The sequence below is a fragment of the Nyctereutes procyonoides genome, unplaced genomic scaffold, assembly GCF_905146905.1.
Source record: "Nyctereutes procyonoides isolate TBG_1078 unplaced genomic scaffold, NYPRO_anot_genome, whole genome shotgun sequence".
Taxonomy (NCBI): Eukaryota; Metazoa; Chordata; class Mammalia; order Carnivora; family Canidae; genus Nyctereutes; species Nyctereutes procyonoides.
In genome coordinates this window covers 20,319,311-20,607,668 of record NW_026575046.1, presented here as the reverse complement: position 1 = coordinate 20,607,668, position 288,358 = coordinate 20,319,311, and the positions used below count along the sequence as shown (strand labels likewise).

At 37.0% G+C, this 288,358-nt stretch overlaps 2 protein-coding genes, 1 long non-coding RNA gene and 1 pseudogene across 4 annotated transcripts; 3 read left to right on the top strand and 1 right to left on the bottom strand.

Moving 5' to 3' along the window:
- The first annotated feature begins 55,111 nt into the window (after positions 1 to 55,111).
- Positions 55,112 to 55,246, top strand: LOC129509919 (thymosin beta-4, Y-chromosomal-like; annotated as a pseudogene).
- Positions 55,247 to 84,184: 28,938 nt separating this feature from the next.
- FBXO4 (F-box protein 4) lies at positions 84,185 to 97,911 on the bottom strand. Of its 2 annotated transcripts, none has more exons than XM_055325164.1 (7): positions 97,670 to 97,911; positions 96,051 to 96,286; positions 93,282 to 93,502; positions 89,610 to 89,685; positions 89,324 to 89,499; positions 85,571 to 85,746; positions 84,185 to 84,550 (listed from the first exon to the last, which is right to left on the bottom strand). In XM_055325164.1, exons 1-7 carry the CDS (start codon positions 97,856 to 97,858, stop codon positions 84,461 to 84,463), a joined length of 1,164 nt encoding a protein of 387 aa, XP_055181139.1. In that variant the 5' UTR covers positions 97,859 to 97,911; the 3' UTR covers positions 84,185 to 84,460. The 2 variants fall into 2 exon arrangements, with proteins under 2 accessions (XP_055181139.1, XP_055181140.1); XM_055325165.1 differs by having other exon boundaries at positions 85,571 to 85,710.
- Positions 97,912 to 97,951: 40 nt separating this feature from the next.
- LOC129509524 (uncharacterized) lies at positions 97,952 to 105,824 on the top strand. Its single transcript, XR_008664364.1, has 2 exons — positions 97,952 to 98,450; positions 100,738 to 105,824. It is a non-coding gene; the product is annotated as an uncharacterized LOC129509524 (long non-coding RNA).
- A 34,842-nt stretch (positions 105,825 to 140,666) lies between these two features.
- Positions 140,667 to 265,625, top strand: OXCT1 (3-oxoacid CoA-transferase 1). Its single transcript, XM_055325101.1, has 17 exons — positions 140,667 to 140,828; positions 148,607 to 148,715; positions 150,228 to 150,318; positions 160,201 to 160,336; positions 163,851 to 164,000; positions 168,220 to 168,326; positions 170,834 to 170,894; positions 198,981 to 199,088; positions 200,340 to 200,454; positions 202,660 to 202,754; positions 204,810 to 204,858; positions 210,172 to 210,244; positions 210,850 to 210,925; positions 241,302 to 241,391; positions 251,676 to 251,756; positions 258,739 to 258,840; positions 263,466 to 265,625. The coding sequence occupies exons 1-17, from the start codon at positions 140,751 to 140,753 to the stop codon at positions 263,505 to 263,507; spliced, it is 1,563 nt and encodes a 520-aa protein (XP_055181076.1). The 5' UTR covers positions 140,667 to 140,750; the 3' UTR covers positions 263,508 to 265,625.
- Positions 265,626 to 288,358: the final 22,733 nt, after the last annotated feature.

Below are 288,358 nucleotides of genomic sequence, written 5' to 3'. Positions count from 1 at the left end.
TTCCCAATCTGGGAAGGGAAACAGGCATTCAGATCCAGGAAATAGAGAGATTCCCCCCTAAAATCAATAAAAACCGTTCAACACCTCGACATCTAATAGTGAAGCTTGCAAATTCCAAAGATAAAGAGAAGATCCTTAAAGCAGCAAGAGACAAGAAGTCCCTGACTTTCATGGGGAGGAATATTAGGGTAACAGCAGACCTCTCCACAGAGACGTGGCAGGCCAGAAAGGGCTGGCAGGATATATTCAGGGTCCTAAATGAGAAGAACATGCAACCAAGAATACTTTATCCAGCAAGGCTCTCATTCAAAATGGAAGGAGAGATAAAGAGCTTCCAAGACAGGCAGGAACTGAAAGAATATGTGACCTCCAAACCAGCTCTGCAAGAAATTTTAAGGGGGACTCTTAAAATTCCCCTTTAAGAAGAAGTTCAGTGGAACAATCCACAAAAACAAGGACTAAATAGATATCATGATGACACTAAACTCATATCTGTCAATAGTAACTCTGAACGTGAACGGGCTTAATGACCCCATCAAAAGGCGCAGGGTTTCAGACTGGATAAAAAAGCAGGACCCATCTATTTGCTGTCTACAAGAGACTCATTTTAGACAGAAGGACACCTACAACCTGAAAATAAAAGGTTGGAGAACCATTTACCATTCAAATGGTTCTCAAAAGAAAGCAGGGGTAGCCATCCTTATATCAGATAAACTAAAATTTACCCCGAAGACAGTAGTGAGAGACGAAAAGGGACACTATATCATACTTAAAGGATCTATCCAGCAAGAGGACTTAACAATCCTCAATATATATGCCCCGAATGTGGGAGCTGCCAAATACTTAAACGAATTATTAACCAAAGTGAAGAAATACTTAGATAATAATACACTTCTACTTGGTGACTTCAATCTAGCTCTTTCTACTCTCGATAGGTCTTCTAAGCACAACATCTCCAAAGAAACGAGAGCTTTAAATGATACACTGGACCAGATAGATTTCACAGATATCTACAGAACTTTACATCCAAACTCAACTGAATACACATTCTTCTCAAGTGCACATGGAACTTTCTCCAGAATAGACCACATACTGGGTCACAAATCGGGTCTGAAACGATACCAAAAGATTGGGATCATCCCCTGCATATTCTCAGACCATAATGCCTTGAAATTAGAAATCAATCACAAGAAGAAGTTTGGAAGGACCTCAAACACGTGGAGGTTAAGGACCATCCTGCTAAAAGATAAAAGGGTCAACCAGGAAATTAAGGAAGAATTAAAAAGATTCATGGAAACTAATGAGAATGAAGATACAACTGTTCAAAATCTTTGGGATACAGCAAAAGCAGTCCTGAGGGGGAAATACATCGCAATACAAGCATCCATTCAAAAACTGGAAAGAACTCAAATACAAAAGCTAACCTTACACATAAAGGAGCTAGAGAAGAAGCAGCAAATTGACCCGATGCCCAGCAGAAGAGACTTAATTAAAATTCGAGCAGAACTCAACGAAATTGAGAACAGAAGAACTGTGGAACAGATCAATAGAACCAGGAGTTTGTTCTTTGAAAGAATTAATAAGATAGATAAACCATTAGCCAACCTTATTAAAAAGAAGAGAGAGAAGACTCAAATTAATAAAATCATGAATGAGAAAGGAGAGATCACTACCAACACCAAGGAAATACAAACGATTTTAAAAACATATTATGAACAGCTCTACGCCAATAAATTAGGCAATCTAGAAGAAATGGACGCATTCCTGGAAAGCCACAAACTACCAAAACTGGAGCAGGAAGAAATAGAAAACCTGAACAGGCCAATAACCAGGGAGGAAATTGAAGAAGTCATCAAAAACCTCCCAAGACACAAGAGTCCAGGGCCAGATGGCTTCCCAGGGAAATTCTATCAAACGTTTAAAGAAGAAATCATACCTATTCTACTAAAGCTGTTTGGAAAGATAGAAAGAGATGGAGTACTTCCAAATTCATTCTACGAGGCCAGCATCACCTTAATTCCAAAACCAGACAAAGACCCCACCAAAAAGGAGAATTACAGACCAATATCCCTGATGAACATGGATGCAAACATTCTCAACAAGATACTAGCCAATAGGATCCAACAACACATTAAGAAAATTATTCACCATGACCAAGTAGGATTTATCCCCGGGACACAAGGCTGGTTCAACACTCATAAAACAATCAATGTGATTCATCATATCAGCAAGAGAAAAACCAAGAACCATATGATCCTCTCATTAGATGCAGAGAAAGCATTTGACAAAATACAGCATCCATTCCTGATCAAAACTCTTCAGAGTGTAGGGATAGAGGGAACTTTCCTCGACATCTTAAAAGCCATCTACGAAAAGCCCACAGCAAATATCATTCTCAATGGGGAAGCACTGGGAGCATTTCCCCTAAGATCAGGAACAAGACAGGGATGTCCACTCTCACCACTGCTATTCAACATAGTATTGGAAGTCCTAGCCTCAGCAATCAGACAACAAAAAGACATTAAAGGCATTCAAATGGCAAAGAAGAAGTCAAACTCTCCCTCTTCGCCGATGACATGATACTCTACATAGAAAACCCAAAAGCCTCCACCCCAAGATTGCTAGAACTCATACAGCAATTCGGTAGCGTGGCAGGATACAAAATCAATGCCCAGAAATCAATGGCATTCCTATACACTAACAATGAGACTGAAGAAAGAGAAATTAAGGAGTCAATCCCATTTACAATTGCACCCAAAAGCATAAGATACCTAGGAATAAACCTAACCAAAGAGGTAAAGGATCTATACCCTCAAAACTATAGAACACTTCTGAAAGAAATTGAGGAAGACACAAAGAGATGGAAAAATATTCCATGCTCATGGATTGGCAGAATTAATATTGTGAAAATGTCAATGTTACCCAGGGCAATCTACACGTTTAATGCAATCCCTATCAAAATACCATGGACTTTCTTCAGAGAGTTAGAACAAATTATTTTAAGATTTGTGTGGAATCAGAAAAGACCCCGAATAGCCAGGGGAATTTTAAAAAAGAAAACCATATCTGGGGGCATCACAATGCCAGATTTCAGGTTGTACTACAAAGCTGTGGTCATCAAGACAGTGTGGTACTGGCACAAAAACAGACACATAGATCAATGGAACAGAATAGAGAACCCAGAAGTGGACCCTGAACTTTATGGTCAACTAATATTCGATAAAGGAGGAAAGACGATCCACTGGAAGAAAGACAGTCTCTTCAATAAATGGTGCTGGGAAAATTGGACATCCACATGCAGAAGAATGAAACTAGACCACTCTCTTGCACCATACACAAAGATAAACTCAAAATGGATGAAAGATCTAAATGTGAGACAAGATTCCATCAAAATCCTAGAGGAGAACACAGGCAACACCCTTTTTGAACTTGGCCACAGTAACTTCTTGCAAGATACATCCACGAAGGCAAAAGAAACAAAAGCAAAAATGAACTATTGGGACTTCATCAAGATAAGAAGCTTTTGCACAGCAAAGGATACAGTCAACAAAACTCAAAGACAACCTACAGAATGGGAGAAGATATTTGCAAATAACATATCAGATAAAGGGCTAGTTTCCAAAATCTATAAAGAACTTATTAAACTCAACAGCAAAGAAACAAACAATCCAATCATGAAATGGGCAAAAGACATGAAGAGAAATCTCACAGAGGAAGACATAGACATGGCCAACATGCACATGAGAAAATGCTCTGCATCACTTGCCATCAGGGAAATACAAATCAAAACCACAATGAGATACCACCTCACACCAGTGAGAATGGGGAAAATTAACAAGGCAGGAAACAACAAATGTTGGAGAGGATGCGGAGAAAAGGGAACCCTCTTACACTGTTGGTGGGAATGTGAACTGGTGCAGCCACTCTGGAAAACTGTGTGGAGGTTCCTCAAAGAGTTAAAAATAGACCTGCCCTACGACCCAGCAATTGCACTGTTAGGGATTTACCCCAAAGATTCAGATGCAATGAAACGCCGGGACACCTGCACCCCGATGTTTCTAGCAGCCATGTCCACAATAGCCAAACTGTGGAAGGAGCCTCGGTGCCCATCGAAAGATGAATGGATAAAGAAGATGTGGTTTATGTATACAATGGAATATTACTCAGCCATTAGAAATGACAAATACCCACCATTTGCTTCAACGTGGATGGAACTGGAGGGTATTATGCTGAGTGAAGTAAGTCAATCGGAGAAGGACAAACAGTGTATGTTCTCATTCATTTGGGGAATATGAATAATAGTGAGAGGGAATATAAAGGAAGGGAGAAGAAATGTGTGGGAAATATCAGAAAGGGAGACAGAACATAAAGACTTCTAACTCTGGGAAATGAACTAGGGGTGGTGGAGGGGGAGGAGGGCGGGGGGTGGGGGTGAATGGGTGACGGGCACTGAGGGGGACACTTGACGGGATGAGCACTGGGTGTTATTCTGTATGTTGGTAAATTGAACACCAATAAAAATTAATTTATTAAAAAAAAAGAAATGTTAAGGAGGATTCTTTGAGTTGAAAGGAAAGACCATAAAAAAATGTGCAAAAAGGTAGGAAGCACAAAAGCAATAAAGTGAAGTAAATCTATAAAAACTAGTCAAGGAATTCACAAAATAAAATTATGTCAAGTATGATACCATACACCTAAAATGTGGGCAGAAAAGGAGCAAAAATTTAGTTCTTTTTAGAATAGGTATGAACTTAAGTGTCCATCAACTTAATATAGACTGTGCATAAGATGTTATGAATAAATCTAACGGTAACAACAAATCAAAAATTAGTAATAGATATGCAAAATATAAAAAGAAAGGAATTACTAACAAATGCCAGCAAACCATGAGAGAAGAGAGTAAGAGAAGAAAACAGAAAAGGAACACAAAACACCCACAAAACAAGTAACAACATGATAATAAGTATATTCCTATCAATAATTACTTGGAATATTAGAAAAGTAGTCACTTTGAATTTAAATGGACTAATTATGCTAATCAAATGACACAGTGAGATGCAATAGATTAAAAAAAATAAGATCTATCGATATGCTACCAGCAAAAGACTCATTTCAGACCTAAAAACACTGTAGATTGAAAGTGAAGGAATGGAAAAGCATTTCGCATGCAAAAGAAGTGAAAAGAAAGCTGGGGTAGCAATACTGATATCAGACAAAATAAACTTTAATACAAAGACTGTAAGAAAGAACACAACATAATCATAAAGGGAACAATTCAACAAGATACAACAATTGTAGATTGTAAATATTTATGCATCCAACATGGGAGCACCCAAATTCATAAAGCATCTAATAACAAATATAAAGGAAGTAATCAGTAGTAATACAATAATAGTAGAGGACTTTAACACCCCACATACAATTAGACAGATCACCCAAACAAAATCAACTAGGAAACAGAGGCTTTGAATGACACATTGGACCAGATGGATCTGGATGTATTCAGAACAGTCCATCCCAAAAGAACATAATACACATTCTTTTCAAGTGCACATGGAACATTCTCCAGAATAGATCACATATTAGGCCACAAAACAAGTCTCAACACATTCAAAGAGATTAAAGTAATATCTTGCATATTCTTTGCCCATAACACTACGAAAACAGAAATCAACCACAAGTGAAAATCTGGAAAGAACACAAATACATGGAGGATAATACCATGCTACTAAATAATGACCGAGTCAGCCAAGAAACCAAAGAGGAAATCAAAAAATATATGGAGATGAATGAAAATGAAAACACAATGGTCCAAAATCTTTGGGATGCAGCAAAAGCTGTTCTAAGAGGGAAGTTTATAGCAATACAGGCCTACCTCAAGAAGCAAGAAAATCTCAAACATAGTCCTACACCAAAAAGAGTAGAAAAAGAAGAACAAACAAAACATAATGCAAGTAGAAGGAAGGAAATAATGAAGATAAGCACAGAAATAAATGAAATAAAAACATAATAATAATAATAGCAATAATAATAATTATAGAACAAATCAACAAAACCAGGAGATTGTTCTTTAAAAATTTCAACAGAATTTATGAATTGTAGCCAGACTCATCAAAAGAGAGAGGGAAGTCAAACAAAATCACAAATGAAAGAGGACAAATAACAACCAACACCACAGAAATACAAAGGATTTTAAGAGACTATTAGGAAAAAACATATGCCAATAAATTGGGAAAAGGGGAAAAAGTGGACAAATTCCTAGAAACATATAACCTCCCAAAACTGAAGCAGGAAGAAATACACAACGTGAACAGACTGATTACCTGCAATGAAATGAAATCGATGATCAAAAAAATGCCAACAAACAGAAGTCCGGGACCTAATGGCTTCACAGGTGAATCCTACCAAGCATTCAGAGTTAAAACCTATTCTTCTCAAACTATTTCAAAAAAATAGAAAGGGAAAGAAAGAAAATGAAAGAAATTCATTCTATGAGGCTAGCATTACCCCGATACTAAAACCAGATAAAGACAATACCAAAAAAGAGAACCATAGGCCAAAATGCCTGATGAACACAGATGCAAAAATCCTCAACAAAATAGGAGCAAATCATATCCAACAGTACACTAAAAAATCATTCACTATGATCAAGTGGGGTTTATTCTTTGGATGTAAGAGTGATTCAATATTTGCAGATCAATCAGTGTGATACATCACATCAAAATATGATCATTTCAATAGATGAAGAAAATGTATTTAACAAAATATAACATCCATTCATGATAAAAACTATCAATAAATTAGGTTTAGAGAAAACATACATTAACAAAATAGAGCATTATGTTATTAATGCTTTATTAATACATAACGTAATAAACCCATAGCTAACATCATATTCAATGGAGAAAAACAGAGCTTATTGCTCAAGATCAGGAACAAGACAAGGATGTCCACTCTCATCACTTTTATTCAACATAGTATTGGAAGTCAGTAAAGGAAAAGAAATAAAAGTCACCCAAATTGGAAAGGAAGCAGAATGGAAAGGAAGTAAACTCACTATTTGCAGATAACATGATATTATATATAGAAAACCCTATAGACTGGACCAAAAAACTACTAGAACTGATAAGTTAATTCAGTGAGGTTGCAGGATACAAAATCAATATACAGAAATCTATTGTATTTGTATACACTAATAATGAAGTAGCAGAAAGAAAAATGAAGAAAACAGTCCCATTTACAAATACACCAAAAATAATAAAATATCTAGGAATAAACTTAACCAACAAGGCAAAAGGTCTGTACTCTGAAAACTACAAACACTGATGAAAGGAAACGAAGATAATGCAAATAAATGGAAAGATATTCTATGCTCAAGGATTGGGAGAAAAAAATATCATGAAAATGTCTATACTACCCAAATCAATCCACAAACTCACTGTAATCCCTATCAAAATTACAATAGCATTTTTCATAGACCTAGAATAAACAATCCTAAAATTTGTAAGGAACCACAAAATACCCTGAATAGCTAAAGCAATCTTGAGAAAGAACAAAGCTGGAGGCCTCACAATTCCAGATTTCAAAGCTGTAGTAATCAAAACAGTATGGTACTGGCACAAAAATAGACACATTGATCAATGGACTAGAATAGAGAGTCCAGAAATAAACACACAATTGTATGGTCAATTAATCTTTGATGAAGGAGGCAATAATGTGCCAGGGGAAAGACAGTCACTTCAACAAATCATCTTGTGAACTGGACAGCCACATGAAAAGAATGAAACCAGACCACTTTCTCACACCATACACAACAAAAAACTCAAAATGGATTAAAGACCTAAATATGAGACCTATAGCCATAAAAATTCTAGAAGAGAGGGTTTGGCCTAGCAACATTTTTCTAGATATGTCTCCTAAGACAAGGAAAACAAAAGCAAAAATAAACTTTTGAGACTAAATCAAAATTAAAAGTTTCTGCAGAGCACAAGAAACCATCAATAAAACTAAAAGACAACCTACTGAATGGGAGAAAATATTTGCAAATGACGTATCTGATAAAGGGTTAGTATCCAAAATATATAAGAACCTATACAACTCAACACACACACACACACACACACACACACACACACTAATCCAATTAAAATGGGCAGAAGACAGGAATAGATATTTCTCCAAAGACGACATCCAGAGGACCAAAAGACACATGAAAGATGCTCAACATCATTAATCAGGGAAATGCAAAACAAAACCACAATGAGATATCATAGCTGTCAGATGGCTAAAACAAAAAACACAAGGAACAGCATGTGTTGGTGAGGCTGTGGAGAAAAAGGGACCCTGGTTCATTGTTGGTGGAACTGCCAACTGGTGCAGCCACTGTGGAAAACAGTATGGAAGTTCTCCAAAAACTTAAAAGTAGAATTACCATATTGTCTAGCAATTCCACTACTAGATATTTAACCAAAGAATATGAAAACACTAATTCAAAAAGATATATGCACCCCTATGTTTATTACAGCATTTTTACAATAGCTAAATTATAGAAGCAACCCAAATGTCCGCCAAAAAATGAATGGACAAAAGTGTAAGAGAATGGAATATTACTCAGCCATAAGAATGAAGTCTTGCCATTTGCAACAACATGGATGGATCTAGAGGGTAAAATGCTAAGAAAAAATAATTTAGAGAAAGACAAATACAATATGATTTCACTCATATGTAGAACTTGAGAAACAAAACAAACGAACAAAGGAAAAAGAGAAAATTAAAGGATAGATAGACTCTTAACTATAGAAAACAAACTGATGGTTACCAAAGGTAAAGAGGGGAGGTGGTGGGGGATGAGTGAAATAGGTAAGGGGTTTAAGAGCACACTGATCAAGATGAGCACTGAGCTATATGTAGAATTGTTGAATCACTATATTGCACACCTGTCAACTCTGCTGGAATGAAAATTTTTACAAATTCCTCTAAAAAATTAAGCACAATCATTATATCAAAAAGGACTTGATTATTTCATAGATCTGCCTCTCATCCCAAAGCTTCCATTTATATTGTTTTGTGGTATTGTTTCCAGTTCATTCTGCCACATAGACAACAAATATTTATCAAGTTTTTATGATGTGACTATCATTATAGTGACCTTTGAGAAAGAGATAGAGAAGTGTAGTATATATCTTCTTTCCTCAGTCAGTTAGTAAATGAATTGGGACACACACACACACACACACACACACATAAATTAAATTACAATACAAAACTGTAATTTAAGAAGTATGATAAAACAATATTGGATTAGATGTCCGCTTAGTGGCACAAAAAACAAATGCAGAGTTCAGAGGAAGACTACACTGTCAGGGAAGACTGACGGAGAAAGGACTTTACCTGGGACACAAACAATTAATACAATTTGATAAATAGATTATGCAGTTTTCCAATAAATTTGAGGAATCTGTAAGGTCACAACCTAAGCCAAAATTCAGAGAAAAAAATGCATGTACATGTTCAGAAAATCCAGTTGAAAGCAGAAGTTGTATGTGTAGCACAGCAGCATTTTTAAAAAATAATTCCTTTTATTGCAAGGGACACATACCTAACTGCAATGGGGGACTGAGGAATTCTTTTAACTTACTCAGTGGTGGAACTTGCTTCAGACAGGTTTAGGACTATTCTTAATCATTATTATTTTAGGGCTGTCTATTGTTCTCCATCTCTCTCTTTGTTCCTCTTTGTGGTCTGATTTCAATCTGTAAATTGGCTGTCTGTGTAGGGTGGGAAAAATGGCCACATGTTACCATATCCATACAGATTTCCCTTAGAAAGTTTTTTGGGGAAAAAAGAACTTTTTCACAGCACCTGTATGTCAATTCAGGGAAGAAGAATGATTGGCTTGGTAGAGATGATGTATCAAATGGGCTAACTGCAGGAACCAGAGAAAACAGGAAGGTATTATAATTTCTTCAGCCTTCGTCATGTGTCTACCACCCTGTTGATCATTGTAGGGAAGAGGTGCACTGAAATTGAAAGAAGGTATTCCCCAAAGGTAACAGATCCTAATCAGGCAAAAAACCAACAGATTCCCCTATAATAATTGATATCAACCTTTTCCTTGGTTTTCTAGTTCAAAACATTTGAGGGGTATACTATAGCAATACACTACAAACAGTACCTATGAACAATTTCTAGGGTGATACGTGAAGTCTGAAAAATTCCTTTAGTGATCCCCCTCCATGGTCCTAGAAGGTACGTACACTCCCTCCTCTCACCATAATCACTATTATAGGAGGATAAAGCTGGGGAGATGATTCAAATCCAGACAATGGAGTACATTAAATGTACAGATAAGAAGACTGAATTTTATTGATTTTGTACTTAATACTGGCAGCTACTTGGATATCATCCTAGAAATTAATGTTTATACTTCCTTTTTAAAAATCCAGTATTTGTTAATTACTACTTGCAAAAGTATGAGTCTTTCTCTCTTGCTTATGGTCATCTCATGGAGAAACCTAAAACTAGAATATCCAATTAATCTGAGCTTCTCTCTCCTCCCTCATCCACACATTCCCATACCTTTCACATTTTAGCTATCCTATAGCTATGACCCAAAACATTCTGGAGAGTGTCAGAAGACTGTGTGGTTTTATTCCCCAAAGTCCCCCATGTTCTTCTCTTGTGTAGGTAAACAGCTGAGAAATGCTGAAGCATGTGACTAATCACATATGTAAGACACACTGTCCGGGACAACAGGATGTAAGAATAAGTCCGATAAAGCATTATGGTAAAAACAATGTCAGAGTAAACTTGATTAAGAGTTATGAAATATAGGATATCAAAGTAAGTTCAATATAGCTATTGATGGAAATTGAATATTTGTTATTACTGAAAGTAGGATGATATAGAACAATGACAGCTTTACTTCCATATAATAGAGCTGAAAATACTCTCCAGTTTTGTAATCATGTGCTTGCTACCTGCATGCATTCAGGGTATTTGCTTTGTTCAATAATAAAATCAGCTAATTCCATATTTATGAATTGCCATGTTCTCTCAGATCTCCATTTTATTTCCCACTGACTCCCACCCAAAAGCTGCATCTACTTACTTAGAAGTTTCAGTGGGTTCAGGAGTCACTTTAAGAAAGTAAAGGAAGGGCATGTCAGAACAGTGAGTTGAGATAGTCTGAAGAACAGAGTAGACTCTGAGCCCCAAGGAAATCATTAATCACTTTCTGTCTGAGATAATCTAAAAACTAAACCAAAATTCTTTGCTCAAAAAGATGTAGCCAAAGTGTTTCCAAAATTAATCCAGACCCCAAAGGAAACCAAATTGTTAATTGTAGAGTACTGAAACGCTAAAATACCCATGAGGTTTTTTTAGCTTTTGTTAAACCAAATATTCTAGTCTGTCCTTATGAAAATGGATATACCAAAGTTACATTTTAATCTCTTGTCTCCTGTTTTATTCTTTTACTACTTATTTACATTGTTTCTTTCGTTTTATATATATATATATATATATATATATATATATAAAACACATGTATTTACATGTAACACATGTAAATATATATATAACACATGTATTTACATGTAACACATGTAAATATATATATAACACATGTATTTACATGTAACATGTAAATATATATATAAAACACATGATATTAAAATACACACTCTCTGGAGAAAAATAACTAATTCTGCTTTTAATTTTCTGGTGGCTATCACCACAATTCTAAATGATATGCTTAATTCATGGTTTGGAAAACTGTCTTTATGTGGATGAATCCAAAATCTTTAACTCTAATCATGACTTCTTGACGGAGCTCTGGTTTCACAGAACCAGCTGCCCCCTTGCATGCATAGTAAGCCCTACCAACTCTTTACCCTTCTAAAACAGAATTCTAGATTCCACTCTATTTCCTGCCCCAAACTAAGTCACATCATAGTCTTTCCCATTTCTGTAAATGGCACCATGATCAACTTAAGTGCTCATATTAAAAACCTAGGAGTTAGCCCTGATTATTCTTTTTCTTCCTTCCTCTCTATTTAATTAATCAGCAAGTCATAAAATGCTGATTAAAATACATCTAGAATCTTTCCACTTGTATCCCACATTTCTGCTCCTCTTACTCCAAGCCACCATTGCTTCCTAACTGAACCAGTTAACTAGTTAACTAGTTTCCTTGTTTCAATCCTTGCCCCACTTCAATCCAATTCCTAAACAGTTCAATGCAGTCATTAGAGGTGCCACCCCCCTCCTCCCCGGTCCAAAATCCACATGTAACTTTTTTTTCTGCATATAGCTTTGGACTCCCCCAAAACTTACCAATAGACCACTGTTGACTGGAAGCCTTACCAATAACAAATAATAATAAACACATATTTTGTATGTTATATATTTTTACCTACTATATTCTTAAAATGAAGTAATCTAGAGAAAAGAAAATGTTAAGAAAAATCACAAGGAAGAGAAAATTCATTTACCATACTTTATCTATTAAAAAAATCTACATGTAAATGGACTCACAGTTCAAACCCATGTTATTCAAGCATAAATTGTATAGCTGCAAAATAAGTCTTTAAATTGTTAAGTCAGATCCTATTACTCTTCCTTTTAAAACCCTTCTACTGTACTTAGAATTAAAAAAATGCCTAATTGTGATCTACAGGTCCCTGCATGATCTGATTATTGCTAACTTCATATCTTACCATTCCTGTTTGCATCCCATGCTTCATTTGCACTGGTCTCTGTTCGTCTTTCAGGCACCAAGAAGGACTTTACTGGAATGCTATCCTCCTGGTTTTTGTGTGACTTCCTTCTCATCCTTGAGTTCTTAGTTAGCAATCCTAAGGGCACCTGGGTGGCTCAGTGGTTGAGTGTCTGCCTTTGGCTCAGGTAGTGATCCTACGGTCCTGGGATCAAGTCCTGAATCAGGCACCCTTCTCCCTCTGCCTGATTCTCTGCCCCCCCCCGTCTCTGTGTGTGCATGTGTGTCTCATGAATAAATAAACAAAATCTTAAAAAAAAAACAAAAATTAAAAAATAAAGAAGCAATCCTTGCTTAATCCATCTGACTGCCTTTCCTCTTGCTTTCTCCTATAGGTGTTAGAAAGATAAAGACTTCCTTTCTCAGCTGCCTTGTAGCTAGGGAAGGCCATACCACACAGTTTTGGCTGAGACATAAGTTTAAACCAGACTGTGGTCTCTTCTATTTCATCCTCCTCCTCTGGAATGCAGACAAAAAGCTAGCTGTGCAGCAAATTCCTGCTAAGAATGGCAGAACAGGGAGAAAGAAAGAAACTTTTTCCTTAATGGCATCAGATCCTGGCACCATATCAGTCATGAACTGAAAGCCCACACTTCATATTCCATGAGAAAAATAGCTTCTTTATTGTTTAAGCCACTGTTAATTAAGTTTTCTGGTCATCACAGATAAACATAATCCTTAATGATACAACAGCCACACTGGTTGATTTCTAACATGTCACCCTCTTTATTTACTTTCTAACACTTATCTTATACTTTATAACACTCATCTGGATCAGAATTACTTTGTTTACTAATTTTATTAGTTTATTATATATTTATCCCAGCCAAAAAAATAAATGCTGAGTGAATGTTAAATAAATCTCAGTAATTGTTACTTTATTGACATAATAATATCCTTGCTATGAAGGGTGAAAATTTAGCTTACCAATCCTCAAATAATTTTATTGTGTTATTACAGTCAGTTCCTTGAGGTAAACTTTTGGACTTAAACAGTTTTTAAGTCACAACTTTTTAGGTACTATCTATTGACTTTCCAATATCTGACATGAAGAAATCAGCAATGCTGCATTCTCCCATTATCTCCAAATTCCATGACCTTTATTTACATTGGCAGGACTTAACATATTATAATCTTTTCTATACCTAAAATTAAGTCATCTGTACTTTACCTATGGGTTGGTTCTACAAATCAGCAGTTTTGAAAGTTATTTTTAGAGCTAATTTTATTCTAGAACAGAATTACATGGATCGACATGTAGAAATACTGTCCTTTGTCACTATTTTTAAATTAGAATACATGCCTTTTTGAAAAATGCAAAGAATATAGAAGACTGTAGAAAATAATGAAAATGTACATACACTTTTTATAGGGTTTTAATTATTTATTAGAAGTGAGATTTCATTATATATATATTGTTCCATTATCTTTTTTTTTTGCAGTATTATGGCCATATTTTCATCTCTCTGGGTATCTATGTGTTGTATTTTCTTTAATCGATGATTACCATTCCATATGTATGTTTGAAACAAGTTTTTTACCCGTATTGGAAAACTATTGAAATTGTTTCCTATCATTTACTGGCATATTAGTAAAATGAATACCCTTTATGTTATATTTGTAAAGGCATATGAGTAAGTTTCTGTAGGATACATTTATTTAGTCAAAAGATAAGTGCATTATACATTTTTAAAAATATGGTGAAACCTTCCCAGAGAAACTTTTGAATCAGTGCTATCCAATAAAATATAATGCAATACAAATATAGAACTTTAAATTTTCTAGTAGCCACAAAAAGAAAGATAAAATTAATTTTCAGCATATAGTTTATTTAATCCATTATGCCCAAAATATAATTTCAGCATGTAACCAAGATAAAAAATTATTAATGAGATATTTTATATTTTTTTACCATACTGTCTTCAAAATCTAATACATATATTTTACTCTTGTAGTACATCTCAGTTAGATGCTAAATTTTTGTTAGAAACATTCGATTTATATTTAAATTTCACAAATATATAGTTATAAAGGTAGATTTACATATCCAAATTGTTCTAAATATACTTAAAAGTTTTTCAATGATTGAATTTTTAGTTTTTAAATTTAACTTTAAATTATATTAAATTAAGTAAGAAATTAAGTTCTGTTATACTCATCTCATTTTGAGCATTTAATAGCCAAGTTAGCTAATGGCTAGTATTAGATAGCACAGAGAGAAATTAACCAGATTAACCAAAGTTTTCTATTCTCTCTGATATGACTAACAAAAAGCTGAATACTTGTAGCTAGGAAGCTACCCTTTGATAGCACTAACAACAGCATTTTTTCCTACCAGCTAAGATTTATATTTACAAAACTGAAGTTGCACTGTTATGAAATATGGTTGATTTCTTTGTTTTAATTATTATAATTGTGCAATTTGGTCAACATTATAAAACATTAATGAAAAATAAATTCGTTGCTTTGAAAAAACTTAATAAAGGAACATTCACTTAATAAAAAAACCTATTGATTTAGAAGTTGGAAAGATGGCTGTAAATGTTGGGAAAACACTGTAAAAATATAGAAGAATTCTGTACTCCTTTTGCTTGGTAAATTTGTTTAGGACAAAAACTGGAAATAACAGACAATTTGGAAGCTATCCATTGAAATAATCACAGAATTTTCCTCCTTTTAAACTGTTTAAGTAAGTAATTGCATCTAGAGCTTTACTAATATTTTATTTTTATGGTTTCATGTTATTCTCGTAATACACTGAATTTAACTTGTTAATATTTTATCACTACTTTTGTACTTATTTTTATTTTTCTATGCCTGATTTCTAGTATCCAATGCATGCCGTGTGATGCCATTTGCATAGTTCTAAGAATTGCATAATGGGAGGCTCCATGTCAGATAGAAGATATGATGACAAACTGTGTTCTTCTCAGGCAATTGTTTCGATTTCCCTCAGACATATATGGCATAGCTATTCTTAGTCTCTAGTGGACATAAATAAATCAGAATAAACTGGTTCTTTTGTAAAATATATATATATATATGTATATATATATATATTTTTTATTTAATTCATTCATGAGAGACACAGAAGGAGAGGCAGAGAATCAGGCAGAGGGACAAGTAGGCTCCCTGCAGGGAGCCTGATGCGGGACTCCATCCCAGGACCCAAGATCAAGACCTGAGCCAAGGCAGACCCTCAACCACTGAGTCACCCAGGTGCCCCTAAACTGGTTCTTTATTTGGTGAATGGGAAGATCCTAAATCACTTTCTTCCTTTCTCCCAGTGTGAACTAGAAAAAAAAGGCACACTTTCTTTTGTTCTTTCTATTGCCTAAAGTGTAGAGAAAATGAGTAGTATCATTTGAAATACTGTCTAAATAATGTTGATTAATCAATTTTCTGATTTAATTTTATATCACTCTTTTTAGAAGCTTCATGTTTTTGGCTATAAATAACAGATATCCAGGCTACCACTAAAAAAAATGTAAAGAACTTTATTTCAATAAAGAGGATTAAGTAAAAAAAAAAGAAAAAGCTTGCACTATTGGCAGATAGAATTGAAAAATGAGTGTCATGATTTAGTAACCAGAGCAAAGCATACATTTCTTCCCGTTATCTTTTTTCAAATGGCTTTTTTCAAATAGTTTTTTTCAAACAGCCATTACAACAAAAATATTAAAATAATCTGACTTGACAATCAGACCATTAATATTTTGTATCATAAAATTTTTTAAAAAGAACTTTTTTAGAAGTTGCATGTTCAAGTGTTATTCCTTAAAATATGATGCATTAATAACATCTTAATATATTGGTAAGAACACAATGTTTCTGTATCACTAATAAAAGAAAATAAAAATATTATTTATCTAAGATTATAAAAAAAGAAGTCCCTATACAGGTGATGGCAAGGCTGGTTTATGGTTTGATTATGCCAAAAAGGATCCAGGCTTTTTCAGTGTTCTACTCTGTTGCCCTTGTGCTGCAGCTCTGGTTCTTCTCACTGTTCAGCATGGCTGTTAAAGTTCCAAGCATCATGCCGTTTTGTAACAGCATCCTTGGAAGAAAAGATAAAGACGAAAGGAGATAGAGCCTTCTTCCTAGATCTCTCTCTCTCTTTTATCAGAAGGGATTATGTCCTGCAAAATTCCCAATAGATTTCTCTTTGTATTTCATTGCTCAGAATGGCGTTATATGCTACCTCTGGTGGCAAGAGACTTTAAGAAAATGATTACCTCTTTTTCAGGCTCTAACTGCAGGTGGGCATAAAAAAGGGGTGTGGGGGCAAGGAATCAATTGGGAATGCCTAAGAGTTAAACACTATGCCTCGCTCACTGCTCCATTTTTCTTTTAATTAATTAATATGCTTATGGGTTTTTCTGTTTTTCCTTTGTGCTTATCCAATTTCATATCAATTCTCATTCACAGGACTTAGTATATCCATCCAAACACACTTTTAATGTTTTTCCTGATTTACTGAGTGTATCCCTGCCGGTCCCTTTTAACTTGCTTGGCTTTCTTTTGTGCCATCACTTTGAGGGCAAGTCTCAGCCTTTGTTTCTTTCTTTCTTTTTTAATCTTTATTTATTAGCCTCTATTTCTAATATAAACACCAGGTGGTCACCACATTCCAAATAGTTTATCACACTTGAGATGTTTTCAGTCACTTGCTTCAAAACACAATCTCATGAGATCAGACTCTCCATTCCCCCTGTTATTTCCAAAAACACACTTTATTACTCATGTTTCCATGGCATACTACTTCCCCTGGCAATATCAGATTAATCAAATTCCCTCTAACCATTACCCTGCCAGAGTAGAAAGGTTCCAGGTCTGAATATTCTTTTCAGCCTCTGACTGTAGTAGAATTGACATTAGGAGACTACCATTTTAGGACAATTCATGCTTAGATGAAAGAGATTTATATGGAACCTAAGTTTGGATATAGATAAATATGGGTGTACCTTTAAATTGTATCACCACTCTGAAAGCATGGGTACAGAGAAAGTACAGAGAAAAAGGCAAAGGCTACTCCATTACAAAATCACTCAAAATGAACAACTGTAACATCACCTGCATGTGCCAAGAGCCAGCTGTTCTCAGGATTAACTTCTGTGTAGAATACAATTTTTTAAAGGAAAAGCGATAAAAAAAATATGCCAATTTGAACTCCCCCCCCCCCCGCCCATTAATCTCAAAAGTATTTTCAACAATTACTTAGAATTTAGGCCAACAAAAGACTTTTTCAGAGGGACACCTGGGTGGCTCAGTGGTTGGGAGTCTGCCTTTGGCTCAGGTCATGATCCCGGGGTCCTGGGATGGAGCTCTGCATCAGACTCCACAACTTCTCCCTCTGCCTGTGTCTCTGCCTTTCTCTGTATATCTCTTGAATGAATAAATAAAATCTTTTAAAAATTTCTTAAATGGTTTTTCAGAAAGGGATATTTCTTACTGACTTTATGACCTTGTTTAGTGTTGCTGAGCATGGTGACAATAAGAATGAGCAACTTTTAGTTAGTCATTCCTATTTCTAAATTCTCTACAGGTAATTCTCCCTTCCATTGCCTGTACTTGGAGCTGATCATGACTTCTACCCCATCCTTGGTATGCTACTAGGGGAAATGAAGACATTTTGTATGTTCACATTGTGCCAAGAATTGTCTCAGTGTTTTACATAAAATATATCAGAGGTAGATATTCTGATTATGGATGAAAAAAAAAACTAAAACCAAGTAAAGTTAAATAAAGTTTGTGAAATAATTGGAAAAATCCAGAATAAGACAGATCCATCAGGTTCCAAAGCCCATGCTCCCTAATGAATACCAATTAGCTTAAAATGAGTCATGGGACTTGGAGTCTCATCCAAAACCCCCTATTCCTGATCTGAAAAAGAGCAGGCATGGGTGAACTGATTCCTATGATCTCTTTTCACTAAAAAAAAATTGAACTTTCTTTTTTGGGTGCTCCCTGTGGGTCAGTCATGGAGGTAAGCATGTTACATGTTATTTATTTAAAAACAAAAGCTAACAAAATTAGTAAAGTAGGGGAAGAAATTGAAATGCAGAGAGGTTAAATAACATGTTGAAGGACTGAAACCACACTTGTGTGAGCCAAGTCAAATTTTTATCCTTCCAAAGACATTGACAGTCTTGATATTTCTGTCTTGCTTGTACTTCCATCTGGTTATCCTATAATATGATTAGACTACAGCAGTAAAAAGATAGTTACATATCCTATCTTCATGGAGCAAATGATCTTACATGTAGAAAAGGTTATAGACTAAACTTAGATTCTTACCTTCTTTCTATAGCTGAGTGGGATGTCATTAGCAAGTACTGAATTAATAGAGAATTTCCGTACTGATGTGCAGTCCTGGCCAGAAGCCAAGTCAGCTTTTTTTCATCTCTGGGCATAGGCTGGCAAATGCAAGGTGCTAAAGCTAAACTTTACCTACTACAAGTTTTACCAGGGAACAGCCCTGTTTGCTCCCAGCTCAACACAAGCTCATAAAATCTATTCCTGTCCTGTGGCACTTGAGCATATGCAGCTCATTGGGAATTTGTCTGGACTAGTTGGACAAATAAAGGTGAGAACAGAGAGGAAAGGATAGATTCAAGGATCATTATGAAGAAAAAATTGAGAGTGTTTGGTAAATGACTGGATGTGGACACCAAGGGAAAAAGAAAGGATTTGACACAAGATGATCCGCTTTTAGCCTGGGTGGTTTGAGAATAGTTATCATCTGATAGAAATATCAGCTAACAAGACAATTTGGAACATGCTTTCGATAAACTGATAAGGACACCTACAAGGAAACATGGAAATAAACATGTTCAATATCACCAAATTAGGGTAAAAAATGACATGCATGTTCCTTGTAATATTTGAATAAAAGTATACATAGTCCTCTCTCCCACACAATCTTGAATCCCACAATAAAGCACTCAGTCTCATATGTGATTCTAGATACTAATAGAGAAAAAGTAGAAAATTTAGTCAACTCCCTATAGGGTTTCTGTTTTTTGTATCTCCTACCTAACATTACTGAGAACTATTATATAAAGGCACCATTATGAGTCTTTCACATGTATTTGTTTCTTTAATCTTCACAACAAACCAATGAGAAGGAGCTATCATCACACCCATATTGCTTACAAAGACACTGAAATCCAAAACCAGGAGTTATGCACAACATATTTAGATTTAGAGATCTGTCTTTCCTTATCTCTTGTACTCTGCTGCCTCTATCCTCATGGACAGCTCTGGCACCTGGTGATGCTGCTGGGAACAAGCAGTAGAACAACTTGTCACAATGCTTTTTCCCTGCTGAGAGTTCACTGGTGATCTAAGGCCTGCCTGATCCCTAGTACAGCATGGTAGAAACCCAATACAGTCCCGGTTTGTTGCCCAAATTCGTAATGACGAGGGCATTTATTGCCACCAAAATCTAAGATCCCAGAGCCTATGTGAGTCCCAATGCAATGAAGATAAAAGATTCTCTTCTCTGCTCTTACTGGAAAAAACACATTTCTCAGAATATGTCCCTGCATCCAGCCTGGGTATCCAATGTAACAGTTTTTCAGAAACAGATTATTTTTGGTATGTGCACACACACACACACACACACACACACACGCCTACTCTCAAGAGGTATATATAGAATAGATCCAGGGTTTCCAGCCTTCTCCCAGGAAAACGGAGGCCCTGGAGTTGTGTCCCAGACATCTGGGGAAACTTGGTATCTAATTCTTGGCATTTGCTCTTATTTATGGTCCTTAAAACCGTGGGTTCTAATAATGTTGAACTTCAAGGAAAAAAGCAATCTAATATCTCCATATCTTTGCTCCCAGGGTCCTCTTTACTCCTATGTAAATTTATTCACCTTCCTGATTTCTTTCACCTTATTTTAAGCATATTAAATAATTTCAGAAAGGATGATATTTGTTCCAAGAACAAAAAAGTAGCTAATTGTTTCACATTCACATATATAAAACAATCAAGTTATCATTCCAAAACAAAAGTCCACCCACAAGTAAAAGAAACCATTGACATATTTGATATGATCGTTTCTTCAATTAACAAATAATTCTTAAAACCTTCCCTTGTTGCATATACATCCTACTTAGGAATGGAACTTAATTAAGAGGTGAGAGTGTGCCAGCACATCTTATCAGGAAATTCTTTCTTAGAATTAACCGAAATCCACGAATAATATAGTTTACTAAAATGAATATAACTAGAATCATCTAGAATAGTTCAATAAATATTTGTTAGATATCTATGAATCAAGCACATGTGCCAGATGATGGTAGTATGAAGATGCAGATATCATTCCAGTCATTAAGAATCATTTTGTCACAGCCATTAGAATGGCTATTAATACAAAAACTAAGAAGAAAGTAATAGGTGCTGGCAAGGATACGATAAAACTGGAACACTTCTGGAGGGGACGGGGCATGATGGTGGAAGAGTAGGGTCCCCAATTCACCTGGCCCCACCAACTTACCTAGATAACTTTCAAGTCATCCTGAAAATCTATGAATTCGACCTCAGACTTAAAGAGAGACACCTGGAACACTAAAGAGAGAAGGGTTTTCACTTCCAACAAGAATTATGAAGGGTGAGATTTACTTAGGTTGTGGTTGATATTCTTGACACAGTGCACTCATACAGCCACTCTGCACTGAACAAAATGACTAGAAAGAAGAACTCACCACAAAAAAAAGCATCAGAAACAGTATTCTCTCCTACAGAGTTACAGAATTTGGATTACAAGTCTATGTCAGAAAGCCAATATAGAAGCACAAATATAAAGCAACTGGAAAAAAGCATAAAGGAATTAATAGACTTCATGACTGCAGAATTTTGATCTAATCAGGCTGAAATTAAAAATGAATTAAATGAGACACAATCCAAACTGGAGGTCCTAATGATGAGGGTTAATGAGATAGAACAAAGAGTGAGTGACATAGAAGACAAGTTGATGGCAAGGAAGGAAACTGAGGAAAAAAGAGAAAAACAATTAAAAGACCATGAGGAAAGGTTAAGGGAAATAAATGACAGCCTCAGAAGGAAAAATCTACGTTTAATTGGGGTTCCAGAGGGCACCGAGATGGCCAGAGGGCCAGAAAGCATATTTGACCAAATCATAGCTGAGAACTTCCCTAATTTGAGGAGGGAAACAGGCATTCAGATCCAGGAGATAAAGAGATCTCCCCCAAAATCAATAAAAACTGTTCAACACCTCAACATTTAATAGTGAAACTTGCAAATTCCAAAGATAAAGAGAAAATCCTTAAAGCAGCAAGAGATCCCTAACTTATATGGAGAGAAATATTAGGTTAACAGCAGACCTCTCTACAGAGACCTGGCAGGCTGGAAAGGGCTGGGAGGATATATTCAGAGTCCTGAATGAGAAGAACATGCAGCCAAGAATACTTTATCGAGCAAGGCTCTCATTCAGAATACAAGGAGAGATAAAGATCTTCCAAGATAGGCAGAAACTGAAAGAATATGTGACCACCCAACCAGCTCTACAAGAAATATTAAGGGGGACTCTGTAAAAGAAAGAGGATGCCCAAAGAAATAATCCACAAAAACAGGTACTGAATAGGTATTATGATGACCGTAAATTCATATCTTTCAATAGTAACTCTGAATGTGAATGGCCTTAATGATCCCATCAAAAGACACAGGGTTTCAGACTGGATAAAAAAGCAATACCCATCTATTTGCTGTCTACAAGAGACTCATTTTAGACCTAAGGACACCTACAGCCCAAAAATGAAAGGTTGGAGAACCATTTACCATTCATATGGTCCTCAAAGGAATGCAGGGGTAGCAATCCTCATAACAGATAAATTAAAGTTATCCCAAAGACTGTAGTAGGAGATGAAGAGGGACACTACATCATACTTTAAGGATCTATCCAACAAGAGCACCTAAAAATCATGAATATTTATGCCCCTAATGTGGGAGCTGCTAAGTATATCAATCAATAACCAAAATAAGGACATACTTAGATAATAATACACTAATACTGGGAGACTTCAACACAGCACTTTCTGTAAATGACAGATCTTCTAAGCACAACACCTCCAAAGAAACAAGAGCTTTAAATGATACACTGGACCAAATGGATTTCACAGATCTTTACAGAACTTTATATCCAAACGCAACTGAATACACATTCTTCTCAAGTGCACATGGAACTTTCTCCAGAATACGCCACGTACTGGGTCACAAATCAGGTCTCAACTGATACCAAAACATTGGGACTGTCCCCTACATAATTTCAGACCATAATGATTTGAAACTTGAACTCAATCACAAGAATAAATTTGGAAGAAACTCAAACACGTGGAGGTTAAAGAGCATCCTGCTAAAAGATGAAAGAGTCAACTAGGAAATTAGAGAAGAATTAAAAATATTCATGGAAACTAATGAGAATGAAGATACATCCATTCAAAATCTTTGGGATACAGCAAGAGCAGCCCTAAGAGGGAAATACATCACAATACAAGCATCCTCAAAAAATTGGAAAAAACTCAAATACACACGCTAACCTTGCACCTAAAGGAATTAGAGAAAGAACAGCAAATAAAACCTATACCAAGCAGAAGAAGAAAGTTAATAAAGATTCAAGCAGAACTCAATGAAATAGAGACCAGAAGAAATGTAGAACAGATCAACAAAACCAGGAGTTGGTTCTTTGAAAGAATTAATAAGATAGAGAAGCCATCAGTCAGCCTTCTTAAAAACCAAAGAGAAAAGACTCTAATAAAATCATGAATGAGGACAGCCTGGTGGCTCAGCAGTTTATTGCCACCTTCAGCCCAGGGCCTGATCCTGGAGACCTGGGATCAAGTCCCATGTCGGGCTCCCTGCGTGGAGCCTGCTTCTCTCTCTGCCTGTGTCTCTGCCTCTCTCTCTCTCTCTCTCTCTCTCTGTGTGTGTGTGTGTTTCTCATGAATAAATAAATAAAATCTTTGAAAAAATAAAATAAAAATAAAAAAATAAGATTATGAATGAATAAGGAGAGATCACAACCAATACCAAGGAAATTCAAACGATTTTAAAAACATATTATGAGCAGCTATATGCCAATAAATTAGGCAATCTAGAAGAAATGGACGCATTTCTGGAAAACCTCAAACTACCAAAACTGCAATAGGAAGAAATAGACAACCTGAACAGGCCAATAACCTGGGAGGAAATTGAAGCAGTCATCAAAAACCTCCCAAGACACAAAAGTCCAGGGCCAGATGGCTTCCCAGGGGAATTCTATCAAACGTTTAAAGAGGAAACATACCTATTCTACTAGAGCTGTTCCAAAAGATAGAAAGAGATAGAATATTTCCAAACTCATTTTATGAAGCCAGCATCACCTTAATTCCAAAACCAGACAAAGACTCCACCAAAAAGGAGAATTATAGACCAATATCCCTGATGAACACAGATGCAAAAATTCTCAACAAGATGCTAGCCAATAGGATCCAACAGTACATTAAAAAGATTATTCACCATGACCAAGGGGGATTTATCCCTGGGATGCAAGGTTGGTTCAACACTCATAAAGCAAACAACATGATAGATCATACCAACAAAAGAAAAAAAAATAACTATATGATCCTCTCAATAGATGCAGAGAAAGCTTTTGACAAAATACATTTGTCAATACAAAAGCATCTATTCCTGATCAAAACTCTTCATAATGTAGGGATAGAGGGAACATTCCTCAGCATCTTAAAAGCCATCTACGAAAAGCCCACAGCAAATATCATGGTGAAACACCAGCAGCCTTTCCACTAAGATCAGGAACACAATAAGGATGTCCACTCTCACCACGGCTATTCAACATAGTACTAAAAGTTCCAGCCTCAGCAATCAGGCAACAAAAAGAAATAAAGGGCATTCCAATTGGCAAAGAAGAAGTCATACTCTCCCTCTTCGCAGATGACATAATCCTGTACATAGAAAACCCCAAAGACTGCACCCCAAGATTGCTAGAACTCATACAACAACTCGGTGGTGTGGCAGGATACAAAATCAATGGCCAGAAATCAGTGGCATTTCTATACACTAACAATGAAACCGAAGAAAGAGAAATTAAGGAGTCAATCCCATTTATAATTGCACCAAAAGCATAAGATACCTAGGAATAAACCTAACTGAAGAGGTAAAGGACCTATACCCTGAAAACTACAGAACACTTCTGAAAGAAATGGAGGAAGATGGAAAAATATTCCATGCTCATGGATTGGAAGAATGAATATTGTGAAAATGGCAATGCTACCCAGGGCAATTTACACATTCAATGCAATCCCTATCAAAATACCATGGACTTTCTTCAGAGAGTTGGAACAAATCATCTTAAGATTTGTGTGGAATCAGAAAAGACCCCGACTAGCCAGGAGAATATTGACAAAGAAAACCAGAGCCAGGGGCATCACAATGCCAGATTTCAGGTTGTACTACTATGCTGTGATCATCAAGACAGTGCGGTACTGGCACAAAAACAGACACATAGATCAATGGAACAGAACAGAGGACCCAGAAATGGGCCCTCAAGTCTATGGTCAACTAATATTCGACAAAGCAGGGAAGACGATCCACTGGAAAAAGGACAGTCTCTTCAATAAATGGTGCTGGGAAAATTGGATAGCCATATGCAGAAGAATGAAATTAGACCATTCTCTTACACCATACACAAAGATAAACTCAAAATGGATGAAAGATCTAAACGTGAGACAAGAATCCATCAAAATCCTAGAGGATTTTTCCACAGGCAACACCCTTTTGAACTTGGCCACAGCAACTTCTTGCAAGATACATCCATGAAGGCAAGGGAAACAAAAGCAAAAATGAACTATTGGGACTTCATCAAGATAAAAAGCTTCTGCACAGCAAAAGAAACAGTCAACAAAACTAAAAGACAACCTACAGAATGGGAGAAGATATTTGCAAATGACCTATCAGATAAAGGGCTAGTATCCAAGATCTATAAAGAACTTCTTAAACTCAACAGCAAAGAAATAAACAATCCAACCATGAAATGGGCAAAAGCATGAACAGAAATATCACAGAGGAAGACATAGACATGGCCAACAAGCACATGAGAAAATGCTCCACATCACTGGCCATCAGGGAAATACAAATCAAAACCACAATGAGATACCACCTCACACCAGTGAGAATGGGGAGAATTAACAAGGCAGGAAACCACAAACGTTGGAGAGGATGTGGAGAAAGGGGAACCCTCTTGCACTGTTGGTGGGAATGTGAACTGGTACAGCCACTCTGGAAAACTGTGTGGAGGTTCCTCAAAGAGTTAAAAATAGAACTACCCTATGACCCAGCATTTGCAGTGCTGGGGATTTACCCCAAAGATACAGATGCAGTGAAATGGCAGGACACCTGCACCCCAATATTTATAGCAACAATGTCCACAGTAGCCAAACTGAGGAAGGAGCCTCGGTGTACATCAAAAGATGAATGGATAAAGAAGATGTGGTCTATGTATACAATGGAATATTACTCAGCCATTAGAAATGACAAATACCCACCATTTGCTTCAGCGTGGATGGAACTGTAGGGTATTATGCTGAGTGAAATAAGTCAATTGGAGAAAGACAAACATTATATGGTCTCATTCATTTGGGGAATATAAATAATAGTGAAAGGGAATAGAAGGGAAGGGAGAAGAAATGGGTGGTAAATATCAGAGAGGGAGACAGAACAAAAAAATTCCTAACTCTGGGAAACGAACAAGGGGTGGTAGAAGGGGAGGAGGGCGGGGGGTGGTGGTGAGTGGGTGACGGGCACTGAGGGGGGCACTTGACGGGATGAGCACTGGGTGTTATTCTGTATTTGGCAAATTGAACACCAATAAAAAGAAATAAATTTATTATTTAAAAAAATTCGTGAAAGGGAATAAAGGGGAAAGGCGAGAAAATGAGTGGGAAATATCAGTGAGGGTGACAGACCATGAGAGACAACTATCTCTGGGAAACAAGCAAGGGGTAGTGGAAGGGGAGGTGGAAAGGAGGATGGGGTGACTGGGTGACGGGCACTGAGGGGGGCACCTGACAGGAAAGCACTGGGTGTTATGCTATATGTTGGCAAATTGAACTCCAAAAAATATATATATATATATAAACCCTAAAAAACAAACAAACTGGAACCCTTCTGTATTGCTGCAGAAATATATAATGGTACAACCACTGTGGAAAATAGTGGCCAGCTCCTCAAATAATTAAAAATGACTTACCATATAGTGCAGCAACTCCACTTCTGGATATATACCCAAGTGAATTGAAACAGAGACTTGAACAGATATTTACACACTTATGTTCATAGCAGTATTATTCACAATAGCCAAAGGTAGAAGCAACCCAGATGTCCATCAACAGATGAAAGGATAAACAAAATGTGGTATACACATACAATGGAATAATAATCAGTCTTAAAAAGGAAGAAAAGTCTGACATACAACAAAATGGATGAACCTTAAAGACTATGCTAAATGAAACAAACCACACACAAAAGGACAACTATTGCATGACCCCACTTACATAAAGTACCTAAGAGTAGTCAAATTCATAGACATAGAAAGATTGGTGGTTGCCAGGGGATGGGAAGAGGAGGAGTCGAGAGTGCGGGGTTATTGTTTAATGGATCTGGGGCTTCATTTTGGGAAGATGAAGAGTTCTGTGGAGGGTGGTAGTACTGATGGCTCTATAATGTGAATATTATGTATATTTTGCCACAATTTTTAAGTTTCAAAATTTAATAAAAACACCACATTTAGTCTGGTGTGGGAGAAAGATTGACAAACAAGCAATTGCATAGTAGTCGGTGATTGGTAAGGCAGTGATATGCGGCATCCATGCTGCATCCTAAATTCAGAGTCTGCATGCTAAACACTTTCCACAAGTAGCCCTTTTATTTAAAGTCAAAAGTAAGGACCAAGGTGTTACCATTTTGAAGTGTTAACTATTGAGCTCCATTCAGTCCACTATGATTCAGGACTCCTAGACCTGGCAGTTCAAAATCAGATAACAAAGGTAACAAATTCTTGGCTCTCAAGTTCCAAAGCCAAAAGAGGGGCAGAAAATATTTAGAAGATTCAAGTCCCCTCCTCAACACACACACACACACACAACACACACAGATTCCCAAACTAGGTAAAGATTCCACAAGGTGGAGGATAGAGGGGAGAGAAATGATCAGAATACAGGGAATTGGAGTTTAGATACTGAACAATTTGCCTGGACAATTGTTTGTGGCATAGAGTATCACAGGGACTAATGAGAAACAGCATCTGGGAGGAGAGCCAGTGGCTGTCTCATGTTTTCAGTGCTCAGACACATTTTAGTCTACATCTACTGAGAATTAAATGCACAAAACCTGCTCTGAAGAGCTACCTTAGTTGCCCTTCTCACTGATGATAGACAGCAGGGTAGTCCAGCAGGAATGATGCCTATGTGCATTCAAAAAAGCTGCTCAATCCCCATCTTATCTACCCTATTTAGATTAATCTCCTTTCAACAGCTTAGGACTCTAGTATCTCCCTGAAAGAAAGGGTAGAGCTCTGAGTAACTGACAGTGATAAGGGAAGGGGAAAGAAAGAAAATTCGACCTAGGACATGATGGGTGGAATAAGCTCAAGATCTCCTATCCATCTGTATCAGTGTTGGAACAGAGATCAGCTTAGTTCTATAACGGTTATAACATAATTAGAAAGCTTAAAGTGCTAAAAGCAAAAAGTCTGAGTACCACACCTTAGAAATTTAAGGAGATATTCTGTGGAGGACTCTTTAGAAAAAATATAACAATACTAATGTTTAAATAATGAAATCCATGCTAGGGATCTTTTGGATGGGAGAACTAAAAGAGACCCCTCTACAACAAAGCAATGTCACCAGGACCATGCTCTTGATTCCTAGAAAACTCTTAGTTGGTTAGATACATTTATAGATACAAATTACAAAGTCACAGGGCATAACATTGTAGGGAGTCACAGTCAGGAGCATTAAGGGGGTTGGAAGAAATCAGGACAAATTATTGGGGCCCAGAGGTTTGGAAAGGGATCCAGCACTGACCACACTGCATTATCAAAACAAATCCCCTGAAAAGACTTTCAAACCATCTGCCCAAATTTACTCTTGCAGCTCTAGTTACAGACTTGACTCCTCTGAGATCAAGAGGGAAAACAGAAAGAAATCAAGCTGGTATGTCTAGTCCCTAAAATCTCCGAACAAGGGTCAGTCATGCATCTTTGATAGGCCTGTATCAATACTTTGCTCTTCATTAAAAGAGGTCAGCTGAATGCAAGATAATGGAACTCCCATGACCTATTGACTTTGTTTCATCATTAACTGAAATGATCCCTAAGCCAAATGTGACCAATTTCTTTCTTATTATTCACACAGTACTCAGTAGACTCCAGCTTCTTGGAATTCTAAATCTCTTAGCAATAATTTAACAGTAATACCACAATGTCTCATTGTTCTCTAGTGAGAATCATCTCCATGTGATTCTTCACAAGTCCATTATTCATTCTTTTCCTTTCGTTCTGGCTGTTCTTTCTCTTCCCCATGGCAACTCCAAATTATTAAGTTTCTCATGGTACCAAATACAAGCAAATGGCTAGAAATGGGAAACTGTCTTGTGTGGATCTTGTTTCCTGTGTAAATACTCACCAGAGAGTAGACTCCTTTAGCAGCCCAATTTTAGAAATATTTGAATTAGTATATTGTGTGTTCATTCCATTGAACCAGTGGACTTGCTATTTAAGTGTAAAAAGATAAAATACTATACAGTTTATAGTATTTTATTTATTTATAAAATACTATATAGTATTTTATTTATTTGAAATAAAGTTTAAGTATTAATGTTTAATGAGTTAGATCACCTAAGAATCATGTTCATTAGCCTCAGGTGAATGTTGCATTAAAACTATTTGCACTACCCACCTATGAAACCTTGATAGATAAAACAAGTGACTAGGGACATTCTTAATCTATGAGTGTTTGCAATACAAAAATTTTATCTTGGGTGTAACACTTATCCATGGATTATATTCAGTTAGTAAATAGTGATTGAATACTACATCTAAGGAATAGAAAAAAAAATACAGGTTTTTACCCTAGGGAGTTTGCAAATTTATAATCTTAGAGGGTAGATAATACTTTTAAGTAATTTTAATACAAATCAGTTGCAGCTCTTTATAGGTCACAAGATGTTAGAATCTAAAGTCAATTTCTAGGTAGCAAAAAAATGTAGCCAAAATATACCTTGAAAATCTCTTAAATTATCCATAAGGTACAATATATACCCAGTATAACATAGTATTTTAAATATGTAATGTACATTTTAATATGAAATATAATAAAGAGCAAACATGTAAAAGTTGTTTAGGTTGTAGAATGTTACATATGTTATTTCATATAAAGTAACCACTATTTGGTTTAAGTGTTTACACCCTAATATAGTTTCTTCCTTATATATAGGCATTTCTATTATAGCAACATTTTAGAAAATTGCTTGGGGAGTTTTGGCATGATATAAAACACATAACAATTGTTCTTCTTTAATATAATGGGAAATATATTTTCTGATTAGCATTTTCATTTGGAACTTCTGAGTTTTAGAGATTGTTTCCAGACATTAAGTACAGATGCCAGTATTTCTCAATGGAAAAATGATAGAAAGGTAGCGATTGAACTGTAATCTCATAAACTTGATTTCATGAAAACTCATAGTAGTGCTTCAGGCTAAAGCAAAAGACATTGAAGTGAATAAATACAAAAGTGCCAAACATCTGGAACATAGTTATATGATAGGACTTGATATGCATAGAGAAGTAGAGAAGCAGGGCTTCATCAGGAAATTTTAGATCACAAAGTGTTTTGGATTCCAGGTTAAGGTGTTGAGAATATAATAGGTAACAGAGAGTCTCATTTATATATTTTTTATATATTGATTATTTTTATGAGGAATCCAAAAATTACCTTGCGTGAGAGAAGAGGAGGGTTAACACTAGAAACAATCTAGTCAATAGAGCTTTTTTGGAACAAAATGGTTTAGTCTTGGTTTAAACCCACAGGTGCCCCCTACTGATGAGGAAAATATGACAGTACAGAGGAACTATATGATCAATTCATCTGGAGCTGGAATAACCATGGATGAAATAATTTTCCTCAGAATGAAATAATAAAAAATATCCTCAAGCAAAGTTCTCCAATACCTGAGAACATTATTCTCTGAAAAACAGCCAATATTCAATAAAAGTTCAGATGGAGGGCTGAGACCAAGAGGAGAGATTTCTTCTCTAATTCTTAGAGAACATCAGTTCAGTGATTCAGAGACTTGTGGAGAAAGTAAAAGTATAAATCTTTATTTTAAACACCTTTAAAAATCTGAAAGTAGTTTGGAAAAGTATTTATAACTTTTAAGAAAGCCAAGTTGGAAGCATTCCAGTCTCATATGACTGCAGCTCAAAATATCTCCTAGGTGCTGTCTAGTACCATCATAAAGTATATTTATGAGGCAAATAAAGCATATAATTTAAATCTTAAACAGGGGAAACAAGGCAAGACTCTGTTCTCATTCTTTGGAAAAAAGCATTATTATTATACCACATCAGAAGATGAGCCCTCTATAGCACCCTTCATGTTCTCCTGCTGTGTCTTTTCTCCTTACAATTCCTTCCTCTTCCTTTATGTTTGATCCCTTTCCTCTAGAAGTGATAAGGGACATAAATGGTTCAATATTTGGGGCAGAAAAAGTGAGAAAGTATTTCCTTCTCCCCCTTTGCACCAAGTTCTCATCAATTACTTTTGGCAATTTGGTAGCCAGTTTTTTTCTTTTTTTAATTTTTATTTATGATAGTCACACAGAGAGAGAGAGGCAGAGGAAGAAGCAGACTCCATGCACCGGGAGCCCGGCGTGGGATTCGATCCAGGGTCGCGCCCTGGGCCAAAGGCAGGCGCCAAACCGCTGCGCCACCCAGGGATCCCGGTAGCCAGTCTTGAAAATAACCAGCTGTATGCTCACTTAGATAAATTAATGCCTCTGTGCCTCACTTTCCTTATGTATAAAATGAAGAGGATGGAGTATGGTCTTTAACATCCTTTCCAACTGTAGATTCAAAAGTACTACTTAGGGGTATCTGGGTGGCTCAGTGGTTGAACATCTGCCTTTGACTCCGGTTGTGATCCTGGGATCAAGTTCAGCATCGAGCTCCCCGCAGGGAGCCTGCTTCTCTCTCTGCTTATGTCTCTGCCTCTGGTGTGTGTGTCTCTCATGAATAAATAAATAAAATCTTTAAAAAAAAACACTACTTAGAATTGTAGAACTCATGAAGAGCCAACTCCTAAAAATATTGTTTTTCTTCAAGAGAAAAAAATTGAACTGGAATCGACTTTTGATGGCTTATAATTATTTCTATTCCATTTTAATTTCTCCTTATTTGAAGTCTGAAAAAAAAGCCTACATTTCAGAGATACATGGAGCTTTAAATTTTTTTTAATATTTTTATTATTATTATTTATTCATGAGAAACAGAGAGACAGAGACAGAGACAGAGAGAGAGGCAGAGACACAGGCAGAGGGAGAAGCAGGCTCCATGCAGGGAGCCTGATGTGGGACTTGATCTGGGGTCTCCAGGATCCCGCCCCAGGGCTGAAGGTGGCACCAAACCACTGAGCCACCAGGGCTGCCCTGGAGCTTTAAATTTACACAAGTGGCAATTTTCCAAAATAAAGTAATTTTTTTCTGGTCCTAATAATATTTAAACATGAATGTGTGACTTTTATGGTCCTATATATTCAAGAATTTTTGCTATTTGATTCAATATTACACATATTATTTTCAAATTTTCAGCTCTTAAAAAAATTTTATCTCTCTTAAAAAGATTTGGAATTCTCTTTATTTCTCAAAGATCCCTGTCTTTGTATTTCTACTCTATTCACTTCTAAAATTATTACCCATTTGTTCTCAGACATTTTTTGTTTGTTTTCTTTTGTCTCTTACATAAGAGCAGTAAGTTTACTGATTGTGAAATTTAAATTTGACAAATTTAATACTAAAACCCTTTAATTTAAAAAAGGGGGCTTCAGCAAGCGTGACTGCTCCAAATCTTTAAGAATGTTTTGTATGGGCTGGTTATAGTCTAATAGGGGCATTAAAGGAAAGGAATAGGTGATAAGACAACCTGGAACTGACCATTTCATAAGCAGGTATTTATGGAAATATAGAAATATAAAAAGTCAAATCATAAGCAATTGCAGTAAAGGCTACATAGATGGCAAAATGCTCATCTATTGTTATTGCCAACTCAGCATCTAATTCCTCTTTTGAAAACTACCACGTTTTCACTTGAAGAATCCGCCCTCCTTCACTCTCAGCCTATGTAGTTCAAGGGCTCTAGGGAGAGCCTGTGTACCAAATCTGGACAATTACAGCACTGCCTCCTTCAGGCCACAGAGGTTGGTACCAGGATGGGCAAATAACTCAAGACAAAATGAAATGTTAATCTGTGTTCTTGTCTCAAGTCCAAAATTTGTCTAAATCTACTGTTATTTAAGTTCCTTGAAGTTGTGGTTATTTTTTTTTCTTCTTTGAAAGAACAACTATATTACCTATCAACTTATCTCATAAAATTCTTCTGAGGAGGAAATGAGTTAATATACAACTTATGACAGTGTTTCTAAGCACGATGTATAATAAAAGCATATGAAATTATGACATGCATAGTTGAAATAAAAAAATACATACCTTACATATATGATGCTATTATATTAAAAATAATATGTAAGTGTGCTTTAAAAAGCAAAATGCAATATATAAACACAAGGTCATGGTTGATATGATGCTATAATAGCATCATAGCAGGTTTGCAATTAAGAACCAGGGCATGGGTTTACTGAAATTGGGGATAAATTCATATTATCTGAGCCCATTAATTCATTTATTTTTCAAGGATTTATTGAACACACTATGTGCCAGGTACATTCACTGGGGTCACACAAAGGCTATACTGGATATGCATATTGTATTATACATATATACACATATGTATCAAGAAAAATGTTTATTTAACATATATATGTATATATACATATATATTACACACATATACACACATATGTATCAAGAAAAAATGTTATTTAACATACATTCTCCCATGACACATACACAAAAGTAAGTAATATATAAAGAACTATAGCTGTTTCTGCCTTCTACTTTTTTTCAAAGATTTTATTTATTTATTCATGAGAGAGAGAGAGGCAGAGACACAGGCAGAGGGAGAAGCAGGCTCCACGTACGGAGCCTGACGTGGGACTCAATCCCGGGACTCCAGGATCATGCCCTGGGCGGAAGGCAGGCACTAAACTGCTGACCCACCCAGGGATCCCTGTGTGTTTGCCTTCTAAAGGAATTAACCATATCAGGGGGGGAAAGTCCTTGAATAAATATCTGAGTTTGGCAATCATTAAGGAAAATGTCTTCATTTGAAGTTTCCATATGTTTTCTACTGTTAAATGATAGAGTTCTCAAGGGAGAGCCCTTTGCTTATCAGAAACTTTAATGAGTTTGGAGATATGACAAGTAGGGCCACAGTTTAGATTTGGATCATTATAGTAAAAGCCACACTTATATGTGGCAGACAATGCCCAAGTCATGTACTACAATAACTCAGTGAATGTACATCGCAGCACAATGGAAGAGTTACTCCTATCATCCTCACTAGACAGCAACCAGAGTAACCATAATATCATCATTATACAGCTTGAAAGTGACAAAGCTGGGATTTGAACCTGAGCTCTCAAACCTTTGCCCTTAAATAGTACATGGGATTGCCTCCTTAGGTGCTTTATCAAGTCAGAGGGTAATATTATGAGAGACCTTAGAGAGAAAGTATAAAAATAGAAACCCACTAATATGGCCAGACTATTGAGATCCATGTGAAAAGATATCCAGCTAAAATTCTTTAGCAGCAGGTATGACTGATGAGCTTTATAAAAGACTTTTATTGAAATTTAATGAACATACCAGTCAGTTCATCCATTTAAAGTGTGCTATTTACAAAAAGACAAGAAATAACAAGTATTGGCAAGGATATAAAGAAAAAGGAACCCTGGCACTGGATATGTAAACTGATAACAGCCACTGAAAGTATGGAGGGTCCTCAAAAATTTAAAAATAGAAATATCATATAATCCAATAATTCTATTGGGTACTTATGCAAGGAAAACAAAAACACTAATTTGAAAAGATACATGCACCTCTATATTTATTGCAGCATTATTCACAATAGCCAAGATATAGAAGAAACCTAAGTGTCCATTAATAGATGAATGGATAAGGAAGATGTGATATGTGTGTATGTACACACACACACACACACACACATACATACAATGGAATATATGCAGACATAAAAAAGGATGATATCATGTCATTTGAGACAACATGGATGGATCTAGAGGATATTATGCTAAATGAAATAAAAGACTGAGAATGGCAAATCCTATGTGATTCCAATCATATGTGAAATCTAAAAAAAAAAAAGAAAAGAAAAATCCCCAAATGAATAAACAAATAAAAAGCAGAATCAGACCTCTAAATATAGAGAACAAACTGATGGTTGCTAGATGGGAGGGAGGGTGGAGAATGGGCAAAATGGGTAAAGGGTGGGAAATATAGTGGGAAATATAAGCTTCCAGTCATGAAATGAGTAACTCATGGGAATAAAAGGCACAGCATAAATGATATGGTCAATGATACTATAATAGTGATGTATGGTGACATATGGTAGCTATGCTTGTGAACGTGGCATAATGTATAAACTTGTCAAATCACTATGTTATACTCTTAAAACTAGTATAACATTGTGTGTCAACTATACTCAAATTTATTATTATTTTTAAAAATTTTATTTATTTAACCATGAGAGACAGAGAGAGAAAGAGAGAGAGAGAGAGAGAGAGAGAGAGATTCACAGGAAGAGGGAGAAGCAGGCTCCATGCAGGGAGCCCGATGCGGGACTCAATCCCGGGTCCCCAGGATCACGCCCTGGGCTAAGGGGGGTGCTAAACCGCTGAGCCACCGGGGCTGCCATATACTCAAATTTAAAAAACGAAATAAAGTGTAAGATTTAGTGGTTTTTCTTACATTCACAAAGCTGCATAACGATCACCACAATCAATTTTGGAACATTTTCATACCCCAAAAAGAAACCTCATTCTGAGATGGAGTGACATACACTACAAACCAAGAATCCCCTCTCCATCATGCAGAGGTCATAGAAATCCAGTAAATCAGCCTCCATATGAAGAACAGTAACATCTTATACCCATAATTTTCATCATACCTTAAAATATGTGTCTACATGTATAACTTCATTTGGTACTCCTGATGTAACCCTATGTTGTCATCAGTGTAATACTGTCAATTCTTTATAAATGAGAAAACTAAAACTCAGAAATATTATGTGATGTCATTAGTTCCTTGCAGAGGGGAACCTAAATACAATTGTCTTGATTCTAAATTATATAAAACCTGTTCCTTTTTAAAACATCCTGTACAATGTTTTATGAATTGTAGATAAGCTAAACATATCCATCTCTGAAATCCAGTAACTTCAAAAACTCTCCCATGGATCAAAAAGTAGTCAAAATTACAATTTTTTATCTGAATACATATGTTATTTCTTTTTCTATCATTACAGTATTTCTTTTTCTATCAGTGCTAGCCATCAAAATGTCACTCTGCAAATGAGGAAGTTTTTCATCCCTTTTGCCACTTATTGTCATTTAAAAAGTCTGGAGTTTGTGAGATTATGATTGTTATCATAGTAATGAACAGCAACATTAAACTCTATTCATAAATCATCCTATATAAGTAAAGCAAACAAAAAAATGAGACCAGATAAACACTAAGAGTTTCGTTTACTTAAAACAGAACCCACATTTAATGATAATAAAAATGTGTACAAAAATTAAATTCAACATTTACTGCATGACCACTATAAACCAGGTTTTGTACCAGTTTTTGGCAATAAAGAAAGAAATTACATCAGTTTAGAGCCATTGGCACAGATCACTTTTTCTGCAGTTTTCTCTTTCAACTAAGGCTATGGTTGGGTTTGCCACTATTTTGTTTTGATGTGTAAGCTAATAAACTAAAAATATAGGACACAACCATTCATCCTTAAAAATAATGCTATTAGGGCAGCCTGGGTGGCTCAGCAGTTTAGAACCACCTTCGGCCCAGGGCATGATCCTGGAGACCCTGGACTGTGAGTCCCATGACGGGCTCCCTGGCAGTCTGCTTCTCCTTCTGCCTGCATCTCTGCCAATCTCTCTCTGTGTGTCTCTCGTGAATAAATAAAATCTTTAAAAAAAAATAATGCTATTAAAAAATACTTAAAAGGGGGATCTGAGTGGCTCAGTCAGTTAATCATCTGCCTCTGGCTCAGGTCATGATCCAAGAGTCCCAGGATAGAGCCCTGAGTTGGGCTCTGTGCTCAGGAGGGAGTTTGCTTGAGATTCTCTCTCCCTCTGCCCCTCCCCCTGCTTGTGCTCTCTCTCTTCCTAATTTTCTCCTCTCTCAAATCAATAAATTAAATAAAATAATACTTAAATCCATTAAAATTTTTCATAATGTGTTTTTACATTAAAAACAGATTATAAAATAGTGTTTATAGTGTGATTATGATTTTCTTCTCTCAATTTTATTGTGTTTTCTTAAGACATAATTCAGAGTTGAAGACTGCATTTGCCTTTTGAAAATCAACATACTAAAAATTTAGTAGCTGGTAGAATTATATACCTGGAAGTCTTCAAATCTGGCAGTAGAAAGAATAGGAAACCCTACTTGCTGAAAAGATCTCACCTTAAGCAATTTTCCATTCTAGAAACCACTTATTTGATGAAGCCTCTTCAAGAGTCCCAGTCAATTAAAAATAGAGAGAAAAGAAAGTAAAAACAATCCCAAAACATTTTCAGTTCAAATCTGAAAACATATCCCCAATAAATCAACCTGACACTGTAATGAATTTCTTCATGTAAGCTTTTTGATTGGCTATATTACCCATAAAAGAGTTTTTCCAGAGACCAAGCCTGGCTCCAAATAGACCTAATAATGCTTCCCTTTCACAGTAATAGGACTGAGAAATGTTTGCTTCAGGATCACAGGATTGAACAGGAGACATTGCTCTGTCTCTTACATTCTCTTCAAGTTTCCTTTTAACAATGAAAAGTAAAAATAAAAGACTGGGTTCGTCAAAAGTCCTAATAGAGAAAGCAGAACCTTGACTTCAGCCCCTAAGTTCTCAGATCCACTAAGAGTTTATAAACCATCATTTGTCATGAACCCCACATAAACAAAGACTATTTATACTTTCGTTTCACAGACAAGGATAGGATTGATTGCTAAACCTAGTATTAGTTTAAATAAACTGTGTACTATGTTGCAACAATACATAAAGAACTAGAGAAAAATCTAAATAAAACTGTTTTTATTTATTATGTGAGAGGAGGGATATTTCTTCCTATGAGAAAATGGAAAATAAAGGTAGTACACCTTTTTTTAATTGAGGAAGATCAAACAATGCATATTCTTTCAAACTATAAACTAGGAGATAAAGTCACCTGCTAAGAATGTGAAGGTAGTGTTGAAATTAAGGAATTCAGGAGAGAGCAAAAAGATTTAAAATAGCTAGAAATATACCAGAATGAAAGGGGATGAATACAGGAATTGTCAAGTAGCAAGGAAAATCCATTTGAGTTTGAAAAGCAGAAATCAGGAGAAGACCAGTCAGCATGGTTTAATGATTTCTCAACCAGTGTTGAGGAGCCCAGAAGGGCAAGTAAAAATGTATTTGGAGTAAGTTAATCAGACCTAAACTTTTGCAAGGAGAGCCCGGAAGACTGTCAAGTAGGGAAAAGACTGAAAGTCTGAAGGGATATCATCAACTTAATCCTAGGCTAACAGTAGACTCAAGCTTTAACAGAAGATAATCAGGTAATTAGGAAAACATAAAGGGATAGTAACTAAACTTAGCCACTTCTGTAGAAGTAAGGGAGTTGGTGGACAGTAAAGTAGATTGTGGTCAGAGTTACTAAGTCTATAGTTGACAATACTGGAGAAGAGTTATAATAAGGCTAAGAGAGGCTTATGTAGAACTAAGAGTCAGTGATTTAGTAGAAGCCGAGGAACTGTAAGGGTCAGATATCAGAAGGGACAATAACATGAATATTGACTCAACCAGGATGGTGATGAAACAGAGAGCTACATTCTCAGCAAACTGTTTAATCTAGAATTTGGATTTTGTGCTGGAGATGTAGTGGGATAGAGTTCATGCTGAAGAAGATGAGAAAAGGCAATATGAATGTAGACTTCAAAAAGGAAGGATATTCATTGGGGATAGAAAATATGTTCCTTAGTAGTGAGGAGCAGAGACATGCTGATCCCTACTACTTTCATAAAAGGTTAAAGAAGTTGCCTGGTGTAATATTAAAATCAATGAGTCCAAAAGCCAAGAAAATGAAGAATAACCATTTACTCATTTTCTTTATTTTTCCCTGTGCGGCTCTTTCCATGGTCCAATGAAAATACTATTAAAATGATGTTACCTCTCAATGCAGAATAATCATTAAAAAAAAACTACAGTACCTTTTCAAAATAATTATAACTAAAACTCTAATCATAATAGTTTTAAGAAACTGGTACTATTACTGGAGAATTAATCAGATATTGGAGAGGTTCCCTGATTAGCTCCTACTTTTCAGCTCAGCTCAAACACTGTTTTCTCAGAGAAACTCCACCACCAAAACTTCTTCATTGTAGTCATCACTGTTACTCTTTCACATTTGTCTGACTTTGATAAATACCATCCCCTGCACTACATTGTAAGTTTCATAAAGCAATGAGTAATTTTAAATTCTTTATTCTATATACACCCACCATCTGTCCGATTGCCCACCGCACTGAAATATTTTTTGAGTGATTTAATGAGTGATATCTGTCTAAATTCCCTTACAACCTTAAACTAGGCAGTTTAGGTTTAGGTTTAGGCAGTTTAGGTTTTATTCCAAGGTTTAAACAATCAGATTTGGTATATAGGACATACAGAATCTAAAAAATGCAATTATAGAAAAAGTGGTAAGATCAAGGGAGAGTCATTGAAATCAGCCACTTAACTGTGTAATATTTAAAACTACTTAGTAATATCTTAAAATTATCAGTGCATTTTATGATAATAGTATTTTTGCACTAAGTAAAGAAAAGAATCAAGATGCTGACTCACATTTAAATCCCACTATTTTTTTAATAAACATTAACCACTTTTTATTTGCACTTCCTTGTTACTAGTAAAGTTTGACATGTTATTTTGTATTTGTTTAGCTCCTTGTATTTCTTTTTTTTGTATATTTTTATTGGTGTTTGATTTGCCAACATATAGCATAACATCCAGCGCTCATCCCGTCAAGTGCCCCCCTCAGTGCCCATCACCCAGTCACCCCATCCTCCCACCCACCTCCCCTTCCACTACCCCTTGTTCGTTTCCCAGAGTTAGGTGTCTCTTATGTTCTGTCACCCTCACTGATATTTCCCACTTTAGACATAACTACTATAACCTACTAGGTCCTTCTGAAGCCAGTATGCATATTTTATGTCTGCCATGTTCCCTTTTTCCTTTTGGAAAAATTGATGCTAAAGCCTAGATTGGTAAGACCAAGGAAGGAGTCACATAGCTAATACACATGGTTCCTGGGTATGAACATTTTAATAGTACTCTTTGGTCTGAATCAAAGGTGGAATGTTTAAGCTAAAATGAATGAAAAGTAAGTGCTGACACAGGAAGCAGTGGGGAGATATTTTGGAGAGATGTTGGCATCTCTAACTAGAGCAATTTGACAAATACAATAAAGAAATAACACAATGCACATAGAGTATGTGACCTCTGCTGTTGTTTTAATTGGGCGTGCACTCTGATCTTTAAATGGTTTAATTGGATCGGGTTGCAATAAGACCCCAAGGTAAATATATTTTAATACATGCAAAGAGAGCTTTAAAGAAGATTATCAAAATTACAGTGATCACTTAGCAACCCAATATCTTTCCATTTGTGTCTACAGCAACTTGCTAAGGTCTTGAGGGAATTTAGATGACTAAGTTCTGAATTAATAGGTATTTTGACTTTAAAATACCACTCCAAATTTAATTACATTAATCATATCTAGTGTGTTTATTTATACATAAATCAATCAGCCTCTTGAGCGATTTCTTGACTGCTGACATCTGAATCTACTTTTTCATCAGCATTTCTTATTATGGATAGCCAATGATAATAACTAATTAAGTTAGAAGGAGCCCTTATAATGCAAACTGAAAATTCTTTAGCATGAAAGAGGTTCGTTATGTTCACTGGCATGATGCTTAATGTTAGCATCATGATAGCTTCAATTTTTTTCTTAAATCATTTAACTTAATTCCATGGTTAGTTAATAGTCAGAGAACACACTGAAAAGATTTTAATCCTTTGAAATTTGTTCAGTTTGCTTTATGATTCATCATATGGTCAAGTTTGCTAAACATCTGTGTGCATTAAAAGGAAGTTATAGTCTGCCATTGTTGGTTCAGTGTTCTACATGCTCAGTTAAGTCATTAATTTTGTTGTTCAGGTTTTCTGTTTTGTTTTTCGTTTGTTGGATAAATAAATTTTAAAACCAGAGCCAAGTGATTTCTAAGAAATCAGTAGTAGGGTGAGATAAAGAGAGTATTCAAGGTTTTCTCCAAGATTTTTGATCTGAGCAATGAGAAAGATTAGTGGTAATTACATGAGATGGAGAAGAAAGGAGGAAGTGTTACTTCACATGACCTACATCCTCCTACACATCTGCTGTTTTGTCTCTTCCTCCAACCTCCCCCACCCACTCCCTATGCCCTGAAAGACTTGATGCAAATGAACATGCAGAGATAGTACTCTAGAGCTCTACTATAGGATTAGCTAACACAAAAGAAGTTCTCTAATTTCCCTTCTCCCCTTCTCACAGTATTTTCTCATGACATGGCCTATGAAAGAAGCTGGTCTTCTATTAGGCCCAAGAGAAGTGAAAGGGAGCTACACAGGGTTTCATGAAAAACCCTCTGAGAGGAATGTGATTCATTTTATTATATGGAGATGGTAAAACTGCACATAAGCAAATATTTCATTAATTTATTAGAATGTTGCATATCCTTAGCATATACCATAGCTTTGAATCCATAGATGCTGCAAAAACATAATGAAGTGACACTCAAGCTTGTACAGAGGTCAGAAAGGTTTAAGGTCATTTTTCTACAGTATTATCCCTCACAAGCTCATTCTTATCCCTGTATAGTTTTTTACTTCTATAGGATTTCAATGCCTAACTGAACTCAGAAATTTGAGGACCCTCCAACAAAAACAATATATGTGAGCATGCATAGACAACTATTTGATAAAATCCTTTGGAATAATTATTCAACTCTCCAGATCAGGCCAGGTCAGGACAAATTGGTAATTCAAAGAATTTGTGATGTGTTATGAACAGAGAAATAAGGTTGAAAGCAGTGATAGCTGCTTTGTTTAAGCAGTGATGGAGCTGATATTTATGATTTCCATTTTATTTTTTTAAAGGCTTTCTGAACTAACATGATGTTCTAATCTCTAATAAAAACAGCCTAATTGCCCCCCCATTTAGACTGCAATCATAAAGGTCTAGTTTTTTTTTAATAAAAACACTGCTCATTCTTAGATTACAGTGTATTCATAAACAAACCCCTATGTGTTGTTGGTTTTTTTTTTTTTTTGAGGTAGAGAGAATGTAGCATTTAGTTGCATGAAATTGAACTCAGGGATTAAACCAAAATGGATTTAAACTGGAGAACATTATGTTCTCCATGAAAAGCAGGAAGATAGTAGCATTCATACTAAGTCAAAAAGCAATGAAAATAGGAAATAAATCAAAATTTATATAATTATTAGAATTTTATTATTTTTTCTACTCAAAGCTATATTATCTTCTTGTATGAGAAAATCAACAACAGAAGTATTTAAGAACTCACAAACCTTCACTTTGTACTTAGAACATGTTTGCATTTTTGTAGTGTTATGCCTTCTGAGAGCTAATAATAACATAATTTCGGGTCTGTGGACTATCTTGCCTAGAGTTAACACTTGAGTAAATGACTAAAGTTCAAAAGATTCATAGAAATATCTCAAACACAATTCTGAAAAAGGGATCATTCCATTGCAGCATCTCATGAATTTAATACATGAATACAAATAGTAATATCACATTTTGTTCCCTGAACCTAAGCTCATCAAAGTTCAATTTTGTTTCAGCAGGGAAGAAAGTTAATAGGAGGCTACATCTGTCTTTAAATAACTCAAGTAAATTCTCTGAAAATGATTCAGTCTTTTCTTGTTTTTGTATCTTCCTTCTCCCTCTCCCATCCCACACACATCCCCCAAAATGAAAGCAATCTTATAGTCGATAACTTTTTTTTTCCTCTGAGTCAAAAGTGTAGTAAATTTTGCTTTGGGTGGTTATGCCAAACAGTGGAGCCAAGAGGTAAGAGAAATAAACATAGGACAAGACATAGGACAAGAAAATCATCTCAAATTAAATGAGGGCTTTTCAAAAACCTTAATATGCTCTAAAATCCTCTCTAAACTATATTAAGGATTAAGGACTGCTCTCATCCCACCTTATACAATATTTTCTGAATTTACAAAAAAAGAGTTCAGTTCAGTTTCAAAAATTATATAACTACCATAACTGATTGCTGAGTTGGAGGTGTATGTTGTGAATCAAATGTGCAGCATTTACTGTTAAAGAAAAAAACACAGAGTCAGAAATTTTAAATAGAATGTTTGAAATAATAAGTGTGAGATATAGGGCACAAAACAGTTCCACTTTTTTAACTAAGAATCAGGTAGAAATATATTTATTTTTCTTTTAAAAATATTTTTTGTGGGGATCCCTGGGTGGCTCTGTGGTTTAGCGCCTGCATTTGGCCCAGGGCGTGATCCTGAAGTCCTGGGATCAAGTCCCTCGTCGGGCTCCCAGCATGGAGCCAGCTTCTCCCTCTGCCTGTGTCTCTACCTCTCTCTCTCTCTCTATGTCTATCATGAATAAATAAATAAAATCTTTTAAAAATATTTTTTGTTTGTTTTGTTTTTGTTTTTATTGAAGTTCGATTTGCCAACATACAGTACAAGTGCTCATCCCATCCAAGTGCCCTCCTCAGTGCCCATCACCCAGTTACCCCATCCCCCTGCCCACCTCTCCTTCTGAAAACTTTTGTTCATTTTCCAGAGTTGGGAGTCTCTCATGGTTTGTCTCCCTCTTTAATTCTTCCCACTCATTTATTTATTTTTAGAGAGAGAGGGGAGAGAGGAGTGGCAGAAGGAGAGGGAGAGAATCTCAAGCAGACTCTCCGCTGAGCTTGGAGCTGATGTGGGGCTCAATTTCACAGACCGAGATCATGACCTGAGCTAAAATCAAGAATCAGACGCTTAACCAACTGAGCCACCCAGGCGCCCTACTTTTCTTATTTATAGTTTAACAGTTGGATTTTTCCTATAAACTAGGGAGCAGCTGATGGCTTATGTCATCTAACTCTTTTACACCATGTTAGCAAAAGGCTCTGCTTTCTCTTTCAGACAGATAAGGTTAATAATAGTTTTTAAAAAAACAATAATAACTAAGTTTTATTGAAAGCTTACTATTTGAACTCTTACTTGAATCAATTAAGTTCCCTCAGTGAGCTTATGAAGAATACAGTAGTATTATCCATTTAACCAAAAAAAGCCAAGTCTCAAAGGAGTAAAATAGTAAGCAGAAAAGAATTTCAATCCAGGCTGACTTCCTCATGAACACTCTTAACCTCTCACTTGCATAGCCCATAACATTAAGTCTATGTTTTTCCTTTGCACTACTCATCAAACCTGGGATTTTTCTCTTGTGACTCTTTAAATTTTATTTTATTTTTTAAAAAGATTTTACCCATTTATTTGAGAAAGAGAGAATGAGAGAAAGGGCACCATTAGGGAAGGGGCAGAGAGAGAGGAGGGAGAAGCAGACTCCCCTCCAAGAAGGGACCCCAATATGGGCTTAATCTCAGGATCAGAAGATCATGAATCAAGCCGAAGGCAAAAACCCAACCAAGTGAGCCACCCAGGTGACCCTAAATTTTATTTTAAATATGTTTCATCCCTTAGTAATTGTAAAAATTCTAGTAAATAAATTTAAGAATAGTTTCTGATGTTGTTGCTTTTCTATTACTAGTTTTGCTTACATTTCCCTCCCTATACTATTTCTTTCAATGTTACACTAATCATCGTCATTAGCAACATCCATAAAGATTTACTTCTACTGTCTGAAAACATTTAGCAAATATAATATCCTAGGCCTTACTGAATAAGTTAATAGATAGATAGATAGATAGATAGATGATAGATAGATAGATAGATAGATAGATAGATAGATAGATAGATAGATTAGTACTAGATTTTGAAGAGAAATACATATCTTGCTAAACTGTCTCCTTGAAGGCAATGGGAGACATTTAGATGATGCAGTACAGTAGTGTCATATTCAGTGATTTGCTGATTTAAAAAAATCACAAGGGTGGAAGTTTGAAAAAGAGTGAAATTAGATGCAGGGAAATCAGTTAAGGAGATTTTGCCATTTAATTTAGGCAAAAAATTATGTTAACAGGAATTGAAAGTTAGGGTAGATAGAAAATCTTTTAAAGAGATAATCAGACTGAAGCCACATTCTAATAGTAAAGAGGAAAGATGCAAAGTACATCTAAGGAACAGAAGTCCTTCTATACAACCCAGTATCACAACACAGGCAGGAACATATCACCACTCGGGGTTTTCATGCCTGGGAAGAAAGCTGGATAATAAAAAGAAAATGAGTGTAATCACCTAGAGCTAATTTTACCTACCATGAATAAAGATTTAACAGATCAGAATATAAAAATGAGTAAGTGCCACTTGTCATCCTCCTACCTGCACTTCAGTAGAGCAATATGGGTTTTTCACTTATCTTCATACTCCTCTGGTCAAAAGAGGTGGAAACCTCTGCTCTTATAGCAGAGCAAAAACAGAGGAAGAAAACATGGGGCTATTTTTTTCTCCCATGAAGGGAGCTTCCATGAAATCTCTCTTAGAAAATATGATCCAAAGGCCAAGAGTAAGTGAGCCTTAGGAGAGTGAGTACTAATGTCCTTGTAATGCAAGATCAAACACCTGTCCAGCCACCACAAATGACCACAACCTTACCTGAGAGCTAGTCCCCAAAGTCTTGCCACATTTAATATTCCTCTTTGACCTATAGAAAGATAATTTAAAGTGAATATGATTTATTTAGCCTGCAAAAAGTTAATTTAAAAGGTTCTTCTTTGTGTCTGGATAACATTATCAGATTTTATATTTTCAAATTTTTTTATAAGTAAAATACTTATAAAAACACAAAGATATAATATCATGACAACACTGAAGATAAAATTGATGGGACAACTCATTGTTAGAATCTATTACAAACCCCATAGACAAAACTGAGAATCACAACGGATGGCAATCTCCATATTTTCTAATTGTTTGTTGTTTATTGTCTCCCCTGGCAGGCTATATTATGAAAATAATAAATTATATTAACAATGATAGAGAGAAGGGAAAGACAGTTACATTGGGATTTAAGTCATGGGGACTCAATGATATTTAATTATTGATTTAGACAAACTATTTTTTTAAGATTTTATTTATTTATTCATGAGAGACAGAGAGAAAGAGGCAAAGGCATAGGCAGAGAGAGAAGCAGGCTCTCAACAGGGAGCGTGATGGGGGGACCTGATCCCATCACAAATACTGGAAAAACATATGGCATACTTAAAAAGGCATAAAAAAGAGAAATGTCAAATAATTAACAAAAGAATCAGAAAATACAATAGACAGACATATCTATTGCAACAGTATATCTAAATAGCTTAAATTCAGCACCATAAAATTAGTTTGGCTAAAGAAAATTAGATAAAATGACACAAGTAAGCTAAAAAGAAAAATGATGGGTGAAGATATATAGAAAAAGGCAATCAGAGAAAGACAGGTGGTAACAATAAAATTAGATAAAGGCAAAATCAGGTAAAAATTATATAAGGATCATTTTATATTGATAAGTATTTCAATTCATAATAAAATGATGTGTATAATTAAGAATGTCTCTGTAATGGGTAATGTTTTCTTGTAATAACAAATATGAAAACTAGAATAGATTTTAAAAATTGACACAGATGGTAGTATTAGAAATCTATATGTCCCCCTTTGAATTTCAGCAAATTTAGTAGGCAAAAACCAAGCTAATGAGAATATTAATCATATGTTAAGTTATTTCATGTTATATAGACAACACAAGAGTATGTTTTATATTGCAAGGATTATCCTTTTTAAATAAAATGCATAATTGTAAAATCAATAAATCTGACTACATGAAAAACAAAGTTAATAGGAAAATTAGAATGTTTAGCATGAATAATATGGAAAAGGATTAATTTTTGTCAAAAATATAAATTATTATGAAAAAACACTAGCAATCTAACAGATAAATGAGCAAAACACTGATTACTCACATAAGTAGTATAATTTTATTAAATATGAAGAAATTTTAAGTTTGCTATTCATCAAAAACATATAAATTAAATCAGCAGTGAAACTGGGGGATGCTTACTGAATAAATCCAATTTTCAATTACTAAGCCAAGTGAGAATGTCATAGGCTGAGCAGTCTCATATATTGCTAATGATAAAGCTTTCTGGGAAATAAGTGAAAAACTTGAGACTTAATAATGTTCAACATATCTTTTTTATTCAGTAAAGGGTACCCTTGTGGAAATTATATGAAGTACACACAAAAAAATGTAAGCACAAAAAAAATGTAAGCACAGAAATCCTCTTTGCAATATTATATATAAAAACAAACAGGGATCCCTGGGTGGCGCAGCGGTTTGGCGCCTGCCTTTGGCCCAGGGCGCGATCCTGGAGACCCGGGATCGAATCCCACGTCGGGCTCCCGGTGCATGGAGCCTGCTTCTCCATCTGCCTATGTCTCTGCCTCTCTCTCTCTCTCTCTCTCTGACTATCATAAATAAATAAAGATGGAACTGGAGGGTATTATGCTGAGTGAAGTAAGTCAATCGGAGAAGGACAAACAGTGTATGTTCTCACTTATTTGGGGAATATGAATAATAGTGAAGGGGAATATAAGGGAAGGGAGAAGAAATGTGTGGGAGATATCAGAAAGGGACACAGAACATAAAGACTTCTAACTCTGGGAAATGAACTAGGGGTGGTGGAAGGGGAGGAGGGCGGGGGGTGGGGGTGAATGGGTGACGGGCACGGAGGGGGACACTTGACGGGATGAGCACTGGGTGTTATTCTGTATGTTGGTAAATTGAACACCAATAAAAATTAATTTATAAAAAAAAAAAAATAAATAAATAAATAAATAAATAAATAAAAAATTTTAAAAAAATAAAAAAATAAAAACAAACAATATCTAAAATAAATCCATAATCCCTTAATTGAAACCATTAGGAATTTTTTTTTGCAATTCATCATTTTTTTGGTCTCCACAATGCATAGACTAAGCTCTTGCATATTTAGGGCAACAGCTCATAATCTATTAATAATTCTGCTGGGAAATACCTTTAAATGGGATAAACATAGATAGTCAATAGCCTCACATCAGTTTAGGTAAGGCTTGTCACTAAATTGGATCAGGCCAGCCCAGGTGCCCTCAGATGAGTTACAAAAACTCTTCCTTTCACAGCTGTTTGGATTTTGAAATTAGAAATAAAGATACAAAATTTTGAAATTATAGAAAAGGGAACAATACTGATGGAATATTTGAAGCACTATTAAATTATGAAGCATCCATATGATACAATATGACTTAGCAAATAAAATTAGAGTCAAAATGGTATAGTCTAAAGTACAAGGAAAGTCTTTTTTATAATACCTGGTGGAAATATTAGTATTTGAAATTATATAGATATATATACATATATTTCCAAGTTTAAAAATATGTGCATAGAATGTAGACAAAATATTATGAATGTTAATAGTAGTTCTTTCTCAGTGTTGGGGTAATGGTTGATTTTTTTGCTTTATTTATAAGTCTTATCTATATTTTCCAACTTTTAAAATAATGAGTATGTATTCCTTTTATCGCAGAAAAAAATACAGGGTTTTGAGGGTTTACGGTGTTATTATTAGGATAAATCTAAGCAAGTATTCTTTAACTCACAGAAAAATAAAAGCATATATTTAGTAACAAAATCTGAAATTCTTGACTCTAAAGGTGATTAACAGCAATAGTAGTTCACTAAGGAATTCTTTGGAAACACTATCCCTAAGGAAATCTAAATGATTTGCAACTCCTGCCTATATTCTTTTATTTATTCTAAAGATGTGTTTTATGTTCCAATTTCTCATTTTTTTTAAAAAAAAGCTATTTATTTTTAGTAATCTCTACACCCAGTGTGGGACTCAAACTCACAACCAAAAGATCAAGAGTCACATGTTCTTCTTACTGAACTAGTCAGGCACCCCCCAATTTTTCCTTTAGAATGTTGATAAAACAGTTGTTTGCCACAGGGAAATTAAAAGAAAGGGAGTAAAGAAAAATAAATTAGCTTCAAGATTTGTTCAATCCGCTTTTTACTGCTTTCATCCTGGAATATGCAGAAATGATAATGCAAGAAAGTATTAACCTATGTGTTTGCTCAGTAAAGTTCACACTTACCAAAATATTATCCTGAATATATACCATAGTCTCTTTAGACCTTCCTGGTCTCTTTGCATTTGAGTTCTCAGTCAAACATAATTTTTCTAGTCAACACATACCCCATATACCACCCAAATCTTTAACTTACATTTCCTTGAGTGGCTCAGGCTCTCTGTTCTATAAAGAGACATTGGAATTGAAATACTTTTTTAAAGTTTATTTTAACTAATCTCTATACCCAACATACGGCTCAAACTCATGACCCCAAAATCAAGAGTCACATGCCCCTGGGACTGAGCCAGGCATGCGCCCCAGAATTGAAATACTCTTAAGACTGTTTCACAACAGACTCTCCCAGAAGGTTCCAAATGTTCAGTATTTGTTCCATTTCCCCAATCCTGTTGTAAATAACAACTTAGGATCTCATCTCGTTAGGTCATAGTCATCACTTGACTCACACAGGGAGTTAGTAGCTGATTATGAGTGAGCATCAAGGCATCTATTTTTAGATCTTTAAAACACAGACCTTCTGGCTAACCTATATCAATCTAATGAATGAATCATATTCTTTTGGTAAGAAAAGATGCAAAAGCTTGTCTTTAACCCTCCCAGTTCCTTTCACTCCTATTAAGTCTGTTCTAAGCCCCAGAGTTAGGGCAGCTGACTCCTGGCTAGTTGTCACAAACAACTTTTAGTTGCATAATGGCTTGATGCATCTCCTTGTTTTGTTTTGTATTTAGGTTGATTCTGGTATAGTTGATACAAATTGGTACACAGGGCCTCTAGTTGTATTTTTGAAAGTAAAAAGAAATCCTATGAAGGGGATATGATAATTTTTTTAAAAAAAATTTACTTATTTATGATAGTCACACAGAGAGAGAGAGAGAGAGAGAGAGAGGCAGAGACACAGGCAGAGGGAGAAGCAGGCTCTATGCACTGGGAGCCCGACCTGGGATTCGATTCCGGGTCTCTAGGATCACGCCCTGGGCCAAAGGCAGGAGCTAAACCACTGCGCCACCCAGGGATCCCGGATATGATAATTTTTAATGAACTGAAGTTTTTAGCAATAAGCGAATATAAATTTGCAAAAGAGTGAAACATTGTAGTTCCAGACTCCTTGGATATTAGAAAGCTTGAGAATTAAAGTTGCAGGTCCTAGAAAAAGAAATAGCAACCAAGAACCAAGGATGTGTCTTAACAACAGCAGAGGACCCAACTGGATAAGTAGTATATACTGGAGGAGGCTTGTACTGGATCAACGCAATGATTGTTCTCATTTTTTTGATCTCCACATTCTAGTGATGTCACAGTTTTAGCTTGAAATTGGCAATGGGTGGAGTGGCTAACCACAGAAATCATCAAACACTACAAATCAGAACTTCTCTCTCTCTCTCTCTTTCTCTTTTGTCCTTCAGGCAAGCTGTTAAGCATTTGCTAGACATAGACTAAGGTATATAGTTTTCAGAATTTTTAATAATGTAGCTAGTGGTAGGTGTGATTGTATATTCCTTCAAAGTCAGGGCAGGACACCTAGGTGGCTCCGCGGTTGAGCCTCTGCCTTTGGCTCAGAGCGTGATCCTGGGTCTGGGGATCGAGTCCACATTGGGTTCCTGCAGGGAGCCTTCTTCTCCCTCTGCCTGTGTCTCTGCCTCTCTCTCTGTCTCTCATGAATAAATAAATAAAGTCTTTTTAAAAAAATTCAGTGCTATATGATGAAAAACAAACTACACACATGAAGCAGGATATTATTTGAAGTCAGTCTCTGATTAATTGAAGATATACATTGTAAACTCTAGGGCAACTACTAAATAAATTCTTTTGATATAAATAATAAGGCAATAGTGAAGATAAATGAAATCATAAGAAAAATGCTCAATTAACTAAAGATACAGAAGTGAAAGAAGATAAAAGAAATAAAGAACAGATAAAACAAATAGTAAGATTGTAGATTTTAATCTAACCAGATTAAAAATAACAATTTGTGAATGACCTAACCATACTAATTAAAAACAGAGATTGTCAAACTGGATTTTTAAAAGTATACACTATTTATAAGAAGCCCTGTTAATATAAAAGCATAGAGAGATTAAAAGTAAAATGATGACAAAAGTTATACCATGCTAAAACCAACAAAAGAAAGCTACAGTGGCTATTCGGTCATACAAAGTTACTTCAGAACAAGGAATATTACCAATGTAAATAAATTAGATAATAATAAATGGGTCAATTCTCCAAGAAGATCTAACAGTTCTAAATGTGTACACTCCTACCAACACAACCTCAAAATACATAAATCAAAAACTGATAGTGCTGAAAGGAAAAATAGATAAATCCACAACTATAGTTCTACACTTCAATACTTCTCTCTCAGGAATTGCTAAAACAGACAGGAAATCAGTTAAGATATAGGAGATATGAGCAACACTATCAACCAATTTGTCAATATAATGTCATATTATTGGCATTTATAGGACACTCCATCCAACAGCTGAGTAAGCATTTCTTTCAAAAGTGCATGTGGAATATTCAACAAGATAGACCACACTGGGGGCCTTAAAACAAATTTTACCAAATTTAAAAGAATAGAAATCATACAAAATATGTTTTTTGACCATAACAGAATTAAACTAGAAATAAGAGGTATATCTGAAAATCTCTGATATTTGGACATTAAAGCAGCAGTGCATATATCACATATCATCATTTCAACTGAGTTTGATTAGTTTTTTAAGTATGTGATTTAAAAATATGATGACCCCCCCCCATAGAACAATGAATTACTGTTGGTATATGCAGTCTTATGTCTTATAGGACTAAATACATCACTTCTCAAAATGATGCCTGGCAGAGTGACTTCAATTTGAAACTGACATTCAAGAACTAGTCTAACACCATCTCCACATACCTATGTTCATATGACGACCTCCTAGTAATCCTTTTGGATAAATTCAAACATCCCTGAGAAGCCTTCCTTGACAACTGTCATGCCCACTCCTCCTCATTCCCAGAAATTAGACTTTCCTTCTTTCATGTTCCCATAGCACTCTGCCCATACCTCTTGTAACACATGTGGTGTCCTCTGTCTGGTTAACTTCAGTTGTCCTTCACACTTCTGTCCAGGTTCAATGCTGGTATTCCATGACTCATCTCCCCTACTTACCTTTACTGGTTTGGACACCCCTCTTATATTAGCCCCAACACAATGATTAGTGTAAGGTTTCTCAATAGTAGCACTATTGAAATTTCTGACCTAATACCTCTTTATTGTGAAGGGCTGTCCTGTGCATTGTAGGATGTTTAGCAATATCCTTGACCTCTATCTGGTAAATACTAGTGGCACACACACCTCAGTCAAAACAATCAAAAAATGTCCAGCTCTCACTCTCTCCAATAAAATAAATAAATCTTAAAAAAAAATATCTTCAGGCATGGCCAAATGTCCTCTAAGGGGGCAAAATATTCCCCTTTTGAGAACCACTGAATCACTACTACTAATCATACTGATTGTGATTAGTCTGTTTTTCTGTTTATTAACCTATTTTGGACCATTGATAACTCACAGAAAAAAGTGTATTTTCTTTCTGAAGCCCAGTAGCTAACACAGAGACTAAGTAAATGCTTATAAATATTTGCTGAAGAAAATGAATGAAATTATATTGGTTTGATCTTTACCACCTTTCTTCTTCCTTTTCCTTCTGGGATTAGAACATCCTTGAGGACAAAGAGCCTTACTCAGTCACTTTTATATTCCCTGATTCATGCATCAAAATAGTCTGATCCTTGTATTTATTTATTTATTTTTTGATTCTTGTATTTATTATTAAATCATTCAACAAAAGAATTTCTCATGTAAATAAATATGTAAAGAACTGACAGATTATAACTCAGACTTTCAAGAGATAGTAGAAGGGATTCATGTTTAAAATATATATATATATAATGATTCTAATATATATATATAATGAAGTAAATGGGACCATAAAAGACTACTGATTATTATAGATAATCATCTGCATAAACTCTTCATAATTTATTTTAGTCAATTTATTTCTGCTTTAATAAACTAAATATAACAGGAATGAAAATGATGGAACCAAAACTATAAATGTTCAAAGAACAGAGTAAGACATGTTTTACCTATTTTAAGATCCATATTAAAATGCACATAATCAAGGAGGAAGAAGAGGACACTAGATGATTTATGTCCTTATATATGGAGTGGTCAAGGCATAATAATCAAGGCAATCACTACTTTCAAGAAGATTATCTAGCATATAAGATGCTAGATAAGAAGATTAGCATATAAGATGCTAGTCATGTATACAATTATTATTAGGCAGAAATTTGTCTTTTATATCTTAATTTTTACCAGGAAATACACTTCATTTAAAATCCATCAGTTAAAAAACTAATCATTAGATTGAATATCTTTTTATTATCTACTTTGTATCTTTTAAAAATTATTATTATAAAAGCAGCATATGTACATTGTAGAAAATTAGAAAAACATAATTAAATCAATCTTTCACCACCAGAGACCACCACTACTAATTACCTTAATTAGGAATTGGCTCACATGGTTATGGAGACTGAGAAGTCCTAAATCCGCCACCAAGAACCAGGAATCTGCTGAAGACCCAGGAAAGCCAATGGTATAGTTCTAGTCCAAGTCCAAGTCTGCAGGCAGGCAAATACCAATGTTCCAGCTAGAAGATAGGCAGAGAAAGCAAATGCTCCTTTACTTGGCCTTTTGCCCTATTGAGACCAGCAGTTAATTAGATGAGGCTGACCCATATTGTAGAGGGCAATCTGTTTAATTCACCATGATCAAATGTTAATCTCATCACAGATACATAGAGAGTAATATTTCACCAAATACCTGGGTACTTACCTCTAGTCAAGTTGACACATAAAATTAACCATCATACATGCCCTTTGTGGATTCTGACTGCACCTTTCAAAACTTTAACACTTAACAATTCTACTTAGAATACGATTCAAGACTTCCTCTACAACACTCATCCCCAATACACACAGAGTTTTCTTGAATATATAGTACTGCATTTGGATATTAATACAAATTTTTCATATAAAACATTAGCTGACAAGTGTATTACAAAGATACCTATATTCTAAAGTTTAAATATCAAAATCCAAGAGGTGTTTCACCAGGGAAATATTAAAGTATACCAGTAGCTACTCTAAAAATATGTAAACATACACACCAGCATAGGTGTGTAAGAATATTTGCAGCAGCTTTACAGTAACCAAAAACTACAAACAACCTGAATGTCCACTTATGGTTGCATAAATGAGTTGTGAAGTATTCACACAACTAAGAAAATGATATAGCTAAATGCTGTAGTATGGGTGACATCACAAATACAATATTGAACAAAAGAAAGAAGGATAAAAACCATTCCAACAGGACACTTGGAAGTGGCTATGGTGTAGATCAGAGTATACTTTCTGGAGTGCCTCATTCTGCTTCCTCTGCAACCATGTCTGACAAACCCCATATGACTGAGATTGAGAAACTTGATAAGTTTAAATTAAAGAAGGCAGAAAAGTAAGAGAAAAATCCACTGTCTTTAAAAGAAACGACTGAACAGGAGAAGCAAGCAGGCAAATCGTAACAAAGTGTAGGCCACCAATATGTACTATACATTCTACAAGCACTGCCTTCTTATTTACTTTACTTCTATTAGCTGTTTAACTTTGTAAGATGCAAACAAATTGGATCAAGTTTAAATGACTGCTGCCCTTTTTGCTCATCAAAGAATCAGAACTCCTGACAATGAATGCTGAGCCTGCCTCCCCCAATTGCTTGTCTGGCTGGCAGGGAAGGAAAAGAACTTGCATGTTGGTGAATAAAGCCGGGGGATGGGGGAGTGGAGGACAGTGAGAAATCTAGAATAAAAACCAAGTTGGTCCAAGGTGTCCTGCAGACTGTAAAATGCAGTTTAATCAGAGTGCCATTTTTTTGTTCAAATGATTTTAATTATGGGAATGCATAATTTTTAATAAGCAAACTAAAAGTTTAAAATATGAAAAAAATCCAGCAGTATCATTCCATTCATACTAAGTTCAAAAAAGGTGAAACCAGACCATTGTTTAAGGATGTATATATATAGGTTGTAAAAGCGTAAAGAGAAAGGTATGATTATCACAAAGCCAGAATAGTGAATATCTTCAGGGTGAAGGGCTAAGATTATAATTAGGGAGGAGACCAAAAGCTGAGTGTGCTTAGAAGCTGCCAAAGTTCTATTTTTTGACTTGGGTTACACTAGTGTTTGTTTCATTTTGTTATTGTAAATTAAACAGAAAAAATATATTCTTATAAACTCTTCTATAATAAAAAAAAGGAAAAGAAATAAATGGAAAAAGTTAGGTTAGGCATTAATGTAGAAGATATGAAAAAAAAGAAGATATGATTACAGGATGTTGGTGAAGGGTACCACCTCTTCTTGCTGTGTCTGAGCATCTGTCAACACATATATAATTGAATTACAGGAGAGAAAAAGAAGGACAACTAAAATAAGTCAGGAGAAAAAGCATTTGCAAAGGAGCTTATACTTACAAAATTCTCAAAAATAATACATTTGTTGGACTAGAAATTCATAGATGAAAACTCTTCCATATGAATTAAAAGCTTAAAAAACAATTTAGAAGAAGATAAAAACTGAATGCCTTAATGGGGACATAACAGGCATTCATAAAATTATAAAATGTAAAAATGTTGTGAACATGGTTTTATGCAATAAATCCTGCAATTTTCACAACATGAGGATGCCAATGAACTTCAAAAGAAGTCATTTTCAGCAGTTAGGAGAAATTGTATCTTACACAGACAGCAGTAAATTTGCAGTAAGTCACTGTTATTACATGTCCTTAAATTTTGGTATGTGACAGGGAAAAAAATTTCAAATAAATAAACACCGAGTCAGAATATTCAGCCTCAAAAAAAACTGTTCCATAATTTCATAACTTTAAAATTCAATAAATAAAATTCAATAAATATTTTTCAACACTTTGACCAAGCTCTGGCACTTGAGGCAAAAGTTCAGAAACATTTCCCTAGCGATTTCTGATTTCTCATAGAGTGCTGCCCTCTGCCGGAAGCTGTAGCCACATCTGATCCCATAAATGAGTTCTTCCTGATGGTACTTACATTTTTGCAAAAATTTCCACTTTTGTCTTCAGAATGAAACGCATCTATCTTCTCGTTAAAACACTTCATTTAAAATTAGTTGTAAACAAACTAAAGATGTGTTATGATGTGTTTTCAAGTAAACTAAAAAAAATTAACCAACTTTTGTATTTAGAAAGAAACCATAAAATGGTAAGCTATATATTATCAATTGGATTGCATTATTCAAAGTACAGGAACTAAAGTTTGAATTATTTTAAAGTAATTTTAAAAACAAGTTCAGGGCTAGATACATGAGCAATAAAAATGAATTTTAAAATTACATGTTCCTCAATACTTAGTTTAAATTACTATTCTATAATTAAGCGGCCATCACTAGAAACAGTCTTCTTAATGTTATCACTCCAAACCAGTTTTGAACTGCTTGCATAATATTGCCTTCAAAGTTGTTTAAAAGACATAAGAAAGTCAGTCTAATTGTTTTATAATTACAATGTTTTTACTAAAAACATTACTAAATTTCATTGTTAGTATTATTTGCAAACTTAACTAAGAATGCCATTTTTATTTTAGAGCAGATATGATTTTTAGAACTAAAGAAAATAATCATGTATATAAATGCCAGGTGTCAGCTTTTGCTTAGAATGTAGAAAGTTACAAGACAATGCCATTCCTACCCTAACAATAACAAGCCAGATAACCAATAAAATCACAGTTTATTAAAAATTCATCAGAGAGTCAAAAATGGAGGAAAATATCTAATGAATTAAAATCCAGAAAGTTACAAACCTCTCTAGAGTGAAGAGATCCAACAGTTTCTTTCATCCTTGGTGAAGCAGTGGAAGAGAAAGCGGTCAAGAGAAATAGGTAAGAAGAAAACAGCTGAACTTCTTTAAAAAAATTTGTAGACCAAGTGTAGGCTGTCATGAAGGTTGAGAATCCTTAGGACATAGAGTATGCCCACCTACCAACATTTTCTCATGGGCCTTCATAGGGGGTCATGAGAAGTACTGGGATTAGGATAACAATGCTAAGAGAAACTTTCACACACTAGGGTTTTACAATGATGCAGCAGACACCTAACTTCAGTGGAAGAGGGAAGGGAATGCTGAGACATCTGCTCCTCCAAGGTACGGTGTACAAGACCTCATGAACTCTGAGGGCAGGAAAGGAGAACTGAGGCAAGTTCTATAAGATCTTGGGGACCAATACTGAGTAAGAGGCAGTGATAATCTCCAAGTGGGAGAAGGGCAGGAAAGCAGAAAGAGACTCTCCTCTGAGGTATAAGCATAGGGGGTTTACTGCAATGTGGAGGCAGCAGAAGAGAAACGAAATGACCTCCTTAGGGACTTGAGGTCTTCAGTGAGTACTAAGCAATGACTGATTTGGGCTATGGTAGAGGCAAGAATGCTGAGAGACGTCCCTCTGAGATGCAGATAACCAGGATCTGTGGAAGACTGAAGGCAAAGCAGAAAAATGGAAACAAATCCTCCAGATACTGGTTATCAAGTCTGGTTAAAAGAAAATTCTGACCCCTTGCACAAATTATTTGAAGCCTATGGCAAAATAAACACAACTAAAGAAACAGCCAAGCCTAAATCCAACTCAAATATAGATGAGATTTACTCATCTTCTTACATTTTATCTCTTTTTAGGGGCCTGATCAAAGGAATGTGCCCTTTTCTGGGTGTAAATATTATTTGCCTCAACTTCTATTGCACTATTATCAATATCAAACCATCGATCACAGAAAAAAAAGTGACTTGTTCTCAAAAGAGACGAGAGTCAATTAAAACCTGATCCAGGGGGGCGGGGCAAGCTGGCAGAGGAGTGGGTTCCCCAGGTCACCTGTCCCCACCAACTTACCTAGGTAATTTTCAAATCATCCTGAAAACCTACAAATTCAACCTGAGATTTAAAGAGAGAACACCTGGAATGCTACAGAGAGAAGAGTTTGTGCTTCTCACGAGGTGGGAAGGCGGATAAAATAAAATAAATAAATAAAAAATAATAAGAATCAAGTAGGGGAGAGACCCCCACGAGGAGCTGGGCTAAGGGGGGTTGCGAAAGCTTCCAGGACAGGAGAAGCAGGAACTTTTAAAAATCTGCAATGGATTCTTTCTGAACAGAAAAGCACTCGCAGGGAACTCGGGCAGGATCCCAGGAGGGGCAGTGGGGCCCCCAGGTTCCCGGGATCCTAACAAAGGAAGCGCGCCCCGGGGAGAGCGCCGCACACCCCAGGGGCCCAGCGCCCGGCGGGGCCTCCGGAGCAGCTCAGGCGGCAGCTCCACGCAGAAGGGCCTGCACGCCTGGAGATCGCGATTCCAGCAGTGCAGGTCCCAGAGACTAGGGTGCCGGGGGACACAGCCCAGGATCCTGTGCTCCCCCCGGACAGGCGGAGACGGGTTGGGCCCAGGACAGGAAGGACGCTCCTGCCACCAGGTGACCCCGAGCTGTGCAGATCAGCGCTTTCCGCCCCCGGAGCATCCAGGCGGTGCAGACTGGGAGCTGCGGTAGTTATTGCAGGAGCTGACGCCGGGGCTGGAGAGCTGCCCGTCGCCACTGTTGTTCCTCCTGGTGTCACCCTGTGCCTTGGAGGGTCAGGGTTGTCAGGGTTGCCAGGGAACAGGGGCCTCCCAGGATAAACAGCTCCCACTGAGCCGTGCACCGGCAGGGGGCAGGGAAGCTCCCCCAGGTGCACACACCTGAGAATCAGCACAGCAGGCCCCTCCCCCAGAAGACCAGCTGGAAGAACAGGGGAAGGGCAAGTACTTGACCAAGTAGTGCTGGAAAGCTCCAGGGGAAGTCGAGGAATTACAGTATATAGAAGCAGAGGATACCCCGCCGTGTTTTTTTTTTCTTCTTCTTCCTTTTTCCAGTACAACTCGCTTTTAGCCTCTCTGCACTGAACAAAATGACTAGAAAGAACTCACCACAAAACAATAATCAGAAACAGTACTCTCTCCCAGAGTTACAGAATTTGGATTACAAGTCTATGTCAGAAAGCCAATATAGAAGCACACTTATAAAGCTACTGGTGGCTCTGGAAAAAAGCATAAAGGACTCAAGAGACTTCATGACTGAAGAATTTTGATCTAATCAGGCTGGAGTTAAAAATCAATTAGATGAGATGCAATCCAAACTGGAGGTCCTAATGATGAGGGTTAATGAGGTAGGACAAGAGTGAGTGACATAGAAGACAAGTTGATGGCAAGGAAGGAAACTGAGGAAAAGGGATCCCTGGGTGGCGCAGCGGTTTGGCACCTGCCTTTGGCCCAGGGCGCGATCCTGGAGACCCGGGATCGAATCCCACGTCAGGCTCCCGGTGCATGGAGCCTGCTTTTCCCTCTGCCTGTGTCTCTGCCTCTCTCTCTCTCTCTCTCTCTGTGACTATCATAAATAAATAAAAAAAATTTTTAAAAAAGAAACTGAGGAAAAAAGAGAAAAACAATTAAAAGACCATGAGGAAAGGTTAAAGGAAATAAATGACAGCCTCAGAAGGAAAAATCTACGTTTAATTGGGGTTCCTGAGGGCGCCGAGAGGGACAGAGGCCCAGAAAGCATATGAGCAAATCATAGCTGAGAACTTCCCTAATTTGAGGAGGGAAACAGGCATTCAGATCCAGGAGATAAAGAGACACCCCCCAAAAAAATCAGTAAGAACCGTTCAGCACCTCAACATTTAATAGTGAAACTTGCAAATTCCAAAGATAAAGATAAAATCCTTAAAGCAGCAAGAGACAAGAGATCCCTAACTTATATGGAGAGAAATATTAGATTAACAGCAGACCTCTCTACAGAGACCTGGCAGGCCAGAAAGGGCTGGCAGGATATATTCAGGGTCCTAAATGAAAAGAACATGCAGCCAAGAATACTTTATCCAGCAAGGCTCTCATTCAGAATACAAGGAGAGATAAAGATCTTCCAAGATAGGCAGAAACTGAAAGAATATGTGACCACCCAACCAGCTCTACAAGAAATATTAAGGGGGGGGGAATCCTTGGGTGTCTCAGTGGTTTAGTGCCTGCCTTCGCCCCAGGGTATGATCCTGGACACCCGGGATCAAGTCCCATGTCGGGCTCCCTGCATGGAGCCTGCTTCTCTCTCTGCCTGTGTCTCTGCCTCTGTGTGTGTGTGTGTGTGTGTGTGTCTCATGAATAAATAAATAAAATCTTAAAAAAAAGGAAATATTAAGAAAGAGGATGCCCAAAGAAATAATCCACAAAAACAGGTACTGAATAGGTATTATGATGACCGTAAATTCATATCTTTCAATTGTAACTCTGAATGTGAATGGCCTTAATGATCCCATCAAAAGACACAGGGTTTCAGACTGGATAAAAAAGCAATACCCATCTATTTGCTATCTACAAGAGACTCATTTTAGACCTAAGGACACCTACAGCCCAAAAATAAAAGGTTGGAGAACCATTTACCATTCAAATGGTCCTCAAAAGAAAGCAGGGGTAGCAATCCTCATATCAAATAAATTAAAGTTTATCCCAAAGACTGTAGTAGGAGATGAAGAGGGACACTCTATCATACTTAAAGGATCTATCCAACAAGAGGATCTAACAATCATGAATATTTATGCCCCTAGTGTGGGAGCTGCAAGTATATCAATCAATTAAAAACCAAAGTAAAGACATACTTAGATAATAATACACTAATACTGTGAGATTTCAACACAGCGCTTTCTATAAACGACAGATCTTCTAAGCACAACACCTCCAAAAAAACAAGAGCTTTAAATGATACACTGGACCAAATGGATTTCACAGATATTTACAGAACTTTATATCCAAACGCAACTGAATACACATTCTTCTCAAGTGCACATGGAACTTTCTCTGGAATATGCCACATACTGGGTCACAAATCAGGTCTCAACTGATACCAAAAGATTGGGATTGCCCCCTGCATATTTTCAGACCATAATGCTTTGAAACTTAAACTCAGTCACAAGAAGAAATTTGGAAGAAACTCAAATACGTGGAGGTTAAAGAACATCCAGCTAAAAGATGAAAGAGTCAACCAGGAAATTAGAGAAGAATTAAAAAGATTCAAGGAAATTAAACACAATTTTTTTAATTTAAAAAAAATTAAAAAGATCATGGAAACTAATAAGAATGAAGATACAACCATTCAAAATCTTTGGGATACAGCAAAAGCAGTCGTAAAGGGGAAACCATGCAATACAAGCATCCCTCAAGAATATAAAAAATAGTGAAAGGGAATAAAGGGGAAAGGAGAAAAATTAGTGGGAAATATCAGAAAGGGAGACAGAACATGAGAGTCTCCTAACTCTGGGAAATGAACTAGGGGTGGCAGAAAGGGAGGTGGGCGGGGGGGTGACTGTGTGACGGGCACTGAGGGGGGCACTTGATGGGATGAGCACTGGGTGTTATTCTATATGTTGGCAAATTGAATACCAATAAAAATGAATTTATTTTTTAAAAAAAGCATCCCTCAAAACATTGGAAAAAATTCAAATACACAAGCTAACCTTGCACCTAAGGAACTGGAGAAAGAACAGCAAATAAATCCTACACTAGGCAGAAGAAGAGAGTTAATAAAGATTCGAGCAGAACTCAATAAAATAGAGACCAGAATAACTGTAGAACAGATCAACAAAACCAGGAGTTGGTTTTTTGAAAGAGTTAATAATATAGATAAACCATTAGCCAGCCTTCTTAAAAACAAAAGAGAAAACACTCAAATTAATAAAATCATGAATGAAAAAGGAGGGATCACAACAAATACCAAGGAAATTCAATTCATATGATTTTAAAAACATATTATGAGCAGCTATAAGCCAATATATTAGGCAATCTAGAATAAATAGGCGCATTTTTGGAAAACCAAAACTGCAACAGGAAGAAATAGAAAACCCAAACAGGCCAATAACCAGGGAGGAAATTGAAGCAATCATCAAAAACCTCCCAAGACACAAGTCCAGGGCCAGATGGCTTCTCAGGGGAATTCTATCAAAAGTTTAAAGAAGAAACATACTTATTCTACTAAAGCTGTTCCGAAAGATAGAAAGGGATGGAATACTTCCAAACTCATTTTATGAAGCCAGCATCACCTTAATTCCAAAACCAAACAAAGGAGAATTATAGACCAATATCCCTGATGAACACAGACGTGAAAATTCTCAAAAAGATGCTAGCCAATAGGATTCAACAGCACATTAAGAAGATTAGTCACCATGACCAAGTGGGATTTATCCCCGGGATACAAGGCTGATTCAACACTGGTAAAGCAAACAACGTGATAGATCATACCAACAAGAGAAAAAACAAGAACCATATGATCCTCTCAAAAGATGTAGAGAAAGCATTTGACAAAACACAGCATCCATTCCTGAACAAAACTCTTCAAAATGTAGGGATAGAGGGAACATTCCTCAGCATCTTAAAAGCCATCTACGAAAAGCCCACAGCAAATATCATGGTGAAACACCAGCAGCCTTTCCACTAAGATCAGGAACACAATAAGGATGTCCACTCTCACCACGGCTATTCAACATAGTACTAAAAGTTCCAGCCTCAGCAATCAGGCAACAAAAAGAAATAAAAGGCATTCCAATTGGCAAAGAAGAAGTCATACTCTCCCTCTTCGCAGATGACATAATCCTGTACATAGAAAACCCCAAAGACTGCACCCCAAGATTGCTAGAACTCATACAACAACTCGGTGGTGTGGCAGGATACAAAATCAATGGCCAGAAATCAGTGGCATTTCTATACACTAACAATGAAACCGAAGAAAGAGAAATTAAGGAGTCAATCCCATTTATAATTGCACCAAAAGCATAAGATACCTAGGAATAAACCTAACTGAAGAGGTAAAGGACCTATACCCTGAAAACTACAGAACACTTCTGAAAGAAATGGAGGAAGATGGAAAAATATTCCATGCTCATGGATTGGAAGAATGAATATTGTGAAAATGGCAATGCTACCCAGGGCAATTTACACATTCAATGCAATCCCTATCAAAATACCATGGACTTTCTTCAGAGAGTTGGAACAAATCATCTTAAGATTTGTGTGGAATCAGAAAAGACCCCGACTAGCCAGGAGAATATTGACAAAGAAAACCAGAGCCAGGGGCATCACAATGCCAGATTTCAGGTTGTACTACAACGCTGTGATCATCAAGACAGTGTGGTACTGGCACAAAAACAGACACATAGATCAATGGAACAGAACAGAGGACCCAGAAATGGGCCCTCAAGTCTATGGTCAACTAATATTCGACAAAGCAGGGAAGACAATCCACTGGAAAAAGGACAGTCTCTTCAAAAAATGGTGCTGGGAAAATTGGATAGCCACATGCAGAAGAATGAAATTAGACCATTCTCTTACACCATACACAAAGATAAACTCAAAATGGATGAAAGATCTAAACGTGAGACAAGAATCCATCGAAATCCTAGAGGATTTTTCCACAGGCAACACCCTTTTGAACTTGGCCACAGCAACTTCTTGCAAGATACATCCATGAAGGCAAGGGAAACAAAAGCAAAAATGAACTATTGGGACTTCATCAAGATAAAAAGCTTCTGCACAGCAAAAGAAACAGTCAACAAAACTAAAAGACAACCTACAGGATGGGAGAAGATATTTGCAAATGACCTATCAGATAAAGGGCTAGTATCCAAGATCTATAAAGAACTTATTAAACTCAACAGCAAAGAAACAAACAATCCAACCATGAAATGGGCAGAAGACATGTACAGAAATTTCACCAAATAAGACATAGACATGGCCAACAAGCACATAAGAAAACGCTCCACATCACTGGCCATCAGGGTAATACAAATCAAAACCACAATGAGATACCACCTCACACCATTGAGAATGGTGAAAATTAACAAGACAGGAAACAACAAATGTTGGAGAGGATGTGGAGAAGGGCAAACCCTCTTGCACTGTTGGTGGGAATGTGAACTGGTACAGCCACTCTGGAAAACTGTGTGGAGGTTCCTCAAAAAGTTCAAAATAGAACTGCCCTATGACCCAGCAATTGCAGTGCTGGGGATTTACCCCACAGATACAGATACAGTGAAACAGCAGGACACCTGCATCCCAATGTTTATAGCAGCAATGTCCACAATAGCCAAACTGTGGAAGGAGCCTCGGTGTCCATCGAAAGATGAATGGATAAAGAAGATGTGGTCTATATATACGATGGAATATTACTCAGCCATTAGAAATGAATACCTACCATTTGCTCCAACGTGGATAGAAGTGGAAGTTATTATGCTGAGTGAAGCAAGTCATTTGGAGAAGGACAAACATTATATGGTCTCATTTATTTGGGGAATATAAAAAATCGGAAGGGGAATAAAGGGGGGAGGAGAGAAAATGAGTAAAAGTATCAGTGAGGGTGACAGACCTTGAGAGGCTTTTAACTCTGGGAAATGAACAAGGGGTGGTGGAAGGGAGGTAGGCGGGGGGATGGGGTGACTGGGTGATGGGCACTGAGGGGGCACTTGACGGGATAAGCACTGGTGTTATGGTATATGTTGCCAAATAGAACTCCAATAAAAGAAAATATACAAAAAACAAACAAACAAAAATACCTGATCCAAAGATGTTCCAAGTGCTAGAATGATCAAAGAGGGACTTTAAAATAACAATAATAAATATATTCATGAATTTCTTTGAAAAAGGCAGATAGCATGTATGAACAAATGGAGAATTATAGTATAATGGTGAAAACTACCAAAAAAAAAAGCCAGATAGTAACCTAAAAGTGAAAAATAAAATATAGGATGAAGAATTATCTTAATGGACTCATTAGCATACTGAACACATCATATGAATCAGTGAATTTGGTTGAAAATTGAAATTGAAATTACCCAAATTAAAACACGAAGAGAAAACATTTTTAAAAGAGGGGTGATAAGAACATCCAATAATTGTGAAACAGTATCAAATAGGTTCACATTTGTATATCTGGAGTCCCACAACAGAAACAACAACAAAATCAGAGAAGAAATATCAGAAGAGGTAAGGAGTAACAATTTTCCAAAATTGATGGAAGATGTCAACCTGAGGACCTGAGAAGTTCAGAGAAACCCAAGAAAATACAAAAAAAAAAAAAAAAAAAAACACATGTAGGCATATCATAATCATACTGCTATCATCTAAAGGGTAAAGATAAAATCCTGAAATCAGAGGAAGAAACATTGCATACAATGAACAATGATGAGAGTAATGGCTGACCTCTTATCAGAAAAAAAAAAATGAGCAATGTAATGGCATCTTAAAGTTCTTAGAAAAAAAGAAGAAAGAAAAACTGTTAATCTATAATTCTATATCCAGTAAAAATGTTCTTTAAAAATGAAGTGAAAATAAACACACTTGGGAGCAGGCAAAAACTGAAAGGATTCATGCTATCTCCCACAGACTTGCATTGTAAGAAATATTAAACACTAGTGCTCTACGGGGCTTTTTCAGTAATTTTTCTCTCTGTGTTTCTTTTTGGTTTTTTTGTTTTGTTTTTTTTTTTTGTTTGTTTGTTTGGTTTGGTTTGTTCCCCCCCCCCTCCCCCCGCCCCCTGCTTTGGTCCTGGATATCTCTCTGTGTTTCAATTCTATATTTTCAAATGCTGTGTCTTCAAGTTCAGTAATCACTTCTGCAATGTCGAATCTATCACAAATTCCATTTTAAGATTTTATTTCTTCATTTGTGAGAGAGACAGAGAGAGAGAGAGAGCGCGCGCACAAGCGGTGGCCGGGGGTAGGAGACAGAGAGAAGCAGTCTGGCTCCCGACCGAGCAGGAAGCCAGACTGGGACTAGATCCCAGGGCCCTGGGGGTCACAACCTGAGTTGAAGGCAGACATTTAACCGATGGAGCACCCAGGCGCCCACCCCTCAAATCCCACTTACTACATTTTCATTTCACACACCGTAGTTTTAATCCCTGGAAGTTCAATTTACGTCTTTTTAACATTTTCTGTCTTTACCTAACATGCACAATATTTACTCCAGCTTCTTGAAATTGGGGGTGTAGTTATAGTAATTGTTTACTGTTCTGGTTTACTAATTCTGTCTTCTGTGCCAAATCTGGATGAGTTTATAGATTATTTTTCACCTCTATATGGATAATACCTGGCTTCTTTGCATGATAATTCTTTATTGGATGCTAGACATTTTGAATTTTATATTGCTGGATGCTGTATATTTTTGCATTTCTGTAAATATTCTTGAGCTTTATTCTGGAGTGCTACTAAGTTGCTTAGAAACAGTGTGATCCATTTAGGTCTTGCTTATGAGTGATGTTAGGAGAGACCAGAGCAGCATTTAGCTTGGAGTTGATTTTGCTGTTACTGAGGCAAAAAAATCTCTGAGAACTCTACCTTGATTCCAGAATTATGAGGTTTCCCACATTGGCTGATGTCTTCTTTAAGTCCTGGGTATTGTTCTCTCTAATCCTTTCTGGTGGTTCTTTCTCCAGCCTCAAGTAGATTCTTCACCCTCATGCACTGGTCAGTATTGAACTGAAAACATACACAGAACTCTGCAAATCTCCATATTTTTCTCCCTGTCTCTCCATAACACACTCATCTGTGATTCTCCGGTTTTGTTGGCCTCCCCAAATTCCCTGCTTTATCTTCTCAACTCAGGGAGACCACCATGCTTTATCTGGGTTCTCTCTCTCTTATGGCCTGGGAAATCTGTAGCCAATAAGCTTGGGAAATTATAGATCTCATCTCATTTATTTATATACTGAAGGGAATAACTACTCTTCATTGTCTAATGTTCAAGGTCTTGAAAACTGTTCTTTCATATGTTTTATTCAGTTTTTGGTTACTTAAGGAAGTAAATCTTGTCTCCAAATTTACCCTCCATCTTGGCTAGAAACAGAAATCGTTGCATTATGCTTTTTAAAATATTCTAAATCCATGTGTTCTGTGTATTATGACTGAAATGCTTTTCCTTTGAGACCCAGTCAAGTAAAAAGCCTTTTCATTCCTATATGACATCAAGTTTAGAATACAATATGAATTGTGGAGGCAGTGAAAGTCATGACTTTAAATAGGGGTGTACACACAAAAAGAAAGGCATATGAAAAGGCATTGACCCTATGATACTCACCTGTTTACCTACTTCCTTCTTCATTTTCAAATTCTTCTCTGACCTGACTTACCTTTAGGACCAGATGTTCCTGCAAAGAACGTGATTACTTTCCACTCTGGGAGTTGCATAAAATATCTAAAAACTCATATACCAAATTTGTTTCAAATTTGCGATCTCTCTTTCATCTAGGTAAGGTATCCTTACCTACCTTTTCTAGAATTTCTCTACAACTGAAGAAATACAAACATAAGCAACACACACACACACACACACACACACACACACCTATCAATTCCATACTAAGTTAGTGTCTACATTTTAGCTTTCAGCTGGGAAGGTACTTTAAAAATTTAATTAACTAAAATTAATCTCTGACGTCTCTCTTTTGGACAGCTCTCCTTCACTTCTGACAAACATATTTATCACAATCAATGATTATGAAGTGATTAAAATATAAAAAGTAACATCCTATCTTTCTAAGGACAGTGAAAAAAGGCAACATGAGTAGGTTATAAATCTTTCTATTACTTGCAGTATGAAGAATAGGCCACCAGCTGGTATTTAAATAACTAAATTGTTTTACTGAAAATTCAGAATAGAGGGATTGGCTAGATGCGGATGATGCATTATGATTATATGATTCAGTGCTATGTTCAGGGGTCATTGTTTGGAGGAGCATGGTTATAAAGCTTCAATGAATAAGCATCTTAATTTGAAACTGATATTACATGTTGCACACCAATGAAACAGAAAGAAAAAGGGAATATCATGACATTTATTGTAGAATATTTTTCTATTGCTTCCATTTCTCATAATAAAAATACATTATTCATGAAGTGTTTACTCTTCAAAATATTTTTAAATTTCCCAGTTTTGAAAAATAATAGCACATTTTAAATATTCCTTTAAATACTTTTTTTAAAGTCAAGCAGTCTAATTTTGTCTCTCTCGATGAGTCTAGTAAAGCAAAATCAAGTTTAAAAATGAGATTATTTGGATAAATTCAGGTAACTCTTTCCTTTGTATCATTTGAAGACAAAAAACTTGTAGGAACTGAATAATCTTTCCTTTCTGTATTAATTAACTGGATTGAATGCTGTAACTGAAATTCATCACATCATTCCCTTTTTTAGCCATATTCTCTCATGGACCTCTGTATTTGGGAGGACAGGCTGGCCTGCTGGTAGTGTCAGATTAGGATTTAGAAGCCTTTGATTTGGAATGCTAATTTTCTAGTTCAGAGGTTTTCAGCTTTCGTTCAGCTTTGACACATGAAGGAGGATGCTCCCATGCATAACATGAGACATTTTCTTCTTTTTCTTTCTCTTAAGGAAATACTAGGAGGCAAGTGAAATTAAATGACTTTATTATGTAATTGAACTCAACTGTGGCTCAGCAAGTATAAAAACAGAAGTCTAAAAAGTATTTGAGGACTGAGGCTAACAATTACATTATACTTTCTCAACATGTTGTATTCCAATGACTATAGAATATATGAGTGTTAGTACTGGCCCTGTCACTTACTACTTGGGTGTCTATGGACATATCATTTCATCTTGATGAATCTTGAATTGGGTGTATAGTTTCTCGAAAGACTTAATGAGATAATATGAGAAATGTGGTGGATACATTAGAAAAGCATGCACAAATATAAGGTATTTTTAAGGTACTTTTTTATATTACTACCTTCATTTGTGAAGTTAGCAGTAGTGATATTTATTGATATTTAGTAGTGATTTTGCTCCCATGGCCCCAAACGCATAGGTTAGTAGGTTTGTTTTTTGTTTTTGTTTTTGTTTTTTGCTTATGCTTTATCCTCTAACCTTAAGTTTATATTTCTTTCTGTACTCAAATCTTTAGGTTTGTTTCTTTGTTCTTTAATAAAAATATGAGAACACATGGAAGTGGAGGTGGTAAAGTCATGTAAGGAAATGCATCATTTACCTTCATTAAGTCCCGTTTTTGGATTTCACCAATAGCTACCACCAAAGTTGCTAAGAAAATTCTTACCACACCTGTGCTTACTCTATCTTCTTAACTTTACTGCCTCACTCTATTTGAACCTCTAAGAATACTGTGCTCTGTATTGACAATTTTTAGCAACCTCAGGATTTACTTGCATCATTGCATAAAAAGGCATAACCCTGTCAGTACTACATACATGAGAACAAGCAAAGCAGAACTCTCTTAATTCATTAGCATTCACTTTGCAACACTGAACTCCTAATTAAGATTCATAAGTATTCATATTCATTCAGGCTATTCTACATTTTATTTGCTACATTTGGTTAGAAACATTTAGACACATTAACTGTTCTTCCAGTCAGAACAAATACTTCCTGTGTTTGTGGATAAGCCAATTGATAATTGTCTTTTATCAAAAGCAAACCATAAAAACATGCTTTGTTTCCATTTTCAATTTTCCTTTATTTCTTCACATAAGTCATTGTATTTGGACAAAGAAAAATAATTATTTTAAGAATAAGCTTTTGAATTGGTATTGTTAGCTTTTTCCAATGGCCATAATGTCCTCAGAAGTTATGCTGATAAATATATTATAGAAAACAATGAACCTGAGAAGTTTGCACCTTTGATAAAAAAAGTGATTAGATGAGGGAAGGGTGACTTGAAGCTCCATCACCGAAGTAATGGTTGAAGGGAAGGGCTGATGGATGATTATTTCAGAGGAAAGATTTTATGGGCTGAGGAACAGCTTTTGTTAGAACATAAGAGAGGCATTTTATTTACTCTATGTTATCTCAAAAGATACAACCAGGATTGATATGTAGAAATTATAAGGAAAGAAAGTGTAGCTCAAAAAAGTAAGACCTCGTTTACAATTATATTTGTTCAAAAATAATATAATCTGATTGTAGAATACCACAGGATAATAGGGCCACCAAAATTAGAATCTCCATATATCTTTTTATTACTATACAGATCAGAGACAATGAATAAGACAACCAAAACTCATGCCCTTTTCATGATTAAAACTGAATAATACTTCAATTTACATGTGACTAAGAAAACATTCTGAGGCCACAAGAACCACCTCTGGAGTACCCTGCAGAGCAGCAAGTGGGCACTTGAGGTGTGGAATACAAATGTAATCACCTTCCGAAAGATAGAGTCCCACTATCTCTTGATAGAGAATAAATCTGTTATCTGGATGTTCAGAGTTCTGGTTATGGGGAATTGAGAGGGTGAGCCTTGAAAATGGTGCAATCATACTGGGAGTTGAATCCCATCTCCAGAAGAGTGGAAAGACTTGGAAGGAGGAATGGCTTTGGATTCTCATGGATTTGGGGGATAAGGAGGAAGAAGGAAATAAGTAGTAGGAAGTATTATACAAAAACAAAAGAAAATAGAAACATCAGAAGACGTCATTATCCTCTCTCCTCTGCGCACAAAAGAATATAGACATTAATTAAAGAACCTGCACTTCATCATACCAACAGAAGAGGAGACTCGCACTAAGAAATCTAAAAAGCCACCAATTGTTATTGCTGGCATAGGAAAATGTAAGATACTCCAAAATTAACAGAAAAAGGAAGACACCATCCATACTAAAGGTATTGTAGTAGAAAACCAAAAAATGAAAAGCAAAATATTTCAGATGATGCAAATTATTCCCAAAAAACAACCACAAAGCAGAGAAAATGTATAACATAATATGCCAATCTGAATTAAATACCCTTAAGCAAATATTTGCTGACATGAAAAAACCTCAAAGAACATATTTAAAAGTCCAAAATAAAAATAACATAAGAACAAGATGGAAAATGTGAGTTGACTAAGCTCAGGAACAAAGTTGAAAATAAAGGAAAAATTGGAAAACATCCGAGGAATAACAGATTATGAGTAAAAATTAAGACAATAAGTTAATTAGAATGAAATAAAGAGAAGTAAAAAGGATCAGCAAGAAAATGATAGACAAAATGAGAAAAAATGTAAATAAAGAAATGGTCATTAATGAAGGGATTAGCACAAAGATAACCATAAGAACAAAAACAAACACAGAACATGTAAAATACATAATATTTTATATATAACATATAATATTAAAAGTACTAAGGAACATAAAATATATATAGACAACATAGAAAAAGAAATGCAGGGACTCCTGGGTGGCTCAGTGATTGAGTGTCTGCCTTTTTGGCTCAGGACGTGATCCCAGAATCCCGGGATCGAGTTCCACATCAGGCTCCCTGCTTCTCCCTCTGCCTATGTCTCTGCCTCTCTCTCTCTGTGTCTCTCATGAATAAATAAATAAAATATTTTTTAAAAAATAAAAAGAAATGCAACAAATATATAACACACAGTAAATATTACTTAAACATATATCAATAAATAAAAAATGAACTTAACTCACCTATTAAATAAAAAACATTTTCAGATTGGCTCATGTAGCAAAACTCAACTTAAACTGATTCAGAAAAGCTAAACAGGTAAAAGCAGGTACATTCCATGGCTTAAAAATATTAAATTAGACAAAAAGTTTACTTCATAATGCTAAAGAATCCAATTCACAGTGAAGAAGTAATGGCAATGAACGCATATTCACCATACAATGCAGCAACTTTCTTAACAAAGTACAAATTACAGAAAACACAAGAAGAAACAGACAGAGCTATAGTAATAACAGGGGAGCTTAATACTTCACTCTCACTCAAAAAAAAAGAATAAAAAAAGAACAAAAACATTAAGATACATATATATATATATCCTTCATAATGTAATGAATAAGGTATATCTTATTGACACATATTAAAAAACATATTTTCTTTTCAAGTAAACCTGAAGCATTCAGTAAATCTGACCATCTATGAGGTCGCCAAAAACTGTTTTAAGTTTCATAGAGTAAAACTAATGCCACATTCTTGGACTATAAAATAACAATTAGAAGTTAATTGAAAACAAAACAAAGATCCTCCAATGAAAGACCGTTCAATAAAAAAAAATTAACTTTGTATTAAACAATTCTTTGGAAATGAAGAAATAAAAATAAAAATTTCTCAATTTCTAAAGAATTGTGATACAAAATAAAAATTAAAGAATCTATGGAATACAACAAAAGTGATCAGAAGAAAATGTATAACCTTAAACACATATCAATAAAATGAAAGTTTAAGAATAATCAAATTCCCAACAGTTATAAAAAGTACAGTAAAGTAAACCTGAAGTATAATAAAGAAAAGTAGTAACAGCAGATATTAATGAGGCATAAGAAAGGAGAACAATACGCTAAATAAAACACTAGTTCTTAAAAAGTAAGTAATAATACAAAGTACTAACCAGCTTAACTAGTCAAGAGGGAAAAAAGGAGAAAGCATACAAAGTAAGACATGATAAAGAGAAATTTATCTTGAAACAATATTTATTTTAAAATCATAAGACAGTAAATTTATAAATATCTATGCAAATAAACTAGAAAAACCTAGATGATATAAATAATTTCCTAGGAAAAAAATGAATCCTATATAGATAGGCAGATTAAACAGACCAGTTTCCATAGAATAAGTAGAGAAAGTTATCAAAATGCTGAAGCAAAAAATAATCCTAATCAAATATTAGCAAAAGATATCAATAGTATATGAAAATAATATAAGGCAAGAAAGATTTATTCCAAAATTGTAAGAATGGCTTAATATTCATTTAGTATATTTCACTCTATTAATAATTTAAGAATTGTATTATCACCATAGAAGCTAAAAAGGGCCTTAACAAAATTTGACACTTATCCCTCATTTTAAAAAACACTTCATAAAATAGTATTTAATGCATATGTTCTTAACATGATTACTAAACATCACTCCTAAAGCCAACATCTTTCATAATGGGAAACTTCTAACAAGAGGCATTCCCACCAGGATGAGGAACAAGACAAAGAAAGAGATCCATTGTCTAAGTATTCTTTAATATTAGATTGGCAGTATTACAAAGCAAAATTAAACAGTAGATTAAGCATTGTAAAAGAAGAAAGTAAAACTCCCTATTTGCAGATCATATGACTATAAGTCTGGAAAATCCAAGGAATTATTAATAAGAAACTAAGTAAAATAAAGTAGAAGGATATAAATATAATACACAAAATCAATAATTTTCATATATACAAATAATTATCCAGAAGATATAAGGAAAGACTCCATTTATAATAGCAAAGATAAAGTTCTTAAAAATAAACTTAACAAGAAATGTGTAAAATATATATAAGGAGAACTTGAAAACACACTTGTCTTGAAAAAATGGAAATATATCCTTTTTTCTTGGGAAGGACTCAATATCCTATGTAATTTCTCTTCAAGATATTACATATATATGCAATATATGTATGTATATGCATATATGTCTATACATATAGCACTCCCAACAAAAAAAATTTTTTAACAAAGCTGATATTTTTAAAGGTCATACTGAACAATAAGTATTTTAAGAATATTTTGGAAAACCTTTCAAAAGAGGAATGATGAAGCCACTCTATCAGATATCACAACACATTAAAGCCCCTTTATAGGTTTAATAGTATGGCATTGAGCATATAGAGAAATAAGTCTAAGAAAATAGAAAGGGCAGACTTAATTACTTAGAGAATTTCAGTGTTTAAGGAATATGGTATCTCAAAACATGGGAGGAAGTATGAACATTTTAATAAATTATAATAAAACAATTATATCAATTTGGAAAAAAAGATAAAACTGGATTCACACTTCACAATGTTAACTCCAAATATCTGGAGTGAATAAATTTCAAATACATCTAAGATCTATATGCAAAATATGAAATCATACAAGTAAAAGAAAAAATATGGGTATACCCTTTATAACCTGTGTTTGGGTAAGGCATTTTTAACTATGATGTAGCATATACATACACAAAACAAAATGTTAATTAGACATTTAAAAAAGTTTTGCATGGCAAATATAAAAGTAAAGTCAGAAGACAAATGATAAACTGGGAAAAAAAAAAAAAACATTTGCATCATAGATGACTAGTCTCCTGATACCTGAAGAGTCCTTTAAAATTTGAGGGAGTTTCTGCCCCTGGATGCCACCGAGTAAGCACCGTTAAAGTCTCCCTTCCCACCGTCATCAGGTCTAAGTCAGAGTCTCCCAAAGAGCCTGAGCAGCTGCAGAAGCTCTTCATCAAAGGTTTGAGCTTTGAAACAACTGATGAGATCCTGAGGAGCCGTTTGAGCAAGGGGGAACGCTTATGGACTGTGTGGTAATGAGAGATCCCAACACCAAGCGCTCCAGAGGCTTTGGGTTTGGCCCATAAACCACCATGGAGGAGGTGGATGCAGCCATGAATGCCAGGACACACAAAGTGGATGGACGAGTTGTGGAACCAAAGAGGGCTGTCTCATGAGAAGATTCTCAAAGATCTGGTGCCCATTTAACTGTGAAAAAGATTTTTGTTGGTGGCATTGAAGATGACACTGAAGAACATCATCTAAGAAATTATTTTGAACAGTATGGGAAAATTGAAGTGATTGAGATCATGACTGACCCAGGCAGTGGCAAAAAGAGAGGTTTTGCTTTTGTGACATTTGGTGACAATGACTCTGTAGACAAGATTGTCATTCAAATACCACACTGTGAATGGCCACAACCATGTGGTAAGGAAAACCCTATCAAAGCAAGAGATGGCTAGTGCTTCGTCCAGCCAAAGAGGCCGAAGTGGTTCTGGAAACTTTGGTAGTGGTCGTGGACGTGGTGTTGGTGGGAATGACAACTTTGGGCATGGAGGGGACTTCAGTGGTCAAGGTGGCTTCGGTGGCAGTAGAGGTGGTGGTGGATACGGTGGCAGTGGGGATGGCTATAACGGATTTGGTAATGATGGAAGCAACTTTGGAGGTGGTGGAAGCTATAATGATTTTGGCAATTACAACAATCAATCCTCAAATTTTGGACCCATGAAAGGAGGAAATTTTGGAGGCAGAAGCTCTGGCCCCTATGGTGGTGGAGGCCAATACTTTGCCAAACGATGAAACCAAGGTGGCTGTGGCGGTTCCAGCAGCAGCAGCTATGGCAGTGGCAGAAGGTTTTAATTACTGCCAGGAAACAAAGCTTAGCAGGAGAGGAGAACCAGAGAAATGACAGGGAAGCTACAGGTTACAACAGACTTGTGAACTCAGCCAAGCACAGGGGTGGCAGGGCCTAGTTGCTGCAAAGAAGACATATTTTACACAATACTCATATGAATGGGCCAAACACTTGAGGACTGTATTTGTGACTAATTGTACAACAGGTTATTTTAGTTTCTGTTCTGTGGAAAGTGTAAAGCATTCCAACAAAGGGTTTTAATGTAGATTTTTTTTTGGCACCCATGCTGTTGATTGCTAAATTTAATAGTCTGATCATGAGGCTGAATAAATATGTCTTTAAAAAAATGTGAAGGGGAAAAAATCCATCAGAAAATGGCCAAAAGGTATGATCACAAAGTTCACAGAAAAAAAATACTTATATGGTCTTGAATATAATAATATTCATAATAACCTAGAAAAATCAAGCTGAAGTAATACTGGTTTACACAGTTACAATGAATCAAACAATTTATTGCTAGCTACCATACTTTCTATTTCATTTAGCAAATTATTCTCCTGGATTTTTTTTACTTAATAATAGACTGTCTTCACATGAAAGAAGAAAGCACACATGATCCAGAACTGGCTACTGAAACTAAGCAATATATAGTGTAAACTATTCGAGAAAAAATCCAAGTGTCTACATAGATGTTTAAAATAAATTTTATTGCCATCCACCCCCATACTTCCATCACCCTGTCCTTCACCAATAATTTACTTTGTGTCGATTATATATCGACTCATATAATATGTGGTCCTTTGTGAGTGGCTTCTTTCACTGAATGTTTTCATCCATATTATAGTATGTGTCAGCATTTCTTATTGCTGAATAATATTTCACTGTATGGATATACAGAATTTTATTTATCCATCAGTTGATAGACCTTTGGATCATTTTCTCTTTTTGGCTACTATGAATAATGTTGCTATGAACGTATACATACAAGTTTCTGTATGCACATTTAAATTTCTCTTAGGTATATACCTAGGACGGGAATAACTGGGTCACACGGTAAGAGTATTTTTAACATTTTGAGAAACTGCCAAATCACTTTCCAAAATAATTACATTCTGACCATTCTATTTTTAAACATCCTCCTTAAAACTTATTCTCTTTTTTATTGTAGTCATCCAAGTAGGTGTGAAATCGTATCTCATTGTGATTTTGATTTGTACTTCTTTGATGGTTAATGATGTTGAGTATTTTTTCACACACTTCTTGGTCATTTGTGTATTGTTTTTAGAGAAACATCTTTAGATTCTTTGCTGATATTTTATTACCTGAAGTATAATTGACATATTAGTTTCAGATGTACAACATAGTGATTCAACAATTACATACATTACAGAATGCTAAGAAAAGTGTAGTTACCATGTGTCCCCATACAAAGTCATTACAATATTATTGACTATATCCCTATGCTGTACTTTTCACCCCCATGACTTACATAACTTGGAATCTTACACCTCTTAAACCCGTTTGCCTATTTTGTTTATTCTCTATCCCTCTCCTCTTTTGCAACAGTTTGTTCTCAATATTTATGCATGTTCCTCTTTCTTGTTATTGTTTGTTTATTGGCTTTTTTTTAGATTCCACATTTAAGTAAAATCATATGGCATACATCTTTCTCTAACTCATTTCACTTAGCATAATACCCTCTAAGTCCATCCATGTTGCTGTGAATGACAATATTTCATTCCTTCTCATTGCTAATATTTCATTGTGTATATATACTACATCTTCATTATACATTCGTCTATTTATGAACAATCCCTTGCTGACTTTTATTCATCTTCCATTATTGATGTGTAATAGTTCTTTATATATCCTAAATATAACTCCCTCATCACATATGCCATTTGTAAAAAATTTTCTTCCATTCTGTGGATTATCCTAATATTTTAAAATCATATTTTATTGAGTTTTAATTCCTTTAAAGCCATTTTCTCTAATTTTGTTCTACAAAATCTAATCTGTATCTATCCTGTGATAGATAGATATAGGATAGAATATCCTATATTCTGTGAAAAAAAAAAACAAAATAAAAATGCCTCACAGTAAATGATCTTTGATTCACATTAAAGTTCTGAGAAGTCCTGTGTAATATGCTTAACTTTATTTAATCCACTAAGAACTAACGCTATGCTCAGTTATCAAGGAAATTACTATACTCAGAACACACTTTGGAAAATATTACTGAAAATCCAATCTGATCAAAATTATAAAAGTTAAGTTGAAATATCTCTTTTTTTTTAGTAACAAATTCTTTCTGTATGTAGCAATAGTACCACCTTCTGGAAATCTAGAGATAGCACTGTCATATTTTTCAGAATTTAAGAACAGTCTTCTGTTAGTTATAGTATCAATTTGACAAACAAGCTAAGACTTTGTACTTTACCTGGTAGAAAACAGAAAATGATCATCAATGTATTCTGGTGTAAAACTGATAGTGCTATTCATGGCAAAAAAAAAATAAATATTACTTTGCCAAATTTTTAACTAAAATTTCTCTATTTCTGTAGAAAAAAAATCAGAGCTCTATTATCCCCCAGAATTATTTCGCTAGATCTATCTACTGACAGGTTTTTATATACTTTCTTAAGTAAATGGAGCTTTTTACATTAGGTTTTTCATATGATATTAAAAAATAAAAACTCATTTTGATAATGGTGTTGTTCTGTACATCAAAATTTATTAAACAATTTTAGAGCACTTTTTTGTACAACATGCTCTCCTTAGCGTTTTAAAATATTAACTTATTTAAGCATTTTAAGAACTCTATAAGGTATTTTTTATCTTCATTTTACAATTAGAGAAACTCAGTCACACAGAAGATAAGAAACTTGGCTAAGACCACACAGTAATGAAGTTAAGATGTGAACTCAGACCAATTTGGTTTTAGAATCCTTAATAACTTAGTTATGCTGCTTCTAACATTCTTTTTTTTTTCCTAAGATTTTATTTATTTATTCATGAGAGAGAGAGGCAGAGACACAAACAGAGGGAGAAGCAGGCTCCATGCAGGGAGCCAGACACAGGACTCCATCCAGGTCTCCAGGATCCCACCCCATACTGAAGGCGGCGCTAAACTGCTGAGCCACTGGGGCTGCCTTGCTTCTAACATTCTTATACAAATGTGTAGGAAGAATAAATAACTGGAAAATTTTAAATATTGGATATTTAATTTGTTGAGGCTGTAGCAAGGGTCAGACCTCAAATGTTATGAAAAATTGCTTAGGACTTCTTCCAAGGGTCAAAGAATATGAAGGCATAATTCAATTGGGAAGGGAAAAAAAAAAACAGTAAAAAGTCATCTCAGTATATAGTAAAAATGAAATAATATTGAAAATCAAGGAGAAAATGAAACATGAGAACTTTTCACAGTGTACAGTAATGATCAATATAGTTCAGCTACTGTGTGGAGACCTAATGCTAGAAAATTTTTGACAAATGAACACTGATCTGGGAAATAATAAGGTGTTTAAAAAGACAGTGTAAAAACCGCTAAGAATTTTTGCTTTCTTTCAGATAGAATTTAGGTCACAAGAGATTGTTACTGTAACAAGAAAACAGAAAAAAAATGTAAATTATACTTTACTTTGGGCCATCAAGAGCAGTAGGTAAAAACGTCTAAATAAATTCCAAGAATAAACAGGCTCTTCTTGGTGATCAAAGAGCTTTTGCTTTTATGAGACCAACTGCTTAATTTGGTATCTGTGGGTGGGATATCACTCCGACATCGGAAGAGAGATTTTGCTGGCATAAGAAAAAGACCACTGAAGCTTTTAATGAAAATATGATTGATATACTAGATTGCAAATGGAAGAACTCCAAATGTGAAAATAAGTTGTTGATCCCCCAACAGTAATTCTGGCAAAAGACATAGAGCAGATCTAAAAAACAGAAAAATGTCTCGTTTTGGTTGAGGGCAACCGTAGCCACTAAAGAGGAAAAAACGAGTCTCAGAAAAGAAAAAGCCAGGAAGGGAATCACTAAATTCTTGGTCTATATCTTTGGCTAAATTTTGTGTGAGAAACCAACTCAAGTTCTTCACTTAAATAAAAAAGATAAACTGCATGTAGAACTGTTACTCAAGGAACAGAGTTTGCAATGTATATCTAACCATGTTATTTGTTTAAACAAAAGAAACACCACTCATTGGAGAAAAATAGCAAAGCCAGAGTCTCCACAACTTAACATTTATATTTTTCAGAATACAATACAAAACTCTGCAAGATACAAAAATGAAAATGACACTCATTACTTTAATAAAAGAAAACCAATGGAAACTAATGCTTCCAGATTTAGAATTTTCAGACAAGGATTTTAAAACAGCTATTACATTCTCAGTGATGTACAGGAATGTATACCCTCAATGGGGGGGAAAATGGAAATCTGAGATACAAAATAGAATTAAAAAAGGGGGGATCCCTGGGTGGCACAGCAGTTTGGCGCCTGCCTTTGGCCCAGGGCGCGATCCTGGAGACCCAGGATCGAATCCCACGTCGGGCTCCCGGTGCATGGAGCCTGCTTCTCCCTCTGCCTGTGTCTCTGCCTCTCTCTCTCTCTCTGTATGACTATCGTAAATAAATAAAAAAAAATATAAAGAATTAAAAAAGAAGAACCAAAAGGAAATTATAGAACAAATACATTATAAAAATTCACAAGATTGATTGAACAAAATATAGAGTATGAAAATCTTAGGGTTAATCAAATAAAATTATGCAAACTGAAGAACAGAAAGAAAAAAACTTTGAAAAAAATTAGCAATGCCTCAGAGAAGGTTAAATAACAAATGGTGGGCAGCCCCCATGGCACAGCGGTTTAGCGCCGCCTGCAGCCCAGGGCGTGATCCTGGAGACCCTGGATCGAGTCCCACGTTGGGCTCTCTGTATGATGCCTGCTTCTCCCTCTGCCTGTGTCTCTGCCTCTCTCTCTGTCTCTATGAATAAATAAATAAAATCTTAAAATAATAATAATAATAATAACAAATGGTGCTACATGTGTTGTGACACAACATAGACCCGAAGAGGAAGAAAGAAAAGAATAGAGAAGAAAAATATATTTGAAGAAATAATGAGCCAAAATTTCACAAACTTGGTAAATGACATGAATTTCAATATTCAATATGCTAGTAACTCCCAACCTAGATAATTATAAATGGGATCTTCCTAGGCACTCTGTAGTTAAACTGTTGAAGACCAAGATAAAAAGTAAATTTGAGAGCAGAAAAAAAAAAAAGGCAAATTATATACAAAAGAATAGAGATGTAATTAGTAATTTCTTACCAGAAACTATAGAAGCTAGAAGAAAACAAAGGAACACCTGAAAGGGCTGAAAGAATAAAATTGCCAACCAAGCAAAAACTATAACACTGTCTTCCTGAGATTTATAAAATACAGGGATATACTATATTTAATAGCTATAGCAAAAAAATGGTATGAATAATAAAACCCACAGTTACATTTGTAAATATTACAAAACTGGTACAGTGTTACAGTTTTGAAAGAAAACTTTCAAAAGCTAAGGAAATATACTGCAATCACTAGAGAAACCTCTAAAAAATGAAGACATGCTAAAAAACTAACAGAAAAACTTAAATCAATTTCTAAAAAATATGAAATATCCAAAATAGAAAGAATAGAGAAACAACAATAGTGAAGAGGGAATAAACAAATAATAAAATGGTAGACCTGAAGCCAATCATATCAATAATCACATTAAATGTAAATGATCTATACATTCTAAAATGCAGGTATTGCCAGAATGGAAAAAGAAAAAGCAAAATTTGCCATATCCTATCTACAAGAAATACACTTAAAACATAAAGACAGATTTAGGTTGAATGGATGTATCATGGGATCAGTATTTTTTTTAATGTTGAAGAGGTTATATTAATACTAGAGAATGTATTTCACAACAATGAATATTACCAGTAAAAAGGACATCATTAATAATGATAAAAGGGTTGATTCATTAGAAAAATAAGTCATATACATATGTGCACCTAAAAATGTCATCAAAACACACTAAACAAAAATTAATAGTTCAAAGGAAAAATAGGCAATTCCCTAATCATAGTTAAAGATTCTAATGTCTATTGGTAACTGATAAAAACAACTATATAAAAATCAATATGGGGTGCCTGGCTGGCTCATTCAGAATGAGTGACTCTTGATCTTGGATTTGTGGGTTCAACCTCCACATTGGGCGTAGAGATTACTTAAAAATAAAATCTTTTTAAAAATCAATATAACCAATATAAAACATCTAAACATTATCAATCACTTTAACTTAATAAGTAGCTATAAAACATTCCACCTAACAACTACAGAATATAAACTCTTCAAGTGCATGTGGCATATTCACCAGAATAAACCATAAGGTGGGCCGTAAAGCAAGGTTCAACAAATTTAAAAAGACTAAAATTTTAGAGTATTCTCTGATAAAAAGAGACATTGAATTGGGTATCAATAACAATAAAATATATAGGTAACAGATTAAACAACACTAAAATAATGACACTAAAAAATCCATGGATTAAAAAGTGAAGGTACTAGAAAATATTTTAACTGCATAATAATAAATATACAATATTCCAAAATGTGTCCATGAAGTTAAAGAGAGTTTAGAGGAAACCCATAGCTTTAAATGCTTTTTTATAAAAAAATAGGGGTTCTTGGGTGAGTCAGTCAGTCAACCATCTGACTCTTGATCTCAGCTCACGTCTTGATTTTAGAGTTGTGGGTTCAAGCTTTATGTTGGGCTCCATACTAGGCAACTTAAAAAATTAATTAATTAATTTAAAAAAGAACAGAATTAATGATCTAAATGTCTACCTTAAAGAACTAGAAAAAAGGGCAGCCCGGGTGGCTCAGCCGTTTAGTGCTGCATTCAGCCCAGGGCGTGATCCTGGAGACCCGGGCCATGTCGGGCTCCCTGCATGGAGCCTGCTTCTCCCTCTGCCTGTGCCTCTGCCTTTCTCTCTCTCTCTCTGTCTGTGTGTGTGTCTCTCATGAATAAATAAAATCTTAAAAAAAAAGAACTAGAAAAAAATGAAATAAAAAAGATTTTAAAGCAGAAAAAGACATTAGAGCATAAGTCAGTGAAAGAGAAAAATCAGTAAAACCAAAAGGTGGGTTTTTTTAGAATAATAATAAAATCAGTAAAACTTTAGCTAGACTGGTCAAGAAGAAAAAAGATATAACATCAATATCAGGAATGAATTAGGTGATGTACTACAAATATAACGAGGAAAATAGGGAGATCTAATTTTGGCATAATAGCATGAGGGTTCTGTGGAATAGCTCCCTAGAAAAACTGGAAGAAATTATTTTTTAAAAAAAACAACCACTTAAAGTCTCTGTATATGGTCCCAAAGCCTACAGAAAATAAAGAAATATTTTCCAAGAAAAAAAAATCTACTAAAACTCAGTAAGAACAGCAAGTATCTGGGATTTGAGTCAAAACTTATTCCAACTCCCTCCCTCCTCCAACTCAGCAAGATGGAAACTCCAATCTAGACTGGGGCAGCCAAGGAAGTCGAACCACATTACCTCTCTAAGTTAGAGAAATATCTTCACAGGAATAGGATGTCAGCCTTTCCCATCCTGCCTCAACTACATGCTGCTGAAGCCAACTCCTGAAGGAGTGTACCCATACGTAGGAGCTCCCTTTTTTGGAGCAGCACTCTCTTGTGGGTTGTAGGCTATAGCTTGGGCACAGCATCATAAAAACACTGTTTTTTTTTTTTTTAAACCCTAACCCAAATACTGTGCTCATTTTATTATAATGTTAAAATTTCTCAGTTCCAATGAGATAAGAAAGCTGTAACATTTCCTCTGCAATTTGTAAGAAGGTCTTATGATTATGTCTTATGGGATATTTTCTCTATGAGTATGGAATAGAATTTGGCCTTAGAATCTTACGAACTTTCAAAGTTATGTGAAATAGCAAGTACTTCCAGGAAAGTTTTCACTGAATCAGTACTAAATATGATATAAAATTAATTTGTTTCAGAAAAAAAACCCAGAAGGTATATGGCCATAATAATAAGTACAATTCTAATGAATATCCCAGTCTTTAAGCAGTATATTTATTAAAAATTAAAATTTCTTTTTGATAACCAGTTAAGGATTCTTGAAAAGAACCTATAGAAAGCTTAGTAAATTTGTTATTCTCCACCAGGGCAACCTCTGAACTGAAATTAGAAAACACAAGGAATGACAGAAGTACAAATTTGTTTTTTCCAGAATTTAATATTTTAAAAAAAGGAAATATAAAAGTTATCAAACAGTCTTAAAAGGCTCATTTGGGGGCTAAATGCTGAAACATTTTTTCTTGAAATTGATTTAAGGTAAAAAGTGAAAATTATATAAAAAACACAGCAGCTACAGCTGTCCCAATATAAAGCCCACCTGCAAAAAGGCAGGACAAAATTAGCTGACCCAGCAAATATTCACATCATGACCTTAGTAACAAGTTTCAAGGGGTTTCAATTTCCAAGGTCTAAAAGGAGGATCATCTTGTATGCTTAGATTCTACTTCTTCAAGAATCCACTGAATGCCATTCAAAAAACCAGTTAGAGTTTCAGCCTCTGTATCCTGGACCTATGAGCAGATAAGAGAGATCACTGTAAGAAACTGACTCCAAAATCTTATGAATAAAAGAAACATTTTTCTAGATACTAAAAAAAAAAAAAAAAAAAAAAAAGGATTTAAAAAATCCCAGTAAACTATAGGTCACTCATTCAAATTTGTCTTCTAGAGAACTTAGATAAAAAAAAATATGATCTGTTTATAATTATTACCAAACTGAGGCTTATTACTTATCTTGGAACTCAGCTTTGGGAATGGGAAGAACCATTTCTATGACTTGTTTGTATTAGAAAAAAAATTCCTACAAAGGATCCACTTTGAAAACTAAAACATTTTTTAATAATTCCAGCTAGTCAGCTGGTAAAAGTGGTATCAAACTGCAAAAATGTATTAAGACTGCCATTCTTCCTAATGGTAATGCCACTCTTCCTAATGGTAATGCCACTCTTCCTAATGGTACCACTCAGAAAGGTACACCTTTATGAGTAGCTTTCAAACCGTGTTCCCAAAGAGTCTTTAGAAGACTCCACAGAAGGTATGCAAGGAGGAAGGAAGAAAATCCTCTTATTAAGCATAAGCACTTCCAATTTTAATTTTTCTTTATTTTATATAGGAGCTTTCATGTAAGGCTTCATTTGAAGAAAGGATTCCATGATTAAAATAAAATTTAGAAAGCAAGGAACAGTTAGATGAAATCTGTATTTCTGATGACCCTTAAAGCATAATATTTAAATGTTGGAAAAAACAAAACATGATACTGGCATCTAAAACAAAACAAAACAAAACAAAACAACAAACAACACCAATCTCCAGTTGTTATTTCACTGTATCTATGATAGGAGAGGCAAGGAGAGACCAAATGATCAGGTAAAACTTACTGATACCAATCAAATATCTCCCGCTGATCAAGCTATTAAAACTAACTTTAGAATGCTATTTCATTAAAGAGAATGAGTAGGAAAGAATAAAATCAAATAGAGAACAGTGAAAAATAAAATAAGATTTTTCTCACCAGATAAGATAGGACCTTACCATCCATGGGTGGTTTAGATGATTTAGACGCAGCTCATGAGCCAAATAAAAACAGGGCATTCTTTTTACATTTGCTTGAGAAATGCAAGATAAAACCAGCATAGGTCTTCCTGAAGATCCAAAAGCTGGATCTGTCATTGCTATAATACGAGAAAATTCATCTTGCCATTCATGTCCTAGAGAATGTAGTCAAAACCCTTAATTTGCATTTTATAAGGATTTTTAAAATAATAAACTTCAAAACAAGGAAACAAAAAAATTACCAGGATCCAAACATAACAAACTGCCTCTATCGCTGTTCATTTACTGATTTGTCATAAAATTACTATTAGATAGCCTTCAAGGATAGGAATTTCAATGAAATTAGAGGGAAAAAAGGTCACAATACCATTCAGATGTCTCCAGAGTTTAAATGCAAAAACACTTTGATATAGGTATTTTCCTCTCACAAATTTTGTAGCTAACACTACCCTTTCTTTCAAAGACCTTAGTTTAAACAATTTAAAAATATACTTGGGTCTTGCTCTTTTATTTTAACCAACAATCTCTGCCTTTCATTAGACGGTGTAAATTGCTGACATTGTGAGGTAGTCAAAATCCTAAAAGGACACCCAATGATTCACACCCTTGTATAATCTCTTCCCCTTTGAGTGTGGAAGAAACTTAGAATCAGTGATTGGGTATCACTGCCATAAGTAGGCTACATTATAATACACAACTGACCTCAAGAATGAGCTATTATACTTAGTGAGGCTGACCTAATCAGGTAGGCCCTTAAAAGAGTTGAGGTTTTCTTAGAAAGATTCTCCATTGCTGGATTTGAATACAAGAGGAAGTCACAAGGCAAGAAATGAGGATACCTTCTAAAAGATGACATAAGCCCTCAGCTGACAGTTGGCAAGGAAATAAAAACCTCCGTCCTACAATAGTAAGGAACTGAATTCAGCCAATAACTTCAGTGAGTTAGCAGATTTTTCCCCAGAGCCACCAGAAAGTACTGCATCAAACCATCCAACTCTGATTTCAGCCTGTGAGACCCTAAGCTGGAAACTCAGCCATGCTGTGCTGACTTCTGACACAGAGAATTATGAGCTAATAAATAGGTGTTATTTTAAGTCACTAGGTTGAAGGAAATTTGTTATATATGAAAAGAAAATGAATCAATAATGTCATTATCAACAAGGTGTACTTATTATTATTTTTAAAAATTTTATTTTATTCAGGAGAGATACAGAGAGAGAGAGGCAGAGACATAGGCAGAGGAAGAAGCAGGCTCCCTGTGGGGAGCCCGATGTGGGACTTGATCCCTAACCCTGGGATCATGCCCTGAGCCAAAGGCAGAGGCTCAACTGCTGGGCCACTCAGGCGTCCCAACAGTGCATAGAAATCTAATCATACACTTTTTAGATTTTGACTTGTCCTATCTGTTCTTTGTTCTTTATCCCCCCCTTCTTTGGACTGAGTTTGTAATTATTCCATTTTACCTTCACTACTGGCTTATTTAATTGTACCTCTCTCACTTTTTTAAGTGGCTACTCAAGGATTTACCACGCACGTTTTTGTAAGTTTACCTTTGGATAGTATTATGCAACTTCACACATAGGAAAACCTTATACCAATGTATTCCCATTTGTTCCCTTCCATTTGCTTGTATTGTTATTATGTATCTTACTTAAAAGAATCATATACCCACAATACATTATTACAATTTTTTCCTGTACATAATTATAAAAAAATAAAAATTAGGGAAAAAAAATCTTATATATAGCTACATTGTTTCTATCCTAGGGTTCTTCATTTTCTTTTATTTATTTATTTGGGTTTTTTTTAGATTTTCATTTTCATTTAAGATCCAATTTTCCATCTGGTATATTCTTCTGGTTGAAGAGCTTTCTCTAATATCTCTTATAATGCAAATCAGCTGATAATGAACTTTCTCAGGTTTTGTCCAAAAGTTTTGATTTTGCTTTCATTTTTGAAAGATATCTTTGGATATAAGGTTTTCTCCACTTTGCAATACCATAAAGATTTCCCTTCACTGCCTTCAGCAATTCTTTCAGGAATTCTTTGTCCTTATCTTTGGCCCTCTATATGTATGCTTTATTTTGCTTTGGCTGTCTTCAAGATAATCTCCTTATCTTTGGCTTTCATCAGTTTGGCCATAATGTATCTAGATGTATTTTTTATTTATGTATTACTATTATTTTTAATTTATTTGGAGTTCTCTGAGCAGCTTGGATCTGTGGTCTGCTGTCTTTCAGTAATTTTGAAATAATTTTGGCCATTATCTGTTCAAAATTTTATTTTTCCTTATTCTCTTTCTTCATGTTTTGGGACTCCAATTACATATGAGTTATACCAGGTATTGGCATACTACATTCTATGGATCTATTTTTATAAATATTTTTTTAAAACAGCCATGCCCATTCGTTTATAAATTGTCCATGGTTACTTTTTGCACTCTAACAGCAAAGTTGAGTATGAGAGATCATATGGCTTATATGCTGAAAATATTTACTATTTTCTGGCCCCTTGAGAAAAAGTCCACTGACCCTAGAGCTGTTTCCCTTGATGGGTTCCTCCAGCTTGGTTTTTCCTATTTTAATTTGGATAATTCCAATTTATCTTCAGTTTTACCAAAGGTTTCTTTTGCTGATAAATCCATTAAGGAAACTGTTCACCTGCTATATTTTCATGTTTAGCATTCCCATTTTATTCTTTCTTCTTTCTCTCTGCTGAAGTCCCTATCTATTCATGCATATTTTCCATTTTTTCCACTAGATCCTTTTACATATTAATCATAGTTATTTCAATATCCATTTCTGAGAGTGCCAACATCTGCTTTTATCTTTAGGTATGGTTCCATTGATTGCTTCATCTCTTGATAATGGGTCATTTCATTTTGATTTTTTTGAGTCTTTTATAATGTTTAATTTAATGCTAAATGTTTTTTGTGGAAGAACAGTAAAGAAAAGATTGAGGCAAAGAAAATCTATTCCCAGAAATGGGTATGCTTCTTCTTTGGCTAGAACACTAATGCAGTGGATTGATTCCAACTAGTCAGTAGTTGAGCTGAACTTAACTTTTTAGCTCTGGTTAACTTCAGTGCACCATAAGCTTTAAATTCTTTCAGTAATGCTGTTACCTTGTTCACAGTGAGAACAATATATTATATATTCATGCTTTAACTTATTCACAAAAGATTGTGGAGAAAAATTACAATACTGGTTTGTGCCCCGATAATATTCTGATTTGATGCCTAAATAGCATTGTGAAGGGCAATTATTCAGTATATGTGGAAAGTATTCTTAACTAATCCCACACATCTCTCTACTACCTTAAAGGTAAAATTTTCCAGTTATCAGTATAAATTATTTGAATAGAGCTAGCAGCAGACAAAACATCAATAACAAGTGCAGAAGCATACAACAAGAAATAGTATGTACTTCTAGTATCAAACTTTAATATGCAGCAGAATTCTGTGGGTGCTTATTAAAAAAAATACCCAAGAAATAATCCAAATCTATGAATTATAATCCACTAGAGTAGGAATCAGGCAGCTGTTTTTAACAAGCTCTTCAGATGATTCTAATGCACATCAAGGTTTGAGAACCCACTACTAACATTAATGGTCACAGAATCACATTTATTAAATTAACCACCATGTTCTTAAGAAGTCACAGTAAATCCCAAAAATCAATTGTATTTGCTCTGCAAAAAAAGGTTCTCTTAAAAGAAAATGATAATGCTTACTTTTATGAGCTTCAGCATTTGCAACATAGATGAATCCATCAACAACTTCACACACCTTCTGAATTTGTGGAATTACACTATATCGGCTTCCTTGTTGATCATCTCCTTCATTCTGTAGACTGAACATCTTGTTAACTACACTTGTATGCTCTTCTCTTGCTCTATCTCTTTCCTTTCTATAAGAAAAATGTAAATATAAAACATAAACAAATACTAAGCAGGCTCCACCCCCCTAAAGTATTCAAGTCCTGATGCCTCAGGTAGGCCACCAAATAGGCAGCCTTACCTGGTAGTTGAATATAATATCAAGATGTTGAATTTATGTTGGTTGCTCAACTGAAAACTGACTCCTGATCCAATACCTAAAGGAAAAAATTACAGTTATCAAAGCAAGTCATTAAGAAATTCAAAAAAAGATCACATTGAAAAAATTACTCAGTGCAAGCAAAAAGAGCAACCAAAAAGTCCATGACAAGTTATACATAGCTTTGGAATAAGGGAAATGTTTGTATTAAGGCATAGGTGCTGTATGCAGTTTTCATTTACATGATAATAAAAATATGGATAAAGAACAGAGAACTGATAGGCTTATAGCATTCCTTTCTGTATCATCAGATTAGTAGCAGAGGCATCATTAACAGCTAGTAATCTAGTAATATCTATCTTCTAGACTAAGATTCATTTCCCAACTTTTTTGTTTCTTGTTTGTCATACACTCCATGTATATATATATTCAGTGAAATGGCTTTTTTGCCCTCTGAAAATGTTTTTAAATTGATGGGGAGTCACCAATGGCACTGTAGAAAATTGAGGAAATATGCAGATACTTAAATGTGAAATGAAACTTGGGCTATACTCTTGAATTTGCCACACTGTCATTTTTTGTGAGCCTTAGTTTTGACATCAAAATACAGCAATAATACAGAGTGCCTGGTGGCTCATTCAGCTAAGAGTCCAACTCTTGATTTAGGCTCAGGCCTGATCTCAGGGTTGTGAGATAGAGCCTCACATCAGGCTCTGCACTCAGTGGGGAGTCCGCTAGAGAATTCTCTTCCCCTCTACTCTTCCTTTGCCCCTCCCACTGCATTGTCTAATAATAAATTTTTAAAAAATATATAAAATAATACATACTTCCTAGAGATACTATAACATTAAATGAGATTATACATGTAAAACTCCTAATAGAGTGACTGGTAAATAACACATACTAAATATTAGCTTCTTATTGAAGCTGATTATTTAACCGAATTATTCAACACTCTTATTTGTCCTTTCTTAATCTCTTCCCTTCTTTGGCTGTGTTAACACTCAGGGGCTAACACTCTTACCTCATGAAAAGATCCTTCTTTCTTCCATGGCTCTATTTTTTTTTTTTTCATATAAATGCCCTTTTAGATCTGCCTACTTCTCTCCATCCTCAATCCCTCTTTTAGTCTAAAATCATAACCTCACCTGGACTTTCGCAATCACTCTAACCAGTCTCCTACATCCATTTTTGACCCTACTGTCCACTCTTCTTCTGGCTTAAAAATGCCTACCTAATTATTTTTCTTCCCTTCAAAGCCATTGCTCTTCAAAAACAATATAATCTTATTCCACTTTTTATAGCCTTACTACCTGCATCATAACCAATCTAATTGTTTAAATAAACCTGTCATGCCATCTTATGTCACCATTCCAGGCAACATATTATGCAGAAATCTTGGTAGGTGGAACTGTAAGCATGACCCTGATCTCCTGGCCACCAGGTCTGGTGCACAAACTCCTCAAACAGATCATAGAGACAAATTCAACTATATCTCTTTGTTTTCATCAGTTTAACTTCCAGAGATTATCCTCTCAACACATCTAACCTCCAATCAATATGATCTTCACACTGTTCTGTACCACCTTGCCAGCCCCCATCCCCTCATTCTTCCCTGATCTTGCAGGGTTTGAGGCATAATTAAAATGACATTTATAAACAATCACTTCTGTTGTCTGTAGAATAAAATTTGCATTTCATGATCAGCAAATTTTCCCATATCCCAAACCTCTCTTCTTTAGGTGTTCTACTTCATGGCCTTACCTGAACTGGCCTACCCTTAGGTGCTGCTTCTCTTGCAGTACTCTCAAGTAACAAAACTGCTTATTCTTCCACATTTTAGGATGAAAATGTAGGGTCGATGCTCTCTTTACTCCTCACAGCTATGTCCTGTTACCCACCAGCCCTCCCAAAACTTCATCTCTTTGAGATACACCATTCAGCTGCAGTACCATCTCCCCTTCTTCAACCCCATTATTTATGAGTCTCCTTTCAATAACCCCTTCCTTCAAACATTCACTGAAGATTTCAGCACCTGGTTCACAGTATTTCTTGTCATCCTCAGAAACTCCAAGTCCACGTGGACACCATGATTCCCAAATCTTGATTTCTAACCCAGATCTTGGTCTTGAGATCTGGATGCATAGAGTAATCCACAAAGTCATTTGCTCTTTTATTTACCAAATCTATAGAGTGCCTACTATATGCCTGACACCAAACACACAGCTAAGAATAAAGCTGGTAAGACTCTTGTGCTAATGGAGTTTCCATTCAAGTGGACTGCTTATAGCAGACATCTCTACTTATATCTCCCAGAGTTATCAAAGTCAGCATATTCCAAAGAGTAGCTGTCATTCTCCCTATAAAGATCCCTCAAAAAGTTTCTCTTCCTCCTTATCCTAGTGAATGGCACTATCATCCAATAGGAAAACCACATCAGAAATACTGCTAAACATATTTAGGCCAACACTGCATGCTTCATATTTTTTCATGATATTATAGTGAGATAGCCTCTTGTAATAAATTTTCCATTCAGGAGCCAGATCTTCCTCAAATGAAATCTTGATCATCTTACATCTCTTTAAAATCTTTCAACAGCTTCCAAATGCTTAAGCATGGCATATACATGTCTTTTCACCTAGCCCCACTCTAGACACATAGAATTACTTCAAATGTGTCATATGGATCCACATCTTTGTGCTTTTAGAAATGTAGCTCTCGGGATCCCTGGGTGGCGCAGCGGTTTGGCGCCTGCCTTTGGCCCAGGGCGCGATCCTGGGGACCCGGGATCGAATCCCACGTCGGGCTCCCAGTGCGTGGAGCCTGCTTCTCCCTCTGCCTGTGTCTCTGCCTCTCTCTCTATCTGTGTGTGACTATCATAAATAAATAAAAATTAAAAAAAATATTAAAAAGAAATGTAGCTCTCACTGCTCACAATACTTCCCCCCTCCCTCTTTTAGTGGCCTACTTTAACTCATCCTGATGACTCAAATAGGGCATCATGTTCAACGTAGAGCCTTCTTTGACCCTTTCTACCCAGGAGCTAATTATACCATATCTAATTACCTATATATTTATCTCTGTCCTTATCTAGACCAAGTATCTTCAGGGCAGACAAAATTTTGGATATTTGTTTTAAATCTCGGTACCTCTTGCATCTAATAGGTGCTTTCAGTAAATGAATAAGCAAAGTATAAGCTAGATTACACTATTACTTTTATTTATTACATCTCCTGCTTGCCAACTAACTACATGATTACTGTTTTCATAGAAAGAAGAGGAAGGTGTTAATTTAGCTCTTTTTAAAAATTCCAATATATATCAAAGTACTTTGCCCACGGTAGACACTGAATGGTTTTTGCTGTTAATATTCTTTTAAAATATGTAAGTACTGTACAAACGTCTTGATAACATATAACTTACCTTCATATAATCTTATATTACACAAATTTGAGTAAATAAGAGGAAGTTCACCTCTCGTAAAAAGTAAATCAATTCTTTTCGCCCACTGGGATCTGGGGAGGAGGAGCTCCTATTTACCAAATTACTATATTTCATTACATCAAAAAGTTAATTAAAAATTAATCTATTAACATTAGTGTCAAGCTCAAAATATTTTGGTTATTATGTACTGTAGATTAACATGAAAATTACCATCAATCTGTCTCTGAGGCAAACCAGCTGTTGGGCAAAGTTCCTCAGAGGACATCAAGCTCAACACCAAGGATGTATTCAGTTCTTCCAAACCTGGTCCAAACATAGCAAATCGTGGTTCATTCTGGATGATCAATGAGTGTAAAAATGATGTGACAGCTCCATACATAGGACGGCTAGATTTCAAGGATCTTCTTGTATATGGACAGCACATCTTATAGCTGTATAAAATTGTCAAATTAGAAAATTAACACAGAAAAAAACATAGCCAGTTATTCATTTAACAATATATAGTTTATTGAGAACATACTAGACACAGGAGATACAATAATACAGTTCCAATCCTCATGGAGGGAAGTAGAGGGCATACACATTATAACATGTATACCGGATGTCATAACAAGAAAAAGCAAAGGCACAATGAGAATAGAAGTGGTCCAAATGTTGAGGAAGTCTTCCCCAGGAAGTGGTTATTTACTTTCTAATCTTTCATTTTCTCATGGAACATTTTCTCTCATGGTCTAACATTTGTTTCAGTCATAAAAATTCACTACATAGAGTAGTGATTCTCATCAGTTTGGGGAGATTTTGCCTCCCCACCCCAAGGGAGCATTTATTTGGCAATGTCTGCAGACATTTTTTTCATTATGACTGGGGGGTCAGTGGGTGGTGCTGCTGGCATATCTAATGGACAGAGGTCAAGGATATTGCTAAACATCCTACAGTACACAGGAGAGTTGGTCTAAATACTTGGTCTAAAATGTCAATAGTGCCAAGATTGAGAAACCCTATAGTAAACTATATAGATAGTTAGCATAAATGTCTCTAGAGGTGAAGAAGAAAGATAGAAATTACTAAAGCCACCAATATAGCCAAATTTCTTAAGTACTCCTATTAACAGTCTCAAATGTAATAGTTTAATAAGTGTTAAATATACAGGGAGGCTTAAATGTTCCTTAAAGATAATCTAGCAAACTAAGAACCATGTGAAAAAGACCATGCAATTTCTTTCAATAACTATATATCACTAAATTACCAATTCTACATGTTATCAAAAATTAAAACACAGTACTCAAAATAAAACCTAAAGCCCTTTAACTAAATCAAGCTGGTTAAGATAATTACTAGCCTAACAATACAATGATGTTTATATAGGAACCTTGTAATTCAAGAAGGAAAAAAAAAAAATCAACTTTGAGGCTAGGTAGATCTGGCTAAGCAGTTTTTTCATCTGCATTATTTAAGCAATAACAATTAACCCAGGGTTATAAGGATCAGAAATTTATGATTTAAGAAACAAAACAGTGAACAAAGGAAAAAAGAGACAAACTTTTAAACACAGAGAACAAATGGGTGGTTAGCAGAGGGGAGATTGGTAGGGGGGTGAGTGATATAAAACAGGATTAAGAGTACACTTATCGTGATGAGCATGAGAAATGCAGAGAATTGTTGAATCATTATATTATATATCTGAAACTAATAGAAGACTGTATGTTAATTATATTTCAATAAAAATACTTCGTATGATCATGAATAGTTACTATGATTATTAACTATTCCTGGAGGAAAGTTGGCTCTACAGCATGATATATTTGATGCTATGGTCGGCTATGTAAGACAATGCAGAAGTAACAACCAGCAAGTAAGAGTACAACAGCACTTACTGAAATTGTATATAACATATTACACACATTTTAATCAAGTAGTCTCACAAGACTAAGTATTTAGATTAGAATAAGGAAAGATGTGAATTACTCAAATAAAATATGAAAAAAAAATCCTGAATCTAGGTACTAAATCTAGCAGAGCAAAACCATTCTTACCTAAAACATAAATATTCTTTTAAGTTATTTACAATGCCTTAAATTTGGGGCCCTCAATGAAGTAGATTACATACAGATCCAATGACATTATATTGTTTTTAAGGTGGCAAGATAGGATTCCAATCTGAACAGTGCCTTATAAGCTACACGACTTTAAGCAAAATCTATAACCATTTTGAACCTCAATTCCATATCTATAACAAAGATAATCCCTTATTGGGAGATGACTAAATAAGTAAACAAACATAAAGCATCCCTCATGGAATCTAATATACTACAGTTGCTCAACAACACTATTCACTCAGCTACATGATATTTAAAAGTGTCAATGCTTTTGGGTGATAATAAAATCTTATTTCCCAGAACCTTGAGAATGATTTTCTTCCCTGCCAAAGAACTGGTCTCCGATCACTGATCATTCCTTTTTTGGATACAGAAATGTAGTCACTATTTAGGAAAATGACAAATATGGGGACTTGGGTGGCTCAGTGGTTGAGTATCTGTGTTTGGCTTAGGTCATGATCCTGGGGTCCTGGTACTGAGTGTCACATCAGGGTCCCCAGAGGGAGCCTGCTTCTCCCTCTGCCTATGCCTCTGACTCACTCTCTTTCTCATGAATTAAAAAAAAAAAAAAAAAGAAAAGAAAAAGGAAATGACAAATGTTCTAAAGATGACGAAACTTTTAAGAACTATTTTATTTCTTGGCATATGAACTATCTATAATTATTCAAATACTCTAGAGTCAGGAACCACAGGCAAATAAAATGTGAAAACTGAAAGAGTCCTATGAAGGAGGTCATTTAACTTAATCCCCAAATTTTATAAAAGAACACTTATAACCAAATTCTATGAAATAAATCAGTGGCAGAGTCAAGACTAATTTAAACCGTTGACTTGTAATACAAATTTGGAATCTTCTTTTTAATTCATAAACCTAGATACTTACACTGCCATGTAGTCAAAAAATGCACCATCAGTGACCTCAGATATAGGCTTTTTTAAGATTTCTAGGTCTGGAAGAGACTTCCAGTCAACAGAAGGCCAAGAAGGAAGATCTCTGAGCAGAAAATATCGCCACAGAATTGGATCTCGTACAGTTTCATTCCAATAATGGCTTGTACTTCCCAACTGACACAGATCGTGAGGTGAAAGAAATGACAAAATATATAACTGCACATCAATCTGAAATAGAAACAGCAAATCCGTAAGAGGGATGAAAAATTTATCTTGAAAATTGTTTTCTGATAATAAGTTATAATTATTCCATTACAGCAGGGATCCAAAGGTCACCTGAGCAGTTTGCCTTTTTACTAATTATACCATAATGAATTTCAAAATTAATAAGAATCACACTAGATAATAAAGATCAACTTAACAGTATTTTCATAATTAAATCTATCATTCCGAAGTTATTTTCCTGCCATCAAAAGAGGAACATAGTGAACATTTAATTGCTGACACACTGAAATATTTATTAAAGACCAATCATTGCTCTGGTATTTCTCAAGCACAATAACCAAGTCCTTCAATTTCCCCTCCTGGGTATTTTGCCACACCATTTGTTTGAACAAATCACTGAAGGAAATATTCTAGTCTTCAAAATAAAAACTTTATCAAGCTGACAAACTTCTGATTGTGTCATTAGTTCTAATCCAAGAGTAAATCCGCCATCTGAGTTCCCCCATAAAACCCGTATTTCAAAGAACAGCAGTTTCCAATCTCTGATAGACATGAGGGGAATGTGCCAAGTCCAGTTGAGATAGAGAATTTGAATAATTTCTAGGAATTTCTCCTCTCTCCATTTTCCCCTCTGCCTGAAAAAAAAGTTTAACAATGAGTGACGCGGTTTGTTTTAACTTGAGGCGCTTTTAACTCAGCCATTGTCAATTAAATGTGAGGGTTTTTTTTTTTTTTTTTTAAGATTTTATTTACTTATTCATGAGAGACACAGAGGCAGAGACGCAGGCAGAGGGAGAAGCAGGCCCCACGCAGGGAGCCCGACCTGTGACCCGGGTCCCGCCCTGGGCCGAAGGCGGCGCTGAGCCGCGGAGCGCCCGGGCTGCCCCTAAGCGGAGTGGGGTTACCCGAAATACGCGCCAAGGCAACAGCCGCCCTATCCTCGCACTGCGGGGTTCGGCACCTCGAACCGAGGTAAAGACGCTGGGCACGGTCGCCGAAGGCTTTCCCGGGCCACCCAGGAAGTCCGCAGGCGTCTATTTCCCTCGCCTGACGTTCGGGGTGGGGGCTTCTAGAGCCAAAACTTGTTTTGGGCGTAGAAGAGCCGAGGGTGACGTGACCGCGGCCGCCGACGGTGCTTCACTGCGACCTTCGGCCGGGCTGCGGAGCCTCAGAGGTCAACGCCTCGGCGTTTCTGGCCAACTGTTGCCCCCGGGTGACGACACCGCCCGGGCCGGCGGCAGGACGCCGACCGACGCGGACCCCGGCGCGGCGACGCCCCGCCCCGCCCCGCCCGAGGCCGCCCGTGAGGGGCGCCCCCCTCCCGGCCCGGCCCGGCCCGACCCGGCCCGGCCCCTCGCTCCTCCGCGGCCGGCGGCCGCCACTCACCGGCAGCCTCGTCAGGGCGCTGGCCTCCTCACCCGCCTCCTCCTGGGAGGCCCTGGGCGCCGCCCTCTCCTTGCCCACCGACTGCCAGAAGTTCCTCCAGCCGCTGAGGATGGCGGCCTCCAGGCGGCCCCAGTCGCTGTGGTGCGGCGGCGGGGACCTGCCTCCGCAGCGCGGCTCGCTTCCAGCCATGGCCGCCGGCGCCGCCCGGGACGCGCCGCGGGGTGACGCGCGCTCCCCGCTCCCGCTCCGCCCGGCTCCGCTCCGGCGGCCCGGCGGCCCGGCTCCCGCCTCGCGCCTCGCGCCTCCCGCCTCCCTCCCTCCACGTCTCCCGGCGGGCGGCCGCCCTCGGGCGGGAAGGGAAGCGGGAGGGGCCCGACCTGGAAGCTCGCCCAGGAGCTGCGCCTTCACCTCGGGCCTCAAGCCCCCGAACCTCCCCCGGTGCCGTGAAACCTCTCGCACGGCAGAGGTTTGTAACGTCCGTGCTTCTCCCAAAGGCGGTCCGTCTGTCTGTCTGGGCCCAGGCGACCCCGACTTCCTCGCCAGCTCCGCCCTCTTCCGCTACCTTCGTGGGCCCCGTAGCCAGCGGCTCCCTTCTCCCCACCGCCCGTGCTCAGTGTGCGGTTTCTTGTTATTCAGTCTCTGATTCATTGTTTCAGGAGCAGGAGCAGCAAAACCGAGACCAGAGAGGTGGCCAGGGGCCCAGTCACGAATGACCTTATGCCAAGGCGAGGAGTCTACATTCTCTCTATAAAAGTTCAGACCCGTTTAAAGACTCCTGAAGGTGGGCATCTCCTAAAAGGGTAGCAGAATTGGGCTAGGACAAGAGAAGCCAGACGCGGTTCTGTTGAAATCCTGCTGCTGTTTTTTAAGACCTGTCAGAGCAGTTATCCATTTTACTTACACTGTCCAGCCTTACTTTGAAAGGGCTTTAAGATACTATACTAAGCCCACATTAAAAGGTATTAAAAAAACAAAACCTCAACGGAGTAGTATAAAAGATCAAATTGGCTTTATTGAACATCATGAAACTGCAAGCATCCCATCAAGCAGATGGAAAGGAGCTCCACTGAGCTGCAGGACAAGAAAGGATTTTCAAGGTAATAAATAAATAAATAAATAAATAAATAAATAAATAAATAAATAAATAAAAATAAATAAAATAATAAAAAATAAATAAAATAAAATAAAAATAAATAAAATAAAAAAATAAAATGGTAGAGGGGCACCTAGGTAGCACAGTTGCTTAAGGGGCAGATTCTTGGTTTGGGCCAAGGTTGTGATCTCGGCGTCCTGATCTCAGGCTGAATGTGGAGTCAGCTTGGGTTTCTTTCTCCCTCTGCCTCTCACCCTCTAAAATAGGTATTTTTTAATATTTAAAAACAAAAGCAGAGGAGGGGCGCTGGCTGGCTCCGTCTGTGAAGCACGTGACTTTTTTTGATCTCGGGTTTGGAAGTTCCAGCCCCACCTTGGGTGTGGAGATTATTTTTTAAAAATTAAATCTTTAAAGGCAGAAAGAAATGGAAAAAAAGAAAATTAGCAAAAAGTACACTGTTGTACACAAGGTCATGCTCCTAAGGGGAATGGGAGAGGTATATCAGTAAATTTCCTAGTGCTAACCAGGAATTCCATGTTGACGGGTTAAAAAGGTTACTTTCTTGGAGCACCTGGGTAGCTCAATTGGCAAAGTGTGGTATGGTACTCTGAACTGCAGCTCAGATCTTGATCTCAGGGTTGTGGGATTCCATGCCCAGCATGGAACCTACTTAAAAAACAAAACAAAAACAACTGTTACTCTCCTGAGGAGGCTGAAACTGCGGTTAGGTTAGGTATGAAGTCCTGGTTTGCTGAAGTGGGGACCTTAAAATAATTCCTTTTGGGGCCTGTGGATTTCTTTTCCACAAAGGTGAATTATATTGAACTGGGTATGATCTCTACTGGTAAGAAGGACACAAATACTTATTTAGTACTATATGTCATTCGTTCTCAAGTAGATTACCTTGATCTAATCCAAAGAATACTCAAAAGCCAGATCATCTCTGTTCCTTAAAGGATTATTTCAATCTGTTATAAAAAACTAAGTTTCTAAGATTATTCAATAAAAAGCAAGACAGCATCATCTGTTATACCATGCAAAAAGAAAAATACATTCAAAACAATCCAATGGATTTAAAAATTCTATTCTTGAGTGGCATCTGTGTAACTCAGTCAGGTTGGGTGTCTACCTTCGGCTCAGGTCATGATCCTTGAGTCCTGAGATCAAGCCCCACCCACGTTAGGCTCCCTGCTCAGCAGGGAAGCCTGCTTCTCCCCTAGTGCTTTCACCCCACTTGTGCGCTCTCTCTCTCTCAAATAAATAAATGTTAAAAAATAAAATACAATTCCATTCTTGAGAACGGACATTAATAGATAGATCACTACATAATTTGGTTTAAACTCCTTGTCAACCACTAATTGCATACAATATCCAGGACCTGCAATTATCCATTCTTTTTGTGAAGGTATCAAATATGGAAATTCTAAATTTCACAATCAATGCATCCGTCCACCATTGTTTTAATATCTCAATTGTCAAAATAGTCTGTCATATATAACCCAAATCAACTTTGAAAAATTAATCCTTTTTTAGTCTTCAAAATAGAAGACAAGATCAGCAACTTCATAAAACAAAGTCTATAGGCTATAGGAACATATATGTAAGTTATATGTATATATATATAAATATCTAAATATACAATTATATTTAACATTATACTATTTGCACACATTGTCCCTTCATATATATTAAGCAGAGTGCTTAATACTTAATAATGAACACAGTATTTACTGGCCTGAATTTACACTTCTAAAGGAACTATCTGGGGATCTCAATGTCAAGTAACAAATCCAATAAAGCCAGATAACTGAGGTTCTCTGAGATCTGAATTTAAAGTTTCATTATTTGTCTTGCATGCTGTTGCTATTGGGCAATAACTAATCCAATTAATTGCAAGCTTGTTTCTATGAGGCTGTCCAGACAAGAACGAACTATGAATAGATTAACCATATGGTATTTCTTCTCCCTTTTCTAGGAGCAAGAAAGAACTAGCACGAGAAAAAAAAAAATGTGTTTCAAGTATGAAGTACTGAAATGGTTCTCAGCTTTTACAAAGAAATGTGAACATTTATAAATGTATGGGTTATAATTTTTTTATTATGAAAAATTTTAACATGTATAGGAGAGTTAATAATGTAATGGAATCCCATGTATCCACTAGCTGATTCAAGTTACCAATTTATCAATCTTGTTTCATTACCATCTCCACCTAATATATACATCTCCATTGTCACACAATTATTCTGACTGATGAGTATTATATTTTCCAGCATGATAAACTGATACCCAGAATTAGACTTTAAGGAAAATAATAACTCTTTTGAGCTCTTCGGATGTGCTAAGCATCCTAGGAATTAACCCAATTGAATTAAGCAATTTGAACATTAACTCATTTAATCTTCAATAACCTGTGAGTAGGTACTATTATTATTCCTTTGTTAAATAATAGGATATTAAGGTACAGAAAGGGTAGGTAATTTATGTGGAGTCACATACCTAGGTAATGACAAGGCTAATCTTCAGCCTCAGATATCTGGCTCCAGAATCCATATTCCTAACCACTATACTACCCTATCTGAAAGTTATTAGGACTGTAAGAAATAATATTCAAATGTCAATAGTAAACAAAGTTTTCATTCTGATACAACACTCAGATATAAAAGAAAACAAATAACAGGATACATATATGGGAATATGGTTTTATTAAAAAATATTTTATATGCTCCAAAACATTTTACTTGGAAATCTTCACTAGAAGTAGGAAAACCAGAAACTTTAGAACACCAGCATGAATACATAACAAATACTTTAATTGTGGATACATTAAATGTATTTTAATATAATACTTCCAATAACATGTTATATCATGTTAAAAATAATATAAGGAAATAACACTAGAGAACAACAGAATCCTGGATTTCTGTTGCAGATAAGGTATCCTTATTAGAGCCAGAAATGAAACCCTGGAAAGTGCCAAGAGAAAAAGTGACTATCAATCCAAAACTTGGATGTCATCCAGTTGTGGGTTTTTAAAAATGCCATTAAAATGAATCTGAGAATACCTTTAAACACAGTTCCCACATTAATGAACATCCTAGAATCCACAGTGGGAGTGTAAATGTAGAAGTAGGAATGTAATTTTATTGTGGGATTTTAGCCATAACTCTCATCTCACTCTACTCTAAGCAAAGGGATGAGAGAAAGTCTTGCATGATTTGCACCTTATTCAGCATCAAACAATTCACAGTAGCCAGAAACCCTATAAATGCCACAAGGCAGATAGGCCTTTAAGTTTCAAAGCCTACTTAACATAAAAAAAAAAAATTCACACTGGGAAAGAACCACACAAATTTAAGGATTATGAAAAAATCCCTTAACAGAGTTTACATTTTCGTAACCATCAGAGAACTCAAAATGGAGAGAAACCCCCAGTGTAATAAACATAATGAGGCCTTTAGGTGATCACTCATTAGTAAAGCCCACACTGGAGAAAACATCTTAAATGTAATCAAAGTAAAAACGTCTTAAGTAATGACTCATACCTTAATCTGTATCAGAACTTGCATAAGAAAGAAAACTTATTAATGTATTGAATGTGCAAGGCATTTAACCAAAGGGATAGAATTTGAAAACACTAATCCTAAAGTACATAGGTGCCTTCTCAACCACCATAAATAAAATAGCACTACTTTCCAGTCACACAAGCCCTTTACCCTGCTTTATTCTTCATAGCACTAACCACTTAATACACTATAAATTTATTTCTTAAAATGAGTTAACTTCCCCCACTAGAATATAAACTCCAAAAGATGGTGTTCTACACAGCTATATCATCAATGCCTAAGATGAAACCTGGCATGTAGAGGCACATAAATTGTTGATGAAGGAATTACAGTGCTTTTCCTTATATAGAGAGTATTTGTTATCTTGAAGATACTTCATTCTAAATGAAAAGAATTTACTTAGGCTTTAACACATGCGTAAAAAAAAATCTGTTGTTCCTTGTTTTGTAATACACCAGAGTTAAAAAGCATTTTAACTGTTATGGTCTACAAATTATTCTCCAATCATGTGAGGGATGGAAAAGTTGTACAAAAAGCACCCGGTAGCACCCTCAGAACTACACCAACCAGTGAGGGACCCAAATGGTTCACAAGGGTCAAGAAGGCAAAACGAAGTTCCCATTTCTGAAGAGAAAGTTACGGTTTTCTCAAGTTCCAAATCTATGTAATACTTTACTCCTCTAAGGAGTAATTCCTTATTTGCCTTGTCAACTACTGGTATAGAGGGTGTGGCAGTTTGGAATCCAAAAGCAGCAACCCTTTTGTGCAGAGTTCGGCACTTAAGAACCAGGTCTCTTGTTAATTAAAAAAGAAAAAATCACTAAGGGCCTACTCATCATTAAGCACAAAGTATAAATATAAATTTTTTTAAGTAAGGACTTTACCAACTCATCAAGAAAAGAACTATAAAGCAGTGTTACCTGTTTGTTAACATGTGAGGGAAGATTAAGGGAACAGAAACAAATGAACATCAAACTGTTGAGTGGAATGAGCTGAAAAAAGTCTTATAGGTTCACTGGAACTGAGTCCTAAAGGATAAATGGGTGTTCACTTGGCCACAATGAAGGGCAAAGCATTCCAGGCAGAAGTAATAAATGCAAAGAGTACTGAGGGGAAAAACACACAGCACGTTAGAAAAGAAACCAAAGTACTTGCAACTGATCACCATGCTCCAAAAGGGGAAGGTTAGAAGGGTAAGGTGAGGGAGGGTGATCTGTGTTCTAAGACCATACTAAAAATGATTTAAATCTTTATTACTTAGAAAGCACAAAGGTATTTTATAGTAAAATTTGTTAAAAAGCTATGTTAAATAAAAATCTTAGTTGTGAAAAAAAAAATCTTAGTTGTGTATGGAGAAGCAAGGAGACAGAGATAGGGAGAGATTTTCCTTGTACCAAGAGGCTCCATCAGAATGTTAATCAAATAGGGGCCTGGGTTTTAAGTGTTTGAGGAACACTGGGACTAGAACATGATTACACAGGATGCATTGCAGAGATAAACATGGGAAGGTAGACAGTAACTAGGTCATGGCATTCTCTGTTGCCCTGCACTGTGAAAGATTAAAACAACCAAAACATAAACCAAAATAGATTTTAGATAAAACATGAGGCTTAGTTGTTTGGACATACTGAATTTAAAATTACTAAAATTATCTAAGTGAATATATTTAATAGGCAGTTATAGGAAGAAGGCTCAGAGAGCAGAAGTTGGGATTCAAGCTCCAAGTCTAGAAGTCAGTTGAACATTATAGGTGTCAGAAAAAGCCATGGCAAGGAATAACATCACCTAAGAGTAAGTAAAAAAAAGAGAAAGGAAAAGGTAGAGAGGATGAAGAGAAAAAGGACAGATATCTAGGGAAGAACAATACCTAAACCAGGCAGGAAAACAACAACAAAAAAAGAAGCCCAAGGGAAATAAGGAAAGGTGGAGATTGGCTTTCAACAGGAAGCAGGCAACCTCTTTTTTTCTAAAAATGGAGGAAATGAATAGGGCAAAGACAGGAAATACAAGTTGAACTCCTCATAGTTTTAATCTTCTGTAAGACCAAGAGCCATAAGCTAAGGGAGGGGACAGAGGACATGAGGAAAGTTAGAGGTTTAGATTGGCCACCATGGGAAAAGGAGAGAAGTCACACCAGAAAAAAGCAAAAGGCTTATACTGAGGATTCTCCTAAAATTAAAGCTGAGATACTTATAGGGATTGCACTTTGAAGGGCTGCACGTACTTCATACGGGATGCAACATTCCAAAAAAGATGGGTGACAGGAATAATTCAATGCTGAGATTTGCAGAATGATTAGACTGAAGGACAAAGGGACAATGGACCTGAAGGGATTGTGGTGTCCCCTATAAGGATGAGGCTGGATCAGCAAGGAGAAAATCTGAAAGAAGCTGATGGTTTAGGACAAAGAGGAACAGTCCAAAGAAGGGGGCTGTGAAGCTGAAGAGATGCACAGAAATAAAGGAGAAAAAAGTAAAAAAAAAAAAAAAAGTACAAAGCTAGGAGGATGTGAATTGTCATCAGTTACTGAAATTTAAGATTTCAGAAAGAGCAACTCAGGATGGTGATATTCATTCAAAGTGTAGCCATGGGAGTAAGTTCTGGAATGTGATGAAGTTCATAGGAGCAGAAGTCAAGGATATCAGCAAGGTATTAGGATCATCCCAAGATGACATAGGAGTTGAGGTAGACAGAAATACTGAGAGCAAGAGAGCAAGTTAGGTTCTCTGGCCTTTATCACTCATCTCTACTATTAAAGACAAAAATATTAAACTGTCAATATATATGAAAAGGTACATTCTAAACACATATGAGTTAATGATGGACTAACCTAACTTGGTTTCATCTTCGTTACTCATTTGATAAACCACCCATTTTCTTTTAAACAAAATAGGAAAATTGCTTGAAAATTTTTATATAATGCCAATAGCATAAAAACTGTAAATGCCATTAGTAATGGTATTTAAAAAAATGAAACATTTGTTTTGCGGCATCTTTCTATTTATCTTATTCTGGAAATGGAGTCTGAATACTAGTTGTAATTTTTTATTTTGCCAATTTTTATATCCACAGCATATATCTAAAGCAATGAAGTGATTTGATTTTAATCTTTGAAGCATAGCAAACTTCAAAATAGATTTTAAAATAATCTGAAAATCTATAAAATGGTCAATTTTATGTCACAATAAAAAAAAAAACCTAACTAGTAATAAAAAAATTTGTAAAGCTACACTGAATTCCTACTTAGTATTAGCTATAGAATATCTGCAGTTCAGGCTGAGTTAGAATAACATACATGTCATCTTAAAAATTAAAGAATCGTTCCTTCATAGATTTAAAAATATATACTGAAAGATGCTTATGGCATTTAAAAACAGGAAACCACATTGGATATCTTTATGTAGTGTAACATTCTTAAACTCAGTGTCAATATATCTTCTTTTCTGGAAGATTTCCATTTCATGGGGTTTTTTTGTTTGTTTTCCTGTTTGAAAAGGAATAAATGAACTTACTGGTTAGTGTGATGCTGAAAGAAGTTTAAAATTTGTTTTGCATTTGTTGTATTCCATTCTTGTTCTTTCAGGGGTCCTTCACACACAGATACATACTTTTTCAAAATTTTTTCTCCTACTTCTCGGAAATCCAAGGGTTCTTTTTGTGTCATATAGCTTGCTCCAGAAACACCAGAATCCACTTCGTGATTTTCTGGCTGTTGATCTGCACAATACTTTAATCCCCAGTAACACATTTCTCCACTGTACATCATAGCCAGCAAATGAATGTCACTAAATATTCCTGGGAAAATCATTTAAGTTGAGAAATTAGAATTTAAATGTTTAAAAAGAAACCCTGGTTATTCAAATTCTAATAAATCTTTTTATGTCATTAAGCATTTTTCTTCTCATTTAACAGTTACACTAGAAAAACCAAATTATCACTAATACATTTCTCATGTAACTGGCATTTCTCTATTATATGAGGTCCATCACCCCACCCCCTAAAAAAAAAAAGGGGAAAAAATAATTATTTAGGTCACTGTGTTCTTAACCTTTTTGGGATTCTCTTTAGGACCTCTTTGAGAAACTAATATCATCAATGGAAACTTTCCCAGAATATACACCCAAAATTTTCCATATATTTCAGAACACTTAGAAATCCTGAATCTCATCCATGAACACAACTTTTATTTTGGGGTATATTCTAGGATCAGTGATATAGTTCCAGTCAAGTAATCTACATCTCCTGTATTTCTAGAAGAGTCTACAGAAATTTAATAGACATAAACATGATCCTAAGAGGCCATATAATTCTAAATTAACAAAGATGTTAAATTAGATATCTGAGATGCTTTATGTTCTCAGATAAAAGGAATATAATGGAGGATTGTCAAGAGTTAAAAGCATTCTTATTATGAAATAAAGTAATTATATAATTAAATATTTATGGCACTGAATATATTAATTTGGTAGACAAACAGACCCAGAATCAAAAGATCTGGGTATAAATTATTGACTGTGATTTTGGGCAACTTTGAGCCTAAGTTTGCAAATCTGAAAAATGAGATTCTGTACACTCTCCTATTTCATGGAGTTGTTGTAAGAAATACATAAATAAAAATATATATGTTTTAGAAACCACAGAATGCTATTAAAATACATGATTACCTAACTTCTTAAAGCCGCTAGAATACAAAATAATGATTTATTCTTATGAATGATTAGAAAAATTTACCTCAAATCAATGAGTACCATAATCTTAGTTGCTCATCTAATATGGCTCAACAGAAATGACTATGATGGTACTAGAGATACAAAATTAGAAGAAAAATCCAACTTTCAAAACTAGCATAGTGTCTATGTCTTGAATCTACTGCAAGGATTGTATAATCTCAGAATTTGTTCCTACAACTTAGCCCTTTACTTCATCTCAAATTCAGGTTCTAAGTAGTACCAAGAGAAAGAACAGGTTTAGTCGGAGAGATGACTCATTAAACCAACAATAAAGAAACAGTCATTTAAGAGCAGAATCTGAGGCTTGCATTCATGAAAATGATAGGCTACACTAATTATGCTTTCTGTGAATGCATAATTCACAGTTTTATATACTATATAAGTATAAACATTATTGTTATAAAAATAATCTATAAACATTAATAAGTATAATCATTTCTTTTCACTATTCCTTTAGTTAAAAGATCATAAGCCTCAGAAGCAGGTTACATTAGATGTTATTCAGAATTACATTTTGTATTAGATATGGCATTTTGTTGAATGCATATCCTTTTTATTTTTGGGATCCTATATGCTGTCTAGCTATTCCTCAAAAGACTGGTTGAGGGTAATAAAAAGATAGAAACTAAAATGGAGGGATCCCTGGGTGGCGCAGCGGTTTGGCGCCTGCCTTTGGCCCAGGGCGCGATCCTGGAGACCCGGGATCGAATCCCACGTCGGGCTCCCGGTGCATGGAGCCTGCTTCTCCCTCTGCCTATGTCTCTGCCTCTCTCTCTCTCTCTCTCTGTGTGTGTGTGTGTGTGTGTGACTATCATAAATAAATAAAAATTAAAAAAAAAAAGAAACTAAAATGGAGGGAAGGATGAACTTTTAAGCAGGCTAGAGCTTTGGGAAGAAGAGTAAAAGTATTTTCCACAAAGTGAGGCCACTTGGGAAGGGTGAGAGGAGTGTTTGCCTAGGGGATATCTAGGATCCAATCTCTGCCCAAGTCTAAGTTAACCTCACTCTTTATATTAACCAGGAGTGACTGCTGAACAGGGGCACAGATATCCTATGGAAAAATGTTACTAGAGAGAGTGAATGGCTATATGCTAAAGAGTTGTTCTCAAACTTGAGCCTACATTAGGATTACCTGGACAGGCTAACATGTTGATTGCTGAACCCCCAACTCTAGAGATTCAGATTTGGATATGGGATTGAGTCTATGAATCTGCATTTTTAACAAAGTCCTAGCACTTAGAGTAATGCTGCTGATCCAGAGACTATGCTAAAGTAATGTAGGTAAGTATCAACAGAAGAGATGAACAATGTAAATTAGGCACTCTCTCCCTTTCAACTTCCCCAGGGATTTCACTACTTTCTAGCTATAGTCTTTTTGCTGCTATAAACTTTCCTTGATATTTTTTCTTAATGCTCTGCATGGTTTCCAATAAAATATTCACTTCACACTATGCAAGTCAGTGCACTTGGTGAAACACATGTGATTATTGGGGGGTGGGGGTGCAGGGAAGGAGGAGGAGGATAACCCATGAAGTGAGAATGAGGGCAGAAAGAGGACTTCCATAGGGGGCGGGGGGGGGGGGGGGAAGGTGGCCAGATTGATTCCCCTAGGAACAGTGGTATCTAAAATCTGGCTGCATTGTACTATGGGAGCTTATTAAAAATGGATTCCTGGGGATGCCTGGGTGGCTTAGCGGTTGAGGTCTGCCTTTGGCTCAGGGTGTGATCTTCAGGTCTGGGGATAGAATCCCTGCAAGGAGCCAGCTTCTCCCTCTGCCTATGTCTCTGCCTCTCTCTCTATTTCTCTCATGAATAAATGAATAAAATCTTAAAAATAAATAAAATAAAAAATAAATAAAAATGGATTCCCAGACTCCATATATTGAACTGACTGACCCTGCATGTGTTACACAGAAATCTGTTCATTTTTAACAAGCTACCTAGGCAATTAGTAAGATGCTAGTCCTGAGGTATTCCTTTCAGGGATCTAAAATCCAGTTCTGGGTTACACTATGAGCCAGAATGCTGCTGAGAAGGCAGCAGGGGAGGTCCTTAATGGTATAAAAAAAAGTCATAAGCTAAGGGTGTGCAAAGCTCTATCGTACTTTGATTTAATCCATTTGACTCCAGGGTTATTCTGACAAAGCTATTTTAATAAGGGTCCACAGAAGAAAGACACTCAGAAATGACATAAAGAGGCTTATTGAATATATTGTTTGGTAATTTTTAAAAGCTGAAAATTTAATGGCATGCAAGTAATGTTCAGAAGACAAAATGATTATCTCACCTTGGAAAAAGAAATAAAAATCCCACTAACTATACACTGCTTTGAGTTTTACCTGAAGTTGGGTAAATTATCATTAAGATCTGGCCACAAAAATACTTTGGTAATTCATATTGAACTTTTAAAAATTAATATTAAGTATTATTCAGAATTATGCTTCCTCCTCCCTGATGGAGTCTAAGGAGTAATTTGGCCTCTGAAAGATAGGCTTTCCAGCTTCTCATTTTGAAAGAAATGGAGTAGGGAGGAGCAAACTGCTTTAGATGAGAGCAAGAAGCCAACACCAGAAGAGGGACCTGGCCCTGGCAAAACTGCTAGGCAGCAAATACTGTTTTCTTTTTTCTGGAAAGGAGGCCTATCCCTTTTGATTCTCCTCTTGAAGAAGTGGAAGCTAGGGAGTAGTGCAATCAAATTATGATTTAAGAGAGGACACAAGTACAAAAAACCTGAAGAGAAAATTCCAGGCCTTAAAAATATCTTACTCTATAACTAGAAATGGGAGAATAAGGGAAATTGGTGACTCTTGCTACTTTCTTTGGTTCTAAATAGGCTTTGGTGCCCATCCCTGCTTTTCCTTTTATATCAACCCATATGGATGGGTGAGAAGATTTTAGAAAGGCAATTGTCAGTGCAGCTAATCACTTTACTAGTTGTCTGAAAGAAATACTTCCTACAAATAAATCATCAACCCCATGTTTGTCAAAACATCATGATCACTGGAGTAGCATTTGGTATGCACAATTTTTAGGATAAGCTACTTGCCTGAACTAACTGAAAGTAATACCTTTCAGGAGCCAGTCATATGTTAATGACACTTAAATCATGCTGTTTTTTTCTAGGCGATGTTTTCAAATAAAATGGAAAAACCTACAGAAACTAATAAAGAAAAATAATCAATATATACTTATAAAGATGGTAAAAATAAGTGGTTCTTCCCTCCCATACCTCAGTCTAAAACTCAGTGATGCTCTATATCCAGTTCCTAACATTTTTAAGTGCATAGATATTTATGACAGGAACTAACAGTTGCCACCCAATACTCATTCTTCCCTCCTGTCTCAGTTAAGAGACAATTTTATTTGGGATGGCAATGTATTAGGTAAAGGACTATCCTGTACATCCCAGGATCCCTTGTACATGTATGAAGCCATGTGATTAAATTCTTGCCAGTGAAATGTAGGTGGAAGTTGAAGTGTCAGAAACTAAGATGGTTGCTCCAAAGGAGAAGATTTAGCTGAAAGAAACATCCCTTTGCCATCCCTATAGAGTGAAACATAGGGGAGATGAAAGAAGCTCCAGGAGCATTCTGAGACACTAAGGATGCATTATCCTCAACAGGGATTCATGTTGCACAGCTCTGGGAAGAACTGTTTACATGGTAGTCTATATAAAGTGCCTCCCTGAGGCTGTAAGGCTACCATTCTGAAGATGATGGAGAAAAAAGGTAGAACATGATAATGCCTTGTGCCACCATAACCAGCTCTGAACTGTTTTTATGTGAAAAAGCAGTAAATTTCTACTTGTTTAAAAGTTACTTCCAATCTCTGTTTCAAGTAGCTGAATCTAGTGCTTGAATGGGGGCTATGTGGGGATACAAAATAAAAGCAACATGATATATAATTCTCCCAGAATTTCTAAAGAGAAATTAGCAGTATTTTTCTGTATTACATTAAAAGTTATTTAGATTTTTTAAAGCCCTTTTATTATTTTTTGGTAGATAATGTAACTCCAAATTCATTTAAATCAGAGATAAGTCTAAGAAACTTAAAACTTTTTAAAAACCTTTAAAACAGAAAACTTCAAAAAGAAATCACATTACCTTCACTCAGTAATTTAGCTGTGTCTAAGTCTTGGAAAGAAACTCCTTCATTTAACTGGATAGGACACCGATAATTTAGCATCTGTAGTAAGTAACTGATTCCATCAATAAGGTACTAAATAAAAGTCAAAACCAAAAATTGCAAGTATTATATGCAGAGCTATAGAAACTTTAAGTGTTAATTTTTTCCTCATTCCTTACTTAAGAGAAAATTAGCTAATATGTAGACATACCTTATGGTTATTATACTACCATGGAAGAAGGACCCACTACCCCCAAAACTTTTATAAATGTAACCTTCCCAAATACTCCAATTAGCAAAATAGTATGTGGAAAAAAAAAAATCAACCAAGAACACATGATTCAGTAATATACCTGTCAAAAACATTATCAGAGGAAGAAATGGATAAAGGTAATAAAGATGCGTCCAATAAGTATTTATTAAAATATATATACACACTTACTATAATTTAGAAGTATTATGATCAAACTTTGTGTGACCTCTCACTTCCAGGCGTACATAAAGCATGCATATAATCAACTCAAGTTAGACTCCTTAGTGATACTTAACACTAAGATTTACTGATTTGGTCACAAGAGTCAAGATGAATCCAAGGGGTACACTGTTCTAGCAGCAGGGTCATGGGGTTCTTTATAAGTGATCTGCTGACAGAGAGAGGCTCACCAGGTCTGTTTTCTTTAGGCCTAATAAAATTAATAGACTGTCTAGCTTGTATTTTAAAAAGCAAAAATCCAAAACTTAAAAAACAACACATAGAACTTCCCAGTTTGGGATCCCTGGGTGGCGCAGTGGTTTAGCGCCTGCCTTTGGCCCAGGGCGCGATCCTGGAGACCTGGAATCGAATCCCACTTGGGCTCCCGGTGCATGGAGCCTGCTTCTCCCTCTGCCTATGTCTCTGCCTCTCTCTCTGTGTGTGTGACTATCACAAATAAAAATTAAAAAAAAAAAAAAAAAAAAAAAAGAACTTCCCAGTTTACATAGGTTTTCACATGTTATTTAAATCTTCTCAATAAAAATAAATAAATAAAAAAATCTTTTCAATAATTCCAATTTGTTTAAGAATACATAGCTAGTAAGTAAAAGATCTGGAATATAAACCCAGCATTCTTACTACATCAAAGACAGCTTTTAAGACCTATAAATGTCAATGATTAAAAACGTATAAAGAATGCCCTTTTACCTTTTTAAGCAAACTGGACTTTCTTGTGAGCCACTCTCTCCTTTTGGTCAGAGAATGACAATACATATAGAGTAGGGCTCCCCGTCTCCAAGAGAGACATTCCAGGAGTTCATCCCCAAGCAAATCGCACGGCTGAAATACAACAAAAACATAGCTAAAAACAAACAAACAAAAACAAAAAACCTCACATCTATAAAAATCAAAACTTCAAAATATTGAGCAATTCAAAACACTTTCATTTCATAAAATCTCCTCTTTACTTAGGTACTTACACATGAATGCCTTACTTGGAATCAGAAGTATAGAAATCTATTGCTACATGAAATTTAAAGTACTCCAATTTGCAATATTTTAGAAAATATTTCAGTATTTTAGTAGTTAATTCTAATATATCTAAAATAGAAGTTTTCTAAAATCTGATTAAAAAGATAATTTTTCATTCAGTGAGTGTATGGGAAAACTGGACAGTTACATGCAAAAGAATGAAAATGGACTACTTTCTTACACCATAAACAAAAATAAACTCAAAATGGATCAAAGATCTAAATGTAAGTCCTGAAACCATAAAATTCCTGAAAGAAAACATTGGTAGTAATTTCTTTAATATTGGCCTTCATAACATTTTTCTAGGTATGTCTCCAGAGGCAAGGGAAACAAAGCAAAAATAAACTACTGAGACTACACCAAAAGAAAAAGCTTCTGCACAGCAAAAGAAACCATCAGCAAAATGAAAATGCAACCTACTGAATGGGAGAAGATATAGGCAAATGATATATTTGAGAAAGGGTTAATATCCAAAACACATAAAAAATTTATGACTTAACACCAAAAACCTCCAAATAACCTGATCAAAAAGTGAACAGAGGACCCGAATAGACATTTTCAAATGAAGGTGGCTAAATAGAGATGGCTAAAAGACACATGAAGAGATGCTCACAATCACTAATCATCAGGGAAATGCAAATCAAAACAGTAAAATATCACCTTGCACCTGTCAGAACGGCTAGAATCAAAAAGAAGAAATAACAAGTGTTGGTAAGGATATGGAGAAAAAGGAACCATCATACACGGTGAATGGGAATGTAAACTGGTACAGCCACTGTAGAAGAGTACGAAGGTTTCTCCAAAAATTAAAAATAGAATTATCATATGATCCACTAGTGGGTATTTACCCAAAACAAAGACTAATTTGAAAAAATACATGCACCCCTAACTTTATTGCAGCACTACTTACAATAGCCAAGATATGGAAGCAACCAAATGTCCATCAATAGATAAATGTGATAAAGATGTGGTGTATATATACAAAGGATTATTATTCAGCCATAAAAAAGAAGGAGATCTTGCCATTTGTAACTACACAGATAGACCTAGACAGTATCAGACTAAGTGAAATAAGTCAGAGAAAAACAAATACCATATGATTCCACTTATATATGAAATCTAAAAAGTAAATGAATAAAAAACAAACACGAAGCAGAATCAGACTCGTGAATACCGAGAAAAAACTCATGGTTGCCAGAAGGATGGGTGAAATGGTGAAGGTGAGTATAGGCTTCCAGTTATGGAATGAGTAAATCACAGGAGAAAAAAGGTACAATGGTATCGTAATAGCCTTGTAAGATGTAGCTACACTTATGAGCATAGCATGGCATACAGAGTCATTGAATTTACTATCTTGTATACCTGAAACCAATGTGACAATGTATGCCAACAATACTTCAATAAAAAATAAATTTTAAAAAAGGATAACTTTTCAGAAATATGTTACTTGAAACAAGATCACACTTATTTGTACTACTGCTAGAATAAAATAATGAAAAAATATATACAAAAACAGTTTTAATAAATCAAACTTTTAGGGGAGCGTGGGTGGTTCAGTCCATTAAGCATCTGCCTTCAGCTCAGGACATGGTCCCGGGGTCCTGGGGTAGAGGCCTGAGTTGGGCTCTTTGTTCGGCAGGAAGCCTGCTTCTCCCTCTCCCTCTGCAGCACCCGCCCCCCCCCCCCCACTCCTGCTTGTGCTTGCTCAAGCTCCCTTTCTCTCTCAAATAAATAAAATCTTAAAAAAAAAAAAGACTGCTTCCTGAGTCAACCTTTTTAAAATGAGGCCCTTGTAATTTCACTCTCTATCACTATAAAAAAATATATGATGATCAAATTTTTACTGTGATGTTATCATTTAAAACTTGGGATTACGTGTTCCTACAGTCAGCATCCCCTGATAAACACATAAAGGAAAAAAAATCACTAGGGACCTAAAGAAAACAGCACCAGCAAAAGTAAAGGGAACAGAAACAGCAAATATCTGTGTTTAGAAAATGATCAGCCACCATTAATTCCAAAACAATTCCATCATGCAAATATTCTGAAACATATATGTGATACTTTAGTTAAGATGTTGGTCTGAAGCGTTAAAACTCTCATATATTCCTCCTTCGATCTTAATTTAAAACAGAGACAAAGATACATTCCAGAAGAAAAAATTAGACTCCAAAGAACAATACAGCAAGAATTAGCACCATTCCACTATAATTCACAGGCATGCAAAACTTACTTTTGGATGCATATTATTTTCTTTAACTAAAATTTCTGGTTCTGAAAGAAAATTGATCAGCTCTTTTACTTTCTGTGAAGAGTCTTCAGGAAAATCTTCATCTACTAGTTTGTTCTCCTCAAAATATGTCATGTCCAAAATAGCCTGAAGAAAAAAAAAAGTATCCATAAATGATTTAAACATGAATAATTCTTACAGTTTAACCTTACATATACAGATGCTTTATAAGACAGTTAAATCTTCTGGTACAATATTTAAATTTGAAAAGTGGGAAAAGTGTCTATGGTAAATATAATCTGAGATGGACTTTATAAGAAACTTCATAGTTATTTTACTAAAATGCTGAATTAATGATCTTGCTTCTTTCAAAAAAAGTAAATAAAATGGAAACTTAAACTAATCATGTATGATATAATTAGGAAAATTAACTTATGTTCTTTTCAATTTACACATACCTACTTCTTGAACATTGTTTAAATGCTTGCTATATCAATTTAAGGTCAACACCTCTAGTTTTATATATTGAATCTTCAAAGGATTTGTTTCCTCAAATGCAGAACCAGCATTTGGGGGATATGTATCCTGCCGCCCAATAAAGGCAACATATCACCAACATTATGCAATTTAAACACTAAATCCCCAACATTCCTAAATACAAGATCTTCTGTTCAAGTGCCTTAAAACTTCCCAATTCTGTCTTTTTTTAGTTTACTGAACTAAGACTAGGAAACTGAATTATACCACTAATCACCTAACTAACCAAGGATAAGTCAATTTTCTTTTATTGGTAAAATGAAGAAACTGCTTTTCAAAGTTCTTTGCTTTGAGGATAAAATGAATTTGTAAAGCACATAGAACATTATATGTAAATATGTAAAGCACATCGAACATTAACTAGCATACAGGGCTACTTAAGCACTAACTGTTCTTATGCAGAAGGACTAAGCCAGGAAGGGCAAGATCATTATCCAATGGAGAATTACCTGTTGATTCAAACCATAATTAGGGTCCAAGGAGGCCTGAGGAATTTAAATCTGTATCTCCAGGTGCTTCCTCTTATCTTTAGAAATAAATTAAAATGTTTAGGGGCACCTGGCTGGCTTAGTCAGTAGAGCATGGGATTCTTGATTTCAGGGTCCTGAGTTTAAGCCCCATCCATGTTGGGCATGGAGCCTGGTTAAAATAAAAATACATAACAAATAAATAAACAAAATGTTTAGAACTCTCCCATATGAAAGAAATGCAATAAGCAGGGAGTCCTCCATAGGAAAAGAAGGTCAGGCAAAGCTCTGCCAAATAACAGCAGGCCTTTTAGGGTTTGTGAGTAGTTGTTACAGGCTCATTCAACCATGATACCTGAAGGCAGAAACCAGCTTTATGTACCTCTTAAAAGAAAGCAGAGTGCCAGGCATCTAAGTGGTATTCATGTGTACTCTGGAAGCTTATCTCAGTTTAGTTTCTATAACCACTTCATTTTTATGATCCCTTCCCCATTCAAGTAAGAGCATATGAAGCACTGTGTCAACTATAAAGCTCTACAGGAATGTTAGTTATGTAGTGAAATTACGTTACCTTTTTAAAAAAAGATTTTATTTATTTATTCATGAAATACACAGAGAGAGAGGCAGAGACATAGGCAGAGGGAGAAGCAAGCTTCCTGTGTGGAGCCTGATGCAGAAGTGGATCTTAAGACACAAGGATCAGGACCTGAGCCAAAGGCAGATGCTCAACCACTGAGCCACCCAGGTGCCCCTCTGCTTCTTAATGTCAATTTGCCTCAGCAATGTTTGAGAAAACCAAGAAAATAGGTCTTGTCCGCACAGAGACCTGGATTTGAAAGGAAAGTAAAAAAATGGGAGAGGGGTCTCAGAAGAATCTTATAGACCTACATGACTATAGCAGGGGTGTCCTGTTGAGAATCTCAAGAAAAGATCAATTTCAGGTGAAAAAAATAATCAGGGAGCTCACAGAGACCTTCATTCCCTCTTAATAACCTTTAAGAAGTTGGAAATTGCATGTATTAGTGTTTTGTTTATTTATACATAAAGGGAAGCAATTCTGTTATCCACAAGATTTTTTTCCTTAACACGTAAGATAATACATCTTCCTTTTTTGCTCTGCCTCAAAGTTTCAAGTCCATATGGTTTATACATACAAGGGGCTTTTTTGACAAAAATTAAACACTTTATTTTTATTTTAAAGTTTTTATTTTTAAGTAATCTCCACACTCAACATGGTGCTTTAACTTACAACCCCCCAAGATGAAGAACTGCATGTTCTGTTGACTGAGCCAGCCAGGTGCCCCCAAAATCAAACACTTTAAATAGAGAACAAACTGGTTTCACTACATCTAAACCTTGGAGTCAGACATCTTATATAAGCAGTCTACCCCTATGACATATGAGAAACCACATCTGTTTCTGTACCTGTGTGTAAAGTTCTAGAAGATTTGATGGATTTGAACATTCTTTGTCTTCTCCACACAGAAGTTTCAATTTTTCTAGAGCTGCAGAGGCTCGAATTAAAAAGTGATCTGTAAAAGAGAAAAACATGAAGATTATATCATGTAGTTTCAAAGCATTAAACAAAAAGAGGTGTATCTGCAATGATGCTATGTTACACTGAAGAAGCAGCATGGTATTAATATCTTGTGTAAAACATGAAGTATATCATAATGCCTAACCCTCCTTAACAAATTTAACATATTTATTTTGAAAAACTAGACTGAACTTCCTAGGTTAATTTGTCATTTCTTATATCCAATTTGTATTTTCATTTTCGTAACACTGCTTTTATGATGTTCACATACTCAAAATGTTTAAGTAATAAATTTAAAATTTTTATTGGAAAATGCAATATATTACAATATATATATATGCAATATACATAAATCTACAGAAAAGCCTTCCACTGAAAACTTAAAATTTCATAAATGTATAACTTTATCCTGTGTTTATATATTTATGTATGTAAATAGCTGTTACAATGAATTAAAATTACATAATCCATCTGGATACTTTAAAATTCCTTTAAAAACCTAGAAATGTAACAAATTACCTACTTCCTTCAAAGAAAGAACTAAGTAACCTAATATGTCCTCTAAAAACAAGTTACCCTCCCTCTCCTCTACATTGTCTAATTTCTCCCCTTTCTCTAATGTCATATTCCCTTTGCTTCTACAGGTTCACTTTTTCTTATGCATTTTTCCTCCCTAACCTACAAAGTGTCCATACCAAGGTGCTATCGATCTACCCTTTTGCACCACCTCATGTCAAATTTAGATATGCCCACCATCAAGACATCAAAATCCTTGAGTTTGCCTCTCTGTGCTTCCCTTCTGAATTATATACCCTTTCTGACTCTAGCCAATGGACAGAAAACGTAATACTTGGTGCAGGCCTATCCGATCCAGCTCTAGCATTTACACAAATAGATAAGCTGTTCAATGTTTCAGTAAAGGCACCACCATCTTAAGTTATGTCTGCTGGTAATCACACAATGACTTCAAGTTTTCCCAGGTGAAGCCTAATCTGTATCTAAACCAGATTCTGCTTGCTTTTAAAGTCCTGAATTCACATGAAATGAACGCTACTTCTTCTTCTTTTTTTTTTTTTTAAGATTTTATTTGTGAGGAAGCACAGAGGGAGAGTGAGAAGGAGAAGGGTACTCCCTGCTGACTGCAGAACTTGATGTGGGGCTTGATCCCAGGACCCTGAGATTATGACCTGAGCCAAAGGCAGAGGCTTACCTTACTGAGTCACCCAGGTACCCCAAAAGTTACTTCTTTAGCACTGTGCTCTCATTTTCTCACCAGAAGTAGTATCTACACAACCCAGAAAAAAAGATTCTACTGTGAAGTGAAATTGTATGGAACATGGCACTCCTAATGTGTTTCTTAAGAAAATATCGGCTCAGTTTCTAAAGTTGCAAAACTATTTTAAATGTAAAGACTTGCACTGAATTCACCAAACCACTGCTAGAGGAGTTTATATGAGCTACTCCTTTAAGTACAGGAGAAGGGGGATAATGGCTCACATTTTAGCAAACTTTTATAAAATGCAGTACTTTTACTGGAACCATTCCATCAAAGAAATGATTGGCAAGGCAAAGACAAGTGATTTTTACGTAATCCCTGAAAAGTCCTTCTCATGGAATACTTTCATATAGTAAACATACTGTTTGTACAATGAGAAATAAAGAACTAAAATTGATTAGTAATGAAAAGTGCATTCTTAGATGGAATTCTGGCTGTATATTATCTAATTTGAGGTAGAAAATATAACCTAATATAAATATATAGTTGATACATTAAAGGGCACATTTTGAGTGAACATTATTTTTGTTGTGTGGAAAAGAAAGCCAAATTCAAATCAAACACGCAACCATGTTTTAATTAAACTTCATAAAATAAGAAAATCTTGCTACTAATACTGATACTCATACCACGGATCACTAACATTTTAATTTTAAATTCTCGCAACTTTAAAGTCTCCCAACAAGGAGCACCTGGCTGGCTCAGAGTAGAGCATGTGACTCTTGATCTTGCAGTTGTAGACTGGAGCCCCTTGTTGTGTGTAGAGATTATTTAAAATCTTTAAAAATAAGAAAGTCAACAAGAATATATAGCACTTTACTTTTACTCTCACCCCTCATTCAGACTAGGATTAAAGAATTTTTCCATTGGAAAATGAGAATGGCTTTTGGGTCCAGTGATAAGTGAATAAAAAATTACTCTTCGATCTCTTTAGACTGGTTTAAATGGAGTTAGGGTGGGGTGGAGATCACTGTATAGCTTAGTTATAAATAACTTGGACATACTTCCAGATAATAACCACTACAGTCCATAAACACTGTATGTGAATCCTGGGATTCACTTACCACACACCCAACAAGAAGTCAGCTTCAGGGTGATCTATGGGTTTTGAAGAACATACTCCTAAGAAAACCTAATCCAGCAAATAATCTTCACTGGAACTTGAGCCATTTCACTGTGGCCCTATCCTATTCAATAAATTCACCAACCATCAATCATTGGGCAAAATGTTCCACTACTACTTTCCTGTAGTCCACAAGAATTTAAAAACCTATCTGTAGTAGAGGCTCAAAGCTCAAAAAGAAAATAATGTAGAGGGATCCCTGAGTGGCTCAGCGGTTCGGCGCCTGCCTTCGGCCGGGGGTGTGATCCTAGAGTCCCGGGATCGAGTCTCACATGGGGCTTCCTACATGGAGCCTGTCTATCTGCCTCTCTCTCTGTGCGTCTCCCATGAATAAATGGCTAAAATCTGAAAGAAAAGAAAAGAAAAGAAAAGAAAAGAAAAGAAAAGAAAAGAAAGAAAAGAAAAGAAAAGAAAAGAAAAGAAAAGAAAAGAAAAGAAGTAGAACCTATAGGAGTCTGAGATACAATAAAAGAGAGTTGGACTTGGAAGTCGAGATAAATGGGGAGCCCTGTGAGGCTCAGCGGTTTAGCGCCTGCCTTCGGCCCAGGGCATGATCCTGGGGTCCCTGTTTCGAGTCCCACGTCGGGCTCCCTGCATGGAGCCTGCTTCTCCCTCGGCCTGTGTCTTTGTCTCTCATGAATAAATAAATAAATCTTAAAAAAAAAAAGTCGAGATAAAGGTATAAGTAATAAAAAATAAAAGTCAAGGAAATGCTCTGAGCCAGCCTGTGCTAAGGAAACCACTTAAGACATTCCCAAACTAGTGTTCTGATACTAAGAGAGCTCTTGTGAGAATTGAAGCAATGCATATGAAAGGATCCCCCAAACTATACCAACGTAAAGCTTTTCTTGTAGAATACTATTTACAGCTGGGTGTAGAATCCAAAACGGAAGACGGAAATTCATAACGCAACAGCGAAAAACTGCTCCCGTTAGCCGTGCCTCGCTATCTTTGCTGCACCCGAACCCCCAGGACTTGTGTACTATCCGCTCTAACCACTCCTTTAAACTTGGGTACTTTCATCCAGATTCTAACCCTTTCCCAATCGCTATCAGGAGCAAGACGAGCAGCCCTCATCTGAGATTTAGAAGAGGTTTTTCACGGGTCATGCAAAATGCGGTTTCGACGCAAACGCCTTGGCAGAGGGCACCGAGGAGTTCCTGGAGGCGGACAACCGAGCCCTGCAGGAGGCTCACGGGCGCCAGCCCCCGGGCGGCTCCGGTCCGGGAGCTCCGCGGACCACAGGCCGCAGCCTCCAGCCCCTGCGCCGGCCGGCCGGCGCCAGCCCCGAACTACCGCCAGCCCGCCCGCCCCGCTCTCCTCCGCTCCCTCACCATCTTCGCCGGCGGCTTCGCTAAGCTGCTGTATGTGGGCCTGAGCCAGGTCCCCGAGCTCCTCCACCCGCCTCGCCACACTGGGACTTGCGGCCGCCATGGCCACAACGGGCGGGCACGCCCCAGCCACGTGACTGCGCCTGCCCGCGGTCACCTGACCCCCGGCGCCGGCGGGGCGCGGGCGCGGAGCTCGCGCGCTGTGTGGGCGGGAACCCCAGCTCCCGGACGGGGCCTGTCCTGGCGGGCAGAGGTGGCTACGGCTTATTTTCTTCCTCTCGGACTTCCCCCTCCCTCCCCTCCTCCGGAGCGACTGGCGTGCGTTAGGGGCGGGCATGACGTCAGGGCACGCCTGTCTCCCACCCCCTCCTCTAAGCCAATCGGGAGCTGCCCACGCCCTCAATTCATCCAATGGGAAGCCAGCTCTCTCCGCGGGGGCGCGCGCGGAGGAGCCGGAGGACGCGACTTGGCTGTTGGTGGTTGGCGTTAGGGCCCTGGCCCGCGCTGCAGAAGTCCGTAGGGCGGGCGGGAGGGCCTGGAAATAGGACTGTCCCGTTTTGGCCTTGTAGCGAGGGCGCTGCCTAAAATAAAATGCTTATAACATCCTAGTCAGAAATGGAAAGCCTGACAGCCCCCTTGCAGCACCTCTGAGTCTTGGAGAGGTCATTGTGTGTCGGGGGGGGGGGGGCGGGGGGGTTGGAGGACAGGGAGCCCCAAACACTAGTGGGCGTTCCTACTCTACGAGGAGGAGGGTCGCTTTTCTAAATCTTATTTTTAGCACCTGGGTTTTTATTTCTGAGCTGCAATGACTAACTCACATAAATGTACTTGAACCGTCTCGGGTCCAGCAGTACCAAAATTTTGCACTTACAAAAAGCCCTATTGCCACACATTTCAACCTCTCAATGTGCTCATTATGTGTGAAACTCAAGAGTTGCAAAGCACCTGGTCAACGAGTCTAATTTCTACTTTTCATTCTCTATATTCTTGCTTGTCAAACGAATCCCTTTTTTTTTTAAATTCTATTTATTAATGAGAGATACAGAGAGAGAGGCAGAGGGAGAAGCAGGGTCCACGCAGGGAGCCCGACGTGGGACTCCAACCCGGGTCTCCAGGATCAGGCCCCAGGCCGAAGTTGGCGCTACACCACTGAGCCACCCGAGCTGCCCCTGTCAAACGAATCTTAACTCGAATTTTGTTTTTCGATTCGACAAAGTACATCTTGACAAATCTCCATTCTATCTTTTTATAAAAGATAGTTTTTCATTTAATAGGAAAAACTAAAAATAGGGAAATGCTGTGTTGTGATTTATAAGTGATTGATCACAATGGCTTCCTAGCTGACCTTTGTAAAATAGGGTCTTCTCTTTCAGTTCACAGGGGACACATCGGAATCTTGTATTACTTTTGTTTCCTTGGTGCCTTCTACAGCGCTTAGCACATAATGAGCATTCAGAACATGTCTATTACTTAAAAATTCCATGTTACCTTGACAGTATTCTACTTTCCAATCAGAAATGTAAAGACCAGGAAGATTGCATTATATGATCAATGTGGCTAAGGAATCAAAACTCTAATAAGCATTTGACACCTCAGTGTATATTTTAAGTAAATTTACAATTACAATAATTCAACAACCATGGACTTTCAATAGGAAGCATACTTGACACTGGGAATTATTGCTCAACTGATTAACTCAAGCGTGTGTGTGTACCTTCAGAGAGTTGAAAAGGATACCGGAGCATGTAATACAGCCCTTCAACTCCACATGAAGAAACTGGACAGAATTAGACTATGGACTGCTCCTAACCCTACAGTACAGGATTCTGTGATTTGTTCAAGATTTGTCCAAAGTAGGCACCTGAGGAAGAGTGCCTCACCATAGATATAAACGGATAACAGCCAGCCCTCACCAAGAAAAGCATTAAAGAAAATACTTGAGGCCAGAGAAACCCTGTCCCAAAAAAAGAAAATATGAGTAATTTTCTCCAATTTTATAAGTTACTTTTACTTTAAAAAGCCTGTGTTATAAAAATATAATGCTAGGTTTTAAAAACTTCTCAGAGAAATTAATAACCATTACAAATCTACCAAAATATCTTCTAAAATAAATAACTGATCTATTTGTACCATTGTCCTCATCACTGATATACAATTGGATAAAATCCAGTTCAATAAGAAACTAATTAAATCAAATTTAGAACCAGAAGGCCTCTTCTCTTGCAATGTCTCTCTAGGTCCCTCTGCTGACAATGCTTAACATTGTCTCAGCTTACAAAAAAATATCTAAGGGCCCATACATTTTTTTCATAAAAGAGGCAAAAAGGGAGGGGTAAATTTAGAGCTAACAGGCAATAAATCTATAAGCAGAACATTAATACCATATGCAATGACTCTGAGTTTGGAAATTGCTTGGCAGTTTGGAGGAACGGAAGGAGGCCAAGGGCTCCTAGTGTAAGGGGGAAAGTGGAACAAGGTGAAGCTTAAGAGCACAGGTGGAGACTATCTCTTGAAATAGATGCCTCACTCACAATCATGGAAATAAACTCCAAACCCTGGAGTGAGCTCCCATTGGCCATGGCTACATTAAGTGATCCTGTTTTCTGGCCATGGCCAATTCATTTACTCAATTAGGTGGTTGTTAATTCAATGTTTAATGAGCACCTACTGGATGCCAGGCACAGATGTATGGTAATGAACAAGACACTGCAGGCTTAGTGGAGATAGATCCAATGGTAGATAATAGATCCAGGGATAAAAATTTGACAGAAGCCAAGACAATCAGATTTCTTTCTCCTGGTAATTTTAAACAAGAAGAGAGAAGCACAGAGCAAGACTAATCATATTAATGTCAGTGTTCCAGAGAGAAACTCACCTGCTGCTGCAGAGGTTCCTTGGGGAGCACTTGGCTTCTTTGCCTCCCTACGTCTTGGCTGCTCAACCTTCCCTTGATAGTTTTCTGTATCTTTATCCTGAAACTAATTAGAGTCAGTTTCTGTTGCTTGCAATAAAAAAAGAAAAAATACAGAATGGGTATAGGTTAGTAGGGGCAAATCAGGCAGGGCTTCTGATCCCATGTTAAAGGTTGGGGGGAGGGGAGAGAGAGAGAGAGAAAGAGAGAGAGAAAGAGAGAAAGAGAGAGGCCTAGTTGGGGGAAGGGGACAGCAGGAGAGGGAGAGAGAGAATCTTAAGTAGGCTCTACACTCAGCACAGAGCCAGATATGGGGCTCATTCTCACAACCCTGAGATCATGACCTGAGCCAAAATTAAGAGTCATCTGCTTAACTGACTGAGCCACCCAGGTGCTCTTTAGACTTTCTTTATCTTAGGTGGGACAAGAAGCAAGGAAGTGATATGATCAGATTGTATTTTAATGACCTTCTGCTAGCTGCTGTGAGGAGAATGGAAAGGCAGAGTGTAAAAGAGAAGTGGGTAGTTCAGCTAGGAGACCATTTAGTTCTCTGGATGACAAAGTAATTCGTACTAGAATGTGGACAGTGGAAATGGAGAGAAGTGATGATTCAGTTGGATATGCTATAGAAGTAGAACTAGTAAGATTGGGGAAAGGATTGAATGTGAGAGGGGTGGGGGAAAGGTATCCAGGATATGCCCAGGTTTCTGCCAAAAGCTTCTTGACCAAGGGCAGTGACATTTACAGATTCAATGAATCTGGATGTGGAGCAGATCAGTGAAGGAGAGCAAGAATTCAGTCTTATTGATTTCTAGAGATCTTTATGTAAACTCCAGTTGAATAAAATGTTTATCTAATGTAACTTTGTATATTCAACTAAAAAAGCAATTGGCAATTCAATTGTGAATATTACATCTGCAGAGAGAGAAAGAGAAAAAAAAAGAGAAAATTCCTCTATTGGCATAATATTAACTAAGCTTCTCTGTGTGAAATACCTTAGGGCATGATAGAGGCATCTTGAGTAATAAGAACTTTATACAGTCTAACCTCTAGCATAAATTCATTCTGAAACAGGAAAGAATATTGTCATTAAATGTGTCATTTGAGTTTCTTAGGTCTCATTTTGTCTTAGAAGAAACTATCCTCCTCCATTCCCCAAGGTAATTAATCATTTTCCTTATTTTGTAGACAGCCCTATTGTATTATTTCCTTTATAATTTTTAATGATATTCTTGTTACTTGCAAGATGTATCTGCCAGATAATCATATTCTAATAAGTATGCACTATTGCTGTGATATCAGATAATCCCCAAGTTCTATGCTTTATCAGGGACATGACATTTAAAGATAGAGTATATTATTATAAGTTCACTAGAACCTTAAGATTCTTAATACTCCTAAAACAAATTAACGGAACACATTGAAACCTTACAAATAATTGCAATTTAACTTGCAAATATTTAATAAAAGCTACCCTTTGATTTACATTACTAGATTACTAGTTTTTTCATCCCTAAAAAATAAACATTTTTAAACCGTATCTACTCAAAACACGGATTTCAACTGACAAATCAGCCACATGTATCCTAACATCCTGAAATATTTATTCTAGGGAAAGCATTATATTAGGTAGAATAATTTTTTTAAAGATTTATTTATTCATTTTAGAGAGACAGAGAAAGAGCTTGAGTCGGTGGAGGGGCAAAGGGAGAGACAGAGAGAGAATCCCAAGCTGACTCCCCACTGAGCACAGAGCCAGAAGCAGGGCTCAATCTCAAGACCCATGAGGGCATGACCTGAACCAGAATCACAAGTGAGATTCTTAACCAACTGAGCCACCCAGGAACCACTAGTAGAATAATTGTGATTGCAGGTCTCAGAAAAATCAACTATAACCTAAATAATGAGGAAATATATGAATTGGAAAATGAATCCCAGAAGTAGGACAAGCTTCAGTGCTGACTTAAAACAACAGCCCTAGCTCCATTTCTTTGCAAGTCTCTTGGCTCTGCCTTTTTTGTATGTTGGCTTGACCCTCAGCTTGACTGTGAAAATGCTGCGGCCATTACAGGCTTCATATCTAAGGAAACTACTGTCAGAGGAAGAGACAGGCAGTTACTACTGGAAGCTCTCACAGAATTATAAGGAAGAACCTTCTCAGAATTTCAGATCGTTTGATTTCCTCACATTTCATTGGTTCAATCTGGTCACATGCCTGGTCCAGAACCAGATACTGACACAGGGTTAAAATTACTCTTATATTGACCAGGTCTGTATCAGTCAGAGTTCTCCAGAGAAATAAAACCAATGTGGGGGAAGGGGGAGTGGGTAGTGATATCTCCATCTACATATCACAAAGATAATCTCTTTAAAGTCAACTTATTATTTGTTAATCACATCTACAGAATACTTCACAGCAACACCTAGGTTAATCTTTGATTAGATACCTGAATACTCTAGCTTACCTAGGTTGACACATAAAATTATCACATGCAGAAGAATGCAACTGGACCATTTCTTCACACCATACACAAAAATAGACTCAAAATGGATGAAAGACCTAAATATGAGACAGGAATCCAACCAAATCCTAGAGGAGAACATAGGCAGCAACTCTCTGAACTTGTCCACAGCAACTTCTTTTTAGACAGGTCTCCAAAGGCAAGGGAAACAAAGGCACAAATGAACTATTGGGACTTCATCAAGATTAAAAGCTTTTGAACAGCAAAGGAAACAGTCAACAAAACTAAAAGACAACCAACAGAATGGGAAAAGATATTTGCAAATGGCATATCAGATAAATGGCTACTATCCAAAATCTATAAAGAACTTATCAAATTCAACACCCAAAGAAAAAATAATCCAATCAAGAAATGGGAGAAGACATGAACAGACATTTCTCCAAGGAAGACATACAAATGGCCAAGAGACACATGAAAAAATGCTGAACATCACTTGGAAACAGGGAAATACAAATCAAAACCACAATGCGATACCACCTCATACTGGTCAGAATGGCTAAAATTAACAAGTCAGGAAATGACAGATGTTGGCAAGGATGTGGAAAAGGGGAACCCTTGTACAATGTTGGTAGGAATGCAAGCTGGTGCAGCCACTCTGGAAAGCAGTATAGAGGTTCTTCAAACTGTTGAAAATACAGCTACCCTATGATCCAGCAATTTTACTACTGGCTATTTACCCCAAAGATACAAATGTAGTGACCCAAAGGGGCACCTGCACCCCAGTGTTTATAGCAGTAATGTCCACAACAGCCAAACTATGGAAAGAGCTCAGATATCCATCAACAGGTGAATGGATAAAGAAGATGTGGTCTATATATACAATGGAATACTATTTAGCCATCAAAAAATGGAATCTTGCCATTTGCAATGACAGATGGAACTAGAGGATACTATGCTAAGTAAAATAAGTCAAACAGGGAAAGACAATCATCATATGATCTCACTCATATGTGGAATTTAAGAAACAAAATAGAGGTGATAAGAGAAGAGAGGAAAAAACAAAACAAGATGAAATCAGAGAGGGAGACAAACCATAAGAGACTCTTGTTTTTTGTTAAAGATTTTATTTATTTAATCATGAGAGTCACAGAGAGGCAGAGACATAGGCAGAGGGAGATGCAGGCTTCCTGCAGGGAGAGCCTGATATGGGATTTGCTCCCAGGACTACAGGATCACGACCTGAGCCAAAGGCAGATGTTCAACCACTGAGTCACTCAGGCATCCCAGAGACTCTTCACCATAGGAAACAAAACTGGGGGTCCTGGAGGAGATAGGGGTAGGGGGATGGGGTAGCTGGGTCATGGGCATTAAATTAAAGAAGGTATATGATATAATGAACACTGCATATTATGTAAGACTGATGAATCACTCACCTCTACCTCTGAAGATAATAATACATTATATGTTAATTAATTGAATGTAAATAAAATAAACATAAAAAAACTATCACAAATTCTATTGCTGAATTTGTGAGGAGAGTGTTTAAAAAGGGTAGAAATGAGGATCCCTGGGTGGCTCAGCGTTTTGACGCCTGCCTTTGGCACAGGGCGCGATCCTGGAGTCCCGGGATCCAGTCCCGCGTCGGGCTCCTGGCATGGAGCCTGCTTCTCCCTCCTCCTGTGTCTCTGCCTCTCTCTCTCTCTCTCTCTCTCTCTCTCTCTCTCTCTCTCTGTCTCTGTCTATCATAAATAAATAGAAAGAATAAAAAAAGCGTAGAAATGAAAACTTGTACAAAATTGGGGTTCTGCTAGGAGGAAAAGAAGTGGATGCCAATTCGGCAAGCAAAAACATCCACTATTGACACGGATCATAATTAAGTCTCAGTATCTCTATGATCTCTGCTGGTAACACCCAAATTGATAACTTTCTCATGCTGAAATTGTGACAATATTAGAGAGTTGAGTTTGGTAAGTGAATTGATAGCCAGTGTAATGTTTGGAGAGGCAGACACACATTACAAAGTGCTTTTTTTCAATTAGACATTGTCTCAGTGAATTAGAATTAATTATGAGTTATAGACAAAACCACAGAGGCTTAAGATAGATGCTTATTTCTCTCTCAGATTCAAGAAGTCTAGACGTTTTCATTCTCAAGGTGTATAAGCACTCCATGGTGTCAGGGTGCCAGATTTCTTCCATCTCGTTGCTTTGCCACAAGTGTTTCCTTCCTAAGGAAGGAAATTAGCTCTTGATTTCAGGTGGTTTGTGGAATTCTAGTCATTATATTCATATTCTAGCCAATAGAAAGGAAGAAAGGCAGATCATGTTCCTTCCTTTTAAGCAAATTTCCTGGAAGCTGCATTGACCATTTTCACTTAAATCCTACTAGGCAGAACTTAATCACATGGTCATACCAGGGTATAAGAAGCTAGAAAATGTAGGCTTTATTCCCAGCAGCCCATGTGCCTCCCATGGGGTGACTATCCTAGTTTATCTGGAATTTAGGGCTTCCAATGAGACACAGGATTTTTAGTGCTAAATAAATGTTGGTCACCATAGTTCCTTTACTCTGGAAAGAAAGGAGAATGGATATTTTCCAACAGTGCCACAACCAACTGGAGGTTTTTTTCATTGTAATTGATAAGAAATTAAATACTTTTTTTAATTTTTTATTTATTTATGATAGTCACACAGAGAGGGAGAGAGAGGCAGAGACACAGGCAGAGGGAGAAGCAAGCTCCATGCACCGGGAGCCCGACGTGGGACTCGATCCCGGGTCTCCAGGATCGCGCCCTGGGCCAAAGGCAGGCGCCAAACCGCTGCGCCACCCAGGGATCCCCTGTAATTGATAAGAAATTAGACTTAAAATGGCATAAGCTAAAAACAACTACAAAAAACAATTTGTTGAATGATGTAACTGAAAAACAGAGGGCCAGATAAAGTCATTATAACCAGGTCTCTTCCGAACTGCCTATTCCCCTTGCCTCTCTGTTGGCTCCATTCTCAAACAGGTGGTACCAATGGTGTCATAAGGCTGCCAGCAGCACGGGGCTCCCAACTTTAAATTAGAAACCAGTCAAAAAGAAGAGCCTTATCTTCTAACAACCAGAACAAAATATAAGACCCTGGTCCTCATGTGCCTGAATTTGATCAAATGCTCCTCCCCTGAGCTCATTACTATCCCTAAGGCATCACTGTCCCTTGGAGCAGGTGGGTCCATCCCTCCTGCCAATCTATTAGACCAGAAAGCAATGAAGGGAAATTTAATTTTAAAAAATGTAGATACTGGGTTGCCTGGTGGCTCAGCGGTTGAGTGTCTGCCTTCAGCTCAGGGCGTGATCCTGGAGTCCCAAGATCAAGTCCTACATTGGGCTCCCTGTGTGGAGTCTGCTTCTCTCTCTGCCTCTCTCTCTGTGGGTGTGTGTCTCTCATGAATAGATAAAATATTAAAAATAAAATAAAAATTGTAGATACTGAGAAAAGGGCGGTTGGAGGCTGCTGAGTTTCGAAAACACTAATGTTCACTACAGATGGTACTGTATCATCCCCAATCCCTTTGCCATGCCTACAATATCAGAAAAGCAGACACTCAGATGAAAAAAAAATCTTGCTCTTCCACAGGTAACACGTGTGCAGGATAACATTTTGTTTTTTATTAGAGAGAGAGAGAGAGAATGCACAAGCTGGGGGAGAGGGAGAAGGAGACTCCCAAATGAGCAGGGAGCCCAGCACAAGGCTGGATCCCAGGACACCGGGACCATGATCTAAGCCCAAGGTAGACACTTAACTGACTGAGCCACCCAAGTGCCCCAGGATAGCATAGTCTTAAAACACCTTTTCCGTCTGCCTCTTCCTTCCTCATTCCTGTCCCATCCCATCTTCATGATCTTTATTCAACCTTTATTCTTATTCCCAAAGAGCTTTAACCAGTTTTCCTAGGTAGATACAGAAGATTCTTCAAGTCCCTGACAAAAATTATCCAAAGGGCCAATACACCCTTGTTCAGTTAATCTGGCCAAAACTGGAATTATCATTTCCTACCTCATCTGTGATCCCCCAGTTCCCATCTTGGAATCATCCTTGAATCCTATTACTCACTCAGCTCCATTCTAGTTCCATCCAATCAGATACAAAGTTCTGAATATTTTACCTCCTCTCCTTTCCCAGTAGAGGTGAGCAACTATCCAACCAAAGTTTTGTTTAACAAGTTCAGTTTTAAAGAGGATGATTGAGGACAGCCCCGGTGGTGCAGAGGTTTAGCGCCGCCTGCAGCCCGGGATGTGATCCTGGAGAACCGGGATCGAGTCCCACTTCGGGCTCCCTGCATGGAGCCTGCTTCTCCCTCTGCCTGTGTCTCTGGCTCTCTCTCTCTCTCTCTCTCTCTCTCTCTCTGTGTGTGTGTGTGTGTGTGTGTGTGTCTCTATGAATGAATGAATGAATGAATAAATAAATAAATAAATACTTAAAAAAATAAAGAGGATGATTGAGGTAGAGTAATGGCCCCACAAACACATCCATGCTCTAACTTCTAGAACCTGTGAATGTTACAGTACATGGCAAAGGAAAATTAAAGTTGCAGATGGAATTGTTATTCCTAATCAGCTGAATTTATTTTATTTTTTTAAATTTATTTATTCAGAGAGAGAGAGAGAGACTGAGAGGCAGAGACACAGGCAGAGGGAGAAGCAGGCTCCATGCAGGGAGCCTGACGCGGGACTCGATCCTAGGTCTCCAGGATCAGACCCCGGGCTGCAGGCAGCGCTAAACCGCTGCACCACCGGGGATGCCCTAATCAGCTGAATTTAAAATAGGGAAATTACCCTGGATTACCCGGATGAGCCTACTGTAATCACGAGGGTCAAAAGTGGAAAAGGTAGGCGGAAGTCAGAGTAATGCCATATGAGAAGAACTTGACTCACCTTTGCCAACTTTGGAGACGGAGAAAGGGGGTTATGAGCTAAGGAATGTAACCTCTAGAACCTGGAAAAGGCAGGGAAACTGATTCTCCCCTAAAGCCTCCATTAGGTTTATATTAGTTTGTCATAGATTGCCACAAAATCAATGTCTTAACACACATTTATTCTCTTACGGAAAATAAAATGGAGGTCAGAATTCCAAAATCAGTTTCAGCAGGTGTCAACAGGGCCATACTCCCTCTAGAAGTTCTAGGGAAGAATCCATTTCCTGTTTCTCTCCAGCTTCTAGAGCTGTATTTTTTACATTCCTTTACTCATGGCCCTTTCATCTGTCTTCAGAGCTAGCAGTGTGGTAGATTGAAATCTTTTTGTGCTTTTATCACATTACCTTCTTTTTGAAGTCAAATCTCCTGACATCCCAGATTCCTGTATGAATCCAACTTCTAATTCTTTGCTGCCAACCCTTAAAAGACTTGTTAGAAATTATGCCTAAAGGACAACCGGCTTTTCCATTATTGGACCACTACTGTCCAATGGAACTTTTTGTGATAATGGATATGGTCTATATTCGTGCTATATTGCATATAAAATGAATCATATACGGTCTTTTTTGACTCACTTCTTTTGCTCACATCTCCAAGGTTCACCCATTTTTGCAGCATGTATCAGTACTTCATCCCTTTTTCTTACCAATTAAGATTCTACTGTTTGGATTTACCACATTTTGTCTATTGATCAGTCGATGGGAATTGTGGTTGTTTTCACCTTTGGCAATTAATATTGCTATAAATATTTCTGTGCAAGTTTTAGTGTGACCATATGTTTTCACTTTTTTAGGGTAAGAAATGAACTGCTGTGTCATATGGTAATTCTGTTTGTTTTGACAAACTGCCAAGATTGTTTTCCATATAAGGGTTCTATTTTCTTCACATTTTCATCAATATTCGTTATTTCTCTTTTTTATTCTAGCCATCCTACCAGGTGTATGTGGTATTGTGTTTTCCCTAAATAAATGGTGTTGAATATCTTTTTCATGCACTTCTTGGCCATTTCTTTGGAGAAAACAGCTATCCAGATCCTTTGTGCATTTTTCAATGGGCTATTAAACTTTGTATTATATATATATATATATAGCATATTTAAGTCTTTAATATATAAAAAGCTCTTTATATATTCCAAACAGAAATTGTCTAGGAGATGTATGGTTTGCAAATATTTTTTCTTATTCCATGGGTCATTTTTCACTTTCTTAATGGTGTCCTTCTTTTGCTCCTCATACTTTCCGTGTCGTATCTAAGAGCCCACCACCAAATCTGAGGCCATGAAATGCCTGTGTCTTCTAAGGGTTTTATAGTTTAGCACATTTTACATTTGGATCTTTGATCCATTTTGCATTAAGTTTTGCTTATAGTGTGAGTAATAGGTCCAACTTTATTCTTCGGCATATGGATATCCAGTTGTTGGAAAGAATATTTCTTGCCCATTGAATGAATAGTCCTGGCACCCTTGTTGAAAATCAGTTAAGTTTGTTGATCTTTTTACCTAGTTATACTATCCATTATTGAAAGTTGACTATTGGAGTCTCTATTATTGTTGAATTGTCTATTTCTCTGTTTGTTTCTGTGTTTTTGCTCCATAATTTTGGGACTCTGATGCTAGCTGCATATATATTTATAATTGTAGTATTTTCTTGATGGATTTTCCTTTTATCATGTTTTATGGGTACACTTATGAATGATCTGGCTATGGAGAATAACTGTGTTCCTCTTCCTGCCTCCCCCTGCCCCCCCCCCCTGCAGCTAAAAAGGATGTAAAAATAAGCCATGAAGAGAGTCTTGCTTTATTATTACTAGGATCAACTTTCAATTGATAATTCAATTATTATTGCATAGCTATTCAATTACTGTCAAAAAGGAGGGCCATAGATTATTTATTCTAAAACACAAAGGACATTATTTTTTTAATCTACTCATTTCATCATGACGAGAATGTTTCCCTCTTGTTTCCAAATCATTAGATTCTAGCTCCTCTTTTCCAGGCAATGTCAAAAAATATTTCTTCCAGAAACTAGACTCAGTCATTTAAACATCTGACTTAGGCTCAGGTTCTCTGTTCAAGCCCCATTGTAGTTGGGCTTCCTGCTTAGCATGCTCAGTAGGGAGTCTGCTTCTCCCTCTCCCTCTGCTCCTTCTCTTTCTCTCTCACTCACTCTATCTCTCTTAAATAAATAAGATCTTTAGAGAAAAAAAAATATTAGACTTCCAATCCCTTGAAAGAAGGGAATCTATCTCATTCCTTCTTATACTTCTGCTGTGTAGAAGAGAGCCTGCCCTAGAACAAATGTTTGATGACTTGAAATTTTATAACTGTTTTTATCATCTCCTCAGGAACAGTGTTTATAGATATTTTAAAAAGAAAGTGGAGGTGATGTACCTTTTTATCCCAAAGAGATAAAAGAATATTAATTATAGGAGCAGAAGAAATAAAGTCAGAGTCACCTGAAATAGAAGTAATTACTATTGAAATTTCTATAAATATTCTTCTAGGCATCTAAGAATAAACAAAAGCAAATTTTTTTCATAGAATCATACTGTCATAGGGCTTTAACCTGATTTTTCTGACTTGTCAATGTCTTGGAGATATTGAAATGTGTCACTCTTTTTAATATTTCAGGGTCTACACAATTAAGAGCTTAAGCAATTATTGGAGTTGGTTCTTACCTTAAAAAATTACACAAATGGTATGTAATTATATATAGTAAAAATTAAAACAAGGCAGTGCATATACCTGGAAAATTATACATTCCCCTTCACTTTGGACTCCTACTCTCTCTAACCTTCTAGAATAACCACTGTTAACAGGTTAGTTTCCTTTCAGATATTTATGAATTTCCATACAAGTATCATAAATATATAACTGTGGTTTATTCTTTTTTACATAAATGGAATCACATTATACACCTTATTCTGCAATTTGATTTCTTTAACAATATATCCTGGTGAAGTTCTCCTGTTCAGTACATGCAGACCCCTCTCATTCTTTTTAACTGCTGTGTAGTATCTCCTGGTAAAGATAAAGCATGCTGAAGGGATGGATATTTAAAATGTCATAATTTGCCTTCTAAAATGTAAGAGAATCTGTTTCTTCTGTATCCTTGACAACACTGAGTATAACTAATCTTATTCACAACAGAACCCCTAGCACAACATCACATGGAAGGAACACAATGTCATTAGTCCATAGATTAATGATGTAGCATACTTTTATAAACCACATTTAACTATATTTTTGTAATAAAAATTGGTGTATTTAATTCATTTAAAAACACATACATGTGTATATATATCTATATAGTATACAACTTCAAAATTTATTCATATGGATCACACAAAGTTTATAGACCATTACTCTAAAACATGCAGAGAAAAAGACAGTGAAAAATCATAATTATTAGAAGATATTTATAAACCCATTTTTCTTCCAAGGTTCTTAAACAAAATGGGAAGTGAAGCCTACCTGTTGAAATCTACTTTCCATTCTTTCTACATGTCACTAAGCTATCTATGAATCTGTCAGTTTTCCTTTCCTTTCAGTACTTTCCTAACTGCATTCTAGTGAATAGCACTTCAGTGCTTTTAGACTGGTTATGTTTTAGGACTAGTCAGTATATTTGTCCATTCTACCCTTTTATCATTCAGAAGGGTTTGCTTAGACATCAATAAATGAAACTGCAGGGTACTCTGAGGTAGGCAGAAAACCCACAGTGTAGATTGCCTGGAGGGTAGCAATGTTTCAAGTAACAGTTTGAGACTAGGGGGAACTTGCTAGTGTCCATTAATGATAGAGCTGGTGGCTCAGCGGTTTAGTGCCGCCTTCAGCCCAAGGCCTGATCCTGGAGACCCAGGATCGAGTCCCACATCAGGTTCCCTGCATGGGGCCTGCTTCTCCCTCTGCCTATGTCTCTCTCTCTCTCTCTGTCCCTCTGTGTGTGTGTGTGTGTGTGTGTGTCTCATGAATAATAAATAAGATCTTTTTAAAAAAATTATCCTAAACATTTCCGCACATGCTTAAAATTTTTACTTTTTAGTGAAGGCATAATAGTCTTTCAAAAAGATGTACTACAATGTAATGAATTAGTTCCCTATGGCTGGATAAGTGACCCTGACTTGTGCTCTATTGAGCAGCTAAAATAATAAACATGGAACATGATACATTAATAAATAAAGGGTGTCACAATCTCTTGGTAGCATGTGTTTTGAAATATATTATTGTAGGCATTAGTTTTCTTAGAGTACAACTAGTAGGATTGTGCTGCAAAATCAATCAATCAATCACCCAATTAACAGGTACATCTAGTTTTGCTTACATGACTTAAATGATTTTGTTTGCTTAGGGAATTTTCAAGTTTGGTCTCCTCTTCGCATTTTATTTTAATAATTAAAAAGAAGGCATAAGCAAAGACTCCATGTCAGAAGGTCCTTGGTATATATGGGGAGCAGAAGGTGGGCTGAGTTAGTTAAAGCCATAGTTTCCAAACATAATTAGTAAATGTTACTTTCAAATAAAATTGTATTTTTAACCAAATAACATAAAATGGATAAAAGTGGTGTTTAGTTTTATTTTTTTAAGTGGTGTTTATAATTTAAATGTGATTTTTTCATTTTAATTGTGAATTTTTAAATAATTTTTTTAAATTTTTTTAATAGTAATTTTTTTTATAAATGAAGTCAATGAAGATAATAAATCTTTTGGATGAATAGAAAATTTGCAATCATCAGAATATGCCTGATGATTTTCTTGTTTTTGTTTTTCTATTTGTGTACACAATACTAAGAAAATTCTGATTTATATTGCAGCTTGCCTTAAAATCCCTAAAATCTGTTTCAATTAAAGTATATTGGAAGCTTGAAAAAAAAGTAGCAGGAACTGTTTGCTTCAATAGTCAATCACTAATAATTTGGTTACTTCTTGTTTCCATATACAACATTTGTATATGAAGTAACCAAAATTGAAAACAACTCTTAATGCTATCTATGGTACGACATTATCAGAAAGTGTTTCAGGTGCTTTTGTTCAGCTACTATGCTGTAATGAGAACTAATTCTAGGCGGTAGATCTGTCTGAGCAGTGCATCCAGGTATTATACACCTATACAAAACTATGTGAGTCAATATGCAGAAGTGAAAATGATAAAAATTAAGTATAGAGCTCAGCCTTCTTTATCACTGACATATTTTTTAAGTTCAAAATAAGCTTTGTGAGGATAGAAAAACTTCATTCTAAGGTCTGCCTACCAACTGCACAACCTGGTAACCTTCAGTATGTTGAAATCAGAGCTAGATCACAATTGCGTGTACATGCTACTGCTTTTTAGAACTGATAGAGTAGCTCTAATAAAATTTAAGATTTGATTTTAAAATATGTTTGTGGAACCTCTGAAATGCTTCTGTAAAGCTGTTAAGGTTGTACCGTTTGCTGAGCCTGCATCAGAGAGATCCTGGCTATAAATGGATGTTGAACTTTATTTGTAGCCTATGAGGACTCCTGAAAAGTTTAGGAGAGTGTGTGAGAAGACCAGAGCTGTATTGGAAATGATCATTTAAGAGGTGGTTAACACTGAGAGAAAAAGGAAGTTCAGCTAGGAAGTGACTGCAATTAAACAGATGAAAGAAAGAAACTGAAACTGAAGTTGGGCACTTGGGCAGAATGAGGGAAACGTGGGTGTTAGAGTCAGCTTCAAAGACAACTCATAAAAGAAGTGTAAAGATAAAAGCAGTCTTTAATACCGTAGAGTCCAGGGTTTGAATCCTGCCTGATGTTTTCCAGTTTCTGAAAATACAGAAAGCATCTGAGAAATAGGTTCACAACGTATGATCTTCTAGCACCTGAATACTGCAGACACTGGTCTGGACATGACATTACATCTTGCATTCTGTGGCTCATTTTAAATTCTTAACCACAGGGGCCCCCATAGTTAGAGAATAGCAGAGCAGATATCTGAACTCAGGCAGCCTAGCTACACACAGAATCCATGTTCTTTACCATTTACTATCAACATTTGATTCTGAGATTGTGTGAATTCAACCTGTGGAAGTCAAGAGGCAAATGCTCAATAGCTTGAAATATACAGGTAACATGCAGGGGGAAGGAAAACCAGAAGAGATGATTCCCTCTTGTACCAGGGTAAGAAGCTTGAATTTGGATCTTAAAGGCAGTGGGGGAAAACCATTGAGAGGTTATAGGCAGAAGTAACACAATCAGACGTGAATGCATACAAAAACGCTCTGGTGTGTTCTGCTCCTTTATGTTTCTTTAGAGCCTTAATGTAATTTTCATTTTCATTCCTGGAGTTGAACATTCTCCAACCATCTTACGTATTTATTTTACTTTTTCTCCCCCACACTGTAGGATTTAATTCATTTTTTATCCATTGAACAATTAAATGCATGTTAATTAATACTAAGTAATGCTTCAAAGAGCCTATGAAAATAACACATAGAAGAAGTAAATTAGAAGATGATTCACATTATAAAACATTTACAGATTTATGTAAAATTTCAAATTTATGTCTTTCATATCCACTGGAGGAAAACTGTCTGTTTTCCATATATTAACACACCGTTGTATCGTTGTATATAAATGAAGTATACATACATTTTTTTAAATGATTCAGATGAGCTAGTTAAAGACTCCTATTAGTAGTTAAACCAGTCAAACAACCTTTGAAAAACAAGTCTTCAGACTCCCCTGTTTATCAGCTTGGAGGAGTAAGTACTCCATCAAATGTGAGGGCAGGATGTCTTAACTTTCAGTAATGAGAGACGATGCTAGTAAATAGTATTTTAAGATAATTTAAACAAAAAACCCTTAAGTAGAGAATGACAATTTACAATCTAACTTTGACAAATTGTTTGCATTCATTTGATAGAAAAGGTATATATATATTTATATATATACAGATAAATGTATATATGTACATAAATAGCACATGATATGCATATATATACATACACATGCGTAAAATGACAGAATACAAAATAAACTTCTCAATTGTCTCTTTGGAATCTGACCTTTTGTTTAAAAGCTTTGAATTCAATTCTTCCAATTTTTATGAATGTGTAAATTAAGCTGTACAAGATTACACAAAGAAAAGTTTCCAGAATACATTTGCCACAAACTGTCCTTCAAAGCAAGGGGGAATTATTCTTATGAGTTCAGAAAAATTCATATATTCAAAAAATAGGTTTTTACACAGACTAAAATTGAAATGGTTTTGTGGAACCAGGAGGGAAATGTGTACAGAAGAATTTTTCTGTAATTTGTTCAAGACACTCCTATTATATCTAAAAAGTATAAAACACAGCATAGATCTGTCAAAAAATAATATAGTGTCTTGACCACAGAGTTGTGAGACTGATTTTTTTCCCACAATAATTATTCATACAGAGTACAAGACTTGAAAGGTTTGTCTTTAATTTAGCCAGAACCAAGAGTGAGACCAGCCAAGACAAGAGAATCATATGACCACAGTTAGACAAAGTTGCCAAAGTTGTTTTCCATTTCACATGCCCTCTGGAAGGGCAAAAGTGGAAAAGCAGACCCAATTATGAATGCTGGCTTTTTCATGTTCTGTGAGCTATAGTACAGTAGCTGCTGTATGCCGCATTAGGACTACTAAGGGAACTTAAGCTCTCATACCCGAGTTTTGCCTGTGTCCAACTTAAGATGTGTTGAAAATATAGAGCATTACTAAGTTAATTTCTCCTAATGTAACTGGATAGTCTAACTTGGTATCCTATTCCCTCATTGGTTTTGATTAAAATAGTAATATTCATGAGGGAAAAAGAGTTAATACAATAAATAGGCAAATGCTTTTATGGACAGCCCAGAAACTGGATGGTGATTGTTCATTGCATTAAAGTGTACTTGCTGGGGATCCCCGGGTGGTTCAGTGGTTTGGCACCTGCCTTTGGCCCAGGGCATGATCCTGGAGTCCCGGGATCAAATCCCACATTGGGCTCCCTGCATGGAGCCTGCTTCTCCTCTGTGTCTCTGCCTCTCTCTCTATATGTGTCTCTCATGAATAAGTAAGTAAGTAAGTAAATAAATAAATAAATAAATAAATAAATCTATCTTTAAAAAAATAAAAATAAAATAAATAAAGTGTACTTGCTAAGGAAGCCAAGGTCTCATTTAATAGATTTTTTTTTTTCATTTAATTTCCTTGTGTGCTTTGCTTTGGTTCAATACTAACAGCCATATTCCCAGGCCCTGGTCCACACTTAGATAAAACCTTTACTGAGTTTCCACTTGGTCCATCCAGTCGGCTGAGTGCAGAGGTGGTTCTGAAGAAACTAGACCCGGCTCATGTCCTCAAGGGGTTGGTCAAAAGAGAAGTCTTTGAGAGAACGTCTGCGCCATACCAATCCACAACTGCAACTTGAATAATGCCTGACGTTTATTTATTGTTTATAATGGAGCCAGAAGCTTCCCATGCATGATCTCATGTGAAACTTGGGGCAGTTTTGAGATTTAAAATTTTCAGATAAGGAGAGGATCCTGAAGGTTAGGAAAGCTCTTACAATTTACCCAGGGACAATCAAAGGGAGATACACACTTGCATGCTTACATCTGCGGAGTAATCTTTGGAATTTCTGGGACTCAGGTGCCAGAAAGATCTTGAGAAATACAGATTTGGATGATGGGGAAGAAGTGAAAGAAGGTCGCAGAGGCCCAGTCCCAACCTCATCTCTCTTGTCCAGGTGCAATCTTGACCAGGCCTCCGGGCCACACCTAGTGGCAGGCGGCTTGTGGCAGGTTTTTAGGGCAAACTTACTTTAACACGACTCGGCGCCGGATGCGGAGAAACGGAAGAAACGGGAACGCTGTGCGGGTGGGGTGAGGGAGGCAGGGGACCACGAGCGGGCACCCCTTTGCAACCCACACGGGAGCCAGCACGGTCTTGGAAGAGTAAGAGGCTCTGAGCGCGACCCCGCGCCCCTCGGAGCTCGCCTGCAGACGCAGGTGCAGGGCCCGGGGCGCCCGCAGGGCTGCAGCGCTCCCCCCGCCCCCCCCCCCCCGCCATCCGCCATCCGCCATCCGCCATCCGCCCCCGCTGCGCCCGGCAGACGCTCCCCCCCGCCCCGGCCCCTCCCAGCCTCGCGTCCCGACCTGCAGCCTCCCGCCCGCCCCTCCCCTCCCTCCCGGGGCGTTGACGCGCCGGCGGCCGGGCCGCGCTCCCACCACTCACCCCCTCACGCGCGCTCCAGCCCGGAACATGGCGGCTCTCAAGCTCCTCTCCGCCGCGCCCCGGCTCCGCGCCTCCGCCGGCCTCTCCGGGGGCGTCCGGGCCAAGGTAAGGTGCCGGCGAAGGGGCCCGCGCCCACGCTCTGCAGCCGCCGCGGTCCCCGGGGCGCGCCGCCGTCGGCCTGGCCTCGCCGCTCCCGCCGCCTGCGCGCTGCCGCCGCTGCTGCTGCTGCACCCCGCGCCCCCCGAGACCCCCCGGCCCCGCGGCAGGGCCGGGCCGCGGCCACGAGCGCGCCGAGACGCCGCAAGGGCCCCGAGGGCGGCCGCGTCCTCCCGGCCCGCATCTCCGCCACGCGGGGCTCGGGCGGGCAGGGGGCACGGCGGCGGGGCACGGCGGCGGGGCACCGGGTGGCACCTCGCCCTGGGGACCTGGGGCGGCGCGGCCTCGCCGTGGAGGGGGCCGATGCGGGGCGTCGGGGGCTGCCACGCGGTCCCCTCCGCGACCCCCCGTACTGGGCTGCGCTGCACTGCACCGCGGCGGCGGCAGGGGGAGCCCGGGCTGGAGCGCCCGCCCCGGCCCCCCGGCCCCCCGGTCCCCCGGCTCCCCCGGCTCCCCCCCCCCCCCCCCCCCGGCTCCCGGCTCCCGGGACCGGCCCGTGGGCTCGCGCGCGCCCTTGGGCGCAGGCATCCCGGGGGGAGCATTGCCATTTTCAAACTCGGAAGACCCTGTGCCGCCCCTACCGTCGGCTGCCCGCCGAGGGGCATCCAGCGGCTCTTTCCGCCGCGACTGCTGGTTGATGAGCGGGTGCCTGGTTTGGGGGTTTTTGCGGGGCTCTGTCGGTACCGGCACGCCCACGCTCGGGCTGGGTCCCGGGGTGGAGCCCTCGAGGTCAGTCCTCGCCCCGATGTGCTGGGTCCTGGAGGGGACCCGTCCTAACCGCCAGAGCCTCTTCCTTGCCAGGGCAAAGAAGAAAAGCGTGCTGCTTAGTAGCGCATTGAATACTGGTCTGGAGCTTGAAAGCCTACCTTGCACCAGGTGCGTACTCAGATCTGCCGCGCGCCCCATTTGCTCCGTCTCTCCCGCACCCAATCCCTTACAGCGATGAACACACGGGGCCCACTAAGTCCCTTAGGTAAATTCTAGGGGATGACTTAGAACTGGGACATTTTACTCGTAACTGCCTCTTAGGGAGCATTTTAGTAATCGCAGATAGCTTTGGATATGTAAATTATTAGAAGGGCACTTGACTGACCTTCAATCACATTGCTGCCGTCGGTCGCTGAGACCTGCAAACCAGGGCATTGCCATACCCTTGGATCCTGGTCAAAAATATTCCATCTTTTGGAAGTTGCTTATTTGCCCAAGTGTGATTTTCTCACTTTCTGTACTTTGGAATGGCATTAAACCACTCAGGAAGCCCAGCAACCCTCTTCTTAGGTGGCAGAGTTACAGATTAGAGGCTTCGTTGTGCCTCACTGAAAGTTGGTATCCGGGTTCAAACTTTCCCCTTTTCGGGTTTGATTATAACAGGTTCAGTGCCTGCTTTCAGGTGTTTCTTCATGCTTGGCACTTGGTGTTCCTGCTGGTAATTTAGTCCTAGAGCTCATCTCTAACTTGGCTTAAACTGGAACATTCGTGTGCTTGTTTAACTTTTTTCAAATTTATACATTGGCTTTAAAAAAAAAAAAGATTTTGTTTATTTGAGAGAGAGAGAGAGAGAGAGAGAGAGAGAGAGAGAGAGAACAAGCAGGAGGAGGGGCAGAAGGAGCCTACCAGCAGACTCCCCGCTGAGCTGGAGCCCAATGCAGAGCTCCATCCCAGGACCCTGAGATCATGACCTGAGCTGAAGTCAGACACTTAACTGAGCCAGCCACCCAGGCGCCCCCACATTGACTTCCTAACAAGATGAAAGTTTCTGGTTGTTAGGGACGATATTATATGCCTTATTCTCCATCCCTCTCAACATTTCACACATACTTTCAGACATAGTATAGACACTCAACACATGTTTAATACATGGATGAAAGAACTCTGTGAACAAACTGGGTAGTAACCTTGAGAATTTTTCTGCTAAACATAATCAACTGCCCAAATGACATGGTGTGTGTGTGAGAGAGAGAGAGACAGAGAGAGAGAGAGAGAGAGAATGAATGAATGAATGAATGTGAGACAAGTCTCTCAAACTTTAATGAGCCACAATTATCTGGAGGCTTTAGCAAACATGTTTCTGGGTCCATCTCCAGAGTTTCTGATTTAGGAGGTCCTGTGTAGAGCCTCATACTTTGCATAGATGAGTTCCCAGGTGATGTTAATGCTTCTGGTCTGAGGATTACATTTCAGAACCATTGGCATGAGCTTAGAGTTGAGTAGACTACCTGAAGTTATCTTTCTTCCTCCAGTATTATTTCAGAGGCAGTATTTAATACTATTCTCCATTCACTGTGGAAAATTATTACTGGAAAAAGGTCCTGAAACTACCATCAACACTTTATCTACCTTCCTTCTTTGAACCTGTTTTTTCCTAGGTCTCTCTCCAATTCCATTTTCCCCTGAGCTGCTGACCTGGTACAACTTAACAGGTTGACTCCACCTGAATGTCACATAGTGCTTCAAGCTCTTTCTGACCCAGAATGAACCATAACCCATATCCAGCCAGTGTGTAAGCTAGAAACCTTCTTTCCTTTCGCCTTTCTTCCACGTCCGGCTAATAATAAGTGTCATACATGCACCTTTTCCTGAAACTTCTTCGGGGTTGTCCTTGGCACTCTTTGCCAGCAACCATCTATTTCTTCCTTATAGCTCCCCAGTGGGATATTAACGTTTGTATTTAACTTTTTAAATGATTAATGACTGTTATCCTTGTTAGTTTGTAAGTTTCTTCAGTTCAGGAACTATGCCTGAAGTGGGTTTTTTTTTTTTGTTTTAACTCTGTATTCCAGTATTTAGCAGATTTGATGCAAAATGGACATTTTTAAACAAATGGATAAATGAAAGAATGATTTCCTCTGTGACTTTCCTGTTTCAGGCTTTCATATGAGTTGTGACATCTCTGTTTCAAAAGTTTTGCTGTCCCTTCCTCATTGAAGGATGAAGTCAAAGTCTAGTGTTGTCCTTAAGGCCTTCTGCAACCTGCCCCAGTCTCCCTTTCCAACCCGATCTTCACAAGCTTCTCTCCATGGGACCTGATCCTGCACATCCCTGAGCACACTGAGCCTTTTTCACATCTCCGTATCTTTACTCATGCTGCTTCTCTTTCTGGATTCCCCATCCTCATTAGTATTTTAACTCTTGGAAAATTCCTCAAGCTTTCTAATACACCAGGGAGAATGCATCATTCTTTCATCTGTGCTCCTTTAAAGTGCTGGGTATCACTTTCTTGTTGGAATAAAAAGAACGTGTATATTCCTTTGAAAAACAGTAGGCGACTACTTTAGAGAATTGGCCAAGTGACTAGTAACTCACTGTGAGTTCCTTGTGATTTGTTTATTCATATCATAAGTACATAACTGGTAGTGTTTAAGGTGAACAGTCTCTTGTTGACAAATTCTGGTCCAATAATGGACAGCTAAAGCATTTCAACACATGTCACCACCTCTGTTTGGCAATGATTGTGTATTCCCTTGCCAGGTGTGTAGGTATGTGTATCCACCTGTATATTATTGCCTTTTCTAACAGAGTCCTCTTCATTTCCCTCCATATGGCTTCTCCTCTCCACTTCTGTTTATCACATTTTGATGCTGGAGTGGGCAGTATCAATCTTCCTGTGTCCTGATTTATTTAACTGTAACGTGACAAGGTAAATATCACCGGGGTGTACAGTTCCATTTCATTAAGATAAGATTAATTTAAAAATAAAAAAGCAGTATGCTATATGGACTTTCCCTGAAAGACCTTCAACATGAAATGCATTTTTTCTAAAAAAATTCTGGAGTATTGAATGACAAGAAAGAAACTTAGGCAAAAGAAAAAATGATAGAAGTGATTAGAAAGAAGGAGATTCTGAATTTGGAAGTCATGAGATTTAGGCTCAGTAGTGGAATCAGACCTCAAATTCTAAATGTAAGAATTTGAACTAGAGGACAAAAGGTGAAGATGGAGAGAATTTTAAAAAGAAAAATAGAAAAAAATTTGTTATGTAAGAATTTTGATTATTTCTTATACCTCAGTACCTTGACTGTTCTTTAGCAGTACAGTCATTATATGTCTTTCCTCCAATAGTAATACCAGAAACTAGTGGCACCATAAAATGGAATTCTGCAGAAGGTGAGAGTGTGGAAATACAAAATGAAAAATATTACGTGGATGTAAAGGAAGACATTGGTGAAAAAAATCATCCCCAGGATACATAGATGGTGAAACTGCATAGTTCATTATTCTTCATTATTTTAGGTAACCTCTGCAGACTTGAAGGCTATTTATTTACTTGTGTGGCAGGTGGTGCTTGAGTCTTTTCACCTTATTGTTTTAGCATTTTAAAAGGTAGAGGTCAATTTTTAAGCAGTGTAGAGCTTCATTTGAATCAGGCATATACAAAAAAGAAGATACCTCCCCTACTCTGTCTTAGAGAGTATTGGCAGTGATGCTCCTTGACTCCCAGAGGCTGGGAGAATGGGAGAGAATGTGGGCAGAGAGGGAGGGAGCCTGTTCATAAAACAAACCCAGAGGCTTTCTCTGCAGTGCTGTCTGTGAGTCTTCAAGCCTTGAAGAGCCACAGGAAACATCCTGGTGCAACTGGTTTCAGACATCCTTCCTCTTTGCCTCACTACCTGAATTCATACTGCTGGATTGCCCAGTGATCTTGGAATACTTAGAATGGCAAACCTGACTACAAACAAAATAAACATATTAATCTTAAGGCTGGAACCCATTTTTCAAAACCCTCAACAGAGATGGCATAGATTAATTTCCCACCGCATAGGTCATGCTAAAAAAATTCTTTGTAAAATCAGTAATACATGACTATGTGTATAGGTATGGTAAAACGGGGAGGTTAAATATGAAAACTAAAGCCCAATGACAAGTTAATCTTACTGCCCTGGTAGGGAATAAAGAGATGGTTGCATCCCCCAAAGGAAGCTAGCTACCTCCAGGGTATCTGCTGTAGTACAAACACAGGGTCGAGCGACTCTGATAGACCATTACTTAATCCTTACTACATCCTTAAGAAGCAACTGTCATCCTTTTGTAAGCTTCACATCAGCACCCCCATGTTCAGATTTTGCAATTTTCCCAGTTTCATGCAATTGTGGCTGAATTTAAATTTGAAACAGGGTATTTTGTCCCTAAGATTACTGGAATGTGGCCCATTATGTCACACTATTGATTTCTCAGCAAATAGATATCAAATGTCAATATAACCAATAGATAATGAAGGTCAACAAATGTTAACTGAATGTGTGAAAAATGAAAAAAAAATTGAAGTTGGGTATAAATTCTTCATTAACCTGAGCCATTCTCACATTCCCTGTAGACATTTCATTTTTATTTCTTTTAGCTTTTGATTATCTGGATAAATGTGAAATACTTGAGTCTTTTTAAAAATAGTTCTGAAGTATTTTTTTTAAAGATTTTACTTATTTGAGAGAGAGTAAAAGAGCAAGTAGGGGGAAGAGCAAAGGGAGAGGGACAAGGAGACTCTGCGCCCAGTGCAGAGCCCATCATGAGGCTCTAGCTCATGACCCTGAAAACGTGACCTGAACTGAAATCAAGAGTTAGATGCTTAACCAATTGAGCCACCCTGGTGCCCCCTTCTGAGGTAATTTTTTAAGGTGTGGGACAAACATTTCAATAATTTCTGTTTGTAATGAGAAAACTAATTATCAGCCGAAACAAAGGAACAGAATTCCTAACAAGTTTTGTTTTTCCTTGTGAATCCAAAAAGCGTCCTGGATCCGTAGGAGAATGAGTTTTCTTTTGACTTCTCTACAGGACTCATGTTTTGTGGTCAATAGGTAGTTCAGAGTGACTGCACCCCCCTGACTACTTAAGGGTAGATGAGTTCTTTTATTTACTTCCTCCGGCTGAGGCCCTGACTCTTAACCACTTTTTTTTGGCCTTTTTTTTTTGTTTTTTGGTAAGAGATAAGGTTAGCATTTATTTATTTATTGCATGTTTCTGCATCTTTGATTTTTTTCCAATTTTATTGAGGTGTAATGGACAGAACAACATTCTATCAGTTTGAGGTATACAGAGCAATGACTAGATTTGTCCTTCACTGTTTAGAAAAGGTAATGACAGTAGAGTTCTTCATGAAAAAATGGAGTACTCAAAGATTTGTTAATCTGTAAACAATCAAATAAAAGTAGAATAAGATTAAGGACTTTTTTTTTTTTTTAAGATTAAGGACTTTTAAAAAACATGGAGAGGAGCATTTTGTGGTAGAGGATGCTGTGATGAAGGCTAAAACCTGGGATCTGCTCCTGCTTTAACAGTGTTGGGTACATTACAAGATCTTGCTCAGCTTCAGAAACTTGACCTGTGAAATGAATTGTTTAGATTACAGTATGTGTTTTTTTTTTCCTATTTTTGAGAAGATAACCTTGACTTTTTATTTTACGATTCATCTTTTGGCCTCGTTATTGAGGTTTTCGAACTTTTAATTTCCAAGATTTAAAAAAATATATTTGTGTATGTGTGTGTTTAAGCAGACTCCGATAAACACCTTGATACTGAGGATAGGACAGAGCAGTAAGCTCTCTGCAGCTCAAGCTTGTTCCTTGCTAGCTCTGCCTCCACTTATTTCCTGGTGGTGTGCCAGGATAGACCGCTCTGTTTGCCAGACCTGAACCAAGGTTGAATTTAAGGGGACAAAAGTCATCCGTGAAACCTCTGCCTTTGCATGTCTCATTTGACTTTCAGTATCGTCCTCTTGAAATAGGCTTATTAGACACTTTCTGTGAAAGAAATTTATAGAGGAAGAAAAGAGTGCTAGAAACTCAATAATGCCTTTACCTTGATCCCATAGAATGTCTGTCAAAGACTGATAAGGCCGTGTGTGTGAGCTTACATTTACCGACTTGTTAAGGTGACAGCATCTGAGGAGTCAGGAGCCTTTCTCTTCGCTCCCTCTTTTTAGGTTGAATATATAATAAGAATGAAGGAGAGGTGATATTTATTATTATTATGGATGGTTACAACTCAGTCAACTCTAGTTTCTCCTATCCATATTGCGGATGAAATATAAAGAGGGAAACTGTTTAAAACTGATGATGAATGTTCACTAGATAACCTGTTTTGCACCAACTAGATCACTGCGGTATGACTAGCCATGCCTCCCTCACTACTTTTCTCAGCAAATACAAACCTAAAGCCCCATGGGGGAATGGGTCTTTTTGTGTACTGTTCATTATTTGTCCCCTTAGGGAGGCATTTGCTGACCTAAGATTGGGTTAGGGGTCCAAGTATGTATTTGTATTTTGGTCACACTGTATTTGATGTTCTACAGAGCAGCAGTCATGTCTTAATACTTACTAGATGGCAGTAAACAGAAGAAGAATTGACACATAGTACGTTCTCAGTGAGTATTTGTTGACCAAATGCAAGGTTAGCTCATTATCAGAAACTGATGATTGATACCATCATTATGGTGAATTTGAGTCCCAGTTCATCAGCTATCCACTTTCAGTTTTGGCCATATATGACACAGTTTTCCTTTATACAATGGAAGAGAAGACATCCATCGTGATCACAATGGGATTCAGTGATAATCTATGGAGAGAGTATGTCCTTGTTACTCTAAAGATGAATTGCTTGCAGCCCTACTCTTTTTTTCAAAGAGCAGATAGTGAAGTTATCCTTGTATATGTAAAAAGCAAATACGTTGGTATACATGTAAAATATAGTATCTCCAAATGATTTTCACTTACAATTTTTTAAAAATGTTTTAGGGATGTGTTTGCTACTTTTCAACCAGCACACGTCGCCATACCAAATTTTATACAGATCCAGTGGAAGCTGTAAAAGACATCCCTGATGGTGCAACAATACTGGTTGGTGGTGAGTAGTAGTACTGTTTTCCTTTTGGTAATGGTAACGTCCTTATGTTTTTAGCAAAGCAGGGAAATCAGAGTGGCAAAGCTGTGGAGATTAGAAATGCCAATTATTTTATTGCTGATTATTATTTTTATGAATAAAATTTATTGCATATTATGTAATTATTTTATCAGTGTCCTCATCTTGAAAATTTAGCAAGGTTTAGCGCTTAATGTTTTACTTTTTCCTTTTGTGTTTCTTTTTCTATTATTTTGAAAAGCCAAAGCTTTAAATGATGATATCTCATTAATATGTTTGAAAACACTCCTAGATCCTTGGGAATTCTATTTAACTTAAAACATTTGCACTGATCTCATTAGCTCTTACCCAGCCACTCCTTTTGTCATTCCTCATCCTAGGAGATAGAAGGCACATAAGCATCTATCTGTTGTTAAGCTATCTGGGTTCTATTGCTGCACCCTGTTTGGAATGTCTTTTATTTTTTTATTTATTTTGTCTTTTATTTATTTATTTTTTATTTATTTTGTTTATTTTTTAAAAAAGATTTTGTTTATTTGAGAGAGAAAGGAGAGCATGAGCAGGGAAATGGGCAGAGGGAGAAGCAGACTTCTCTGCTGAGCAGGAAGCTTGATGTGGGGCTTGATCCTGGGACCCCAGGATCATGACTCGAGCTAAGGGCAGGTGCCCAACCAACTGAGTCACCTACTTGCTTCTGGAATGCCTTTTAGAACCACTGTCTCACACTCATTAAATTTGCTGCCTGGTTCTTTTTTTTTTTTTTAATTTTTAATTTATTTATTATAGTCACAGAGAGAGAGAGAGAGAGAGGCAGAGACACAGGCAGAGGGAGAAGCAGGCTCCATGCACCGGGAGCCTGATGTGGGATTCGATCCCGGGTCTCCAGGATCGCGCCCTGGGCCAAAGGCAGGCACCAAACCGCTGCGCCACCCAGGGATCCCTGCTGCCTGGTTCTTATAATCTTTTTTGTTTATTTTATTTCTAGGCTTTGATCCCAGGAATCTAGGCTTATTTTTAGCACTGCTGTTCATTCATTCATCCATTCAACTGATCAGTCATTGAATGTTCATTTTAAACTCAATACTATTTGACAAATTGTGGAAGCTATAAAGAAATAAAAGTCATTGTTCTAGGCTTCTGATTCTGCAAAATCTATTCAGGCACATGAAACAAACATGTTGAAAAAAGTTAAAAGGTTGAATTATAAATTTGGGTAGTAGTAGATGTGTAGTTAAGGGCAAGATGTGCAGCATGTAGCCATATTAACTGGTTGCACTTGGCATTCTTATGATTTAAGGATTTGACGGTTATATCTGGTGCTATCTAATGATGCAAAACATTTGGGTAATTACTGAGTTGCTGAGATACAGCTATACATTTCGCTTAGTAGACCTAATAATGTGTTTTGTATTTTTTTTTTTTATGGAAAAAGATAACCTACATTTCCCTAAAAGAATGTTACCATTTTCACAAATTGTTTGTCTTTTTCACTTACAGGTTTTGGGTTATGTGGAATTCCAGAGAATCTCATAGGAGCCTTACTGAAGACTGGAGTCAAAGAGCTGACTGCAGTCAGCAACAATGCAGGGTAAGTGTGCATATTTGTAACATGTGGCTTGAAAAAGATGACACTTCTTTATAATATTCATATAAAATTTATAAATGAAATGAAAATTGTCCGCATGAGCAATATGCACAAGCATCAAAAGGCAGTTTTTAACAAGCTCAAAAGTTGGAGGTTACATTTCTTCAAATATTTTTTTTTTTTAATTTATTTATTTATGATAGTCACAGAGAGAGAGAGAGAGGCAGAGACACAGGCAGAGGGAGAAGCAGGCTCCATGCACCGGGAGCCCGATATGGGATTCGATCCCGGGTCTCCAGGATCGCGCCCTGAGCCACAGGCAGGCACCAAACCGCTGCGCCACCCAGGGATCCCTGTTCAAATATTTTTGATACCACCCTTCATAATCGTACATAAATCAGATTTGCATAAATGTATATCTTAATCTGATATGCTTTTATTTTTCTAAATTTTAAATATATTGTTAAAATATATATACTTTCAATTTGAATCTTGCATTTTATAATTTAGAGACTTCTCTTTATATTACATTATTATAGATCGTTATGTATAGAGGACAATTTCAAACAGTTTGAAATCTGTTTCAAGTTTTTTAGTTATGCCATATTCTAGGGGATATATAAGGATATCATTAATCATTAAAAATGTTGCTGGTTTTGGTGGAAGGAGGAGGATATGCAACCAGCACAGCAGGATCTCCTATCAAAATGGTTAACATAGCCAAAACATTTTAATAATGACATATATATCAAGGTATATTCTGTTATGAAGAAAAAAAGCTACTTCTATATAAGATGATAAATTATCAGCTCTCTCTCAACAATGAAAGACTTTATAGATCTTTAAAAAAAAATTTAAAAATTAGGGGCTCCTGGGAGGCTAAGTTGGCTAAGTGTCTGACTCTTGATCTCAGCTCAGGTCTTGATCTTAGGGTGGTGAGTTCAAGCCAGGCACTAGGCTCCATGTTGGGTGTGGATTGTAGTTGGAAAAAAAAAAGTTAGCTATATTGGCAGTTTAGCCAAGCATCATAAGTACAATTTAGAAAAATAATAATTATTTAGGACATGGACCTGATCCTAAATTTTTGCTCAATTTTCCTTTGTTAAGTTTATTTAAGCTGTTATTTGCATTTCTCACCTTTTCTCTGCATATCCACAGTATTCCCATTTTTCAGGATCCGCCTTGAGTTCCTTTCTGAGTTCCTTTGGATACTTGTAGCTTTTCTCTGTATACCGAATTGTGTTCATTCTCCAATATATATTATGGACTGATTGTTTTGCTTATAGTTTTCTCTTCCCCATTGTGCTGAGCCTCAGGCTCAGTACAGAGTAGTGGAGCTGGATGGGATTGTAGAGATCATCTGTTCCAGTTCCCTCATTTAACAGAGGAAACTCATTTGTAAATAGAGAAGTAACTTGTTCATGGTCACTTGACATTTCTTAAACACATCCTGTGCCACTTGAGCTTACTTTGTATTTATTAAAAATACTTTTGACTATCAGTACTTTGTTTCCAGATAGTTCAGTGCTTACAAGGGATGGTGTAAATCAACATAAATTCTTGATATAGAGTAAATACTGATAACAGTCATCGTTGAACACAAAGAAGGCATTCTGCACATGCTCATTGGCAGTTTATTGTCTTAATTAGGTGGGTTTAAACCCTAGAGGTCTGTAGCAATGAGGGCTTTGTTTTGGCTATTAGAGTCAGATAAATGAGGAAAACTTAACAGCATTGCTTTGTGGGAGAACCAAAGACAGTTGAATTATTGAGTAAATAGAAATTAGAAGTAATAACTGCTTTCTTGGGGCACCTGGGTAGCTCAGTTGGTTAAGCATCTGACTCTTGATTTTGGTTCAGGTCATGATTTTAGGTCCTAGGATTGAGCACTGTGGGCTCTGTGCTTGGAGTGGAGTCTACTTGTCTTTCTCTGCTCCCCCTCCTTAATACTTTTCATTTAGAAAAAGGCCTTTTATGGAAGGATCTGCCTGTGTTGGAAGACTTTCCAAAGCTAGGGACTTCTGATTGTCTGTTTTTGTTTTCTTTCTTTTTTGATTATCAACCTTTTGACCATGAGGTACCACTCACCTTGCTGTGGAGTATTAACTATTATCTTGATGAGAAAAACCTTCTCCCCTAGGATCACTCAGATAAATCAGTACTTTGATATGGATTGATTAGGAAGGTAGGAAAAATTGAAAACATGCTTTTCATTGATTTTTTAAACGACTTTACATAAATTACAAACCTGTATGAACCAAAAATTTTGCAGTAAACTATATATGTCAACGAATTAAATTAGAGAAGGGAAGAACAGATGTATTAATCACGCTCATTTCCTCATGACAAAATTATTTTTTTTAAAGATTTTTTTATTCATTCATGAGAGACAGAGAGAGGCAGGGACATAGAGAAGCAGGCTCCTTTTAGGGAGCCTGATGTGGGACTTGATCCCAGGACCCTGGGATCACGACCTGAGCCAAAGACATGTAAACACTAAGCCACCCAGGTACCCCATGGCAAGATTATTTTAGATTATAGTTCTTCAAAGTGGGAATTGAGACAGCTCCTAGGACAGCCCGGCTTCCATGTGGAAGCCTAGTTAAGTACTATGTGATAATATATGTGTGTCTGTGCTGGTGATTGCAGTACTATTACTTTTATGTGGTATTACACAAATCAGCTATGGGAATTTTATGAGGACCCAATGAGCAGTTTTCCCCTACACCAGTGGTTTTGAACCACTAGATAAAGGCAGGTGGCTTCTTTGCTGTGCTGTCTCCATTATTTGTTGAGGCAGCTGCAGCTCTGAATGGAGAACTGTAGGCCAACTTGTCTGATTATAAGCATTTCCCCAAGATTAGATTATTTTGTCTAATAGTGGAGGACTAACCACTTCCTGGGATGTATACTTGAACTTCTCTGCTCAGCTCATGGAAGGGAGTATTCACTTGTTCCATATAACTGTGTCATAAATTAATGCTCTATCCAAATATACCATTTTCTTTTCTTTTGATAGTCTTGTTATTATCAGAGTAAATATAAACTGTAACTGAGATTTAAGTATGTCTAAAATGAGAAGAAACAAGAAAAATACAATTTGGTAAATAGTTGCAAATTCATTTGTATTAGAATTTTGTTTTGACAAGAATTTCCAGTTAATGAGATTTTAGATTCAGAAAAAGAAAAATATTTGTGGAACATTTATGTCTCCCATGAAATATTGTTTTGCTTTACATGAATATATCTCTTTATTAATTCTTGGCTTTAGACTTCTTTTAACCACTAAAATGTTTGAAATCTGCGTTTGTTGTACTATAAGAGAATGGTCAAATCTCTCCTTAGGTGTACTAGGAAAATGTTGGCTCCTAAATAAAGGCAAGCAAGGTAATCTCTTTGAAAGTCCATCAAGATTATCTTCGATATCAAATAACTGCAAGATGTTTTAATATAACATGTCTGTTAGAAAGGGCATGTTTCTCATTTGCAAAAGATGACATGTGTCTGTCTTCTTTCTTTATATTGTAAAGGCTTTGCCTTTTTTATTTTTGTATCATCAGTGTCTGATCCACAGTAAAGAAGGGATGCATGTTTGCTGAATATGTGAATTGAGAAGTATGTGGCAAGAAAGACACTCTTATTATAAGCTACCCAACAGCATGTTTTGAGGCATAAATACTAACTCTATACCTGGTCAGGGAGTAGCTTGGGCTGAGCATCTTAAGCACTGCTTGGTTGCCATACCAGGTTGCTAGTCCAAAAAGAGAGCAAAGCCAAATATAGCTAGTTTCCAGAGCCAAGATCAACAAATAAAGAGAGGTCATCTCTAAACAGAGCCAAGTTCAAATGTGTTGAAAAGCCAAACAGATCCATGAGAGAGCGGTTGGAAAAATCTCTGAAGTCAGTGAATTGGGCAGGTACATTCTGGTGTATCATGTGGACCTATATACATGGAGGGAGTTTAAAGTATTTGAAACTACAGAAAGCAACTGGACTGTATTCACTCTCATGGATTATTTTATTGTAATGACTTTATTTAGATAGGGCTCCGGAGCATATCAATGGTACTCTCATATTGGGTAACTGAAGAGAGTTTACCAAAGGGACTCTCTTTAAAGGAAAGGTCAGGTTGAGGGAAAACAACATGAGTATTGAAGTACCCTGAGTTAGTAACAGGAGAGCGCTTACCACCAGCCTTAGGCCTGAAGAGTGAGGGGAGGAAGCTGCCAACACCTGCAGGTAAGCTTTACAGAGAGGGCTGTCCTGTGTGCTGCAGCTTGCCAGGGAGGGAGTTGGGGGGATCGAAATCCTGACATCCTTCTCGCACCTGAATCCCTTGCCATAGGGCAAGGGATTCAGTCTACACATCAGCCGTTCTAGCATAGGGCAAGCTGGAGATTGGCAAATAGAAAATATCCAGCATAAGGATGCGGTGATATTTATTTTTTGTTAAGGATGAGCCAGTGAGGAGGAGGAAAGTGAAATCAAGTAATAAATTCATTCAACAAATGTTCCATAAGTGTTTGTGTAGTACCTCTATATGTTGTGTAGGCTTTTAGGTGGTTGGGAGTACAGCGGGGAACAAAACAAACCAAGTTCCCTGCCTCATGGACCTTATGTGCCAGTGTAAGGAGAGGCAGACAATAAATAGCAAACACAACAAATAAGTAAAATTTCCACTATGTTAGGTTATAGTCTATGGAAAAAAAAAAGAAAAAACAAGAAGGGGACTGGAAGGATGAAAGTGGAGGGGCAGGTTTCAGTATAAAATCCGGCAATAAGGGAAGGACTTGTTGAGGGGACAGTTGACCAGAGACTTGAAAGAAGTGAGGGGTGATTCTCTTCTGGGGAAGAGTTTCAGAGACAGAGAAAGGCCAGTGCAAAGGCCCTGGGCAGTATGCCTGGTGTGTTTGCCGGGATAGCGAGGAGGTCAGCAGAAGAACAGCGAGCAAAAGGGAAGTGGGAGGAATGAGGTCTGAGATGTCAGGAGCATCCCATCTCTGGGGCCCTGCAGGGCTGCTCTAGAGACCTCTGCTTTTACATGAGTCGATGAATGCCATTGCAGCGTTTGGGCAGAGCAGTGATGTGACTGGACATATTTTGTTTTGTACTTAATCGTTTTGGCCACCATTTTGTGAGTGGATTACAGGGGGCAGGAGTAGAAGCAGAGGAGGTGGCTATATTTAGGCAGGAGATGGTGTAGGTCACACAGGAGGAAGTGAGAAATACTTCCATTCTGAATGGATTCTGAAGATATAGTCAGGATTTTCCAATCTAGTTGGTAGTGTGAGAGAAGGGACAGATCACTCCATTACTTTTTTACTAAAGATCTGCAAGGATGGGAAAGGTGGGGCATGCTGCAGGAGCCGCTGAAGTTAGGAGAGTGGAATTGTTCACCTGAAGAACTGAAGGCCCGGCAAGGTATTAATTAGAGGTAGGTAAAAAACAGTGAGAAGGCATAGTTTATGAAGTGTGGGGAACTAATTTTCCAACAGAGACAGGTAATCTGTAGTGATGTGGAGCCCTCTAGTGGACAAGCATATTATTAATCTTCCAAGAATTCTCTGCATATATCACAAGTACACCCTGGAAAATACCTGTTTGGGCTTTAGTTTTCTTCTGAAACAAGCAAGAATCAATCATGTAGGCATTCCTTTTATATTCATGGTGAATCAGAAACATTATTAGATTCAGAATTGGAAGGTTAGAACTATAAACAAGTTTAGCAAATGGTTGACGGTTACCTGGACTACGTTAAGGTATTCAGTGTGTCTGGACCTCCTGGTCTAGGTTGAAATGGAATTGGCTTGGAAATGATACATCCTGGGAGGTAGGAGTCTGTTGAGTGGGGATGGGCACGTGTGGGCATGAGGAGTGTGAGGATGGACAGTGAAGCGAAAGTGGGAGAAAAGGAGGTTGTTAGGAGAAATGTCCATGGTTTGTCACACAGGGTACCGTACCGTCCCTCTCCAGGTCAAACATGGTGTGTCACTAGGAATTGTAGACTAATATCCCACCAGTCCATTCTCACACTGTGTTCCACTGCCAAAGCCAGAATTCTGGAGTGGGTCAGCCTCTACATCAGGATGGGCAACAAACCTATGACTTCTTTCTCCCCAAATAGTCCTTGAATTGTCCCATTTCTCTATTCCTATTGGGGCTACCTTAGTTCACACCCTCATCTTTGCCTGTTTGGATAATTTCAAGCCTCTTAACTGATCTCCCGGCCTTTTCTCACTGAATCTCTCCCAATTAATTATACACTCTCTTACTTTCTACTTAAAATTATCCACAGGGTGTCCCATATCCTTCAGGATGTAATAGTCATTTCTTGGTGTGGCTCACGCAACAGGTCGCACGCTGGCCTGCCTTCTACCTCTTTTGCTCACTTCTGCTTCCAGTCCACACTACAGTCACACTTAATACGGAGCCCGTCAGACCACTGTGCACCTTTGTGAAGCTGCCCATCTGCGTTTCTGGCTCACTGCTTCCACACTCTACACTGCTCTCAAAATAATTTTCTTCAGCTCTGTTCAAGTGTCGTTTTCCCTGAGCCTTTTTCCGGACCTCTTTCTCCTCTCAGTTGGGCGACCTTCAGTGTTCTCATTGCACTTGATGCAGACCTCTCTTGGCATGTCTCTCCTTCTGTTGTAATTATAGGTTTACATGTTTATCCCTTCCGCTCTCAGAGTTTCCCCTGGCCCAGGACCTTACATACTAGGGGCAATAAGAACTTAGTCAAGGACTGTTGGGTGAGTGAACCGTGTAGATGACACGAGCTCCATAGGGGAAAGGCCTTTGGAGCACTTGGGATTAGGAGGGAGAGATCATAAATGATGGCTTCTGTTTCTGGGAGGCACTCTGGCTTTGTCACTATGTTTCTATCTTTAAAAAATACTTTACCATGGACTCCTGGGTGGCTCAGCAGTTGAGCCTTTGCCTTTGACTTGGGTCATGATTCTGGAGTCCCAGGATGGAGTCCCGCATGGGGCTTTCTGCATGGAGCCTGCTTCTCCCTCTGCCTGTGTCTCTGCCTCTCTCTCTGTGTCTCTCATGAATAAATAAAATCTTTTAAAAAAAATGCTTTGCCATAGTATATAATAAAGAGTAATACAAAAATATGATCCTGTCACAGATACAAAGTTTGAAGGATTTTTACAGGCTGCTGACCTGTGTAACCAGCCCCAAGTTCTTTAAATGGAACATGACTGGTACCGTAGAAGGTCTCCCTCACACTCCTGCGAGTCACTGTTTTCCTTTCCCACCACTGAACTTAACTATTATCCTCATTTCTGATCTTATCCATTAGTTTTGTGTGACTTTGAACTTCATGCAAAAGGAATAATTCACTAAATACTCTTTTGTGGTTCTTTGACTCAACATTTTGCATGTGGGAGTCCTCCATCCTTGCCAGGCGTTGTAGCTGATTCCTTGTCACTGCTGTGGAGTATTCCATTGTGTGCTCCCACCATAGTTTGTTCTGTGGTAGAGTAGTCCTGCCTATGTCTCTGCATCTCTCACAGATAAATAAATACAATCTTAAAAAAAATGTGGTTGGGATCATTTGACATTCCCCTCTTCTGTATGAGAGTGCTGGGTATTCTTGCCAACGCTTGGTAGTTCCTTCTTTTTTTTTTTTTTTTTAAGATTTTATTTATTTATTCATGAGAGACACAGAAAGAGAGACACAGAGACACAGGCAGATGGAGAAGCATCTCTCCAATGTGAGACTCGATCCCGGGACTCCAGGCATCCCAGTTCCTTCTTATTTTATTTTATTTTATTTTATTTTATTTTATTTTATTTTATTTTATTTTATTTTATTTTATTATGTTTTTGTTTTTTATTTTTTATTTTATTTTATTTGTTCATGATAGACATAGAGAGAGAGAGAGAGGCAGAGACACAGGCAGAGGGAGAAGCAGGCTCCATGCAGGGAGCCCGACGTGGGGCTCGATCCCAGGACTCCAGGATCACGCCCTGGGCCAAAGGCAGGTGCTAAACCGCTGAGCCACCCAGGGATCCCCTCCGTTTTTTTTTATATATATATTTAACTATTCTTTTATGTTTACAGTAGTGTCTCTGTGGTTTTCACCATATTTTTTTTTTAACTAGTTTTATACCTTAAGTATACTTCATTACCTGAGAAGTGCTTTCTTTAAGTGGCTAGAGTAGTTTTGAAACTCTTGAAGAGCAGGATAAAGTGGAAAGGTATTCAGTCAATTATTAATCTGTCACATTGACTTTGCTTGAGATTCTAGGTTTGGGGACCCTGGGTGGCTTAGTGGTTGAGTGTCTGCCTTTGGCTCAGGATGTGATCCCAGGGTTCTGGGATCAAGTCCCACATAGGGTTCCCCACAGGGAGAGTACTTTTCCCTCTGCCTGTGTCTCTGCCTCTCTCTCTGTCTCTCATGAATAAATAAAATCTTTTTTAAACAAAAGAAATTCTAGATTTATTTTGCTTTGGAAAAGAATAGAAATAAAATAGGCACAGACTTAGAAACCTTCACTTAATGAAAAAAGCCAACAGTACATGCACCATTTCTAAGAATAAATTGAACTCCGATGTGTCAATGTAGGCTTATCCTGTGTAACAAAATGTACCACTCTGGTGAGTGATGTTGAGAATAGGGTAGGCTGTGCATGTGTGGGAGCAAGGGTATATGGGGAATCTCTGAACCTTCCTCTCAGTGTTGTCATAAGCCTAATGTTGCTCTAAAAAAATGTAGTCTTAAATGAAAAAATCTTAAAAAGAATGAATTGAACTCCAACTTAGGTAGAGGTACTAAACTATATTACATGTAACTTAGCAGATAACAGCATTATTCTTGCTGCCTGTAAACTTTTCACTGATTTGTGATTAATTTCCTGATTTTTTATTTTTTTATTTTTTAATTTTTTATTATTTTTTTTAATTTATGATAGTCACACACACAGAGAGAGAGAGGCAGAGACATAGGCAGAAGGAGAAGCAGGCTCCATGCACCGGGAGCCCGACGTGGGATTCGATCCCGGGTCTCCAGGATCGCGCCCTGGGCCAAAGGCAGGCACCAAACCGCTGCGCCACCCAGGGATCCCAATTTCCTGATTTTTTAAATTAAAAATATTTAAGCATTTTTAAATCTTCAGCTAAATATCTATGATAAAGGAAAAGTGTTCATAGTTATTTACGATTTGGGTCTGTATTTCCAATGTATGCTGTTCTTTTCTAATTTAATTTACTTATTTATTTCAAAGAGTGTGCTTGGGCTCTCATGAGAGGGGTAGAAGCAGAGGGAAAGAGAATCTCAAGGAGACTCCTCCCTGAGCACAGAGTCGGATACGGGGCTCAATCTCACAGACTCTGAGATCGTGACCTGAGCTGAAATCAAGAGTCCGATACTTAACCAACTGAGCCACCCAGGTCCCCCCTGTTCTCTTTTTTAAATATGAGAATGCCTTGTTCACTTTTTAGGACAGAATGAATTCCTCTGTTTGGAGCCAGTGCAGGTTATTAGAGTGGCATTGCCTTTGCATTTACATTTTTTTTTCATAGCAGAGGGCAAGATCCAGTTTGCTCGTCTTCTACACTAGTATTACTTGGGAGCAGTGGAAAGAGTGAAAGGTGCAGGGCAGACTTTTAGGATTGGAGTGGATTTGAATACCAGCTACATCACTTACTACCCAGGATATCTGTGGGCAGAAATCACTGAAAGGCTTTTGAGCTTAGTTTCCTCAGCTGTAAATTTAATATAGTGACCTTGCAAGATGGGAAAGAATATGGGTTAAATGCCCAGCAGAGGGGATTCCTTTAAAGTAATAATATTTTATGTTTTTGGAAGTCAGGGATATTAGTGTTCTATCCAATGCTCCTTTGACTGCAAGTTGCTTGCATTTTTCTTCTAGGGTTGACAACTTTGGCTTGGGCCTTTTACTTCGATCCAAGCAGATAAAACGCATGGTCTCTTCGTATGTGGGAGAAAATGCAGAATTTGAACGACAGTACTTAAGTGGTGAATTAGAAGTAGAGCTGACACCTCAGGTAAGAAAATTTCTCTGCTCCTCTTTTACAGTAGTAACTTATCTTAAAATTTATCCTTTTCCCCTCTAGGGATTTTCTTTTGCAAGAGAGGTAAGGCAGAGAGGATGCGATTTTGCCAAAGAAATTTGTTTGTAGGTCACACCTGTTGACTACTAGAGGACTAGTATTTTCTATTGCTGTGCACCAAAAAAAGGGAGGAATTTCTAGTAAAAATGCCTAGGCTACAGGATAAATTTTTAAGTTTGGCACTAGGATGTCTTGTGCTGGTAGTGTGCAGTAGGACTTGCTAAAATGCTTGAGTATTGTCCTAAGAGTCGGTTCCTATGAATCATAGAGTTAGAAAACCATGAGGAATATGCTCCTGCTGAGACATCAGGAAGGTGAAGTCCATGGAGAGTAAAAGTGACTACGTCACAGAATAAGTGCCAGAGTCAGAGCTCAGGTCTCCAGGGGTTTGATGTCCTTACCAAGCAAGCAGTTACTGCAGTTAACTCTAGCCAGTTTCCACTCATTTCATATTCTACATCTTAACTGGTTCAAGAGTTTGTCATAGAGAAAACTTTCTGAAGCCATTTGGGTAAAACAAGGGCCTACAGGTTATATGCTTTGGTCTTCTAACTTGACATCATCTGTCTTCATCTCTGAAATTGAACCTACCCCTTTATTTTTGTCAACAGAATTATCACCACTAACTTCACTAGATTGGTGATAACGTGATAGAGCAGAGTTTTAAAAATTAGTAAGTAACTCCCAGGAAATGCTTGTCTAGAGAGAGCATGCAGGGGAGAACTTTTCTACTGAGGCTTCACAGCATAACTCAGGTCATACCTAATCCCTCTGCAGTGTTGGCACCTGTGCTTGTCATAGCTTTGCACTGTGCCTGGTATTTATCCAGTTTTCATTGAAAGTTTTTTAAAAATAACAAAAGGTATCCTGTCTTAGTCTACTTGTGCTGCTATGACAAAATACCACAAACTGGGTGGCTCAAACAAGAGGGAGTGGTTTCTTATTGTTCTGGAAACTGGGAAGTACAAGATCAAGGTACAGGCTGACATGATTCTTGGGAGAGGGGAGGAGGGGGAGGGAGAGAGAAAGAGGATGCCCTTGTGTGAGTACTCTGGGGCCTCTTATTATAAGACCCTAACCTTTTGGGACAGGGCCCTACCCTTATGACCTCATTTAACCTCATTAATCTCCATAAAGGCCCTGTCTCGAAATACAGTCACGTTGGGGGTTAGGGCTTCAACATATGAATTTGGGGTGGGAGGGGGGCACAATTCAGTCCATAGCATATATTTTTCCTCTCCACATTGTAGGTTCAGGTGCGATTTCCTTTGGGTTCTGGAGTCTTTGAAAATTAATCTTTGAATTACTTCTATTATCTATTATCTTTTGCATTATCCCTTATTTTTTCAGAGGGCATATAAATGGAAGTTCCTTAGGGTTTCTTTTATATTCCTTTCTTATTTTTGTTTTTTTAAAGATTTTTATTTATTTATTCATGAAAGACAGAGAGAGAGAGAGAGAGAGAGAGAGAGAGAGGCAGAGACACAGGCAGAGGGAGAAGCAGGCTCCATGCAGGGAGCCCGACGTGGGACTAGATCCCGGGACTCCAGGATCACTCCCTGGGCCGAAGGCAGGCGCTAAACCGCTGAGCCACCCAGGGATCCCCTCCTTTTTTTTTTTCTTTTAAGATTTTATTTATTTATTCATGAGAGACAAAGAGAGGCAGAGACACAGGCAGAGGGAGAAGCAGGCTCCCTGCGGTGAGCCCGGTGCGGGACTCGATCCCAGGACCCCAGGATCATGACGCTGAACCACTGAGCTACCCAAGAGCCCCTCTTTTATATTCCTTCTTTAAGCTTAGAGACGTCAGTGTCTCTTTCCCTGTCTAGTGGCAGGTAAATAAACATTACATTAGCTCTGATAACTTGTTTTGCAGCCTGTGAACCAGAAAAGTGTTGATAAAATGGTAAGGATTAGGATTCCCTTTGGGATTTGCATGTAGGTGTTGGCGGTAACTGCAGGGAGCCTCTGTTGAAATTGACCACCTTTTTTTTTTTTTTAAGATTTTATGTATTTATTCATGAGAGACAGGGAGAGAGAAAGAGAGAGAGAGAGAGAGAGAGAGAGAGAGAGGCAGAGACACAGGCAGAGAGAGAAGCAGGCTCCATGCAGGGAGCCCAACAAGGGACTCCATCCCGGGTCTCCAGGATCAGGCCCTGGGCCAAAGGCGGCGCTAAACCACCGAGTCCCCCCGGGCTGCTCAGAAATTGTCCACTTTTAGGTCCTTGCCAAATGGGACAGAGACGAAGTATTCAAGGAGGGTAAACATAAAAAATATCTTACAGTAGGGAGGGTTGTTATGGTTGACTTGATTATTTAATTTTATGTATGTTATTAACTCAAAATACAGTACAAAACAGAGTTATTTCTATTAGATAGAATAGAGAAGCTGTTGGCTGGAAGATTGTCAGTTATGCCTCATATCCTGCCTTCCTCAGATTATCCCATGTACTTTGATGACTCTGTGTCTGAAGTCCCATCTTTTAGTTTCTGCTTTAAATTTAGTATTTAAAGGACCCAGTTAAAGTAGAAAATTGTTTTCAGGTTGAGATAATTTTAACATACTATTACTAATACTGAAACCAATTCTTACTACTGATTGACCAGTCAGTTATGTAGTGTGAATATGATGTAATTAGACCAAAACAGGTTTCAGTGTTAGGGTGGGTGTCAGGAAATATTCAGGGCCAGAGGTATTCCCCAATGGGAAAGCAGTTAGAGGTGAGAGAGAGCTAGGAAATTAGGTTTGAATCACTGGTACCTAGGGAGGGGGTAAAGATGATCAAAAGAAGGTGCAAAGAACTTTGCAAAAACAGTACATTCTACTCTGAGATAAAATTTGAAGTACTCTTAGCTTTTAGAAACCAAATTAGCTGTATGTTCTCTTCGCCTAACTTTGGATTTTTCACTAGTCAGATAATGTAGTAGATAAAATGCTTATAAGAATGTTTTAGAATAAACTCTAAGTAAATGAACGGATTTCATTATTATTTATAATAACGGTAGTGTTATTCATGATAAGGTCAGGCTATATATGTACATATGTCACACAGTAAAACACAATTTAAACACATGTTTTAAAATACATATGGTTAAAGTGACATACTTCAGATTTGAAAATTGATTTTAAAATACTACAAACAGATTGACATAGAATATGATGTCAGGAGAGCAGTGGGAGACCAGAAAGCTGTGAACACAATTATACAAAGAAGGAGTTACATTTGAATGTGGATTAAGAATTGAGAGATTGTTATCTAGAGGGACAATACTTGTTTTCAACTAATCTAGCATATAGTGTTAGTGAAATACACTAATATGCAATACTAGGTACTATTTAGAATGCTAAACTTCTAGAGAAAGGAACCATGTCTGTAAATGTTCCTATATCCACATACAGAAGTACACTTAATGAACTTTTTATGATGTGTTGGTTGCTCACTTGCAGGGCACGCTTGCAGAGCGGATTCGTGCAGGTGGGGCTGGAGTTCCTGCATTTTACACCAGCACCGGGTATGGGACCCTGGTGCAACAAGGAGGGTCCCCGATCAAATACAACAAAGATGGCAGCATTGCCATTGCCAGTAAGCCCAGAGAGGTAAGAAGTACCCTCATCCAGGTAACACTGGGATACCTCTTTCAGCGTAGACTTCCAGGTGGACTCAGTGGGTAGATAGAATACAATTACCTCTGTGTGAGAAGAGACACTGTCCTTCATTTATGTGCATATGCTAGGTACAATTTCTAGCTAAAACAGAGCATCTGCCAGTAATTAAAATCACATAGAGAAACCAGAATAAATAAATGAGAAGAAACAAAACTGAAATCTATAGAAGATGTGTGAGTCAAGATTAGTTTTATGGTAGGTTTTAACAAATGTAGGAGCATTTATAACTTCTGATTATGCTTATGTGAAAAAGAGAGTAGATGTATCATTGTATCGTAGTAAACTTATTCTCAAGCCCCTTCTGGATGTGGATGAAGGAGGAAGAAAAAGCCAAAGACATCACAAGTTTATTTACCATTTTGAAAAGCAAGGGGCAGTTGTAATTACATAATAAAATAGAGCATTTGTTCTTCATTTTATATACTGGACATACTTGAGCTAACTGAATAATTTAGTTTTATTTAAAGTGTTGGGAGGTTGGCATATCTTTCTACCAGGTAACTTCACTCACATATTAGAAAAGAACAGACCTCTAGATAGATACTTCAGAAACTCAGATTTGAGTCAGTTGTAAAAATTACACAGCCCAGTATTCCATTACTGTAATTTTAGTCCTTCTCCCTGGCCACACAGCTCAAGAGTGTTAGTGCAGGCTGCAGAAATACTGTGCATAGCTCAAAGGAAATGACAGCTTCATAATCAAAGGATCTCTTAAACCACTTGCTTATAGCGATTTTTATAAATTTTTTTTTTTTGCTTATAGGGATGTTAGCTCTGCACCTCCATGTTATGAGAGAAGATAAAAGGTCATCGAACATGCCCCTTGCTGTTCAGCGTTTGTCTCTAGCAGTGTCCTCCATCTGGAGCTTTGCCTTTCTGCTTAGAGTGACCTATATTGACTCAAAGCTTTGATTAACATTTTTTTTTATATTCTATCTTGCTTCTCTCTCTTTACTGCCTAATGGGGTTCAAAAAATTTTTGGCAAATAAGACAGGAGCCTAATTATTAAAATGGATCTTAGTAATGTAGATAATGATGCCTAGAAAAATTGGGTTAATACCTTGAGAGTTTGCTAGAAGTTAGAGCGTTAACTCACCCTGGGAAAACATAGGATAGACTAGAGTCTGTCCTGAATGCCTGGATTCATTTTTGTCTGGAGTCAGATGCACAAATCTAGTAGTTTTGTACTTTTATCTGAATTACCCTAGGAACATGACAAATAATTTCTTAAAATGATTGCTGTTAGCTCTATTTCTCCTACTTATGGTAGGAAGAGGAGGTGAGTAAATCTTTTAATTCAGTGGTATTTACTGAGATCCTACTCTTTGTCAGGCACTGGCCCAAGTATAGTTAGAAAGGGTGATGATCTAGACCAAGTGTGCCTGCTAGTGGAGGAACTAACAGAATGAATTCATAAACATATTTTGTTAATAACGAAAATGCTATGAAGAAAAATCAAGTAGGGTAAGGGCAGAGAGAATGCTCACTGCAGGGAAGTGGTGTTCCAGATTGGGTAAGGGGAAACCTCTCTGAGAAAGTGACAGTTGATAGAGATCTGAATAAAACAGGAGAATGAGTGAGCAAAGATTATAGGGTTGTGCTCTGGTCAGAAGGAAGAGGAAGGACAAGGTCCTGAGGCAGGCTAGCCCTGTTTGTAGAACAGCAGGGCAGCAAGACAAGAACAGAATGAATGAGGCAGAGAGCAGTAGGATGAGAGGCTGAAGGGGGGGAGGTGTGAGAGCCAGATCACATGAGTTGGGTTTTACTGAGTGGTGAGGGCACAGTAGAGAGTTCACAGGAGAATGAAGTGGTCTGAGTTACATTTTGGAGGGATCACTGTGGCTGCCAGGTGGAGAGTTTTTGGGAAGGTTCCAAGAGCAGAAGCAGTGAGAGGGATTAAGATGCTGTTGTATTGACCCAGGTGGGCAAGGAAGTGGTTTAGACTGAGGTGGTTAACAGTGGAGCTTGTGGGAAGTGGTTGGAATAAGGACATATGTTGATAGCAGAGCCAGCAGGATTTACCAGTGCATTGGTTGTGGGGCATGAGGAAGAACAAGAACCATGCATGCTGCTTATGAGATGGACAACGTATGGGAGTAATCCCAAGAGCCTTGTTTAGGACTGGATGTATTTGAGACATCCTCTAGGCTTCAGCAGAAGTTGCTCCGTAGTCTCCAGCTTGTCTCCAGCTTGGGGAGGGTTTAGAGCTGGAATACGAGCTTTGGAGTCTTCAGCATCTAGTATTTAAATCTGTGGGACTAGCTGAGTGTCTAGGGCTGTATTACAAGCAGTGGATACCTCCTTTGCATTTAAGAAGTGGGAAGAGGAAAAGAAGCAGCAAAGAAGAATGGGAAAATGTTTAGTGAGTGAAGAGAAAAGCAAGGGGAGTCTAGTAACTTGAAAGACAAGGGAAATTTTACAAAAGAGGAAGTGATCAGTTGTGTCAGAGTGAGAAGTGGGACATTGGCTTTAGAAACATGGAGGTCATTGGTGACCTTAAAGAATTTTTCTGAAAGAGAGGATTTTTTCTGCATTGATGGGAATTTGATTGGAATGGATACAAGAAAGGGCTGAAAAAAAGGGGGGAGGTGGTGACCAGGAAACCTACAACTCTTTTAAGTGAGTGTAATAGCTAAATAGCTAGTGTGACAAAACCAATCCTTTCCCTGTTTTAAAATTTTAGAATGGCTGGCATAAGCAGCTGCTGGTTTGTAGATCCATCAGGAAATGCTATAATTGGAATAGGGAAAAAAAAAAGTCAGTTTTTTCACATTGCCTTGGATTAGCATATATTTAGATCTTTATGAAGTTTTCTAGATCTGTATACAACATAACATTACCTGTCATCAGTCATCATTGTTGTTGGCAGTAATGACTTTGAAATACATAAAACTCTTTAAAAAGCTACGTATTGATGTACAGTTTATAAATATCCTTCATATGATTTGTCTAAATTTCGTGTTAACAAGATTCTCCTTTAAAAAAAAAAAACAGATTCTCCTTATTCAGTGATCCCATAAATTCACTGGAGAGTGGGGTAAGGTCTTTAAGGAAGCTGTTCTTTAAGAAAGGATTTCTGCTTTAAACCGTAGTTGAAGAAAAGTCAATACACCAAACTTTCTCCTGAAGCTTCCCCTGGTATGCATGCTGTTTGTCCACTAGAGGGTGCAGTACGAACGAGGATGGGGCTATGCCTTCCCAGGCCTGGGTCATGTGTAGGATGGATGTGTAGTATTGGCGTTGTTTCCTCTCTTCTTTGTTTGAAATCCCAGAGCTAAATCCCTGAGAAGAAAAGAGGAACAAAATGCCATGGCATAGTTTTACTTTATGATTCCTCTCCCCTCTTCCACCTCTATCTGTAGTACAATTAAAAGGCAATGCATATACAAAAATCAATAGCATCCATTAAACCAGTAATGACAGAAGAGGAGGTATAATAGAAGAACATAGAATACTCATAGTAGCATCAAAAACCATGAAGTGCCTATGAATAAACCTAAAGAAAATATATACAAAGCTTTTTTGGGAAAAATTAAAAGCAATTCAAAGAGGTAAAAGAAGACTTCAAAAAATGTGGGCATATGTTCTGCTCACAGGTGGAAAGATATGGTATATCAGTTCTCCAGTTTCATCTGCAAATTCTAGGAATTCCAATTAAAATTTCAACAGATGGTTATAGATTAATTAGGAGAGATGAATAGATTTTTGTAACTATTTTGTGTTCAAAATACATTGGCCATTTTATGCAACTTACATAGTTTTGGTTCCCCCTCCCCTGAAGTGGAAGGAAAGATGGGCTATTTTTCATGTTCTGTGTATATAACTTATGCACACAAATAATAAAATGAGTGCTAACCTACAGTCTATGCCTTAAGCATATAGAACTTCTAGTTCCTCAAGTTTACCAAGCTCTTTCTTGCTGCTGAGTCTTTGCACATGCTGTTCCCTCAGTTCCCCTTCCGCCACTTTGACTAAATCCTAGTTGCCTACCACTAGTCACCCTTGAGATCTCCATTTAGATTGTTCTGTCTCTGAGAAACCTTCTCTGACTAGATCTGTATCCTTATTGTCTGCTTCTGTCAGGGCATATAACCATGGCCAACTGGAACTCATGCAAATACCTGACAATGCCCTCTTTGTCTCCTGCAGGTGAGGGAGTTTAACGGTCAGCATTTTATTTTGGAAGAAGCAATTACAGGAGATTTTGCTTTGGTGAAAGCCTGGAAGGCAGACCAAGCAGGAAATGTGATTTTCAGGTAGTATGATGGTTTTAAAAAATTTGAATGAAACGCATTCCAGCAACTTTACATTTCCTAAATTATGATTACAAAAATGGATATATTGATGTGTTTGATGTTTAAAAACTTATTTAAAAAGTGGCTTACGATCAAACAAGCCCACCTGTCAGCATATATGTATGTGTGTGCAAGGCTACTGCTGTGCAGTCTTGGTGATGTGGTGTACTTGTGGAAATCTGTTCTAATTGGTTGGGGCCCACATTGTACCACTTGTAAGCTATTTTGAATCTAAATATCCTTGTATGTAGTCACATACAAACTACTTTTCCATGTGGTATTTTAGTTGCCAGGACAAGTTAAGTGTTAAGATGTGCTTAGCAAATGTGAGAAAAGCACACAATTGTATTTAATTTTGATATTGTTATTAATATGTATTAAGGTAAAATGCCTAAATTTTTTTGATATTCTGGAAAGATCTTGCTAACAACCATTTAGGGTCGCTTCTTTTCTAGTCATGTTGGTGTCTACTAGGAAATACTTCTGTAGGTTCTATCTGAAAAGTTGATTAATCTGGATAATGCTCAACTTTCATTCTTGTTATTTGGTTAGCCACAGATATTAAACCACAGGCTTAATAGATTTCAAGATCTTTTGATTACCCTAAGCGTATTAAATACCAAATATTTAGTATCTTAGATTTATACATTATATGGTTTTGAAAATTGTACTTTTGAATATACACATACAAGTTTTCCAAAAATTATTTATTTATTTTTCCACAAAATAAACAGTATTTTTGAAAGTATACATACAAGTTTTCCAAAATGTTTGGTCTTGAAGACTTTGCTGGTTAGGTTACAGAAATAATTTTCTTTCTTATAATATGGATATTTAGTGTTTTGGTAATAATGTTTATCTTTACCAAATGCACCTTTGGTGAGATCATAGTTAAATTCTCAGTGACTACCCTCATGTTGTTTTGTTCATTTCTGAAGACCTTATATGATATCAATATTATATTTAGTTTCTTGAATTCAGCCAGGTTTTGGTTACAACTGATTTCGGCAGTTACTCATTTTGCCTCATGTCTGCCTTATTTGACATCTTGGTGTAATGTTTGCAAAGTTAAGTTGCTTTTTTAAAAAGATTAATGAAATTGTAAGAGAAGCAAATGGAAATGAACTATTTAAACTGTTTCCATGAATTTATCATGTGTTTCACTGCCTGGCTCTGATATCTAAAGACTGCACAAGGGCTCTTCCCATCATTGACTTATGCCTGTGGTTATTGACAGGAGATAAGACTGCTCATCAGCAATGGTCAAGTGACTTAAAATTTTAAAATACTGGTTTCTTTCTTTGTTTTTTTTTTTAAGATTTTATTTATTCATTCATGAGAGACACAGAGAAAGAGAGGCAGAGACACAGGCAGAGGGAGAAGCAGGCTCCATGCAGGGAGCCTGACGTGGGACTCGATCCCCAGACTCCAGGATCACACCCTGAGCTGAAGGCAGATGCTTAACCACTGAGCCACCTGGGTGTCCCAAGATACTGGTTTCTAGGATGACCTTCACTTCTAATGGGACAACTGGTAAAATGTCTATCTAGGCCATCATTAGGACAGCCCTGCACAGCTTTGCCTCTGGCCACACTGCCCTTGGAGGTTTTGATGTTGGGCATGCCAGACATCTAGTGGAATCCAACATAGCAACTTGTGAAAGAAAGTACCCAAGGACTTCTCTCTCAGGGACACACCTGTCTTTATATTTATTCTTGAATCTAAGTGAGATAAACACTGGTGGCCTAAAAGAGCTAGTAAAAGAAAAGATATAACTTATTTTCCTTTATCATGTAAGTTTTTTTATCGACTTACACTCTCAGAAACAAGAAGTATATTAAATTTTTTTATGGATGGTGGTGGTGCATTAATTTAAGAACTTGAGTGCAAAACCATCAGCAAAATTGGCATTTTCTTGAAATTTTTACACCTCAGGGTCTGATGTGGGTGTTGCACTTCAAAAAATTTCATTAGAAATTGGTCCCCCAGAATGATCTTTATAGATGACTCACACATTACCAGTGAATGTTTCATTTTATTTCAGCAATAGATTTCTCTTTAATAGAGAATATAATTACTCTGCCTTCTCATACAAAGCCCTTGCTACCTTTCTTAATATTTTAACAAGAGCAAGTTTAGTGAAATATATAACTATAGAAATAAAGTGGCACCCCGGTTAAAAGATTTAGGCAAATTAGTTTTAAATGAGTAGATTTATTAATATCTTTTTTATCTTTCTGAATGTAATCTATATTAGAATATGAAAAATAGTCCCTCTTTCCTTCAACCCCATAAAAGCTATAATTGAATGAAATGGGGCTATTATTTTTATTTATAAAATTAACACGAAAAATATAATACATTCTTTTTAAAAGATTTAAGATTTTAGTTTATAGAAATTCTTTTAATCTGTAATCAAAGCTGAGAGAAACTCTTCTTATTTTTGGTTTTCTTTCTTCCTAATATAGGAAAAGTGCAAGAAATTTCAATTTGCCAATGTGCAAAGCTGCAGAAACCACAGTAGTAGAGGTAAGAGAAGAGGTCATTTCTGTTTTCCAGAGGTTGCTTTTTAAACTTGCTGTTATGTATTAGTTTAGAAAATTTATAACAGTTCATGTGTTTTCTGAAAGATAAACAATGGCCACTTTTAAATTTGGATATTGAAGATTCTATTTAAATATGTAATATTTGAAATTTTACTATAACATTAGTTTTTTTGGGATCAAGTCATGAAACTAGCCAGCTTTTTTTTTTTTTTAAGATTTTATTTATGTATTTGACAGCGAGAGAGCCCACAAGCACTGGGAGTGGGAGAGGGAGAAGCAGACTCCTCACTGAGCAGAGAGCCTGATGTGGGGCTCGATCTCAGAACCCTGGGATTATGACATGAACTGAAGGCAGATGCTTAACCAACTAAGCCACCCAGGTGCCCCTGAGACTGACTAGTTTATAACAGTCCTTTGGTACTTGAGTAAAATACTCCTCTTTGGGTAAAATTGCAAGATGGATTTTTATATACAGAATCCCAGAAAAATAGTAAGTTATATCATTATTTCATATACAGAATCCCAGAAAAATAGTAAGTTATATCATTATCTTATTGTAATTGATACTGAGAATTCTTTAAAGAAGAAGGAGGGTAGTATAAGTAATTGCTTTGATGTTGTTTTGTTTGGAGCATTTGAATTAAGGAACTGACTCTTTGGGCATCTCATGGTGTGGCAGAGACATGACTAATTCTGGAGCCTTTCTAGGGTTAAAGCTCTGGGATAAAACTAGGTTACTTATACCTAAACCCTGACATTTTGTATTATATGTATTTGAACCTGAAAGGAGATTCCAAAATGATTCTTAACTTGAGGCTTTGAGAATGACCTTGGAACCAAATTTTCATGAAAGTTTGAGTTAACTTCTCCTTGGGAGAGTTTTTTGTTTTCTTTTTTTTTTTTTTAAAGATTTTATTTATTCATAAGAGACAGAGACAGAGACACAGGCAGAGAGAGAAGCAGGCTCCATTCAGGGAGCCTGATGCGGAACTCCATCTGGGGACCCCAGGATCACACCCTGGGTGGAAGGCCGACACCCAGCTGAGCCACCCAGGGGACCCATCTTTGGGAGAGCTTTATAGAAACCTATCATGGGATCTGGAAATGAGAATATATGTTCATGGTTTTTCTCGTGGTGGTAGTGTCATGTGTGACATCTTTTGACTCCTGCATACATTTGGCCAAGATGATATTTCATGGAGGCAGTACCGTGGTATTTTTGAAAAATCAAATGTTAGAATTCTGTTCTTCTCTTGGAAAGTGAAATGTATTATTTTTAAAGTTCTGGGGATGTGGTACTTTCAACCTAGCATGGTGGTTTCTTTTGCAACAGCTTTAGTATATTTTTTGCATTCAAAATGGACAATGTGGTTTACTCTCACTATGCAATCTGTTTTTTTTTTTAAATATATTGAATCATCTTAATGACCTGTCCATGGCACAGGCGCGCGCATGCATACACACACACACAACACACACACATATAATATCACTGAAGAAAAGCCTATAACATAGCTTAAAATAGCTGGTAGTTTAACCCTATTGATTTTACTTCTGTAATACTTCCTGGAACTAATATTCCTTCTCTGAGTACCAAGGGCATTATGCATTGTCCTGGCTGAAGTTCTTTTTTTTTTTTCTTCTTCTTCTTCTTCTTTTATAATCTGCTTCTTTTAGCCAATCTTGTTTCTTCTAGGAACAGAAAATGACCCTCTCATGTCTGAGAATCACTGTAGATAGTAGAAAAGAGAAGAAGTTTTTTGTTTGTTTGTTTTTGGCATAAGGGAAAGGAGATGAATTCCTTTAACCAAACCTGCAAATATGGTAAAGGCTATTCCCCTTGTCTGAGAACAGACATCTCTGTCAGTGCACTCTTTTTTGCTAGACCCAGACTCACTTTTCAATATGAGACCTCAGTCAGCCACTCTCAATTAACTATGCCTGCAATGTCCAGCATGGTGGCCACTAGTTACATGTGACATTTGAATTTAAATTAATTAAAATTAAACAAGGTAAAATTCATTTTCTCTTCAGTAGCTGCATATGTCTAGTGACTACTGTTTTTTTTTTTTGTTGTTGTTGTTGTTTTTAGATTTTAGTTTTATCTATTCATGAGAGAAAGAAAGGCAGAGACATAGGCAGAAGGAGAAGCAGGCTCTCTATGGGGAGCCTGATGTTGGAATTGATCCCAGGACCCTGAGATCACACCCTGAGCCAAAGGCAGACAGTCACTGAGCCAGCCAGGTGCCCCGTGACTACTGTTTTTTTTTTTTTTTTTTTCGTGACTACTGTTTTGATCAACACAGATCTAGAACATTATCACTATGAAAAGTTTGATTGGACAGAGCTTAGAGTGATGAAGATGAAATCTAATTTGTCATTCTAGCTTAGGAATCTAAGCAAAACAGCTTTTAGATAATGGATTATCATAAGCTCAATAATAGAAGAGATCTGAATGCTCATAACCTGAATTATAAGAACTGTGTTCTCAAAAGAGGAAAATCATTTGGAATTGTGAATGGTGAGTAGATGGGATATTTTCTGATACGAAAATTCCATCTTGACTTTGTGACTTCTAAGTCTGTGTTACTCTAAGTCTAGTGAGTACCGTGGATCTGCAGCTCCTCTTCTTTGCTATGTTCTGTGTACTCTGTTACCTGCATTGACCTCCCAGATTGTGTTAGCTGCATTGACCTCCCAGATTCTGTAAATCACAGCTCTTCCTATCCTGCTTTATTTGATGGGGATCCTAGTGGAATGGATGATTATGAGCTAGTCTCTGTAGTGTGGTATTTAATAGGAATCTTCAGAAATCATAAATTACCCATATTTTCTCCTGCCTGCTAGTTATTAACAATAATAAAATAATAACAGCTACTGTTAATCAAGTATTTATTATTAGTCACTGCTATAGTCTTTATGTGCATTGTTATTTGTGTAATTCTTAAGATTTTATTTATTCATGAGAGAGAGAGAGAAAGAGAGAGAAAGAGAGTGAGGCAGAGACACAGGCAGAGGGAGAGGCAGGCTCCATGCAGGGAGCCCGATGTGGGACTCCATCCCGGGTCTCCAGGATCAGGCCCTGGGCTGAAGGTGGCACTAAACCGCTGAGCCACCTGGGCTGCCCCTTGTGCAAGTCTTATAATAGTCTTTCTTAAAGGTAGGAACCAATATTATTATTATTTTACAGACGAGGTCTTTAAAGTACAGAGATAAGTGATAAGTTTAATATTCATCTAAACTACAGATAAATATGTGACCTGATGTCACACAGCTAGGTGGACCCAAGACAGAAACACAGAGAGATTGATTCCAGGGTGTCTGTTCTTTTCCATTATTTTGTAAAATGTTCTCAAATCATCATAAATGGATGACTTTTCAAACTTTTGAAAGATACTGAATCTCTAGGAGTAGTACATTTCAATGCTAACTATTAGAATCAAGTGGAGAGGTTTTTGGCTAATTTATTCCTGTCTCTTGTACTTCCTTGCCAGTTATTCTGATCATGGTCTTTTTCTCCTCCATGACCGTATACCTCAGAGTTGGCTTTGAGAGAAGCCTCATCCTGTGATCAGTTGCTGTATGGGACCATTCATTCTTTAATTTGGTTCATTCTGTCTTGTAGCTTCTCTGAACCTTGCAGCTCTTCACAAATTTCCCTAAATACGGTGATTGAACATCTGTTCTAGTACTTTCAGACAGTCGAAAACTTTTTTAGAAGTCTTAGCACATCTCCTTTCTCTTACAGAGGAGGAAATAGAGGACATTTCTGAAGCAGAGCCTGGGCTAGAGCCTGTCTTCCGGAGTTCTGTGCCGCTCCACAGTGTGGCATCTTTGTAGCCTTTCTCCCTGTTTACACCCTGTAACTTGAGTTTGAAGGAGGTCAGGATAGAACTATAAATACATATTAGTGATAGTTCCCTTAGGCATCTCAAAATTGTTTTTGGCTTTAGAAGCAGAGGGGCAAAGGATCATAGAAGTCACCTCTTGCTTTTGTTGTTGTTGTTCATAGTTTCTTCTCTAATTAATTTACAGTAAATATTTTCTATCAATAAGTAAACCAGAGTGTTTATCTTGAATTAAAGAGAGCATAAAATTTGCCCTCAAAGTGAGTTATTTCCAGTTTCTCTAGAAGGGGAATGTTCCTCCTTTTCAAAAAGTCTCCCCTTTCAGATGTGTTTTTCATAAGCTTGTGAGTAGTATAAAACCAGTGAGGTGACCAAGTGTGTCTATTTTCTCCTTTAATAAAATCAATATGAATATTGCATTCATATTTCTTAAAACCTGCAGCCACTTGCATGCTTCACCACAAAGTTGCAATGTAGTGAATGTCAGCTGTACTCCCACTCCCCTGGCCACCATCCCCTTAAGGAACTGGTTTGCTACTGGGAAAAATAGTACAAGTGGGTGCACATATTGGCACACATGCCAGAAAGATGTTTCTCTTTTTGGCCCAGATGGTGTTATTTCTGGACCTCCTTCTCTTTGAGTGGGTGCAGTCGTCTTCCCTGATAAACTTCACAAGTTTAAGTGCAAAACCAGCCAGAGGATGACTCTTGGCATTGCATTCTGTGTGTATAATGAGAAGTGAGGACTGTCACGTCTTCCTAAGGAAACTCATTTGGCTTTTGTAGGGATCGTCTTAGCTCCTCAATTCCCTGTGAGCCCCCTCTGCCAGTCTCTTGGGTGCCTATCCCACCACCCTGGTTTTTTTTTTAAAGTGACCATCCCTGCATTTTTTTAAAGCAACTTATAATAGGAAACTCAGGGGGAGGGGCTGGAGTCCTTCACTCAGGAGACTGTTGAGCTTTTGTCTCCTGCAAGCAGCCTGGCATGCTGGCTCTGTCAGAAAAGGTCGTCTGACTCAGCCACTGAAGGCTGTTGAAGCTGTCTGCGACAGAAATAGCCCAGCTGCCTTCGTCAGGTTGTGCCATGGCTGGTGTTAGAAGACAGCACATTTTATACAAAGCCTCTTCTAGTTTAGCTAATTTCAGCTTTTAGTAAAGCAATATATTTATTATCACCGTTTGAAAAAAATTTTTTATTATATTCATATTATTGTATATTTATATATTTGCATATGAAAGAATTGCTTATATTATATACTTGATGCATGCAAATGTTGTATAAGTGTAACCTGTGTGGGTTATGAAGCATAATAATACTTTGAACACCTACGAACCCACCTAAGGTAAGAATTAGGAGATTGCTCATACTTCTCATCTGCCTGCATCCCCTGCAGCCATAATTATAATCATTATCAGGAATATGGTGTTTTATCAGTCCCTTGCTTTAAAAAAAACAATGCTCCAAGATATAAGGTTATGGACAAACCGAAAATTATTTCCCAGAGCACTATCCTAAGACTTCTGTTAAAAGAGGCAAGCCTTGGGAACCCTGACTTCTATGTTCCAGTGCTTGGCACATGCCATCTCTCCTTAGGAGATTAACGGGAGGAAAAGATGGCACATCTGCCATCCTTCTGAGCAGATACATGTTGTTTCTGATTGGTGGGTGAGGAAGGGCAAAGGTTGATTGCAGTATAAATGATATTAATTTTTAAAAATATTTTATGTCTTTAGATCTTTATTTTTTTTAAGATTTTATTTATTTGAGAGGGAGAGTGAGAGAGAGAGAGAGAACATGATCAGGTCAGAGGGGGAAGCATATTCCCCACTGAGCAGGGAGCCTGATGGGCTTAATCTCAGGACCCTGGATCATGACCTGAGCTGAAGGCAGACACTTAACCAGCTGAGCCACCCAGGCACCCCCCCCCAAATTTTTGTTTTTGATGTTCATTATGAAGGATGATAAACCTATACAACAGTAAGCAGAAGAGTAACAGGGAAGCCCCCTGGGTGCACCCCTTAGCTGCAATGACTGGCAGCCTATAATCACACCCGCCTCATCTACATCCCCATCTACCTTTTTCGCCTCCTTTATTATCTGTAAAGAAGCACCAGACATTATATCAAACCCCATTTTAGGAAGAGTTCAAGGAAGTTCAGAAATTCTCATGTGCCAGGCACTTTTGTAGGTTCTGGAAGTATGGCAGTGAACAAAACAGAGAAACAACCCAGCTCTCAATGGAGCTTACGTTCTGATGCTCAAGATAGACATGAAATAGAAAACAGAAGGGAAGTACGTGGTATGCCATATGTTGATATGTGTAAAGGAGAAAAAAACAAAAAGCATGAAAAGGAACATAAAATGTCAGGAGAAGAAACTGAAATTTTAGGTAAGGTGGTCAGTAAAAGGCCTCAGGGAAATGACTTCGGTTAGAGACTCCCAGGAAGTCAGGACACCAGCTCTGCAGCTCTCGGAGGGGAAGAAGTCGAGGCAGTAGGAGTGGCAGGTGGAAAAGCCTGTGGCGAGAACATTCCTGGTGGGTTGGAGGAGTAGGGATGAAGTCTCCCTCGTTCAGTGCAGGGTAGCAGGCTGAGGAGCATTACATGAGAGTAGCTTTCTTGAGGGTAACAGCAATAGCTTCTTCTGAGGCCATGGGAAATATGATTTGTATTTTTAGTTCACTTTGTAAGAGTTCTCAAGAGATGATTAGACCTAAATCTGACTTTAAAACTCTGAGATGAATGGGGAATGATTTTGAGATTGGAGCCTCCCGGCTCTTGTGACTCTCTGTTCCTGTTTGGAGATTCCTTGCGAATCATCTTAGAAGTGATCAAACTGGTTGTTATTTCACTTTACAATTAGAAGGTGGGAACACAGTGGATTTTAATGGCATAATCACTTCAATGGATGCTACGAATATTTAATCTCCACCAAGCAGGCCAATTAATGTATCCATGTTTTAGAGTCTTTGGTTATCTTCCTTCCTGCTTTAGAGAATACAAAAATGCCTACGGGATAAACATAATTCCTTTTCTCCTAAGTGTCTTTTATTCTTAATCTTGACATTGCTAATGCCTTATGATATTACAGCTTCTAAAGCAGTGAAACTCATAACTTGTACAAGAGACAGTAAAAAGAAAAAGCATAGGTATAAACAGAAAAAAAATTAAAGCTTTTCTCCACATAAGACAAGCACTTCTAACCAGTTAAGAGACGTCATTAGATTCAATTTCAAGCACGCACATCCATACCCAGGCAACTACTGGTCCTGCCCATATGGAATTCATTCACACATACAAATCTCTGATTAACATGTGGAAGCATGATATTTATGAGAATTTGGCTGGAATGTCAAGTCTGACATTCACTGTATGATGCATAATATGCTAAATGTCTTTTACTGCCCTTAAGTATTTACCTGGTAAAGCTCTACTTCAGTTAGTTAACTAGAATGAGGACAGCAAGAACTATTTATGCCAATCCTCTTTACAGCATCCACCTGGACCAGTTGAGTTGAACACTTGACACATATTCTTTTTTGAAAAAGGGTGGGAGGAGGTAAAAGAGCTGTTTGATACAATGTAGAGAGAATCAATACCCTCTTTCCTCCAACCCCCATGAACCCTGGCAACCCTTGATCCTAAGGGAGAATGCAGTCACTTGCCCAGGTGTTAACTTTTCAGATGGTTGTGATAAGCAGTGGATATCACTTACATCAGTTTTTGTTTTTAGACCTGTTAAATTTTATATGATCTTTTAATTTATATTTCTTTCTCTCATAGTTTTATTGTTGTAAGATTTTATTCATGCTCTGTATTTCATTTTATAATTATTACTAAATCACTCTGAAAGAGGTATCTCTAAGTTCTTATGCTATTAACCAGATATACAGTCCCTTGACAGATGATAATATCCTTACATAACTAAACTGACTGAACTGATTAACTCTACTTATTTTAAACTATTAAAGTATTTAAAGATCATTCATGACTATTAGAGACCATTGAATTTTCATGAAATGCTACATTTGTTTGAAAATATTTGAATGCTAATGAAGATGTATTTAACAAATTGTAGTTGAGTATTTTGGCAAAAATTACCTCAAAAGTAGAATTACTCATATTAATATCTGCTGTTTCCACCAAAGAAGCAGTAAATAAATACTAAAAAAGAATGGACTTGGTGAATGTCCGGTATTAACTTTACTGCCTTTTTTTTCTTGTATACCCTTATAGATTACTAAATATAATTCTTAGACTAATGACCATTTGCATCCAGAAGAGTAGCAGACTAGAAACATGGTTTATTGATGATAAAAATATATTAAATCAAGTGCTAATCCTGACATTTTATTTCGTGTTGCTTGGTAACAATGTAGCAGCTATGTAAGAGAGTTCCATTATCTCAGGTACAATGGACTTCATTGCATTGTGGGGTAGAAATACCAATTACAGCAAGTCATTTGTATGCCATTATCCTTACAAAATTTTGGTGCTATTTTTTATTGTTAGTGCAGAGATCCTGAAAGTCATTTAATAACACATGGATGAATGTATTATTTTGATGGATTGGTGAATTTTATTCTATTTTTGGCTTTTTGACTTTGTATCTGTTTATAATTTTTAAGGCTTTATAAATTTGTATTTTATCAACTTACACTGTAAAACTTAGGCTTTCGCATTTTACCGTAAGTATGTATATTCTAAAGGATGATTCATTAATTCTTAGTGAACATTTTTTATCCATGACCACCTAGAGAGGGGAGAAAAAATATCTGGGCAGAATTTCTTGCCTCACGAAAAATAATAAGGGTGTATTCCTCATCCTTCTCTAATATAAAACATTCTTAGTTTAGTACCTACTTCAGGAAAAGGAAACCTGTGGAACCAGTATGATTCATTTTAAATGAAAAGACTGATTTATATTGTGTAACTATGTATGTTCTATACATTGTTAGTTCACAGCTATTATTTAAAAGGGTTGCAGAACTATTGCCTGTGGCCTTTTTTTTTTTGTACCACATAGAGCTAAGAATGTTTTTATATTGTTAGAGGGTTATTTAAAAAAGAATATATGGCAGAGTCCACAAAGCCTAAAATATTAACTGGACTTCACAGAAAAAGTTTACAGAACCTTAGTTCACAGCATGATTTACATTTCTGTAGTCTGAATGTCTTAAATGTCACTCAGTATTATTTCTTGAAAGACACAGTGGGCTCAAGTAGAACTGAAATAGAATAATAACTGGCTTGAAAAATATTAATGAAAAATTAAATTGAAGAATTTATGTGGTAGTGAAATGAGTGTGCAATCTAATCTGTCAGACCTTTGTGGGGCAACCATAAAGAAAGGGAGGTCAAATACAACAGCTTGTGTATCTGCCCACAGTTGTTACTTTCTTTAAGATCTCAATGCTTTTGTCAGTAAATCTGACTTTAGTATTATCATGAATCCATGGACTGATTTTATTAGAAGTGTCTTGCCTTTTCCTGCCTTTTTTAACTTGTCTCATACTTGAAGGCCAGTTTCTTGTGTACACAGTGCACAGCCAGGTGAATGTTGGTACCTCAGGATTTCTGCAACCTGAGCCATGTCCAGCATGCAACTCCAGCCCCCGCCGGCCGGCAGAGTTTCCAGAAGCTGTGAAGGTGGTCTGGAGTTGGAGTCATCCTGTATTCCTGGTGTTGGGAGGGGCCCTACAGCCCTGGACTTTCTTCTTCTCTGGAATTGTACTCTCTGCATCCCAGAGAGAGGAAGGAAGAGAGTAGAGAGACTTTGAGCCTGTTGAAGTTGATTTTCTCAGCTTTCCGAACAGTGGCTTTTAGCTTCCTGGTTTTTTTAGTCAGAAACACGTTTAATATTTATTTGGTTATTTCTTATTTGTTAGTAAGGTAAATCTGGACATTTGGAATTTAACCAGGGCTGCCATGTGTTTTCTTATATAGCATCAGTCCTCTTGAAGGGATAGATAAGGCTGGAACTAGCCTAAATGGGTTCTAGTGACAAGAGGCAAAAGCCTGTTAGGTTAGCTAGATTTAACTTAACTCCTCTTTCTTCTAAACAGAAGCTCAGAAAACTCCATACTTGAGTAGCATTTCTGCAGTAACATGCTTTTTATATCACTTTCTGTTTGTGTCATGCTTTATGTTTTTCAGAGCCCTTTGACATGTATTAACTCATTTGATCCTCTTATCACCAGGTGACATAAGAAGAGCAGCAGTTTTATTACAATATTACAAATGAGAAAACTGAGATATGGGTAGGTGTCTGGGGACAGATCACTAGGAACTTGAATGGCCAAATGAAAAGCACACTTGGAAGACTTGGTTTAAGTCTTGACTTTCCATGCTCCATCTGCCACTGGCAGGCAATCATAGTACTACCAAGGCTTTATTTTTGAGATGCTCATCAATAAGAAGATTTATAAAATTGAAAACATAGGTAGATAGATATGTGGGATTTTACAGGAGGTTGGACTTAAGCACAAATGAAAGAGTCATGGTTGTAGCTTAGGTACTATGTGTAGAATGGAGGTTACAATGACATGAAGGGAGGGAGGCAGGGTGACAAGTGAGGAGATGTCTACACTGATTCAGGCAAGAGGTGATGGTGGAGTGCAGATAGGGAATTGAGGTGGACGGTATTGTGCAAGAGGAATCTATCAAACTTCCATTGAATATGGGGTGCTGAGTAGAGGAAAGGCAGAGATTGACTGGTTGGTCTGACTCTTGAGCAATGATGTGTCACTTCCTGAGATAGGAAACCTGGAGGAAGGGGAAAAACAAGGGTTCTGCTAGGCTTGAGTTGGCTTTTTTAGGCATTCAGGTGGTAACTTTGCAGGTGCACATGGTCATGTATGTGTAGTGCTCAGTGGAGAGGTCTGGAAGGGGGTTATACTATTGGGACTAACCTACATATATTCGATGATTAGTCATGGAGTGGAAAAGACCATTTAGGGAAAGAAGTCCTGGGACTAAGCCCTTAGGAGTCTCAGTATACTCAGTATATTTCTTTTTTTTTTTCTTTTTATGAACAGAATTTGAGATTAAGAATTGTGTCTTTGTCTCTCACGAGCATAGTGACCTTGGACAAATTACTTTAGAATCCCAGCTTCTTTGTAGTATCTCCTGTCTGCCCATTTAATGGGTCTGTTTTGAGCACAGATGAAAAAGGGCATTTGAATATGTTTTCTAAAGTTCTCAAGTGTTATGTTCCCACCTTGATCCCTCCTGCTGCTTTAGTCAGTAAACTTCTGATGACTGCTGGTGTTCTCATTGACCCAGTGAGGGTGGCTTTAGAACTCTGCAGTGGGTGGCAGCTGGCAAGCCTCACCTTCTTTTCCATGTCTTCCAAAGTTCTTGAGATCCAAGGGAATGAAAATTCCATAACGTCTCCAATTTCTAAAATCTTAACTGTGTTATCAAAAAACTAACCTAGATTGTGCTTCAAATATATCGTTAGCTTTAATCATCAGTAAATTCCCTAATATTTAAGGCTCGTTATAATCACTCTAAATATGTTGATCCTTTCATTCAAAAACTGTGATGACTTTTAAGGGGAAACTCATGGACACCTTGGAGAAAGGAAGTTCTTATAAATCTGTCATAAGCCTAAGTTGCATATGCTCAAAAACTGATGACCTCTCTTAGCTGTCATGTTTTAAATGAAGCATTAATTAATGACCTACTTATCTCTTTCTGTACTTTTGTTCAAAAGATTCAGATATTTTGGTTTGGGTTGAAAACTAAAGTTTGTTCCTGAGGAAACTTGCTTGTGCTGACTATCCATCTTGACTTCTTTTGAATGAAAGTAGCATTTGTTACTCTTTTGGGAGCAAGAGAAACAAAATGAATAAAGAGTGACTCAGATATTCATGATGATTTATGTTCAATCGTGGGCACACCACTGCCTGCAAACATCAGAGGGACTAAATGTTCAAAAATAGATATTTTCCATATTCCTTAGGATGGAGCACACTGTTAAATATAAATAAATTAGACTGCAGGTGTGTTTTCACTGCTTCCTTATGAAAGCTTTGCCTTATTGAATTTTTACAAACTCACGAAAAAAGTGTGTCTTATTTTGTTTGTTTTTAGATGAAAAGGTTTGAAACCATTGCTTAATTTGGGAGAAATAATGTAAGATTAGATAACAAGAATAATTTAACTGCTAGAAAGTAAAGGTTTTTGACTCTGTGGTTCATTCCATAAAGAAACCAAGTCCACTTATGTCCAAGAATGGAGGTCATGTCTTTCATTCAGTTTCTGAAATTTAGTATCAGGACATGGTGTTTCTGTCACTGCATAACTAAGTCCACATTTAATTGCTTTGAAGAGAATTTTAAATACAAATCTCATGGGAGGGAAGACGTTTAACAGGAATGTGAAGAACCCTTTTCCATGTTTTCTGTGAAAGGGAACTGGGTTATTCGTTTAAAGAAGCTATTTTAGTTTCCTTAATAATTGGGGAGAAAGGATACAAGTTTTGTATTGTAAAAAAGTTATTTTCAGTTTAGAATTTCATTTTAAATTTTGGAAAAGCTTTGCTGGCTTAGATAAAACTCAGGGAAGAAAAATTCATCATTACTAAACTCAGACAAATACAGGTTGAGTATAAAAAGCTACAGGATTAAAACTGTTGAATTTGAAAGTTTTGGTATAATTTAAATTTCTCTCAGTTTGAGGAATTTACAAACTGTCGTTCATTTTGAGAATTGGCCAATCTCTGAAGTGGAATTAGACCTTTAGAAACAAAGGAAGTATTAAATTGAATTTTAAAAGCGTTCTATAAATCCATTCCTGCTATGAAAAGTATTTTAGCTGCTGAGTTATTAATAGCTTTTTTCCTCAATGCTTTTGGCATTATGTTTGCACTCAAAATGTTTTTATTTTTCTTCTTTGTTCATATTTTTAAATATATAAAGTAGCATTTTACATGTACTTTGATGGGAACTAGGTTTTATAAGGATGTAGGAAAATAGAATGGAAAACTTTTTCTTCATGAAATTCATTCTTAGGAAGTAGAAGGGGCAAATAATGCTCTAAGTAGAATGAATACAGCTAAACTATGCCCTACACAGGGTAGTAGACTATCATTGAAATATTTTCAGCAGTGATGATAGCAGGTGAAGGAGTTATATAGCCTTGCAAATAATAAAAATAACAGAGACAAGTACTATTTATATCATGCACTTAAGTGCAAAGCACTTTACTTCATTGTAATTATCCAGTGAGTTAGGTTTTATTGTCCTTATTTTATGGAGGGAAGAAATGAGGATAGGGAGGAATGCCTGGGTGGCTCAGTGGTTGAGCATCTGTCTGCCTTTGGCTCAGGCTGTGATCCCAGGGTCCTGAGATCAAGTCCCACATCAGGCTCACCCTCACCTCAGGGAGCCTGCTTCTCCTTCTGCCTATGTCTCTGCCTCTCTCTCTCTCTCTCTCTCTCTGTCTGTCTGTCTCAGGATAGAGAAAGGATAAAAAAAGGAAAAAAAAGAAAGGATTTTTTTTAAAAATTTTTTTTAAAAAAAAGAAAGGATAGAGAAAAACTTTATGATAACAAAGCTAGTAAGGGGGGAGGATTAGATCTAAACCCATTTCTTTCTGCAGCGGCCGAGATAGCTCAGTTGGGACAGCGTTAGACTGAAGATCCATTTCTTTTTGCCTCCAAAGCTTATATGCTTTAGCAAAAGTAAAGGATAGAAAGTATATTTTAAGGTGCATTTTGTTTTATACTTTGCAGTATTAACGTTTTATTGTAATTTACTGCCTCCTTGCTGGCAGGGTCATAGATCTTCAGTGAATTGAATTTTTCAGTCAATTCAGGGTAGCTGCAGGACAAAGTGAATACTTTCATAAACACAAAATTAGAAATCATTCAGTAATACTAACTTCTTAAAATTATAAAGTAAAGTAGTCCCTTAAAAGCTATAAAATGAGAGCCCTCACACTTGGGAAGCTAGAATGGTTTTTCCTCCAATTAAAAATGAGGTGGATAGTGTTATACAATGGTTTTATTCTAAGCAGTGTTAGGATTCTATATGATAAATATTGGCAGTGATTATCTATTTAAAAAATACAGAAGACCACCCTTCCCATTCACAGTTTCACTGTGTATGGTTTCAGTTACCTGTAGTCAGTTGCAGTCCAGAAGCAGATGACTCACCTTCCGATGGTCAGTAGGAGCCTAACTACATCAAAACGCCTACACCATTCACCTCACTTCGTGTTCCTGTGTAGGCATTTTATCATCTCATATCCTCCCAAGAAGAAGTGAATACAGTACAATAAGATATTTTAAGAGAGAGAGAGAGAAAGACCACATTCCCATAACCTTTATTATAGCATATTGTCATAGTTCTATACGATTACTAGTTATTAATCTCTTTCTATGCTTAATTTATAAATTAGGCTTATCATAGGTAAGCATATATAGAAAAAAACCATAGTATATATAGGGTTTGATACTGTTCTCAGTCTCATACATCTGCTGAGATTCTTAGTTCATATCCCACATGAATAAGGAGGGACTACTGTAGGTACTTCCAGTTTCTGGTCTGGCATCTAAGGAGCATAGAAGTCACCGGGCCTGTCTTCATAATAGGAAAAAACTGAACAAACTAAAAATCAACCAGTGTTTCTTATAGATTGATCAGGGAATTGAGGTTGCAAGGAAAGCCATTGGCTCCAAAATGGGACAACAGGCTGAAACAGAGAATCATAGCATACTATTTCATACTATTTCTGCCCAGGACAGAAATCTCTGAGGGAACCAACACTGCGATAGGAAACCCTAAACTAATTGATGAATTGCTGGAGGTTCAAACTTGAGAGTTAAAAATTTTTGGTGGCCCCATCTTGCACCTTGAGTTGGTGGGGTACACTTTCTTGGGTTTTACCTCTAGGCTCTCTAGCAGATTCTTAAAATAGAGATTGGAGAAAAATCTCTCTGTGCTTCTGGTGGGAGGAGGGGGAAGTAGCCACATTGAAATACACCCAGAGCATTCTTACTATATTCTTTTAAGGCCTGCCTTCAAGAGAAACTTTTTCACCAGAGCCGAGCCTAACTGACTTGAGGAAAAGTAGCCTTCTGGTGTGGGAAGGGGAATACCTAACCCTGCTCTCCTCTCATCTTCCTGTTTCACTTGAGGGAGAAACCACAAAACTGAGAAGCACTAGTGAAAGTCACACTAGTGGGGCAGGGGGCAAAGGCTCACTAGAAGACAGACCTAAACACAAAACTATAGATGTTTCCCTGTCCCCCTCACCATGGTGGTGGTCACCATGGCTACCGCACAGCAGAGCTCCTATATCATGATAGGGAGATATAAAAGATCTTCTTGTCTCAGACCTCATTTAAGAAGTCTCTAGGAAAATCCAAAACAACAGAGGAGACAAAAATAAGGACATTGCTGAAAAATTTAGCCTCTGACACCTACTGCTACAGCAAACAGTAAGCACAGCTTAATCCTGAGCTAGCTCACCATAAAACCTGACATTGAGAGCATATTTATCTCAGTTTCTTTTACCCAGTAATCATGTATGGTTTCCAACAATTTTTGTTGGAAACCCAAAATTATAAGGCATGTTAATAGCAAAAAACATTTGATAAGAGAAAGCAAGCATTAGAAACAAAGTTAGATATGGTACAGATGTTGGAATTACTAGAATGGGAACTTAGAACAAGTAGGACTAATATTCTAAGGGTGCTAATGGAAAAAGAGGACAATGTATGCAAGAACATGGATAATGTAGCTGAGAGATGGAAATGCTAAGAAAGAATCAAAAAGAAATGCTGGAAGTCAGAAACACTCTGACAGAAATGAAAAATACTTTTGATGGGCTCATTAATAGACTAGACATAGCCAAGGAAAGAATTAGTGAGCTGAAAAAATGTCAAGAGAAACTTCCAAAACTGAAATGCAAAGACAAAAAGGAATGAAATAGAACAGAATATCCAAGAACTGAGTCAATTATAAAAGATGTAACTTGTGTAATGGGAATACCAAATTGAGAAGAAAAAAGAACAAGGAATAGAAAAAAATATTTGAAGCAATAATGACTGAGAAGTTCCCCACATTAATGGTAGACACCAAACCACAGATCTGGGAATTTCAGTGATCCCATAGTGACATATAAAAGTATCACTTTTGAACCATTCTTGACAACATGATATTATACTTAAAATTAGTTTGATAACTTGCTAGGTAAAAAATGCTGCCCTCTGGTTTTAATTTATCTCTGATGACTAGGGAAGTTGAGTATTTTCTGGCTATTTATATTTATTTTGTGATTTTATGTGTTGTAGGTATTGCTGTCATTATTTTAATGAGGATAGCTCTGGTATTTCATCTCTAGGTTCTTGAATCTCCTACTTAGTGAAGAATTGTATGAGGGAAGAAGAGGGAGTGCAAGGTTGTGGTTGATGTGTCATCTGAAACTAAGCTCTGTGGGTTTGAACCCAGCTTCCTGGGGGCATCTTCCGCTGCTCCATGCTAGGGAAGAACTTGATTGGCTCTAGCTGGTAAACTAGAAAAGGAAGAGCATTGAACCCACAGCAGTAATTCAGTTATGGAAGTAAAGATGGATAAGGCCATTAGACGTAACCATGATTGGCAGCTATACCCACAGACCGAACCCATTCCTAAAATAAGGTGTGAGTCAAGTGCTCTGTTGATTCACTGTTTTGAGACAGCTCTATAAAACTTATGGTCATGATTTCCCACAAAATCGTCTTGCTGCAAATGAGGACATAGATTCTGTTGAGAAAAGGAAGGCAAGAAAAGGCCAGAGGAAATTCCAAAACCATTATATTATGTTAGAAATCTTTACCTATGATATCCTCTCCCAAAGATTATTGAATAGCAAGGCATAGTATGGCTGACCTAAGGGATACTTTTACAAAACTGTCTTATTGCAAGAAAGGACAAAGATTCCTTTTACTAATTTTATTTTCTGCTTTAGTTTACCTAACAACTTTTGACCTACTTATTGATTTATTCCATGTTGGTGTTAAGACTTTAGCTTGTGATTTTAAAGTCACTCCTATTAAAATAATAGTGGCTTTCCTCACTCTTTCCAGAGACCTTGTCAAAAAATGTTATTTTTTCCACCTCAAATATAGATCTCGTCTACAAATACTGAAGTGATAATTAGGGCTTATGCAAGATTGTTTCATTTTAAAAATTAGCTGCTTTTTTTTTTTTTTAAAGGAGTTAGTCTCCTAATCTTTCTTGTTCAAGAGTATAGCTTTAAAAAGAAGGCATTTTAAAGTCATGGCTTACAGAAATGATTTAAGTAAGAATTGTGTGAGAGGAAAAGTGATAAATATTACTCATTGACTCCTTTTGTGTTATTGGTTATATTTCTTATAAACGTGTTTCAGCATGTATCATTATTGTAGTTTTAGCATATAGCATATGGCAGCCTTCTAAAATTAGAATATATTCAGATTTCCCAGTGGCCTTTTACTATAGGCTCCTAGAAAATCCAGGTGCAGAACCAAAAATTAATAAAAGTGAGAGGATGTAATTGCCAAGTTGTTAAAAATTTATTTTCTGGAGAGAAGCCACAGTATTCAAAAGAAACTGTCCTAGCAACATATTAGTCAAGGTGAACACTCTGGTGAGTTTTTTGAAATACGAAGGAAATCACATTTCTTTTTTGTTCAAGATAGCTGTTGCCACTTCTGATAGCTTTTCCAAAATTAGGTTCCTCATCTCATAAAATAAAATTTTCAGACTTCTTTTTGCCATTCCCATTCCTGCATGCCCTAAATCTCTTCATCGGTACCCTCTTGCCGCATTTCCCCAGATCATGTTCTTTCCTGGCTCCAGGACTTCACTCTTGCCATCTCTTCTGTCAGAAATGCCCTCTCCACTTTTCTGCTTCCTGAGTGGAGCTTTCCCTCTGTGGTAGCATTTATCACCATGCAGTACTGTGATTAGCTGTTTACTTGTCTCTTTCATTAGACTGGGAGTGCCTTGTGGGACCTTGTCCTACTCATCTTTGTATCCCCAGCGCCTGGCACAATGCCTGGCACATATTAGATCCTCATTAAATGATGTTTGAGTCACTGAGTCAGCAATTTTAAAATATGAGCATTGCTTTGCAGGCTTAGAAGTGTTCTGCCCACATTCTACTTGATTGGCATCATTATCCTGCTGTGGTCTAAGGAAGCAAAAATGCCTTAGACTCAGTGGTTCTTCCTGACAGCTTTATATTTGAGGCCTTTGTCAGGCCCTGAATTGAGAGACTTGATAATCTTCTGCCAGCTGTTCTGTAATTCCTTTCCTTTTACTGTGACTAGCTTCCTCTGGCTTCCCTGGGATCATTTTATCTCAAGGTGTGCCTTTTAATGCTGCCTGGGATAGATAGCGTGTCTCATTCAATAGCCTTTTATTATGCAGTTAAAGCAGAACAAGCCTTATGGTAGTTAACTAGATATGTAGAGGGTTATCAATTGGTGGCAAATAAACTGGTCTTGTGAATGCAACTGCCTGTTTACTCAGGTGAGAATTGGCACAGCAAACATGCAAGTATGGAGGAGTATTGAAGGTATACTAAGTGGCATGGAATTAAAATCATGTGTTGCATTTAACAAAGTACATCCGGTAAGAGGGGGATGATTTAGTGTTCAACAACCTAGAGTAATTAAAAAGATACATTAATTTCCATACTTCTGGGTCTTTTTATAGCACATCCAGGAACTAATGTAGAGTTACAACATATAAAGGCTGGAAAGAATATTAGACATCATTTAAAACTCAACTTTAACATTTTGGAGATGAAATGACCTTACAGGGTTCACATAAGAACCACTGCTAAATGACATTAGTTGATAATTAAAACCAGAATTTACGTCTTCTGACCCCAAGTCTGTATCATTCTCTGTTGTCTCCTTGTTTTTTAAGTATAGAAATCAGTAAAATACATAGCATTAGAATTACATGGACAAAATCAATCTCTTACAAAATATTGGCACCAACAAATTACTGTTTATTATCAACCATAGCCACTTGTCTTTAATGGGGAGAAATTCTGTCTAAAAGATGAAGGTGCTTCTTTAAGTTATCATTTCTTAAGTTTTCAATATGTTGTTGAGTTTCAGGGATGAGCTGTACGTGCCAAAAAGATGTTTTAGATTTGGGAGTTCATCAGCTTCATTCACCATAGGTGTTTCAGTCATTTCAGTGAATGATGATATTGGAGGCAGTACTGGCTCTGCTTTCCTAGTGATGACTAGAGGAAATTTTTTTGTAGGAAAAAACTGGAACCAAATGATACCAGCCATAAAACTGATTGTGTGTACCTGCTGTTTGTATGAAGGAAATGGCCATTGTTGTTACTGCTTTTTGTTTTTTGATTACTAATATTACAGCTGAGAATGTGATGAATATGTTTGAATTTATTTAGGACTTAGAGATCTAGTTTTAGAAATTAAACTCATGGGGTGGGAAAGGTATCTTGTTTTGAAGTTCATTTAGTTTTGCATCTTATGTCTACCTTTCTTATACTAAATCAGGGGAAAAGAAACATGGCATTTTAACATTTTTAATGAAATTAAATAGGATTCTATTTTGCTTACTGCTTTATAGAAATGAAAACATATAGAGAACATTTAAAAGGTAAAATGAAAAAAAAATCTCTTGCTCTATCCACATGGTAAAGGATTTTAAATTTAGGAATTATTGAGTCATTCACAAGGTAAATTCTAGTTTCTGCTAGATTAAGCAACCAGAAACTGTGTTCTGGAAATGCTAGAGTTCAACCCAATTCTGCTTTGCAGTTTATGTGTTAAATACTGAGTTCTTACATTATGAAAAGCTCCAAGGATGATTAACAGCCCCAAATTGAAGGAAACAACAGTCTTAAAGACTTTCAAAGTTTTAGTTGGTTTGGCATCACTAATAGGCAGTTTTTCAGTGGCTGTAAAAACCCAACACAGACTTTCTTTCTATTCCTGTTTCTCCATAACTCTCTTCATTGAAAAGTGTTCCTAGTTTGATTCTTTTAATTATATCATGTCTCCCTGCTTTCCTTGGGGTATGTGATAATGGTGTAATTTTTTTCCTTAGTATTGTAGATAAGACTGGTGCTTTGAATGAATGTGTTAGAAGTGTTTTAATTCCTCTGGGTAGAGGTACTCTTTTTAATTACTTCTCTGGATTTGCTATAGCCCTAATAAAATTTCCTTTTAGAAGAATATATGACAAATACAATTTGGATATTTATAATACTGCCTGAATGTTATTAAATCACATACTTAGTGAAGATGGGCATTTTTGATCAAATTTTTTAAAAATGCTAGCAAAAAAATCAGCATGGACTAGACTGTTTGGATATGGTATTAGATTGGATGAAAATGAAAAGAATACTTTTAAATTTTTTCATCTTAATTTTTTAAGATTCATTTACTTTAGAGAGAGCATGAGCGGATTGGGGAGCGGGCAGACGGAGAGGGAGAGAGAATCTTAAGCAGACTTTGCACTGAGCATGGGGCCCAATGTGGGGCTCAATCCCACAACCCTGAGATCATGACCTGAGCTGGAACCAAGAGTTGGACACTTAACCAAGTGTGCCACTAGGTGCCCCGTATTTAAATTTGTTTTTAAAAAATGATGTCTCCACTACAAAAACCATTGGGATAGTCCATGAAGTAATATTCCTATTTTTATTGATCAATATGGCCTATTAATTTCATGGCTAATCATAGTTCCAGTAAATTAAACTATTTTTAGGTACAGCTTTCCTTTTAATGAGTTCAAACTGCTTTCATCCATTTTCCTTCTCATACCATGTTTCAAATGAGACATTATAGTAAGGAAGGATTGTTTCTATTTTATTATGAGGGACATTAGGTTGAAGGTATATATCCTGAACTCTGAGACTGGACACAAGTGGAGAAAGGAATATTTTTCTGGCATTTTTTCGGTATTTCTGTCACATGTAGTTTTTGTGCTGGTGCTTAGGTAAACCCTTTTAATTTGCTCTTCCAAAAAATTATTAGGCCAGATATTATTTTACATAATGTGTTCCCTGTTGAATTTCATTCAGTTAAAATGGCCCATTTTATTTTCCTAGCCACTAGAGAGCTGATGGTATTATTTCTATCTTAATAGTATCCACTCTTTTTCTGGCCTTGTATCAATTTGATAAATGTACTATTTAATTTTTACCGATTTTATTCCAGAAATGATATAAAGGAGCTTACAGGACACACAATACATACAAAACAACATCATTTAAAAGTAGGGCTAGGGTGGCTCAGTGGTTGAGCATCTGTCTTCGGCTCAGAGCATGATCCCAGAGCCCCAGGATTGAGTCTTGCATCAGGCTCCCTGAATGGAGGCTGCTTTTCCTCCCTCTGCCTATGTCTCTGCCTCTCTCTCTCTCTCTCTCTCTCTCTCTCTGCGTCTCTGGTGAATAAATAAATAAATAAAATCTTTTAAAAAAATAAAAATACGACTATAAAAAGACAGAAAAACAATGGTAGGGCTTTAAAACGGAGCTGAAATTACACTGAAAAATCATACTGTCATGGCAAACATGTATGAGCACAAAATGTCAAGTAAAAATGAAAGTACTTCGTAGTTTGATAATATATACCATATGAAGGAACCTAATGGTCAAATCAGGTGAAGTACAACTGTTCTTCCCATTAAACTAGACAATTTTACCTTGGCACCCTGTTTTAATTGCACAAAAGAACTCATTTGATTGTAAGAAAGAGAAACTGACTCTTTATAACAATTGATATAAAGATATTGGTTGCTCTAGGGGTAGGCTCTTCCTGGAGCATTAAAAAACTGTTTGGACTCCTTGAGTATTGTTTTTGCCATTCAGACTTTTGCCAAATCCTTGGGAGGTCATGGGCCTGAGATTGTCTTCTCTGACAGAGATGGAGATGTTTCTGTTCAGAATTGTCCATTACACAGAGACTCTTTACTTTTACCACAGTAGACTCAGAAATGTGTTTCCTTTCTTTGCTTAAGGCTTTGATAAAGATGTTGAACAGGATGGGACCAAAGACCTTACCCCACTAGATGGGACCTTACCCCTTACCCCACCAAGGGTTGGGGGGGGATGTTTATGGACCAAAGCCCTGAAATCTCATGAAGAATTTTATGAATAAGGAACCTTTTGTTTGTAGCTTTCACCAGATTTGTGGAGAACTACACGTTTCCTCCAAGGTTAAAAACCACAGCATTGGAGACTTCTAAGGATTTGTCAAGCCATCAAATCCTTCTGTGATTCTTCAAGTACTAATCAACCCATCTGCACAGCACATCATAGCAGACTTCCTGTTTTTTTCATTACTGTATCTAGTAGGAACTTAATTCATATTTATGGATTTTAAGTGAATGTCTCCAGGACACATTTCCCTGCTAAGGCTGTACAACTGTTTTGTTAGGAACTTGGTCAAGTTCTTTGTGAAATCACATACTGCTTTTCTCCTGGCCTACCAGTGTGTTAACCTGATATGCAGACTAATGCAGGCCATTCTGCATGGTATGGTCCAGAGGAAACTTGTACTGGTGCCTCACAATATTCTTGTCTTTGTTTCATGACCTTATAGACTATCTGTTTAATAATCCATTTTAGAATACCATTGTGAACCAAACCCGTTTTGAAAAGGAACCTTCCATCTGCCAACATCGCTACCATTTTTCACTTGACTAATTCTGTGACCATATTTTCAAGGCCTTTAAGAATCCTGGGATATCATTTTGCTATGGCCTGGCATTAGTTTAGAGAATCTGTCTCTTCTTGGAATTCAATTCCTCCTTAGCTGTATTAGTATTGCCCTTTCCTTTTCCCTGATAGGGAAGTCAGGATCAAAATGGAATTGAACTGCTGTCCTTTTTTCTGTCATCTGTCTCAAGCAGTGCTGATTATCATTTCTGAATTCTCCATCAGCAACAGCAAAATCACCCCAGAAACCACTCTTTCATCATCTGTAACATTTTGGATATGACTCATCGCATTCCAATTTTGTACCTTTTGACACACTTCTGAAGGTTTCTTGTAACTCCCATTTGTCCCAGATCATACTTGTCTCTCTTTTGTATGAACTCTCATAAGAAACGAGGAAACACATAGCTATCCACATTATACCTCTTACACTCTTCTTCATGTGCTATTCTCTTTATTGTCGGGCGGTCCATTTTCATATTGTCAGAATAGGGATTTTGAAAGTTTCTTACATCTATTTGTCATTTAGAGTTTCTGACCACTTGATCCTGCTTTTTTTCTCTCTCGACTTTTTGAAATCTTTTCTTCAAAGACCAGGATACATTTCTGTGTATGTCCAGAATTCAATTCCTAGTCTATTACAAATTCCAATTTTACATTTTGACTTTTTCTTAGGGTTTCCATCATTTCTACTTTACCAAGTTATCTTTATTCGTTAGAATCTTGATTTCTATCAGTCCTTCATTCTGAAATACAGAACCTGTCAGAAGGCAATACAGAATTTATCAGAGGAATATGATGAACAGAAGATGTTCATATAATTAGTGTCTCTCATGATATAACTATCTTGTTTCTGAACCAAGAAATTTCTATTAAAAATATGCCCTCTACATCTTTAGTTTGGTGAGCACTGATTATATGGCCATTAGTGTGATATTCTTTCTCCTTCTGAACTCACTTTAAATATACTTCACCGCATTTCAACACTAGGTCTGTGTTTTCCCGGGCATGTGCATATTTTTCTTGAGGTACCATGTTCTTCTGTCAGCTTGTTTTTGCTGAACATTGTAGAATATCTTATTGGCATGAGATCCAGTCAACCGAATTTCAATAATGACTATGTAATCATATTTACCTCTGTTGTAAGGTTCAACTTTCTTAATAGGTTGGAGCCTATTAAGGTTCCAAATTCGTTAATAGCCACTCATCTTTTCAGTTTTTGTGCATTTATATATAGATATCTAAGACCATATATAATTTGTACCAGGGCCTTTTAGCTTCCATGTCATTTCATCTTATAATTTTGCACTAATCATATCATCCCTGGCGTGAAACTTAGTACAGCATGCACCTTCTTGCTGCCTGAATTTTTTTTCTCCTTTGGATACTTAGGAAGGATGCCCTACATGCTCCCCTCCCTTTTTCTCCACATTTTCTCTTCATTGGACCTGGACACATCCAGAGCATTTCTGAATCTAACTTGTAATGTTTTCTCTTATTGCACACTGCTTTCCCCTTCCATTTTTGTAGTGTATGACAGCTTTTCCTAATTTGGGATCAGTGTTTTTCATGATTATAGACATTAGTTGCTTGTTGTTGTTGACTTTTTTATTTCTTGGCAAAAGAAGTATGTTCCTCCTAACCTGTTTTGAAAGTTAAAATGACTCAGCAAAAAAACCTGCGGTGTAATCCCCCCCCCCAAAAAAAAAACAGCCCACAACTTGTATCACAGTGAGGTTTGCAGGGTCAGACCCATTTTTTGTGTCTATCATAGATTCAGGTTGTCACTAAGATAAAATAAGAAAGTTACTGCCTTGCAGCTCCTCTGTTCCCTTACCTGAGTTATAAATAATGTTTGCCAAGTAAAAGCAAAAACATTGTCGCCCAAGTATGAATTCTTATCCTCCTCTGAGCTTTAAAATAAAACTTTTCAGAATTATGAAATAGAGTACAGGGCAGAGAAAGCAGCCTTTTAAAACAAAGTTCAAATCAATAATAATTAACATTTCCTAGCCTCTATTTTCCTGCTAATGACTGAAGACAAGTACTAATTAGAGAAGCCTCAAGTGTCTGGGTTTCTAGATGAACCAGATGGTGCTGCATAAGAACTACGCCTAGTGCAGGGGAGGAGTCTGGGTTCTTAGCTACCTGTCCTACATCTTGATCTTGTCTGAGGACACTTATTAAATCTGCTCACTGCTTTGCACTGAGACTGTTTCTTTGTTCTTTATTTTCTGTCTTGCCTACTTCTGATTTCAGGAGGCACACTTCTGCCGTGGTTAGTGAGTACTCTTGTGGGCTTTTATTTTTACTTTTTTTTTAACAAGCTCATTTTATTCCTCTTTTTTTTTTTTTTTTCAGATTTCCTTTACCTCCCATGTTATCACCTGATTTCACTAGACTGTTTCCCCCACCTTGATTCTTCCTCAGAATCACTCAATACCACAGAAGGCTGCAGTCCCTTCAATAGCTGTTATTAAGATAGTTCTGCCTCTCTGTTTTTTCTAAACTCTTCACAGATTGTCTGAAAACATATGTTTCCTTCTTTTGGTTTGTACTTCAAATGTTTTCTTCCTTTGCTATTAGCTCTGCTAACCAACTCTGAGAAAGTTTTGATTTTTATATAGAAATTTTCAGTGCTGTTGAGTGTTGATACTGTTTGGACAAATGCTGCACATGTATTTTCTACAATAGGAAAATCATTTCTCTCAGGATGACAAAACACAGAACTGATGACATTTAACCAGATTCTTGCTTCCTTCTAAGTTCTTTTGTCAGGACACATTCTCTCACTCTATTTGTCGTCAAAGTCATAATGTCATTGCCCTCAGTAAGGAAACTTTGTCTTAATTTGGTGTTTTTTGGCAAAACTTTCTTTATTGGAATCAAAAGACAATAGTGATTGGTTATCATCAGCATTTCTGTATTAAGAGAAGTATTACTATTTTTTTTTCCTTTTCCATTATGTTTCTTGTCCTACTGAAGGGCAAAGGCAAGGAGACCCAATTAGGAAGCTGCTGTAGTAATTCAAGCAAGAGAGATGAGGGCCTGAACTTTTGGAACAGCGTCCAGCATGGAGAATAATGCATATTATCTTTAAAAAGCATAGGAAAAGCATAGGAAAGCATAGAAAGCATCTTTAAAAAGCATAAAAAGCATAGGAAAAAGAGTTGCCTTAATTTATTTTATAATGTTGTAAGTGCTTTTAGAGTTTAGAAACCACAGTTTTTCTTTGAGTCCCTGTTTTCTTTTTACATGTCCTTTTGGTACATGTCTGACTAATTAAGGAATTTATGACATCCTCCACTTAATATATTTTCTAGTTTGGGACACTCCTTACTTAATGTCTGCTGCATCTTAAAAAAAATATATGTAGGTTTTCCACCCTTTGATATAGAAGTAAAATGAAAGAAAAATAACTTGGACTGTTACCCAGAGATAATAATTATTAGCATTTCGGTGTATTTCCTTTCAGTTTTTTTGTAGGTATAGAGACAATTTTGCCAAAGAGCATATTAGTAAATATTTGTACAAAATCTTGCATCTTATGAAACATTAAATTATGACATGTCATTATGTATTATGAAAGCAAAGTATTGATCTACCATGTGGATGTATCATATATATTTTACCATTATCCTATTGTGGACAACTTAGGTTGTTTCCAACTCATTATTATTTACCAAATGCTTTGGCCAATATTTTCATGAATAATAAGTCTTCGTATCCTCAGGATATGAAGTCTTCATTATCCTCAGGATAATGAGTTCATGTATAAACAAGTTTTTAAAGTCCAGAACTTTTTTGAAGGCGTGAATTGAATAAGCATAAAAATATGAATAAACCCTGCTGGCTAAAAGTTCCAACTACTGGAAGAAGTGTGGTAATGCCTAGCTGCTCTGCATTTCCCATATCCACCTCCTCTTTACCTGGTAACCACCCTGTGGGGAATACCAAAGCATAGAGAAGCCTTGGGGGGGGTGGGGAAGATACAGATTACAGTGATGGGGAGTCCCCTTGCTTCCCCCTAACTCATTCTCAGATGAATGCACGTCTACAGCTCTGTTAACTATTTCAACGTCGATGTCAACATGTTTACTGACTCTTATTTGGAGTTTTTGTTTGATTTTGGTTAGGATCCTTCTAATTATCATTGAAGATAGCTTTTATCTACCGCATCCCCCCCTCCCTCCAGCTATTTGGGAACACTGCATAATAACTAAAATGACCTTTGTAATCCCTGGTATTCTTTCATTGGAGGAGGAATATGGTATGGGCATACAGGTTAAAATAGCATAAAAAGTGCCTCTTGACCTCAGAATTTCGGGAGGTAATTTCAGGTATTTGTTTAGGTGGCATGTTTAATGTAATTCACCTTGCACAAGTTAGATTATTTAAGCAAATAATTCTTTGCTTTGGATATGGCATATACTAAACTGAGCGTATATATGGCATATACTGAAGAGTCTTTAAGATAATATTTTTTCTTGACACCAAAAAGATAATTCTTTGACCCCAACAACATTGGCCGTAGTTTTTCTTGATCATTGTTATTCTGAGGTTCTTTTTATGTTGATATAAAAATTCTTTTTCGTCTTTTTTTTTAATGAATTATAAAATAGACTAACTTGGAGTATTTCATACTGCTGTAAAATGACCTTTTGCTCTGTGAATGACTTCAATTCTAATTACATTGAGTATTTCTAGTTATTAGTTAATGTTTCCTTTTCAGATTTCCATATTGAAATTAATGATCTGTCTTTAAAATTATTTCAGCAGTTGCAATTCTATCATGATTCTAGGAAGCTAATAACAGAAATAATTAAAAACTGTTACAAATAGCATTTGTATCTATATTTAAAAAGCTCTTCAATTGACCAAGCAGATGTTGTTACAGATTTTTGTCTTTGATATGATAAATCTCCCATTAAATTTGAAAATCAGGGTTTAAGGGATGTGCTTTCAAGTTTTGAGCTGCAATTTGTGAAAGTTCAAGCAGCTGTACTGAGAAAACATTTGACAAATCTGAAACTGAGACTCTTTTAGGCAAAGACTAAGTTCTGGAGCTTTATGTTCTGTATTTTATTTTCAGACGCATGTATTTGAATTTATTTTTTTGTGGGTCTAGAAGTGTCTGTGATTAGTGTACTTTATCTCTCTTTGATTTATATATGTGTGTGTGTATTATATTATTTTTTTAAAGGTCCATTTATTTATTAGAGAGATTACATGTGTGTGCACACACGCACTTTGGGAGAGGGGTGGGGGGAGAGGAGAGAGAGAATCCCAAGTACACTCCCTGCCTGAGTGTGGAGCCTGATGCCAGCTGATCTCACAACCTCAAGATCATGACTTGAGCAGAAATCAAGAGTTAGATGATTGACCAATGGAGCCACCCAGGCGTCCTTATATATATATTTTACATTTTATATACAATCTTAAGTTGGAAGTAATGATGCATATACTTCTTTTTTAAAAAAATAAAAATGTTCATTTTAAGCTCTCACTAAATTTTTTTTCTTTTTACCTAGGTTGAAGAAATTGTGGATATTGGATCATTTGCCCCAGAAGACATCCATATTCCGAAGATTTACGTACATCGCCTTATAAAGGGAGAAAAATATGAGAAAAGGATTGAGGTAATTGATTTAGCTTAGTATATATGAATCTGATTATCAGAGAGAGGTGCCACTGGGGCCATTCCAGATGATAGGGAATTAGAGCTGAATGGAAAGTCTTGCTTTGGATTGTAGTAGGAGCTTCTCGTGTGTCCATCCTAAGAGGACATGATTGTCTATGTTATTGTCCAGCCTAACAGTGACTTGTGTTTACAAAGTGTATATCACCAAGTTATGATATTCTCTAGGCTGTCTTCTAGTCTTCTGTAACTCTCTTAATTTACAATGCATAGTTTTGACTGACTGTCCTAGCATTGAGGTTTTAGCCTGGCTGCACTTAGTGTTTGATTATTCTGAAATACCTGTCTTGAAGATGCTTTGCACTTCATAAAGTCCAGAACATCATTCCCATTAGCATCAGGCACTGGGTAGCTGGTGGATATGAGGTTATGTCAGTAATCTCCAGGAGCAGTGGAGGTATTCTTAGGCTACTGAGGGCATGAAGAATGCTCAGCTGGGCCAGAATTGATATCAAGATTCACAACTGTCTAAAGTGTAGCAACAGAACAGATATCCAGTAGGAGATGTTAGGCAAACAGAGATACCTTCTCCCATGTTTCAAAGACATCTTGCAATTTAATACTAATGTCAGGGGTCTCAGGAGAGAAGATGTGGGACATTTGCAAATAGGAACCAGAGTCTATGTCAAGGAGATTTAGTAATGGAAGTAGTTTCCTGGCTAGTTTCTGGATATTTTTATGATTCCTGTGATGCTCTTGTAGCAAAACCAGTCTAGACTCTGCAGGTGGAAATATGCAATTGCCAGTAGCAACACCTCATAAAAAACATTCTGACAACCCTGCAAAAACAGAGTCCCAAGGTCTGTTCCTTTTCTTTGTTCTGGTTCAATCCTTGAGTACCTGAGAATTCAGTTTCAGAAGTCTTAAGAGTGATAGTAATAGCAGTCAATGTGACAGTAACAGGAATTATTTGCTTCAAAAAACAACAAGTATATCTTCTTCTTCAAACAAATCTGACCTCTTTCACTTTCTAAAACATTTCTTTTTTTTTTTCTCTAAAACATTTCTGTCATCAAATACCACCCATGTTATTCTTTAAAAAAAAAAAAACCTCTCTGTTCTATTGTAGATTTACCTCATAGTAGTAATGGGAGAGACTTAAAATTTTTTCCAGTAAAATTTTATATTTCAGCAGTGATAAAATACAAGGTATAACTCAACTATGAATAATCTATTTCTGTCTATTTTAAAGCGTTTATCAGTCCGGAAAGAGGAAGATGTAAAAACCAAATCCAGTAAACCTGGAGATAATGTAAGGGAACGTATCATCAAGCGGGCAGCTCTTGAATTTGAGGACGGCATGTATGGTATCCTTTACCTATTCTGGGGCTGGACGGAGACATAGCCCTCACTTTTTCTATATTCATCAGCCTACTGGGCCTCCTGCTTAGTGATTCTTCTTGCTAGTCCACTGTAACTTTTAAAGCAGTGGCTCAATTTTTACAAAATGTGGTATATAGCCTAAAGATATCAAGATATATGAAATTGGAATTATAATCTGTTTGCCTTCTTGAAACAAAAGGGCAATCAAAATTTGCTTAGCTATTTTCTAATATACAATGGATTTCAGTACAATTTGGCATTTTGCTAAAGGTTATTGGGAAAACAGATTACCCAAGATGAGAGTTTCAAATCTCAGAAGTACTAGTTACAACAGTGCTATTTACTTTCTCTGTGTTCTGACATTTGCATACTCATTGAAACATAAGATCCAACTTCTTAACAACCCTGGTTTCCTTTGACAAAGATCCCAGGAGTGTACCTTTTTATGTCTAATGCTTTGTAAGAGTATTCAAGGAATGATTCAAATTCTGCTTTAGATACTTTGTCAAAAAAAAATAAAAGAGGTAGGTTGAGATAATTTAGTACAATTAATTTGGTTTTTGACTGTGTTTAACAATGAGTCTCTTGGCCATTTTGCTCATTTTCAATATGTCAAACATTGAACTATACAATAACAAATATTGCATGTAAATACAAATAGTGTTTGATAAAATAAATATTTGTTGAGTGGTAAATACACTAAAGCCATAGTTAAAGGCCTAAAGGAGGAGCTAAAAATAGGACAAAAGTGTCTACGTTCTGTGAGCTTCCCCCGCCCATGAATATCATCATTCAGACTGATCCTGACTGGGGAAACTCTTTTTCTACTTTATTTTTACCTCTACCTTTTTATCTTTCTTTGTTTCCCAGTTTATACCTTGTGTTATGGTGAGAATTCACATGGAGAGGGGAATATAATAGCACCTCCTCTTTAGCTCCTGTGTCTGCAAGATAAAACATCAACCAAGTTAACTTAGCCATGAAAGCTGGCCCTGGGTTTTCTTCTGACCCCTAGTCAGTTGTTTTCCCAGTAACATTTAAACACTGACTATATGATAACACTGATTATAGATAATAATGGCTTCTACATGTTCTTTATTCACTGTTCTTGTACAGCATATGAAAAATACTTGCTAGTTGATATAAATGGTCTTTTCATACCACCCACTTTTTTTTTCAATCCAGAGTACACAGACTTCTTTATGCCTGATATTTGACCCACTAAAAAGCATTAACAAACTGGAAAAATTATGATGAAAGAATTCAGGCAGTGTCTTGGTTAATTGAATCTTCCTGCCAGCCTTCATTGTCTATAATATTGCAGCATATACAAACTTTATTTTTTCTGGCTCTGATGCATAAAGATCTCACTGTTACTGGAATCTCATCAGAGCGCCATCATTCTTTGCACTAGTTCTGGTGAGTACTGCAGTGTGAGGTGGTGGTGGACAGCATGAACAGCAGTTCCAGGCAATGTGAGTATGTCTGATCTAGTTAGCCTGCTTGTGTTGAGAGGCAAGATTAAATCTACACCATTCAGAAAAATCACTTTAGGAAGAAGAATCAAACTCTCAGCTCTTTGATGACTTAGCTCAGCTACTTTTTATATGGTCTCAGTTATATTCACTGAAACTTGGACACCTCCTCCTCCTTCTATATATCTTAGAGAAGATTCAGTTTCCAATGAATGTTATCTCAGTGACCCAAAGGAATCATTACGGCTTTAGACAGACATTTTGGTATTGTCAGAAACTTTCTTTTTAATTTAAAAATGACAGCCCTTTTTGAGAATATTAAATCATTGTCATTTTTAGTTGGGAGTTTTGAATAGTGAAAATTACTTTTAAACAAAGGTCAAGCCATGTTTAATAATATGTCAGGCATAATAAGTCATAATACACCAGTTCAAATTTGCTAAGCACATTAATGAAAATAAAATAGGTCTTACAATAAAAATGACCTCTGAAGCTACTACTTTGATATCTTTATAGGAAAGCGTATTGTTATTGGAATTAGGATTTTCTTTTTAAAAAAGGTTACAAAATAGCACCTGGAAGGTGATGGGAGAATGTATTCCATGATTACATTCAGAACAAGTGCCTTTAAAGTTCAGATTTATACATGTGGCAGATTTATGGCATAATCTCTCTACCTTTTATTCGGTGGACCTTAACATCTTTTTTCCCCAGCTAATTTGGGCATAGGGATCCCGCTTCTAGCCAGCAACTATATCAGCCCAAATATCACAGTTCATCTGCAAAGTGAAAATGGAATCCTTGGTTTGGTAAGGCAGAAATTAATGTTTTATTTATCCAGTCTTGATGGAAAAATGAGATAGTCCATATAGTAAAATCTTCTGAGAGTAGTTAAAGTTCTCAGCGTTATTTTTAAGGTGTCTGACCCTTCTGGCTGTTCCTCCTGGGTCAGTTTGTCGGTGTGTTCCTGCTTCACAGAGCCCTCACGGTGTCCTGTTTACATAACTTTCTTTTGTGTGATTGGACAGGATAATGAAGGTTATCATTCGTACAGAATTTATTAAGAATTCTGTAGTAAGCAATGACCGATAAAACTCTGAATGAGAAACTGAAAAGTAAGGTTTTTGCTTGAGGAAATGAGACCTTTTTTGACAGTTGATTAATTCAAAAAGTTCTTACCTGATTATTTTGAGGCCATGTTGTTAAAAAGGGAAATTTTTTTTCTCTTCCTCAAGATTAACCCTGCAGATGAGTTCAACATTCTCATAGAATTTGGACATACTTTTAATTCAGTCCATAATAATAAGAAATACTTTTGCTTCCTGAATGACATTTTTTATGTAATATTAAGTATTGGCAGACATTATTTATAGTTTGGCCTATTTATAAGATTTCTAATCTATTCTCAGTAGATCTTAATTATTATTGTATTAAAAGTTGTATATAGGGAAAGTGTGTATCTAGTCTTTAAAACATAAATAATGAGGGGCATCCGGGTGTCTCAGTGGTTGAGCATCTGCCTTCAGCTCAGGTCGTGATCTCGGGGTCCTGGGATGGAGTTCCACATCGGGCACCCTGCAGGGAACCTACTTCTCCCTCTGCCTGTGTCTCTGCCTCTGTGTCTCTCGTGAATAAATAAATAAAATCTTTTAAAAAATAAAACCTGAATAGGATCATTAACATGTAGTTGATACTGATTGAGGCAATAATCATGACCATCCTTAAAAGCATAGAACTGATATAAGTCTGGATAAAAGATTCATACTGCAGTCGAAGACTCACATATCTTTAAAATGTGATTAATTATAGAGACTGGTTCTCTCATTTTCAACAAGGGAAATGAGTTGATATGTATTATCCATGGTCAGTGTCTAAAGGGAAAATTTATATAGTCCTAAAACATTAGTTGCTACTTCAGTTTATTTAAATGATAATGTTTAGACTCCCTCTCTTTTTCTTTTTTTTTAAAGATTTTCTTTATTTGAGATAGAACTAGCAAGAGAGAGGCAGAAAGAGGGAGAGAGCATGAGTGGGGAGAGAGGCTGAGGGAGAAGGAGAAGCAGGTTCTCTACTGAGCAGGGAACCTGACTTGGAACTCGAGCCCAGGACCCTGGGATGATGACCTGAACCAAAGGCAGATACTTAACCAACTGAACCACCCAGGTAGCCCATGGTCTTTCTTTTAAAAGTATGTTAGAATTTCCCAGCTCAGATTTCCTCACTCTTGGTTCTGTCTTATGCCTTCCCCCTGCCTTTTTCCATTTCCTCCTGTTTCATTTACTGTATCTTATGTTGTTATGAAACTACTCACCCCATTCAAGTAATGTAGATGCCTTATAAAAATACATACAAAATTAAAAAGCAAAACTGAGAGTAACCAAGCAAAGGGAAAATATGGGCATCAAAACTTAGGTGTTGTGAGAGATAAGGTCCAAATTAGAACTTTTAGATACTGCATACCTAAAGGATGAAATTTTGCCTCTCTAGGTCCTTCTAGTCAAATAAGGCAGACATTTTTTATTATAGTCACTGATACTACCAGGAAGATTTATGAGTAACATTGACTGCATAGTAGGTACTAAATAATTTTTGTTTTACTGACCTATATTTCTAATAGCTCAAATTTTCTTTCGAACTTTGGTTATTTTTAGGAAATAATCTTTATTTATCACAGTTATTAGTATAGGAAAGACTAATCAATATGAGAAACAGCCATGAAAATACTGGAATTATTTTTAAAAGGTTCACCTCAAGGTCTTTTGATAGGAATTTCCTAACGTTTTTAGAGAAGTTATTTATGCTACGATTTTAGTGTATAATTCAGTGAGAAGCTTCTTTTACTAATTCGGTGTGTGCTTTGACAGGGTCCGTATCCACTACAAAATGAAGTTGATGCAGATCTAATCAATGCAGGTAAACTCCTTCATCACATGTTTTTCTAGTGTTTTCCTTTGCTGTTAATTTAGTTCTTTGCCGAATAAGAGAAAGGAGTTGGACTTGATTCTTTGTCTTTTCCCGGATTCTTTTCCCGGAGCGTGCTCCATTGTGTTTTTCACTCAGGCGGGAAGAGAAGCCTTCCTAGTCTCTTCTTTGCCTGGTTTGCTCATAAGAGATCATCTCTTAGAGAAGACTAGGATAGGGGAGAAATTGCAGGTGGGGCTACATATAATGGCACCCAGGCTGAAAAATGTCTGCCTTTTTGTGATGAGAACGATGACAAGTGAATCCAGAGGCCAAAAGAAAAGATCTGTCACACTGGGATTTTTATTCTGAGCAATACTTAGTGTCCCTTCATCATCATTGAAGGAGAGCATCCTTCAAAGGTTCAAGGATATTTAAGGATTTATTCTGCCACTAAGTACAACCCAGTGATGTGAACAATAGTGTTTTTTTTTTTTTGAACTGGCACTCTAGTCTCTCTTCCTAATTTGCACATTTATATGCTTCGCCTTTTATTATTAAGCCTTTTATTTGACTATGACATAGAGTTGCATGTAGTAAGAACAGCCCAGAGGAAAAAAAAAAAAAAACAGGCCAGATCCTTTGGCCATCATCGCTGCCCATACTTGAGGCAACACTGCCACCTTGTTGGGGCTGAAGATTATCTTAGATTGGGGCTCCTCATAAGAAGTGAATTCTTATATTCCAGCATGATTTTCTTTACCTTTCTTTTACTCTTCCTCATTCTACCCCCACAAAAGTATTACTCTTTACATTCAAAAGTAGTACATGTAAATCTCAGAAGAGAAGCAATATTAGCTGAACATAAAGGCCAGCTGCCATGTGGAATTGATGTTTGATACTTAGAATTTTTGGAAGTAAAAACGCTTCTGGTTGAATAGTTGAATTAGCTAACATGACTCAACCCTGAAAGGCCCACTGTGATAAAGCAATGACATTTAACTAAGGCTGTAATTTAATTGTACTATACCCTTTAGCAATAGCTCATTGATCTGTGAAAATATTTGCTGCTTGGTTTAATTAATTTATGATGTTAGTGAGTTATTTGCAAAATGAATAACTTCATTTTCCAAATTTTCGGCCTGAGTTCATAAAACCCACTTTCCTTAGAAAAGTAGTTAATCTTTTCAATGATTATTGGACAGTAGGCATTTTTGATTCCACGAGCTTAAAAGTAGCTCAATCCTACTGAAGCCACTAGTTTAATATTTTAACTCCCCAAATACCATGTGTAACCTTAGACTGCCTTGTTAAACAATAATTCATTGCTTTTTGGGAAGCTGAGCTACAAATCCATTTACTAATATTTTAACTCTTTGGTCAAAGTTCTATTCAGGATTTATGTTGCTTTGGATTTTGGAGAACTGCCTAAATTAGGGAGGAAATACTTTGAGTGAAAGAACCCAGAATATATATTGGTAGTCTCCTCAACTCCTCAAATTTGTAAGTTACCTGGAAGATTAGCCCCTTGTTTGTGTTAATTTAAAAGGATTTCTATAGAAATTTCTTGGAATGAATACAAAAAGTTCTATTTCTAGCTATAATCAGTGTTTTAAAATAACTATTTCTAGGTATCCCTTCTAAATAATAATCTCATAGGTTATGTAGAAATAAATTATCACCGTATGGCACTATTTGGTTTGGAGCATACTTTTTCATACTTATTATACCATTTGAGCCTCAAGTGAAAACTTACACAGATTGGGAAACTGAGGCCCAAAATAATAATATGGTATATACCCAAGATCCCATTGCTAGAGACTGGACTCACACACAGTATCCTGGCCTTTTCCTCTACACATTGAGTTATACCCATTGCTGATCTAAGTTTTACAAAGATGTAGAAGGCAGTGCTTAACAGCAGCTTTTCAGAGGTCCTGTTAGGATTTGCAGTATTCCGATGCAATTGTGAAATTTCCACTGAGTCTCACATTTTAGCTTTCATACTAATGTATGCATTTTTCTCCATTTCTTAATTGTCTTTTACTATACCAATGGTGTTTTAAATGACTTACCTTTAATTGAAACTGCTTTAGAAAGAATGGCCACATTAATCTCATGAATAACCTTATAAATATACCTGGCCCCTGCCATGTGCCTCTAAGGGCAGTGGTTCTCAGTGAGTAAGTGGGGGTGATTTTACTCCCCTGGGGATATTTGACAATGTCTGGAGACATTTTTGATTGCGAGTGTTATTGTCAAGTAGCAGGTAGAGGTCAGGGATGCTGTTAAGTTATCCTACAATAACTGGAACAGCCCCCCCCTCAAAGAGTTCTCCAGCTTCAAATGTCAGTAGTGCCTTCTCTAGAGGCCTTTGTGCCACAACTGAAGAATCACAGACCTGCAGACTAAGGTACAAACAGTATAGCATTCAAAATCTACCTGATAGTCACACCTGCCCTCTCCAACTTCATCTTCCATTACACCCTCAAGGACTTCTGTATCCAACCATCCTGGACTACTGGTTCTGTTCTGATTATGACTCATGCTTTCCTTCTTCCATGCTTTTGCTCTTCCTCTGCCTGTCACCAGATTTTTTTTTCTGTCCCCTTCTTTTTTCATCCCCATCTCCTTGACAGTAATTTCCTATCAAAATGTGTTATACCTGTTCTTCCAGTTCCAGTTCATTTGTCCTCTCCAGATCCTTTTGTGGTTCAGAAATGCCCCTCCTTTGAACCTGTAACGCATCTAGTGTCTCACATTTTGCTTCTAATTATTCATGTGTATTTATATCTAGCTGAATAGTATATTCCTTTTACTTTAGGGCATTGGTTCTTAAAGTGTGGTCCCCAGACCTTCAGCCTCAGCATCAGTATCACCAGGGACTTATTAGAAATAGAGATTCTCAGGCCCCATCACAAGCCTATTGAATTACAAACTTTGGGAATTCAACTCAGAGATCTGTTCTCCATGAATTCTCATAGATGTTAAAGTTTGAAAAGTTTTGGTTTAGGTCATCTGTGTTTGGTTTGTAACACTGTTCAAGGCACATAGGAAGCATTTATTTAATATTGAGTGAATGACACATGCTAAATCATGAGCCAAAGGACTCCATAAGTATGAAATTAAATAGCTGTTTTTGCCAAAATATTGTGAAAGTATTTAGACATATACAGAGAAAAACTGGAGGAAACAAAAATCAATCAGGAATAGTCAAATAAGAAAGTTCTTTTTCTTTAAAATATTGATTGTTGATTACAGTTATTTCTTAACAAATTTGAACATTGTAATCGAAAAACATGGGTTTAACTTTAGGATATCTATTTTTACTTAGATATTGTATATATAAAAATACTGACAACTAACTTGGCTTCCAGAGAATGTAATTTATAACATGCCAGAATGTATTAGCAGGTGCCTGACAACTGTTTTTTATGAGAGTTGTTTTCTGTGCTCTTAAATAAAACTATGCTCCATAAATCACATGGGGAGAGTCATACCTCTCTCACTGATCTCCAAGTTTCCTGTGAGTGGCAAATAATGCCTTCTATGTACAGTCAGCTGGCAGAGATTGCCCTTTGGAAGTCATTGTGATTTAGCACATGGAGAACAAAGAATTGAGATTTTTATGTTTCTCTGCTTTTTTTTTTTTTTTTTTTTTGTCCTACACATTCTTGCTCCTTGCTTATCTACCTCACAGGACCGGTAAGGAACAAAATTTGCTGGATAAGGAAGTTGTGTTAGGATTAGTTGTATTATGCCTGTCCTGAAACCTCCAGCTCCCAGGCTGGGTGTATAACTCTGCCATATAAACCAGTTGTTGGGTCCTGTAGTATTTATCCCTAGAGGGGCGATGGCATTGTCTCTTTTATAAGTAGGTTTGGAGTGATGAATAATAAAAATGACAGTAATAAAAGCTTGTGTTTACGGAGTCCTTTCTCTAAGCCAGGTGCTATGCCTGCATTATTTAATTTAATCCTCCAAATCTTATGTGCTTCTTAAAAGCCCCTACTGACCACAGCAGAAAGTATTTTCCAAGCCTTTCATCTTTATAGTACTTTGAAAGATGTGAAAATGTTTCCCCTATTTAGAATCAAACCCCTTTGGGGAATAAATATTTCAGCATGATATATAAATAGCCTCTTTCTCTCTACTTGTGCTCAAATGGAGAGGAATATTGATAGAATTTAGCTTTCAGGCAAGGCTTGAGAAGCGGAGCGAACAGCTGTGTTGCACACCTGGGCATGCATGGTCTGACCACTCTGGTCCTGTTGTATCTGGGAGCTTTTCTCTGTTCCAAACCTGGAATCATAACTTTTCTTCCCCTTCTTGTTGACTGCTTTATTACACTGGGGTAATGCATGGAGTGTTCTCATACAATTGACTTCTATTTGCCAAAGTAGCATGTGAGCATTTTTCTAGTTAAGATCAGAAGCTTCCTGCTAGGCAGTGTACACACAGAAAATGGATCACAAAAAGAAAGCAGCTGAAATATATGTCAGGTGATATGATTGGTTGTTTGGGGACTGGATGACCCTGAAGATCCTGTTCAGCTCCGAACTTTCATTCTGAACTATAAGTTTTGGAAGAGGTTTTCCCAAGAGGACCTCTTGGAAGTTACCATTAAATATGTGAGGCAGTATTAGGGTGCTATTCCCTGATCTCATCAAAGTCCTATGATTTTTATGAGAAACTTATAGGAGCAAGAAAGGAAACATAAGGCAGAGAGAGAGAAAAAAAAAGAAGAGATTCAGACCTAATGATACTAAGGAAATAAGGGGCACCTCACTTTCTAGATTATTTCTTGATTTCTAAGAAGTATCTGAGGAGCAGATATTTGTGTCCTTCCCTTCAGAGTTGGGTTTCTTCCTGCTTTTTCCATAATCTCTTTGCTCCAGTGACTTACAGCAGCACTTGATCCTGACAGGTGCATCCCAGGGACTCCTTTTCCCTCACTCTCATCAGCATTTAGCAGGGAATTGTGGAGGGAATGGGGCTGGGGGCAGGTAGGAATATTTAGAGGCAACAGGGGGTGCTTTATCTGTAGAGAATTTCAGAAACAATAATAAAATTAAAGTTGGTTTTCTTTCTGTTATCACCATGCAGGGGCAAATCTGAACAATGCCACTGACAAAGTACTCCTCTTCATAGGCAGCAGTGCCCACTGTGTCCCCCGTGCCCCCATTGACACTGTGGTTTGGTTAAAGAGGCCTTAGTTCTTTAGGAAACAGAGAAGGTAGAGACCTCTCTCTGCATGATTTCTACTCTTAGAAATCTAATAGCTTTTTCTTTCCTTTGTTTCCTTTCTTATGTATGTGTGTTTAGGCAAGGAAACAGTTACTGTTCTTCCAGGAGCCTCTTACTTCTCCAGCGATGAATCATTTGCGATGATTAGAGGGTATGTGACAACGGAGCCCCTCGTGTTCCACATGGCATGGAATGAACTGAGTCATCCCCTGAACGTGTTAGCAAGGCTCCAAAACGTAACCACATCTCCCAGCCAGAAAATGGTCATAGCTCATTCAGCTGCACCAAGATGTGAAATTATTCACATTGAATGTTGGGAATTGGAACATTGAGCTCACAGTTATTAAAAGAACCCCCCAAATGGAATCTATATCTATGTGCTGAGAATACCAAAGTCAACATTTTTAAAGTTCTTTCTGAGGATCCCAACATTTCCTACAAAATTGTGTTTTCATTTTCTAGCTAGCGTTTCCCTTCAAATCAAGCCACATTCCCCTCACGGAAGGAAACAAATGCACTGTGTACACCTGTTTTTAATTTGTTTTTGGAGACTATTTAGGCTATAATTTTTTTTTAAAGAACTCTTAATGGTTATTTCTCTATATCAGCTTGAGCTGATTGATTTGGAAATAGGTGTTGGTGGGAGAAAGCAAATTTATTTTGGAGGGTATAGAATTATTTTAATTGCTGGCAATTTCAAGCAAATGGGACATAAAGCTTGTGAAGTTTGCTTTATATTTCCTTTTTCTCTCTCAGGGGGCATGTCAATCTAACAATGCTCGGAGCAATGCAGGTTTCCAGATATGGTGACCTCGCTAACTGGATGATACCTGTAAGTGAACATTTTTCTTTGGAGTTGTGCCTGGGTTGCCATAATTATGTTTTAAGAAAAATCTTGTTGCATTGCTGTGCTATATTGTTCTACAATATAATGTAAAAATAAGGACATATTTTAATAGTGACATTTAATATTTTAGTCAAATTTTGGTAAAGCAGCTACTGAGAACTATTTAACTTTGCTTATTTACTGTCTAGTTGCGACTAAAAAGGTAAGAACGGGGCCAAAACCTAATTTTCCATGAGGAACAGAGAACTGGGGAAGATTAAGAATAAGTGGGTTAATTCTGATAAAAATAAGAAATACCAATATTTGTTATAGCTAAATTTTTATAATTAGAAAGAACAATTAAGTTCATTAATTTTATGTTAATTCTATATTTTCTTATGGTGATTAAAAACCTCTCTTGATCGGTCGATCATAAATAATCATTCACATTGTCTTACCTCATAAGTAATCAATCACATTGTCTCCTGTAATGGAATACAAATCTTATGGTGTTTAAACATGCTTGTGAAATGCAAACAATTTTCATTTACTAACAGCCTAAATCAAGGAAAAACCACTTAGAATCAGCTTTGGAAGAAGGACTATAATCAGTAGACTTAATTTATGAGTGTGTTTTGTTATGTTCCAGGTTGTTGCTTTGTGATATGTGTATGGCAACAAGAAATAATTCATGTCCGTGATTATGAGCTCATTTTGGTTGGTAACTCAGGTTATACTTTGTGTGTACGTAAGGATTTGTGTGGTTTTTCTGTATTGTCAGCCAAAAGGAATTTGTTTAAATAACTGATACTTGTGTTCTATGATTTGAGAGTTTTTCTGAAATCTTAGATTTTTTCTCTAGTAATTTCTTGGGGAAGGTAGATTAATATGTTTGATGACAGTGTTAGATTGTGTTTAGCTCTTTTGATCTTATATACCATTAAATATTATTTTAAAGTTTGAATAATGATTAAAGTCCTGGTTCTCAAACTTCATTGCATATTAGAATCACTTGACAGTTTTAAAAAATATTATGCTCCCAGAGTTTCCAATTTAACTAATATGGGATGTAGCCTAGGCACTGGCCATTTTAAAAGCAACCTTGGTGATTATATAGCCAAGTTTGAGAACCAGAATATTAAAGAATAATCAAAAATCACATTTAAAACATAAAGAAAAGGGGCACCTGGCTGTCTTAGTTGGTAGAGCATGCTACTCTTGATCTTGGGGTTGTGAGTTCAAGCCCCACACTGGGAATAAAGTTTACTTAAAATAATAAAGTGTAAGGGAGAAATATGATTGAACCATTAAAATAATAAGAACCTTAGTAAATTATGGAATATATTGTTATTTTAGTTTAAAAATATTCATCATTCTAAATCAGCCATTAAGAGTTGACATCAGGGAAAATCTCCTGAATGTTGTACAGTGAATCAGATTGACAGTTTATGGGAATACTTATTTGTGTAGATAATGAGAATATATTTTTATTTTTAAAATCTAAAAAAAGGCCATATGGAGTAGTAGAAAGAGTGTAAAAATGTAAGCCCTGCATTCTAGCCCTGACTCTATGCAGTAACCAAGGTGTGATGTTGAACATGTCACTTAAATTCTTCATGTTAAACCATCCTTATCTATAAAATGAGGAATTGAGACTAGATGATTTCAGGTGTCCTGTCTGGCTCTCATAGCCTAGTGGTGAAGAGCAAGGGCCCTGTAGTGAGACAGATGTGGGTTGAAACCCAATTTTTGTCACTCACTAGCAGTGTAACTGAGGCATTGCCTGCTTTTCTTCATCTGTAAAATGGGAATGATAGAATACTACCTACTTTATAAGATTACATAAAGGAGTAAATGATATAATGTATACAAAGTACTTAACACTTTGTATATGATGTATAGAGGTTGATGCCTACTTCAAACTAAATAAATGGCTTGTTATTATTTAAGAAGGAGAAGTTGGGGGTACCTGGCAGAAAAGGGAATAGAATTAGTTACTATGAACAGAAACAATGGAGATTTAAATATGCCTATTTCTCTGGACTGTTAACAAGTTTTGAAATCAATTTGCACAGTGGTCATGAGTATGGAGCAGAATAATGTTCAACACATTTTGCCTTCAGGGAACATGGGCATCTTTAAAAAGTCAGTGTATGTTTTGTTTATATTATAGTTTAGCACATGGGGAGGCTAGAAGCACTCAGAGTATGCATTCTGTAGTTGCCCTATGAAGGAAAGATTTTTCAGTATATATCACATTTTTACATATCCTGTGAGTGATTAAAATATCAGTGTTTGTTACTTTATACTCTTCTTAATACTCTAAGAACTCATGCATTTCCAAATGACTGGACCTAATAGGGCAGTGATGGAGAACTCTGGAGGTCTAAAGGAACAAAAACGAAGCATGAAATGTATTCTTGTGTCTGTTTCCACTCTTTTGGGTAGTAGAAGTTGATAGTGTCATTTCTTTTCTTTCTTTCTTTTTTTTTTGGTTTTTGTTTTTGTGAGAGAGAGAATGTGAGCAGAGGGCAGGGGTGGGCGCAGAGGGAGGGGGAGAGAGAGAATCTTTTACAGGCTCCAGCCTACCTAGCTCAGAAACCAACATGGGGCTCGATCTCACAAATCTAAGCTCATGACCTGTGCCAAAACCAAAAGTTGTTTGCTTAACCGAGTAAGCCACTCAGGCACCCTGGTAGTATCATTGCTGATGAGATTTTATTTTGTTCCTTTAGTAACTGATAATCACTTTTGTATTCTTCATATGTGATGCATAGTGTTTATTTTGACTCTTTTGAATGCAGAATAGCTTAAGAGTCCAGACCATGAGCTTCAGTTTGTAATAAATTTGATTTGAATTTCAGTTCTCTCCCTAACAAATCATACAATCCAGAGTACGTTTTTGTCAGGATTAATTGAAAAGAAAATGAAAGTGGCCACTAAAAGCACTGCATAGATATAGTGGCTATTATTTTTTTCTTCTTCAGTGCTCTATTGCTTAACGTTAAAGAGAATATTTGCCCTAAAGTACACTGGCATAAGCAAGACTGTGTTTTGCGGAAGCTAGTACAGACTGCTTATCCTGAGTTCATATTCAAGTACCAAAAATTAAACCCTTTGAGGATACATTTCTTGCTCTTATTGGTTATGGGTAGGATATAGCCTGTCCTCTTTAAAGTTTCAGTGAGCAGTCTATTTCTATTTGTCCCAAAGATTTATGTTGATTATTAAAATGTAGATATATTTTTATTGCAAGATCTGGCAGTTAAGAAGCTGAAAAGTTCGGCTTTATTATATCATTTTTCATTTACTTTTATCTTTTTGCTGAGTTGAATAATCTTTCAATGGTTGTAAAGCCTTGAGTTTCTCTGCATCATGGCATCTCCATCAATCATCACAATGTCAGATTACAATAAACATTAAGCTTTTAAGGCAGGTGAATGGTATGGATACTATTTGTCTTATCCTTTAATAGCTTCTTTGTATGCAGTGTTAGTCTTCTATACACAGATTTTTTAAAATTCTGCCCTGAGCATCTGAAGAGAGAAAATGTGACAAAATAGTAGTTGGCTCCTTCAAGTTCTCTGATTATCGTGATGATGGTAAAACCCCAGGCAAGCTACAAAAATGTGGACAGATGTGTGGGCCCATTGAATCTGCATTCAGAACTGTTCTGGCTTTCCTAATGCCTATTTTTGGAAAACAGCTGCCATAGATTATTGACTTGTGAAGGGAAGCAGATGTGCATGAACAGCAATGGAAGCTGGTTATTGAAAGCATGCAACTGTGGCCTGCTGGACAGGGCTGCTATGGGGAGTGACACAATAGCCAAGGGCTTGCTCTTTTTATGTGGGGAGAATTGAAATGAGGGAGTCTTAAGGCAAAGGAAGACAGGATGTATTGTGTTTGTTTTTCCCTCACATTTTAAAAATTTCTTTGTGCCTTTTAAAAGAAGAAGTACAAATTGATGTACTCATGTATGCTACATGTATGAGTGCATAATATTGGTTTGGTATTCTAGTTGTGTCTTTTTAAAATAAAGCTAACTCTCTAGTCTTCTGTTTGTACACTAAGGAGGTTTGTGTTCAAGATTTAAATGATGTTAATGATATCTCAGTAAAGCTGGGAAAATTTTAAAAATTAAAAGATTTAATCTAGTGGTTTAATTGCATCAACTATAGTCTAAATATTAAATCTATAGATGATATAAATATAGAAATATAAAGATTAAACTATAGATAAAGGTAAAAACCTACAGATATAGAGATAGATTTAACATATTTGTCTTGTTCTGTAAACCATAGGTAAGGAAAATGGTGGAGAAAATATGTATATATGGTATTATGCTTTTACGCTTATTTGGTAATACTTTTACCATAGTGTAATTGTAGTGGAAAGTGTAGAACTTTGGAGTTAGACTGCAAAATACTGGTTCTGTCACCTATTAGTGGTAGGGCAGGTGATTTTATTTTGGTATACTCATTTACAAAATGATAGTGTTTAACTCATATGCTTGTTCTGGGGATTGCATTAGTTCATTCAACAAATATTTATTAGGCATGTATTAAGGGCCATGTACTGTTCTTGCCTCTTAAAGATGCAGCAGTTAACAACAAATGAAATTCTTTGTACTTACGGAGCTGATGTTCTAGCAGGGGTCAGCACATATGGCCCATGTGCTGTACGTGACCCACTGCCTCTTTTGGAAATAAAGTTTTACTGAAACACAGCCCCATCCATTCATTTATACATTACCAATAGCTGCTTTTATGCTGCAACAGCAAAGTTGAGTAGTTGGAACAAGAGACTGTATGGACCATAAAACCTAAGATATTTACCATTTAACACTTTATAGAAAAGTTTGCCAACTCCTGCCTTAGATCATTGGTTTGAAAAGTTTCTTTTCTAATATAAGCATGTAATGGTATAAATTTCTCTCTATGTGCTTTATTAGTCACACCCTGCAAATTTTTACATATTGTGTTTTCATTTTCTCTTCAAAATATTTACTGATCTCCCTTTTTATTTTTTTTTCTGTGACTTAGTGGTTATTTGGGAGTATGTCATTTCATTTCCAGATATTTGGTGATTTTCCCACATAACTGTTAATTTCTTTTAGTTCTCTCGAAGTCAGAGAACATAATTTTATGTAGTTTCAGTCATTTTGAGTTTGAAATTTGTTATGGCCTAGGATATAGTCTGAGTGACTTGTTCCAACTGCATTGGAAAAGAATGTGTATTTTGCTCTTGTTGGGTTGAGTGTCCTATAACTCAGATCAAGTAGGTAGATAGCATTCAAGTTTTCTATGTCCTATCAGTTATTGAGAAAGGAGTAATGAAATCTTAGCTATAATTCTGCATTTGGCAATTTCTATTTTGAGTTGCATTATCTTTTGGCTTTGTATATTTTAGAGCTCCATTATTGGTTGTAGGAGTACACAGTTAAGGTGGTTATACTCTTTTAACAAATTAACCACTATATCCCACGTTATTTCTGGTAATATTTTGTATTCTGAAGTCTATTGTGATATTAATATAGTAACTCCATACGGTATTTTTTTCCATTCTTCTACCTGCAACTTATTTATGTCTTTATATTTAAGTGAGTTTTGTAGTTAATACATAGTTAAGTCTTTCTTCAGACTTATAGAAGTCTTACAACCTCTGACTAATTGGAGGTTTAGACCATTTACATTTATGTGATTGTCAACATGGTAGAGCTTAAATCTATCACCATGTGATTTTTTTTTTTTTTTGCCATTTGCGCATATGACTTTTTTTCCCGCTATTATTGGGGGAGTCAGTGAAACATTTTTTTATGATTCCATTTTATCTTCATTATTGACTTATTTTTCTTATTTTTTTCTAGTGGTTCCTGAAGGGTTTTATTTATTTTATCTGTATTACATACTTTTTATTTATCACAGTCTTAGTAATACCTTATCACTTTACAATTAATGTATGAACAATATAACTGTGAACTTCTCTTCCTGTTTTGCTGCTGTCGTACATTTTATTCTGCATTTGTTTTAAACCCTGTGATGCTTTGTTACTATTTTTGCTCTAAACCATCAGCTCTTACTGGGTGTTATTCTATATGTTGGCAAATTGAACACCAATAAAAAATAAATTTATAAAAAAGTAATAATAAATAAACCATCAGCTCTTTTAAAGAGATTGAAAATATGAAAAAATGTATGTGTTGTATGTTTTTATTATATAGTATACTTCATATATAAAAGTTATATATTCCTAATATTTTTGCTCTTTCCTGCCCTTCTCCTTGACATTGATCCTGATTGCCATCTGATGATATTACCCTTCTCCTTGAAGGATCTCCTTTGATGTTTCTAACAGTGCAAATCTTATAGATGTCACTCAGGTTGATTCTTTCAATATTTGTTTTTCAACTTTGTTAATGTTAGTTGAGAGAAGCCTTTAGTTTCAGTGGAGTTAGCACCACTACTAACGTGATTTCCTTTTGAGCACTGTACCTGATGTCCCATGTATTATGAGGCCTTTCCCCTCCAGTTAGTAGGAATATGTATTGTTTCCAGACCTCTGTGAATCCTGGACTTTTTTTTTTTTTAGTTAATACCTCCTAGTGGCTCTTTTCTAGGCCTTAAATAATTTCTTCTCGTGTGTATATGCACATCGGTACTCTGCCAAAGACTTGAGGTAAATCCTTTGCAAATCTTGTGAGCTCTCCTTCTGTATAGCAACCTCTGTTTTGGTATTTTGAGATATCTAGTCAAATTCTAGTTGATTTGGTCTCTCTGAACCCAGCAGGACTACTGGGTCCTGCCTGAGTTCCCCTCCCTGCACTGGATTCTTTCTTCCAGGCAGTAGGCTGAGGCATGTACAGGCTCACTCCATTGGTTTTCCTTCTCTCAGAGATGACAGTTCTGTACTGCCTGTTTTCTCCTATCTGAAAGCTACTTTTTCCTTTATTCAATACCATTAATAATATTTTTGAACTTATAACTTATATCTTCATACATTTCTTGGATGATTTTCTTAGTACAAATCCCTAGAAGAAGTATATGTTGGTCAATTTTTTAGGGTTTTTGATGCCTAATTAATTACTGTACAGAAGAATTATCCCAATTCATACTCAGAATGTTTTCATTCTGTTACCAGTGCTGCTGTTTTATCTTTTTATTTATTTTGCATTTCTTTAAACTGCCATCTAGGATGTCTAAAGAGCCAGCAGTGCCTTACTCTGCTGCCTTACTGCACATTTAACCTCTTCTCTTTTGTTCTGGGGGCCTTCCTTTTGGCTTTTAGCAGTTATTATCTCTTACCAAGTATTGTTCAGTGCTGCTGTCTTTGGTCATTTTAAAGATCACATTCATGGTGATTATTCTCAGTGTAGTGAATGTCTCTTTACAGACCACTGTAACAAGCATGTGTGTGTGTATTTTCTGTATCCGGTATGTTGAACAAGCTCTACCTGTGGGATAAAATAAAAACACAACTATTTTTATCTCCCATGGTGTCTTTATTTTAGTTAGGGAAGCTCTTCTTCTGTGTGACATTTCAGCTCATTCTCTGATAATATAATAACTATCACTGGGTCACTTTAATTTACAAACTCCACTTTGATTCAAGACTTAAAGAGTCCAGTTTCCTAATATTTTCTTAAAAGATCTAGTTAGTGTCCTTTGTGTACACTAAACAGATGAGTGCTGATTTTTTTCAACCTATAATGATTTCACTGAACCAAAAAAAAAAAAAAAAAAAAGATGCCTGGTGGTTCAGTTGGTTAAGCATCTGCCTTCAGCTCAGATCATGATCCTGGGGTCCTGGGATCAAGCCCCCGCTTCGGGCTCCCTGATCAGTAGGGAGTCTGCTTATCCCTTGCCCTCTGCCCCTCCCCCAGTTTGTGCTTTCTCTCTTAAAAAAAAAAGTGAACGTTGCTTCCACATATTTAAAAGCAATGTATCTCCCCTTCCTATGGCTCCCCAACTAGAGGCAAGGCTGGCTGGCTGCATTTGGGAAAGGTTTTGTGTGGTGACCTGCTTTTTCCTTCATTCACCTGCTCCCCCCAGTTCACTGTTCTGCACCTACCTGGGTAAAAATCAGGAGAATGAGAAGGCAAAGAAATAGGGCGGGAAAGTTCTTACATGGTTGGTAATGCTATGAGCTGGTTCCCTGCTCTCTGGTCCTTTCAGAGAAAGTGGATCATTTTTCTTTGTGGGGGGTCTTTGGGCCCCCCCATCTGGGCCCCTTCTGCAGCATCTGTCCTGGAGAACAATGGCTGAGTGCTTCTCCTGCAGCTCCCAGTTTTATTGTGGTCCACTTCACACATAGGTTCTCATTTGTGAGGCATCCCATTGAGAAAATGTTAGAGCATCTTTAGACAGGCCTTCTTATGACTCATACCTGGGAAGGATCACATGTTTCTTGTTCATTTTCCATAGCAGTAGTGTAGTTACTTCTCCCAAATGGTCACTTCAGCTTCCTCAGGTAGAAGTCACCATTCCCCAGTTGTGTCCAGACTCCTCTTCTAGAGGTGGGATCCTCTGGAGTTGTCATCCAGGCTGTGCTGTGGGTTGAGCGAAGGGCACGCATACACTTAGCCCTCTCCTTAGTTGCTGGGACCAAGGGAGTAGGACCAAAGCATGCTTTTCTTCCAGATCCTCCACACACAATCCTCTACGCTTACTGAACTCTGATTTTGCCAAGCGTTCTGCGTCTTGGAGCTTGTTTTGGACCATTTTCTCTATAAATTCTGCTTCTGAGATCTACCTCACATGCAGGTTATCTCCTAGCTATAGTACTTGTACATTCATCAAAAGCAAGATAACCAAAGTTCCTATCTCTGGTTCCTGTACATCAGGACGATCCCTCAGCCTATTCTGATTCCCAGCTGTCCTAGACAGAAGAGAGGACCATGGAAGAACCTAGCCCAACACTGTTTATGTGCACCAACCAAAAGCTGCACCAACCCCTAGTTTGCCGGGGGGTGGGGGAAGGTAGGGGCGGGGGGGTGAGAGAAGAGGAGGAAGAGGAGGGGGAGAGAGGAAGGAGTGTCAAAAAAAAAAAAAAAAGAAAAATTGCTCTGACCCAATGGACAGAACTTTACTTGCTGTGCCAATTTAGAGACCGATTTAATGTTTGCAAAATTTCCAAGAGCAAAGAATGATTCCTTCCTGTACAGCAATTTAACAAATGAGCATACATTTTTTAAAAGACAAGTTAATATTTGTGAAATTTATTAGAAACATAAGCTGTTTATTATTGCTCTTTACTTGGATACTATATTTAGTTATTCAAAAATGCTTCTATCTGTGACTATCTGGAAAACATCTTGAAAATTAATCCTTAGTTTTATTATTTACATCTAACATTTTTGGGCTAAAAGTATATTTATAGACTAACATATTTATACATTAGTTTTATAAGGAATTTTCCTCTTACATGGAGGATACTGTGTGTTGATGATTAAAAGCTATGATTAACGCTCAAAAGCCACAGCTAAATTATAAGTCTAATATTTTTACAAGGAAGGAACTAATAGCTATTGAGCACATGCCATTGGCCAGGTATTATTTATTTGTATATTTATTGTCATTTAATAGAATGTTGTGAGTTAAATATAACCATTGCTGTTATAGGTGAAGAGATATATCAGGAGTTAACTATTCAAGTTTATATATGTAACCCAGTTATGAAACAGGGATTTAACCATAGTTTCCTTTGCTCTTATTTATTTTGTATTGCACCACAGTGTTCTTTTGGGAAGTGTTTGATTAATGCCTTTCATGGTAGAAATAAAACTACCTGCAAAATAAATAAATATTCTTACAGCATTTCTGGAAGCTTGATAAATTTTTGTTTCATTGTGTGGAACAAAACTTCTATTGCAATTGGAAGGATATGGGCTATATATGTGATATTAGTTCAAGCTGGAGTTTTGAAATGTGCTGATTGACCATTTGCATGTTCTTTTTTCTGCGTCTTAATCATTTTTTAAAGTTCGCACTCTCAAATTCTAAAGTCTTCACTGCCTAATCATATAAAAACCTCATGTATGAAGTATTCTATCCATTTTATTTACCATTTTGTTTTAATTTACCAATTGAAGAGTTCTTTGGAAGAGTTCAAGTCTTCTACCAGGATTTTCAAAAATAATGTTAACTTTTAATATTTGTTAAATGGGAAACATTGAAACATAACTAAAAATATGGGAATTATTGCAAAGGGGAATCCTAAATGGAAGTTTAAAAAAATTAAGATCAGGAAGGAACAATAGCAAATTCATTGGCAAGTCAGGCTCACTCAGCCTAGGTCCCCACCAGTGTTAATCTTCTAAGTAGGTAAAGGGACATGAGAATGTGTAAACTTTTCTTTTTGGAAATCTCAATTTTCAGTGATCTTAAAGAAATGTTGTCTTTTATTTGCTATCTGAGTCTTTTTGGGCTCTGGAGGAAAGGAATTCTTTCCCTCCTTGCTATGTTGTGTATGATGTGTTTGTGAACAACTGCTTAGTTCTAAGAACTTCAGCTGTGTATTGGAACTCATGTATTCGAACCAGAAGCTGAAAAAAAGGTGAGCTAGAAATCTGATTGATTCCAAGCCATAGTGCTACCTGGCCTCCCAGCAGCTATTGTAAGAATTTCTTTGATCATATACCTTCCATTTTCTCTGGAGTTAGAAGACAGACTGCTGTGCAAAGACTGGGAGTTTGGTCACTGTCTTCTTCATCTTCTCCTTCGTAGTCCTCCTCCTCCCTCCCCTCCTCCTCCCTCCTTTCTCCTTCTCTTTACAGAAAGAATGAGCAGTGAGTGAGTTTGATATATGCAATTATTATCCCTTTCATTAGTGATGTATTTGTATGACTGCAACAGCCTGTTTCATTAAACAACCCACTTAAAAGAAAGGGAGGAACATTACAAATGCTAGATGAAATCTCTCAGAAAACCATTTATTAATAATTTCATAAATAATGGTGCTGCCGATATAACTTAGCAGGAAATAAAACTAAAGGGCTGAAGACATGACCCTGTCACTAAAGGCTAATGAATCTTGAAGACTAAGTTTTATGAAATAACTGGATTTGGCATTTTTAGTTGATGAAATCTTTACTTCTTGCTTTACTCTTTTGGTTTAGAGATCATTTTTGATCAGCACTTTTATTAACAATAAAAAGTTTTATTAGAGAAAATTTCAAATATATACAAATATAGAATAATAAAATGTATGCATCCAGTTTACACAATTATCCATTCATGGCCAGTTTTGTTTCATCTATATTCCTGTTCACTTGCCCCTTCTCTCCAGATTATATTGAGGTAAATACCACATATATGATCCTACACCTTAATGTTTTAGTATTACCTCTGAAGAGTTCCTTTTATAAGCCACAAATCTGTTATCCCATTAACAGGAAGGAGTTAAGGATATAATTTTAATATTATCCAGCTATACAGCACCCTAATTTTATTGATGGAAAACTTGAATCCAGAAAAATGGTGACCCGACTGAGGTCACAAAACTAGTTAGTAACTCAGGAAATCCTGGAACTCATCTCTCCTGTTTTGTAATACAATAGGAATATTGTTTCCATTATGAGGAAAAGTTTACTTTTGAAAAATAACATGTCAATACAAAGAGCCTCCCATTTTCCTTTCAAGTACACTTTGAAGTATTTCTCTATCTGTGGAGTTATTTAACCTTTGTAGACCTCAGCTCTTTTTTAAAAATTTTTTTATTTTATTTAACTTTATTTATTCATTCATGAAGGACAGAGAGAGAGAGGCAGAGACATAGGCAGAGGGAGAAGCAGGCTCCATGCAGGGAGCCTGATGTGGGACTCGATCCTGGGACTCCAGGATCACACCCTGAGCCTAAGGCAGACGCTAAACCACTGAGCCACCCAGACATCACTAGACCTCAGCTCTTATTTTTAAAATGTGGTAAATGAGATGGGTTTTATTCAACAAATTTATTAGGAGTTGTTTGTTGTATTAGGTATATTAACCACTTTGGGTAGAGTACTAAGCAAACTTAGTACAACCTTCTCCTTAAGAAGAATCTTATTTCTGTGGTGAATATGGTAAAAACAGAGTGAGTGATGGTACTGTGTAAAACCTTTTGTGCACTAAATATTAAATATGTTGATTCAGAAATAACTGACAGATGTATAATAGTTAAGTCTTCTGGTCCAGGAATATGGTGTATTTTGTCATTTATTCGGGTTTCATTTTACCTCATTCATTACCTTTATTCCTAATTATTTTTCAGCTTTTTCCAGTGTGTCCAGCTAGATATTTCATTTCAGTTTCTAAGTGGTCTTGCTAATATAAAGGAAAACTATTGGTTTTGTATATTTATCTTGTATTTATTAACTTTTAAAATTCTCTTATTAGCTAGTATAATTATTTTAGTATTTTCGTAGATATTCTATGCAGTGTTCTTATCTATAAAATGTTTTTCTTTTCTAAAGTGCATATCACTTACTTTATTTTCTTTAACATAATATCCAAAACAATATAAGTAAGTAGTAATGATTGAGGATTTTCTTGATTTCGATAAGAATTCATTTAGAATTTTCACTTTTAATATTATGCTTGCTCTTTCTATTTTTATACTGTTTATACTGAATGCCCTTTATACTGTTTTAGAAGTTTCCTTTTATTTATAGTTTTAAAAGTGAATGGCTGTTGAATTTTATTCAGTGTGTTTACTGATTTAATCACACAGTTCATCTTTAACTTGTTAATGTCATTTAAATTAGATATTGATAGATGTTATTTTTTAATACAAATGATCAATTTTTAACAATCTGTAAGATATTTTTATGCTTATTGGTCACCTCAGATTTTGTGACCTTTTTTGTGGCAGTTTTGTTCATTTTTATTTTGCTAGCAAGCATATCTTTTGGATTGTCGCATTTATTTGTTCAGAGCACTGTGCAATATTCTTGTTTTAACTTCTTTAATATCCTTAAAAACTGTTACTATATCTACTTTTTATTGCTAATTCTGTAAATGCATATTCGGTCTTCTCTTTTAATTAGACTTATAAGAAATTTGCCTACTTTAAAGTTAGTCAAGTGTACTTTAAGAAATCTGTACATCTGGTGTCTGAGTGGCTCAGTCTGTGAAGCAGCGACCTTTAGTTCGGGTCATGATCTCAGGGTCCTAGGATCAAGCCCTCTGAGCCCCATGTCATCAGGCTCACTGCTCGGAGGGGAGTCTGCTTCTCCCTCTCTCCTCTCATTCCCCCCCCTTTCAAATAAATATATAAAAAATTCTTTAAAAAAGGAAATCTGTAATTTATTAATGTCCTTTTTCTTATCTAGCTTCCATTTAATGTCATACTAGTTCTAGACTTATAAATTGAGTGCTTTATTTTCAGGCTTTCTAATTTTTTAAGTTTTTTTTTTTTTTTTTTTTTTTTTTAATGAGAGACAGAGAGAGAAGCAGAGACACAGGCAGAGGGGGAAGCAGGTTCCTCCCAGGGAGCCCAGTGGGGGACTTGATCTCTGGAGCTGGGATCATGCCCTGAGCTGAAGGCAGATGCTCAACCACTGAGCCACCCAGGCATTCCTTCAGGCTTTCTAATTTTAAAAACATTTATTAGAGTTCTGCATAATTATATATTGCCTTCTATAAACTTAGATATAAAACTCTTATATTTATTCATTTCTATGTAATTTTTAATTTTAGTTTTGATTTCATTTTTGATTCCATTATTTTTAGAAAGTGTTCCAGCATTTGATCATATTAGCCCTGGGGTGTGTATTGGTAGACCCACAGAAACAGTGCTAGATCAGATCATGGCTATATTGTTAAGAACCACATAGAGCAGCTGGCTCCTATTTGGGGGTCATAAGATATAGCAACATATCTTGCAACCCTAGAGATAGCTCCGTAAATTCACATTGTGAGAGGCATATGACTTTGCGACTGAGTGAATATCAGTTTGACATATCACATCTTATCCTCTTTCTAGACCTTCATTATTAAAATTGAATGCCAGACAAAATCATCAGCATTTTACATTTAGCTTTCTTCCTCCTTTCTTTTTCCCTCATCAGGCAATATAGTTGAATTTTCCTAAGTAAAAGACAAATAGCATTTTTGAACTTTATTATATCCAGTATATTCAACATTGCTTATCTTATCACTTCATAATAACTCAAATAGATTATTAGAGTATTTGTAATAATACTTTAAACAATATTCCACATATATGATTTTTTCAAATTATCTATATTTATCTGTGTAAGTACCAATTTCTTTAAAAAATGTATGGAAAACAGATTACTAATTTTGTTACAGTTATGCATAAAAAGTAAGTAAATATGTTTTTGCATGAAGTCCTGGCACAGAGTCCTTTGAGGGAGACCCACACACTTTAATTCAGGAACATGGAGATTTGACATATTTTACCCATTCATTATCTGTTTTGCATATTTCTGGATCATAGTTACAGCCCTTAAAATTAACAGTATTGGATAAGGAATTTCTGATTGGTGAGTTTTCAGTATGATTTAGGTACTAGTAGATCTGACTATTTTTGTTTAAACTGAAACTACATAGGGCATTCTCCAGGATTGCTGTCTGCTTCTTGACTAACTCTGTTAATACCATCTAACAGATTAGGAACAGTAAGAAAGAAAAATAGTGCAATAAATTCAACATAATGAATATTTTAAAATAAGAATCTTCTATGGGGATTCAATTACCTCTTTCTGGAAGCTAGAGACTTTATCCAATTTTTTTTCTGACTTGCTCTATAACTTTAAGTAATGTATTTAACTTTTTCTTGTTAATTTTGTTAATTTTTCTTTTTGTAAAGGAAAGCTTGAATTATATCTATTTTCTGCAAGTACTATTTAGGTGAGGAATTATCTTCATAAAATTGTGTTTATTAAAAGATGCTCAGTATGGAAAAAGTAAACCATAACAAGAAAAAATAAATAACAATAGCAAAAAATAAAAATGGCATTTATATGTCATAGAACAAAAGTCCAGTCTATATTCTCAGTTTTTGCCAACTTGTGATATGGCTGCAGAACACTTTTATAAAGGTTCTCATTACCATGTTTGATTTTTTCAGACTTTCTCAGAAGTCTAAGCTATCATTAGGACAAGCTAATCAAAATAATAGTAACTTGGATAGTAAAGTTTATATATTTGGGGAAGAAATAAAACACAGCAAGGGAAACTATCAAAATGAAAAGGCTGTCTACCAAATAGGAGAAAATGTTTCTGAATTGTGTATCTTATAAGAGGCTAATATCCAAAATATATAAAGAACCTCTACAACTCAATTGCAAAAAAAAAAAAAAAAAGACTACAAATGGGCAGACGTTTTGACTACTTTTCCAAAGAAGACATCCAGATGGCCAACACACACATGAAAAAGATGCTCAACATCTGTAGTTATCAGGGAAATACAAATCAAAACCATAGTGAGATACTGCCTCATACTTGTTAGTATGGCTTTTATCAAGAGGACAAGAAATAACAAGTGTTGGCAAGATCGTGGAGGAAAAGGGGTCCTTGTACACTGTCGGTGGGAATGCAAACTGGTACACCCACTGTAAAAGACAGTATGGGAGGTTCCTAAAATAATTAAAAATGAAACTACCACATAAATGAGCAAATCTCTTTCTGGGTATTTATCTGAAGAAAATAAAAACATTAACTCAAAAAGATATATGCACCTCCATGATCATTGCAGCTTTGTTTACAGTGGCCAAGATATAGAAACAGCTTAAGTGTCCATTGATGGATGAATGGATAAAGAAATTGTGGTAAATCTACAGTGGAATATTATTCAGCCGTAAGATATGAAATCTTGCTGTTTGTGATAACATGAGTGGACCTTGAGGGCATTATGCTAAGTGAAATAAATGAAAAGACAGATACTATATGATCTTTCTTATATGTGGAATCTAAAAAACAAAAAACAAGTTCATAAATACAGAGAACAGTTTGGTGGTTGCCAGAAGCGGGTGATGGAGCTATGAGAAATGGGTAAGGAGGGTCGAAAGGTGAAAAGAAAAAATTAAAAAAACATTAACAACAACAACAGAAACCCACATATGCAGTTTTCAGAACTATCTTATTTTTTATCCAACTACTAACTTGTGACTTTATGTTAGAGTACTCTGCATTGGTAAATGTTGGGTCCTGCAAAGAAATAAAGTTCACTTATGACAAGAAAAAAAAAATATTGTAGCCAAAAACAAAGCACAGATTCATTTAACCACCGTAAATTTACTTGTTTTTAGGGAGTTAGAGTTTGCAGAGTTTTTTTAGCAATAAACTGGAAGAGTTATTAGAAGAGGCCCTCACAGAGGGAAATCTGAGAACTAATCTCCGTGTTGTTCTTACTTTGATGAAAAAACAAAAACCACAGGAACAAGCCACATACTGAGATTTTTTAAAAAAAAAAATAAGCTGTATTTTGGAATAACTAGATGTTTAGAAAAGTTTCTGAGCTAGAACAAAGAGTTTTCATATTCTCTCCCCCAATTTCTCTCATTATTACAGTATTCTATTACCATAGTACATTTGTCAAAACTAAGAAATACACAATTACAGTGGAGTCAGGATAGGATATCCGTCTTTTTTTTTTTTAATTGTAGTAAGAACACTTAACATGAGATCTACCCTCTTCAATTTTCAGGTGCACAATACAGTATTAGAGCTGTAGGCACAGTGTTGTACAACAGATCTCTGGAGTTTATCTTGTATAACTGAAACTTTATACTCATTGAACAGCTCTGCATTTCCCACTCTCCTGCTAGCCCTTGACAACCATGGTTTACTCTCTGCTACTATGAGTTTGATTACTGAGGTACTTCGTGTAAATGGAATTGTGAGGTATTTGTTGTTCTTTGACTGGCTAATTTTACTTAGTATATTGTCTTCTAGGTTTATCCATGTTGTGGCATATGGCAGGATTTCCTTCTTTTTAAAGGCTGACTAATATTCTATTGTATGTATACACTGCATAGTTTTTATTCATTTGTCAGTGGACATTTAGGCTGTTTTATATCTTGACTTTTGTGAATAACGCTTCAGTGAACATGGGAGTGCAGGTAATCCCTTTAATATTCCTGATTTCAGTTTTTCTAGATATATGTCCAAGAGTGGAATTGCAAAATCATGTGGTTATTCTGTTTTTAATTTGGGGGGAAACTACCAAACTACTCAAATTATTCTTTATGAGTAGCTGTACCATTTTACATTCCCACCAATAGTGTACAAGGGTTCCAGTTTCTTCACATTCTTGTCAATACTTATCTTTTGGGTTTGTTTTTGTTTCAGGGGGTTTTTTGATAGTAGATATGAGGTGACACTTCATTGTGGTTTTGATTTGCATTTTTTTGGTGATTAGTGATATGGAACATCTTTTCATTCAACTGTATGTAGGCCATTTGTATGTCTTCTTTGGAGAAATGTCTATTCAAGTCCTTTGTCCATGTTTTAGTTGAGTTCAGTTTTTTGCTGTTGTAAGAGTTCCTTATATATTTTGAGCATTAACCCTTTATCAGTTGTATGGTTTGCAGATATTTCCTCCCATTCCTTAGGATGCTTTTTTATTTTGTTGTTTCCTTTGCTATGCAGAAGCTTTCTAGTTTTATGTAGTCCCACTTGTCTACTTTTGCTTTTGTTACTCCATAGGATTCCAATTTTATTCTTTTCCGTGTTAATAATCCAGTTTTTCCAACACCATTTGTTGAAGAGTCTACCTTTTCTCTGTTGTGTATTCTTGGTACCCATCCTGAAGATCAGTTGGATGTATATGGTTGGATTTACTTGGGGCTCTTTTCACTGCTGCATTACTCTTAGTCTGTTTTTATGCCAATATCATTTTAATTACTGTAGCTTTGTAACATTTTGAAATGAGGGAGTGATTTCAGGAAAGCAAATTCAGCTTTGTTCTTCTTTCTCAAGATTGCTCTATTTAGGGTCTTTGTGCTTCCATATAAATTTCAGGATTGTTTTCTTCTTTATTATAAAAAAATTCCATTGGTATTTTGATAGGCATTGCTTTGACTCTGTAGATCACTTCAGGTAGTATGGACATTTTACCAATATTAGGTCTTTGAGTTTGTGAATATGGGATGTCTTTCCATTTATTTGTGTCTTCTTTAATTTATTTCATCAGTGTTTTATAGTTTTCAGTGTAAAAGTTTTTTAGGTACGTTACTATTAATACCAATTTTTTCCATTATTGTTCTCTTTCTTTTTTAGGATCCATAAAAAAGAATACCATATTACATTTAATTGTTGCATCTCCCTCATCTTCTCTGGGAGAAGACTGTTTTTCTGAGAAAAAGACTTCTGTGTGATAGTTTTTGTTCTTGCCTTGTTTTTCATGACTTTGATAGTCTTGAGAAGTACTGACCAGATGTCCTGTAGAACGTCCCCCACTCTTGTATTATACATCTCCATCAGAATTCCTAGGTGATGAGGTGCATTGTCAATGAGCAGTAATATTTTGAGAGAAATCTTTTTTTGTGTGTGTAGTAAGTCTCAACAGTAGGCTTAAAATATTTAGTAAACCATGTTGTAAACAGATGGGCTGTCATACAGGCTTTGTTGCTCCATTGATAGAGCACAGGCAGAGTAGATTTACCATAATTCTTAAGGGCCCTAGGAGTTTTGGAGTGGTAAATAAGCATTGGCTTTTTTACAACTTCAATTCACCAGCTGTATTAGCCCCTAACAGAGAGTCAGCTTATCCTGTGAAGCTGTGAGACCAGGCATTGACTTCTCTTCTCTAGCTATGAAAGTCCCAGATGGCGTCTTTTTTCAAGAGGAGGCTGTTTAATGTACATTAAAAATCTCTTTAGTGTAGCCATCTCCGTTATTTATCTTCAGCCAGATCTGGATTGATGCAGCTTCTGCATTAGCACTTGCTGCTTCACCTTGCACCTATGTGTTACGAAGATGGCTTCTTTCCTTAAACCTCATGAACCAACCTCTGTTAGCTTCAAACTTTTCTCCTTCAAGTTCATCACCTTTCCCAGCCTTCACAGAATTGAATAGATAGGGCTTTGTTCTGGATTATACTTTAGCTTAAGAGGAATGTTATGGCTGGTTTGATCTTTTATCTAGACCACTCAGGCTTCCTCCATATCAGCAGTAAGGCTCTTTTACTTTCATATTATTTGTGTGTTCACTGGACTAGCACTTTTAATTTCATTCAAGAACCTTTCCTTTGAATTCACAGCTTCACTAACTGGCACAGGAGGCCTAACTTATGGCCCAGCTTTCAACATACTTTGCTCACTAAGTTTAACCATTTCCAGCTTTTGATTTAGAGTGAGACATGTGGAACTCTTCCTTTCACTTGATCATTTAGAGGCTATTGTGGGGTTATCAGTTGTCTTAATTTCAGTATGGTTATGTCTCAGGGAATAGGGAGACCTAGGGGGAGGGACAGAGATGAGGGAATGGCCAGTGGGGGGAACAGTCAAGTCCAAATACCCACAACTTAATTAAGGTCATTATCTTATGTGGGTATGACTGATGACATCCCAAAACAATTAACAACAGTAAAATCAAAGATTACAGATCACCATAATAATGATAATGAAAAGGTTTGAAGTATTGTGAGAATTACCAAAATATAACACACACATGAGTTGAGCAAATGCTGTTGGAAAAATGGCTCCAGTAGACTTGTTCAGTGCAGGGTTGACATGTACCTTCAATATGTAAAAACATATAGTATGTGTAAGTACAATAAAACAAAGTATGCTCATACTAACCCACAGTCATACGGTTTTAATAATAAAGGTAAACAACTTTTTTTAGAGGAAAAAAGTAACTCCTTCCTGAATAGCTATGTGTCAGTGATTACCAAGAAACTGTTTCCTTCTAAATTCCAGACCTAAACACAGCATTCTTGGGAATAAAAATAATTTCTAGCAAGTACATCCCAGCTCCAAGTATTTGCCATGGATGAGTTCCAGATGAATGTGAATGATGTCATGTCTGCCCACCAGGTGTTGTAACAAAATCAATACAATTGATTTTTATTTTTTATTTTTTATGAGAGACACACAGAGAAAGGCAGAGACATAGGTAGAGGGAGAAGCAGGCTCCCTGCATCAGGAGCCTGATGCAGGACCCGATCCTGGGACCCTGAGATCAGCACCTGAGGACCTGAGACAAAGGCAGATGCTCAATCACTGAGCTACCCAGGTGCCCCAATAAAGTTCTTACTGCAGCTCTTGCTACTCACCTGAGGATATACTAAATTTAAAATACTCAACTTAGGTTCCAAATAAAATGTATCTGAAATAATCAAGTTTTTTTACTCACACCGGTTTTTATTTTTTTAGAGATTTTATTTAGATTTTATTTGACAGCACAAATAGGGGGAGCAGGAGAGGGAGAAGCAGTCTCCCTGCAGAGCAGGGGCTCGATGTGGGGCTCAGTCCCAGGACCCTGGGATCATGACCTGAGCCTAAGGCAGATGCTTAGCTGACTGAGCCACCCAGTTGCCCTACACACTGGTATTTAATACTATTTTCTCATGTATGTGATATCCATCTCTAGTATTGTGGAAGTTAAATTATCACAACATCAAGATCAGAAACTTATGAAGTAGGGATTTAAAACACTGGTGTATCAAGAAATGAGTTAAAGTTTCTCTATATTTCTACTCTTGATCTTTGTATTTTACTTCAAAAATATTTTAAATTATTTATTCTATTCTCAGTATTTTGATTTCTCCATTCTCAAGATCTTCTCCAAAAAGGTTTTTTTTTTTTTTTTTAATTTGTTAATTTGTCTTTAATGACACTTCATGTGGGATGCCTGGGTGGCTCAGTTGGTTAATCATCCAACTCTTCATTTCAGCTTAGGTCATGATCTCAAGGTTGTGAAATTGAGACCTGTGTTGGGCTCTACACTGGGTTGGAGCATGCTTGAGATTCTCTCTTTCCCCTGCCCTCTGCCCCTCCCCTCTGAGCTCTCTTTCTCTCCCTCAGTGCCTCTCTCTAAAAATAAATAAATATTTTTAAAATACCTCACTTTTCCTTTTGTTCCCCAGCATCAGCTCTCTTGTCTCTCTCCCTCTCTCTCTCTCTCTCTCTCTCTCACTCTTTGGCCATCTATGAGCTGACTCTTGAAAAGATAAAGTAGAAATTAATGTTCCCTCAATGTCCCTTGTTATGTATCTTTCCAGAATATTAACTTTATGGCAAATTCCCTGAAGTAATTCTCTCAACCTATTATAGTGTCTGAAAAAGTTCTTTGTTTCTACTTTATTCTCCCCAGTTTGAGAAGGAGCCATTTTGCCTTTTATGCACTTTCAGTTCCTAGGTCCTCAAAGGAAAATTTATGCTTTTTGATTTCTGATGCCAGTGATGTTAGTAGCTTCCTCCCGGCTCCCCCCCCCCCCACCTCAACACACACACAGTGACATTGCTCCCTAGCTTTCTCTGTTGTTCTCAGAGGTGGGTTATTCTCAAAAAGACGGTGTGCTTCTCCTTCTTGGGGTTAGACCACATACTGGTCCCAGGATCTGACTCTACGTGAAATGATGTTGCCCATGGTTCTCCTAGTCCTGAAGATAAGGTATGCTTTCTCAGAAAAGCAGAAGTGAGACTTCCCTTCATAGGTCAGAGCCATCAGGTCCCCACGTTACAGATCAGGACTTGCACAGGGAGAAAAAAACTTAAAAGACTCTTCAGTAATGACCAAAGGGTTATCAGTTTGACATGAATGTTCATAGCTGTTAACTCCCAGTAGGTATTTGACAGTCATTAAACCAGGTCAGCAGCTGATTCTGGAGGACATCTTGGACATCTTGGAAATAAACAGAGTACTTATTAAGTTAGAGTCAAATGGTCAACATCCTTCTACCTAACCCTCTAAACACTTGCTTAATAGGGCATCCACACTTAATATACATAGCATACTATCACAATTGCTTGTAAGCAGTTTGTTTTGTTTTGTTTTTTACTTTTAAATGACCTTTTACATTATTTTTAAAATATTTTCTACTGTAGATTGAAAACACTGGTAATGATTTCCATATATTCCTTAATGTTCCTTCAGTCATTATCTCTTGCTCTGAGAATTCCGTCCAGCTGTCAGAAATGGCAGCGTAATTATAACAGCTCCGTAACTGTGTGCCTAATAGCTTGCAGACGAGGGAGGAGGTGATAGAGCAAGTGTGCTCAGCCCGTGGTTTTTGTTCTCACACTTCCCCCTTCATCCCAACCAACCCACATCCTGTTTTAGGAGTCTGAAAATAAGATTTCCGAAAACAACTATTTTCTAGTTCCAAAAGAAGTATTGATAATTTTGTATTCTACATCAATAAGCTGTTGAAGGAATTGATATATTTTATCATTTACATATACTGACAAATAAAAATGATTGTTACAGCTTTTATATTTTTAGCTGGCATATTTGTTGTGGTTATCTGGGGATCTCCTAATATAAGCCTTTAAAATAAACTCCATGTGATAATAAATGGAATCTGTTTTCCTGTCATTAGAACATTAGTTTGATCCAACCATATGAAATTGCTGTGTTTGGTCACATGTGGCAATTTCCTGTAATTCTAATATATTTTTCTCAGTGATCCAAGGGAAGGAAGAGGTTGTTAATGGAGAAGAAGACTTATCCTTAGATTTTAAATTTTATACTTATCCTATTTCTAGATAATTTATAAGACCAGAAACTCCAGTACTTATATTTAATAAATTCAATTAAATACTACTTATTTATGTGTAATAATCCTTAATCATTTTAAATAAAAACAAATCCCCTCATATGTATCCTGGAGTACTTGCTCAAGTTCTTTCCATTGATGTCTTCTCTAGGAAGCCTGATAAAACAGGTGAACTCCCTTAGCCAGGTTCTTTGATGTCTGTTTTCGTCTCTGCAGAATTATGAATTAACTCTATGAGAACTAAAATCATACCTTCAAAACAGAATTTTTCCCGTCTGTTTAATTAACCCAGTAAAATAGAACAGAGTGTTAATCTATCTGATCTTACACAAAGAAGTTAACCTATGCAAAGTGCCTCATTTATAACCAAAAGAGGCCTAGTCACACAGTGGTTATAATTTAGGAAAAGAAAATGCTTCATACTCCTAACTATTCACCTAATAAATGCTTACTAATCTCCTGTATAAAGGTGGAGTTAATGATTCACAGTTGATTTTTCTGTGTGTTGTGATTTTTTCTTTACTTGGAGTGGTGAGGTTTCAGAATTGAACTATGAAGACACTACTGAGTGGTATTTATACTTTTACAAAATGAGAATATTGGGGCAGTTAATAGCTAGGAACAGAACTCACTTTTTCTATTTGAAGTTAATTGATTTCTTTAGTGTACAGGCACTGACTAATCCAAATAAATATGGTCAATCAGAACATAGTAGTCATAGCTTTGGAGCCCACCATTGTATTTTCAGTTGCTAGATGATAGTGGAATTGGGAAGAGACTGCTCAGGGATTAGGGTTCCTCTCATGAGGAAGAATTTCAATTATAACTACCTGTATGGCCTGGCCGCTACCTGCCAGTGGAACATCAACCCTGATCTTAATACAGGTCGTTTGACAGATTCTACAATAGGGATAAGTAGGGATGCTGTGAGAGCACCCAAGAGAGATCCCTAGTCAAATCTTGTTGATGGGGTGAGACAGAGGCACGTAAATACATTCTGGAAGAAGTAGTTATGTGATATGTAAAGAGTGAGCTGGAGTACACTTAATAGAAATGAGGTGGGACCTTATGGCATAATGTGAAGCCATATGCAGTCCACAATCAACTCACTATTCCTGGCACAGAAATGGGATCTGAGGTGTGAGGAAATGGGGCGAGTTGAGGCAAGGTTGTTCCAGGCTTTGTATCCCAACTGAGGTGCTTAGGCTCTGCCCTGGCACATTGGGGAACTACTGAAAGGTTTTAAGCAGAGAAAGAACAATAAAATACTCATTTTAGAGAGATTATAGAGATTATAGTCATGGCTATGGGTTGGAATGGAGAGACAAGGCTGGACACAGGTTGACTAATAAGTATGTTACAGCACTGTAGGGAGAAATCATAAGACTCTTAGGTGAGAAAAGTTCGAGTTCAAGAAATACTGGAAAAATTGGAGTTTTCTGTGATTGAATGGCTGATTGCACATAGGTAATGAAGGAACGGCGAGAGATAAGGAAGTTTCTGGTGTGGACCTTGATGTAAATGATTGGCTACTAACTGAGATTGGGAGTTAGTAGGTAGATGAGATTTGCCTTGGTAAAGATACTTAATTTTGACCGTACTGAGCTGAGGCATGAATTGAGGTAAAGAAGTTTTTGTTTCTCACACAGAACCGAAAGAAGGATCCCTGATTAGCAGCAGCTCTCTTCTGTAATTTGGGGACTGAGTAATTTGGGGACTGAGATTCATTTATCCGTGGCTCCACCATTTTCAACATGTAGTTGACAGACGGGAAGAATGTGGAGCATAGTTCTTGAAAGATTTTATGATCCAACCCTGGAACTATTATGTCACTTTCACCCACTTTCTGTTGGCCAGAACCTATTTACATGACCAACCCTAACCTCAAGGAAAGCTGGAAAATGTCTGTGCCCAGGAACAAGAGGAAACATTTTTGGGAATTAGCTTATAGATTGTGCCACCTGATGACTAGAGACAGGGTAAGATGGAGAAACTGGAGCAAGGTCCCTGAGAGAACAGGAATAAGAGAGTTTACTAAAATGAAGTTTTGAGTTTGTCCAGTTGCAGCTTTTTGACAAGCTTTCTTCTTTTTTTTTTAAGCCCATATTATGATTGGTGACTGATGTTTGTTATAATTTGTTAACTTACATGGCAATAGAGACTGTAATTATATTTCTAGCTCCATACTAGCTGGTTTACATGATCAGTCTCTCTATCCTGGGAAATACAATTAATCTTTGAAAGGAAGATCACATTTTTCTTGTTTTTGAATACAAAGTATAATGCGGAAAAGAGAAATATTTGTGCTGTAACTTTGTTATAACTTGGCAAAACTAAGATAAATTATAAGTCCTTTTCTCTAAAACAGAAGTCTGACCTCTCCTTTATGTTTAAACACATATTGATATTACATTTTTTTTATTTTCCTTCACTCCTGCCCTTTAGCTAGGAGCATGTTTAGAGGCCCTTTCTTATTTAGAGCATTTTTTAATAGTGGGGAAGTGAGATAGAAATAAAGAGGCTTACATTTGGATTGAGGTGGGTACTTAATGCTCTGGTGTTTCATTTTGAGCCACAAACCGTAGTTTTATTAATAAATCACTCTTCCCTTTTTCTTCCAGTCAATTAATGGTTTTCAGTGAGTCACATGGCATTAATTTAAAATGCTTTAAAAATTGTTTCTATATATTGTATGTTGTTTCTCACCTAAGACCAGAATATAGGTGACAAATCTGCAGATAAGCCATTACGACTTATATACTAATGATAAAGGTGATGGAAGACTCATTTTCAGTATGTTTTATAACGTATTTTAAACAGCATTTCACAGAACTATTCAAATGTATTCATTTTACCTTTTTTGTAAAAACCTTAAAACATCACCAAAGGTCATGTTTAGAACTTGAATTACTGTCTTTGGGAGTGCAATTTAATATTTGTACTTTGATGCATTGAAGATTTTTTTTAATGTTTTTTTTTATTTTTTTAAAGATTTTATTTATTTATTCATAGAGACAGAGAGGGGGGGGCAGAGACACAGGCAGAGGAAGAAGCAGGCATCATACAGAGAGCCTGACGTGGGACTCGATCCAGGGTCTCCAGGATCACGCCCTGGGCTGCAGGCAGCGCTAAACTGCTGCGCCACCGGGGCTGTCCTTTTTTTAATGTTAATAACAATTCTTTTACTTTCAAATTCTCATGTTAGGAAATAGGATCAAAGTAATAAGTAAATTATATTTAAAATAATTGATTTCAGTTTAAATCTACTTTCTAGAAATAAGTTAGATATCTGTATTCATCTTTTATTCTTTATTCCTATTTTGGTGCCTGGTTTATAATTGACCTTGAATGAAAAATATTCATGAATTGAGGATAATGCTTGAGTCAGTATCTTTTTAGAAAAATTTATAAGTGTGTCATAATAAAGCATGCAGCATTTCTAGTTCATCTTATTGCTGTGTTCTTTGCATACTTGATACTGGAGTCAGTCCTTCACTGTGCAAAGATGAGTTGGCCATGAAACAAGTATCCAGCAATCATCTCTCCATTATGCTAGCCAGAATACATTTCAGAGCTGAAGTTGCACCATTCAAGAAATGTATGTTTGCTGATGAGACTTTAAAGAAAGCCACACTTTGTGTTACTCTGGCCCAGTTCTTCAATCATGCCCAGAATCTCTTCTTCATCACAGGCCTATTTTTCTCCAAGAATCACTTTCCCTCTTGTGATTTATTTAAAGGTATATTTTTAGCTTCATAACCTCTCTGTGTATCAGCTTGTTTGTATGTCAAATAGGATGTTGGATTTGGAGGAGGGAGATAAAGATGGCTGTGAGGTCTGTATCTCATCTCTGTAAAATGGCAAGCATTGTGTTGGACATCTGGATAGGTAAATTTTGGTATCTGGCACAGTCTCCTGCTTCAAAGAGCAGTAGTATATTATCCTCCTAAGAGACCTGCTCCTTGTGCAACTGTAACAGTTTTAACTCTATGCCATAGAACTCATTTAGATGCCACATTATTTTATCAGTCATACTAGCTGCTATAGCAAATAGGACTCCCAATTTCAGTGGCTTAGCACCTTATATGTTTACTTTTCACTGATATTGTACGGCACAGTGTGTTTCTAAATAAGTGGGCTCTGCTGTACCCAGTCATTTAAAGACCCTGAAGAACTCTGAAGGAGCTCAGTCATTCTCCAAGGTCACCTTGGATGTCAGTGTCCAGATTGCAGAAGGCAAAAGAGCATGAGGAATTGCATGTGAGAGGTTCTTATGGGCAGGAGCCTGGAAATCACAGATATTACCTCCCTTCATTGTCTAGAACTCAGGTACATGGTCACCCCTGACTGTAGTTAAGAATCAGAAAATGCAAGTTGTTGAGTCCCAAAAGAGTGGCTGCTAAAATGGGTTGAAGGGAAGTGATGAATTTCCCACCTGCATTGGAGAGTATATGCCTCCTCTAACCCTATTTCTTTCTGCCGGTATAGAGAGAATGAACTGTTTTCCTTCAGTAATTGATTCTGTTTGAGAAATCATCTGGGAACTGAAATGGAAGGAAATAGGTTATTTTCTTTTTCAATACAATGAATTTACTTTTAAAAACAGGAAAACCAAATAGTTGAAGGTGTTTTTGTTAACCTGCTAGAAATGCTTTCCATTAGGCGATGCTGCTGTTCTCTTTGCCATGTGGCATGGTGCTGCTGTGAGACACCACCTCTGAGAGATCCCCTGCCTGGCACCAGCCACCTCTTCCTGCCTCTGCTTCCCCAGGCACCATCAGCATGGGCATCCTCATTGCTCTACTAGGACTTGAACGGGCCTATGTTATTAGTTTGATCCATTCACTCCTCACTCATCCAAGCACTTACAAGATGGCGAAGAAAAGTGGAAATGCACTGTGTTATAATTATATCCTAATTAGCAAGGATGCGCGGGGAGGGGAAAAGGCACTTAGCACTAGGCTCTTGGGGATGAGAGAGTGGTGGCAATGCTTATTTTAGATGGAGGAAGTTTGGAGCACCCGTGTGGCTCAGTCAGGCATCGGACTCTATTTCGGCTCAGGTCATCATCTCAGGGTCATAAGATTGAGCCCTGCATCAGGTTCCCTGCTCAGCCGGGAGTCTGCTTCTCTTCTCCCCCTTCCTCTTCTGTCACTCATACTCTTTCTCTCTCTATCTCTCTCTCTAAAATAAATAAATAAACCTTTAGAGGGAGGAAGTTTGCTCCAAATTTCCTTAATTACTCGTGGACGCTTTTCCTTCCCTCGATGATGAAGTTTATGAGAAGAAGCCTGTTGTCATCAACTCTAACTCTAGCACTGTGTACAATGACAGGCTCGTACTAGATTCTCAGTAAACCGAATAGCCTGGATGGTGATATAAGTCAATGAATTTATAAATTTTATTTACTCTTCAGTTTTCCATATATTATCTCATGCACTCCTCATAACAGCTCTATGGTAGGGCATTCTTACTCTTGGTTTATAGATAATGGATTCAGAGATAATTCAGAGAATTTGCCAGTGTCGTACAGTGGGTTCATAGACTAGATCTCAAGTGTTCTGCACCTAATCTTAGGTATATGGGCAAGAATGTTCCTTTTAGCAGAAACAGAGATGGTTGTTCTGCCATGTTCTGTAGCTCTTTCCGTTCCTGCCAGCACAGTGTTTTGTATACAGTAGGCACTCTATAAATATTTTAAAATAATTGACAATGATTTAAAACATGTAAATGGGGCAGCCCGAGTGGCTCAGCGGTTTGGCACTGCCTTTGGCCTAGGGTCTGATCCTGGTGACCCGGGATCGAGTCCCACATCGGGCTCCCTGCATGGAGCCTGCTTCTCCCTCTGCCTGTGTCTCTGCCTCTCTCTCTCTCTCTCTCTGTATATCTCTCATGAATAAATAAAATCTTAAAAAGTAAATAAAACATGTAAATCAGATTCACCTGAATTAGGACATGCTTTTTGTTAGAGGCTGGCATAAGCTTTTACCCACCATTATTGTGCCATAGGCGAAAAAAATTTGCCTCTGGTATATTCTAATTCAAGGATTTTTTAAAATGCTAGCTTAGTTTCTACTTTTATTTGACTTCTTCATTCTGCTAGCACTTATAGTCTTCCCAAGGACACTGTCTTGTGGAAGCTGAGACTGGCTGCATGTTCTTACCACAACAGGTTAATTCATTTTCCAGTAGACTTGCTTTAGTGTCCTTGGCCCTAAAATCTCAAACTTCCTTAGTATTGGAGTTTATGATAAATATTTATTGGTTCCATCTCTGAATTACTCATATTTCATCCCATAAAGGTAGAGAAAATATATTTCTCTACAGAAACATTATTTTTATTTTATCCCATAAAGGTATTGGTGTTCTCTACAGAAATACTATGAAAATAATATACCTAACTTATTAAAGTTGCAGCTAACTAATGAAGGCATGGCTCCTAGAAGTATAAAATTACACATTTCCATGTAGGTATTCTCACTCAAACGTACATGTCTGAAGACAGACTTACTTTGTACCTTCCATTTCTGTCCTCCTCCCTACCCCCTTCCCCCACTACCCTGCAGCCACTTCCAGTTCCTGCCCATCTCATTTAGTGGCAGGCTCCAAACCATGAAGACATCCTGACCACTTGTTCCTTTCCTTTATATAATGCACATCTAATTCATGTTCGTCCAGTGTTGGCATTGACCTCTAAAATGTTTCTGAAATCAGAGGATCTGAGACCTCTATGTTTGAAAGTCAAGTGTGAGTGCATTCCCTAATCTCCTTGTAGCTATGAAATTTTGGGGAAGGAGCTGAGAGTTTACTGTCAAATCAGCAAGAGGACTTGGATTAAAGAAATAAAAATTTAAGGAGATTTCAATGTTAGAAGACATTTCTCTTCAATATATTTGAATAAGAATTTATTTCATCGTCTCTGGAAACACCTGATTTTTCCAAGACTCTGTAACCAGGAGATAGAACAGACAGTGGGAATTATTCAGAGTATGTGGCCTGTAGAATATGGCTGGTAAATGTTTAATGAATCAGGAGATGGACAGGTGAACAAAAATAGAATGGTGATGGTGAAAGTCCTGAACTCTGCTTCTGTTTTCTGTTTTTGCTTAACAGAAATAAACTTTTTGTTTTGTTTGGCTTATTTTCCTAGGAGCAAGATAAATGCCAAGTTTTAAAAAGGCAGACCCACCTCTTCATATTAATCATTACTAGGGAAACACTATTAGTGCCTTAGCCTACTACCTAATGGCATTTTAATCTGCAGGAAATCCAAGAGAGTGCTTTAGAAAGTGTTTGTAATTGAAGACTCAGTGGTGCCGATTATGTGTTTTAAAAAGAAGGAAGTGCATGTCAGGGGTATGAGGATTTCAATCTCCTATTATTGCAATAATGATAAAGTGCCAGAATTCTGAAATGGTTCTTAAGATTTTTCTTATCCACTGATTGTCTTGCTGCCAATATATCATCAAAATACCATTAGCCACATATAATAAAAGTAATATCATAGTATTTGTCCTGAACTTATCCTTCAATCATAGAATAATGGAGTAACAGAATATTAATGTCGTGAAGCTACTAGAACTAAGCAATAAAGGTCAATGAGTTTTTCTCACTCATTAGTCCAGTGACTTATTCTTGCCAATTAATTTAATTCTGCCACATACTAGAAGAAGTGAGAGAGAATTATATCTTCTTTTCCATTTCTGTTTTGTAGGGGAAGATGGTGAAAGGAATGGGAGGGGCTATGGATCTAGTGTCCAGTGTGAAGACCAAAGTGGTGGTCACCATGGAACATTCTGCAAAGGTAATGTGTGCTGTGTTTGGAAATTCCCAGTATGCCAAAATCCTATATACCAGGCCACGCAACCGTGGTTTTTATTGTTTTCTCAGGCTTGTACAAATTGATAGCATTTATATTTTAGAGAGAAAGGTTGCAGATAAAAGCTGTTAGTTAGGATCTTCAGCTAAATGGTTCTTGAACTTTGAGTGAAAGACACAGTGGGGTATCTTTAATTATTTGCATATACAGTAAAAGTAAAAGCTATAATGTCTTCAAACTCAGTGAAAATGTCAGGGCAGATGTTGAGATTTAGGTTTAAAGATGATTATTGTGGCTGCTCTCTGCGCGCAAAATGAAAAACAGAACAGAATATGGCCTTGTCACAACATTTATTTTCAAGGGGACAGTATGGCTTCTTACCAGAGTTGTGTGGTGCCATTTTGGGAAGCGTGAGAAAATGGTGGGTGGTGACAGCAAGTGTCCTTATTTTGAAAAGTATGATACTTTTATTTTGATAAATTATCAAATATTTATTGAGTGCTGATTATGTGTTTAGTACAACCAAAATTATACAAAAATCCTGGATCTTATGGAGTTTACATTTGGTGGTGGTGGTGGTGGTGATGATGATGGTGGTATCATCATCCTATGATAATAATAGCTACCATTTGTTGAGCTTACTGTGTACCAACAGTAGACTAAGCACTCTGTGTATATTTGCATGGACAAGCCCATGAACCTGATACAAGTATTTCTTATGGTTTCAGAAACAGCTTCAGAGAAGTTAACTTGCCTGAGTCACATAACTAGTGGAACTGAGATTAGAACTGAGTGTCTGTGATTCCAACGTCCAGTCTTCTAACTCTAGAGCTCTCAATGTAACTATGTTCCTTGTTCCCAACTCAGTGTCCTTAAATCAGTTGAGTTGAGCTTAATTGCCTTCTTGACCTGAATCCCTGGGTTTCTGATGATTTATAAAATTGATACTGGGTGGTACTTTCTTCATTGTCTGTACCCTTTGTTCATTCACCTTTATTTTTTATAATTCTTAGTTTTGTTTTGTTTTAAAGATTTTGTATTTATTTTTTCGTGAGAGACAGAGACAGAGACACAGGCAGAGGGAGGAGCAGGCTCCATGCAGGGAGCCTGACGTGGGACTCAATCCTGGGTCTCCAGGATCAGACCCTGTGCTGAAGGCAGGCACTAAACAGCTGAGCCACCTGGGCTGCCCTAATTCTTAGTTTTAACACAAAATCTACCTATTCTCACCTTGAGACCTGCAAATTTGAATGGAAGTGTTAGTTCATTTGCCCGGTTTTTTCTTAATTTTTTAATTAATTAATTAATTAATTTTTGAGAGAGAGAGACAGCATGAGAGGGGAGGGGTAGAGAGAGAGAGAAAATCTCAAGCAGGCTCCACGCCTAGCATGGAGCCTGGCACCAGGCTCAATCCCAGGACCCTGAGATCATGACCTGTGTTGAAATCAAGAGTCAAATGCTTAACCAACTAAGCCACCCAGGTGCCTCTTGCCCTATTTTTATTTGGAGATGCAGTATCATGGGAGAGCATGGAGCTGGAAGATTTGCATCTGTCTTGCTTCCCATGAGGGAGTTCTGTTAGAGTGATGTGTGCCATGAAATGGTTTTGTTGTGAAAATTGTAATAAATATGAAAATATCCTAAATTGTTTTGTAAACAGTGGAAACTGAGCAGTAGAGCATAAATATGAAACAATAGAAATGAAACCAACACAGGTGACTTCCTAAAGATGCCTTGCAAAAGCATCCAGAATACTTCGTTTCAGAGACAAAAGGATGCCAAGCATGCAAATCAAATCCAAATCTTTTCTGGAACATAATGTCTAATTTGGAGAAAACTCATTCTGACTTCCTTTTTGTTGTTACTTTAATGTTGATGCATAGGCATTGAAGTCCGACTCATTTTAGATTATTTTTGTTCATTCGTTTTCTAAACATTGAGGCCTGTATTTAGCAAATTCTTTCTTTCTCTCAATTTTTTTTCCAAAGTCTTTTCTTTCATCTCAGACAGAATTTCTAAAAAGAGGAAAAGAAATGATTCTTCAAACTTTTGATTAGAAATCCCTTATTAGGGATCCCTGGGTGGCTCAGCGGTTTAGCGCCTGCCTTTGGCCCAGGGTGTGATCCCTGGAGTCCCGGGATCGAGTCCCATGTCGGGCTCCCGGCATGGAGTCTGCTTTTACCTCCTCCTGTGTCTCTGCACCCCCCCCCCATGTCTATCATGAATAAATAAAGAAAAAAAACATTAAAAAAAAAAAAAAGAATGAAGCTACCAACTTCTTAAAAAAAAAAAAAGAAATCCCTTATTAAAACTTTTTACAGAAGCAAGATATTTTTGCTATTTTCTTCTTCTTAGGCAGAGTTTTTTGGTGTCTAGCTACCTTTTTTCTAAGGCTTCTTTTCATCTCTTGACATGTCCTCCTTCTTCCACCCTCTAAAAATGGCAAGAAAATGAAGGAGCGGTTTGAGTCTTCATTAGCTACAAGTCCCTGTGCTTGGCATTGCACATACTGAATCTCGTCAGCTTCTCAGTGACCCTCTTCAGTAAGACTGGGATGTGGGCAGGTTGAGAAACTTGTCCAGGTATGTGATAGAGCTAGGAGTCTCACTCAGTTGGGTCCAGTCTGTGTTCATCATACCCCATGCTGCTGAGGATGATGCTGTGTCCTCACCAGAGCTACCTCTGCACCAGTGTTCACCCTCATCTGCCCTTTTCTGGAAGCTTCAGGTCTCAGAATGTTCACTTTCCCTTTTTGAATTTCCCCTAAGGCCCTCCTGCTTTGGTGAGACAGATAACCTTCAAAAATACCTGTTACTCTAGGCCCAGAATGCTATTCCTCAGATACCTACTTCACTTGCTCCCTCAGTTCACTCAGGTCTCTGCTCAAGATATCACAGAAGCTTTTCCCCAACTATTCTAGAAAACAGAAGTACCCCTCTCTTGTGATGGACCTTCATCACCTTCTTCACCAGAATGTAAGTTCTGTGAGGGCAGGGGTGCTATCCATTGTAAGAGCTGAAGAGAATCATGTCTGATGCACATTAGGACTCAGTAAATACTTGCTGAATTCATGAATTCTTCAAATAAAAATGATACTTTGAACAAGTAGAGCACTTTTAACTTTTTGAAGCAGTTCCATTGCTACTGCCTCCACATCTTATCATTACAATACTCTTGTGAGGTAGGTCTCGTCGTTTCCCTTGCAAAAGAAAACCAACTCAATGTCATAGAGGTTAAATATTCCCATAAAAGTTAAGTACAAAATTAGGAGCAAAATCAAGCCAAGAATCCATGTATCCTGCCTTTGGGTTCCCATTTTTTTTTTTTTATTTTACTTATGATAGTCACAGAGAGAGAGAGAGAGAGGCAGAGACACAGGCAGAGGGAGAAGCAGGCTCCATGCACCGGGAGCCCGATGTGGGATTCGATCCCGGGTCTCCAGGATCGTGCCCCGGGCCAAAGGCAGGCGCCAAACCGCTGCACCACCCAGGGATCCCCAGGGTTCCCATTTTTTTTAATAAGCTTTTTTGTCTGGCAGGTACCATCACCACCAACAATATAAAAGAAAGTGTTTTGTTCTCAGTATTGTGCACTGGAAATGTTTCCTAAGGGTATAACTTTCAGAGCACAAAAACAGAGAAACTCAGTCATAGTTGTCATTTATTGGAAACAAGCAAAGCTTGGGTACCTATTTTAGGTAGAGAACATAAATGAAAGCTCTATTTCTAAAACAGGTTTAGATTTTATTTTTATTACAGTAGGAGGCCTGGATTCTGAAAGGATAAAAAGAATCATAATTACATTGTTAGGATGTTGGGAATAAATCTTTATGAATAAGTTTTGATCAAGTCTATATCTGATAGCAAAGGTGTCATACAGAAATCTTGAATGCAGTTTTATGTTGTCTTTACTTTTTATGGAGAGAAATTATAAAAAGTAGTTGAAGTTTATTAGTCCTATTTATTTTGGACCTAATGTGTTACCAAAAGCCAACAAATGTGAAAGATTGTTTTAAGAAAATTCTTCCCTGGGAAACATTCTTTCCCTGAAAATAATTTTCAGCAGCATTGAGAAGTATATTCCAAGGTAAATAAAGTATTTCTTTGTTGGAATAATTTATAATTAATATGATTTCAGCTGGTTTAATTTTTTTCATTCATAAAAACTTGTAAATATTTTATAATTTGTTAATAAGACTATTTTGTGACTAGGATCTGTTAGAAAAAAATATATTTACCTTTAAAAAATAGAAATCTGGGATGCCTGGGTGGCTCAGCAGTTTAGCGTCTGCCTTTGGCTCAGTGCATGATCCCAGTTCAGGGTTTGAGTCCCACATCAGGATCCTGTGAGGAGCCTGCTTCTCCCTCTGCTGTGTCTCTGCCTCTCTCTGTGTGTCTCTCATGAATAAATAAATAAAATCTTAAAATAAATAAATAAAAATAAAAAATAGAAATCCTTACATGGTTTTTACCTTTTTATTTTTCCATTAATGATGGAAATGCCTGCCAAAAAAAATTGTATAATGGAAAAGAAAAAAAGCAGAACACAGTCCAACAACCAATAAAGCTCTTTAAAATGTCTTATAGAAATTTAATTAAGCTAATAAATCTAAATTCTGAGGCTTTGAGTATCCAGTTCTTGAAAGGAAAGCTAACTCACAGAGAAGCTTTCCTGTGTACCACAATTCATGAATGGAAAGAAAATCATTCCTGTTCACGCCTGGGTTGTACCATCCTTAGGCTAGAGATCATAGGATGCAACCTTTAGAGAGAAAATAAAAGGCCATGATAAAGATCTTTGTGTTATATTTAAGAAAAACAGCCTTCTAGTCTAAGATCTCAAAGCCCTGAAGACTATTTTCAGGGTAATGCCTTGCTGTTTGTACCGTCTTATTTGGTTAGCCTTCCCCTGGAGAATGTGCCTGTAACCACAAACTGTTATTACATCCACATATAAAAACCATTTGTAGTAGCACCTGTTCTGTACTTCAGAGCTCACTGACTCTTTCTACTTAAGTCCTTTGTGCTTTGTTGGAATCCCTACCAAATAAGTGCTGTGTAAAGGCCAAAAATACCCCAGGAGCATAAACTCCATGTGAGTCATATCATCTTGTCCTTTTACCCTGCACACCCCAATTTCCTTTAGTTAGCCAATCCCATTTTTCTTTTCTGCTTACCACACCAATTGTCATAGTGATCTGACAGTACTATGTTTTGTTATATGACATTCCCTAATAGATTATGTCTGTGAGATGTGTGTTGGTATGTGTCTGTAATATAGAAGCTGCTTTTCACTTGGTTTAAGCATTGAGATCAGTGGGGAGAAGGAAACGCAAGGGACAGTGACATTCAGGCTTCTTTTATGATGTTTTGGCAAAAGCCCAAAGAGAGATCTGTCATAGGTTTCGTTGTGCCACCAAAGTATTGCATATTCTCTTGTAAAAGTTCAGCCTATGCAGCCCCTGTTTTGAGTGAGTTAATGCCAGCCCTGAAGCTTTAGGAAGGAGTAACCAGAAAAGATAGAATAACCATAATTCACTCTGTTTCTCTCTTGACTTACAAATTTGTATGCTTCATATTGCAGTCCTGAGATGTCTTTGCTTCTCCCTTTGATCATACCTTTATTTATCTCCCCAAAGTCTTGTAAGCCCAGTCACACACTTCTGCTGGCTGTGCTTCTCCTAGTGAGCTCGAATACGTTGGGGAATATTCAAATATCTTGAGACTAGAAAGCAGCCTCCAGTGGTCCTTAGATACTCAGTCACATGGTATTTTACAACGCTAGCTCTGTTGGAGTTCCTTCAATCAGAATTACAATATTCAAGCAGTAAGTCCTGAAGAATAGGGAGAGTGTTACCATTTGAATGTGGGGTGATGGAGTATGTGGTGGTGTTTGTTTCCGGTAGCATGAACAAAAAAAGGCTTTAAGATTTGGTTCCTTAAAGAACCAACTTTTAGAATTTGCCTTCTCTGCACTTGATCATTAGAGCTTTCCCAAACAAGTTTCTTGAACGAAGAATATGTTCAGCCACATTTAAAAAGCATGTAACAGAAAAGATAGGCGTAAGATGGTGTTTTATGTAAAACAAAATCTTATTACATGCACGCTCTGTTGCCTCAGGTGAATAAAATGCTGATATCAAATGCAAAAATCATCCTGTTGTGAAAAAGAGAGCTTTTTATTTGGGATTAAGTTCATTGTGATAACATGAAGCTTACCCTCATGATAACAAAAGGGATTTATTATCATTTAACTGTAGTTTGTTACTGAAGAATTTAGGTGCAGGATTTCACACAGATATCTAAAGAATTAAAGAGAAATCACCATGAGGCAAATAATAGAAAGTACTGAGACCCTAAGTCATTTAAAAAGAGAACAGTGACTTCCCAGGTCTTGCATGAAGTCTGTAAGGAATCAAGGGGGGAAGAAGAGAAAAACGAGAGAAGCAGGTGGAAGAAAGAGATTTAGTTCTTCATCAAGGTTATAATGAAGTTAGCAATAAAATGAAAAGGGCATGGTGAAATCAGCCTTCGGGGCTAGTCAAAACATTTTTAATGCTGCACTTTGTATTCGCTCCTCTGCTTTTTCTGGCATTTCTTCACAGGAGAAGACAGAAAGAAGCAGAATGGGAAGGATGCACCAGACCCCACTGACGCTAAATATTTGTGTGTAGATTCCACCTCTCCTACATTACTGCCCTTTCAGTTGTTTTGTGTAATTCCTCCAGTGATCAGGGATCAGGGAAGAAGACAAGGCCATCATAGAGGAAACCACAACACAAAGAATTGAAGGGACCCAACAGACCATTCAAAGACAGATGCAAGAGAAAAAGTCTTTGGACTACACTGTATCTCTTTTTTAGGATTTATTTTGAAAGGTTAAAAGCTCAGCTTCTTTGTGAATCATTAATCTATGCAGCTTCCATGCCACATTGTAAGGCTCAGCCCAGCATGGTTAGAGTAGAGCGCTAAAGTAGAGGTTAGTCCTATTTTGGCTTCATAGCTAATCTGTTGTTGAATATTGAAATTGTGACATTCTTCTATTTTTTTTGCCTCTTGTTTTTTCTTTTTCCTTGATCTGGGTTGTGTCTTAGAGCTAAATGCGAATGGAGTCCTCCAGCTACATTGTTCTGACTGCAAGAATACCCTTGTTGCCTGCATCCTAGGCCAGCCATATATGGTTTCATTAGCTCTCTGGGTCTCAGGAATTGTGCTTAGGCCATTTTCTGCATAATTACATGTCTAACTTCAAATAGGAGTTTAAGAGCTCCTAAGGAATTCCCTAGTAGACATGTTAAATATGTTTTGTATAAACAATAGTAGCAAACATTTGCTGAGCACTGGTTAAGTGCTGGACACTTGTATCTCATTTTGCAGTAACCCCACAAGGTAAGGCTGATGGGGAAGTGCAGGCATAGGAACTTTGCACAGCCAGCATGGAACAGAGCCAGACTTTACCTTCAGGTTCCTTGGCTCTGGCCACACTCTTAACCATAGGCTATACTGTTTATATAGTGGATAGTCTATAAAAGGTCTCTACTGGCAGCATGCAGCCAGTTCTGTCAGTTAAAATTCCTAATTCCTCCTAAAATGGAGTTGGTTGTTCATTAAAATCCAAGTAGTTACTTTCATACAAGATGCAGATCTTGCTCAAATAATGAGAACAAAGTAAGAGCACCCTGCAAAAAAATGTTCTTCAGAGGCCCACAGATTGTTCACTTTGTTCCCAGGCAGGCCCGGAATTCATTGTGACATGCCTTATTTGAGTTATATTAAATGTAAGGAGACCTGACAACTGTACAAGCTTGAATATTCATCATTAATTTCAGCTCTTTAATTAAGCTTCTCTGACACGTGCAAACTTTCTTTGAAACTAGAAGGGAAAATAGAGCATTAAAAATGAAATGAAAATGAGGTTTTATTTCTACAGTTATAAATATTCTTATACAGTAAGATTCAGAAGCCTATAACTTGTTATTAAAGGTGTAATGTCTATTCTATATGTATTTTGCACTCATTTTGATTAAATTAGAGTAATAGTTTGTCTTTTTGAAATCCATCTGGGATTCCCAACAGACCTTCCATTTTCCTCCCCATTCATTTATTCAAAAAATACAGAATACTTTTTATGCCATGCACTGGGGTAAGTACACTAAAACCTTTTAATTCCTGGTGCATTGGTGAATTGACAGTTTATCACAAGGAGCAAAATCTTTTAAACACAGTTATCTGAAAGTCCTTGCTTATGACTGTATACTTGGTCTGACAGAAATCTTGAGAGAAAGATAAACCAGGTAGCAGGTGCATAAACAGCCAGATAGCTAAAGATGATGATGACATCATGTGTGGTGTTTTTAGATCCAAAAAGAAACAATAGAAGCATTTTGCCATTTTTTAATAGAAGATCTATAATATGATGGGGTAGCCTTCAGCCTCAAGGGAAATACTAATTTAGGCTCCTGTTGCCTGATACTTAGAAAAGAGTTTAATCATTATCATAATCAGATCATCAGAGCTAATGTTTACAGCTGTGTTCCATACATGTACCCAGAGGCCACCTCTATATCTGGGATGTGGGGAAGGGGGATAATGGGGGGAGGGGACTGCTTCCCATTCTTCTTTTTTTTTTTTTAGTCTAGTTGACACACAATGTTACAGGAGTGTCAGATGTATAGTATAGTGATTCACCAAGTTTGTATGCTCTGGTGAGCATAGCATAATGTACATCTGTCCTGATACATGTATCTATTATAGTATCATTGACTGTACTCCTTATATTCCTTATGCTGTGTCTTTAATTCCTATGACTTATTCATTCTGTAACTGGAAGCCAGTACCTCCCACTCTTCTTCACTGACTTTGCCAACCCCGTACTCCCCTATCTGGTAACCATCAGTTTGCTCTTTGTATTTATAGGTCTGACTCTGCTTTTTGTTTATTCATGTTTGTTTGTTTGTTTTTAGATTCCACTTATGACTGAAGTTATATGGTATTTGTATTTCTCAGTCTGACTTATTTCACTTAGCATAGTAACCTCTAGGTCCATCCATGTTGTCTCAAATAACATGAATCCCATTCCTTTTATGGCTGCATAATATTCCTCTGTATGTGTGTGTATGTTACCATGTAACCACGTCTTCTTTATCCATTCATCTATTGATGGACACTTAGTTTCTGCCCTATCTTATAAATAATTATAAATAATGCTGCAATAAACATAGAAGTGCACATATCTTTTCAAGCTGGTGTTTTTGCTTTCTTTGTGTAAATACCATGCTTTTTACTCTTAATACTTTTTTATTTTATGTTTGAAGAAAGGGTACAGTAGCTAAAAGAAACTGAAAAAATATAGATTTCAGCCAGTTCATACATTTTACTAATGTGAACAAACTGAGTCTCAGACAAACTCCAGGAAAAGCAAATAACTGTATGAGAATGTGAATATAATCATGGTATACTACACTGCCTGGCCCTGCAGTGAACTGTATTACATGGTCATTTAGGGAGAGTGATGTCCATTCTAACCAGGAAGTTAACTACAAATTGTGACCCAGCTCTACTGAAGAACTGCAGAGAATGGGGAGAATAGGGTTTTATAAGAGAGTTAAGTCTTCATATGCCACAATAAGAAGTTAGTAGATAATGTCTAAAATAGATTAAACAAGAAATAAATAGCATGGTAAACATGATATTTAAAAATGAAGAGGTAACAGGAAAATATGTAGAGATATAAAGAAAATGCTAAAAAAAAAAAAGTAAAATGGTTCCTGTTGAGAACAGGTCTAACTATAAAGGGGAGGGTAGGCACTGCCGTTTTCATGTATGTTTTACTTTTCTAACAAAACTAACATTATAAAGGGTATTATACATTTGTGTTTCATGTGTGTTTCCTATCTTTGGTGAATAGTAGCCATGTATGTCAAAGAGACCCTTCCCTGAAAGAGAAAAATAAGCAGGACACTAGAAGTGAAATTTCTCATTTTAGAATAGGAGGACTGGGACTTGAGAAGTCCAATTTGTAGCAAGGTGTTTCCCAACTAAGTCGTTTATGACTTTGGCTATTCATTTGGTATTCTCCCTATATTCTTTTAGGAACAGAAGCTGTCTCCAGAAAGAGTAAAAGCATGACTGTGCAAACATTTTGAAATAGCCTGTACCTAGGAGACGATTTCTCTGATAGTTCCTGTTTGTCCTATTGTTATTCTACTTCTAAACAAGAATTGCTCCCTAACTGCTCCTCTTTTTTTTCAATATTTCTTCTTTAAAACAGGGAAATGTACATAAAATTATGGAGAAATGTACATTGCCACTGACCGGAAAGCAGTGTGTCAACCGCATCATTACTGAAAAGGTACGGTGCCTGTTTTTATTCCCTCTAATGCCTACCACCACTTTTTTATTTATAAGGCATTTTTAGAAATTTTTTTTCTACCCTCTAAAACTGTGTTGTGTTGATAGTCATAGGATTAATTTAATCCATGGGTAGCCTGAATAGGAAAATTCATCAATTTAATGTTTCTAAATGTAGAATTCTTAACGTGCAAGTGTCTGGAAATATGCATATACAGGCTTGAACTGCTGACCTTGGTAACTTTGACAGTGTATATAATCAAAAGTTTTATTCATCCTTTTACTTGGACTATTAGATGTCTAAAATGGATGATATGTATAAAATCAAGAATATACTAATCATTCCTACCTTTCTTTGTTGCTTTCCCAAATCACAAGTGCAAATTGTTGGATTTCATTTTGGGAGAGTCAGCCGAAATTCCGTTTTAATCATGTGGGTTCAAATTGCAGTAAAAGTCCCACAGTGAGCCAAGAAATTTATTCTATGGTTCTTGCATGCTTTTAGTTCTCTTTTGTAAGTGGACTTCAGAACACACCAGCCATTTTAGTGCTTCTCTAGATTTTTTTTCTTAGCTGGAAAATGTTGGCTAATGGTACAACTCAGAGCTGCTCAGATCTGAGAGCAGCCTCACTGACAGTTGTCTGTAGTCATTTTTCTGACCCAGATTTGAACCTAGGATGTTAGAATGATGTAATTCTCAGACGGGAGCCTGGAAGGTGTCTTTTGGATTCGATCTCTTGATAAAACCAAAAAACAAAATTATCTGTATCAGGGTTGGTTTGTTTGGATGCTGTTCTTTTTGCTGGAGCCACAGGGATAGCATCCTGGCATGAGTCTGGTTTGCTGCCCCTCACTGAGGTGTGGTAAGAGCACCCTAAAGCAGCCCTGTGAGGGGGGAAGTTCAAAATACTTTACACACACACACACACACACACAAAAAAAAAAAAACTTCACAGAGCCACATTTTAAACAGCATTCTGTTCTAAAGGGTGCCTTGCCCTAGGACTGTTTAAGTGGAATTCCATAAAGATGACTTCTGGAAAACAGAAGTTGGATAAAAGGGCAGAATATTTTATTTCACCATTTATTCACCAAATCTCACCACTTCTTGAACCCTTCCAAAACTAGGTGATAGGACTTGTGGTAAAGAATCCATTGCTTTGAAAGTAAAGGCAATGTAGTTCTCGACTCTGTTTTCTTTGAAAAGTGGTAAACCTTCTAAGGATAATTCCAGCAACATTCTCCACTTGCTCTTCTTCTCAGTAAGCCCCCTCCCCTCTCTGCATTCCTTCTGTGCTCTGGCCTTGTCCTTACCAGGTCAGTGCTCTGATCTGCAGGACCTTCCACATGACTCTGCCTCCCCAAACCCTGTCCAGCCTTTGAGTCTAGTGGAGTTTTCGTCTCTGTCTGTGGCTTCATCCTTACAGTGATGTACCATTCATTTTGGCCCCTACATTTCCTTGTGATGTAACATATTTAACTTTACTGCCATTTTTAAAAACTTGAATATCCTTTCTTCCCATCCACATTATTGTTTTATACATTTATTCATTTAATAAGCATTTTGTAAACATTTTGTCTGAACTAGAGTATTCTTAACAGTGTGCTACAGGAAAGAGAAAGTCTCTGCCGTGAGGGAGCACATTCAGGGAGGCTAGACACCACCATGCCTCCAGCAGGACCTGTAGTTTGAGCCGTATACGTGATAAGGGCCAGGATAGTGATATGTGTCAGATGGTGAGTTAGGAATGTGCAAGGAGGCTGCCCAACAGCCTGGGGAGAGTGTCGGGAAAGCTGCTAATGGTATCAAATACAAACTTTTCTTTCTTTCCTTTTTTAAAAATAATCATTTACTTATTTTTAGAGACAGAGCATGAATAGGGAGGTGTGGAGGGAGACACTTAAGCAAACTCCACCCTCAGTACAGAGCCTGATGCAGGGCTCTGTCACATGACCCTGAAATCACAACCTGAGCCAACACTAAGTTAGATGCTTAGCCAACCATGCCACCCAGGTGCCCCAAATATAAACTTTTCATGTGTTTTGCAAGGCATGTTACAGACTCTCCTTCTCCTATCTCTTTCTCTCTTTCTCACTTCAGCTGTATTAAAATGGTGTGAATTATGTTGTCTTCCTCACCTCCCCACCCCACCCCCCACCCCCGTGTTCTCCTGAGACTTTGCACATCCTGTTTCCCTTCCTGGAATTGCTCTTCCCACCCTTTATATCTGGCTCATTTCTGCTCATTTTTTTATGTCTCAGTTATATTTTTCTTTCTCGAGTCTTCCCTATCTCTTCAAAAGCTTTGTGGGTGCTTCTCTGAATCCTAGAACATGACCTAACTCAGCACTGACCACTGTATTAAAATAACCTCTGAGCTCTGCCTGTCTCACTCATTACTGTTTATCCAGTATTTTGCATGGTGTTTGCCTGTACACAGTGAATGCTTGTTGAATAAATGGACTCCACTTCTCCTAATGAGAAAATTGATTAGATGAGTGATGAGTCTTGAACGGTAAGTAGGAGTTTACAAGTGAGAATAAGACCAAAGAGGCCCTTCTAGGCACAAAGGAAAGAAAATAGGCAGTATCATGGTGGTTTACAAAATAAATAGCCTACCCAAGGACCTGCCAGTGGAACAGAGTAGAGTGAGGGCAAGACCAGGCTCCAAAGGCTACCGTTGAAAAGACAGTGAAAGGCTAAATTTATGAAGGAATGTGGGAGTGCCTGGATGGCTCTATCAGTTGAGCCTCCAACTCTTGATTTCAGCTCAGGTCATGATCTCAGGATCATGATATCAAGCCCCATGTAGGGCTCCTCACTGAGCGTGGAGCATGCTTGATATTCTCTCTCCCTCTCTCTCTGCCCATTCCCCTATCCCTACTCACACACACACATTCTCTCTCTTAAAAATAAATGAATGAGTGAATGAATGAATGTGAATGCCTTGTTAAGAAATTTGGGTTTTATCTGGAAGGCAGTTGGGAGCCCTTCGGTGTTTTTAGATCAATTAGATGTGCATTTTAGAAAGAACCCTGTAGTTTCTTTAAAAAAAAAAAATTTATTTATTTATTTATTTGTTTGTTTATTTATTTATTTATTTATTTATTTATTTATTTATTTATTTATGATAGAAAGAGAGAGAGGGGAGGAGGAGAAAGAAGCAGGCTCCATGCCAGGAACCTGACATGGGACTCAATCCCGGGACTCCAGGATTGTGCCCTGGGCCAAAGGCAGGTGCTAAACCGCTGAGCCACCCAGGGATCCCCGAACTCTGTAGCTTTTATGCAGAATAGGGAGAGAAGAGATGAGGCAGAGTCCAGTTAGAAGACTCCTGCAGTGATCTAGGCCAGAAATGTCAAGGTTGTAAGCCACAGGACGGAAGGACAGATTTGAGAGACCAAGATGAACTCAACCTAGCTAGATGATGAATTGGACATGGCTGCCAAAGCAGAGGATGCTTCCTAATATTTCCTAATGAAGCCGAGACCATAGGAAGAGACGAGGAAGAGCAGTGGGAGATAGGAAAAGAATGGGTTCTGTTTGGATATACTCTCTTTGATATTCTTGAACATGTTAACATCCTGAATATCCAGTCAGAGATTTTTTTTTAAGATTTTATCTATTTGTTAGAGAGTGAGCATGGGTGGGGGCAGGGGGGAAGAAGGAGAAGCAGACTCCCCACTGAGCAGGGAGCCTGACACAGGCCTAGATCCCAGGACCCTGATCATGACCTAGCAGAAGGCAGATGCTTAACCCAGTGGACCATCCAGGTGTCCCTCCAGTCAGAGATTTCTGATAAACAATTAGAGCTGTGGGTCTGGAGCTCAGAAGGGAGAAGTCAGTATTGAACTAAACTTGTGGAAGTATTAGCATATGGGGATAATTGGAACCTTTACTATAGATGACATTGGATAGCAAAAAATGGACAAAGTGAAAGGCAGCCGTGGAACTTCAGGTAAGGGAATGGTGCATATTTACCCCTGTGCTCTAGACACAGTAGGTACTCAAGAAATCTTTGTTGAATGAGTGAATGAAGATGCAGTACCATTAAGGGCAGTGAATGCTTTAAGCCCTGCCGTGGCAGGTGTGGTACTAGAATTCCATTTTCAACTTTGAGGAAGATACCATTGGTTTGCCACTTGAAAGAGGCCTTGGAGATGTTTTGACCCTGATTTCCTAGTTTGGGGCTGCTAGAATGAGGTTGTGAAAGATGCTTTCTTTACCAGAAGCTGGGCTATGATTAACTGCTTTATCTGTAATGTAGTCTCCATTTTTATCAAGGTTTTGTTTATACTTTACACCGCTAAATGGAAATCTTCCTAAATATTTCAAAAGTAAATTTCCTTCATTTTAATAATAGATGCTTGGCTTTTCAGTATATGACCTTGAGAGCTAATTAGGGTTTGGTAAAGGTGTTAAAAGTTTTTTAAAAGCCATAGATTTTTCTCTCCCTGATCACTGAAGCCTTATATTCATGATATCACAGTTATCTTCTCAAATCATTCCCTGCCTATTCTTAATAACACAGTCTGGAGGCTCTTTTTTTTTTTATTTCCTCCATTTAGATAAATTTATAGTTCATAATGCAGGAAAAGGAAAATCAGTATGAATAATGCTCCAGACACATTTTCTGCAAAGCAAAAGTGTCCATTTAAAATTTTTTTAAAGTTGTCATTTTAAAATTAAATAACCTAATGCAGCATTCAGACATTCCAAAATGACCATTTTTTCCCCTCTCAGAACACATATTTCTGCTGAAAAAAGAGGGTTTTTTTTTAGGAATATAAAAATGTGCAAACAGGAAGATAATTTGCCAGAATATTTCCTCCAAAATTTAAATCCTCTTTTCCAGTAAAATCAATCAGGTATGGATGCATCAAACAGAGAATGCAGGTCTCACTGGTCCTCTTAATATTTTGCTTGTGGGCAATAGCCAAACTGTGGAAGTAGCCTCGGTGTCCATCGAAAGATGAGTGGATAAAGAAGATGTGGTTATGTATACAATGGAATATTACTCAGCCATTAGAAACGACAAATACCCACCATTTGCTTCAACGTGGATGGAACTGGAGGGTATTATGCTGAGTGAAGTAAGTCAATCGGAGAAGGACAAACATTATATGGTCTCATTCATTTGGGGAATATAATTAATAGTGAAAGGGAATAGAAGGGAAGGGAGAAGAAATGGTAGGAAATATCAGAAAGGGAGACAGAACATGAAGACTCCTAACTCTGGGAAATGAACTAGGGGTGGTGTGGAAGGGGAGGAGGGTGGGGGTGGGGGTGAATGGGTGACGGGCACTGAGGGGGGCACTTGACGGGATGAGCACTGGGCGTTATTCTGTATGTTGGCAAATTGAACACCAATAAAACATAAATTTATTATTTTTAAAAAATATTTTGCTTTTGGGGGAAAAAAATTAGTTGACTGGAGAATAATAAACATTTCAGGTCTTTGATTTGAGTTCACACACAAGTGACAATAAGTTAAGCTATTAAGGAGAAAGAGCGTGCAGTTATGGTGCCCCTGCTATGTCTCAGGCATGTTGCTAGGTACTCAGAGGATGTTTATTATATTTGTCCTGCATAAGGATCTTGGGAAGTAGGGTTTTTTGATATCCATGTACACATGCAAAGACCGGTTCACCAAAGACCAATTAGCTAGTGTGTGGCAGAGCTGGAATTCCAGTCTAGCTTGAAAGCCAGATCCTTTTACTCTACATGGGGCTGAATCTTCAAATTAAGCCTCCTAACCAGGAGTCTGTTTAAAATGGCAATTTAGGGTTTGACTTCCAAGCTAGCTGAAAATAAAGATCAGCCTGTGAATAATAGTTGTGAATATAAGGTAAATTGGAGGGGAAGAGGGATATGGGAAACATAATTAAATCTGGGTAAGAGGAAACCGACTGTGAAAGCCAAGAGAGGGAATAGTGTCTGTTGCTCTGGAAAACAACTTATAGATCCAGCAAGTGGAATTCAGGGGGAAGCAGTTTGGGGCTCTCATGGTCAGAGCTTCCCATACATTGATCATCTAATCTGTCCTGAGGCAAATGGGCCTGCTGACACAGAAAGCTTCCTAACAGAAAGCCCCCAGTGACCATCTCAGAAGAATGTTTTAAAGGATTCCTGAGTGGGAGGCTATCTTAAATGACTTTGTCAGTCCCTTCCACTCAGGTTGTCATATTGCATACTATAACAGCAGATGTCCTGAATCAGTTACGATAAATTGAGTCAGCCTCCTGAGGTCACAGTATACTAGTTGGCACTACCATCACGTGGTGGTACCAACCAGAATGTTGTAAAGGAAAGTTTGCAGTGGGAGGTTCGCCTTCTCATGCTTGTCTTAAACATAAGCATCTTCATTTGGTGTGCATACCAGAGAGAGATTCTCATGATATCCTCTTGGACCTGTATGTCTTCACAGGACTTAAAGGGAAAGTTGTAATATTTAGCTGATCTTTCAGGATCAGGATAACTCTCCATTCATAATTGCTCACAGGCACTTCCGAGTGCCTGCCTGCCTTTTATTTCCTGTAACTCTTTACCCAGCTCTCCCCACCATCCTTGTGCATTTGCCTTCCAAATTTCTCCTCCCTCCCTACTTTTCTTCATTCCTTTCTTTCTTCACATCATCGTTATTCATGTAATTGAAATTTTGACCAGAAGTGTTAGACCTGACTAAAGGAAAGTAGTTAACAACAACAAAAATTGGTTAACAGAAGTGGCAAGTGCCATCAATAGTCAACACTCATTTATTTTCTGGCATCAACAATGCTCTGCAGCTAATTGCCGATTAGGGAGTTGGCATTTATTCGCACCAAAATATAATTGTTAGAGTTGACATTTTTTCATTGCTGATTTTCAGAGTCTTTTGTCCTGGATCTTGTCTCTTTTTTAAGAACTTGAGAGGTTATTTCTGTTTTGTATTATAAAATAATTACTGTAATAGAAATTGTCATCGTTTTCTTGATTCCAACAGGCTGTGTTTGATGTGGACAACAAGAAAGGCCTGACTCTGATTGAACTCTGGGAAGGCCTGACTGTGGATGACATAAAAAAGAGCACCGGGTGTGATTTTGCAGTAAGTGTTTCTGTGAACAAATCCAGCCACTTGTCCTATATCATGGGCTTGATTAATGGGTGTTTACAGGACATGAACCATTAATTTGTGATCATTTTTGGAGTTGACCTTTACAGAGAACAGGAGTGAAAGGGAGGGTGCCTTCAGATGAGAGCAGGTGGGAGCAGGAGCGGGCTCTGACTCACGGCCAGTGTTTGGCTCAGGAGTCAGAACCACCAGGGGCTGCTGGAAACAGGAACTAGGCTAGGCTAGGCTAAATTAACTCGAAAATTTGAGCCACACACGTGGAGAAATGGTACTGCCTTATTTTAAACTTATCTATGACTTATGGCTTTCTCTTTGATTAACTTTGATGCCTGATTATTCCATCCATTGAACATATTAGAGTGTTGAGCTCTGACATTGACTTATAGTCACAAAATAGTATATCCTGCATTTAAAGAAAAACCTAGTGCATAAAAACTAAGATTTATAAAGCACATAATACGTTAGGGGAGTATACATTTAAGAAATCCCAAATCTCTTTTTAAAATGAAGAGAATACTATTATAACATAATCACTCTTTAAGTGCTTGTTAATGAATCACTGGTCTCCTACCTAATGGGAATTGAGAGGATGGCTCAGTCCATTTGAAGTTAATCAAAAGTAAAGGTGAAAAGTCTCTGAAAACCTGCAGGAAAAGAATTTGCTTCTCACATACCTTTTTAAGAAGGGATCTACTACTTAAAGTGAAATATATTTGTAATGGGAAGAAATTTGCCGCTACCCAAACTAGAGAAAGCAATTTAACAAAACTTACTCGATAAATCATGCATATATTTCATAGACCTCTTCCTTAGGTACTACATGCTTGGCTGGTACCTATTAGTGCATAACAAATGTCTGTAAAAACAATTTTGCTGCATAATTCATTATCCACATATAACTGTTTCTGGTCCTGTATGAGGGTCTTTGTCTATTAACCTTTTTTGAATTTCCCTTTGGAAAAAAGAAGTCTGACAGCAATACCTAGCACAAAAAGCACATCTTTAATTAGCTTTTCAGTAACCCCTGGGGGGAAAAAAGAGATTTGTTTATACTTGAACTATTTAGAATTCCTTACTCCAGTGATAAAAGCAAACAATTCTTGCATATCAGCTCTTCTTTGTATGTTTTCCCTCTGCGGATAAGTTAACCTCTTCTTCATAAGGTAACCATTTTGAAATCCACCTCATCTTCAATTCTTTGCTACAAAGGAGAGTATGCAAAGAAAGGACCCTTACTATCTTTTTTTTTTTTTTCCCATTCATATATAAGTAAGTCAAGATGAAAAAGGTAGAGTTTTACAGTATTTGCTTTTTTTATTTTCTTTTAAGTGGTAGTTTTCATGTCCGGGTGCATCGAAAAATACCTCTGGTTTCTGTTTTAGTACCATATCACCCCTCCTTTTCTTTGGACATTGACATGTAATCGTGTTTCCTCCAAATTAGGCTGTTGAAATAAAAATGTTAATTTGTATGTTAGCATTGTCCTGAAAATGAAAAGGTGTGGTAGCAGCTGAACCATCTCAACAAAAGAACTCGCTTTTGAGGATCTGATGATCAATGGCATCTCTTTAGACCCTGACAGATGAAATCACATAGAGCAGATTGTTTTTCTGTAATGCTAGAGACTGGAATGTTCTAATTAATAATATGTTCTGTGGAATAGCTGGGTTATCGATAAAATACATTTAATCATAAAATTACCTTGAAGATAACATTTCCTTACTTGATAATTCAGAAGATACTTCATGTCATACTTTAGAGGCTATTCCATATGATTATTACAGTATGGGCAGTATTTTAGTCTCTATGTGACTTTATATAAGTTAGTCAGAATTTCTTCTTGAGAAAAGACTCAGTCTTTGCTGTGTATCTGGTAATAAACATTCTAGAAGGGAATAGTTAGACAACCAGGTTTTTGCATGATAAAAAGGGGGGGGGCAGGTAAAAACCTAGGTCAAAGTAATTTTGAAAATGTTTAGCTAACGTCTTCTCATACTAAAGCTGTGACCAGCTAATGAAAATGTCAAATTTCTGTATATCATTCAGTGTGTTACTGCCAGTTACTTGATGTGCCAAAGTAGAAAGAAAAGGGGAAAGTGATATCCCACCACTTAAATTGAATTGTCTCCAAAGTCTCTCTTTCCACTGTGTAGTTAATTCAAATGGTTATTCATTTCTTTCTTCTTTAATACATGCTTATGTTACATAAAATAGTTTTATGTTTACTTTATGTATAGTTTAAATAGTTTTTCTTTACCATATATGTCTGTGGACTTTTTTTGAAAGAATATTTCCTTCTGTTTTTTTTTTTAATTAAAAAATGTTTTTAAATTTGAGTCCATATTTGAACATCATATGGTAAAATAAACTTCCAGAGGTCATTAGTAATCCCTGATTATTTATTAAACATCCAGTTGTGTCCCATATTGAGTTATGAAATACGAATAAAATAGAACAAATTGGTATAGTTCCTATTCCCAAGGGCCTCGGTCTAATTAGGAATACACCTAAACCACCAGTGGCAAAAAATTAAATAAGAATACTGTTTGTTTATATGTTTGCAGTGAAATATGAAAGAAGTCAGCTGTAGATATTCTTTGCTAAGTTGAATAAATTTATACTCAGTACCTGTTATGAACTGACATTATACCAGAATTAAACAGTATACCATTGGGATTTCAGTGGACTGGGAAGACAAATTGTTGGCTTACTTTCTATGCTTAAATCATATAGTCTTATGCCACCCTGTAGATCACCTTAGTGGGATAATCTTGCTTGAGCTTAAGATGAGCTTAAGATGTTGATGAGACTGTGAGAGAACAAGATGAAAAATGGTTGTTAGGTAGATGTTTTTCATTACAAAAATAGGCCAAATCAATCTACATAAAGCTTCATCTTTTTCTTTTTTCATAGAAGTCAGAGTCCACATTGAGGATACAAATGATAGTAAGAACCCAAAACAAGGTCAATATGCCAAGGAAAATTATCAGATGTTTAGTTTATAAAATTAAGATGTCCAGTTTCCTTTTAAAGGAAATGGCACAAAGCATCTATTGGAAATTATCTTTTTCCCAGAAATATAGTTTTATTTCATTAAATTATTTCTACAGATGCTCTGTTGTTTAAAAAAAGAAAATGGGTTGTTTGTGAGACACACTTTCTAAATACTCAAAGCCATATGCCTTTTATTCTTTTCAGTAGAGTTGAAGATCTGTGCACATGTGGGCTGTGATTTTTGTCTATTTATTGTATGTCTATTATTTTGTCTATTATTATATATCTGCTCTTGGAACTGGCAAGTCTGAATGAGCTGTCATTTATTTTAAGCTATATATGAAGCCATTATTCTGATCATGTCATTCTTTGAGTAGAAAAATGGAAAAGGGGGCATTAACTCTTGACATTGTGAAGAGTTAATACAGAAACAATTTATAAGTGAACTAAAAATATTTAACCTCATCACAGCCAAATAATTGCCTACTCCTTCTATTTTTAATACTATCTTAACCTCTATTAAAACCGTTCTTCTGGTTTTCTGAAGCTTATTTAATCCTTGATTCATTCCTTTGTTCATTAATTAAACAAAATGTTAACTGTTTATTCTGGAAGGCAGAGTGCCAGGTATGCTCACTTCCATCACTTCATTCTTGAGGTGCTCAAAAAATCATTTGAATTCTAATATCTCTTATTGTGCTTTACATGGGCACTGTTCCTTACTAGGATTCAGTGGATATTTGCCAGATTGAACAGAGACATCTGTACCTGGCATTACACCTTGAAAGATACTAAGTCAAAAGATACAGTCAAAATTAAGCTAAACCACTTACAGTTTGGCTAAGTTTCTTCTTCCACCACCTCTACCATTGATCTAGACCTGCCCTCATTTTTCTCTGCTTCAAGGCTTGTAGGAATGCATGTACTATTCTGTATATTGATAATTATGGTCAATCTTTAATATTTGTAATGCTATTGCCTCCTTTTTAAAAACAACTTGGAATCTTTTTACTGCCTTTATATCATTTCCATTCTGAATATGAAATTTCTGATAAAATTTGCCGCATCATACTTCTCTTCATTTATATATATCCAGTTTATCCAATGACTATATTGTTTCTTAGCAAAATTGTGAATTGATGACTTATTTTGATCATTTTAAGACTTGTGCTTTCCTCAGTGTCTTGTTTTAAGTAGTCTCAGAGGCATCAGTCTCAGAGCTCAGTGATCCATTCAGTGGAGAGCTTGGTTATCTGAACCCTTTATTGTCTCTGTCTGCTCCTTCTCCACCCCCTATTTGTTGCCAGTCTTAACAATCCTTAATTTAGGAACTATAATGTGCAAAAAGGTTGCAAACTACTGACTACACAATATGTAAACAGAAAAGTTGTCAAATTGATTTAGAATGGAAACTAATGAGGAAACGCTCAAAATGTAAACCGAAAAGTCTGTCTAGTTGATTTAGAGTAGAAAATAATGAGGAAACTCTAGGTGATGTCCATGGCAAGGCTGTTTGTTGCCAACATCATTCAAGTTTGGAGATGTTTATGCCATGTGGTTATTTTTACAATTTGGTCATTTTTTTTTTCTCTTTCTTTTACTAGGTTTCACCAAAACTCATGCCAATGCAGCAGATCACAACTTGAGATGCGGGATAGACATTTGTCCCACACTGCGTGTTTTTCATTTTAATCACATAGGATTTCATTGAAAAGATATCAGTAATCATAATTGTATGTCTCATGAGCAGTTTTTGACTAGTTTTCTTCAAGCATTTTATACTACATATGGCCATATAGACTTTGTTCTCTCAAGTGTGCTATGACATTTAGTGAAAGACAAAAAAAATATATAAATGATTATCTTACTTGTTTTGTAAGTGCTGAGAAGGCTTATCTTTACAGTTGGTGCTCACATTGGATTTATCTTTGTCTTTTGTGATAGGTACACTTAATTATACTCAGATGGGCCCTTAGGAAGACTTTCTTTGATGTTCTTTTCCTCCTAACTAAATCATAACATGTAAAAAAAAGAATGAGGGAGAAAAATAACTCCACCCAGAGTATACCCAAGGCAGCAGTGTACTAGTTTTGATTGATAACATATGTGTGAATTTTGAGTAGGAGACATGCTGTCATAATGATAATGTTTTTCTTTTGGCCTCTTGTGACTTTTCTTTTAGAGCCTCTGATTTTGTGATTGCATCTTATTTCCCTAAAGCATCCCTTCTCCTCCCTTATTTGTATAACTAAATGGATGTGCAGTAAGGCAAACAGGAACATCTCTGTATAGAAGAAGTAACTGGTTTATAGGAGAGACCAAGGGGTACAAGGTCTTTTGGTGCTGCTGTCCAACCAAGAAGTTGCTTTTATAAACCAACCATCTGTGCTTTGCCAAAAACTAAGGTTTATCATGAGAAGAGGGTTGTAAACCTAAATTGATTTAGTCGGTTTTATCATTTTAAAATAGTACAGTATTTGTGTGTATTCAGAGGGGTCCCTAAGAGGCTTTCTCCATGTTATTGAGGCCTAGTGGGCTACTTGTACAGACCACCTCTGAGGCCACAAGGGGCTGTGGGGTAATTTATCATGAATCCAGTCACAATAACAACAGAATTAAAAATTATTTTTTCTTTCTTTTCAAGCTCTCTTATTTCTGTTTCGAAAAGTTTCTAAAGGGATCCCTGGGTGGCGCAGTGGTTTAGCGCCGGTCTTTGGCCCAGGGCGCGATCCTGGAGACCCGGGATCGAATCCCACGTCAGGCTCCCGGTGCATGGAGCCTGCTTCTCCCTCTGCCTGTGTCTCTGCCTCTCTCTCTCTCTCTCTGTGACTGTCATAAATAAATAAATAAATAAAAAAAAAAGAAAAGTTTCTAAATATTGAATGCCTTTTTCTACAGAACACAGTTCTTTTTTCTGCTTAGGCTATTTCCTTGAATAAACAACTTTTAATTTAGCTTTATACAAATAGAGGACATGCTGATGAGCAAGTCAAGGATTTGAAGAACAGTGAATTTTTATTGTTAAAAGAATAAACATGGTGAAGTGGGTTGTGTAAGGAAGTTGTCCTCAGAAGTGTCATCCTTACCACCCGTTTGCCCCAAGGGATACTCTAAGCTCCTGAGTATCAAATGGGGGAAAGGTCTAGATAGCCTAAAAATGGGTCAGACATCTTGTCCTCTGGACAGAGGTAGGCACATAGTGCAATATATCATTGCTCTGGCACCAGATAGAGGAATTTTATGCATATTTTTGGGTGATGGTTATCATTAAAACTCACCCAATCTTCAGGTAGAACTACAATTGTGTCATGTATCATATTAGAGGGGAGAGAGGATTTTTTAGTATCACACTCTCTAATATAGTCTTAACTGACTGGCTATAGGATTGAAGGCATATCCTCCCAGTACTGATAAAAAGGACTCTCTTGGAATTTGTGAGGCCCAAAGAATACATATCTGTTAGAATTATAATTTGGAAAAATGTGTGTTATTGATGGTTGCTGTATTTGCAGACTTGGTTGATTATAATTCCAATCCATTACTTGAGGATAATGTGATTTTAAGAATGTTCCCAACTTTGAGTGGTAAAACCTAAGTAGATGACTTTATAAGAGTTCCATAGATATTGGACACATTAAGATATAGTGTAAATAATCCAAACTGATGTAGATCACTGTGATTGTCCTTTTTCTTGTTTGGGAAAATATACTAGAGCTTAATGGAAAGACCAACAATAAATCGTTCACGTACTTTACTGCTTCTTATCAAGTTGTTGCTTTTTTTTTGTTTGTTTATCTCACCAAAGAACATAATTTCTCCTGAAAGAATAAATGAAATGTGCATCTGTCACCAACACTCCCCTTTCCCCTTCTCTCTCTGTCTCTCTCACAAATGCATACATACACACATCCTGCCAGCTAAGGTCCATTTGGACATGAAGAAGCTGAAATACAGGTGCATTGAGTTCTAAGTAAGGAGCATCCTAGTGGGATTTGGGTTCTTGGTTCTCAATATGCCTCAGGCCAGCTTCCCTCCAGCCATGCTTTTGTATGAGTCCACAAGTCTCCCATTTCACTTGGGGTGGGTCTTTGTCGGTTTTTGTCATCTGCAACCAAAGTATGAACTCAAACAACTTTTGTACTTCTTGAGTCTTGGGAGGGATCTGGTCTCCTGCAGAGGTGATACAGACAGAATATGTGTAAAACTGCAAAAAAAAAAAAAAAAAAAAGAGCAAGTACCTGTGTTACCAGTGGGTAGGAAGGCTGTGGTTAGAGGTTTTCTTTTTTATACATTGTCAGTATATTCAACACAACTTTGAAAGTTATTCCAATGGAAGTATAGGCAGAGATTTATTCAGTGGATGGTTTTCTCAGCACTAATCTTTTTCTCCCAGGGTGCAATCTTCAGTTTCTTAAACTTACTTGCAGATCCTCCGTCTTTAAAATAGACAGTATCTACTGCTTTTCACTATGGCTCTGCATGGTATAGTTAATATTCTATAAAATTAACACATAATATATTGATTAATACATTAGAAAATGTTGCAAAAATTCTGATAGATTTTTTAAATGCTGTGTCATAATATTATCTTGGGACAGAATTGTTCCCATCCTTTTATTTATTTTTTATTTTTTTTCCATCCTTTTATTTTTTAATAACTACACTGCCTTCTCACTAATTTAATACTAAATATTAAAGTGGGTTTAAGCATAAATATCGCTAAATGTCATATGATCTAAAGGCATGTCTGTGTGGCATACACTTGAATTCTCTTGTTTCCATTATGTTAGATATGTCTGTGAAATCACCTAAAGACACCCTTGACACCCTTTATGGACCATGCAGCACATTCTATGAGAGGGATGCCTACACCAATCCAGATAACTAGTTAATAAGACAATTTCTTCTCTCAAAACCATAATCAAACAAAAATGATATTGGGTTTTAGAGGTTAAATATGCTTGATTATCATGGTCACTATTGCCTCTACTGGGGTGCTACTCTGTCTGGCCCTTGTAAATGACCTCAGGCAACTATCCTTGGCCTTCTGCACCATGACCCACACTGAGTCCATGGGAAACACTACTGTTTCCACTGACAACCTATTGGAGCCCGGGTACCTGACATAGTCATTTTATTTCTTTGGCTCATTCCTAGGCATTCTATCTCTTACTCTTTAAATTTTTTAGGAGGAAGTCGGACACCAGTGCAGAAGCTCACATGCAAACTCTGATGTTCCCTTTGAAACCCTTCTTTCTTAATCCGGGCAAAGGAGGCAGCATCTCCCACCTACCTTCTTGGCATTAGAGTACCAAACAGCTACTTCCAAATTTTCTCCATAAATACTCCTCTAATCTCCAGTTTCTAAGCCCCGTATGCAGTCAGTGTAAGAGTTTAAGAGTTGTCTAACTGGTTCTCAGCCAAATAATGGTTCAAAATGTATGCATAGTGGCCTCACTGGAATGTGACATACATTGTGTGTGTGTGTGTGTGTGTGTGTGTGTATTTAACATCTTGTATATTTTTGTAACAGATCTATGACTTGTCCATGGTAGGTTTCCAAATATGTATATTGAATCAAGTTCCTGTTGAGAACATGAGGTGATAGTAGGCCAGGCGTAAGGATTTCCCTCAGCTAAATAATTAGGTAAGACCTCTACGGAAGAGATAGAGAAAGACACAAGAGATGGAGTCTAGAGACTACAACAAAGGAAGTGATAATCACGTATATTTGTTTAGCATTTCATACTTTACAAAACACTTAGAATATGCTGGCTAGCTTATTTCATTCTCACAGTAATCTTCTAGGGAGACATTATTACCTCCATTAAAATTAACTTCATTAGTCTGAGAGAAGTAATGTCCATCAATTCTTTAATCAAATTAGCCTTTCAAAGCTAATGTTGGGTTTTGCCAAGGTAGTTAATGAGATGTGAATTAAATCCCCTGAATAGAACTAGATTTGTTGCTCTCTGGTAAGCTATAAAACAGAGAGTCCAAAACCTTTAAACCTGATGGAATAGATCTTGAAGCTTTGTTCTCCTTGTTCATACAGCTCTTGTGTACAACTCAGTTTATAAGAAAATGGGTAGTTGTCAAAATATAAAGGATAAGGGCACCCACTAAATGAAATGTCACTGTGGAAGACTTGAAATTACTGAGATTGCTTATATGAAAGGCCTTGTCCTGTGTAGGCAACCACAGGTAAGAATGCTCACCTGGCATCAATAGGAGGGGCTGATGAGCATTGCTTCATTTCTGAAACTAAACACCTTTCTGAAATTTAGTTTCCTGGGCATTAACCTTTATCCATGTTCATAGTCAGAGTTGTGGTACAGATCCATTCAGTTGAACTCCAGAGAGGAGGTTGAAATTGGCAGCCTGAAAATAAATGTTTTTGGTGACATGGAGGAGAGTATCTCTCAGTGAGATTTAGTGCCATTCCCTTCACTGAGGAAGAAAGGGTCCTTGGAAAGAAGAAAATGGGTCACATCACTGGAGCCTGTGGAGCTATTAGAGGTAGGTATAGAGCTGGGAACACCTGAGAGCCATCAAGACATATCATATGAGAACATCTGTTACTACCCTTTCTTTGAATATGAGATACCACCAATTTTTTTATTGTAGTAAGAATATTTAACATGAGATCTACTGTCTTAAAATTATTGTTAACTGTAGGTGCAGTGTAGTACAACAGATATCTAGACTTATTTGTCTTCTATAAATGAAACTTATACCCATTGAACAGTAACTCTTCATTTCCCCCTTGCCCCATTACCTGGGAGCCACCATTCTACTCTCTGTTTCTATGAGTTTGACTGTTTTAGATACTTTCTGTAAATGTAATTGTGCAATATTTGTTCTTCTGTGACTGGCTTATTTCACTTTGCATAATGTTCTCTCAGTTTATACATGTTGCATATGTCATGTCCTTTTTTATGGCTGAATAGTATTTCATTGTATGTATATACCATATTTCCTTTATCCGTTTATCAGTCAATGCACATTTAGGTGGGATTGCTGGATCATATATTACTTTTAATTTTTTGAGGAATGTCCATACTGCTTTCCATAGCAACTGCCACCATTTTGCATTCCCACCAACAGTTTACAAGTGTTCTAATTTATTCACATCCGCATCAATACTCGTTTTTTTTTAGGTTTATTTATATTAGAAAGAGAGCGCACATGCATGTGAATGGGGGGAGGGGCAAAGGGAGAAGGAGAGAATCCCAAAGCAGACTCTCTGCAGAGCATGGGAGTCCAGTGCAGGGCTTGATCACACAACCCTGAGATCCTGACCTAAGCCAAAATTAAGAGTTGGACATTCAACCAACTGAGCCACCCAGGTGTCCCTTGTTTTTTTTTTTTGTTTTTTTTTTTTATTTTATGGCTATCCTAATAGGTGTGAGGCTATGCTTTATTGTGGTTTCAATTTGCATTTCCTTGATTAGTGATAATACGTATCTTTTCATATACCTGTTGGCAATTTGTATGTTTTCTTTGGAAAGATGCCTATTCAAGTCCTTTGCCCATTTTTTTAATTGGGCTACTTAAATTTTTGCTGTTGACTTGTGGAGTTCCATGTATATGTATGCATATATATATATATATATATATATATATATATATGCATATATAGCCCCACTATTCAATTTTTGTTTTTGTTGCCTGTGCTCTTGGTATCATATCTAAAGTCATTGCTAAGACCAATGTTTGGACTTTCTATGTTTTCTTCTAGGAGTTTTAGAGATTCAAGTCTTAAGTTTAAATCTTTAATCCATTTTGAGTTGATCTTTATGTATGATGTGAGATAAGGGGCCAATTTTATTCTTTTGTATATGGATATCAAGTTTGTGTATGGATATCAAGTTTTCCCAACACTATTTGTTGAGACTCTCCTTTCTCCATTGTTATTCTTGGCACCCTTGTTGAAGATTAGTTAACTATATATGCATGGATTTATTCTTGGGCTATTCTGTTCTGTTGGTCTGTGTACCTGTGTACCAGCATCAAATTTAAAATGCATTATGATTGCATTTGCTTTTTATCATTTATACATTTTATTGTAGACATATTAAGATTTTTTTAGCCTTTCAGTCTCAGATGAGTTTGCTTAGTATTTCTTCTTTGTATTTAAAACAAAGAAGAGTTGTTAATGGATGCTTTATTCAGCTAATAGATATCATGAGCCATTAATGGCCCAAGGCAATCCACCTGTCTTAAAGTGTGTGCATTTATAGTCCAGGTGCTTCTCACTGGGAAGGGTTCAAATTGTCCAGGGGACAGGATAGGGGTGTGAATCAGGTCAGAAGGGTGGGAGGGAGCTGAGGTGCCTGCCTCAGCTTCGTCCAGAGCAGTAGGGCTGCCAAAAGATGAAGGAGCCAAGTCAATTGTAGGATACTGTCATTTGTGAAATGCATTCCAATTTCAGAGATGTTAAAATGTGGGAAATTATTCATCTTAGAATCACTAAATTTGAGGGGGTCATGTAAGGGCTTTCTCAATTAGCATAATGTTTTATTTAAGAATATGTTAAAGAAACATTTTATTATGACTTTTAAGTATATACAGAACTGATTACAAAGACTCTTAGGGACCTCCTTTCTGAATAGGAAAGAATCAATGATTGTATTGGCATATATGTAAATGGTGCTTTAAAAAGTTCTTCCTAAGTAGTCAGAGTGCTTATTACATAATCTTTCTATCATGATTTGCCTTCCAGGTAATTCTCTATGTTCTTCTAGACTCTTATCCTTTCCATAAACAATATTTTTGTCCTATGTTACACATTTACCCTAAATGTGAAATGTTTTCATTATTGTAATTAAAAGCTTTTAATGTATCACAGATATCCAAATACATGAACACACATATAGAAGGCCAAAACATTTGAGGATGCACTTACATTAAGTCAGTAGTATCAAACTCTAACAAAGCTTTAACAGAGAGATCAATGGTATTTAAGATGAAATTTCTGTTAAATAAATGTTTGTCTCTTCCCCCCAGCTTCCACTCAAATTCATATGTTGAAATCCCAGTCCCCAGTATGATGATATATGGAGGGAGGTAGAGCCTTTTGGAAGTAATGAGGTTTAGAGCAAGTTAAGCAGGTGGATCCTTCATGGAGGGATGAGTACCCTCATAAGAAGGGGCCCTTTTCCTCTCTGCCATCTGATGACACAGGAAGAAAACAGCCATCTGCAAATGAGGAGAAGGGCCCTCATCAGACGCAGCATCTTGATCTTGGACTTCCCAGCCTCCATAACTATGACAAATAAATGTTTAAACCATCCAGTCTATGGTATTTATTATAGCAGCCTGAACTAAGACACATATGATGAACTTGGTGAATGCTCAGGAAGATAAAGAATTTAAAAGAATCAAAGTATGGGGAAAGAATAAAGTACTTGGAATATTTAGCTGAACAAGAGAAGCTAAAAGAGTGATTTAATAAGAACTTAAAGAAGTAGTGTTTAAAACTATTGAAGAATGCCCTCAGTCCAAGAAAAGAGAAGAAAAGGAGGGACAAGGAATTTAATATAGACATTAAGCAACATTTCCTGAGAGTGAGATTTTAAAGAATAGGAATTAAATTACTTGCCTATTTGCTCATTCATTTATTAATTTAATTGGTAGGAGTTGAAGGGAGAGAAACAGGAGAAATATTGTGTAGTCTGATTTAAAGGCAGTCTTAAATCTAGTTTCCTAAAATTTTGATATTCAAGGAAATTTCTATGGGCTTTATAGTCTAGATTCTCTTTTAGATCTAATAATCTAATCTCATAATCTCAAGAAACCTATTGACATATGCTCAGCAAACTTGTTAATTTTTGGTGATGGGGTGAATAGAATGAATGAATTATTGAAAAATCCAGTTGCACAGGATCATATATTTCTGACTCCAAATAACAGCAAATAAATACTCAACTGGTTTGAGTTATGACAGTAATAATTTGGGGGTCTCTCTTTCTATTTCTTCTTATCTCCCTCCCTTTCATTTTTTTTCTCTTAGGTTTTTATTTTAACATCTTTTTTGAGCACTTTATCAGGTCCAATCAGTAGACATTACATGGTAAATTGAACGGAGAACTTTTAATGTAAAGAATTGTTAATTGTAACAGAATTTGAGTATTGAAGAATTAGCTAGTAAGAAGGAAATAAGTCTCAACAACACATGAGTAGTAGGTTTAAGGATCAGCCATAACTCTGGGTTTGAGGGTGATAAAACATGAGAGACTCCTAACTCTGGGAAACAAAGGGTAGTGGAAGAGGAGGCGGGTGGGGGAATGGGGTGATTGGGTGACAGGCACTGAGGAGGGCACTTGATGGGATGAGCACTGGGTGCTATACTATATGTTGGCAAATCGAACTTCAATTAAAAAAAAGTTCTATTGACAAAGCTTAATGTCATGCTAGTTGGCAGAGGAGTACTATTTGCAGGGCCCACTCCCATCGTCTTGGAGAAGACAATGAAGAGTACATTTGGAGCTGAGAGGCTCCAATTGATAACTGACATAAGTACCTGCTGTAAGCAAGCAGTGTGCTGGGTTCTAGGGATCTAGCAATATGAATGTAAATAGCTCTTAATGAGATAATTACACTTAAGAGTAAATTTATAATTGTGCTTAGTTTCCCTTTTCTATGAAGAAAAAGTATGTGCACCATGAGAGACTGTTTAGAGGGGTCTTGAAATTAGATTTCATACTTACCTCTGTTCAGCCCATCCTTAAATATGTGATAGGTTGTTCAATAAAATGTGTAACCATGTTTTGAAAAAAAAGCTGAAGTGACTCTTAATCAAAACCAAGACAAGCAGTCTCCTCCCCGTGCCCCCCCCCCAAAACAACAGAGAAAGTAGTTCATGAATTGCTATAATCTGTACATAATCAGAAGGAATGCTGCCACAGGTAGTGCAGTACTGGTAAGTAGCAATTGGAGGACAAAAATTAACCATGGCTTATGCTTGGTTTAACAAGATCTGAGTTTTTAAAGTTTCAGTGAGGTAATAATTATTGAAAAGATAGGAACTAAAACAATCCTGGTGCAGAGTAAGAGGCATACCACTCAATGGCTATTGTAGTCATTTGATTTTGGATGTCTTATTTTTGAAAGATATTACATAGATATAGTCTGTTCTGGGAAAGGGTCAGTTGAAATACTGTGGTGATTCAGGAAATGTAGCAATGAGAATGTTGCTGACAAAACTGAGCCAGCTGTGTTTTCCAGAAAAGAAGCAATTGTGAAGTGACCTCATTGTCATATAGTGTCATGGAAAAGCAGAAATGTTCCAAGAACAGCTGAGCTTGTGGTAGAACTGGACATCTTTACAAAAGTTAACTCAGGCATAAACTTAGAAGTTATATTCTTATGGAAGAAGCGGAAAAAATGAGGGCTTAAATTCAGAGTCGTATACATAGAGTAGATGCCTATGTTTATCTCCTATGACTTTCCATTTAATAAGGAAACATGTTTTTCATTTTTATCAGCCCCACAGCAAAAAGACTGATCTATCTGTACGTATATAACAGGAGTATGTATTCCAGAAAGAGTAATTAATTCAATAAAATAAAATAATTCAATAAAAATAATTCAATAAAACTTTCCAAGGAGATACACCTGCCTAATCCTGTTCTGCAAGCATGAATTTTTTTTTTTCAAGAATACAAGAAGAAAGCATTTGAACCTTTGCCCTGTAATCAACTTATGTCCTTCAGCCTATGACTTGACCTCATCAGGAAAGGTATTAATTTGTGGATCAAGTTATATGACAGGGATTTGGTTTAAAATACTCTGGCAAATGGGGGCGCTTGGGTGGCTTAGTTGGTTCAGCATCTGCATTGATCATGATCTCAGGGCCCTAGAAAAGACCCCTGTGTCTGGCTCCCTGCTCAGTGGAGAGTCTACTTCTCCCTCTCCCTGACACCCTCTCCCCACACTTGTGCACTCTCTTTCTCTCTCTCAAATAAATAAATAAATAAATAAATAAATAAATAAATAAAATCTTTTAAAAAAATACTCCGGGGGAAAAAACAACAAAAATTGGGAAAGAAATTATAGATGGCAAAATTTGGGTAATTATTGAAGCTGGGGGTAATTGGTATATGAAAGTTCGTTATACTGTTCACTTTATGAAATTTTTCGTATTAAAAAGGCTTTGAAAGGAAATATATAAATGAATATCCATTTCAACATCTTTATAATAACTACAGTTCTGAATAAGGAGATTTAATCATGGTCTCTTGGATTTTGGATAAGAAATTTAATTAAAAGGAACTGGAGTCTCAATGGAGGAGAGAGTATGAGGATGGATTCTTAAGAATTGTTTTATTCTTCCAAACACCAATAACACAAATTTCAGTGCTAAATAGATTAAAACAAGTGCAAAAAGCATAAAAAGACAATCAGCATCATTAGACATCAGGGAAATGCAAATTAAAACCACAATGAGATACCACTACACATGTATCAAAATAACTACAATATAAAACAATGATGGCACCAAACGCTAAAGATGTGGACATACTAAGTAAGTCCCACGTTGTTGGGGATGTAAAATAAGATAGCCACTCTGGAAAACAGTTGGGCGGTTTCTTTTAACACTAAACATGAAATTACCATATGTCTTAGCAAATACCACTGAGCATTTATCCCAGAAAATTTAAAACTTACGTTGATACCAAAACCCATACATAAATGTCTATAGTTGTTTATTTCATGAGAGCCAAGAACTGGAAACAGCTCAGATGGATGAATGGCAAAACAAACTGTGGTAAATCCAAAGTGTGGAATACTACTTAGCATTAAAAAAGGAATGAATTTACAACAACAAGGGTGAATCTCCAGGAAATTATGCTGAGTGAAAAAAGTCAGTACCAAAAGATTACATGCTATATGATTTCACTTATGGAACATATTTGAAATGATACAATTTTAAGAATGTAGAACAGAAAACTAATTGCTAAGGGTAAGGGACCTGGGAGGAAGAGTGGAAGGGAGGTGGGTGTGGTTATTACAGGATCACTTGAGGGGTCTATGCGGTGATGGAATTCTTCTGTATCTTACCTGTGGTGGTCTATACAGACCTATACGTGTGATAAAATGCTATAGAATCAAATATACACCTATACACAAATAAGCACAAGTAAAACTGGAGAAATAGGAGAAAGATTGGCGGATTGTATTAATGTCATTAGCCTGGATGTGATACTGTAATATAGTTTTGCAGGACAGTGTCATTGGAGGAAATACATGTACTGGAGAATTGGGCATCTTAGTATTATTTCTTTCAACTGAAAGAGAAATAAAATCTTCTCAATAAAAATTTCAATGAAAAAATGCAAAAATAACAAAGTTCAGAGTCTGCTTGTTTAATTTGCTTAACACATTGGTAGATATTCTTTCTGGTTTCCATGTGGAATAAAGAAAAGGTTGTGATCTCACTGTTAATTAATAAGTAGTTGTTTTATCTATGTCACCCGCTAGTTGGATGTCTCTGAACAAGTTTCTTAAACTCATTCGGCCTATTTTCTAATATGTAAACGGATATAATATCTTTCCTCACAGGTCTGTCCTTGGTATTAAAAAATGTATCTTAAGTGCCTGGTACATGGTAGCCACTCAAAAAATTCCCCTTCACATGGGAGATTTTTTTCTTTTTCATTTTTAGATTGTTTTTAGGACCCTTGCTTTTCTATTTTTGGTGTCTTTTGCCTTTGGAAGTTTTCTTTTGTGTTTGTGTGTCTTCGAAACATGAAAAATATTTATGTACAATAAACTCTGTTTAAGAAAATTGAGTTTGGAGAGAAAGTTTAAAACCAGTGGCCAAAAAGAGATATTGAATTATCTGTGGTTTTCAATTATCTATTCTCTTCCTGGCCAAGTGTAGCATATGAATTCAAGAATTACTGGCGATTTAAAATGCTGAACAATTAAGCCATTAAAGATGACTGTAAATTCTCATGGTCGTCTCTCATCAGTTTTTATTTATCACCAAGGACACCTGTTGATTTAAAAATGTAAAAGTACTTAGAGCTTGTTCCTGGCCTTATAATGAAAAGTTTTGAAAAACCAGCATTGCACCATCAGTAATTACGTGTATTTCTGAGTCTGCTTACTTCTGTGGAGCAATGAAAGAGCAAAAATGAGACCTTTTTTTGAAGGTAAAATGAAAAAAAAATTACTCTTTTAAAAAGCAAGCAAGCACAGAATATTTTATTTCTAGTAATGGTGGTATAGATTGGCCTAGATGAAACTGGCCACAGAAAGCAACTGGAAAAGCTGAATAAAATACTCATCACCACCACCACACACAAAAAAATGCCAAAGGTATCAGAGTATACAATGAACCAAAATTTTCTGAAGCAAAAAAGCAGCACAGTGCAGTTAGTCTTATATTCTTAAGCTTGACATTCTATGGCATTTTTCCCCTGGAGGCATTTGGTAATTTATAAGATTTGTAGACCCAAAGCACTGAAAAAGTAAATATAAAGTGACAGCCTAGGAGTCTGAAAAGCTTTGAAGAGCTAAAACTGCCTCATGAAGTTGGGACAACAAAAATTAGGAATTAGGGCCAGCTGAAAAGGAAAGATCCTAGTAAATATCTTAAAATTCCATTTAGTTCCCCAGAAGGGCTGTACCTAAGACGTAAGGATGGACCAGAAATAGACAATCTGTTGTAAAGACAAAAATCCATCTTCAAAACCTCTCAGTCCCTGAGTAAAATAAGGTGATCTATGCTATGATATGACCACTCAACAGAAAGATAAAAAACTCTTCTCAAGGGGACCTCAGAAAGAGCCTTAAATTATTGCCTCAAATTTTAACAGGTGATTCAGATATTAGAATTCTTGGACACACTCTTTATAAAAAATTAATATATTCAAACAAGTATATGGTGAGATAGAGAATTTAACCAGAGAAATTCTAACATATAATAAATTGAAATTAATTAGTAGATGAATGTAAGAGTAGACGAGACAGTAAAGGAGAGGATCAGTAAACTGGAAGATAGAATAATACAAATCTTCCAGACTGAAGCAAAGAAGGAATAAAATGATTTTAAAAAATACTGAAAAGTGTGTAACACATAGAACAGAGTAAAAAGATCTAGTATCTATAAAAATGTTGGAGAAGAGAAAGAATGGGACTAAAGATTTAATGGGCAAGATATTGGCGAAGAATTTTCCAAGACTTTAAAAATAAGCTACAGATTTAAAGAAGCTCCACCAAACCTAAGCAGCATTAAAAACACCCAAGCAGCATTAAAAACAAAAACAGTAACCTAGGGGGATCCCTGGGTGACTCAGCGGTTTAGCGCCTGCCTTTGGCCCAGGGCGTGATCCTGGAGTCCCGGGATCAAGTCCCGCGTTGGGCTCCCGGCATGGAGCCTGCTTCTCCCTCTGCCTGTGTCTCTGCCTCTCTCTCTCTCTCTCTCTCTCTCTCTATCTATCTATCTATCATGAATAAATAAATAAATAATGTTTAAAAAAAAAAAAACAGTAATCTAGGCATATCAGCAGCCAGTCACTAAAAGTCAAAGACAAAGAAAAATCTTAAAAGCAAACAGAGGAACAAACGACACATTAATTTTAAAGGAGGAAGGATAAATTGGAGAGTGAATTCTTAAAAAAAAAATTGATGGAATTAAGCTCCATCACCCTGGGCATGCTGGCAGGGGGTGGGGGTGGTGATGATTGCGGGGGGTGTTCCCACATAACACCCAAGAATTCAATTCAACTCATTTCTGATACTATCTACCTGGATATAACATCAGATTCTACAGGTTAAGGATTCCTGCCTGCAAGACTGCTCCCTACACCCTCCTACTTCAGATACCAATCACAAGCCCAAATTGTTACCTATACTTCTGACTGGTTGTAAGTCAGAGGTTCCCAAGACACCCCCCCACCCCCGCCTTGGGTTCAATTAATTTGCTAGAGTAGCTCACTGGACTCAGAGAAACATTTTACTTACTAGATTACCAGTTTATTATAAAAGGATAGAAGTCAAGAGCAGCTAGAAGGAAGAGATGCATGGGTAGGGGATCAGAGCTTCTATGCCCTTTTTAGGTACAGCATTCTTCCAGCATCTCCAAGTGTTCACCAATGCAGAAGCTCTACAAACCCTGCTCTTTTAGGTTTTTATGGAGGCTTCCTTACAATAATGACTGATTAAATCATTGACCATTGACAATTTTTTTTAATAATTTATTTTTTATTGGTGTTCAATTTGCCAACATACAGAATAACACCCAGTGCTCATCCCGTCAAGTGCCCCCCTCAGTGCCCGCCACCCAGTCACCCCCACCCCCCGCCCTCCTCCCCTTCCACCACCCCTAGTTGGTTTCCCAGAGTTAGGAGTCTTCCATGTTCTGTCTCCCTTTCTGATATTTCCTACCCATTTCTTCTCCCTTCCCCTCTATTCCCTTTCACCATTGACAATTGATTCAACCTCCAGCCCTTTCCCCTTCCCAGTGGTCAGGATGTAGAATTGAAAGTTCCAACCCTCTAATCACGTGGTTGATTCTCTTGATCCCCAAGTGGGAGCCAAAACAAATCACCTTATAACATAACAAAAGACACCTTTTTCACTCTCAACACCTAGGGAACTCCAAGGGTTTGGGGAGCTGTGAGCCAGGAACTGTGTGGACAAAGACCAAATGTATATGAAAAATACATTTTGATCATCTGAATAATCAAACATATATTTCTTATAAATCACAATATTGCAGTCTACTTCCTGGTATTTGAGCATGTATTCCTTATAGGAAAACAATCATAAAAGTCAAAAGACAGCAGGATACTACTAAAATCTCATTCAGCCATTAGAAACTATTCAGTCTAGCATGTATCACATGAAAATGTCTCCCAGAGCTGGGCTATTCAAGTTTGTAGGCTTCCATTCAATCTAGTTAGGTTTCAAAAGCAGAAATGGTCTCAGTAACATATAGCTTCACCCCTTGCCTTCCCATTTAGCAAGTCCAATGCATAATTCTTGAAGAGATTTGCAGGCCTTCTGTTTTACAATACTAAGTAGGGAAAATATTCCCCAGTAAGATCCAATGTCCATCCCCATAATACTATCAGGTAAAAGAGTTGCAACTACTTCACATAAAGCCTGTTCAAACATTCAGATTCTCCTACAAACTTCCACCTTGATTCTATCAACTCTTATATTCCTAACTCTGGCCTCCAGTAGGGCTTGTATCAACAGGCTTTGATTTTACAATCCTGGGTAGGGGAAGTGTTCCCTGGCCAAACATAATATCCATTCCCATAAAGCTTTCAAGTAAAGTTGACACAACCTCCTTATATAATACTGCTTACACATGCCAACTTTTATAACCCTGTCAACTCTTGTACTTCTACAGTTTCTCATTCTAATTATAGACCAAATCAGGATTTCACCAATGGATTTTGGTACCACTGTTCCTGAGACCACCATATCAAGAGGAAACTTCTCTAACCTCTGGTCATTTCAGCTACTTTTGGGTAAAAGACTTTGGGTCCCCAGTGAGGGATTAAGGGATCCAAAAAATGATAAAGGATCATTTATGTAAACTAACAACAAAAGTGGTGGATTAATTCAAAAGAGGGCCAGAAAAAAGGGGAAGTAAAGTAAAAGGAATATTGAACATGTGCAACAAATTGAAGAAAAAGTGGTATACAAGCACAAATGTACCAGAAATAACAATAAATACAGAATAAATATACCAATTAATTTCTTAGTGGGCACCTGGGTGGCTCACTGGTTGAGCATCTATCTTTGGCTTGCGTTGTGATCCCCAAGTTCTGGGATTGAGTCCTGCATCAGGCTCCTCACAGGGAGCCTGCTTCTCCCTCCACCTATGTCTCTGCATCTCTCTGTGTATCTCATGAATAAATACATAAAATCTTAAAAAAAAGAAAATGAAAAAAAAAACAGATTTGAAAAGATACTTGCATTTCTATGTTTGCTACAATATTATTTATAATAGCCAAGATATGGAAGCAATCCAAGTGTCTGTTCATAGGTGAATGGATAAAGAAGATGTGATATATAGATATAGATATAGATGTCACATAAACACACACTGGAATATTATTTAGCCATAAAAAGAAAAATCTTGTGATTTGCAACAACATGGATGGATCTAGAGTATATAATGTTAAGCGAAATAGAGAAAGATAAGTACCATATGATTTCACTCATGTGGGATTTAAGAAACAAAACAAATGAAAAAAAAAAAGATACAAAAAAACCCAGATTCTTAAATATGGAGAACTTACTACTTGTGGTTGCCAGAGGGGAAGCATGTCGGGGGATGGGTGAAATAGATGAAGGGGATAAAGAGTACACTTACCATGATGAGCACTGAGTAATGTACAAAATTGTTGAATCATTATATTGTACACCTAAAAGTTATATAACACTGTACATTAATTATACCTGAATCAAATAATTATTTTAAAAAGATATGTAAAGTTTGAAAATACAATGGTAGTATTTGCATTAGTATTTATTCAATAAAGCAGAACCACTAAGAGAAAAAAGGAAGAGACTTCTAAGTCTCTTAGTAAGTAAATAAGTAATTAGAATTTATACAATTAATTTGGGAGTTAAGGTAGAATTTTCTTTTTTTTAAGATGGGAGAGGAAGAGAGAGAATCTTAAGCAGGCTTCATGCCCAGCATAGAGCCCAACCGGGAGCTTGATCTAACAACGCTGAGATTATGACCTGAACTGAAATCAAGAGTCGAACACTTAACCTACTGAGCCCCCATCACCTTACTTTCTATAGGAACTTAATTACAGGTGTTTTAATTACAAGTGATAGTTTGAATGACTGTTCTTCTACTGCATGCCATATACCATCAGTGTTCCCTTTACCTCTGGACAACACAACCACTGATTTAAGCCTAATCAAAGTCTTTAAGCCTAATCAAATTAGAAAACCATTTCCAGATAAGCCAGAACTTAGAGAACCTAACCTTGTAGTTCTGTTCTGCTAGAATTACTACTGGTACCAATATCTGTATCAATTAGGGGAGTAGAGCCATATTGAGTGATAGAGAATAAATAATTTATTATCAGAATTAGAATGGACACAATGAGGAATGTACAGGGGGAAAGTTGCTAAATAAAGTCTTCAATCTATTAATTACGAAACTGGAAGAATGATATGACCAGAGACCTAAATATGGAAGCAAGGATGAGGGGAGAGTTATGGGATATTATGTTTGCCAAAATAGAGGTGACCTGTAGGTGTTTAAAAACAGAATTAAAGGAAGTTACAATGTAAATGTCTCTGAGATGATTACTATATTAATAACTTAAGTTTCATAACAAGTACTTAAAATCATGATCTAACTCACAAGGAACATAGACACTGAAATGGTATATCTAACTTTGGGTAAAGATAGAGATGTGGTCATATAGATGAGTGTGTAGATATCTTCTATATGTCCAATGACATTACTTTACCTGAGAATTACATTAAATTTGCTTTAAGCTCCTATTCCCATTAAAGGGAAATGCCAACATACTCTCCAAGATGTCCTCAGATTCTAGGGAGTTTACATTCTCATGGTCAGACTTTGCTGTAATTTCTTATTCCTTCTGAGCTCTTCATTTCACTCATGCCTCATATCCACCTGCTGTTCTCTTCTGTTGGTACATCCATGGGATACAGTTGCTTTCCTCAATTTCCCCATATCTTCACCCACACAAGTAACTTTTGGGCATAAAGATTTAGCTTAAGTTTAGAATGACAGAGAAGAGGTGTTTAGCAATATTTAATGGTCATCTGGCTGTCTCTGCCCCCAGAAATCTCTCTGTATGTGATATTGCTCTGGAGGTTCCTGCTGCTATTATGATGAACAGCTCCTTCTTCCCTTCATTCCTCTCCAACCCCCATTTTTTTAATCTTCAAATTTCTTTTTACTTTGTGTTTGTGGAACAGTTTGGTTCTCTCTTTATTTATATGTCTCCTTCCAGATGGTTATCTGGGGCCCCAAACTAGTTGATCAAGGTATTTAACCAAGCAAAAAACCATCTTCTTCCCTAAAGATCAATAAAGCCACTCTAATAAAGCCACTGTAACAAATTATGGTTTAAATAGCAAATATACAGCAATAGATAGATAGATGATAGATAGGTAGATAGATAGATAGATAGATAGATAGATAGATAGAAGAAGGAAGGAAGGAAAGAAGGAAGGAAGGAAAGATGGAAGGAAGGAAGAAAAGTGAGAAAGGAAGAGAGGAAGGGAAATAGGGAGAAAGAACTGACTATCCACTTATTCCTTTCACCATTACTCTCCTTCCTAAATATAGAATTTTTTTCTTCCCTTCTGAAAATATCAGTAGTGATAAACATAAATCATAAGCCTTTAAAAACAAGACAAATAAGGAAACTTTCCCTAGAAACAAGTCTGTAAGTTGCAGCTGATTTACTTGAAATGGGGCAAAGGTCCACTTCACCATTGCCCCGTCTACAGAAAGACACAAAATGTCATGAGAGAATTTAAGAGTGAAATTCAGCTGTCAGAATAAATCCCTGGGTGTTGTATCTCAAAGCCTGGAAAGTAAACAAATTTCTTCAGGAAACAGGTTCTTTTAGGTGGGCACAGCTGAGGTCTGTAATGACAAATACAACTTGTATATGGTGATGGGATGGAGTTAGTGGTTATCCTAGAATGGAATACAGTGTTATTAGTAGAGAATGCTATCATTAAACAGGTTGAACAAATAATAGTTATTTTAGGTTTGGGCTATTTGGTTATTTTTATTTTATTTTTTATGTATAAAATGTTTTATTTTATTTTAATTTTATTTTATTTTTATTTCAGATTTGGTTATTTTTAGATTTAGATACTCAGTCACTTCCGTGAAAGTCATTCAGTCCTAAACACTGTGTCTTGTACCACCCTACCCACTACTTTTTTCTATGCTACTTCCTACACACTCCTGTAGTAATTAGGGAGCCACTTGTTTGCAGCCTATACACACTCTATGCTTGCTCCTGTTTTGATATAAATTCTCATGCATTTTCACTACCTTTCTTCCTTTTCACTTAACTTCTACCTTAAGACCCAGATGGAGTCCCATCTTCCAAGCAGCCTGCTCAGTTTAATTCGGAGCACCTTATTAATCTCATATTTTCCATTAGTCTCACACAGATTGGAAAATAATTGTTCCCTAGGCTTTGTTTTTCTTTTGGAGACCCTATAATGCTCCCTCCCCCACCATACACACACAATGAAAGTCCATAATTTGGTGATCAATTAATTGGTTAATAGTCTGATAACAATGATTAGCTTCTCATGCTTTGACCATTCTCCAATACAGAGTAAAGTTTAGCCATGGCCAACATTAAAGCAGTGGAATTTTCCAGTGAAATTCCATTTTCAACCAGTGTTTTTTTTTAAGGAGTGACAGTTCAATTTTTCGATAGGAAGGATTCTAGAGAAATAAGCAAAAAGCTATGCAAACTGTGAAATTCCACAAGTGTGTTGACATCTCTGTGCTTGCTAGAATGAGCCCTGATTAAACTTATTACCATTATTGTTCTGGAAAGTAACGGTTCTCCCTGCAGCACTGAAAAGGAAAGAGTGGAGGTGGGGGAAGCATGGTCAGCATGGTGTAATGAAGAAAGAGTACAAATAAAGGCTAAGGGATATAGGTTCTGTTTCTAGTTTTGCCATTTAACTGCTTTGTGACCATGAGCACGTGCCCAAATCTTGGAAGTTTGTTCCCCTTTTCTGTTAATAAAAGCACAGACATCCACTGTCCTCTAAAAGCAGCCTCCCTATAGACAATAAAAGATGCCTTTGACAATGGCCCAGAAAGCCTCTCGGACTCTTTAATAGTGGTCATTCCAAACAACACACAAAAAAATCTAGGGTCAGAGAGAGAGAGAGAAAAAAATTAATTTGATAGCATGAATAAATGTAGCTAATGCTTCAGGGAAAAATTAATCTTAAATATCATGGATTCAGAATTGTAAAATATGGGCAACCTGGGTGGTTCAGTGGTTTAGCGCCGCCTTCAGCCCAGGGCATGATCCTGGAGTCCCAGGATCGAGTCCCACATCGGGATCCCTGCATGGAGCCTGCTTCTCCCTCTGCCTGTGTCTATGCCTCTCTCCCTCCCTCTGTCTCTCATGAATAAATAAAAATCTTAAAAAAAAAAGAAACAGAATTGTAAAATATAGATGCTGTTACAGTTTCTACAAAAACTACTTTACAATTACATAGAGTTTTACTTTTTTTTTTTCTTTTCCAAATGAATCTTGGGAAGGCTTTTACATGAAAGACAGCAAAGTCTTGGCAATGAGGAAAAATTCAAAGGTAGGAGAAGTATATAATGGCTTGGATGAAAGTTGCAGTAGATTTCACTGCCATTTTCAGGTTTTTATACTTAATGGAAACCTGAATATAGTTATACAAACTTTTTGTGTGTGTGTATTCCCATGTATTAAATGGGAAGAGTATTTTATGACAGACGAGGGTATCACAAAGTTAAATATCTACAGGGACAAGAAAGTTAAAGGAAATGGATAAAATGAGCAGTAGTAAGTAACAGGGAGTGGTGGGGAGTATAGTAACTTAGAGGTTTAAATTTAAACAACCTGATTGGTATCCATCGAGCAAATTGCTTGGCACAATATTGTAATTTCCTTTGATTTTTCATGTATATTTGATACGTGAATCTAGATTTTTGGCATTTAATGAAAACATTTGATCGTTGTGCAGACCAAACAAAGCCTGTCTGTGAACTCTACCTTAGAGTGTACCATCAAAAAAAGGACATTAAGAGAGATCATACCTGATTCTGTCTTCAGTTCCTCATTTTATAAGTACAGAGACCAAAACTACAAAAGACCACCTGGCCAGTAAGCAATTTATGTAATCAACAAATATAACAGACATTATGCTAGAGACTGGGAAATATTTAGTGAACAGGAGAGATATAGTCTCTAGTATCATGGAACTGTCCAACTGGACCAAGAAAACTATATCTCAGATATCAAGACTCTCAACAACCAATATAGATTCCTTCCAAATCCATTCTCGCCTCTCACAGTACAGAATCTGATGTTGCCCTAGGCTGGATCATGCACTGTCAGTCACTGGAGTGTTCACATAATTAGAAATATTCTGCAAGGTGATTAGGCTGTGTCATAGCCTCTTTCTTCAGATGATAAATGGTAGTAGAAGAAATGTATTGAAATGATGGTAAAGTCTTTTTTTTTTAGTACTTGATAGAAATGGCATTCATAATTTTAGCTTACATGGTAATTTCCTAATGTGATATGTCTTAAATGTTTAAATAAATCTTTGGGAAATAAAAACTCTTTGGGAAATAAGTATTGTGTTACAACTTGGTGAGTGGTTGTTGAAATAGCAGAACAATTAACACCTTATTGATACTCATATGGTCTTGATCCATTCCCACTTAATAGCTTTTGCTCATTCTCTTCTCTCTACCTTTCTGGAATGCTTTTCTACATGTTTAAATCCTACCCATTCATCAAGGTCTTGCTCAATGGTGTCTCTTCAGAAAGTGGTTATCTCTTCCTCTGCTAAAACCTCATTCATGTTTATTTCTTATTCCAGTAACATGATGAATTTCTTAAAGGCATAGATAAATAAGTGATTTTTTTTTTTGCCTAACATTATGGAGTACATCTTCTTGTGTTTAGAATGATAGTATCATCTCAAATTGTGTGTTCACTTATAAATCTGTTCTACTGAAGTTCTAGTAGGGAAATGACAATAAATACAATAAGAATTAAGATAGGTTCCCTATAGCACTATAAAGGGCATACATAATGCCCCTCTCATAGGTTGAAAGGAAAATGCAATCTATTGGAGTGGGAGGATAGAAAGGGCCAGGAGAGAAAATCACTTTCAGATCTGCATGGGAATTTTTTTGTATGTAGTAGGATAGAGAAAAAAAAAACTAATTGGATATTAGTTACTTCAGTTTAGGCAATTCCAGAAATAAATCATTTACTCATTTTGTTGGAGAAGAAGCGTTCTTTTGCTTCTCAGTACTTTTACATCATTCCATTTTCTCTTTCTCCTGTAAAAAAATCTGCTAGATTCTACACAAACAGAACTAAGTTTGTATTAGGTCCTATTCTAGGTAAGCAGAATATTTGGGGAAAGAGAGAAAATATTGCCTTATCCATACCACTCATCTCACAATATGCCCACTGCTTCCTACTAGCAGAGCAAGTATTACATGATGAAAGGATAGAACAAGAGCATGGGACGTAAGGAAGGGAACTTTTGGAAGGAAGTTGTAATAACATGAAAAATCATTGGACATATAATCAGCTATCTAAATTATAAAGCATAGCTCATGGCCCTATTTCTTCTAGAGAAATGTAAAAGTTAGATTTCTTAAAAAAAACTAAGCAACAACTAAAATCAAAGAAAAACTATCTTGTGGAAAAACTTGGATTAGCTCTGAGGTTAAATTGATGTAAGGCCAATATTAATGTGTAACTTGGCAGGTATGTAACAGAATAAAGGATTAATAAAAGACCAAAAAAAGTGAGGAACTTCTAATGGTAAAGAGAGCCATGGCATCAGGAATTTTCCCAGGAAACTTTAACCATGAAGTGCTGTTGGAGCCAGAAAAAGAACTAGGTTTAAAGACAGAGCCAATGGAGACTTCCTGAGGGATGGAGGGGATCTTTAAGGCCTCAGGTGCCAGACATAGCTACAGGTTCAAACTGAGGTAAAACACAATTCACTTCTCCAGGAGGGTTGTGCTCGCTTCGGCAGCACATATACTTCTCCAGGAGGGCTCTAGAATATTGCTAGATTTTCTGGAGTCACTGAACTTCATTTGAAAGATTGTTGGCCCAATGATCCCTTGGGAAATTGCATTCCTATCTTAGCTCCTGGGTACCTATGATCACAGATGAATCTGTTACCTACTAATGACCTAAATCCTACCTACATTTGTTCAAAGAAATGGATTCTATTCTCCATCCTAGACTCTTCCTCTTACACCTGTTCTCATATTCTTCGCCTCTGGATCAGCCAAATGTACTCTGATGTAATAATTATTTCCATTTAGTGAATATCTATGATGCATCAGATGCTGGTAAGAGATTACCTGTCTTATTTCATATTTTTTTGTAAACCCTACAAAGTTGAAGAGGCAGAGGCTCAGAAAAGTTAACGGAATTGCTGAAGGCTGGTTATTAAACAGCAAAGGTAGAATTTGACCTTAGACATGTTTAGTTCCAACGCCTGCCATAAGCTTGAAAAGGAGTAGGAGTTAATACACCTTAAATAATTAAAACTATCACCTTAGCTGGCTAATCCTCAGCTGTACCAATAACATGTCACAAATAAGTGGTCAGGCAGCTGGTTTTTAACTACCACAGGGAAGTTTCAAATGAAATACTGTTGTTATGCAGATTGCCTGGCTTAGGAACAAAAAGCAAACAAAATCCAAAGCTGTAGCAAGGACTTTGAAGATAAAAAGCTTTTAAAATGGAACAAATGATTGTTTAAAAATGCTATTGAATGAGTTTCCAGGGATGGCTATTGTTATGTTTTAAAAACAACAGCCAACTTTGTGTTCTTTTAAGAAGCATCAGACTGCTAGCAATTTCAAGAGGGATGGGAGGAGGCTGGTTCAATGAACTTTCCCAAACTGTGAGCAGCAATGTCATAGGAAACCCAGGTGAGGAGCTCTTCTGGAAAAGGCAATTTCCAATCAACAGCCATTGTTCATTCATTCTTTCATTTACTCATTCAGTGTTCTTTTTCATTTTTAAAGTGCTGAAATACACAGAGGAGTATATAAGCCAAATGTAATAACTTTAAAGAATGATTACAAATCAAACACCCAAGTAACATGAGGAATATACTCTTAGCAGTTCATGCCGTTTGAATGCCTTTTCCCATCAGGTCTCATCGAAAAGGTCACTTTTGAATAATGACCCATAGGAAGTAAGGGAGAAAGTTGTGTCTTTCTGAGGGAAGAGCATTCTAGGCAGAGGGAGCAGGACTTTTCAAGACTCTGAGAGAGTAGCAACTTAGGTGTTGCGAGGATAGTGGAAGTTCAGTTTCACTGGAATAAAGATAATGAGGAAGAGCATTATGAAATAAAGCCAGAAGCAAAATGGAGGGCTCATTTATGTGGGGCCTGATCATGTGAACCTTGTAGGTCTATAAGGACTTAATGTTTTATTAGACTGATATGGGAGCTATTGGAGAGTTTGAGCAGAGAAGTGTTAAGAACTGATTTACATTTTAAACTGATCAGTCTGGCTAAGGGCAGAAGCAGAAAGACACTATAGAAATAGCATTGCAACAATCCAAGCAAAAGATGATACTGGTTTAGCTTCGGGTGGTGGTAATGGAAGTAGTGAGAATAAGTCAAAATGTCCATGTAGTGTGAACAGGATGTGCTTACATTTCTATTATCACTTATCTATGCTTAAATATGTTCACTTATGTGTACTTATACATATCAGTTTCTATGATT

What these genes read in the sequence shown, in the direction of transcription:
- FBXO4 (XM_055325164.1), bottom strand. Translation starts at nt 97,858, where the DNA reads ATGGCTGGAAGCGAGCCGCGCTGCGGAGGCAGGTCCCCGCCGCCGCAC. An exon ending in GCGCCCTGACGAGGCTGCCG is followed by an intron (nt 96,287 to 97,669) that starts GTGAGTGGCGGC and finishes TTTCTATTTCAG; the next exon opens with ATTGATGTGCAGTTATATAT. An exon ending in ATATTATATTCAACTACCAG is followed by an intron (nt 89,500 to 89,609) that starts GTAAGGCTGCCT and finishes TTTTTCTTATAG; the next exon opens with AAAGGAAAGAGATAGAGCAA.
- OXCT1 (XM_055325101.1), top strand. Translation starts at nt 140,751, where the DNA reads ATGGCGGCTCTCAAGCTCCTCTCCGCCGCGCCCCGGCTCCGCGCCTCC. An exon ending in GCAGTCAGCAACAATGCAGG is followed by an intron (nt 150,319 to 160,200) that starts GTAAGTGTGCAT and finishes TTTTTCTTCTAG; the next exon opens with GGTTGACAACTTTGGCTTGG. An exon ending in GCAGGAAATGTGATTTTCAG is followed by an intron (nt 168,327 to 170,833) that starts GTAGTATGATGG and finishes TTCCTAATATAG; the next exon opens with GAAAAGTGCAAGAAATTTCA.